The 280,048-nt window shown below is 42.6% G+C and overlaps 34 protein-coding genes, 1 long non-coding RNA gene and 1 pseudogene across 52 annotated transcripts in view; 19 read left to right on the forward strand and 17 right to left on the reverse strand.

The window, feature by feature from the left end:
• Window positions 1-4,023, forward strand: part of LOC8080707 (protein CHROMATIN REMODELING 4) — a 13,588-nt gene extending 9,565 nt beyond the window's left edge. For both annotated transcript variants that reach the window (XM_002460680.2, XM_021452537.1), the window contains exons 9-11: window positions 371-438; window positions 584-1,190; window positions 1,520-4,023. In XM_002460680.2, coding sequence (XP_002460725.2) covers window positions 371-438; window positions 584-1,190; window positions 1,520-3,571 — 2,727 coding nt within the window. In that variant the 3' untranslated portion in view covers window positions 3,572-4,023. The remainder of the gene's footprint in view (window positions 1-370; window positions 439-583; window positions 1,191-1,519) is intronic.
• LOC8077465 lies at window positions 5,789-9,994 on the reverse strand. 3 transcript variants are annotated; one of them, XM_002462844.2, is made up of 4 exons: window positions 9,639-9,994; window positions 8,263-9,541; window positions 6,704-7,096; window positions 5,789-5,997 (listed from the first exon to the last, which is right to left on the reverse strand). In XM_002462844.2, the coding sequence occupies exons 2-3, from the start codon at window positions 9,305-9,307 to the stop codon at window positions 6,738-6,740; spliced, it is 1,404 nt and encodes a 467-aa protein (XP_002462889.1). In that variant the 5' UTR covers window positions 9,308-9,541; window positions 9,639-9,994; the 3' UTR covers window positions 5,789-5,997; window positions 6,704-6,737. The 3 variants fall into 3 exon arrangements, with proteins under 3 accessions (XP_002462889.1, XP_021308214.1, XP_021308213.1); XM_021452539.1 differs by having other exon boundaries at window positions 6,763-7,096; window positions 9,639-9,993; XM_021452538.1 differs by having other exon boundaries at window positions 5,789-7,096.
• On the forward strand, window positions 11,714-13,772 carry LOC8080708 (ubiquitin). The gene is made up of 4 exons (XM_002460682.2): window positions 11,714-11,941; window positions 12,123-12,336; window positions 12,836-12,902; window positions 13,493-13,772. The coding sequence occupies exons 1-4, from the start codon at window positions 11,839-11,841 to the stop codon at window positions 13,517-13,519; spliced, it is 411 nt and encodes a 136-aa protein (XP_002460727.1). The 5' UTR covers window positions 11,714-11,838; the 3' UTR covers window positions 13,520-13,772.
• Window positions 17,486-19,960, forward strand: LOC8077466 (ubiquitin). Its single transcript, XM_002460683.2, has 4 exons — window positions 17,486-17,706; window positions 18,371-18,584; window positions 19,142-19,208; window positions 19,605-19,960. Exons 1-4 carry the CDS (start codon window positions 17,604-17,606, stop codon window positions 19,644-19,646), a joined length of 426 nt encoding a protein of 141 aa, XP_002460728.1. The 5' UTR covers window positions 17,486-17,603; the 3' UTR covers window positions 19,647-19,960.
• On the reverse strand, window positions 21,469-22,963 carry LOC8077467 (protein EXORDIUM-like 7). Its single transcript, XM_002462845.2, has one exon. It carries the CDS (start codon window positions 22,885-22,887, stop codon window positions 21,859-21,861), a length of 1,029 nt encoding a protein of 342 aa, XP_002462890.1. The 5' UTR covers window positions 22,888-22,963; the 3' UTR covers window positions 21,469-21,858.
• On the forward strand, window positions 32,639-38,310 carry LOC8080711 (protein FAR1-RELATED SEQUENCE 5). Its single transcript, XM_002460684.2, has 4 exons — window positions 32,639-35,361; window positions 35,445-35,507; window positions 36,007-36,694; window positions 38,008-38,310. The coding sequence occupies exons 1-2, from the start codon at window positions 32,655-32,657 to the stop codon at window positions 35,459-35,461; spliced, it is 2,724 nt and encodes a 907-aa protein (XP_002460729.2). The 5' UTR covers window positions 32,639-32,654; the 3' UTR covers window positions 35,462-35,507; window positions 36,007-36,694; window positions 38,008-38,310.
• LOC110432773 lies at window positions 36,454-38,120 on the reverse strand (annotated as a pseudogene).
• On the reverse strand, window positions 38,856-46,879 carry LOC8077468 (NAD-dependent malic enzyme 62 kDa isoform, mitochondrial). Its single transcript, XM_002462848.2, has 19 exons — window positions 46,565-46,879; window positions 46,342-46,438; window positions 45,706-45,824; window positions 45,332-45,499; window positions 44,994-45,122; window positions 44,497-44,557; window positions 44,131-44,234; window positions 43,949-44,032; window positions 43,611-43,717; window positions 43,300-43,411; window positions 42,863-42,976; window positions 42,243-42,308; window positions 40,255-40,327; window positions 40,088-40,174; window positions 39,939-39,993; window positions 39,775-39,846; window positions 39,603-39,665; window positions 39,413-39,527; window positions 38,856-39,328 (listed from the first exon to the last, which is right to left on the reverse strand). Exons 1-19 carry the CDS (start codon window positions 46,730-46,732, stop codon window positions 39,254-39,256), a joined length of 1,869 nt encoding a protein of 622 aa, XP_002462893.2. The 5' UTR covers window positions 46,733-46,879; the 3' UTR covers window positions 38,856-39,253.
• On the forward strand, window positions 49,719-53,320 carry LOC8080712 (ras-related protein RABH1b). Its single transcript, XM_002460685.2, has 6 exons — window positions 49,719-50,173; window positions 51,143-51,213; window positions 51,304-51,392; window positions 51,565-51,676; window positions 52,402-52,492; window positions 52,705-53,320. The coding sequence occupies exons 1-6, from the start codon at window positions 50,057-50,059 to the stop codon at window positions 52,849-52,851; spliced, it is 627 nt and encodes a 208-aa protein (XP_002460730.1). The 5' UTR covers window positions 49,719-50,056; the 3' UTR covers window positions 52,852-53,320.
• LOC8077469 (regulator of nonsense transcripts 1 homolog) lies at window positions 57,654-68,319 on the forward strand. 4 transcript variants are annotated; one of them, XM_021452908.1, is made up of 29 exons: window positions 57,655-58,392; window positions 59,835-60,086; window positions 60,184-60,354; window positions 60,489-60,539; window positions 60,625-60,717; window positions 60,852-60,947; window positions 61,025-61,075; window positions 61,154-61,272; window positions 61,582-61,690; window positions 61,947-62,069; window positions 62,155-62,226; window positions 62,573-62,644; window positions 62,719-62,785; window positions 62,902-63,044; window positions 63,133-63,204; window positions 63,267-63,395; window positions 64,142-64,297; window positions 64,392-64,505; window positions 64,612-64,710; window positions 64,792-64,869; window positions 65,612-65,746; window positions 65,848-65,922; window positions 66,008-66,110; window positions 66,187-66,563; window positions 66,636-66,698; window positions 66,779-66,850; window positions 66,976-67,104; window positions 67,208-67,327; window positions 67,405-68,319. In XM_021452908.1, exons 1-29 carry the CDS (start codon window positions 57,802-57,804, stop codon window positions 67,483-67,485), a joined length of 3,813 nt encoding a protein of 1,270 aa, XP_021308583.1. In that variant the 5' UTR covers window positions 57,655-57,801; the 3' UTR covers window positions 67,486-68,319. The 4 variants fall into 4 exon arrangements, with proteins under 4 accessions (XP_021308585.1, XP_021308583.1, XP_002460731.1 ...); XM_002460686.2 differs by having other exon boundaries at window positions 66,190-66,563; window positions 67,405-68,268; XM_021452910.1 differs by lacking the exon at window positions 66,636-66,698 and having other exon boundaries at window positions 57,654-58,392.
• LOC8077470 (ATP synthase subunit delta', mitochondrial) lies at window positions 71,294-74,020 on the forward strand. The gene is made up of 2 exons (XM_002460687.2): window positions 71,294-71,746; window positions 73,389-74,020. Exons 1-2 carry the CDS (start codon window positions 71,480-71,482, stop codon window positions 73,731-73,733), a joined length of 612 nt encoding a protein of 203 aa, XP_002460732.1. The 5' UTR covers window positions 71,294-71,479; the 3' UTR covers window positions 73,734-74,020.
• On the reverse strand, window positions 82,947-87,110 carry LOC110432853 (putative casein kinase II subunit beta-4). Of its 2 annotated transcripts, none has more exons than XM_021453828.1 (5): window positions 86,658-87,110; window positions 85,729-85,947; window positions 84,065-84,174; window positions 83,833-83,995; window positions 82,947-83,468 (listed from the first exon to the last, which is right to left on the reverse strand). In XM_021453828.1, exons 1-5 carry the CDS (start codon window positions 86,857-86,859, stop codon window positions 83,338-83,340), a joined length of 825 nt encoding a protein of 274 aa, XP_021309503.1. In that variant the 5' UTR covers window positions 86,860-87,110; the 3' UTR covers window positions 82,947-83,337. The 2 variants fall into 2 exon arrangements, with proteins under 2 accessions (XP_021309503.1, XP_021309502.1); XM_021453827.1 differs by having other exon boundaries at window positions 83,830-83,995; window positions 86,658-87,106.
• Window positions 89,846-95,569, reverse strand: LOC8077471 (probable (S)-ureidoglycine aminohydrolase). Its single transcript, XM_002462849.2, has 13 exons — window positions 95,398-95,569; window positions 95,158-95,286; window positions 94,290-94,377; window positions 94,128-94,204; window positions 93,701-93,740; window positions 93,407-93,473; window positions 92,413-92,498; window positions 91,820-91,901; window positions 91,411-91,467; window positions 91,061-91,099; window positions 90,867-90,937; window positions 90,377-90,430; window positions 89,846-90,285 (listed from the first exon to the last, which is right to left on the reverse strand). Exons 1-13 carry the CDS (start codon window positions 95,450-95,452, stop codon window positions 90,213-90,215), a joined length of 918 nt encoding a protein of 305 aa, XP_002462894.1. The 5' UTR covers window positions 95,453-95,569; the 3' UTR covers window positions 89,846-90,212.
• LOC8080713 (pentatricopeptide repeat-containing protein At2g15980) lies at window positions 96,911-101,668 on the reverse strand. Of its 3 annotated transcripts, none has more exons than XM_021453470.1 (3): window positions 99,904-101,668; window positions 98,175-98,317; window positions 96,911-97,990 (listed from the first exon to the last, which is right to left on the reverse strand). In XM_021453470.1, exon 1 carries the CDS (start codon window positions 101,368-101,370, stop codon window positions 99,979-99,981), a length of 1,392 nt encoding a protein of 463 aa, XP_021309145.1. In that variant the 5' UTR covers window positions 101,371-101,668; the 3' UTR covers window positions 96,911-97,990; window positions 98,175-98,317; window positions 99,904-99,978. The 3 variants fall into 3 exon arrangements, with proteins under 3 accessions (XP_021309145.1, XP_021309144.1, XP_002462895.1); XM_021453469.1 differs by having other exon boundaries at window positions 96,911-98,035; XM_002462850.2 differs by having other exon boundaries at window positions 96,911-98,039.
• LOC8080714 lies at window positions 102,698-107,127 on the forward strand. Its single transcript, XM_002460688.2, has 8 exons — window positions 102,698-103,262; window positions 103,838-103,977; window positions 104,182-104,281; window positions 104,385-104,483; window positions 104,588-104,935; window positions 105,292-105,384; window positions 105,462-105,668; window positions 106,647-107,127. The coding sequence occupies exons 1-8, from the start codon at window positions 102,849-102,851 to the stop codon at window positions 106,911-106,913; spliced, it is 1,668 nt and encodes a 555-aa protein (XP_002460733.1). The 5' UTR covers window positions 102,698-102,848; the 3' UTR covers window positions 106,914-107,127.
• Window positions 109,502-122,201, forward strand: LOC8077472 (ATP-dependent DNA helicase SRS2-like protein At4g25120). Of its 5 annotated transcripts, none has more exons than XR_002449667.1 (31): window positions 109,502-110,047; window positions 110,267-110,443; window positions 110,768-110,938; window positions 111,121-111,360; window positions 111,877-111,918; window positions 112,007-112,170; window positions 112,686-112,872; window positions 113,783-113,839; window positions 113,925-114,030; window positions 114,111-114,244; window positions 114,335-114,409; window positions 114,503-114,628; window positions 114,714-114,842; window positions 114,931-115,014; window positions 115,454-115,567; window positions 115,654-115,754; window positions 116,263-116,329; window positions 116,636-116,686; window positions 117,610-117,687; window positions 117,839-118,042; window positions 118,139-118,177; window positions 119,592-119,663; window positions 119,733-119,819; window positions 119,892-119,948; window positions 120,410-120,573; window positions 120,792-120,885; window positions 120,977-121,121; window positions 121,334-121,396; window positions 121,499-121,558; window positions 121,662-121,724; window positions 121,892-122,201. XR_002449667.1 is itself a non-coding variant. In XM_002460689.2 (31 exons), exons 1-31 carry the CDS (start codon window positions 109,637-109,639, stop codon window positions 121,979-121,981), a joined length of 3,558 nt encoding a protein of 1,185 aa, XP_002460734.1. In that variant the 5' UTR covers window positions 109,502-109,636; the 3' UTR covers window positions 121,982-122,201. The 5 variants fall into 5 exon arrangements, 2 of the variants coding, with proteins under 2 accessions (XP_002460734.1, XP_021307962.1); XM_002460689.2 differs by having other exon boundaries at window positions 121,071-121,121; XM_021452287.1 differs by having other exon boundaries at window positions 121,071-121,121; window positions 121,499-121,554.
• On the reverse strand, window positions 122,574-123,776 carry LOC8077473 (bisdemethoxycurcumin synthase). Its single transcript, XM_002462851.1, has one exon. The coding sequence runs from the start codon at window positions 123,774-123,776 to the stop codon at window positions 122,574-122,576; it is 1,203 nt and encodes a 400-aa protein (XP_002462896.1).
• On the reverse strand, window positions 127,595-128,797 carry LOC8080715 (bisdemethoxycurcumin synthase). Its single transcript, XM_002462852.1, has one exon. The coding sequence runs from the start codon at window positions 128,795-128,797 to the stop codon at window positions 127,595-127,597; it is 1,203 nt and encodes a 400-aa protein (XP_002462897.1).
• LOC8080716 (bisdemethoxycurcumin synthase) lies at window positions 134,432-136,101 on the reverse strand. Its single transcript, XM_002462853.2, has 2 exons — window positions 135,805-136,101; window positions 134,432-135,606 (listed from the first exon to the last, which is right to left on the reverse strand). Exons 1-2 carry the CDS (start codon window positions 135,998-136,000, stop codon window positions 134,588-134,590), a joined length of 1,215 nt encoding a protein of 404 aa, XP_002462898.1. The 5' UTR covers window positions 136,001-136,101; the 3' UTR covers window positions 134,432-134,587.
• LOC8080717 (putative disease resistance RPP13-like protein 3) lies at window positions 137,536-160,321 on the forward strand. Its single transcript, XM_021454328.1, has 3 exons — window positions 137,536-137,928; window positions 143,394-143,600; window positions 157,525-160,321. The coding sequence occupies exons 1-3, from the start codon at window positions 137,669-137,671 to the stop codon at window positions 160,007-160,009; spliced, it is 2,952 nt and encodes a 983-aa protein (XP_021310003.1). The 5' UTR covers window positions 137,536-137,668; the 3' UTR covers window positions 160,010-160,321.
• On the forward strand, window positions 153,852-155,377 carry LOC110432968. The gene is made up of 2 exons (XR_002450315.1): window positions 153,852-153,911; window positions 154,063-155,377. It is a non-coding gene; the product is annotated as an uncharacterized LOC110432968 (long non-coding RNA).
• LOC8077475 (GTPase activating protein 1) lies at window positions 161,864-163,706 on the forward strand. The gene is made up of 3 exons (XM_002460692.2): window positions 161,864-162,403; window positions 162,937-163,032; window positions 163,138-163,706. Exons 1-3 carry the CDS (start codon window positions 162,287-162,289, stop codon window positions 163,426-163,428), a joined length of 504 nt encoding a protein of 167 aa, XP_002460737.1. The 5' UTR covers window positions 161,864-162,286; the 3' UTR covers window positions 163,429-163,706.
• On the reverse strand, window positions 163,848-169,803 carry LOC8077476 (receptor-like protein kinase At3g21340). 2 transcript variants are annotated; one of them, XM_002462854.2, is made up of 9 exons: window positions 169,245-169,799; window positions 167,456-168,514; window positions 166,983-167,130; window positions 166,264-166,335; window positions 165,552-165,623; window positions 164,945-165,016; window positions 164,774-164,851; window positions 164,508-164,692; window positions 163,848-164,425 (listed from the first exon to the last, which is right to left on the reverse strand). In XM_002462854.2, exons 1-9 carry the CDS (start codon window positions 169,348-169,350, stop codon window positions 164,298-164,300), a joined length of 1,920 nt encoding a protein of 639 aa, XP_002462899.1. In that variant the 5' UTR covers window positions 169,351-169,799; the 3' UTR covers window positions 163,848-164,297. The 2 variants fall into 2 exon arrangements, 1 of the variants encoding a protein (XP_002462899.1); XR_002450296.1 differs by lacking the exon at window positions 163,848-164,425 and having other exon boundaries at window positions 164,637-164,692; window positions 164,918-165,016; window positions 169,245-169,803.
• Window positions 173,734-180,061, reverse strand: LOC110432900 (DSC E3 ubiquitin ligase complex subunit 1-like). Of its 2 annotated transcripts, none has more exons than XR_002450181.1 (15): window positions 179,510-180,060; window positions 178,839-178,908; window positions 177,857-177,984; window positions 177,378-177,493; window positions 177,177-177,237; window positions 176,891-176,954; window positions 176,735-176,812; window positions 176,410-176,567; window positions 176,262-176,321; window positions 176,064-176,157; window positions 175,522-175,689; window positions 174,684-175,012; window positions 174,337-174,453; window positions 174,105-174,260; window positions 173,734-174,023 (listed from the first exon to the last, which is right to left on the reverse strand). XR_002450181.1 is itself a non-coding variant. In XM_021454051.1 (15 exons), exons 1-14 carry the CDS (start codon window positions 179,672-179,674, stop codon window positions 174,159-174,161), a joined length of 1,710 nt encoding a protein of 569 aa, XP_021309726.1. In that variant the 5' UTR covers window positions 179,675-180,061; the 3' UTR covers window positions 173,734-174,023; window positions 174,128-174,158. The 2 variants fall into 2 exon arrangements, 1 of the variants encoding a protein (XP_021309726.1); XM_021454051.1 differs by having other exon boundaries at window positions 174,128-174,260; window positions 179,510-180,061.
• On the reverse strand, window positions 184,886-192,576 carry LOC8080718 (protein DETOXIFICATION 19). The gene is made up of 5 exons (XM_002462855.2): window positions 191,957-192,576; window positions 186,055-186,599; window positions 185,863-185,949; window positions 185,634-185,690; window positions 184,886-185,480 (listed from the first exon to the last, which is right to left on the reverse strand). The coding sequence occupies exons 1-5, from the start codon at window positions 192,557-192,559 to the stop codon at window positions 184,994-184,996; spliced, it is 1,779 nt and encodes a 592-aa protein (XP_002462900.1). The 5' UTR covers window positions 192,560-192,576; the 3' UTR covers window positions 184,886-184,993.
• On the reverse strand, window positions 198,409-200,573 carry LOC8080719 (UDP-glycosyltransferase 88B1). The gene has a single exon (XM_002462856.2). The coding sequence runs from the start codon at window positions 200,465-200,467 to the stop codon at window positions 198,695-198,697; it is 1,773 nt and encodes a 590-aa protein (XP_002462901.2). The 5' UTR covers window positions 200,468-200,573; the 3' UTR covers window positions 198,409-198,694.
• Window positions 209,054-211,206, forward strand: LOC8080720 (anthocyanidin 3-O-glucosyltransferase 2). Its single transcript, XM_002460693.2, has one exon. It carries the CDS (start codon window positions 209,496-209,498, stop codon window positions 210,957-210,959), a length of 1,464 nt encoding a protein of 487 aa, XP_002460738.1. The 5' UTR covers window positions 209,054-209,495; the 3' UTR covers window positions 210,960-211,206.
• Window positions 217,155-218,879, forward strand: LOC8077477 (anthocyanidin 3-O-glucosyltransferase 2). Its single transcript, XM_002460694.2, has one exon. It carries the CDS (start codon window positions 217,228-217,230, stop codon window positions 218,650-218,652), a length of 1,425 nt encoding a protein of 474 aa, XP_002460739.1. The 5' UTR covers window positions 217,155-217,227; the 3' UTR covers window positions 218,653-218,879.
• LOC8077478 (anthocyanidin 3-O-glucosyltransferase 2) lies at window positions 217,163-226,192 on the forward strand. Its single transcript, XM_002460695.2, has 2 exons — window positions 217,163-217,245; window positions 224,585-226,192. Exons 1-2 carry the CDS (start codon window positions 217,228-217,230, stop codon window positions 225,992-225,994), a joined length of 1,428 nt encoding a protein of 475 aa, XP_002460740.1. The 5' UTR covers window positions 217,163-217,227; the 3' UTR covers window positions 225,995-226,192.
• LOC8077479 (anthocyanidin 5,3-O-glucosyltransferase) lies at window positions 229,743-237,557 on the forward strand. Of its 2 annotated transcripts, XR_002449885.1 has the most exons (5): window positions 229,743-231,535; window positions 233,533-233,618; window positions 236,752-237,008; window positions 237,099-237,171; window positions 237,281-237,557. XR_002449885.1 is itself a non-coding variant. In XM_002460696.2 (2 exons), the coding sequence occupies exon 1, from the start codon at window positions 230,043-230,045 to the stop codon at window positions 231,489-231,491; it is 1,449 nt and encodes a 482-aa protein (XP_002460741.1). In that variant the 5' UTR covers window positions 229,743-230,042; the 3' UTR covers window positions 231,492-231,535; window positions 233,533-233,645. The 2 variants fall into 2 exon arrangements, 1 of the variants encoding a protein (XP_002460741.1); XM_002460696.2 differs by lacking the exons at window positions 236,752-237,008; window positions 237,099-237,171; window positions 237,281-237,557 and having other exon boundaries at window positions 233,533-233,645.
• LOC8077480 (anthocyanidin 3-O-glucosyltransferase 2) lies at window positions 242,637-244,595 on the forward strand. The gene has a single exon (XM_002460697.2). It carries the CDS (start codon window positions 242,762-242,764, stop codon window positions 244,208-244,210), a length of 1,449 nt encoding a protein of 482 aa, XP_002460742.1. The 5' UTR covers window positions 242,637-242,761; the 3' UTR covers window positions 244,211-244,595.
• On the forward strand, window positions 247,534-249,834 carry LOC8077481 (anthocyanidin 3-O-glucosyltransferase 2). Its single transcript, XM_002460698.2, has one exon. The coding sequence runs from the start codon at window positions 247,827-247,829 to the stop codon at window positions 249,243-249,245; it is 1,419 nt and encodes a 472-aa protein (XP_002460743.1). The 5' UTR covers window positions 247,534-247,826; the 3' UTR covers window positions 249,246-249,834.
• LOC8077482 (anthocyanidin 3-O-glucosyltransferase 2) lies at window positions 253,974-255,747 on the forward strand. Its single transcript, XM_002460699.2, has one exon. The coding sequence runs from the start codon at window positions 254,081-254,083 to the stop codon at window positions 255,524-255,526; it is 1,446 nt and encodes a 481-aa protein (XP_002460744.1). The 5' UTR covers window positions 253,974-254,080; the 3' UTR covers window positions 255,527-255,747.
• On the reverse strand, window positions 257,122-261,382 carry LOC8077483 (squamosa promoter-binding-like protein 13). Of its 2 annotated transcripts, XR_002449850.1 has the most exons (3): window positions 260,828-261,382; window positions 257,440-257,768; window positions 257,122-257,380 (listed from the first exon to the last, which is right to left on the reverse strand). XR_002449850.1 is itself a non-coding variant. In XM_002462857.2 (2 exons), the coding sequence occupies exons 1-2, from the start codon at window positions 261,376-261,378 to the stop codon at window positions 257,576-257,578; spliced, it is 744 nt and encodes a 247-aa protein (XP_002462902.1). In that variant the 5' UTR covers window positions 261,379-261,382; the 3' UTR covers window positions 257,122-257,575. The 2 variants fall into 2 exon arrangements, 1 of the variants encoding a protein (XP_002462902.1); XM_002462857.2 differs by having other exon boundaries at window positions 257,122-257,768.
• LOC8080721 (squamosa promoter-binding-like protein 13) lies at window positions 264,181-265,819 on the reverse strand. The gene is made up of 2 exons (XM_002462858.2): window positions 265,249-265,819; window positions 264,181-264,815 (listed from the first exon to the last, which is right to left on the reverse strand). Exons 1-2 carry the CDS (start codon window positions 265,734-265,736, stop codon window positions 264,647-264,649), a joined length of 657 nt encoding a protein of 218 aa, XP_002462903.2. The 5' UTR covers window positions 265,737-265,819; the 3' UTR covers window positions 264,181-264,646.
• Window positions 275,988-280,048, reverse strand: part of LOC8080722 (transmembrane protein 184C) — a 6,291-nt gene continuing 2,230 nt past the window's right edge. Inside the window, exons 2-5 of the mRNA XM_002462859.2 lie at window positions 279,027-279,322; window positions 278,796-278,918; window positions 277,249-277,539; window positions 275,988-276,537 (exon numbers count right to left, since the gene is read on the reverse strand). Of these exons, the coding sequence (XP_002462904.1) occupies window positions 276,334-276,537; window positions 277,249-277,539; window positions 278,796-278,918; window positions 279,027-279,317 (909 nt within the window). The 5' untranslated portion in view covers window positions 279,318-279,322 and the 3' untranslated portion in view covers window positions 275,988-276,333. The remainder of the gene's footprint in view (window positions 276,538-277,248; window positions 277,540-278,795; window positions 278,919-279,026; window positions 279,323-280,048) is intronic.

Genomic DNA, 280,048 nt, shown 5'->3' on the forward strand with positions numbered 1-280,048 from the left:
TACCATATTGAGTTGCATGCACCAACCAGTTCAACCCAAAAGCTTAAGCTGATGGAGAGAGGTGCACAATTCACTTATATTCCAACATCACCAAATTTGGTTTCTGTGTGTATGCCTTGGACTGGCCTACTAGGATTCACATGCATTAGGAGTCAATTTTAGAGTATAGAAGGATAGGGTTAATCGAAGGCTCATGTTTTCCTCCATAGCTCACATGAATAACGCATGTAAATTAATTTGTCCTTGTGTAATATTGCACATTCCAAAGGTATTTGTATGAATTGTTACTTTTCATTTGTTGTTGTCCTTTCATGCTTATCTTCCAACTGTTTATGATATCTTGCAATGATTTGCTGATATTGCTATGTAGGACTCTGATGAGGGAGATGAACCAAAGAGAGAATATACAGCAGCTGGACTGGCCTTGAAGGAAAAATAGTATGCCCTCTTCCCCACTCTCTCCCTCGCTTTCTGTCATGTTTTTTTTTTTTAAAAATGTCATGCGTGAGATTTTGGCCCATATGCTAGCTTGCAAAGGTGCAATTTTCATCTTCAGGCACTAATCTGCCTATGCTTTTGGCAGTGGAAAGCTTCGAGCTAGACAAAAGGAAAGGATTGCCCAGCGGCACATTATCAAAAACTATGCTGATGATAATCTTGAAGAGTTCATGACTGCATACGACTCTATTGCTAATGGACCTGCTGAAAATCCCTTGATAATCGTAGAAGATCCAAATTCTTCACAGCTATCTGGTGCGAAACGTTTTAGTGAATCAACTGGAGAAATGAGGCAATCCTCCAAGAAATCAAAGAGATATTCTGATATCCCTCAAGATATTTATGCCAGAATTCCTGGTAATGCTGCTTCATCCAAGCACCACTCAAAGGCCACCGATGTCTTCAATCCAGGGACCCCAGATCACCTGCTACCTGTACTTGGCCTTTGTGCTCCAAATGCTGATCAGGTGAACTCATACAAAAACTCACTTTGTGCACCAAGCATAAAGGAGCATAAAAGGGCTAGTGGTGACATAGTCAACAAACAACTGTCAACTTCTGCTGACCATTCTAATGAGCATAGAAATGAAGCTCAACCAGCTTCTGATAAGGCCATCTTTCCTGGTGCATCTGAGGAGGCTTTGCGAAGGATAAGTAACATGATTCCAGAAAGTTATTTTCCCTTCAGTCATGTACGTCATCTTCCCTAGCCTGGCACTCAGTGCAATTAATTGTTCATATAGTCAGTTTCTTTCTTTATCATTCTTCTTTGGGGCATTTGTTTCTTCACAAGTCAAAACTTTTAAGATAGTTTCTTTCTCACTTTCTTATTTCTTTCTCACTTTAAGATAAAGAAAGAAAATTATTCTCATCAGCATAAACCTAGTCAAAACTTTTAATGATTTTATGGGTAGTATTAATATAGCAAATAAATCATTCTCAAGAGGAGCGTACCTTTTCTTTTACCAAGTAAAGAGCGGTATTAGCAAGCAGGAAAAGTAACACTAGTTCTTATGTGCAGATTCCTCCTGTATCAGGGAAGGGGGTTGATCCTGTTGAAAATCCTGGACCCTCCATTGCGTCATTTCAAGGGAAATTGGGTCTTCCAAACTTCAGTCTGGAAGACAACACTCCACTTAAGCATATTAAACCTGTACCTGATATATTTCCTAACCTGTCACTGGGTGCTCATAAGGATTATATTCGTAGTTCTGTCCCAGAGTTGCCAGAGAGTTCATTGTTACCAAACTTCATGGCAGATATTGCTGGTACTTCGAAGCAAAAGTCATTTATGTCTGGTCTACTTCCTGGGCTGGGTCTTAGTCCAGGGCAACCAATCCATTCGGCTATGCCTGATAATCACAAGAAAGTCTTGGACAACATAATGATGCGTGCTCAGTATGCCTCAAACAAATTCTTGAAGAAGAGATCAAAACTAGATTATTGGTCAGAGGATGAACTTGATGCTCTGTGGATAGGAGTTCGTAGGCATGGAAGAGGAAATTGGGATGCTATGCTTAGAGATCCAAAGTTGAAGTTTTTGAACAACCGAACTAGTGAAGAGCTGGCCTCAAGATGGATTTTGGAGGAGCAAAAGATTATTGATGAACCTATGTCTACAGCCACCAGACGTTCTAACTCAACAGCTTTCCCGGGAATATCTGATGCAATGATGTCTCGGGCGCTGAATGAAAGTAATTTCTCTAAAATGAGGATGGAGCAGCCTAAATTGCAGTCCCACTTAACTGATATTCAGTTAGGTTCTAGTGATATCCTATCCAGATTTCCACATATTGAGGCTGCTAATTACATTAACTCAGGGGAGGGTGGCACACCTCAGATACCATGGCAGGATTTCAAGCATAGATCAAGTTATGGTGGAGATTTTCATGGCGGTGCATTTGACAAGTTGGAGAAACCTGATGTTGGACCGATCCCGCCATTTATGCCAAATCCTTTCATGACTGATAGCATTGGTTCACTTCCCATAAACAGAAAAAACAATAGTTCCATTCCACATAGTGAAATCAGATCAAGTTCTCGTGAGAACATTCATCTTTCTGGTGTTTCGGATGGACAGATCAACTTGCTTCATGAGATGCAGCGTCGTGTGAGGTCAGGCAAACAACCCATGGAGATGAATCTCAACCACATAGACCACTCAAATTCTCAGCTTGATAATACTAGTGACCTCGGAGGTTTAAAATCAAACAAGTTACCTCATTGGCTTCAGGAGGCTGTACGTGCTCCTTCATCTAAGCCACCTGAACGAGAGCTACCAGCAACTGTTTCAGCAATTGCTCAGTCCGTATGCCTTCTTCTTGGAGAACAAGAACCATCAATACCTCCATTCTTGATCCCGGAAGCCCCTCTTTCTCGCCCAAAAGATCCAAGGATTAATTCAAAGAAAAGGAAACTCCGCAAAGCTCAGCAATCTACCTCTCATGTAGAGCATTCCAAAATTGGTTCTGGTGAAGGTGATTGCATCACTACCCCTGCACCCCCATCCCTTGAAGCTATAGCCACGCCTTCTGTCCATTGCAATGATGGTGCACCTTCACTCAACTTGAACTCTGCATCGTTGTCATCTTTAGCTGGCAGCAAGGGGCAAGATGAGTTACCTCCCACATTTGAAGAATCAAACCAAACCGTGGATTGTTCAGAAGCTCTTGCAGCCAAGTTGGAGGCTCCTGAAATTGCTTGTCAGATAACTAGTTCCTCTCCAGTAGATGACAAAGCTAGCGAATCTTCTGGATCACCAGTGAAGGATACTCCTGACGCTGGAGTCAGATTGCAAGGATCAGATAACTCGGCTATGGCATTTTCTGCGCTCCCACTTGTTGATGAAGCACCTGGAACAAGCAGCAGAGCAGCTGGCATGCCTGTGGCATGTGATTGCAATGACTTGAAAGAGGATGTTCCACTAGACAACGCTGAAAGCACCGGGAACCTGGAGGAGCCGACGGATGAACTCACTCTTGTGGACACGGATGCTGTCGTCGCATCAACTTTTTTATCTGCTAAAACAGCCAACGAAGATAGAGTGGATGAAATGACCTCAGATGAGCATTAGACTCGAGCCAGTTTGCTCGACATTCCTTTCTCTTCCGTTCAGCAAAACACTGGGATTTTCCCTCTCCCAATGTTTCCAGTGTTAATGATATTATGTTGTGTAATGCTTTAGATCTTATGTTGTGTAATGCTTTAGTGCAGAGTGCAGATAGGATAAAATCCAAGGACTAGTGGTACTTCTTAGCAGCAGTAGTTGGACACTAGTCCGTCGGGAGCAACTCTTGGAAACCTGTATACAAGAAATGTATATTTTGCTAACATGGTGTTGGTTGGGTGTGTAGACTGTAGACCGTTATTCATTTATTTATGCGTATATGGTCGAGTAATTTGCCGTCTGTCTAGCGGTGGCTGTAAGAGTAGACATGATGTCATGATGATGATGATATTACCTCGCCATGAGTGGTAGCCTGATAGAACATGGAACTCACTGTCCCCAGCTGTTGTTAATTTTAACAGATGCATTTATGGCTGGCCTACGTGCCTCGGCAAAGAGAAGCTGAGATGCTGTGTTTATTTCATAAGACCAGTCTCGTAGGAGTTTGAGAGTTTCATTTGCATTTAATAAACTATCATATAAACACTTTTATTAATGTTGTATTGTTTTTAACAATAGAGATGAAGTGAGTTTTATGGAGAAACTTTCTTGACATGATTATGAAATCTTTAGAAGTTAAACATCTATAGACCATAGAATGAAACTCTCTATTAAGATTACATATTTTATTTATATTTTATTTTATTCTATACAATACTCTCTCTGGACCCATTCTCTTAGACGCAATAGAGAAAATTCTAGATACCAAGATGAATAGTGGGAGGTTGTGCACATGACTAATTGCATCAACAATTATGATTAATTGCATATCTCTTTCCTTGATGTGCTTCACCATTGGCTGTTTCTGGTAGTGCATGCCTAATGGTAGAAGAAAACTAGTAAATGGCAATAGCACGAAGCGCCGCGTGCAACATTCTGATGCATGTATTAAGTAAAACCTAATATTTGGTTGAGAGACTGAAAAGTTGCCTTGCCAGATAATCACTCCCAGGTGTTGGATTTCATCAGCCTAAGAGCATCTCCAACAGTTTCGTATTTTTTGTTTGTCATTTGTTGTAGTTTGTCAACTTCCAAAACGATATGACAAGTGGAAAAAAAGATCATCTCCAAGTATTTAACATAATTGACTTGGTAAAAACCAAAGTTATGGACCCAACTATATTTGCCGTGACTTTTCTTCCACGCCGTATCTGACCCCGCGCTTTTGGTCCCGCGCGTTTCTTCTTCGCGGCATTTTCTTGTCGCCGCGCTGCCAGTTCGCGAGCATCCAGGATCATATATGGAGTACCTTGCGATGTCTTGCAGCGCAGAAGGGCGGCGTGATCGACTTCGCCAAAGAACGACGGTGCGAACCCTTGCGACACAGAACGGTGGTGCGGAGAAGGAAGTTTGTCGCGACAAAGTACCAGACGACGGACTATATACGGCACAAAGAGTCCCCCATGCGCAGGAGTAGCGCGTGATTGGCGTTTGCCAAGCGGCCTGCGGCCTTGCATTTATGCCAATTTCTCTCTCTCAATTGCCAAGTTGCCCAAATTGCAAAACATAAATACAAAACTGTTGGATACCTCATTTCGATAATTTTGGTAAATTACAAGATTGCAAACTCCAAATGCAAAACTGTTGGAGATGCTCAAGGTGGAGATATCTACATGACTATTATTCTGTCTAATAGACGCTGAGAACCTCTATATCTTTTCTTATTTTCAATATCTTATTGATAGGAATAGAGATTTTAGTGAAAAAGCCCTCCAACTTCTTTAATTAGATCTTCCACTTTTTAGAGTGTGTAAGATATATATATAGAACTATTACTCTGTAGCTAACTACAAAATAACTTATTCTGTAGCCACTTTGAGTTACAGCCACTTTAAGTTACGATAATTAATATGATATATATATATATATAAGCTATGGCTTTTTAGAGTGTGTAAGATATAGAAAAGCTATTGCTATTGGAAGGTGAAAAAATATAAAGAATGATTTTTATTCAAATAGCTCTTCAAATGATAATTTAGAAAGCGAGTTTAAGAAAAAATCTTAAAAATACTCTGAATCGGACCACAGCGATAAAAGGTCAGAAGCGCGCGCTCTCTCTCTCTCTCTCTCTCTCACACACACACACACACACACACACACACACACATTATTGCAACCTTGAGCTTATAGAAATTAATAGGCACCGTTTTCAATCTAAACAGCAGGTAGTTGCATTTACACGTTCTTAGTACTACATGTATGTATCCACATTATTTTGGTGTCAGTATACATTGCTACTTCTGCAACATGTAAAGGAATGAATTGTTGACCAACCCTGAAATTCAAAACATATCCAAGGTTGGTAATACATCAAAATTTACTGAGGCTGGCTCCTGGAGAAGAAAGTTCAAGTAGGCTATGTTAGTAACTTGTAAAAGCCCAACGAATTCTGCATATATAAAAAGAGAAATATAGACTCAACAATATCACAGCAGTGCAACCGGACCTCTCGAGTCTCGATGGCTTGATTGCTTAAGAAATCGTGGCAAACCTTTATGTCATTCCACATGAAACACAGCCACGAGAGTGACTTTAAAACGGCTGCTGATAGAAAATCGAACTCAAGGGAAAGCTCAGGGCCAACGAAGAACAAAATCACTCTGAATTGGACAATCTTGGGTCACTACACTTTTATAAGAATGTCATTTGGAAGGCTAGGTAGGTGCCATCCAAGTGCAATTTTTTTTTGGAGTGACTGATACTCCAGGACAGAGCACAAGGCTGAATCAGTACAAATTTCAGACTTTGCCAGGGTGCAATGGAATGGTAGAACAATTTGGTCTGGAAACAGGTTGGAGTGATCAGGGTGAGATTCACAATGCAAGTGGACTGATGGAACAGAGAAAATAAATATCTCTAATTCCCAATGTCTTAAGTGGTTGTCCAACCTACGTTAAACAGAAATAACAAATCCTCTTTTAGGGAAAACCCAAGCAAGATTGGGTAGGTTAGAGATGAAACTTGAAAAGTAAATCTCCTGATTGTATGTTGTACCATAAAAAACAATTTTGAAACCTAAGTAGCACTATTGTATCGTACCTTTACCAATTATAATGTTAAAATGAGAATGCACTCATGATGATTCAGTAAAACTTAACTCCATTTCATGTTGGGAGGCTGTCCATCCAGGTTCGTAAGCTTCCAAAAAACCAAGTTTTGCCTTGTTTGGGAGGTCATGTGGATGGACAAATGGAACCCCTTGTGGCCATCCAATTTCAGTTCTAGTGTTCTCACATGGACTATCCAACGACTGGATGTGGCTTTCACATTCTTTGAGATTGCAAAATCTCAGCTTGATGCCTTTCTTATCTGCAATGTCCTGAACACGCTCCTTCAGGACCCTCTGTGCTTCTAGTCGAAGTCTTTTAGAAGGAGGGAGTGGCTTTGTTCTTGCATTTCCCTTCTTTTTATTCATCACAGAGTTGAATGATGCTACACCAAACAACTGAGTAAGCCATCAATACATGTTATTCAAAAAGAATACAGTTCTGTAAGGCCAGTGGCCAAAAGTTTAATAACAAATAAATCATCAATACGATAAATCACCTTCAGATTTACAAAACCATTAACAGTGAAGAGTACAGATAAAGAAAACCATATCTAGTACACACTGGTTAAGCTGCCTATCCATGGGGTTAACTCATTCATGCCAAACTTTTAAGACATTTGATATATTATTGTGTTACATACAATATGAGACCATGCTCGTATAAAAGAGTTGTCATGTTGATTTATATATAATATAATTCTACAAAGTCAGTTATGAAGCGCAGCTCTCCTGCGTTTTCGAGAAAAAAAAAATCTACAAAGTCAGTTAGATGTTTTACTTTATCACTATGCAAGAAGAAACTTTTCATAGACTAGACTAGATCACTCCAAATCTAGGCATGGCTGGTCCAGATCTCCATGTTAATATTAATGATATGCATACTATAAAGAACGGTGTCCTAAAAAGACCTCAGTTGTTCCTGTTGTAGACATGCTTTATTTTCTTTTCTTAAACTAGTGTGTTTTTACTGTCCAGGATAGGATCGAACACAGAATTGCACTTGTTTTGGACCGCATCTTGTTATAAATTTGTATAATATTGGGAACATATTCACGACAAAATGTACTGGAAACAGCAGGCGTTGGTTATACAAATGGTCACTCACAAGGCAGGCAGCACAATTGGTGTCACAAAGTAGTTTTTCTTTTCCGAAACCAAGTAACCAACAGATGGTCATGGACATAGTATCAGGCACTCTAATTTAACGAGGGAGAAGATATCATGACATGAGGCACAACAACAGCTTTTTCATGTACTCTTTCCAATCACAACTAAGCAATGTTTTGGACTTCAACATGGTCTTCAAAACAAAGCTTTGACTACTACTTTTTGTTACAACTTTTTTTGAAACATAGCGAGCATACTTTTTTTGTTATAAGAATACATGCATATCATTTTAAAATATCCAAACTCAACACATAATGAATAATACGCAACAAAAGTTTGGAATTGTTTACTTAGGACAACCCAAACATCACTTATTTGTGACTGGAGGGAGTACATGAAAAGTATATTTGCACATAGCAACGAGTCAGAGGCATTAACTTACCCGAATCTTGTTCTGTGTGTATTGATGGTTCAGTCTTAGGAAACAGTTGATCAGAAAAATGATCTGTCTGCATGAAATCATTGACTGGTATAGGGACCTGAAACTGAGCATCAACGCCATGGCCAGCAGCTCTCATCTCTGAACCACTCAGTCTTGCAACTGATCTAGGCATGAGCTTGAACATCAAAGAACATCGTCCAAACATACATCCATGAATGTTGTCAGCCTCTGTTTTATGTACAGCTGGATTTACATAGCCAGCGGTTTCCTGATAAAGCGCAAGGCCAGGATAGACAACAACATCGTGTGGACCAATATCCCCATCAACAAGAATCCAGCGTCCATGTAAGTCTTTAACATATAGGCCTGACCTATCTGGCTTAACTAGGGTAAGCAAAGTCTTATCAATCTGTTGCTCCTGCTCAGAAAACATGAGCAAGTGACCATTATCTTGAGAAGCAATGTTGTGCTGATGTGCTCCCTCAAATGATGGCCTTGAATGACAACATGCTGAAAGAACAGAAGATGATACTTCCTGGCTTCTCAAGGGTATGTTGTCAAGTATCTCAGAGAATGCACAGCTACGCAAATTCAATGAGAAACTGATTGCATCCAAGATGTCTCGAGAAACTTTACCCAGCACCGAAAATATGTCAGGCAAACCTGACGGAGGCAATTCCATTTCACCGTTGGGATCTGTTGCAGTAATACCAGGCCTGTAATCATACATTTCCAGACACATCTGATGATCAACATAGTAACCAGAGGTCTTACACCATTCACGGGAATCATCTGAGTGGACAGCCTCGTTCGAATTATACCCTCGCTGGTGGAAGAAAAAGCGAGCCGAGTCCAAACCTGACCTCAACAAGGCACCATCAGCTGGTGACAGCTGAATGATGACTGCCGAATACTGAGCCAGTGACTGCATCATTGTTGATACACACATCTTATAGCTGTCAGAAGGCAGGCCCTCAGAGGCCATGAGATCAACTAGATGCACGCGGCCAAGTGATGCAAGAATATTTCCTGCTGCATCATCCATTAGAATTGATGATGCTTGAGGATGTCTAGTTCAGTTCAGTGGAAGGGCGGTCTTGGGGCATGCGGATTCACTCCCAGTCTGACGTTGGAGTAAAAGACACCCCAATACGTCTTATAGAGTCAAGTCGATCTCGAACTTGCGTGCACTAAATAAGGAGTGCTGATCAAATAAGAACAATGTCTGAATGGACTCAAGCACAACGACGTCACACGGCTACCAAATCTGCGCGACTACCTGCGTGGAGGAAGAAGAAGATTGAGATTTGGACAGTCCGCAGAACAAAGATCTTCGACCGACTAAGGGTTCATCCAAGAAAGCAAGAGTTCCTTACCAAAAAAAGAAGAATCCACTCAGGTCAGGATGGATCCCCATTCCCCTCGGGCCAAGCAGGGTAGAAGGACTGCGGCAACTAGGCGAGAAGGATACGTGGAAGTGGCGACCTCGGTGAAGTGGAGGCTATCTACGATGGACAAGGTGCCGTGGGGAAGAGAAGGGAGGAGCGACCTAGTGCCTGGACCTGGAGGTTGGAGCAGCGGCGGACCCACTAAAAGGGGCGGTAGGGAGGTCCTACCAAACTCCGAACCCTCACCCCTCAATTTTCCGGCGAGATCCGGTCGCCGCCGTGTTGTTTTCTGTCGAGCGCCGCCTGCAGTCGTTGCAGCATCGAGCGGAGGAAGACGAACGAGGACGCGTAGTTGGGCCGGCCTAAATTGGCCCATCAACTGCAGGCCACCGCAGGCCGCTGCGGCCATCCACGCCGACGCCGGTGCGCTGCTCTGACCCGGTTGGCGCGCCAGTTGGGCCTTGTGGGTGGGTGGAAAAAAAAATCCACATTTTACCTTTCTCAATTTTTGTAAAAGTCTGTTTCTATCTATGAATTCTTCTTAAACTTTTAAAATAATTTTTTTACCTCGCTAACCATGGTTTTTAAAAGTAATTTTGTTTTTTTATTTATTTCATATGAATCTCCAAAAATCATAATAAATCATAGAAAAAATCATAAAATAGAAAATTCTTTTTTTTACTCTACATGGGTAGATCTACGCAGTAAACATATAATATAGTATGTTTTAGTATATTTTTGTTTTAGCTTTAGATCAAAGTTTTTCTATAATTAATTCATAACTGCAGTTCCTATGGTCCAATTATGGTGATATTTTTATGGTGAGCTAATTATTGTATACTTGAATTATAGTAAAAATTTCATACTCATTAAACCATGTACAACTTAGTTATATATTTTTTATTTAGGTAAATGCTTCCAATGAATATGAAAATTTTATGATAGTTTAAGCATACAATAATTAACAACATCATGATTCTGATTTGCAAGCGAGTTTAGGTACTTGAATGACATGATTGGTTTTGCGGATGTAAATAGATGATTTGTGAGTTTAGGAACTGGAATGACACAATTGGTTTGAAGATTTAAATGGGTAATTTATGAGTTTAGAGACCGGGATGACACGATAAACACATTTAATAACCTAAATGGATGATTTGCGAGTTTAGAAACTGGGATGACACAGTTGGTTTGAAGATCTAAATGCGTAATTTGTGAGTTTAGAGACTCAGATGACACGATAAACAAGTTTGATGACAGACGATTTACGAGTTATGGACCGGGATGACAGAGAAATACTAGTGGACTTTGCCCCTACAAATTTTGGAGAGACATATTACATCACCCTTACGTGTGAAGTGGCGGCCAGTATTCACTGGTGATTAGGAATGTGGAGCATGTTCGCTTGACAGAAATGACACAGCTGAAAGTATTATTCACTGATTTATTATGAGAGAAAAACACTGGTTCAATTTTTTTTAGAAAATGGTAGAAGAAAAACATAAGTACAAACACTTTACGAGAGTGACCATGCTGTAGCCGTTGAACAACTCCATGAGCCCATCTAAACTTCAACCCCTATATATCTCTATATATTTGGAGAACCATCTCATTAATATTATTTTCTTATATCTTTTCGATAAAACTACCGTATATATATTGAATTTAGATAGCGATGTAGCCTCTGCATCAGTGAAGAGCGACGATATTATGATTTTAGAGGGTGAAAAAGACAGTAAATGTTCTATAAAGTATATTGAAACCTGATAATTTTTTTCTAAATTCCGTGACAATAAAATCTATTGGGCTCTCTCCGTTAGGCGCACGTTGACGTTGCAATATTGGCCACGTATACGCCCCCTGCACGTACGGACGTACGCAAGAGCAGAGAAGGTGGAGACGGAGAGAGCGAGCGGCAGCCCAAACCGACGCGCGCATGCATCCCGCGGATTTGAAGCGTCGTGGCCCGTGGATTTCGCCGTCGTTTCGCCAAGGGTTCCCATAACGGGCGCCCACCTCCGATCCATCTATAAAGGAGACCACGCACGTCCGCGTCGCCAGCATCGGATCACACCTCACCAGTTCATCTCCCACCCCGTCGCAAAGTAAACCGCCGGCCGGGTAGGCCGGCCGGAGAGCAGAGCGATCAAGGGAAGGAATTGAAGCAAGCGCGCGGCCGCCGGCGAAGATGCAGATCTTCGTGAAGACGCTGACGGGGAAGACCATCACGCTGGAGGTCGAGAGCAGCGACACCGTCGAGAACGTCAAGGCCAAGATCCAGGACAAGGAAGGTGATACATCTTTATATGCATTGCATGCCTCCTCGATCCGTCTCTTGTTTCAACCTTTTTCTTCTTTATACATTTACATTAGGGTTATAATTTAGATAGATAGACTAACTACCCTACCAATTACCCTACCAATTTGTCCGGACATTGTTGACTGCCTTGCTGCTTGTTAATCTGCGTGCAGGCATCCCGCCGGACCAGCAGCGGCTCATCTTCGCCGGGAAGCAGCTGGACGACGGCCGCACCCTTGCCGACTACAACATCCAGAAGGAGTCCACGCTGCACCTGGTCCTCCGCCTCCGCGGCGGCGGCCGTGGCGGCTACCCCACCATGCGTGTGCCGTGGGACCTCATCAACCTTGCCCGCAAGCACAATGAGACCAAGATGATCTGCCGCAAGTACGTGTAACCCCTGCTGATATCCTTATTATATCGTCTGCTCATCTGTTTAAACGTCTGACCCTTATCGTCTAATGCTCATCTGTTTAACCTGCTAATTAGCTCTGACACGCATTCACGCAATGTGAAGATAATAATGCCGCTCAATGCATGAGACGAACTGATGGTTGGCTATGTGCTAGATTATTTTGTTTCATACATATATTCCAATCGGACACAGATTGAAAATGTGAAATATATTTTTAGCTTGATTACTTGATCGATATACATTTTCATAATTTTAGATTTTCATTCGATTGTGTACGTCTCTACAACTCATTATTCTAGGTTTATTGTTAAATGATTCGGCCTAGCTACAATGAAACATTTAGTTTGTGGAATTGTCGTCTTTAGCAGCAGCTAAATGCAAATTTTAGCTATTCATCTATCTGCAAAGTTTAGCTAAGAAGTAGAATCGATGCTTAAGTTTTCATTTTTCTGTGTCTTTGATGATTTTCAGGTGCTATGCACGCCTTCACCCCAAGGCCGCAAACTGCCGCAAGAAGAAGTGTGGCCACAGCAACGCGGTGAGACTTCTTTTTTAATTAATTTCTGCCACAGGCGTCATCATCAAATTATCATTGAAATAACAGGAACACTCATAGTATTTTGTTGATTCATTAGCGTCTTCTATAAGTTCTTACCCAAATTAAAAAGGGGTTTTCTCATCGGTCATTTCCACGGCACTCGAGTTTCCTGCTAGTTCGTATTGTGGTCCTTTCGGTTATACTATCTCTCCCCCAAAGTAAATCAACTTATAGAATCACCTTAAATCAAATTAATATCTTATGCTGACCAATATGGAAAAGCGTAACATCATTTATGCCACCAAATAAATGATATTATAAAAATATAATCTATGTATATCTAGAAGTTGATTTATTTTAGGATATATAGTAATACTTCAGCATCAATAAAATTTCCTAGTCGAAGTTTTCATTTCATACTATGCTAATACTGTAATACATACTATCTGTTGTGCTAAATCATAATTCGATTTTACAACAGTTGTGTATAGGCAACTGTTTTAAGTAACTAGCAGCCGACAACATTTAATTATGATGAATCAGTCCTTTGATCTGATCTGATAGTTTCCGAACATTGCTCTTCTTTTCAGCTGAGGGCAAAGAAGAAGCTCATGTGAGCCATTGGGAAAACTAGCAAGTTCAAAAGTGCCATCCGTGAGCTGAATAAATGTCGACACCTGCTATCAGGGTTTTTAGTTTGCCCTTGTTTATTTCCAACTCGATGCTGAACCTTGATTTGCCATTTGAAAATTTCATGCCATTCGGTTTGTTGTCTGAATTCTCGTATACTTGCGTTTGTTCATTATTTTAGCTACCTACTTGTAGGATCAAAACAAATGTGCCTCTGTTGCCTCAAAATTTTCTCCGATATATCTATTCTATTCTAGGCCGGGATGCCAATTTTTTATCCAACAATGCTTCTCTTATAGCGATGACAACTTCATGAAACTCGCGGTCGACTGAGCACATTCAGATAACAGCTAGCAAAGCTCTGTTCACATTCAGAACATCTAGCCAGTTCTAGGTGGGTGTGGGTCTTTATCCCTGCAGGAAACATAGATACATCACTGAAATGACTTTATGCAGCAGAACTAAAATGACAAACAAGAAAGCAAGAAGGGTGATTCTCCAGAATACAGGAATGGGTACTGCAAATGGGAAAAATTTAACAATCTCATTTATAAATCGTACACCCCATTTATAAATCATACAGATCTGCATCCTGATAGTTGCTATTCTGATAGCATCCTGATTGTTGCTAAACAGTGGTAAAAACACTATCAAAACTCAAAAGGCAAAATCAATCATTCAGGATAGCATCCTGATAGTTGCTACAATTTTGATGTTTGAAAAGGAACATGTTCCATAGAATCACTGAATGATTGATTTTATCCAAAGTTCAGACTGTTTTTTTTTTTGTAAAAGTGGCAATGAAGGAACGGGTTAACTGACCTGTTGTACGTGCCCTAAAAACTATGGCTGATGCTAGCAAACAATCATATGGCCGTCGGGGGGCTTATGCCCCACGGTTTTAGTTAAAAAAAACGATCATATACATGTTTAAAATATCGGTTAGGTTACTACTGCTAAATCCATTGGTTAGGTTACTACTGCTAAACCCAACAAATTGGCTGCTCTCATGTGGAGATTCAAGCAGACTGTTTGGAAGTGGTCAATACGATAAAGGAAGGAGGTTTCTTAGCTACGGCGGCAGCTCCAATCTATGACGAATGCTGCCAGTATTGGGAAGAGTTTGCTGCTATTTCCATTAGCCATTGTAATAGAGAATATAATTCAGTTTCTCATGAATTAGCAAGGTTAGCTTTGGTAGATAAGAGCTCTTTTGTTTGGATAGATGATCCTGGCCTAGTTCTATCATCCAACTACTTGTAAACGTTGCAGCTATCTTACTAAATCAATAAAGATTCGCCCAAAGGCCTTTCAAAAAAAAGGTGTTTGTTGCTAAATCCATCCATAATTGCAGCCAAATTATAAATCATAAGAACAACTCCAATAGTTTGGTTATTTATGTTGTGGAGGCTATTTTAGATTTTTTTTTTAGCAAAAACTAGGCTGCAACAAATATGTGTTATTTAACTTTGTAAAATAAGAAACTAGCTATCCCTCAATTTTTTATGGCCATATATCGCTAACTATGAACACTTGCTATGAGATTTTGCGCAAGGCTGCTGAAGACATTTCTTTTTTGAAGAGTTTTTTATTTTATAGAATGACGAAAAAAATAGAATTTAGCTAATAATTTTAGCCAAGCTCTTAGAGATGCTCTAAATAGTCAAATCATAAGAAAAGGTGCAAAGCATAACCTTATGACAGGATAATTAGGAGGGGGATTAATTATATGCATTCCCGTGCCTGCATTGGCTTCTATTATCTATTGACCTCTTTTTTTTCTTCTTTCATAATATTTGCTCCTCCTTTTTCTTCTTACAAAATTCATAATTTGCTCGTAACATGCGTGCAACTGCTTATCTCCGGTCTATACCTTTTTATGGCTTGTTTGTACCTTTTTATAGCTTGTTTGGCTCTACTTTTGTATGGCTTATTTGACTCCAGTCTTATTCACCTCAATTCACATTGGTTGAGAGGTTGCTCCTAACATGTACAACTGCATCTTCAGTCTCTACCTTTTAATGGCTTGTTTGGCTCCACTTCAATTCACCTTAATCCACACTAGTTGAGAGGGATTGAAGTAGAATATTAGTTAATTTTAGTTTCTACTCGAATCTATAAGGGCACTTACAATGCAAGACTCTATCACAGAGTCCAAGATAATTAATTACATATTATTTATGGTATTTTGATGATGTGGCAGCATATTTATTGAAGAAAGAGGTAGAAAAAATAAGACTCCAAGTCTTATTTAGACTCTAAGTCCACATTGTTCGAGGTAATAAATAAATTTAGACTCTATGATAGAGTCTGCATTGTGAGTGCCCTAACAAACTATGTAGATTAGAGTATATTTGAGTGCATCTAGACAAACCTTTAATATTTCTCCTCCCCATCAATGTGAGTAAATGTTTGCTGTGAAATCTAGAAAAACAGCCAGTACTTATGAGTGAGCGAGGAAGCTACACGACTACACGGAGCAACGCAAACAACTTGCACTGCGAGAATAGATGAGAGACAAAAAAGGATGAAGGATTTCAACTTCGGTTGATCTTTGATTGACACCAAATTTGGTATAGTTTTTCTACACTAGGGTACTTCGACTCTCGGTAAGCTTAATTATTTGAGAGTTCGTTGATTAGTTCGTCGAGAAATAGAGGGGTTCAAGATGTTTTTTTAACACATTTGTTGACATGTGTTTCATTAAGAAGAGAAAGTAACAAAACACAAATACAAAAGTAGGTGATAGCCTTGTTGATCCTTTTGTGAGTGATGACACGAACAAACGATCACCATGGCAATGTTAAGCAGGAGTGAAGCAAAAGTCTAGGTAACTAAATTGCGACCGGGGCACAAGCCCTTGCGCTAGCGATTAAGGTGAATAACTACATCGTTACAAAATAGGCAACGTGGTTAGATGATTCAATTGTGGAGCAATGCTAGAACCTTTGCTATGTCGATGTAGCAACCCCCCCCCCCCTTTCTCCTCTTGCGATCAAGTCGTTGCCCATCACCACGTTGTCCACGCGCACCGCAGACAACAGCCTCGAACGCTCGTCCAAGACTCCCATTCCTCTTCTTCTAGATGTACTTTTTCAAAAGCGAACAACTTAAAATTTCATTGATAGAGGAGCTAGCCTTAGGCCCTGTTTTATTTGCTAATAATTATCTCTTTTGGATCCTAGATCAAATCAGATAATGAGTTATTAGTCAACTAACTATTATAGATAGTGAATCCAAATAGAGCCTTGGTCCAACTATAAATCCTAAGCTATTGGAAAAATAAAGACAATAGTTCTTTTTAAAGGAAAAAAAATATTTACATGTGTAATCGAACAAGTTCGTGCTTCCTCTTCGATCATCTTGCTCAAGAGCACATCCGGCGCCAACTCCATTTGAATGATTCGAGATGTTTTGAAAACGAGCAACTACGTACGTAGGAGGGCTACTGTCTGTGCTGTGGTGGTGAAATGGTGGCGAATCTAACCCAGCCAGAGCTAGCAACTCAAACAATGCAAATGTGGTGAGCCCGGCATGAAACCGACGCCAATTCAAAGTGTACAGACTACTAATTTGTCAAAAAAAAAAAGGTGTACAGACTACTACAGTGCACTACTACTACTACATTGCTCTACTGGGCCACACGTTTTTCCTGGGCCGTGAGCCTGCTCCAGGCCGGCCCCAGAAAAGCCCGGACAGCCTTCGTCTATGCCGTTGCGTTGCCTACGTACGGCCGTCGACCATGCCGTTCCGGGGGTTTTCGTTGCGCGCGCGTTACTGCCGCGCTGCGCTGTCACCCACCCACTCGGATACTCGCCCACTCCTCGTCCCCTCCCCGGCCGTAACCGTGAGGGGAGAAGGAGCCTACTGCTCCGTTCCGTAGGGGCCGCGTTACCCTCTCCCCATTCCCCTCCCCTCCCTACAAAAGGGAGACGACGTGTCCGTCCCTGGCCATCACCAGTTCACCGCTCCACTCCACAACCGCCGCCACCCCCCACAACACAAAACCCCACCCCGGCCGCAGGGGAGGGAGAGCGGGAGGAAGCGAGACCGAGCAACCCACCGGCGGAGATGCAGATCTTCGTGAAGACGCTGACGGGGAAGACCGTCACGCTGGAGGTCGAGAGCAGCGACACTATCGCCAACGTCAAGGCCAAGATCCAGGACAAGGAAGGTAAACTTAGCAGCAGCCGCCGCCCTGCTCCTCTCCTATCCGCGGTTCCAAAGTCGAAAGCTTGCTCCTTTCGGCGTCCGCTGCTCCAAAGTTGAAAGCTTGCTCCTTTCTGTGGTTTCGATGTGTTCTTGTAGCCATTTACTTGATCATCGATGTGCATGTCAGCATGTGGTTGGGTTGATCGCGGCCTCCACTCTCCCTATTTCTCTGCAACCTCCCCCGTTTAATGCTTGAAAGTTTGGTCTTTTTTCATGTGTTTATTATTATTGTTACTTGCTGTCCTTGCACGCGTTGGAACTTTACATGTTCTGGGTTTATTGATTGTGGTTGATCGCGTCGTCCATATCGCCGTGTTCGATCCTGATGGTTTTGGGTTAGAACAGAGCACTTTGATGCTTCAATATGGTTATTAGATAGATTAAACCCAAAAAAACAAAACTTTCTTCTTGATCCGGTCAAGCACAGGGCTTGGTTGCGCTTTTGCGTTCTTACTTTACTGATCTTTGTGCTTCTTGGGGTTAATAGTCGGGGGTGGCTTGATCGGATTCTTGGCAACTCCACAGCTTATTTGAACTGATCAGATCCCTGTTTCCCAACTCGGATTTTAATCTTTGTAGCGAACTAACCGGCCATGGAAACTGTTGTTTAACCAATTTATTTGCAGGCATCCCGCCGGACCAGCAGCGGCTCATCTTCGCCGGGAAGCAGCTGGATGACGACCGCACCCTGGCCGACTACAACATCCAGAAGGAGTCCACGCTGCACCTGGTGCTCCGCCTCCGCGGCGGCGGCAGGGGCGGCTACCCCATCATGAGCGTCCCGTGGGACCTCATCAACCTTGCCCGCAAGCACAATGAGACCAAGATGATCTGCCGCCAGTACGTATCGAGGCCTTAATTCTGCTAACTCTACTGATCTCTTCTGTAAATGTTATAATTTGGTACAGTATGTGTGGTGGCTGCGTTGTCTTGTTAGATCGAGGTAACTGAACGTCTGAACCCAAGAGTTCGCTCTCTGTTTTCATGTACTCCGGCCTCTGTGTTCACTGCATGCAAATGGAGTACATGTAATGAGATTGATGCAATGATACGTATGATATGATAAGCGCAAAATGGAGCTGAGTACATGCCCTTTGATTCTGGCTTGTTTATTTCAGTTAGATAGTTGATCTCATTATGCAACCGTGCCTTGTTTGTATAGTTATTGTCAAATCTAGTGATGAATCTTAAGATATGCACAGCTGCCTCTAGTTAAACACAGCAAATTTATCTATTCACTGTCTTATTATAACTTATACATGCTTCTTCAGTTTAATAAGTTTTGTGCTGTTTACTCCTGTGTTATTATGGCTATGTTTTCATTAGCACTTGAGGATTTGTGCCTCTTCAGCTTCTTTCTTTATTAGCTTTAAACTGTGCCTGTAATGTCTTCGCAGGTGCTATGCGCGCCTTCCCCCCAGGTCCAAAAACTGCCGCAAGAAGAAGTGTGGCCGCAGCAACGAGGTAATTAAGCCTTGTTTTCCCCTGCCATCCAAGTGTTTTACAAGTAGGCCAACATTATTAATGTTCTTAGATTTACTCTTCTACCTTAATATAATGATGCACAAATCTCTTGCTTACTCGAGAAAAAAAATGTTCTTGGTTTTGTTGCATCGCCCATGTTATGATGCTGGATTGCTGGTGTAAGAGTGGATATAAAATGGCATCACCTTGTTCAAGTTATATCAGTAGCATTTTACCAGTTCAGATGTTAATGGATTTTACTATCCAAGCTCATCTATTTTCATGTAATGCTTATTCTAGTTTTTTAATTAGTGTACATAAATCTACTCTTTTGAACCATGACCTGTTTGATATTTTTTGTTCATTCTTTGATTCCCCCCTAATATTACTTTTCAGCTGAGGTCAAAGAAGAAGTTCATCTCCAAGTTTAACATCTGAGCTTTGGAAAGCGACATTCTGGAGTGCCATGCGAAAGTGTCATGTATCAGTTGAATCACCTTGTCTAAACATTTCTATCACGGGTGCTAGTTGTCCTAGTTTAAGTTTCTATCTGCGTGCTGAACCTTAAATACTCTTTCAAATATCCCATGCTGTTTCCACGCGTGCAGTGGTATGCCTAAGAAATGCTAGTGAAAGTTCTTTTGGCTTGGATGTTGAAATCTTTGTCACTCTTTCTGAATGCACTAAGTTGTTCAGTTTGGAAGAAGTGGAGGATGAGAACTAGTTGGATAATGGCATTTTATCATTATCAATATGCTTGTCTCTTGTGTGAACTGCAGATGCATGATCAGTCAGGAACAATCACTTGCTAGTGATGAACTCATTAACATTAGCAACATTTGCTAGTGATGTGTGACAAAACTGTAGTAGTGGCAGCATTAATAATAACTGGAGACAAACTTTCATGCAGAGTTTGAGTCTTGGGTCCTGACTGTTTGGGTAGGACGGTAGTGTGCGTTTGAAACATGTGATGTGGCCATCGACAGTCTATAACTCTATACTGGCCCTGTTTCGTCCATAACCCATAGGTTTCGTTTTACACTGAATCCTATTTGTACTGCAGTAGCAAATTGCCGTGTAACTGTAGCAGCTGAGAGAAGTTGTTTTGGCTAGATGCTGAAACTTTTGCTATTCTTTCTGAATACTAGAGTTACTCAGTTTGGAAGAGGGGAGGGGGGAGGGGGGCAATTAGTTGGAGAGTAGCATCGATATGGTTTCTGTCGTTTCTTGTGAACTTCAGATGTTTGTGATGAACTCACCACAGCAGCAGAAGCGTTGCTAGTGATTGGTGACAAACACAACTAGTATTAGCAACATCATTACTAATGAGTGATGAGTTTGCTCATAGCATTTGAGCCCTCGCTGCTGAGGTGTTGTATAGGAAGGTATTCGGTTGCAGCTAGTGATTCTGGAAAGACAGAAAACAGGATACATGAATGAGGAACTTGGACGTTACCGACTGGTTTCCTGTCCGTCTGCATATGTATGTAACTGTCTGAGTTGTGTTGTGGACTGTCTGAGTTGTGTTGTGAACTGTCTGTGTTTCTGGAGTACATATAGTTTTTTTTTTGTTTAACGCTAAATCCTTGACAGTAGAGTAGTAACTTGCTATGTTAGTAGTGGGGACTGATCGGGGTGATTGCAAATATTTTGCCGCCCCAGATGAGGTTCAGACGTAGCTTTGTAAGTTTTAATTGTAATGTTTATGCTTGGCATAGCTGCAAATTTGGGAGTTTGGGAGTGCGAGATAATGGCTCAATATGCTGAACAGTGAATAAATGGGCCTCTGAACGTTTAGCCACTGTCATAGCGTACACGATGCAGCTACATGACCACTGCGATTGCCTGCAAGTGTCCTGCTGAAGAAGCTTTACTGTGTCAATGAGGAGGCGGGAGGCCTACAGCAGGCCCCTGAGAAGATGAATCCTTCACTGTCAAAATGTCTGATACAATGTGCAGTATAATTACAACAGTAAAGACATCTCTCCACTCCCTAATTCAATGCCGCATGTAACTGCAACAGTATTCAGAAAGAATAGCAAAAGTGCAGCATGTAGCAGCTCTTTAAACACAATGCCGCATGTAGCAGCTCTTTAAACACCCTCTGAAGGCACATTTTAACCAAAACAGGAGTACTACACTTCCTAATTCGTTGTCCACTGTAATAAGACTGTAACTGCTAGTGTACAAGACTAAAATAGGGGAACAAGTTCTCAGAATAAAAAGATAGGAAAGAGAGGTCATCAGAGACGGAGGCAAGGAGACCAAGCTGCAGAGTTACCATGATCACCAGACTAAAGAATGCAGAGTCAAAAGGTGAAAGCAATCAATCAGTCGACCACTCCCAGAAAGCAAATTGACCATATATTTATGCTGCAAAATCAAAAAGAAATCGAACAACAAATTGGCATTTTCCTCATTGTTTCCTACCCATGTTTCTCATACAGTGCAGCTTCAAAATTACTGGGTTCGGTTCATCTGATCCTCGTCTCAGTCTCCTGTGGACCATTCCCCAACGAACAGGGAAGTGAATGAACGCTGTCTCCATCCATTGAAACCGCCATGGATTTCTGCAATGCCATCGAGCAGAATGGCATGAGGAAGAAGAACTGCTCCGCTCGCCCTCGCCCCCAGCGAGGATTCGGTCGGGTCAGTTGCTGGAGTTGGGGCCGTAGCAGGCGCCGCGGACGGGGTTCCAGAGCCACTGCACGAGGAACCGCCGGCCGTTGACGCCGTTGACGTTGTAGGCGCTGCCATCGGGCGCGCGGGACACGTTCCCGACCAGGCCGCCCGGGCCGCCGCCGTCGCCGTAGACGCCGAGGCACAGGTCCGCGATCTCGGTCGGCGCCGTGGGCGTGTCCCCGGCGTACCACGCGTTCACCAGTGGGTTCGTAGACATCTCCGCCAGCTCGTGCCCCAGCACGATCACCATCCCGTCCACCCCGGCGTCGCCGTTGGGGGGCCGCAGCACCGCCTGGGCTCCCCCGCCCCCGCCGTACTCGGCGGCGGCGGCGAACGGGTACGCGCACTTGCCCGGGCACTGCGTGCCGCTGTTCCCGACCCAGGCGTAGGGCACCGTGACCCCGACCACGGACGCGAAGGTGAAGTAGTGGAAGCCGCAGACGGCGCGGCAGAACTCGTCCACCTTCACGTCCGGGGACGTCAGCACCAGGTACGCGCCGCTGTAGGGGTCCAGCGGCAGCGGGTCCGGGTACGCGTACACCGCCGACCGGATCACGGACTGCACGTCGATGCGCCGGAGCGACGCGCCGTGGGAGTAGCCCGCGTCGGAGTGCTCCCCGGCGACGGCGAAGGTTCCCGTCACGTTGGCGCCCGTCTGGTCCGCGTACATCCGCGGCGTGCGCGCCCACCAGTCGGAGACGGCCGGGAACGGCGCCGGCGCAGAGAGCGAGGCGAGGAAGTCCCGGAGCACGGCCTGCGCCGTGGGCTCCCACCGCCCGTACCAGATGAGGTAGAGGTTGGTCGGCGACCCGGACACGACGGGGCCCATGTGGTACTGCATGTCCACCAGCTGGTTCCCGTCCACCAGGTAGTCCGCGCGGTACACTGGCGCGCCCCGGACGGCAGCGATGCTGCTGCTGGAGATGCAGATCGCCGCGGCAGCGGCGGCGGCGAGGAGGAGGAGGGGGGAAGGGTGGCGAGGGAGCAGCCTCCCCATTTCAGTGGGATGCGTGGACTGGTGTGAAGGCTGAAAGTGAGTCACCGAACTGCCCAGCTGGGTTTTTGGTGCCCTTTGAGTTCGAAGAACCTTCACGCCTTTTTTTAAGAAAAAGAAGAAGTTTCGGGCACAGTGATTATAAACAGACCATTGCATTAATACATTTAAACAGACAGTTGCATTTAATAGAGTTTGTGTTTTAAATTATGAGAAGTTCCAAATACATACTTCTCACTTCGTACCTATAAAAAAAATCGTTTTAGGCAAAGTTTAGGTCAAACATTAAAATTATAAATTATAAATAATTTTTAAGTTATTGAGTTTAAAAATATGAGAACTATGTGAATAGATTTATCTTAAAAATACTCTTATAAAAATATACATATACTATTTTTTTAATCAATATTTTTATAAAAATAAGAAGTCAAAGTTATACTTTGGAGACCGTATCGTTGTCCTAAACGACTTTCTTTATAGATGTAGAGGGAGTATCAAATTTAGCATAGAAAATGTAATTTTTTTAAGAAAAAATAGAGAGGCCCAACTTGAAAGTTTTTTACTGAGAAAAGATGGAACTTTGACATCCAAAATCGAGTGCTCCGAGCATCTCTGAGAGATTAGCTAAACAACTAGTTAAATTTATTGACTTAGGTACTCTCTAAAATATATTTGACAAAAAAATATTATAGTACTTCAACAAACTCTGTAAATGATGGCTAGTGAGACAGGCTATCCAAATGTAGAGAGTGAATAAGGTGGGATGGAGAGCTACTAAATTTAAAGAGTCGTTTACAGAGTTTATTGGAAACGTTTTTCCTTCAACAATAATTAAATTTACCTTTAGTAAATGATTTTGCTCTCACAAAGACTTGAATCGAGGTGGCTCTAATAAGTTTCATTAACTCTATCCAAAGCTTAAGAGTTTTGGCTGCAAAAATTCTAATATAAGACAGCATGCATCTACCAGTAAAAAATTGATATGAAATTGCCAAGAAACAGAATCACCGTCGTTTCCTATTGAGAAATCCAAATCGATATGAAACTTTTAGGATAAGATTCAGATCGACAAGACCCGGACTTAGGCTTTGTTTAATTCACCCCAAAACCAAAAACTTTTCAAAATTCTCTGTCAAATCGAATCTTTTTGCACATACATGAAACATTAAATATAGACGAAAACAAAAATTAATTGCACAGTTTATCTGTAAATTACGAGATGAATTTTTTGAGCCTAGTTAGTCTTGAATAATATTTGCCAAATAAAAATGAAAATACTACAGCAGCGAAAACCAAAATATTTTCAGAACTAAACAAGGCCTTATGTTTTATGTTTTGATCTATAGAAATTGCACGGTAAGCTATCAGCTCATGGTTTACAAGCTTTTTACTTGTAACTTGACCCTGTTTAGATGTAGCTAAACAGCCAAAGTTTTTGAGAAACGAGCACTTTTTAGAAAAATGGATTTAAACATGAGCTTATAAAACTTGAGCTGTAAAAATTTGGAATTTGGGATCTTGGAGCCCAAAACTATGTAAACTTGCTTAGGGACCCGTGTCTTGTGTGTTGCAGATAAAAAAAAGGAAAATATCTAAACACTTATTTGGAATGTAAAGTTTACGACCAAAAGTTTTTTGATGTAAAGATTTGGGATCTAAACAGGCTCTTATCTGTCAAATTTGTCCGCTATTTAATAATATTTTTCTTTCAATAAATTAACAAACAGTGTTTTTAGCTAGGACTTTTCAGCCTTGTTTAGTTGTAAAAAGTTTTTGAATTTTAATACTGTAGCACTTTTATTTGTAGTTGACAATTATTGTTCACCTATAGACTAACTAAATTTAAAAGATTTGTCTCGTAAATTACAGATAAACTATGTAATTAATTTTTATTTTTTTTATATTTAATGCTTTATATATATGCCATAAGATTTGATGTGACGGAGAATTTAAAAAAGTTTTAAAATTTTAGTTGAACTAAACAAGACCCAAGAGATAAACCAATCGGAAGTTTTGAACCAGTCCAACCAGCTGTAGTAGGAGGAGGAGGCGCCTTGATCTTTTCTAGTGCTGGCTGCATCTAGGCCAGGACCACGACCAGGACCGACCTTCTTGATGTTTGCCACGGACTACATGTCAACGGTTGCGCGCAGCTCAAGGTTGCACTGGCCTTGTTTAGTTCCAAAAAGTTTTAGAAAATCGACACTATAACACTTTCGTTTGTATTTGACAAATATTGTTTAATTATGGCTAGACTCAAAAGATTCATCTCGTCAATTCCGACCAAACTGTGCAATTAATTTTTATTTTCGTCTATATTTAATACTCAATGCATATGTCTAAAGATTCGATGTGACGGAGAATCTGAGAAAATTTTACAAATTTTTTTTAGAACTAAACAAGGCCACTCGTCGTAAAGCCAGTGCGGCTGACGTGTGGGCCATCGTGGCCGCGGCGGTGAGGAGATATTCGTTGCTGTCGTCGCTTCTGGACAAGCTCAAGAGTTCTTCAGGGAAAACTATGGATCACAGTCCCAGCAGGTGATAGCCAGCGAGGTGAGTAAAAACCTTGTAGACGATGACTTCAGAGTTTGTTGAAAAGATTTCCATTAATACATTCATCCACACAAATCGCTGGAGTACAAATCTTGGTGGCGTGGCGAGCCTAGGCCGGAGATTTTCTGTGTGTTAGCCCTTGTCTGGTTACTTCCTCTCTACCCGTAAAGAATTTGGACAAGGTTTACGTCAAACATTTTAAATATAAATCATAAATAATTTTTTAAATTATTGAATCTGAAAAAGTGAAAACCATATGAATAGATTTGTCTTGAAAAATACTTTATAAATATATATATACACACCACTTTTTAATAAATATTTTTATAAAAACAAAAAATTAAAGTTAGGTTTTGGAGAACATGTCATTGTCCTGAACAATTTTTTTATTGGTATGGAGGGAGTATACCCAAAAGCCAACAAAATTTTAAGATTTTCTATCATATCGAATCTTGCGACACATGTATAAATCATTAAATATAAATAAAAAATAACAAATTGCACAATTTGCTTGTAATTTGTGAGACAATTTTTTAAACCTAATTAGTTTATGGTTAGACAATAATTACTACTCCCCTCCGTTTCTGAAAGCTTCAACTCCTAGAATCCGTGCCAGTCAAATTTTTTTTAACTTTGACTAACTTTATAGAAAAAAGTATCAATATCTATAATACAAAATGAGTATCTTATGAAAATATATTCTATGATCAATCTAATGATATTAATTTCATACTATAAATCTTAGAGTTTTTTTCTATAAATTTTGTTAAAGTTTTAAAAGTTTGATTTAGGACAACTCTAGAAGTTGTAGCTTTTAGGGACAGAGAGAGTACATACAAACAAAAATACTATTGTTTCCAAAAACTTTTCACCCAAGAAAATAACCAAAGCCTTATCTCAAGGAGCAACACGTGAGGCCTGCAGGCTGAAGTAGAAAAACATTTTGCATCATTCCATACACCTCTATTGCATCATTCCATACACCTCTATGATATTAATTTCGTTTTTATTTGACAAACATTATTCAATCATAGAGTAACTAGATTTAAAAGATTTATCTCGTGATTTACAGATAAACTGTGTAATTAGTTTTTATTTTCATCTATATTTAATACTCCATGGTGCCGCAAAATTCGATGTGATGGAGAATCTTGAAAAAATTTTGATTTTTGAGTAAACTAAGGCCGGAGTCATCTTTCAGTTTCCCAACCACTCTCTCCCTTCCTCTCTCTCTCATCAGCCATCACTGCATCTGCACCCGTGCACACTACAGTCAATGAATTTGCTTCCGCAAGTGAAAGCGTGAGGCCAAAGCGATTGCGAGTTTAGTATTCTCGAGAAAGAAAGAAAACAATATTCAACTACTAGTGCTGCAAGCTGCTTTTTTTCCTTTCCCTTTCTCAAACACACCAGAGGAGACAGTACTGGCAACGCAATGGCATCATGGCATGGCGTGGACAGGGTGCGCCATCACACACGCTACTAACTACTACTCCATTCATTCTAAATTATAAATTACTTTTGTATTTATAGGTACATATAGCTTTTAAAATGTATCTAGATTTCACGAATATTCATAGCAAAAACATATAATTACAAAAACCAAAAGTGACTTGTAATTTGAAATGAGTGAAGTATATAACATGTGAATGGGGGTGCAAACAACTAGTAGTAACATTTAGAGTAAAGTAAACTACCGGTCCCTAAATTTATTTGAGTGTGTCAAATTTATTTGAGTGTGTCATCCCGGTCTTGAAACTCGCAAAACGATAGGTACCTAATATGTCATCCCGGTCCTTACACTTGTTTTTAAGTCTCATCTGGGCCAAAACAGAGTGAATCTAAAAATTCTATATCAAAAAATAACTCATAATTTTTTCAAATGAACTTAAATGAAGATAAACTTTATATCAAAATTATAGTCAACAACGTGATCTACAACTTTGTAGTTGAAATGTTTTTAAATTAAAATCATTTAGGGTCCCAAAATATTTTTTGTAAGTTTATAGATTTAAACAATTAAAATTAATTTTTATAACACTTAATGACTTAAAAAAAAACTTTCAACTATAAAGTTGTAGATCACGTTGAGACTACAACTTTAATGTAAAGTTTGTCTTTATTCAAGTTCATATAAAAAAGTTATGAATTATTTTTTGATATAGAGTTTTTAGATCGCTTTGTTTTGAACTAGATGAGACTCAAAACCAGGGACCGGGATGACATAAGTAAACAAATCTATGGACATAAACGGGTGATTTGTAAGTTTAGAAACTGAGATGATACAGTTAAATAAGTTTAGGGACCGAGATGACACAAACAAATAAGTTCGAGGATCTAAACAATTGATTTATAAGTTTAGAGACCAGAATGACACGACAATACAAGTTCAAGGACCAGTAGAGGACTTAAAATTTATGAGATGGCATATTATATTGTTATGGATGATTGTTTTACACCAAAATCTGCATACCAGAGCAGGCTCGACGGCGGTCCCAGGCGGATCAATGGCCGTGGCACGAGCTCGACGACCGGAGACCAAGGGGAGCCACAAGTGGCTGAGCTCAGCCTTGGGATGCAACGGAGCCAGCTGTTATGTTCCTGCATAAGGACAGAGCAAATCAATGAGTTGTACAGCAACTATGTCAATTCCCTAGATATATGTTCTTCGCCAGGCTCAGAGATTTCCTGGGATCAACTTGCTGGATCCCAGCTTACCAGGGTATGATATTACTGAACAACAGATAAGCAACAAACCTCATATTACAAATGACTTCATCAGAGTTCAGAGAAGGGCATACCATTTAACGAGGGATATAAAGGGAAACATCATCAGGTGATTATTAGAGAAACTGAGATCGATTCAGGGGCATCTGAACCTTATACATGGTTCAGATAAATCTACCGGGAGTAGCAAATATCCATGGGAGAAAAAAAATGATTATGTACAGCTAGACTAGACAGGCATATGCATAATGGACAGAACCCTTTCGTCCAAATTGCTTCAGAGATGGTAGGTTTCACATCGCGGCCACATTTTATCCCTTTTCTTTTCACCATTCAGGTGGTCACTGGCTCCCAGAGTCCTAGGCAGGAATAGAAAGGTCAAACCTGATCCAACAGCCCTAGTTTTTCCCAATTACGAGGCTGCCAGAACTGTTACCTACTCTCACGGTCTCGCCGGAGCTGAGACCTGCTGCTGCTTTCAGGCCGATGGAAGCTCGGGGCAGTGTTGTATTGTGACAAATCAAATGAAATAGTCTCCGCCTGCAAAAATGAATGATAGTTAGTACCCTCCCGTTCCAAATTATACGTCGCTTTGAAGTCCAAACGACTTATAATTTAGAAGAGAATGATATAAGTAAATTCCACCAACTTCTGAAAGAGCAAAGAGAAGACAAAAACGGAAAAGGTTATATCTGGGATTAGTCCATAAGGGGAAGTTTTCGGAGCACCAGTTGACGTTAACTGCCATCCCTCATTATATATTCTGCTGGACCTAATAAAATAAAAAGCGAAACACTTTATTTCCAAAACAACCAAAACAATAATTTCTAGCCAAATGTACAAATCTAATAACATCACATACACTGTGCCATCAGTTACACTGTCAATTGCAGTGACAGCTGTGTTTAGGGTGTTTGCAGTGGCATTCCTCCTATTGTTATGTGCCCTTTTAGTTTTCTTTTCAATGTATCAAGAACAGTTGGGGTCGCCAGCTTCTTCTTTCGGGAACGTTTGGATTAGCCTTGGGTAAGATCCCAGCCCTTTGTATTAAGAGAGATAGGCAAAGTATCATCAGTAAAATCCTCGTTCACAGGATTATATGCAAAGTTGGCCGTTGAAACATTGATCTCTTGGTGACTTCTAATATGAATTATGAAATCACTTTATCCCTGATTTCCCTCATCATTGACAAAGCATATTCTTTTGATTCTGAGTTCATGGAACCAAAATCCACAACCTCTGCAAAGTATTGGTGTCCAAGTTTGTAGAGATCATCCTAGCTTCCCAGTTCCTGATTACCTCTGCTGAGACAGGCTGGGATATGGAAGCACAGGTATTATGTCACCTTGAACATTATCATAAGCAACTTTGTAATCTACCTTGTTTGTTTTTGATCGTCATAATCTGAAACTATATATGTAACCACTGAATCATTCCGGTCAAGTATACTATAATTGCAATGAAATGAATGTCCTAGTTCATTGAAGAACTTCTGAAAGATTTCTGCAGTGTACACCTTTGCTGCTTGATCTTCCACGGGCAACCCCATCACCATTGGTAGCCTCATCTGAGCTGAGATCTTCATAAGACTCCTTTTCTAAGTTGCCTTTAACAGCTTCCTCATACTGCTCTACAAACATTTTCAAAGAGGTTCCGGACGTCAACAAGCCACCAAAATAGTCAGATACACTGGCCCAGTTTAACGAGTTAAAGTTTACCGTCCATCAGAGCACCTCCAATGGTTTGGCAATTTTAGTTTGGCATTTGTTATTGTTTGCCAACTCCCAATAGCAAATGCAAAGAAAAAAATATGGTCATCTTCAATGGTTTGGCATTTTGGACTTGGCAATTACCTCGTGATGCATACCGTTCCTGCTGGAAGTAGCCGCTACCTGGACCTCATCCCCAACTGCTGCCCATGTTCGCAGTCGCGTTCAGGGAGGGACGACGTAGCAGACTCGGTCTGCGTCTTTGAGTTGTGGCGACCAATGGCGGCGCGGACTCTATTTGGCGCAAGGACTCCCACCGACGAAGGAAACGGCGCCAAAGAGACCAGGCCACGCACGGAATTGACGCAGGAAAACCGGCCGCAAGCGTTTGCCAATCCAAAAGCCAACTCCCAAATATGCCAAGGGGAGCCTCTCAAATGCCAAGTTTACTAAAATGGCAAACCCGTTTGCAAAACCGTTGGAGGAGTGATTTTTAACTTTTTGCCAAATAACATAAATGCCAAACTAGAATGGCAAACCGTTGGAGATGCTCTCACATCGAATGTTTGAACACATGCATAGAGTACTAAATATAGATTATTTACGAAACTAAAAACATAGCTAAAGAGTAATTTGTGAGACGAATCTTTCGAGCCTAATTAGTCCATAATTTGATACTAATTTTGAAATAAAACGAAAATGCTACAATAGATATTAAGCTTTAATAACTCCAACCAAACACCCCCTATATGTCTGTGACAGACATTCCTACCCAAAACGAGTCCTTAACATAAAAGGTACTCTAACATAAACAGGAGCCCGGTGCATCCTGACCTCCTATAGTTTGGACAGCCATTCATTTCCCTCTAAATGAAAACGTTGGATGGTATTTTGCCGGTCTCTGTTAAAGTCAGGAATATTAACATAATAATCACGGGCCAGGAAGCTCATTTAATATGTGTGAAAATTTAAAGGAAAAACAGTGCCGTGCGTTAGGGAAAACATTTTTAGTAGCTATCACTATATCATGACAGTAGTTCGTAATTATTGAATGTGGTGCCTTGGCATTCATATATCTTAACAATGTACCAAAAAGCCACACATAAGCCCCAAGAGATCTACTAGCAAACAGGCAACAACCTAGTAGCAGTGGTTGTGCATGGTGGTTAGTGCCCATGAGTGACACAAACTGATGCATCATATTGATTACTAAAGTTCGTGGCATTAACAACAACAACATTACCAAAGTAATTGTATGAACTGCATGATTTGGCGTCAGCCCAAAAGACATTTCGTAGCTGTCCTTGCTCATTCATATCTAAACTATAAAAGAAACAAGGGTTTTGATCTTGTATTTTGTTGAGAAAATCCAACAGGGCCTTAAGTCTCCTTTTGCTAGCTTCAGCATGCACACAACAGGTAGTGCCATTAGGGTTCGAGGTTTCGAGGGTTTCTATGCTCCCCGTCTGTAGAAGGGGTCACCGAGGAGGTTATCGGACCGACGGTGGTCATGATCATGACGGCGGTGGAGGGCGAGTGGCAGATGGTGTCGCCCGCTGGACGGTGGAACAGGGCAGTTGGGCAGTGCCGACGGCGGGGGCATCCACCGGAGAAGAAAAGGAGAAGCTTAAGACTAGTGTGGCGGCGGTGGATGGCTGCTGAGGCGGCGGCACGCGCCGCCGAAGCATGGGAGATGGAGGAGGCCGGGGCGCTCATGCCGGATTTAGAGGAGAAGCTCATGTTAGGAGTGACCGTGATCGAGGGTGGCGGTGGAGGTGACATCCATGCTGCCGGAGTTAGACAGGGTGGGCCAACCGTGGCAGCATGAAAAAGAAGAATAGAAGATAATATGCAAGGAAGAAAATAGAAAAATGTGCAAACAGAATATGTACTTCATAACCTTAAATTACTCATTGTATATAAAATCTATATGGCCTGCTTAGTTTGTGACCAAAATTTGCCATGCCAAAAATTTGGTAGCCAAAAGTTGGATAAAAAAAGGCTGTCAAAAATTTGGCAAGGCAAATGTGAGAAGTTGGCAAGTTTTGGTAGCCAACCAAATACTAGCCAAAATAATGGCTTGCAAAATCGTTGACATAGTAAACTTTAGTCTCGAAGCAAGCAGATCTATAATTATATTTTTCACTAAGTTCTTGTTTAGTTCGTGAAAAGAAAAATTTTGGATGTCACATTGAATATGTCGGCACATATTTAAAGTATTAAACGTAGATCAATAAAAAAACAAATTACATACCTCTTCTGAAAAAGCAAGTAGCAATTATGGTTAATCAAATGGACTACGTAAATTTAAAAGATTTGTCTCATGATTTATAACTAAACTATGTAATTAGTTTTTTCTATTTATATTTAATGCGTCATGAATATGTAAAAAAATTCAATGGTATGGGTAAAAAAATTTGGCTAGGAAACTAAGGTTTTGTTTACTTGCAAAATATTTTGCAAAAATAGTACCAATTTCGTTTGTATTTGACAAATATTGTCCAATCATGGACTAACTAGGCTCAAAAGTTCCGTCTCATCAATTCTGACCAAATTGTGTAATTAGTTTTTATTTTTATCTATATTTAATACTTCATGCATACGTCTAATGATTCGATGTGATGTGGAATCTGAAAAATTTTGTAAAATTTTTTGAGAACTAAACAACGCCTAAACAAGGTCTAAAAGCTCGTTCTTTTATGTCTTTTCTTCACTTTTGTTCTATATAAAGAGGAGGGAGAACTCATCAGAAATGCTAGGACTGGGGAGCGACTCGGTCATGAGGCCCATGACCACGTCGCAGAACAACTCGCTCCCTGGCGTGGGAGGCTCAGCCACACACGTTGACCCACACCCGCCGCCTCCGCAGGCGATCCATCCAACCCCTAGGTCCCCTTCGCCCTCGTCCTTCCTCCAAACCCTGGCGCAAACCCTAATGTCCGCCGCCGTGGACCCTTCCCGCCTCTCCGGCGAGTCCTCGCCGTCGTCCCCCACCTCCTCCGGCTCCTCCTCCCACTCCTCCTCTGGTGCCGCCGATGCCGCCGCCACCAACCTGGCCCAGACAGCATCGACCTCCGCCCTCGGCGATGACACCGACGCCGATGCCCCCACCTCCCCGAGCGTGGGGATGTACTTCGAGACCGAGGACGATGCGTACGAGTTCTACAAGGCCTACGCGGCCCGTCTCGGCTTCGTCGTCCGCAAGTCCAACAAGTCCAAGAACTCACGGCACACCGTCACCCGCCGCCTCTTCGTCTGCTCCAAGCAGGGCTTCCGCCAGGAGCCCAAGAAGCCCCAGGACGAGACCGCAGGCTCCGGCGTCGCGTCCTCGTCATCGCTGGCGCCGGCGCCTCGGTGCCCGGACTCGCGCACAGGCTGCCTAGCGTCGCTCACTATCAAGCTCATTCCTTCCGCAAACGCCTTCCGCGTTACGGACTTCGTCGCCGATCACAACCACCCGCTCGCCTCTTCTGCGCCCGCTGTGTCACTGGCCTTGCTGCCGCCGAGCTCATCACACCACAGCATTGCGGTGGCAGCCAGCTTGCCGGACCCAAGGGATGGACCGCGGCCTGATATGCATTTTGAGACAGAAGAGGATGCATATGTCTTCTACAACAGGTATGCTGAGCACGTAGGCTTCAGTGTCCGCCGCTCCTACAAGAAACGGAAGCGAGGGATGATAGTGTCGCGGATTTTTGTTTGTTCCCGTGAGGGTGTCAGTGACCGCACCAAACAAGAGGGTGGAGCCACAGTCAGTGCAAATGGTGGTGCAGGGTCAGCAGGCACACCTAGGCCGGGTCCGCCACCAACACGGACCGGATGCCAGGCGAGAATGGTGATCAAGATCACCCCCTGCCGAACATACCGTGTAGCAAAGTTTTTTCCAGGGCATAATCATCCTCTCGCGAATCCAGATAGCGTGCATAAGCTGCGGTCTCATAAAATGAGAGCTCGTGCACATGAGCTTGGGGCAGGGGAAATGCATCGAAGGAAGCAAGGGAAGGGTGTGCAGCTTGGGGATGCTGGCGCAGCATTGCAATACTTGGAGGAGTTGCAGGTAGAGAATCCTTCAGTGTATTATGCAGTAGGAGTGGGGCCTGATGGGAAATCCGCTGTAAATTTCTTCTGGGCTGATGCAAAATCAATAATTGACTACAGGAGTTTTGGGGATGTTGTTTGCTTTGATACAACATATGAATTGAACATTTATGGACGGCCATTTGCACTGTTTGTTGGTCTTGACAACCATAAACAGTTACTTGTGTTTGGTGCAGCACTGCTCTATGATGAGAGCGTTCAGTCGCTGAAATGGGTATTTGAGGTGTTTGCTGATGCCATGCATGCTAGGCACCCACAAACTATTTTGATTGATGAGCGTCCTGAGTGTGCCATTGCAGCAGCAGAGGTGTGGCCTGGAAGCAACCACTGCACAGGGGTGTGGCATATCTACCATAATTCAAAGAGGCACTTGAAGCAGGTGTTTGAAAGCTCAAAGAGTTTCAGCAATGCTTTGAGCCATTGTCTCTTTGAGTGTGAGGATGAGATTGAGTTCTTGTCAGCATGGGAAAAGCTAATTGAGAAACATGACATTAGTGATAGTGAGTGGCTCAGCAGACTTTTCCTAGTGAAAGAAAAATGGGCTTTACCTTATCAGAGGACCATGTTTTCTGCTGATATACTTTCAACTCTTCGTAAGGATAACATGATTAATGAACTGAAACGAGAGCTCAGTGAGCAAGAAGATATCCTACAGTTCTTCAGGCGTTATGAGTCTATTCTGGAAGAGCATCGATCAAAGAAATTGCATGCTGATGTCGATGGCAGCCAGGTTACTCTGCCTATCCCATCGTTGCGAATGCTAAAACAATCATCAAATGCTTATACACCTGAAGCTTTCAAAATGTTCCAGGGAGAGTTTGAGGCTTACATGAATTGCATGTCCTTCCCCTGTGGTGTGGTTGGCACAATCTCGGAGTACAAGATTGTGCTTGATGAGAAGCCATCAGAGAGCTTCGTCAAATTTGATGCATTAGATGGCTCAGCCACTTGCAGCTGCAAGAAGTTTGAAGCTGTTGGGATTCAATGCTGTCATGTATTGAAGGTGCTGGATCTCAAGAATATCAAAGAACTTCCAGAACAATATATTTTGAAGAGATGGAGGAAAGATGCTCGTTCTGTTCAAATTGGGGAGGAACCTGCCTATGCATCTGGTGGTGTCATGCGATCATCCTCAGAAGCCCGATTCAGTAACATGTGCCGGTTGGCTAGCTTGATTGCTTCAAGAGCTGCCAAATCTGAGGATGTGATGTCATACATCGAAAGTCAGTCAAATGCTCTTCTGAAACATCTGGATGATATTCTACAGACAGGCTATCCTGATATGGGAAATCACGCTGTTGCTTCAAGTAGTCAACCAATTTCCTTTGTAGGCAGCCAACATCCTGACCATTCAACACCTGTAGGAGTGGGTGCACAGACAACAAATGGTATATACTCTATATTGTTTCAATATTTCCAACATCTCATCATTCTTTACTGTTTTATTGAACTTCACATGTGTAATGGGCAGGCCTGATGGGGCTTTGATGGTGCTCATTTGCAGTCTACAGTTTAGATCATACTGGCAACATTGGTAAGTAGTTAGTGATGTAGTATTAGTTTACTCAGGCAAGCCGATTTTATTGTCCATCATTAAACATGAAAAAACTCAGGGGGGGTGGGGGATAGTAGAGATAATACAAAAACATTATGGAGTTTTTGCTTACTGTTTTACTGTCTATCCATTTCACTGCTGTCAGCTACTCAGCTGCTTGGCATCAGAGCAATGTCCTTTAAAATGTTTATTGGACTAGCTACCAATACAAGGCCAAATTGATATCTTTCACTTCTAACCAGATTTCTAAACAGATGGTGGTTCCCTTCTTAATGTTTTGCTTGTCCTTTTATTTTCAGTTAACTTGAACTCAGGTTTCGTTTGTTCAGAAGATTGAAACTTTGGTTATTTAGGCTTTTCCGCTAATTTTTCTCGAATGTGAAATGAAATAGGAAGCCTTGTTTGCTAAGCTCATTAATTTTGACTACAATTATGTGAAAGTTTTAACAATTGATTTGTTTCTTTGATAAAACTTCAGGGCTGATTGTCAGGAATTCCTCCTCGTCCAGAACTTGTATTCGCCAGTGGACAATTGAATGGGTCAGTCAGTCTTTGTAAATTTAGTTGGGCATTAGTTGAAGTCTGTGTACAGTATTTATCTTGGCCATGTCAATGTAATTGTGGTGCTAATTATATTCAATTTTGGTGAACCTGTGCTTTCTCTGCTTCAAATGGCTTTTTTTGTACATTTTAGATTTTTGGTCCACTCTTGGCAAATAAGATTAACCCCCTTTTTTCAAAGGAGTTGAAGTGGTAAGAGAGCTTATCAATTGTACGGAGAGCTTTGTGTGTTCTTTCATGGGAAATTGTTATGTAGGCACCACAACCTTCAAATTATGAAAAAGAGAAGGAAAAGGTTGCAAGAGCATAGGAACAATCGATCATCATAACTAGCTTTAGCATGCTATTGTGTACTCAATTATAGTTACTGCAGCTGTACTTGGACCCCAGAATCATATGTGGCCCTGCCATCCAGTTCTATGGTATTGTGCTTGTTGGAACTAACCATTTCTGGTCGCTGCCATGTGGAGCTCTGCTGCTAAATAGCATCCTTATGGACAGAGGGCCACTTGGTGTTGGTGGGGAGACTGCAGCCCATACAGCACCGTGAGTTTGGCTTAGAAGCTGGCATGTGAGGTTCACAGTCTGCATTCAGCCATGAACAGGTATTTAGAACTAACAACTTCACTTTAAGTTCCCACATACTGCCTCTGTCATGAGTACAAGGTATTTTGAGTTGTCCTAAGTTTGACAAAATATATAAAGAAGAGTATTAACATCTCTATCATAACAAAGAGGTAAATTGCAAAAATATATTTCATAAATTATCTAATGATGCTATTTTGATGTCGAAAATATTATTGCTTGTTCCTATAAATTTGGTCAAACTGTCGACCTGTACAGGTTGTCCGATTAATCATGATTAATCCTCCTGGTCGGTCCCAGGTCGACCAGGTTCGACCAGACAACCTGAAAACATTGCTGCAATGTTTAGTGTTTACCTCGCAAAGCTGGATTGCAATGATGTCCTGGTTTCCTTGTTGGTACCAGGTCTGAAATTCAAGATAGTAGGGGAAATGGCTGCTCTAAGTAATCTTGAACACAATATTCTTTCCTGGGTAGACACAAGGAACCCTGTAGTGGAGTGAAACCATGAAATTTCAATATGTAGCTGTGTCAAAAGTTCATTATGCTAGATCATTATGTTGTAATTTTCAGTTTCTTTGCCTTGTGAAGAAAAAGGAAATAGCCATACTGGTCTCAAGAGTTTTAGACAAGCTTATTATGCACGGACCTCCTGTACTCAATTCCTACATAACCAAAGGTTCATCAGGGTTGAACCAGCATTCTGGTTCTGCCCCATCCCAGTGAAGGCATGACTGAGGATGAAGTCTGTCCCATCGCTTGCCTCAGATTCTGTGACGCTAACAAGTTTAGTGTGAACAGATTCAACAGAAAGTTAAGTTCCATAGGAATGACATTACCTGGTAGCAAGCACCACAGCCTACCCCATTCCTGTAGAGATTAGCTGATGCAGAAACATCGCCATTGTTAAGCGTTGCTTCAAATGTGCCATATTCACATGCTCCAGCTGAAAAAAAAAATCTTTTTTAGAAACATAATTTTCCTTTGATATTGTATGGTTCACTTATATATTTATGCAGAATCCTAGTAACATACTACCTCCAAATTAGGTCACTTAAGCTTTGTCCTAAGTTAACTAACTTGACCAAGTTTTAGAAAAATATATTTTCTACAAGTCCAAAAATGCACTGGCAAGACATGTTTCATTGAGAATATAGTAGAACTAATTTGATATCGTTGATGTTGGTGTATTTTTCCATAAACTTGGTGACAGTTAGGTGGAAAGGACAGAAGAGGGAGAGTAGCATACTTTGAAAATATTGCTGCTTACTTTCTTAACGATTTTTACTTTCTTAACAATTGTTTTACCTACGTTCGGTCCCTCTTGTATCAGAGTTGGTGTAATATACTGCTTTCGACACCGTGAAGTTTCCATCTGCAGTAGCCCAGGAGATGAAGCATGAGGAGATGAAGCAGAGCTGGCAGATGATGGAGTGGAAGAGCCATATGTGGTACAAGTACGGAGACGAATGAACAAGGCTTAGAAGATTGTATTGTTGTACATATAAGATGAGAGACCGAGCCATGTATTTATCGTGTCCATCCTGAGATGTCGCCCTTAGGTTGCTCACGAGTTGCAAGCTGAAAACTTTTGGTTTTTAACGGATGGGATTCCAATGCCGTTGTTGGATGCTTCTCCAGGTGTACACGTGCCTCAGTTTTTTCATTTTCTTAGGAAGCATGCACTGTCAGGTAGATCTGGTTTTAGGGTCTCGTTTAGGAAGCTGCCCATGCTCCATACCATGTTTGAGGAATGACATAGGAGGGTACATCATGAGTTTGTTCCTTAAAATTTTTTGTACCATTGTTTTATTCTCTATGTTAATACTAATCATACATGCTAAGAGATCGAATTCATTCCATTCTCCAAACAGAAGAAAAATGAGTGAAATGTGAGAATGGGAAGGGTGTGGGATCAATCCATTTCTTAAACCAAACACCCCATATCATGCAATTCAGATTTTTTTTTCTGCCTAATGTGTTAACAACTTTTTTTTGCCAGGCTGTAGGACTTGCGCCCAATTTGTGCATATAGATCATGCAAGTCATAGAGCTCATTAAGCACGGATGAGCCATAGCTGTTGTATTCTTCTCATCTCATCTTCTCAAATGTAACTTCGTCCTCTCTAACCTCAACAACAACAAATAAAAACTCAGAACTGATATTTCAGATGAAACAAATAAATTGTAAGGAAATATATAACCATCAAACGATTTTGGCAAGCAAGTAGCCAGAACAGATATCCTCTGGCAAATTTATGGGTTTGTATTGGTCTGTGTTCAAAGTTACACACAGGATTTTAACATCTGAGAAAGATCGGAGTGGAGTTCCAGCAGTGGTACGGCTGATATTGAGATGGGAAATGTTCAGCACGATGGAGTACGTCAGGAACTGTGGCCTATATTATTGGCCCAAAAGGGCCTCGTGTCCTAAATTCAATTAAAAGTGAGGTCAACGAACAATGAAAGCTGCTTGCTTATAACTAACGTACCTACACTTCTGGAGTACCTTCCAGAACGCAACCTAAAGTATATCATACATGATCACTGAAAATATGCAAAATAGCAAATAGAGCTATCTAGTCCTTCTTGTATATTATTGTTGGATAGACAGGACTCCACATGTTCGTCTTGACATATTCAATAGTCTCTTCCTGCATCACCATGACTTCAAGGTTAAAAAAAGGTCATAATAAGACTATAACATAATTTGCTTGGGAAATGAAGAGATTAACCACCTCACTGAGTCGTGCAAGCTCATGTGCATCCATGTCACGGTATCCCTCAGCTAGATCCTCTGCTACTGCCTCCCTCACAACTGCTGCTGCCACCTCCTTAGTGATGTCACGTATTCTGCATGTAGGACATATTAGAATAGAAGGCATAGCATACAACACAAACAGGAAGATCAGATTAGAATTATAAAACCTGGAGATTGGAGGATAAATTATCCCTTCGAGGACCTCCTCCTCTTTCATGTATGAAGCCAAACTACAGAAAAATTTATTTACACGGTAAATTTTACAGTTAAAGATGTAAGTAATAGCTCAATTGTGTATTTGTGTTACAAGGTTTAATGGTAAGAGGTCAAGGGAGTCACCGTTCTGCTGCAGCCTGCAGCATTCCATCAGAGATAACACGAGCACCAGACAGAAGGGTTCCAAGCCCTATTCTGCACAGCAAAGAAGCCAAAAATGAAACCATAACTGTCATAAGAACAAAACCCGATTGCATAGTGCATAATGATAATGATAATTATCTAACCCAGGAAAGAGGTACATATTGTTCCCTTGATTGGAGTGGCCAATCTTCCCATCACCTGTAAGATGCATTAATGGCTGAGAGTCAACATATGAAAAATTGATATCCTACCTATAAATATGAGTCAAAGGACTATGAATGGAAAGAGGTACCAAGATCCACATCATGGAATGGGCTCCCACTAGCAAAGATGACCTTTTCACCTAAAATTGAAAATGCTTCCCCAGGTGTACACTCAGCTACAAAATGGAATGAGTACATAATTAGATAAGAGATGCAGCAAATAATGAACATCAGATGAAAATTACACGGCACAAACCGTTCTTAGTTGGATTGGACATTGCAAAAATTGCTGGCCTCGAAGAGGATGAATCTTTTAGTGCCTCTAGAACCTGATGGCACAAGTACCCATTATGAGCATGCACTTCAATATCTTATAGCTTCTCAAAGTCAAAAACGGTGAGTACAATGGCTAAATTAGATGTAATCCACTTGTCATTTGCAGGAGGCCTTTGAAAATTAGTACAAATGCCACTAGTGCTATAACTCATATATATTATTTGACTAAGTAAGGTGCATTCTAGTACCCTAAACTCATACACAAATAAATTGCTAGATCTCTAAACTCGAGAACTGCATATTTCAGTTGTAAAACTTGCTTAACCATGTGAGAGCAGTCTCAGATCTGACTTAAGTGCAAATGTTTGGTGAAGCTAAACTTTGAATACATGTTTGATCAGTAATTGCAAAGGGAAGGTAGTAGGTTTTTTTGAAAATACATAAATATTTCTCAAGATACAAACTTACAAAGACATCAGTTTTCCATTGACCTTACTTTAGTATCATATTGTCAAGAATCAAGAGGAGAACATACTTGTAGCATGGTGGTAAGTCCTGCAGCTGTGAGCTACTAACAAGGGCCCAAGCCCTGGTTCTTTGCAAAAAAAAAAGAAAAAGAAAAAAGGCCCCTCTGTGTTCCCCAAAAGTATGGTTAAGACAAGGACTATAACATGCTGACAGCAGTGCCCATACAGGTAAGAACTGGCTTCTGGGTAACTTTTCTAGGCCTTTCAAGCAAAATGTCTTCGGGATGTCTCTCCCTTTGGGTTGAGTATATTTCTTACTTGAATATCATATAGTCAGACAAATAATTTAGAACAAGATAAAGACATTATACGATATCTAATATTCAATATTGGTATGAGTTGGACCTTTGTTGACCTGATCACTTTATACAAGTTGAGGGACCTAAAATGTGCAGCTCTCTAGCTTACTGACTTCTTTAGGAACCTACATTGTGCTTTACTCTATTTTTTTTAAAAAAAATGTAGCAACTGTACAGAAAATGATTCATTCAATTCCCTCCAAACATTATGTGGATTTGCTAACTTGTTCTCTATGCTGCAAATACAAGGCAGTGGCAGAGCATGTGGCCCAAAAGCCGAGCGCGGGGGCAGGGGCAAATTGCCTATTTGTGGTCACCGTGCATTAGACCTGCACTTCAGCCACATGGAGATCTATGGGCAATGAAGACTTATGCTTGCAAATAGTAGCTTAATCTGGACTTCATCTAATTGGCTGACGGCTGTATAATACACACAGCTGGGCACTAAGAATAGATGGAAAAGGCGACTTTCTGCAGATTTGATTATGTTTGTGATCTTTGTAATTTTGAGTTAACTTTTGAGCCAGCGGCTCTTAACTGGAGATCCCCCATCATTCCCTTATTCCGTCCAATAAGGCAATGAGGTAAAGAAAAATCAGCAAGGCCTGATTTCACTCCTTGGTCATGTTAGTGGTTTGGTACTTGTGGAAACATAGTCATGGTTTTGTCTTTGAAGGGAGGAATCGTAACATTCCTCAGCTTGTCCAGGGTATTCAGCAGGAATCCTCTCTCTGGCGCTCTGCTGGTGCCATAGAGTTGGAGTCCCTTTGGTCTTGAATCTTAGTTATTGGTCTAGGGTTGCTTGCATCGCTCCAGTTGGCGAGGTTGTTTTACCTTTTTTGAGTTGTGTGAGTGTGGGGTGTGACCGTGTGAGGTGTATGTTAGGCCCTGATGGGGTTTGTTTTCTTTTTTGTACCGTTTCCTTCTTCTTAGTATAATAACAGGCAGCTCTACTGCCGGTTTAAGGAAAAAAAAGTCAGTAGTGCTCTCCCCTACTTATCTTATGAAAATGAAGTTGCAATAAGGAAACCAGTAGAAGGGTGAAAAAAGTAACTGCCCAGTAAGCATGAATTAATATTAGTACTATAGCATTAGAGTAAATGTTTCAGAATAAGCAGAAAGTAACATGCAACTATTCTTACCTCCTCTGAGAACAAACCACCAACAGCAGATAATCCAAGTATGACATCAGGCTTCACCTTTTTAACCTGCACAACATACAAGGTAACATACCAGATGTTCAGATTCATAAGCTGAAGTCCAATTTGTTAAGTCATTTTTTATGTTAAATATACATACATACATAAGCTGATAATTGTAATTCATAAATGCTAATCTTGAAAAGAAAATCTAAAAACATGTCAGACCAGAAATAACAGAACAGAAAACCCCAAGTCGGTGGGGTTTAATGATCTGAGTCAGTCTAACACCACATGAAATGGCATTAGCTCTAGACCACAGATAAACTACGTTAAAAGTCGTGAGGCGTCATTTTGTATGCGGTGCTGCATCACAACAGTCAGCAATGAATGATCCTTAGTATTTGCTGTGGAGGGGGACTTTTTAAACCTAAATTCATACTTGGTCTCTTTGGAAAAGAGCATGACTCAATAAAGAATGCAGTAATGAACTGGGTCCATATTAGAAACTTATTTTGGGAATACATATTCCTTCACAAAGTGTGGTAGTTCATCCTTTAAAAAGTAGTGACCTCACAATGCATCATGCTTATAAAAGCACCATGTACAAGATTAGACAGTACCACTTCAACTAAGCTTGCCCCCTCACTTAGGCCCTGGTGACCAAGCTCACTTTTTCTCCTAGCAAAAGGCCGTGCATCTGGATCGATATCTTCTCGGTCTTCTGTTATTAGGCCCTACACAAGGGAAAATGCAAATCAGGTTATGAGTTCATAAAAGTACAGAAAATTAGTATGTCCAAAAAAACTTAGCAAAAACAAAGACAACTTTACATTTTGAATGATTGAGCACAGCTAATCAATTCTTATAGAGCAAGAGGCACTCTCAATGACATGACATGATAAATACAACAGTGGTGGTCCATTTAAATTTCTTAGAGCATGTGACTTCCCTAGCCTTTCTTTCTACTTAAGGTTACCATTCCAAATATGAATGGTGAAGGAATGGATAGTATAAAGTAATAGGCAATCGTTAAATGGTCCTTGGTTATCCAACTTACAAGGGCATCAACTATCCAGAATTGACTCCTCGCACTCTCAAAAGCAACCTCGTTGTTTCCCAACATTCTTGCCATGGTTCTGCTTGCAGCATTCACCACTCCAATACCAGCACTGTAAAGAATGAAATAATATAGAGGTAACATTTCTTTTGCACAGCAGTGTTAACATTACTCATATTTCCAAGATCCTTTCTGAAGTGTAACTGCTAAGTTATCAGAAAAATAAACACAGAGTTGCTGTGAACCACTTAGCATGTTATCTAATTAAACCAAGTGAAAAAAAAGGATTGAAGACAGAGAGCGTTCCAGACCTGCCTGCGCCAGCAACAACAATCCTTTGCTTTGGGAAATCTATCATTGGCCTCCCTTGTGCCCGTACAGCTCCTAAAAGGCCTGCTATTGCGACACCAGCAGTTCCCTTTGTACACACATAGTCATTTCAAGAGCAACACATTGACTCTTCTAGATAACAATGGAAGATACTAAACTACAGTACTTTAACCAGATGTCAAAGGTCAAAACCTCAAGCTCTATTTCACTTCTAAAAGCTTGATATAATATTGTGCAATGGTATCACCAAAAACTAAGGGCTATTGGCACAAACATGACGGCAAATCTTAGGAACAAATCTGCAGAAATTAGGACTGACCTGAACATCATCATTAAACATGCGATAAGTCTTTCTGTAACGCTGCAACAACCTAAAGGCCCATTTACTTTGGAAATCTTCAAACTAGAAAAATACAAGATAAGTATTGTGATATGGTTCGGGATAAAGCCTCACGTTATGAAAATGTTAATGAAATGAAGCATATAATGTCAAAATAGCACCTGTACAATAACATTAGGCCAGCGAGTAAAAACAGCTTCCATGAATTCATCAATAACTGAGACATATTCATCTCCCTCAAGACGGTGCTCTTGTAGCCCAAGATCTGTATGATAAGGAATTAAGAAAAAATAGAATAACATGACAATTTTTCTTGATATCTTGCTAAGTATCAAGTGTATCTAATTTGAACAGGTGCCACTATATGTGTTAGAAAACATGGATATTTATGGCACTTGCTACATGATCTTCTCCTTTACAGTTAGAAAGTGGCCATAATGTGAAATAAAAACTAGGTGTTTGATATGACAAATATGTGAAAACAAAACTAGGTGTTTGATAGATAAATAAATACTGCAAGATCTTACAAAGAGGATCCTTAAGGAGCTTCTCATTGTTCGTTCCGACATCAATCATAACAGGAAGAACCTAGAAAAAAAGTAAGAAAGCAATCAAACACACGAAAGACAACTATCTATTTATCCACATGAAAACCAATAGTAAGCAAGTAAAGAAATAACAGTAGATTACTTGAGAGTTCTGTTTTAGATAACACTAGTGTACTCTACAAGCTATTATCGTTTCATTAAGAACATGGTTCCCAATATAGAAAAATCCACTCATATGTCAAATAGGTCTTTGATGAATATCTTCCATGGGCATATTTCTTTGAGAATTATTTAAATTATGAAATTTACTCCAAACCAAAGCAATGAAAGAACAATTCCAATCTTTGAAGTGTTATATCACAAGAATATTTTGTTATTTGGCTGCAAAAAATGGCCAATTTAGTGTGGAACTGAAAAAAAGATGGGAAAGAGGAGAAGAATCTGAAATTAGAGTCCTAAAGAACCACTCAACATACCCTTTGAGGATTTATTCCAGCAGCAGCAACATATAAATCCAATTTTCCAATAGCAATGCCAATACCATGCACCCCGAGATCACCAAGGCCCAATATCCTGCTTCCATCAGTCACCACTATCATGTCAACCTGAAACAGATTGACCAAATAACCATTTTTAATTTATGGAATTGTAGAAAAGTTCTTCAGCAAATGTTTGTCCTTTTAGATACTCCAGAATGCAAAGGACCGAAAGGCATATCTTAACACAACTGTACTATACCTTAAAGGTAATGGAATAGCTCAACTACAAGACGATTAGTAAGTGGACAATGGGCAAGCACTGAACTGACCCATACCTGATCAGCTGGCCAATTGTACACCATGGACATCATCTCCCCACGATCTTCTGCACTAAAGTACATTCCCCTAGGCCGTCGAAACAAACCACTGTAGTTTTGGCAAACAAGCCCGACGGTTGGTGTGTAAACGATAGGCGCATACTCCTCAATGTTATCTATTAGTACCTATTTAAAAATGAGACAATGTAAGACAACCATTTTGGAAACAGAACTCAACCAGTTACGTTTGATATTGCAAAGGCAATAAAGTTAACACAGAAGGTGCATAACAACACATTGGGGGTGTAAACCAAAGATATTGTTCTTTAACAGCAACATCAACAAGAATAAGGATGTGCCTAGATGAATGTGCAGACTGTGAAGGTACACACCTTGTAGTACATTGTTTCATTTCTGTCATGCAATCTGTTAAGGATGCGCCATTTTGCCAATGGATAAGTATCAGATGGTCCATCTTTAGCGTATCTCTGAAGCCGCTTCAGATCAAGCACTGTAACCAAGTATAAATTAGATTTTTTTAAAAAAAAAGAGTAAATATGCAGAATGCAGTTACAGTCTATTTCAATAATAATGCTTTTCCCCAATGGCTTACATAGTTACTGTAAAGTGTAAACCTAGCTAGAATACCACCCATCACATCAGTGATGCCCTCTAGGCTCTAGCTCTAGCTGTGCATAAAAATGTGCAACTTCTGCACTTAAGCTTTCCATAAATATGTCATATTACTTGACTGTAAATTTTTAGGGAAGTTTTTTCTGTTTGTCTATACCTGCTAAAGATATCCCTAATGCTAACCATGCTAGTAACCAATTGGAGCATTAGCTGAGCTAAGCCCCAGGGGACGATCTGACACCAATACACCGCCAAACACCACATTTCGTCGAAATACCATTCCACACTACAGCGGCCGATCCAATTAGATCCGCGGCGATTCATGCAGCAAGTAGCAAACCCCAAAAGCCAGAGCAAGCAATGAAGCGGCTCGTCAGGACGTGGGGCACACGTACTGAATCTGTCGATCTGCTGCTGCGAGGAGACGACGTTGGGCGGGAGCAGGCCGCGGAGGCCGAGGCGGTCCCTCTCGGTCATCGAGAACGCCGTGCCCTGCAGCACAGCAGCAGCCAGCAAGCGTCAGAAGTTCAGAACCCCCAAGAGCGCGAGCTAGACAGGGAGCACCACCGCCCTCCCGCCCGCCCGCGAGCACCCGGACGGAACAGAACCGAGGCGTACCCGGTTGAACCAGGGGTCGTGGAGGATGTCGGGGCCGCGCTTGTGGAGGACGACGGGGCGGTGGCACTCCGCCGTCACGTACTCCCGCGGGTGCTGGGAGAGGAGGAGCAGGCGGCGCAGGCGGTCCGGGGCGAGGGATCGCCGGAGATTCCGCGAGATGGACGCCATCCCCGCGCCGTCTCCTGATCCTCGGGGAGGCTTCGGGTGGTGGCGTCAGTGGGTATCAGCGTATGGGAGGGAGAGGGGAGACGTTCCTCCCTTCCCTGTAGTGCCGACGATGCTTTTGCCTTTTGCCCGAATTATTCTCCAGCGCCGCAGCGCGTGGGAGAGCGACGCGGGGCCCCGGAGCCGGAGGCTTTTGCTGGTCGTGGCTGAGGCTGACTGCCTGCCTGCCCGGATTGGTGCGTTGACGCCGGGCTGCCGACGAGAAGGAGCGGCCGGTCACGCGCGCGCGCGCGCTGAAGCACAAAACGGTCAAACGCAGCAGACCTATGGATTTTTTTTAGTCGTAAAAAAAAGAAGAAAGTTCGCCTTGATGCAAGTGAAACGCGTGAATTTTCTACTACTTTGTAAAAAAAACACACATGTCCGTAACGATTTGTTACTCTTCGAGGTGAGATTTCCGTGCTTAGGCCTCGATTAGTTCGCAAAAATTTTTAAGATTTTCTGTCACATCGAATCTTTGGTCGCATGCATTGAGCATTAAATATAGACAAAAAAACTAACTGCACAGATTATCTGTAATTTGTGAGATGAATCTTTTGAGCCTAGTTACTCCTTAATTTGAGCTAAGGAGTATAGTTATATTTCAAAGTATTCTATTAACGCGGAACTTCTAAGCATCTAACATTGAATATGACTAATCTACTATATTTCAAGTTGTGAATTTTATATCTCAGTGTGACGAGTTGTGAATTTAATATTTTAGTGTGCGAGTTATGAATTTTATACCTCAGTGCTTTTCAGTTATTGCTAGTGGTTTATGAGGAAGACTTAAAAATATTGTTTAGAACATGTGGTGGCAATTGGATTCAACTGGAACTATGTAGGCATAGTTTAATTTTTCTTCTGCTCTCTCGTGTGAGAATATCATAATCACAGTTAGAACTCACAACACCTATGAGTTACTAATTTTTTTTAGAAGATGACCTATTAATATTAGCCTACTTCTACTGTAAGCAATGTTTGTTCTTCCAAGCTTGGACTTTAACTCCCAGTTTAAAGGGGAAATGAGAAATGACCCCAACACATCAAAAGCACACGAGCTTCTTAACTAAAACGGTCTTAAGATCAAGTTCTCGTCTTCTTTGTTTGATCTTTAACTAAAATAAGTTTTATTGTGAATCGTCTATTTTGAAAATTACACACCCTAATAATAAATACTAGGTGAATTCCCCACGCGTTGCTATGGGATTTTCTTAAAAATAAATCATTATATGCATAGCATTACTATATGATATTTAGTCTATTATGTGTGTACACATATGAATTTAACTTGCATATATTTTATTGTATTAGATCTAGTAAAAAATTGCTAAGCTAATAAAACAAAAACTAATATTTGGTTACATTATAGAGGAATTAATTGGTGATGAAACAAATAGTGTATGTACATGACTTGTATGTGAATATATTAAAGATTTAAAATATTTCATATGATATAGATGACATGGTTATTTTTTATAATTAATATGGAATGATATGGACTTAGTGGAGAATGATGTGGACATCTTGCATGAAGAGATAAAAGATTTAGTGGGTCACTTAGTGGAGAATGATGTGGACACCTTGCATGAAGAGAAAATTTATCTAGTGGGGTTTAGCTTTATAAGAGTTGTAGATAGCAAGGTTAAAAAATGTATGCTATACTTCGATTAAGTTCCTCCCTAACCAAATTGACCTACGTATATTTCTTGACAACATATAGTGCCCTCTGTCTATGTTCATATGTCCTTGATATGTTCCCTATCCTAACAACCTCTGCCTTGACCACACATACATGTGGGTATCGTTTTTTTCTTCACCTCTGTTAGACCTTATATATCTTCTATACGTTTACATCGTTAGACCTTATATATCTTCTATATGTTTGATGAGATGTACTAGTATTACGTACCTTATCATTATTACTTCCTCTGTTATAAATTATAGATGACGTTCAGTTATCATAAGTCAAACCATTTAAGGTTTGATCAAATTATTAGCAAATAGTATTACCATCTACTGTACCAACCCGGTAAACTATAGAAGTACATTCCATAATGTATCAAATGAAGCTCATTTGTTATGGTATAAACTTACAACAACAAAAATCTCTTAGGGCCCGTTTAGATCCTTGGAATATAATTCATTCCAACAACTATAATTTAAACATAAATTAATTAAGCTAATATTGTTGTATATAAAATATATTTGTATATTATTGTTAGCCATACAAGGAAGATAGTTTTATGTTGTTTTTTTATTGTAGAAAACGAGTTGAAGACCATGCTATAAGATAAAGAGTAGCATATGATAATCTATAGAATCAAATTTCATCTCCCACACTATGAATTTGAGATAGACTTATACGTGAACGTGAGAAAGTTGTAGAATGTCAAATTTCAAACCAAATAATATAATTTATTGAGTATATTCCAATTTCTCCAGAATAAAAGGATTTAAAGGACCCCTATATATTTCATAGACGATGCTTTGTGGTATACTTTTACTCACGTCTCTTATTTTCAAAAAGGTGTTCAGGTCTCAAATGACATCTGATATTTCAACCGTTTGATGCAGCTAAAATCTCATATTAGCTACACTTTCTTATATTCTTCCCTTGAAAATGAACTGTTTTTTAAGTATAAAATTTCTGTACAATTTCTAATAATTCCTGCGTTCTATATAGCCAAGTGAAAGTCGAATCAACTGGCCGGTGGACTGCTACAGTGCGTGAGCAGCCGGAGGCATTGGATGTTTGTGTTTGGTTGGAGGTGCTAGACTTTAATATTTTTTTGTAGCTCTTTCATTTTATTTAATAATTAATATCTAATTATAAACTAATTAGATTTAAAAGATTTGTCTAGTAAATTATTTTAGAGTTGTGTTTTTAATTTTATAAATAATCTATATCTAATATTTTATATACGTGTCTAAACATTCCATACAACAGATGAACAGCTGTACCACGTTTTCATATTAGCGCTGCAAAAACAAAAGGCTTTCGTGCCATTTGCCCTCCGGTCCGGCCGCCTTCTCCGCGAGCGCTAGGAGTAATAAACGGCAGGCACCAATCTCGGAGGCATCGCCCATACGCGCAAGCGGAAGGAAGGGGGAGCGCAACACTCGCGGTCGCGGGGAGAGAGAGAGAGACAAGGGGGCCGGTCACACACACGCCGACCGCGCGAGCTAGCGAGATCCCCCTCTCCCGCTGCCGGATCCGATCTCACCTGACCTCGTCGCCGCCTGCCGTGGGAGGGAGAAGAGGAAGAGGAAGAGGAGGCGGCGGAGATGGCACCGGTGTCGGCGCTCGCCAAGTACAAGCTCGTCTTCCTGGGGGACCAGTCCGTCGGCAAGACCAGCATCATCACCCGCTTCATGTACGACAAGTTCGACAACACCTACCAGGTACGGCGGCCCGCACGCCTTCTTCCCCTGCTCCGATCCCTATCGATCCCTCGAGTGCTGTTCGTGTCATCTCGCCGCGCCGGGGCTGGGTTAGTGGGTTGGATCCAATCGGGCGGGCCAGATCCAGCGCAGGAGGATCGGTAGGTCGATGTGGATCCGGGGCAGGGTGATCTATCCTGCGCCCGATTGGATCGGGGTGGTTCGGTAGTTACAAGTTAGGCATAGAAACCATAGCTCCACATCTATCCTTGTTTCTTTTCTGGGTCTGTGATGATGCTGTTTCACGAAACAATGGAATGCTCATGACTCATGATCAAGGAGGATGAATTGCCTTGTCTGTACCTCTACTATCGTTGCGATTATTATATGTGAGGCGTTTCATTGTTCGCACTGTTCTTAAAAGGTGGTTGTTGTATGGTCGATTGCCTGTTTGGATCACTTAAGTGTGAGGCTTATGTTATAATCTGGGCTTGCCTGATCCAGTGGTGATGGTATATTGGTATGATTGCCTGATTGGATCACAGGTCCTTCACATTGTTCTCTGGGACGCCTGAGCCCAAATCTTTGTGTATTGGAATAGAGATCGTGATGTGAATAGCCTGCCACTGAATTATTGTCCTTGTAATGTAAGGAAGACAAGTATTTTTTTTTTCTGTATTACTAGGATGCTACTTTGACAAGGGATTTCTGTCATATCCATGGGCTTGGCCCTTCACAGTAGGCACTAAGCATGGCAACATAACTTTTTTTAGTCACTATTTATGATTTGGAAATCTTAAGAAATGTAAGTCACAATGGATTCTGACTGCTGCTTTGCATGTGTTTTATGGTGTGCTGTATTGAATGTTGGAGTGATTATTTTGAGCTTTACAACTATGTTGATTTCATTCATGTAATTTTCGGCTTGTTATACAGTAATACTGGTTAGTCTATTCATGTTTGCTCAAAGTTGTTTTCTCTGGTATGCAGGCTACAATTGGTATTGATTTTCTGTCGAAGACAATGTACCTTGAAGATAGAACTGTGAGACTCCAACTCTGGTATGGTGACTACTACTGCATCCGTTAGCCTGTATGCCCCCTTGAGATCTACAGACTGTTGACCTCATGCATGTTTTGTTTTCTTTGCAGGGATACAGCTGGTCAGGAAAGGTTCAGGAGTTTAATTCCAAGCTATATCAGAGATTCTTCAGTTGCTGTCATAGTATTCGATGTTGCAAGTAATCTCTCTCTCTCTCTCTCTCTCTCACTCACACACACACACACACATTCTTTAGAAAAAAATGATATCAGATGCACATAGCAACAATGACTAGGAACTTTTATCTTTTAAGGATTAAGGACATAAACTTTTACTCCTTTGTTCTTACCTTTATTTGTTTTATGTTGTAGGCAGGCAGTCCTTCTTAAATACATCTAAGTGGATAGAGGAAGTTCGCACTGAGAGGGGCAGTGATGTTATCATTGTGCTTGTTGGGAACAAAACTGACCTTGTTGACAAGAGGTTGGTGATGTTTACACTTGCCTGATTTCTGTAGTTTTGGTTGTTGCTCTATGTATATTTTGTTTGGCTTTAAATTCTTTGGTCTATCTCATGTCATATATAATTATACAGATGTTTTTTGTGTCATCTATTATCCGATCTAAAATTGGCAGTTTAGTTCTCCCATTTGTTTGCCTTGTTGTTTGATACTGACAACAAAATTCATACCAAACGAAAAATAAATTTAAAATATTTGGATTGCATTTCCTAGGAATTTTCAGGTGGATACCACCCTAAACTTTGTGATTCAGAAGAAGAATCCCATGTGCTGGTTGCTGGGTATATCGAGTGGGACCTGGGTCCAGGGCTCAATCTCTGTGAGGCATTTGAGCGTTCTTCTGAAGCACAGATCTTGGGTTGGCGTTTAGCAAAAAGCTGGAAGCTTTGCTTTCGTTAATCCTAGATTTACTTAGCATATGCTACTCAATGTGTATGAATGTGTGTGCCTTTTTTTTTTGGTTGCTTGTTTTCGTCGTTAGAACTGGAATCTGACATCTATTGGTATACCATTGCTTTTATGACTTTCTAGGTCTTCTGTCTTTAAGTGATTATTTCCAGCTTAGCTAAATTAACTAGATTACCACTGGTCTTTTGTAGAGTCAGTCGTCATTGAGGTATTTATGTAATTTGAAGAAGTATGTCACTGTTATATCCTTGCTGAAATTCTGTTGCATTTCATGGAACAGGCAAGTCTCGATAGAGGAAGGGGAAGGTAAGGCGAAGGACCTTGGCGTCATGTTTATTGAAACCAGTGCTAAAGCTGGGTTTAACATTAAGGTATGCTTCAGAAATATAAACTGCTTAGATGTCTCATTTCATAAGTTGGGTTCATATTGATAACCTGCTTCTAGAGCATGTGATTTTCTCTCTAAAGTTCAGAGTTGTGTGTTTTTTTTGGGAAGACCTTCATTTTTCCTGCCTGTCTATATATATGGTTTTATATGTCAACATACTTGTTTGTTTTGCACTGACCACAAACTTGTGAGCAGGCGCTTTTCCGTAAAATTGCTGCTGCACTTCCTGGAATGGAGACACTCTCATCAGCGAAGCAGGAAGACATGGTTGATGTGAACTTGAGGTCCGGCAATGCAAACTCGTCCCAGTCTCAGGCTCAGGCTGGGGGATGCAGTTGTTAGTTGCAGTCTCTGACACTTGCTGCTCATGATCTCTGAGACCCTGAGCATCAGAAAGCGTTATCACTGATGCTTCCCTCGGGAAGGAGAGTTGATTGCCTCTCAGCCAGTGAACACACCATAGGCTTTACCCGGTGAATGGACCATTTGCATTGGAACGATACGTTTTATGAGTTCTCTAGTGTTATTTCCTCAGTGGCCTAAGCTAGCAACAGTGTATAGTTGGGTTGGCACTGCAAACTTCTACCATTCGAGTTGGGTATTAGAGCTAGTTATTGGTTCATGTTGAACTTATATATTTTCCATCTTGTTGCAGTTAGCTTGAGTCATGTTTGCTATGTGTACCAAACATGTATTGGAATTTGGAATTTTTGTAAGCTAAAATAAGGCCAGCACTGCAATAGCCCCACATGATATCCCTGAAACATGTATCGTTTAAACCATGAGATCCTAAATTTATATCGTTCAAACCTTTTGCTTTTAAATAACAGTTGAATAATTAATTTAGTTGGGGCAGTGCCGCAGTGTAGTAAAAAAGGTCCCATGCGTCGTAACATTTTGCTTTTTTTTAATACAGTAACGTTTTGCTTCTTTATAACACGTGAATTGTTACAATTGAGTTGGATGAAGCATTAAATATAGTTTGTCGTAACATTTTGAACGACCTTTTGCAAAAAAAAATACATTTCCTATCATATCGAATCTTGCGGCGTATACATGAAGTATTAAATATAAATAAAAATAATAACTAAATATATAGTTTGTCTGTAATTCGTAGGATGAATCTTTTAAATCTAGTTAGTGTATGATTAAATAATATTTGTCAAATACAAATAAAAATATTATAGTATCTATTTTTTTTAAAAAAAGAACTAAACAAGGCCTAGTCTTGGGTGTTCGGGTAGGCTCAAATTGGTTGTGTTGTACGTAGTATTTGCTTGTGCAGTGTCCGCACCTGCTCAGCAGCCTTGAGAAATCGGGTTCCTTTCTAGAATCCTAGCGAGGGTTGCACGAAAAAACTTTTGGATCACTAGGGCCTTGTTTAGTTCACCTAAAAATTAAAAAAAAAACAAGATTCTATGTCACATCGAATTTTATGGCGCATGCATAGAGCATTAAATATAAACTAAAACAAAAAGTAATTGCACAGTTTTATAATTAGTATTAATATTCTAAATTGTTCAAACATCCAACTTAACGGACTAATAGCCTCTTCGCGGGTCAGAAAAGTTAGTGAAAGTACTCTTTGCTGATTTATTATGAGAAAGAAACACTATTGACTGACATAAAAAACGGTTTATAAGACAAGCGAATGGAGCATAAGCTTTGGCGTAGGCCTTCTTTAGATCCAAAAAGTTTTTAGATTTCGATACTGTAGCATTTTCATTTTTATTTAACAAATATTGTCCAATCATAGAGTAACTAGGCTTAAAAGATTCATCTCACGATCTACAGGAAAACTGTGCAATTAGTTTTTGTTTTTATCTATATTTAATGCTCCAAGCATATGCCGCAAGATTTGATGTGACATGAAATCTTGAGAAGTTTTTTTATTTTTGGGGTGAACTAAACAAGACCCTAGTTTACTTTAAATTTTTAAAATTAAGATTTCCCGTCATATCGAATCATACGACACATGCATGAACATTAAATATAGATAAAAAATAATTAATTGTATACTTTATCTATAATTTGTGAGACAAATCTTTTAAATCTAATTAGTCTATAGTTAAATAATAATTACTAAATATAAATAAAAGTACTATAATCGTCAAAACCAAAAAAAAATCTCGACTAAACAAGTTCAAAGGGGGTGGAACCAAATACCCTTAGGCCTTGTTTAGTTATGAAAATATTTTAAATTTCGGTACCGTAGTATTTTCGTTTTTATTTGATAAATATTATTTAATTTTGGACTAACTAGGCTCAAAAGATTCATCTCATGATTTACAGGCAAACTGTGTAATAAGTTTTTGTTTTCGTCTATATTTAATATTCCACGTATGCGCCGCAAGATTCGATGTGACGAAGAATCTTGAAAAGTTTTTGGTTTTTGAGTGAACTAAGGCCTTGTTTAGTTCACCCCAAAAATTTAAAACTTTTCAAGATTCTCTATCACATCGAATTTTTGCGGCACATGTATGAAGCACTAGATATAGATAAAAATAAAAACTAATTGTACAGTTGAAAGCCCTAGTTTGGTTTTGGATAATTGATGAAACTCTAAGTACTAACCTCTATACTAAGTGTGTGTAGACTTAATGAGGTTGGTACATGCCAAGTGATGGAGCAAGTGATGATCATGGTGATGATGGTGATGACCACAAGGTGATCAAGTGCTCAACTTGAAAGAGAAGAACGAGAAAAACAAAACCTAATAGAGATCAAGACAAAGGTATTGCTTAGAGTTTTGGTTTTGGTGATCAAGACACTATAGAGGGTGTGATCACATTTAGGATAGATAGCCGTACTATAAAAAGGGGAATTCTTTGGCTAAGCGGTTATCTAGTGCCACTAGGTGTCATTATTCATGTGCATGTATTTAGAACTTAGTGAGCTAACTTAACTCCTTCGAAGAAAATGATTGTGAAAATGCTAACACACGTGGACATGTTGGTTTACACATTGTGGTGTTGACACTTTGAGAAGGAGGTGGAGTTTGAAGGGTAGAGAGAGGATGGGTTCCTCAGTGCATATTTTCTATTGCGCCGGTGGGAAATTTGGAGAAGTCGCGGGAGTGTTTCTCGCTGACACTCATCGGACGCTGGCCCAGAAGCACCGGACGCTGTGCCTGTGCGTCCGGTGTGCAGGCTGTCTGGCTCAGCTAGGGTTAGGCACCGGATGCCAGGAACTGGACGCAGGCTGGAGCGTACGGTGTTCTGAGTCTGGTGTCTACGCGTTTTGCAATGCTCCCTGAGTTTAAGTCCGGTGAGCACCGTACGGTCCGGTGCTCAGCGTCCGGTGACCATGCGCGTTGGCAAACCTCCTTGAGTTTAGGACCGTTGTGCACCGGACGCGTCCGATGCCAACTTGACAGCGTTCGGTGCTCTGCAGGTGACCGTTAGAGATCGACGCGCGATGTTCATTTGGCTGACACGTGGCTTGCTTTAGAGCACTGGACGTAGGTGTTGAGCGTCGGGTGCCTCCTGCTTAGCGTTCGGTGGCCCCGTATTTCGCCCAGTGAAAGAGCCAACGACTCTATTTGTTTGAGGGGCTTATAAATACGTGTTGGCCGGCTTAGGGCTTACTCTCTTGACATTCTAACATACTTGACATCCTTGTGAGCCTAAGCAAACACCTCCCACTCATCTCCTTTATAGATTATTCATCTTTGTGAGATTGAGAGTGATTCCAAGTGCATTTGCTTGAGTGATTGCATCTAGTGGCACTTGAGGATCGTTCTAGCTGCGGTTTTCTTGTTACTCTGGGTGGTCGACACCACCTAGACGGCTTGGAGCAGCGGAGGAGGATTGGCACGAGTCGGTGATTGTTCGTGGCCATCTCCCGGTGATTGTGAGGGGTCTTGTACCTTTCCCGGCGGAGAGCGAAAGGTAACTCTAGTAAAGTGCTCGTGTCATTGAGTTACCTCACTTTAGGGTAGGTTCTTGTGGTGTCCTAGTGAGGATGAGGTTCGTGCTACACCTCTTATCCACCGAACCACCAAGTGTTGGTCGACACAACGGGGACGTAGCGTGCCGGCAAGCACGTGAACCTCGAGAGAAAAATTAGTGTCTCAGTTGTGTTTGTTTGGCATTCTCCCGGTGCTTGATTGTTTATATTGGTGATTGGTTCATCCCCTACACTGCGGTATAAATATCTCATCCTATTTATTACTTACCGCAAACTAGTGTAATTAGTTTAGTTGCTTACTTTGCCTTGTGTAGCTTAGTTCACTAGTGTTGCTTGTAGAGACTTAGTTCTTGTGTGTATAGTGATCATAACAACTAGAATTGTTGGGTAGGTGGCTTGCTAACACCCCTTTAGAGCATCTCCAAGAGATTAGCAAAAAATACTAGCCAAATTTACTGATTTAGCTACTCTCTAAAATAGATTTGACAAAAAAATATTAGAGTACTCCAACAGACTCTGCAAAAGGATGGCTAATGAGGTAGGCTATCTAAAAGTAGAGAGCAAATATGGTGGGATGAAGAGCTACTAAATTTGAAGAGTCATTTACAAAGTCTGTTGGAGACGTTTTTTCTTCAATAATAGCCAAATATACCTTTAGAAAATGATTTGGATAGTCTCTTGGAGATGCTCTTAGAGTTAGAGAAAAAGCTTCGCTTTGTTATTTACTAACCACTTGTTTTAGTGAGTTTGTAGATTTTTTAAAATAGGCTATTCACTCCCCTCTAGCCATACTAGGACCTTTCAACAGTTTATATGTAAATCGCGAGATAAATCTTTTAAATCTAGTTAATCTATAATTAAACAATATTTGTCAAATAAAACGTGAACAAGGCTTTAGTACGGCCACCACTTTTGTCAGAATCCAGAGCGATGAGAAGGCATTTACCAGTTGGGCCCACCCACCACTACCTTTTCTTTTCCTTGGGGTGAACAGCGCATCTAGCTGGGCCACACGCGCACACCAGGCCGGTGGGCCGAGCGACCAGCCACAGTATAATGGCCTGAGAAACAAGTCCCTCACCGGGCGCAGTCACGCAGCGTACCAACGCGTGGTCGTCGGAGCGACGGAACGTAGACTCGTAGGTACCGGTCCCTCTCCACTTCTTTCGTGCACCCAGCAGCCTCCCCAGATCAAACACCACCCCGCACGGTTATAAGAAAAAAGAAAAAATTGACATAAATCAAACCCCCACCCTCTCCACCACCATCCTCCCCTAGTCGTCCTCTCCCCTTCCACTCTCGATTCGCCCCGTCTTCCCAAGCCCTGCCTCCTCTGTTCCTCCGCTAGCGACAAAACCCTAACCCTAACCGGCGGGGACGAGGATGGCGACGCAGCCGCCCTCCTCCGCCGCTGCCGCGGTTGACCTCTATGAGACGGCCTCGCAGCCGGACGCCCCCGCCGCCGGCGACGCGTACACTTTTCTCGAGTTCAACACGCAAGGGGACGACTTCGATTACCCCGACTTCCCAGAGCTCTCCCAGCCGCCGCCTCGATCCACGCCGCTAACGTCCTCCGTCCCCGGCGCCGGCGCGTCGTCCTCGTCGTGGCCTGCCCCACCGCCGCCGCCGTCCGACGCGGCCTCCCCGGAACCCGATCTCACGCCTCAGGACGTCCCCACCCCGCTGGCCTCCTCCTCCTCGCCGTCGCCGCGGTCCGCCTCCAAGGCGCGCTCGTCGGCTGCGGCGGATGGGCTCGCCTCCGGGGTTGCCGCACTCAGCTTCGAGGAGCCTGTAGGAGCCGGCGCCGGGGAGGACGGGTACGACTACGGCAAGGGAGACTTCGTGGAACACGCCTGCCGGTACTGCGGGATCCACAATCCTGCGTGCGTGGCGAGGTGCAACGTGCCCTCCTGCCGCAAGTGGTTCTGTAACTCGCGGGGGAACACCTCTGGCTCCCACATTGTCAATCACCTGGTTTGTCTGCTTACCTTTTCTCATGACATAGACATAGCTTTGTTAGAATTTAAGATTAAGACTAGTGAGCTTTTAATTTGTTGATAATTACTTAGAAACTGCACGAGTCAGAGCTCTGGCTTACAAATTTGTTGATAATTTATTAGAAACCGAACTGATTGAGAGCTCTTTCTCACAAATTTCGACCACTTTGCATCAATTTTAGGCTTTTTGGTTGTTAAAAGAAGACATCATGCTTTGTTAGTTTATTGGGCTGCACTTTATGACTCTATTAGTAAACTAATGTTCTGATGTTGTGGTAGTATGTTTTTTTGTATTATATATGTGGGAGTGGCTAAGGAGGTGGTCAGTTAGATTTTGTATTTTTTATGGTATGCGATTGCGGTGGTGTATCTACTTGCTGTAATTTGTTATATTCCTGGTGGACGTATGCTGCATTGATGTGGCTTTATACTTGGAATGTTTTCTGGTGGAAATAATTATGATAGATAAAATAACTTTGAGGCGAATGTCATGTTAATTATCTCTTGAATTAGGTTTAGAATAAGCAAGTGCGGAGTATACTTGCAGTTAAGACCATCTCGTTCCTATTTGGTAGCTAGCTAGGGTCTTAATTGTTAATTCTCATTTGCAAGGTGTCACGGATACAATCGTCTAAATAGTTTGCTAACAGTTTAATTATATTTTCAGTGAAGACCATCTCAAACTCTATAAGAGTAGGAGTGTAGGATATAATGGTTTGATGGCAACAGGGTATTTTTTTTTAAATTGTCCCTTAACCATTGAAAGTCTATTTTGTGACACCTGTTTGTTCAACTTATTATATTGCAACCCTGATTCCTTATTGAGAAGCTCTGTGGTGTTTCATAAGCTACTTTGCCATCCTAAAGGCCACCCACAGCATGCAAGTACACCATTGTTCTGGCATTGATGCCTGCCACTTTGTGCTATGGTGCTTGTCCAAGCAAACCAAGTATTAGTACAAGTACGTGCAGAAAATGCTTAATACAAAAGCTGAGGCATGGGTCCATTTACAAGTGAAAGGAAAGATGGAGAGAATGGGGTGGGAGAAAAGTGATGATATTCTATTCAGTTTATCTAGTTCTACAAAGATTACGTGATTCTACTCCCTGAAATGATCATGTATAGTATATGTAAAACAAGCTCCAGTGGTTTGGCAATGAGGCGGAATTTCTAGCTTGATCTATGATGTCAATGCTCTAACAGTCAACCGTTGGCCTACTCTATTATAAGCATATACTTGCTACCTATAGTCAACCATAAGCTTTGTATACAAATGAATTTTTTGAGTGTAGGCTAGATCACTCATTCTTAAGCATATGCTTACTGCACAATAATCCACCTACCTTTACTTACTATTTATTAAATAAATGAAATTAATGCTGTGTGCAGGGTCATAACCATACATGTATCATTTGCAGGTTAGGGCAAAGCATAAGGAAGTGTGCCTTCACAAGGATAGCCCTTTGGGAGAAACAATTCTCGAATGTTACAACTGTGGTTGTCGGAATGTATTTCTTCTTGGGTTTATCTCAGCAAAGTCGGAGAATGTTGTCGTTCTATTATGCAGAGAGCCATGTTTAAGTGTTAATGCACTGAAGGATATGAATTGGGATCTCAGCCAGTGGTGCCCACTTATCGATGACAGGTGTTTCTTGTCGTGGCTTGTAAAGGCAAGTGTTTCCTCATGATGATTTCTGAGGTCTGTCTGTCATGCATTTGTGCATGACTAGTAACTTTCTGATGGTTGAACAATTTACTTTCTTCCAGGTACCTTCAGAGCAGGAGCAGCTAAGAGCTCGCCAAATTAGTGCCCAGCAAATTAACAAAGTGGAAGAGCTCTGGAAGACAAATCCTGATGCATCTCTTGAAGATCTTGAAAAGCCTGGTGTAGATGATGAACCTCAGTCAGTTGTTTTGAAGTATGAAGATGCTTATCAGGTTAAAACTTTCTAAAGTTCTGTATTCTATTACTCGAGCTTACTTTTTGTTGGTGCTTTACTTCTCTCAATCTGTTGAAGAACATATTTTTACCTAGCATTTTAACTAGCATATGCTGCCCCTTTTTTTGCCAGTACCAAAATGTTTTTGCGCCACTGATAAAGCTTGAGGCTGATTATGACAAGGTACTGTGTTCTGATTACGAGATCATGTTTCTTATCTTTTCCATCACAAAACTGAATTGTGTTACTGTTTTATATGTTGTTGTAGATGATGAAAGAGTCACAGAGCAAGGATAATGTAACTGTCCGGTGGGATATTGGGTTGAACAAGAAGCGTGTAGCTTACTTTGTCTTTCCAAAGGTTTGTTCAATAATTTAAATATATGGGCTTAGTGAATTAGTACTGTCATTATATAGTGATCTGTTGTAGACTATGTTTGGTATTGCTTTGTGATACTCTTTTGCCTAACACATGGAAACAATTATGTATTTTAGGAAGACAATGAGTTGAGGCTTGTGCCTGGAGATGAGCTACGCTTGAGATATCCTGGTGATAGCTCACATCCCACATGGCAATCTGTGGGACATGTGGTAATTAGAAACATGTTGATAATCTTAATTGGGCCAGTTTTATCTTTGTGCCTGTGCTAAGGACATTATTCTTTCAGATTAAGCTCACTGCACAAGAGGAGGTGGCACTTGAGCTTCGTGCTAGTCAGGTACAAGGCGGTATGTTTTTTCTCATGTTTCTTTTTAGCATTCGCTCAGCCTATTGTGACGTTTTCCCTGGATTTCAGGGGGTGCCTACTGAGCTAAACGTTGGATTCAGTGTGGATTTTGTTTGGAAGAGTACCAGTTTTGATAGGATGCAAGGAGCGATGAAAACTTTTGCTGTGGACGAGACAAGTGTCAGTGGGTGAGTTCAATGATCTTGTGAATATGATTACGACATGTTATTGACATTATAATAAAGTTGATAAAGGAACAAGGCTCTTCGATAGAAAATAACTTCATCAAATCCAAAAGCACTTCAAATTTATTAGTTGGTGAACTATTTGGTTTTTTCTGATACGTACACTGTTTCATTGGTTAACTATGTGCATACTGCAGAATATTTTTAGTAGCTGTAATAAGATTTAATTTAGTTTATTCATTCTTGTATAATTCCGCTCTTCTGAAGTTGTGTCACTATTAACAAAGTTTTACTGTGTCTGTTCTCACACAGATACATATACCATCACCTTTTGGGACATGAAGTTGAGCACCAAATAATACGTAATACCCTGCCAAGACGCTTTGGTGCACCTGGACTTCCAGAACTAAATGCTTCCCAGGTACATTATACATATATCTATATCTATACCTTATTTGTACTATGTTTCCTATCTTTTTTTGTTTGTTTCTTCTTTTAACATGGTACTTCATGCCTTCGATTAACATGGTTGTCTTCTGTTCTGGGAGAACCTGGGAATATTTTGTATTTTTAATTTTGGGTGCAGCTTCGCAAGCTTGCTGCTGTTATGATATGTGTATATTATTATTGACTGTTTGATCTGATGTTGTCTTCTGTATTATTTGGTGTGTGTTCAGGTTTTAGCAGTTAAAAGTGTCCTGCAGAAGCCTGTTAGCTTGATTCAAGGTCCACCTGGCACTGGAAAAACTGTCACATCTGCTGCAATTGTGTATCACATGGCAAAACAAGGTCAAGGACAGGTAAAGGATTATTAAAAGTATGCTGTTTGATTTGGTGATATATATAGGGAGAATTGTCTGACCTCTAAATTTGTCAAATTTGTAGGTTCTTGTATGTGCCCCAAGTAATGTTGCTGTTGATCAGCTGGCAGAGAAGATAAGCTCAACTGGTCTCAAGGTATCATTGAAATCTTATTTAAATTTCTGCATATCTCCAACTTGTTTTATATTTATAGCTGCATGCCAAAGCTGTTTGTAGGATTAACCGAGCATTGTCTGTATGGTTGACTGCAGTACTCAACTGTGAACCTGTCACGACTCACGAGTACTCCAGGAGTCCAGTAGTATATGATAATGATATTCAACTAAGAATTTGTGAATAATCATAGCATGATAAATAACAGAATTCCCCATTCCACCCGCTGTGCCCACCTTTTCAGTATCCAACTTCTGTTGCTGCTGTTGTTCTGATATTGGTTCAGTATATAGTGATTTCTGTTACTAATTTTGGTTACGTGCTACAGGTTGTTAGGCTGTGTGCAAAATCTAGAGAAGCTGTTTCGTCTCCTGTTGAGCATCTGACACTTCATTATCAGGTACTTCCTTTTGTTGCTTTTATGGAAATTAATCTTTCTATGAATGTCACTGATGCTTATGTAAAATCTTGCAGGTTAGGCACCTTGATACCTCTGAAAAGAGTGAATTGCACAAGCTACAGCAACTGAAAGATGAACAAGGTAATCCATGTTTAAGTATTGTGATGCCATTGTGCCAGAGTCGAGCATTTTTTGAGGGATGTGATGTGCAGAGATTATTGAGTGAGTATTCTTACAAGCATATTATACTATTGCAGGTGAATTGTCCAGCAGTGATGAGAAGAAGTACAAGGCCCTAAAGCGTGCCACTGAAAGAGAGATACTGCAGAGTGCTGATGTCATTTGTTGCACCTGTGTTGGTGCTGGAGATCCTCGTCTTTCAAACTTCCGTTTCCGACAAGTAATTATTATCACCTCCTGCTGTCTCAGGTTAACAATGTTTCCTGTCGTGTAATATATCCTGAGGCAACAGTGAACTTTATTGTCAGGTTCTTATTGATGAGTCCACACAGGCAACAGAACCTGAATGTCTTATTCCTTTGGTGCTTGGTGTCAAGCAGGTAAAAGTATAATTTTTTTTGTTTTATTTTATTATCCTTTATTTATACTCTTGCAATTGTAGGTTGTCCTTGTCGGAGATCATTGTCAACTGGGTCCAGTCATCATGTGCAAAAAAGCAGCCCGTGCAGGGTTAGCACAATCTCTCTTTGAACGCCTCGTTATCCTTGGAGTGAAGCCATTCAGGTTACAGGTAATACCTGCATCTGATGTATTTTGCCCCAACAGTGCTACCTTGGTGTTATTATTCTTTCCCTGCTTCATCCTGCAACTTTGGCACCACATGTATAAAGGCTATGATTTTTCTTGCCTTATTGTTTAGTTCTAGGCTTCTAGCAGTTACTTACATGTTGCTGTAGAGATAATTATTACTCTCATTAGACATTTTGGAAACTACTGTTTTGGTACTCCCTCTGTCATAAGTTAATGGTCAAGTTTATAAAAAGAAAAATGATATTATGATATCACGTCGTTAGATCCATTATGCAAAATTTTCATAATTTACTTCTTTGATATGGTAGGTGTTAATACTCTTCTCTACAAATTTGGTCAAACTTAGTATAGTTTCACTTGGGACAAAACAAAAACGCTATATTTTGGGACGAAGAGATTTTTATTTGGATCATATCCATGCTATCATAGTGTTGTGTTTGGCACGCAAGCATTATATGGAATATATATTTGATGGTAAAGTAAAAATATACATTTTCTGAGAGAACCATCGAGTTACTTGGTTGTTGAGGTGTGTCAACAATCTATGGCCTTGAGCTTTTTGTACTTCACAAGAATGAATTCATGCTGATGTTAATATCTGATTTTTGATGCTGTTATCAATCTGCTAAGTTATGTCAAAACTTTAAACAATGGCATTGCCATGATTAGTAGTTACATTTAGAAGTGAGACCATCAGTGATAACTCAAATCATCTCTGACTTATAGGTCCAGTATAGAATGCATCCTTGCCTCTCAGAGTTTCCATCCAACTGCTTCTATGAAGGCACACTGCAAAATGGAGTGACTGTTAATGAGAGGCAATCGTCTGGAATTGATTTTCCTTGGCCTGTTCCAAATCGGCCTATGTTCTTCTATGTGCAGGTAGCTTCTTTGATAATTATCGAAATATTATTATGTTTCATGCTCAAACTCTTCCTTATTTGGATGTGGTGCATATTTATACAAATTTCTGCAGATGGGACAAGAAGAGATCAGTGCTAGTGGGACATCGTATCTCAATAGAACTGAAGCTGCAAATGTTGAAAAAATTGTAACAACATTTTTAAGAAGTGGTGTTGTACCCAGCCAGGTATTTTTACTCATTGTGTCTGATCATCTCATGACCAGATATTCTTTAGTTTATATGAAGTCAAAATTTTTGAAACGACCTGTACTCATGCATTTTTAACACACAGATTGGAGTTATCACACCTTATGAAGGACAAAGGGCATACATCGTAAATTACATGTCAAGGAATGGCTCTCTTCGCCAACAACTTTACAAGGAAATCGAGGTCAACCATAAAACTTGTAAAAACATAGCTTTAGTCCGTCTTATGGAAGGTTGCTTTGGTTAAGTTTTATACCTCTTGCAGGTTGCTAGTGTAGACTCATTTCAGGGTAGAGAGAAAGACTACATTATTCTATCTTGTGTTAGAAGCAATGAGCACCAGGTATGCTCCTTTGCGGTTTTATTCATTTGATGTTTATGATGTAGAAGTACTATGTCACTATGTGGTGGTTTGCCAGTTTAATCATGTTGAATGGCCGTGGTGAATCTGCAGCTGTCTGAGTTTTGTTTAGTATGGAGTTCCTTGTGTGTGTAGTATAAGAAGTTGATGCATGAAACCATCAAGGCTCTGTTGATGTGGAGTATTCCGGGATGGGGTATCCATTGTTCATTTATTTTTATCTCTGGTGTTCATCATTTTCATTTACAATAATTGTACTGTCACGCTTGTAGCTTAGGGTGTGATTGGTTGCTTGCATGAGCCTTAGCCTGCATTAGAACTGATGGAGCAGAACCCAAACCGACATAAATGTATGCAATGTCTTGGTTTTTGGTTCTCCTGCACAGGCAAGCCCTGTTTGGTAAAATCATGTTTGGTTGCTTACATCATGTTGCACTCCAAATCTGGCGTGCCTTGTGGTAGGTGAGAGTTTCATTTGCGTGGCTGTCAGTTTGTGCAAATCTGCATTGCCTAATATGACCAAATCTGGCGTATTAGGTAATGCTGCTTTGGGCCTGCTTTGAGCACTGTGCAATCCTGTATAAGACCCTTTGCGGGCAACCAAACACGGGCAAACTGCATTGCACAATCCTGGATACAGGTTAATGCAGGCAGCCAAACATGCCCTTGCCTCTTTGTGCGGTAGCAAACTGTTGTGTAAATTTGTGCCTTTATGCTTTTTCAGGGAATTGGGTTTCTCAATGATCCGCGCAGGTTAAATGTTGCGTTAACTCGTGCACGTTATGGGATAGTTATTCTTGGTAATCCAAAAGTACTAAGCAAGCAGCCACTTTGGAATAGCTTGTTGACACATTACAAGGTAATATATTTCATACATTTGAACGCTGATTTGGGATTATTGTTACTGTTATTTCTTTTGTTATTAACAGTATGACAAGTGAAGAACAATTACTTTTTTAGGAGCATGAGTGCTTGGTAGAAGGGCCTTTGAACAACTTAAAGCAGAGTATGGTGCAATTTCAGAAGCCAAAAAAGGTGAATGCTTTGCCCTCAGATGACTGCTGCAAGGTGTCATGTCATGTTTGTGTTTCTATCTCAATCGATGTTATTTGGTAAGCAGATATATAATGACCGGAGATTGTTCCTGGGCGGTGGTCAAGGTGTCATGCATGGGGCTGGGGCGTCAAGCCAAGCAGCAGATAAGAGAAGCGGCAGGGGGAAAGGTATGCACAGATTACATGTTCATGTTGTATTTGTTTTACATAGTTACGATTCACCCTCTGATTCCCTGCTCAAAAGCAGGACAATCATTTGTTCCTTATGGCCCTCCAAATGGGGTGCATAAGCCTGGCGTGCACCCAGCAGGCTATGCTGTACCTCGTATGCCTTTTCCTCCATTTCCTGGGGCTCCACATTCTCAACCATATACGATTCCGACCCGGGGTTTGCATGGGCCCATTGGAGCTGTTCCACCGGTGCATCAACCTGGAAGTAGAAACTTTGGGGCGCCTCGTTCAAATACTGGTGGGCCTATTGGTGGCCACCTTGCTCATCAACAGAACTCCCAGCAAGCTATGGGGGGCATCGGGTCAAACTTTAACTACACTGGCATGGAGAATCCGAGTAGTCAGCCTTCTGGTGGAGCCCAAATGTCCCAAACTGGATTAATGACACAGGTTTGCTTTTCTACCTTGTAATACATATTCAATAACAATAGTCACATAGTGACATTTTTCTTTTCAACTTAGATGCCTGTCCAAGGACTAAGTCAAACATTCCGTGATGGTTTTTCCATTGGTGGGATGTCTCAGGTATTGGCAATAAGTGATGCCTGCCATTATTATCTTCTTGTACTCTTTATTGATACAATACTCTTTTGCTTGTTTGCTAGGACTTCTTTGTAGATGATTTTAAGAGCCAAGGGTCACATGTGCCATACAACATTGCAGAATTTTCTACCCAGGTTTCTATACATTTCACAACATGTCATTCTTTACTCTTTCTGGATTCATATAAACTAGCAAATTATGTGGTTGTTGTGAAGTTTAGTTCTTTGTTTGGCTCATAGAAAAGAATTTCCATCGACAGGCTTCTCAAGGTGGTTATGGCGTTGAATTTACTCAAGCGCCCCCATCTGGATACTCTGGGAGTTATATGAACCAAAATGCACATCCTGGATACTCCCATATTGGTACAACAAATGACATTGTATCTCAGGTCTGTACATTGATATTAGTGCATGGCTGTTATATCAAGTAACCTAACCATTTTTGCATGTCCCTTGGATTTGTATGCTCTTAAACCTGTTGAGTTGATCCAGGATCACATGGCCCATGGATCTCATGGAATGTTTACACAAGCGGGATATAATGATCCCTCACAAGATGACTCGTCTCAGATTCATTATGGAATGGCTGCTGCTGGCCCCCTACAGTCGCAGGTGGTTGCCTTCCAAATTCTTAATCCTTTGTTTCCATCTCTTGTTGCATATATATAACTTGTAATACTCTTTTACAGAGTATGATGAACCCCTTGTACTCTCAATCCTATGCTCACTACAACACCCAACCACAGTCTCTTCAACCTCCTCCCCAGTGATAATGAAAGCTTGTGATAGGGTGAAGCCACATTTTGGAAGTTTGGTGGGTTGCATCTTTTGGCCCACATGTTGTGCCCTTCTCCGCTATTTCAGAATCGATGGTGCATAGACATCAGATGCAAGCAATGGGAACAAGCATATCATGGCACACTAAGTATTGGATATTTATCGGGGCAGGCTTGTACAAGATGGCTATGGCTATTGACCAACGGCCAGTGCTGAGGAGCACAAGGATTGCAACGTATCATGTTCTTGATCGTTGTAGTCGACTACCCGCTTTGACCACAAGAGGGGTCATATTGTGCATCGAGAGAGGTTGACGGCACTACCCTCATCTCTCACCTGTATAGAAAGGCAATCGGGGCCTATAATGGTACGATGTGAATATTCCAGGATTTGCTGTCACTCAGAAAGTCAAAGTCGCAGCATTGCATGCCTACATGGTACCATGAAGACGCCCGCAGAGTGGCTTTGTATAGAGGTGCTATAGGTGGGGTGGCCAACCCTTTCGGATATCTCACATGGCAAGATATTTACCTTTACATTTTGTATGCATCCGATATAGTTTTCATATTTATGCCACAAAAATGATTTAGGTGATGGTAAAAGTAGTTTGTGATGATTGAAAATTTGGGAGTGCTGTGAAAGTCAGTTTGATACTTTTGTGGGGAATGGCTGATCGTAGTGGGATTTATTTTATTATAATTTGGATGGTCTGTTCAGAGAAATATTCATGCTTTGGTGCAGCACGTATTTGTTCTATTTCTTTCAGCAAGTGGTTCCTTTGTAAGAGGTCAACTCTGGAATGAAATCTTGGTGTTAATTTTGTGTTTGAAGTTTCTGTTGCCATATGTCGCAAAAAAAAAAGTTTCTGTTGCCATGGCTCCATATTGGAGACATGAGTTTCAGGCGACAGCTTTATGTTTGGCTACCAGGGGCTTCGACTTCTGATTTGCTTGCTAACTCCATTTCAGTTGAGCTTATATCTCCCGTCTTGTTCTGCGATCATACGGGATAGTATTAGATATGTGAGATTCACTGGGAAGTCGAAGTAATTTTTCATTCTCTTAGAGCACTTAGATCAGTCTTCTCAACTGGGGCCTGTGGGCTTTGTTTAGTTCCTTGTCAAAAACTTTTTACCCATCACATCGAATTTTTGGACATATGCATGGAGCATTAAATATAAATATAAATAAAAATTAATTACATAGTTTGTCTATAAATCACGAGACAAATTATTTGCATGATTAGACACTAATTGTTAAATAAAACAAAATGCTACATTAGATAAATCTAAAACCTTTTTGAAACTAAATAAGGTCTTAAAACTATAAAGTTTGTTGCACCCAAACATTTCATGACAAGTCAAAGTATTTTATAAAATCATGGTATTTTTCTAAAACTTTAAAAATACTTTGTATCCAAATATGGTTTGAAAGGGTTTTGTTGTTGCTTCCTCCATTTCAAATTATAAGATGTATTGAGTTATGCATTTAGATATAAATAATTTCTAGATAATTTGGAATAGAGAGAGTTCAAGGTTCTGAGCTAGGGAAAAAAATCAAGGTTTTTTATGGCTATATATTTAAACCAGAAAAAAATGCTTGTTTTTTATGGCTATATTTGAGCCTTAGCTTTTGTTGATGATTCCGCTCCAGGTAACAAACTACTTACCTATGCAGTTTGTATTCATGCAACTTCTTTTGTTTTTTCTACGTCTCTCATCTAGATACGACTGTAGCGCCACACGACCAGACCTAAAACTACATAGTGATCCGAAGACCGTGTCCTTACAACTATGTTCTTAAAGAGATAATTGAAACCATCCACTACTTTCTAAGCCTTGTTTAGTTCCTAAAAATTTTCTTTTCGTCTCATCACATCGAATTGGGACGCATGCATTAAACATTAAATATAGATTCAAAAAATAACTAATTACATAGTTTGTCTTTAATTCGAGACAAATCTTTTGAGCCTAATTAGTCTATGATTGAACACTAATTGCTAAATAAAACAAAAATATTATAGTAGCTATTCAAAAAATTTCACGAACTAAACAAGACCCTAGGCAATGGGATAATTGTATCGCTTTTGTGGCTTATACGTGAGAGAGACTCCTGACCCCAACCCTTCAACTGGAGTGAGTATCCTCTGAGTGCACATTTGGCAGGACTCCTAGGGGCTCTAGCTCCATATGCACTTGTATTATTTTGCGTTACGGATCACTGTCGCAGAGAAAAGAAGTGTATACACCTTCAAAATTTTATCACACCTACCCTCGTCACACCCAGTGCAATTTTACACTCGTGCCCATGCCCATGAGCTTGAGGTACACATCTAGTAAGTTAATATCACAAGCAATATATCATCAAGATTATGTTAATAATCGTAAAAATTTAAGAAACTAGCAAATTTTTCTCATCTATATATCACACAAAAGTTATTTAAGCTCAAGTTATGTTTTGAAGAATTTTATTTTAGTAGAAAAATATGATATTAACTTATAATATATAACTTATAATGTATAACTTATGCCAAATCTTGGAAACACAAAACTTATGAAACATAACTTATCTACACAAGTTATTAAACACAAAAGGAATAAATTACTATATAAATTATGTCAAAACTTAGAAAACAAAAGTTATTAAACACAACTTGTATACAAAAGTTATTCTATGCAACTTGTCTACATAAGTTATGATAAGTCTTTATGTATATTTTTGTACATAAGTTATATGTTGTAAATTAATATAAATAATTTGCTACTAAAAAAATAAAACTCTTCAAAACCTATGCAAGTGCCAATGGGGTCTAGTTTTGTTCGCTCATCATGTAGAGTAGAACATACCAGTGCAACCGGAATTGACAAAGAATACACTGTTCAAAAGTTATCATAATTTAAAATAAGTGTTTTGATTTAGATTACACCGACGAAAAAACTTTCTAGAAAATAAAAAATTATAGAAAATTTCTTTTACCAAAAAAAGGAAAGCTACGGTCAACTGAATCATTTGCTCATGAGTTTACCTACCATTAGTGATGATAACAGGTGAATTCAGGTCAGGTGGAGTCTTGGCCATATTCGAACACAAAACCGCTCGAATACTTCAAATGAAAAACCACTTCGCCACCAAACCGGTGGATCCATGAAACCTGAAAGCCAATTCACCCACGGAGTACAATAAGAGGGATAAGGAATTTTTGGCATCACAATATGACATATATTACATAGATATAAACATCAACAAACGACACATACTTTTTTGGATTTTCTAGATAAATAATTTTTATTATGTACTTAGATATACATCATCTCTTAATAAAAAAACTTAAATATATACTATGTATTATTTAAAATGGAGAAATTACAAGACAAGAATTTTGATTTAAAAAACATGGTTGGAACCAAAACCAAACATGATAGATTTCGAGTTACCAAAGCCAAAAAAAAAACGCGGGTGAAAATTCACCCCCCACCACCCGTACCCGCTGGCCCCCCTATAGGAGAAGGGTTAAGGCGTTAAGCACAAACAAAAGCCGAGACTAAGACCTTGTTTAGCTGTGAAAAGTTTTTGGATTTTAGCACCGTAACATTTTCGTTTGTTTGTGACAAATATTGTCTAATCATGGACTAATGAGGATCAAAAGATTCGTCTTGCGATTTGTAGATAAACTGTTTAATTAGTTTTTGTTTTCGTCTATATTTAGTGCTTTATGACGGAGAATTTTGAAAATTTTTTAGTTTTTCGGATGAACTAACAAGGCCCAAATATAACTTCGCTCAGGTCCAGCCCAACACACCCCCAGCCCAACCGCAGGCGCAGGTCTCCACCCCCCTCCCCTCTCCAAATCGCCCGAACCCCAGCTGAGCTCCCCACTACGCACTCTGCGCCGCAGTCCGCACGGCCGCATCCGTCAAAATCTACGAAGGGCGACCAGGCGAGGCTAGGAGAGAGAGGAAAACGAGTGAGAAGGAGGTGGGAAAAAAAAATGCTGCGCCACGCCGCCCGCCGTCTCGTCTCCCGCACCGCTGCGGCGGCCCCTGCCCGCCGGGCGCTCGCCACGGCGGAGGTGCCTGCGGAGGCCGGCGAGGACTCCACGTTCGTGGAGGCGTGGAGAAAGGTCGCCCCCAACCTCGAGCCCCCAACGACGCCCCTCTCCCTCATGAAGCCGCGCCCGCCCACGCCGGCCACCATCCCCACCAAGCTCACCGTCAACTTCGTCCTCCCCTACAAGTCCGAGATCGCCAACAAGGAGGTATATATATACCCACCCGCTGCCCCCGTTGCCCCTTCGCCATTTCTGGTCCCAGATCTGTGCGTTCGGTCGTTTCTAGGGTTTGTGCTCTGCACGATCTGGGGATTGGGTTGGCCCTGTAGCCTGTAGGGGGATATTTTGTGGAGGCATGCCCCTGCCTTGATCTGGTTCTCACGGGTTGATGTGAACCTCCGGCCGGAGTCCGTATTTTGGATAGCGGTTGTGGATTCGATGTAAGGTGGTGCAATGAGTGCCTTTAGCCTGTGTTTTTGTTTTGTTGAGGTCAAATGTTTGTGATGCAATCAACTATTACGTGATCCAGCATAGTTTCTAATTGCTTAGAGGGTGTTGGATAATTAATCAGTGTTTTGTTGTTTCTTCGGTTGCCATGGCCCATGGGCACTTTGAACTGACTCTCTTGGATGGGCCAATGTGGACTCTGGCAGAACCCTTGAGATAAATGGCGTTGGTTGGCTTCAGTCATTTATCTGATATATATGTATAGAAGTGTCAGAATCTAAGTTCTCTGATTACAAGTGATTGCTGCTGATAATGCTTGCAGTTATTTGGAGTTTAGTAGGTGCACATGAGTTTCTGTGATCTCAGAGCATCCTGGTTGACCATCTTTAAGCCTTCAAAATAGGAGTACATGCCTGCCTACATAGCTTCCTTTCATGCACTTTGCTCTTTATGTTTTATATGGGATTGAAGATTGTGTATATCCACATTACGGGTTCCTTAAAGTATTTTCTAATGTTTGTGTAATCAAAATTTTATTTCTATCTAGCATGATACATCAAATGAAATCCTATTATGTGTTCTGGATTTTTTTTATATTGCCGTCTACACAGTTGTCTGCTGTTGTCATGTATGGATGTGTGGTTAGTTGCTCTGTTTTCTATCCATGATAGTTGATATGGTCAATCAAGGGCGAGTGAGCCAAACTTGGACAGATTCTTATCATGTACCTGTGTGCCTAGGTTATTACTTTGACATACAGTAGTTAATGTCATATCTTTTGTCTAGCTTATCCAGATCACCAAAACCACATTTTTAAGTTCCAAACTCCTACTTAATCGCTCCCTAAAAATTGAATTAACAGTTGACTTCTTTTTTGGTTCATCATTTTTTGCTTTTGCTCGTGAGGCTTGTTCTTGTTGTGAATTGAATGGCTTATTTTCTGCAACCTAGTTTCTTATGAGTGAATATTGCTTGTTCTTTCATCTATTCTCATGTAGGTATGCCATCATCTCTTAATAATACTTATAAGTATGGTGCATGACTGCATGGTTCAAAGTGCTTTCTGTGGTACTGTTGGACAGAAAGGTGATCTAAGTATGATCCATGCTTTTGTTTGAACTGAATCTTCTCGTCATGTTTTTGCATCAATCATGACCATTTTGCACTGCTTATTTGTTGTCATGCAAACCTCTGTATGGGAATGTAACTCTTTACATTGTGTTCATAGGTTTCAGGGCATGTTCTCTTTCCGTCATGTTTTACTATTATTATCTGTCCGACAAGGAATTAGTTTCTGGCGTTTATTGCTTTCTTGTTAGTTATGATACAGTTTATGTGGCAGTTTTCCCTGACAACGTTTTAAATCCTCAGTTGCTTTTCTTTTATGTGATTTTGTTTTCAGGTTGACATGGTAATTGTACCAGCTACAACTGGTCAGATGGGTGTTTTGCCAGGCCATGTTGCCACAATTGCGGAGCTCAAGCCTGGTGTTCTCTCAGTACACGAGGGAAATGATGTGACCAAGTACTTTGTGAGCAGTGGGTTTGCTTTCGTCCATGCAAACTCCATTGCTGATATTGTGGCTGTTGAGGCTGTCCCTGTGGATCAGATCGACCCAGCATTGGTTCAGAAGGGTCTCGCAGACTTCACTGCCAAGCTTGGTTCGGCCTCTACTGACCTGGAGAAGGCTGAGGCTCAGATCGGAGTCGATGTTCACAGTGCGCTCAATGCTGCATTGACTGGTTAATTGGTGGCATCTTAAATTGTCTGTTTTTTTCATTGAGTTTAAGTTTGCAAACTCATGGACATGGGATGGAGGGAATGATCCTAAATAAATTATACTCCATCTAAAACATGGACATCTGTTTCTTGTTACCTGAATCCTGCATGGATTTCTTTTTGTACTGGTGAATATTTTAACTCTGAGCTCAAGACCTGGAGCTGCTTTCTTTTTCTGTTGAGTTGGGGCCTTGGATCAGATGAAATTGATGTTCCTCCATAGCTCCAGTAAATTGTTAAATATTATTATGTCTATTTTTTAAAGAGAAATATAAACTACAGTTAGGTTACTGCATGAGATGTCTTGCTTGTGAGTCAGAATTTTCAGCAATCTTCAGAGTGCTTACTCCTGTCCTAGAGAGGGTGCACTTTTAGATCTAATAATCAAAGTGAAACTATTATAAGTTAAAATAAATCTATAGAGAATAATTCAATAATTTTGTTTCAAATAGATATATTATAAAAAAAACATGTATTTCATGTTATTTTTTTAAAAAACGTTCTAAATGAAAATAGTTTGACTAAGCTCTTTATAGAAGTGTTTGAGACACAGGGAGTAGTTGTATGGCGGAGCAAGATGGCACTGTTGAAATGCATCCTCTTTTTTTTCACTATGCACAACTTTGTTTTGTACCGGGCTGATTTGAGCGTATCGTTGAGCATTTTGCGGCTCAGCCTGAGGCTGGCTTGAGAAATGCCTTTAGGCCTGCTTTGGCTTGTCATTTCTTGTTTATTTAGAGAACTCCAAGAGTTCCTAATTGATAGGGGCAGAGTTTTTAGTGAAAAAGTCACCTTCCCACATCTTCTTTATACATCTATCCTTTATTTCAGATTTTTTTTTTGCAGCTAAAGATGATAGCGGTACTAGATCTCTAAAGGACGTGCAAGATATAGAAAATATGTTATATATTGAAAGGGTGAATTTAAGAAAGTCTCTTGAAGATGTTGTAACGACCTAGTGTGCATTCATTGATTTTTCTCATTTGTTGTTTAAGTGTAACGTCCTAGCATGCATTCTGTTATGAAATGGCGGTTCACCAATAAACATCTCTCCATGATCCATCTCTCCATGATCCATATGGTGATCTCATCTGGAGGCAGAGGCGGAGCCACCACTAGGGCGAGCTAGGGCGGCCGCCCTAGGTCCCCTTAGCTGGGCACCATATCCCCACCCCCTATATTCCACCGGAGTTGGAGGCGAAGGGCAGAAGCGGCGAAGTCGACGGAGGCACGGCGCTGCTTTACCGAGTGGGCGAGGCTGAGCACAGACTTCAGGTGTCATAGGCCGTTATCGCATACTTGTTTTGGCCCAGACTAGGCCCAGTTTGAAGGCGCTCCACTGCCCGAGTTAGGTCTCGTGGTCGCACAGACTCACGGCCGCACGAGCACGGACGCTGCGCCGCTCGCCCCTTTGGCCTTTGCCTCCGGTCTCTGCTCCGCCCTCCAAGCTCACCGTCGCCGCTCGCCTACTCGCCGCATCGCTGCCTCCTGCCGGGTGCCAACGGATCCAGCGACCCTGCGTCCCTGCCCCAGCCGGCCAGGCGGCCAGCCCCCACTCCGTCAGGTGCTCAGCCAGCCGCTCAGGATTCAGGCAGGTAGCGAGCCTCACCGCCCCAGCCGGCCAGCCCTGCTTTCTGCTTGACTGCTTGTGATTGACTGTTTTAGAGTTCACACATTGGGAATTTGGTCGTTCACTACTTCACTCATTTTGTGATTTCTAATTTCAGAATTTTAGGATTTTGTCAATGGATGGGGGCAGAGAAGTAGATGAAGCTGGAGATGTGGTTCGTGTTAGTTCAAACAATGCCAGCACAGAAATTAGAAAAACTTTGGTACAGAAATGTCTCAAGGTAACGTCTCGATTCTTGTTGGTTGTTCTATAATTTTTGCCTAAAACATAAGTTATCGTTGGTAGCAAAAATTTTAGAGTATAAGTCCGCCCTAGGTGAATTCTCTGGCTGGATTCGCCACTGTCTGGAGGAATAGATTAGCAGTTAATCATAGAATTAGTGGTTAGTAATTCCTGAAGGGGCATGTTCCTTCGGCATCAGTCAACTGTCCTGTGAACAGTTCTCTCTATAGACAAACACCGAACAGCTACGCCCGTACGACATCCATACGTTCGTACGACGCAACCCTTCATATGTATATATTCTATGAGATCAATGAAAGACAATAGTTATTTCCAAATCACTGTCCGTTACATTCACATTCAACATTGATATATACATAATCATTATGGGCATGAGCATGTGAAACTCCTATTCACAAAATATATGCTATGTATAGTTGAACATGACTTTTTTGAATTGTTGTATGGCTCATAGTTGTTTGAATGGTCTGTTAGTTGCCATGTTAGCATAGTCACTAAGTCAAAGTTGTGGTGGACAAATGGTCCAGCTGGGACCTAGGAAATCTCCTAGGCACAATGACTATTAATCAGTCAAAGTTGTTCATCACATTTGTACTTTATTTTTTACACAGTTCTCCCTCTCTAAACAAGAGCTCTAGGAGGTGCAATAAGAAGAAAGTCCATGCAATTTTATGAGTTGTCCACTTGTCAGCAAGAAGTGTTCTCGCACATCATATTAGTGTACTTCCACACACATCTCTCTCTCTCTCTCTCTCTAAGCGAGAGCTCAAGGAGGAGCAAGGAGAAAGAGAAAGGAAAATAGAGGAAAAGGAGGCCAAGGAACAAGGAGCACCAAGGGTTACAATTAGGAAATCACCAAGGTTCTTCCCATGTTAGAGTGGAGTAAGGAGTGATTCTACCCTCGAGCTTGGTGGGGATGAAAACAAGAAGGGAGAGGAGAAGCTCATCCAAGCCCTCTACTCTATATCTTCGTCACCATGCTCGGGTCTAGGGACCTCTTATAAGCTCTAGAACAAGCTAGTGAAGCCAAACCTAGGTCCGACATCCTATTCTCGTGAACAAGGGAGGATAGCAATTGATGGCTATAACTTCACATATGCACAAATCGACCAATGCACCTCCTTAGTGTGTTAGGTACCTAGCAACCTCTAGAACAATCCCCCTTGGAAGGCATGCCCCGATCCGCACTTGGCAAGCTAGATAAGTGAGCCTCGTGGATGGTCCACCTAGTCAAAAATCCATTTTGAGACATCCTAAATCCACGTTGGTCCCATGGTACTTCCCAAAAGGTTGATGTGCATAAAGCTAGGCCATGGGAGTTCTGTCTAACGGATGGTCCAAATGACTCAACTTAGATTTCACTAGCCCTATAAATTCTACGTATGCATGGTTTGAACATACTCTTGGGCGGTCCACCATCATAGCCCAGAGTAGCCTAGAGACACACAACCTTTGTATTGATCAAACAGATTCTGACTCACCACTCAAACCGTCTAAGAAATCATGCAGTGAGACACCACCTCTAGACACCGCTAAGGCGCTGACCTATACCTATGGATGACCCGACATATGTTAGCAGATGGTCCACACAAACCTTTCAAATCAGAGTGCTTCCATATATTGACCAAGTCTCAAAGCCTAAGTCTTGGATAGATGGTTTGATGCCACCTCAGACCAATGTTTTCCTAAACGCTAAACGGCAAACAGTCGGTCACCTGTCGTTTAGCCATTATTTGGGCCAAACAGTCCATTAAGCGGGCTAAACGATCAATTAAACGGGATAAATGGATGATTAAACGGAAACAATGTACCATTGTGTAGCGTTTACATGGCGTTTCAACGGTCTAAACGGCTGTTTAGGCGAACAGTGCCTCGGACAGGCCTAGCCCCTTGGCCACAGAAGGTCTAATGCCGCATTTAGGATGGCGAGGCAAATCAATACAACAACCAATTAGGCTAAGCCTTGAACCTTTAAGTGTCAACCTATTGTCCTTACTTACATTATGAACTATGTTTAATGTACTCTATCTTGTTCATGCGTGAGCATTGCAATTCATAGCGTCATGTTTAACTTATGCAACATTGCACCCTTGTAGGAACCAAAGCAACCAAAGGAGCTACCCATGAGTTGAAGGCCGAGTTCATGGCTGAACCAGAACTCACTAATTTAAGCTAAACCCAAGACAGTCACCTAAGGATCCTCTCTCTTTTATAACGCATAATAGTCATGTGTATGTATACCATGTTATGTATGTATGAGCATGGCAACGACCTTGATGCAAGTCACTTTAGCTTTCATTCCTTAGTTCTTCAAGGCATGCATTGAAGTGTTGCATGCTTACTTCTTAGACTATAACCACGCTTAGTATGCTTATTATGGTAAAATCGAGTGTGTGATAAGGATCTCATACTTGCAAATTATAGGAGTTGATTGCTTAATGATGAACAACTTCCAAAGGCAACACTTGGTTGTAAGCAGTCACAAAGTTGTAAATGTTGATTTGTTATGAGAGGAAAACACTATTTGTTTGGTGTCGACGAAAGCTGGTCGGCAGTCTACCTTGGGGAATACCCACGGTAGTAGTTTATCGGTAGACGGTGCGCAAACTACGAACTCGATGGTGACGCAAGACACGGACAAGCTTTTTATCCAGGTTCGGCCGCCGAGTTGGCGTAATACCTACATCCTGCGTCTGGTTGTATTGATTTGTGTTGAGAGAATATGATGATCTAGGGGGGGTCCCTTGCCTCTCCATATATAGTCCGGAGGGCAGGGTTACAGATTTGGAAGCTAATCCTAGTCGGTTACAATTGCCATAGATAGTTCGATATCAATTCCTATTCTAACCGACTAGAATCCTGCTTGATCTCCACGTCTTGTTTCCTTGCGCGAAACTCCGGGCTGTCGGATCAAGCCTTTGAATTTGTCTCGTAATGGGCCAAGCCTCCTGGCCCAAGTCTAGCCGTAAGGGTATAGGGGTTTATACCCCCACAGCTAGTCCCCGAGCACCGTGTATTATGAAGTAACACGCCGTCTTGAGCTTCTTCGATCAATGAGGCTTGACGTCTTCAATAAGTAGGAAAGTCGCCCAAACAGTTACAACGGTATTTTGACCAACTCAAAAGACAGTTGATCAACATTGACATCGAAGAAGCAGGTTGTTCGAAGAATGCATGGTGCTCTTAATTAAAAAAGATTTCTTTCCTGGTGAAGTGTGCCCACTTTACTTTTTTAAAAAGTATAGACCTCAAAAAAGCAAGCATATTCACCGCAAGGTGAAGTGTGCCCACTTAGTCCCCGAGCCTGGTAGTAGGTGACGTAGGCACGTGGTGCCAGGGTCTAAAAAGAAAATCATAGAAATTCTAAAACTGAGATGCATCGCCAAATGCATCGTACCGATGTAGTCCTCGAGCTTGCTGTAAGGCGAAGTATGAGCCTTGTAGCAAGGTCTAAAAAATTGAATTTACCAGTCCCCGAGCATATCATGCTCGTCTGCAATTGAATAGACTAATCGACCAGTCCCCGAGCATATAACGCTCGGTGGTCGGTACAGTCCCCGAATTCTCAAATTGGTGGGCTGGTCGACCAGTCCCCGAGCGTATAGTGCTCGGTGGTCGGTGCAGTCCCCAAACTCTCAAATTGGCGAGCAGGTCGACCAGTCCCCGAGCGTGTAGTGCTCGGTGGTCGGCACAGTCCCCGAGCACGGCGTAGGGACCGGTGGACAAGTCCCCGAGTGTGGTTGGGAACGTAAACGTGCTCGGTGGTCGGCACAGTCTTCGAGCACAGCATAGAGAGTAGTCGACAAGTCCACGAGCGTGGTTGGGAACGTAAACGTGCTCGGTGGTCGGAGTAGTCCCCGGGCACAGCGTAGGGAATAGTCGACGAGTCCCCGAGCGTAGCTTGTCGACTGGGCCAAACTCCTGAAAAATAAATATAAAGAATAGGTAGTACATGATGTATAAATAAACTTTAGATAAAAAATTAGTACTGAGATAACTTTTAGATTTTTTGTTATAAAATTAGCACGAGTAGTTAATTCATCCTAAAGCTTGTACCAGCTCTGGTCTAGCCAACAATCAGCATGAGGTGCGGAACCTAGACATGCGTGGAATTGCCAGCCTCGCCAGAGAGCTACTGCCGACCACCCGGAACGCAGAGGGCGGATCTCATGCACGTGTAGGGAGGAGTCGGAGACAGTACCGGCTCTGGAAAACTCGTGTAGGAGAAAAAACTAGTCGGCTAACCAAAAAGTTGTTTTGAAGGATAATAAAAAATATTATGCCAAAAATAAATAAAATATTGGAAGTGTACTTATCTTTGGACGAAAGTCTGGTCGGTGACGACAAAATTGTCCGGCCCTCGAGCTTTTTGACTTATCATGACGGTGGTCGCTGTTGTCATAGCGTCGTTCTTCGCGGCGATTATTATTGCGACTGGTGGTCAGAGCAAGTAGGCCAAACAATTTGGTTGATGGCCCGAGCAGGTCGGTGTTGTCGATCTGCCTCTCTTTGTAGCAGGGAAGCGGGTGACGCGTTGTCGGCGTGGTCGGAAACGTTGCTGGAGTAGTCGGAGTCGTAGCCAGCGTGGTTGGAGTCGCGACCGACGTTGATGAAGAAGTGATTGGCGCAGATCGGATCTACGCCTCCTCCGTGGTCGTGGCGGTGAAGCTGTGAAGCTGAAGGTGAACGTGAAGTCGCCCGCCATGGCCGCGAAGTCGGGGATGATGGCCATCTTGTTCGTCGGGAGAGCTATACGCACACCCCCTACTTGGCGCGCCACTGTCGACGAAAGCTGGTCGGCAGTCTACCTTGGGGTATACCCACGGTAGTAGTTTATCGGTAGACGGTGCGCAAACTACGAACTCGATGGTGATTCAAGACACGGATAAGCTTTTTATCCAGGTTCGACCGCCGAGTTGGCGTAATACCTACATCCTGCGTCTGGTTGTATTGATTTGTGTTGAGAGAATATGATGATCTAGGGGGGTCCCTTGCCTCTCCTTATATAGTCCGGAGGGCAGGGTTACAGATTTGGAAGCTAATCCTAGTCGGTTACAATTGCCATAGATAGTTCGATATCAATTCCTATTCTAACCGACTAGAATCCTGCTTGATCTCCACGTCTTGTTTCCTTGCGCGAAACTCGGGCTGTCGGATCAAGCCTTTGAATTTGTCTCGTAATGGGCCAAGCCTCCTGGCCCAAGTCTAGCCGTAAGGGTATAGGGGTTTATACCCCCACATTTGGCTAAAAGTATTGATCAAGTAAACACTAGCTATATTACTCTATCTGATGGTTGGTATTGCCTCCATTCCAAATTATAAGACGTTTAGCCTTTTTTTAGATACATAGCTCTATCCAATGGTTACTACTCCCTCTATTCCAAATTATATTTTTTTTAATACATAACTTTACTATACACTTAGCTATATATACATTATGTTAAGAACACATAGTTAAAATAATATATCTTGAAAAATCAAAATGTCTTATAATTTGAAACCGTTGGAGTACAATTTAATTCCTATTAGAAGGTTATATGAACTTATAGATAAACTAGTCTGTTGTCGAAATGTAGTCGTGGCAAAACTTTCTATGCTCATCTGTCCATCTTATATGGTTGGTTGTTTCCTTAACCATAAAGATGACAATGAGACCCACAACCTGATACTCAATGGGTATTTACTCAATTAGAATACGAATGAGGACTAAACACACTACCCATGGCTCAAATCATGGGTACATAAGTGGACAAAACACTTCACCCATTGGGTGCGCGGGTATTGGAACTTCAAGCAGCCTCCATACCCGTTAACTCATGGGTGAAAAATATATGAAAACACACATAGACATTACACATCCCTTAGTCCCAAATCATGCTTGACTAGCCCAACTAAGTAGAAACCCGTATTTAACCCTTTCACTCCTGATTGGCCAACCCCTCACTCCTTCCTCATGCCACCGGTCCACTACCCATTGCTCACTAAGGGCTGCTTTGGCAACGACCGGGTCATTAACCCTGGAAATTAAGCGAAGGGAAGGGATTTTCGTGGACACTGCAATCCCCCTCCATCTGCGTGGGGAATTTTCACGTGTGGAGAGATTACCTGCTGCTATTTGGAAGTGATGTGTCAGGGAAGCTAAGCACGGATTGCATCTCGTGCCTGATCGCCTGGAGCCCACAAGAAACAGAGTTGTGTCGCTGCTGTCCAGCGGAGTGTGGACTGAGGAGAGAGAGAGAGAGCAGAGTTGCGTCGCTGCTGTCCATCAATTCACACGCACACGCACATGCGCAAGAGAAGCAGATGCGTCATCGACTCGCGGTGAGCAAAGAAGGACGGGGAGCGCTTCCCGACCTGTTGGGTCGTGGATTTCTCGCCCATGGAAAGTGAAGGGAATCAGGCCACCAAACCTTGTCACTCGCGCTTCCAAATGGCGCGGCAAGCTAGCACAGGGAAGCATCGCGCGTGGGTTTCTGGCCCCGGGAAAACTGCGGGAACACTCTGGGATCCCCTGCTGCCAAAGTAGGCCTAAAGAATCTTCCGCACCCTTCCACTACCTCTGGAAAAAACCACCCATAGCTAGGTATAGGGATTTTGATGGTAATTAGATTTTTCTAGTAGGAGGAATATGGGGTGTCAATACCGATTTACCCATTGTCATCCCTACTTAACCATAACACTCATTTTTATATTATGACTTTTTTAAATGTTTTTTTGATAAATTTTATTAAAATAATGCACTAACATCTAAAATACAAAAATACTTTCATAAAATCCACCATAAAATAGAGTATTGTTAATATACTGATAGTGTATTTATTTGGTACAACAGATCTAAAAATACGGCTCAGCCTTAGCTAACATCTAATCCAGTGTGCAACGAATAAAAGCCTTAGCTTGCTTCTACTTCCTCAATTCCAAATTATAAAACGTTTTAACTTTTCTAGAAACATACCATTTCAAATTTTAAGACAACGAATAAAAGCCTTAGCTGACATCTACTCCCTCAATTCTAAATTATAAAATATTTTAACGAATAAAAGCCTTAGCTGACATCTACTCCCTCAATTCTAAATTATAAAATATTTTAACTTTTCTAAATTATAAAATATTTTAACTTTTCTAGATACATTCCATTTTAAATTCGACTTCTGTACATATGTAGTTTTGACTCTACATCTAGACATAGTGTATTTCTACGTGCATAGCAAAAACTAACATCTTATAATCTAGAGCAAAGGGAGTAAATGAGAGAGCAGGCAATGAAAGATAGCGTACCCTTCAGAAATCACATATCACAAGTCAAAATAGAATTGTAAACTATAAAATTCAAAGATCATCTTACGAGAACCAAGCTGGTAAAAGGGTTGCGAGGACAGCATAACAATTTTCTGCAAAGCCATAAATAATGCCCATATTCTACATTGTAGGGGGTCCTGCTTTACTAATCAAAGAACAATTGCAGTTAGGTTACAACAACATTGATATCCTTAGAGCTACATTCAAATGCTGGATACGCTTGCCAGCCAGCTAAGTTACATGCGCGCTGCAGCATGATAGAATTTCACCAATCTGCTGATCTGCCAATGGCACTCTTATATGTAGTCTTCAAGGACCTTGACCTTGCAAAACTCCAGTCTTTCCCCCCCAGTGTGCCACGTCTTGTGGTTGTGGTGCTTAAAAGCCAAATACATGAGGCTCATGGCTTGTGGAGCTTGAAGCCAAAGACACGAGGAACATAGCGCTGCGAGGGCTTCTGTGGCTTGAGGTGCTCGTATGTCATCAGGAACAGATGAGGGAACGTTGTCCCAAAGTATGCGCCGTCGATGTCTGAACAAGGTTAAGAAAATAGCTGGATATAACAAAATGGCAAACATTCTGCGACTACGGAACCACAATAACACAGAAGAGAGCTAGCACATCTCTGGTACTATATATTAATCTATGGGAGTTGAAAACACATGGTGATTGGTGGGCGCTGGGGACAGTTTTCATGTTTAATGGTTTTATGTTTCAACCGACAAAGAGCTGTAGGTGAATGGGTGGGTGCTAAAACATATGAGAACATTGGCAGCCTATTCTCAGTGTCAGACTTGGTACAAAGATACCCTTGGTTTGAGTTCTCATGAAGAGGTCAAAGTTTGAAACACATAAGCATTAAGACAGTCTGATAAGAGTATGATTAGGATACTGCCTTGGTACTTGGACCGTGGGTAGTAGATGTCTTCACACTTGGGGCAGTATATCTTCACGGTACTAGATCGATGGATATCTGATTGTCCAACTGGCAGGCATGGTTGACCGCAGCAGTAAACACGTGGGCACCGCCCAAAGTCATAGTTCTTATACTTCTCCAGCTGTACAAGAAAGCAACCTTAATAAATAAAGCTACAAAGTGAGTACACCAGTTAGAGCAGAACATGTACCATTGCAGCCAGTCCTTTACTGGTAAGAATGTATCGTGCATGGATCAGCCCATAAAGCATCTCTGCAGCTGATTCTACAAGCTCATTCTGTTCCTCGGTGAACATATCACCTACACAATTACATAACTGAAGAACATCACTAAAAGGGATATGTAAACAACAACAACAACAACAACAACAACAACAACAACAACAACAACGAAAGCTTTTCATCCCAATCAATTTGATGTAAGCTAGAGAAGGAACCCAACAAGAGTCATAAATAAACTATGTAAAAATTATATAAAAAAGGTAAAACAGAGTAATAATATAACAGAAATATCTTATGTCACAGTTCAATGACGTGGATTGCTATTTTCCCCACCAACATCCAAACACACTTTACATACAGAAAAAGAAATATTCAGAATGACTAAAATATTTAAACCAAATTACACCTAACGGTTTGGTCACGTGTATTGCTAATTGCTCTGCCTACTTATCCAAACATACCTTACACACAGAACAAAAGTATTCATCACAATGACTAACATAGTTAAACCACAGTTTCATTCTTATTGATGATATGACACCTAGCACCACAGTTTCAATGAAAAAAAATATCACCAACAGAAACATTGAACTACAAAAATTCATGCAGATGACATTAGAAATAATAGATAAGTACTACTACTACTACCTCCATCCACTAGAATCCATTATACTTATGGATGGAGGTACTAGTGTTTTGGCTATAGTTCTATACTTGGTGTGCATAATCAACATCATCAATACTCTAAAGTAGTAACGGACATTTCGCAATTCACAAAAGCAAAATGCAATTCAAGTGCAGAAAAATGCAGCCGTGCACAGCATGCTACAGATATGATTAACCATGGGGCAGGAGCAGTAGCTACCCTCCCTATTGCAGAATATAACACAATATCTGTTGTAACCAGATACACTTAAAATGGTTGAACCAGTTGCTATTAATGGTTTCATAAGATTTATATGGTACTCTAGCAAGACTGTAATCTAGAACTAATTGTGTGAGATCAACCACTAGTGCCAGCCTAACAATGAAGCAAACTGAGAGCTGGGTGTAAAACATTCCACACAGGATGGAAAGGCTAGTGCTTTCAAGACAAGTTGAGAAAATATATTAATTTGTTAGTTGTAAACATGGAATTCTAAAGTATCTATATATTTCTACTAGACCAAAACATCTAATGGCTAGAAAAGATGACTACAACTCTAAAACTGGACATGTGCGGTCAAACCACTACTGCCAGCCCAATGATGGACTGAATGGATCTGGGTGTAACACATTTCATGCAGGGCAAAAAAAAAATGCTCTCAAGATGTGTGTCCAAAAAAAAGATTAATAATTAGTTGGATACATGGTTTCTGCAACATCTTGTATGTCCAGATTAAGACATCTGATTGAAAAGAACAGTTGCGGAGATGGATCAAAATATACAGCTATTCTTTTACCTTTTCTGTTTGTAAGAACAAACATGCTATCTGTTAGGAACAGGAAATGCAGAACCCCAGTATGGGACTCTGAATCCTACCAGCAAAACTTTTATGATTTTCAATTATATAGCATCAGTGTATGCTTGGCTCACATCCATCCATACATCATGAGGTTTAATGTGCATGAGTAATTATGTAGAACACTTTACCATGAGATGACTCGATATCTAAAATGAGATCGAGAGCATAATCATAATAAGGAACTTGGCTGCTGAGGCCACAAAGGTTGAAGTCGTCTTGAATATAATCATCGTCGACTTCACAGAAGAACTCATTCCCCCTAAGGTTGCAGTACCATGAAATCCATGAGGTGTCTTCTCCGTCAGAGCCGCTAACATCTGATGCTTCACTATCAGAATCAGACTCCCCTGGAATATTAAGGATGAAGCTGTTAGTGCATGCATGCTTAAGGTTTGCGATGCAAATCGAACATAATATGTACCTACCATAAACTAAAGTTATTAACATGCAGAAAAAGCAACAGCAAGCAGAACTTTTGTAATTGACAATGTGTTGTAACAACAGGAATAAAGTAGAATGTTCTACATCACATGACACCATATGTCAACTTCAAAAGCATATTCTTGTATTACACACAGTTCCTTTTTTCCAGAGTTATGTCAATATCACTCTAAGCGAACACTGTGTTAAACAGAAAAACATCTGAGTGAATCAAACCAAGCCTTTGGGACTTCATGTGGCCACCAGTAAAGAGCCCACTCGAAAAGCACATGAACACACTCGAAACTCAATATTCCCCAGATCAATACAGTGTCAGCAAGGTCCAAGTGCGGAAGTGCCAATCCCACATGTTAAGGGCAAAATCTGAACAAAAATCTCAGCCACGGCCACTCAAAATTGAGTATGAACAACCATGTGCAGTGCAGGTGCATCATCAGTTTGCAACCCCAATCGCCAAACCAATCTCCTTGCGCACCTGCATCCTAGTGCACCGAAACGCAACACACACAGCTGTCACAGCCTCATGAGCGCACCAAAATAGGCACGGATTCGCCGCACGCCACGAGACCACGACGCGGCACCTGAAACTGAAACTGAGAAGACCGCGTGACGTCACCTTCGGAGCAGTGGCCCTTGAGGATGGTCGAGACGGAGGACGGCACAACGAGGCGGTGGTGGTCGCGCCCGCCGCCGCCGCCCGCCGACCCCCTCGACGTGGACGGCGACGCGACCGCCTTCTCGAGGTGCTTGTCTAGCGCGTCGCTGATCCGCTTCCGGTCCAGCCCAGCCCCTCCCCCCGCTCCCCCCTGCTTATACATCGCTTCGCTCTCCCTCCCTCTCTCTCCTCCCCCGGGTAGCGGGCTCTAGGTCTCCTCCCCCTCTCTCACACACTCACACGGGGCGCGCCATTCGCAGGCGCCGCGGGGCGAGCGACGGTAGGGTTAGGGTTTGCGCCCGGGGTGGAGGAACGCGAGGAAGAGAGGGGGAGGACGAGCGCAGGGACGGAGGGAGGGAGGGACACGCTGCGAATTTTGAGGGGATGGGTGGGTGAGAATGCAAAACGGAAAGGAAACAGGGGGTCGGAATCAAAGCAGCTAGCTAGCTGCTGGTGATCATGGAATGTCGTACAGCTCCAGATATTTTGGTGGACATGTGATGCGATTTGCCGTTGCAATCCAATCCGGCATTGATTTTGCTTTAACTTTGTTTATTAATTATATCCTCCTTAAGTGCAGCCGCAGGTCAGAGTGCGTTATTTTCAAAAAAAAAAAACATCCTCAGAGTTCCCCGCGATTAAAAAAAAGATGTTTATCAAGTTGAATTAATTAATTTCAAATGTCTTTGGCTGGTTGTACATGTTTAATTAGTCAGGTTCAGCTGAGTGGTGGGATGATGATTAGCCAAGCATCAATCTAAGGCCTTGTTTAGTTCACCCAAAAACCAAAAAGTTTTCAAGATTCTCTATCACATCAAATCTTTCGTCACATACATGAAGCAATAAATATAGACGAAAATAAAAACTAATTGCACAGTTTAACTGTAAATTGCGAGACGAATCTTTTGATCCTAGTTAGTCCATGATTAGACAATATTTACCACAAACAAACGAAAATGCTACAGTAGCGAAATTTAAAATCTTTTCGCATCTAGACAAGGCCTAAATCATTGCACGAAAATAGTTTTGAGTGTTTATAAGGACTTCGATCTGACTCTCTTTTTTCTTTGAACAACTTGTTAGTTTTTTTATTGTACAGGTAATGTTTTTATTATGCTATTTTTTGCGAGGATATAAATCTCAAAAATAGAAAAGAAAATATGTGTAGCACGAATCATCGACTGGATACGATTTGGATGGATAGAAGCTCCAACTCATTGTATGCCAGTCCCGCACAGAAGTCCAGCCTAAGAATCTTTGTGAACATCTGAGCACGTTAGTTTATCTAAAAAATTATAGTTTAAAGTATTATTCGCTAATATAAAATGTACGGCTTATAATATAAGTGAATAGGGCATGTCAAAACACAAAAAATAGTAATTCTAACTAATTATTTTTACCATATATCCATCTCGTCATGATATAAGTATCCACAAAAGCAAGCGTGCTTTTTTTAATTTGCTCTAGCTCCGTTCTAATCGTATGGCTCAAATTTTTTGAGACAGAAGAATGATACATGCGTAGTAAAAAATATATACAAACATCTTCTTTAGCATTTATCATGTACTGATATGCAAGAAAATAGCATTTCGGTTGCCTTTTAAAAAGACTTATTTAGTCCAACAGTTTGCCATCCTTATTATTATTTTTTAAAAGATAACAAAAAAACTCTCTCCAATAGTCCTTCCCCATCTTTTCCAACCTCGGAAAAATTTAATCCCGAGCACGCATACATGCGCATAGCCTAGGAGCACGCACCAGAGTTTGCCGGTCTATCTAGTAAGCAGGAAGAAAAACAGGGTTCCTGATCAAAAAAATGCAAGAGAGAAAGATCTGATGGAAGGACTTAAACACGTACAGAAACAAATTCAGGGTTCCTGATACAAAATATAAGACCGGATCGTAGTAAAAAGTGTCAAGAAAAAACTTTTTGAATAGAAATATAGAAACTCTTAGAGATGACTTCTTTTTTTCTCTTTGTACTAATTTAAGAGTTAGCAAACACCATATTTTGGAGAATAAAATATGAAGATCTCTTGGAGATGCTCTTAGTTTCTAAGATTTTTCAAGATCTCCTGTAATCTTGTGGCACATGTACGGAGCATTAAATATAGATAAAAAAACTAATTGCACAATTTTTCTGTAATTTGCGAGACGAATCTTTTGAGTCTAACTAGTCTATGGTTGAACAATAATTATCAAATACAAATAAAAGTACTACAATAGCCAAATCTAAAAATTTTCGTGAACTATACAAGGCCAAAGGGCAGGCAAAGTTTAAACATAATAGTCATGATTATGATGTTTACTCCGCAATTCACTAGCAGCGATAATCATAGATTTTATACTATAGCTTGGATCTAATCTTCTCCACTTCAAAATAGGGACTGTCCTAGTTGAGAGTATATATATACAGGTAAGTTCCGACATGGAACCATCACAGAACTATATTTATCTTTTATTTTCTCTTTCCACTGCAAATATAATAGGCATGTTTGAAACACTCTTCTTTTTAAAAAAAAATACCAAAGTTTCGATTTTTTTTTTTGCATATATTTGTTTACCATCACCATACCACTGCCCCTATATACTTTTTTTCTTTGAAACTTTGCCCCCACATACTTGATACACGCATCTTTTGGGTTAGGAAACATGCTTGATTTTTAGAACAACTCAACCACACAATAGGAAGTGTTTGGTTCAATAATTTTGATACGTTATCTGTTCACAGCATAATCTGAATCATTTAAATTTGTTTGGTTCACTTGTGCATAAATCTGAATCCGTTAAGGCCTTGTTCAGTTCCCCAAAAGTTTTGCAAAAATTTTCAGATTTTCTGTCACATCGAATCTTTAGACGTATGCATGAAGTATTAAATATAGATAAAAATAAAACTAATTGCACAGTTTGGTCGAAATTGACGAGACGAATCTTTTGAGCCTAGTTAGTCTATAATTAGATAATATTTGTCAAATACAAACGAAAGTGCTACTATTCCTATTTTGCAAAAAAATTTGGAAGTAAACAAGGCCTAAATTTGTTTGGTTTACGTGGCCATATTCAAGTCCCCTGGATCGGGTCTCAGGCCAGTGCAAATCCAGCGTTAATCGTCGGGCAGTACACGAAACTGACTGTGGAACCGAGCAAAATGGAATACAGATTATCTTGTAATCATTCCCCTTGGATCTCATACCGTTTATATTTGCAGTATCATTTCTAAACCAAACATCATCTAAATTCATGGGATTAGCCATTCACAAATGCCACAGCATATCCAACTCGGCAGCTGCTGTCCAGAATATGTTACATCACAATTCAAATTGCACCAGTCACCAAAGATTGGCAGTGATGAACATCACAAGCGCACATTCAACTTCTGACGTTATTTGGTTTCAAGATGTTTCAGCGTACAACAAGATCTCATTTTCTTATTCCTGTGATCACCTCCCATTGAAATTCTTCAAACCTGGCACAGCTCACCATTTGATTTATTCGCTCATTGTTCTGGTTTCTTGATCATATCAATGGATTCCTATTGACATCTTTGTACAGCAAGTATCTCGTCCTGGTCTTACCAAGAGCGGCGTACCTAGAACATTACAGTTTATGACAACAGGGGTGAGCTAGCTAGAAAAAAGCCAAGTCAGTAGATGACAAACACGAAGGTGGCATACACTTACCACTGAGGAACAAATGGTGCCATCCAAATGGTATCCCCTGCTTGCACAGGATACCTGCGTAATTAATAGAAGTGGTCTTCAGAATTTATTGGGATTGAGTATAATATGTAAACTTAAGAACTTCAAAAGGGAAAAAAAAGGAATAGGTGCGGTTTGTGTATATAATTCGAAAATCTTTGCAAAGCATACACTAAAAAGCGTAAATGGCAACAGAGGGATGGAGGTGGACAAAAAAAATTATATCCATATCCATACACATAAGTTTGCATATGAAAAACATATATCATATGTTTAATGAGGTAAATGGGTAGTTAATCTCTGTAGCTCATGTCTTCTAGAAGTTATATCACTTGGAAGCACATAATCTTATATGAAATATTTAAGTTTCTACACAAAAAATAGGCTGCTTCCAAGATTGCACAAGGTTAAAAAACTTAACATGAAGAAAACAAAACTAAAACAAAAGAGGATTCTTAAATTACTTCCTTACCAACTCTCCCCCAAGCGGTATATTCCTTGCCCCTCTAAAAGAAGAAGTCCATGTTGATTATAATGAACCTCCTGGTAGAAAACAAAGAAGAGGAAACTTCAGGACCAGATGTACGGATAGTGCCACAACATCACATAGTTCACGCAGCAAGATCAGTAGTCAATTATAGCCCAAACACCTCAAATTCTACAAACCTTTACATTGAGATATTCGCCTGGTTGAAAGTCCATTATCTGTATTAGACAATGCTCATCATATTAGACAAAAGAAAAAAGGCAAAAAAAATTCAGGCCCTTTCAAATAATGTCTCTAACTCAGTATCAACACTACCCAACTATCAGGTGCATTACAAAGGACATTTTTATTCAACACCACTCTCCGATATGGAAATCTATCTTGTACAGATGAAATTAAGTGAGTAATTTATATGCGGCTAAGAAAGAGATTAAATGATGCTTGGGTTGCTGCATGTCATGTGCCTGTCTTAAGTGTAATAATGTGGGATACATTGAGTAAAATATGAGCATAAAGTGACCAAACCTACATGGATATTAAAGTCATAGGACAGAGAAGTCGGTAGCAGCTTCCTCAGTTGAAATACCTATTTAAGGAACAAGATACAACAAATTACGTCAGCACTGAGGACCTGAGATTATGACAGCTCAAATAACTAACATGATCAATGAAGTTTCAAGCCTAAAAAAGAGGATCAGAACAAGACAAGATTGTAAGCTGTCAGTGAAAGCAGCCATTATCTTTTAAAAAAAGTGAAAGCAGCCATAAATATGTTTGAACATCCTGATTCTAAAAAGAAAAAGGAAACAGATTTTACTATACCACTTGATGTGCACGGTATGATAAACGGGCCTCCTAATTGGTAGGAAGTCCAATTATTTTTATGTGCACAGAGATTGTAGGTAGATGATGATCCACAGATATAAAGCCAATTGTACCTCTCCCGGGGTTTCAAGAAGGGGTTGCTTATCTGTTGAACCGACAATTAGATCAGGATGGGAATCCTCAACGGCACTGTACCTAAGGGAATCGAATAGAGAAAGGTCTTCAGTGAAGCGCTAACTGAAAAGTTTCTGCATCTGAGTTAAAAATATATATATAATATCCATAACCAAAGAGAAGAGCAACAGCCAACATATGTTTTAGTTTTTTATTAGTTTTCCTAAATTTCAACCATTTCTATAGCAAACTTAACAAATCTTGAAGATTTTAGTACACCTTTTTTTCTCAAATGAGGTAGAAGATCTGCATGTCATTTCATTAAGAAAAAAGAACAGAGGAGAGGCAAAGCCTGCTCCTACCAGCCCAACACAGTTACATTCGCATTCACACCACAACCTAGGTTACAACGACCATGACCTCACACCAGTCTAAGCGTCCAACACAAGTGACTGAGCCAGCAAATGATGAAGTAAATAGACAGATGAACAACAGGATTTCAGCAGTTATGTAAATAAAAGTGATAACAAGCAATCAAATTTCTACAGTTATACATCAGCAAAACTGTAGCATCTCCATGAAATTATTGTACCTCCTCTCAAATATTACAAGAGTGGTTGGTTCATCTGAGATCATAGAATGTTTTGTGTTTGCAGGAAGATATGCATAGGAATCCACCTGCACTTATTTAGTAAGCCACATCAGTGCAGAATCAGCAGTAACTTATGCAAAGTGGGTATACAAGGAATAAGTTCCAGAAACGATCAATATTGTGAAAATATTTAAAGCACGAGAATACAAATTTATGAAAGCTACTGAATTTGAATATTTACAACCTCACATAGATATCTCTTAAAAAACTGATAGACTGCATCAGCCTTGGATTTTTTTTCTCAAACATGCAGGAGAGCTGTGTGTATCATTATATTAAGAACAAGAATAAGGGTCTCGGCGACTCAAACAACCCCTTAGAAGGGCATGGATTTCTGCATCTGAAACATATGTAGGACTAATTACATGATGTTGTAAGTTACTGCATCCTATGAGAAAAAGAAAAGGTAAACCAGGAGCAGAAAATTTCAGTTACTTATAAAATTGTATATCAACTGAGGACATCGTTGGATACTCTTCCTTGGTACTCCCTTTGTTCCAAATTATAACATGTTTTGACTTTTCTAGATACATTGCTTCTACTATCTATATAGGCATAGTGTATATCTAAATGCATAGCAAAAAATATGTATCTAGAAAAGCCAAAACAGCTTGTAATTTGGAATGGAGGAAGTAACATATTGAATTGTCATAAACACTAAAGTAGCATTTTCCAGATACAGAAGCTGCAAGCAAAAAAAATGTGGACTAAAAGCTGAATGGGTTAATGGGTTCACCCTCAGAACATAGTGCTGCATTAAGTTATGCCCTTATAGCCTTATGAATCCATCATGTAATGGAACATGGAAGTAGTATTCTTTCGAACCCCAATGCTTAGATTTGTGTATGAGAAATGAGTGTATAAATATACATAATTACTTTGACTATAGATTTAGAAAGAAGAAAAAAAGACAAGCACTCTGATAAAGCCTTACCAGAAGAGAATGGGTAGTTCCAGTCCCCACAGTCAATGAAATGCTCCCTTGTAGTACAAAAACAAGCCTGGAAAGTCGTTCACAATAAGGGCAGTGGAAACCTCAATAAAAAAAAGGGGGGAATGGTCACAGTTCCAAGCCAAACTAAGAGCTGGATACTGCCAGAATGAAACATTAGACTTGTGTGCACATCACTTGTTGCTTAGAGTGATCCATTTCTTGCACTATCAAAAAAGGTAGTAGTTACACGTATGCAATATTGTTATTCTAACTAGTGTTAGTTATGGAACCAACCTTTCAACATCTTTCGGTGGTAGGGATGATTTTGAACCATCTGCACCCCACAAACACTACTTCAGAACATGTCATTATCCAACTACTCGTTTCAGTAACAATTTAAAATAACAACATGTACTAAGGTAAAGAAAATAGAACCACATGTTTTAATTTATTCCTAGCCACTTCAAGGATATGGTAGGAAACAAATATCTAACTTTATAGAAGTAGAAAATCGTATCTGAGCACAATGGAAACTTGATGACTAATAATGAGATCAAATCATATCGAACTATGTGCAACATGACCACAGACTAGAAAATATTGCTACCGGGTCTTGTCAATTGTCATATAAGTTCCCAAAAAGGAATGTATAAGAAAACATATGCAAATATAACTGTTCATATTTCTATCTATGGTTTTGCAAATGGGACAAACAGCATACCTTGCATGTTTGCCAGATACATAGTGAAGTGTGCACCAATAGCTGGACTGATCAAATATGCTCCTAAGGTATTGATCCTAAACAGAGGGTAGATTGTAAAATGCATGGCATTAGCATAGCTTTAGAAAGTGAATAGCAACTGTAAGTGGAAGGAAGTCATACCAATCAGGCAAGGGACTGAAAACATGACTCTCTGGTGTTATTAAAGCATGATCCCTTTTGAAAACACTACGTGTGAAGCCAGGTAAATCTAAAGTTCCAAAAAAGGATCACCATTAGATGGAATAAATAATAATTGGAATTAGGAGCATCAGTATTTGTCGAAACAACAAGACTTAGCTTATAATGAATAAACAATGAGCACAAAAGTAGATAAGCAAACAAGCTTTCATTCTAAGTATGCAGATCAAAGCATTATCAGGGGAAAAAAAAAAGGTATCGGCTTATTCTGAATGCTTAGCAGGAGGCAGGTAAGGTCAAATATTTTCATATCACCAATGGAAGATGAGAACTGGCATTTCTAGAACACTGGCACTGGCGGATCCAGCAACCTTGGCCACCTGCCTGGGCTCCTCGGCATTCAAGTCGAGGATCAAGTCGACCAGGCCCAATCATTGAGTCTAACCCTCTTCTTAGCCCATTAAATTGCCTGGGCTCCTAAGAATCCTTGGGCCCGCCACTTTCCATCAGCTCAGCTCTGAGGCTTTCCAGATTCGAGAAGTAAATTTATCGTGTAGACACTAGCATATCTCAGCCAATTCATTTCATCTCCACGAAAAAAAAAATCTAAAAGCATGGAGCATAAGACCACCAATTCGATGCCAGCTACACCCGTATTATATTACCATATAAACTAAGTGTGATATAAGTCTATTAACACAAGGTTTATTGCAAGGCTGCAGCTATGAATGGCCAATAAACCTTGGATTTCGATTTATGAAGCTCACTCCAAGCTCTACGCAGAGCAAAATATACACACCACCGGACACTCCAAAAACAAGCGACTCAAGGCTGGTCCTCGATTACGCACCTTGGAGGTGCGTGGGCGCGAGGGTAGGATGGGTGACCTTCCAGTAGAGCGGCTGGCCACCGGAGCACTCGCTCGACGGCTCCGCCGAGCAGAACCCCTCGGCGCCACCTCCGTATCCAGCCGCCGCACCTGCACGGATCAAGTGACAGGCCGCGAAGCGAGTGAGCCAAGGACTTGCGGATGCCACAGTGGCGGCGGAGAGCCCGGTGGGGATGCGGGTTAGGGTTTTGGCGCTATTACCGCATCGCAGCGACGCCAAGAGGACGAAGAGGAAGAGGTGGCGGATGCTCGTCATTTTGTGTGGTGCGAAGTACTCCGTACTTGACCGTGTTTTTGGGATGCAGCGGAGGCGCGGAGTCGGAGATGGCTGGAAGGAACGCACAAGGAAGGATGGTGAAGACTGAAAGAGTGCGGGATGACACACTGTGAGGTCGAAAGATGAGCGCACTCCGTGGACTGTGGTTTGGTGGTGGGCCACGGGTGACTTGGATGGCATCTATCGTACGTTTTTTTCTGAGTTTATTTTTGTTTAAAAATGGTTGTGATCTTTTTAAAAAAATAATATCCAAATATTTTAGACCTTCTTTGGCATAGCTTTATTTCACCAGTGAAGCCGTTTTTTTTTTGTTTTAGACCTTCTTTATTTCACCAGTTAAGCCTGTTTTATTAAATTGTTTGGTAAAACAACTTTATATGTAGGGCTCCTTAAAATAAGTTTTCATAGAACCTGGGCCTTGTTTAGTTCTGAAAAGTGAAAAGTTTTTGGTACCGTAGCACTTTCGTTTGTTTGTGACAAATATTATCTAATTATGGACTAACTAGGATCAAAAGATTCGTCTCGTGATTTATAGCTAAACTGTGTAATTAGTTTTTGTTTTCATCTATATTTAATGTTTTATTCATGTGCCAAAAGATTCGATGTGACGAGGAATCTTGAAAACTTTTTGATTTAAACAAGGCCCTGATATAAGCGAAACCACTATTCGCTCTGTCCTATCTTAAACCTATGTGAGAGCGCGATTTAAGCCATTTTCGAAGCCGCGGAGAAACTACGCCAAACAGGACTTTAATCTAGCTATTATTTTATATTTTATTTCAGTGATCCATGAAATACCGGTCCTCTTGATTACCGTCGTTTCATCTAAATATAATACTTTACCTTATCAGCCACACTCTCAACATTGGATTACATTATATTTAGTGACCGATGACTAACGATCCACCACCAGAATGTATGGCATTTTTGTAAGCAGCTAAAGTTTAGCCAATTAGTTTCGTCGGGTGGTATTTAAATCCCAAAAGTAGTTTTATGGGCACTTATTGTTCAAATTGGCTGATTCACCTGATAGGTTCATAGACACTTTTTTTTTTTTTTCAAATTGTCTGATTCAGCACCTATTGTCCACATCGGCTGATTCAAATTAGTCCACCTATTACTTTGCATATTTATGTGAAAAATACTAGAAACTGTTTGGAACAAAGGAATACAAAACAGGAGAATAAAAAACACATATAAATGGGTAGAGTGAATAGGGAAAAACCATAGGATTTCAAAATGGATATTTTGAGCTATTTGGAACGAAGGAAAAGAGTATGGGGACATGAGCAAGCATATCAAGAGAGGGAGAGCAAAAAAAATCTCCCTTAAGTTGGAGTGGATACTTTATTTTTCCTATGTTTTGCATTACTATGGTTTCGTTTCTCTGGAAAGAAACTCAGAATTCCTTCATTCCAAACACTGTAAAGTAATTTCTTTCCTTTGGAACTTATTCCTTCAAAATTCCTTTGAGAATCCTCTGACCCAAACAGGATAGTTGTTTCAGCACAATTAAGTGTAGACTAGCCTGTTGTCCAACGCCCTTGAAGTACAGTACACTGCAACTCAATGGGTTTTTCCCCCCTTTGGAGCGGAATTAGGAGAAATCAATTGCATTACAGGCACAGCTAAACTGCTTGCCACCAAAACGGTTACAAAAAAAACATCCAGAAGTTGTGCATAATCCCTACTTAATGATCAAAAGTGGGCCTTGTTAGTGCAGTCACCAAATTCAGAGCGTCAGACTCAAGGATAATCCTTGTCATACATCACTCGTTTGCCTGACGGAGAGCAGCCATAGCTGCCCTCCACTTTTTGCATGCATCCCTCACCCTTTCAAACTTTCCTGCAACCACAATCTCTCCCACATCATCACGGATTATGAATCCCCATCCACCCAGCCATACTAGCTTCAGAAAAGGAACCATCTATACTGATTTACATATATTGGCTTGGTGGAGGCTTCCAATTACAATCTGGTTCGATGTTGTATCTGTTTTAGCAGGCCATCCAACTACAGATCAGAAGTAGGTACAATCTTAGGCAACCACTGCTTTGGTGCAACTAGGATCAAGATAGGTAGTAGGACTGATTTTCCTAACAAACCAGGCTAAATACCCCGAGTGACCCTGACATACAATACAAGACCCTCTGTTGCACTGACAGGTAAAGCGGATAGAGCAACAAAGACATGTTTGAAGCGCGCACATTACACAATCATCAAAGATGCAAAGCCATTGACTGTGAATCCATTTGATGAAATTGCTCCCACAAGATAAGCACAGGGGGCTATCCCCCGGGAGGGGTGCAGAGAGAGACTGTGCAAGCCTGGGTGGCAGGTGGTCCAAGTGGCTATGAACAGGTGGATAGCTGCTAGTGGGTGAGGGATCACCATAAGGTGCAGAGGTGACAGCGTGATAAGCACTTTGGCCAGGAGCAGTAGCAGGACTTCAAATAACAACTCTAGGCCACAGTTGTGGACTGTGGTGCTGTTGCTGTGAGAAGCTTCGCCTCCCTCTGTCAAGCGCAGGACAAGGGACATATTCAGTAATTACATAATGACTGCCTACAAGGAGTCCAATTGGGATCTGGGGTCAGTATTTACTTAGATGTGTAACAACTAAGGACATGCGAAGAGAAGTTTGTAAGGTTCAATAAGGTAGAAGGATGGGGGGATTTCCCATGAAGACAATGAGTTTACCTGAAAGCTGAGCATGCCCAATGCCCTCATCTGCCCCTTATTCAGCAACACCACGACTGAGAGCCCTCTCACAAGGTTGTTGGCGAAGAGAAGGATTTAACTGGGGGTAGATGCTGCTTGTCCTGTGCTTTCCATCGTGCTGTCTGCAGGAAGAACATGTGATCCTTCCATATCAACAACATATCATGTAAACTACATGATGACAGAATTTCTAATATGTCTGTTCAAATAAGTCGCTCTAGAACAAAATTTGCCAGCACTACATGGTTTCAGGAACATGGCATGTGGACCACCACATAAAGCCACACTTTTGCACCTTATCACTAGAGACATTTATCTTTGACATAATATGATGCATACTTGATTGGACTTATTCTACCACTATGCTAGTGGAATATGCTCTGATAAGAGGTTAGCTCATAAGTTTGGCTGCAATGGTGCCTCCATTTTTTAAATTACACAATAGCTCAAGTTTAGCTCTCTCAGCTATTGCTACTTTGCTAGAGACTGGAAATCAATTCCTACTATAGAAGTTTTGCAGTTACGTACTGATCTACTTCTCAATTTGTTCTCACATCATTGTTCTCAGGATTTTGTTAAGAGGCAAACAAGACAACCACAATTTTACAGTGAGCTACTGAGCTTTAACAAGCATATATCAAACAGACAATTAACACAAAACACTCCAACATTTTCAATTGAAAAGTCTCTAGCTGGACACCTGGACCTATACCTTATAAACTCCAGGGATCATTCATATATCACCATTTTGGACTGAGTTTTTTTAAGAAGAATATCTCTGCTTTTATGGAAAGCAAATATTTACAGAGTTTTAACAGATTGGGGACACCAGTTCACCAAACAAGCACAAAAGAGATCTACTAAAAGAATCCTATTGCAGATCAAGCGGTCATATTTCTCCAACATCCATCTCCAGGATAGTGCTAGGAGCAAACTCCTTCATCCAATTCAGAATTCGTTGCACCATTCTGGAATTAGTTGGTAGCCATAACGTTTCTGCACATCAACAATAGCAGAAGAGAACCTGGCCACGACTGCAGTATCTATGCTGTTGTGATCCATGCCATTGGGAGGAAAAGTGAAATAGGTTATTGGCAGCAGTTATAGGCTTATAGCTTTACTGGAGTCCTTTGGCTAATAAATTTGCAATTGGGACAGTTGGAAAAGATAGAGAAGTGAACCAGAAAAAGGACATATGATATTGAGAATTATCTTTCAATTATTACAGAATTTACTAGATTTTAGAAGATACCCAACATTTAGGTATTGTCTGAAATAGCATTTGCCAGCAGACTTGTATTGCTTAAGTGATTGTTCATCATCTATGATCACAATTTACAGGTACAAATATTCATGCCAACCACACAACTACAACAGACGCTTACATTTAGATGAATGTGACTGGGTAGGATATGGAACTAATGCCTGCTCTAACGTGATGTTTCCACAATAGTTGTTAGCATCGGTTTGAATACTGAAGCAAACAAGCTTCCTAGAGAACAAGTTAGCACCAATTCGGATGATTTGAAGTTCCAAGTTCCAACACTACACGTCAAATTTTCTGAGATAAATGGTTATAATATGCCATGCAGAACAAAGAACAAAAACTACACGAATAAATACATTCAAGAGAACAAATGGCTGGTTTTTAAACTAAGCAACTTAATCAAAGGAAGAGGAGTGGTGTAAAGATAGTTAGGTGATCTACCAGAGTTCTCAACTGCAATAAGCTGAGGCTGAAATCCATGCATCACTGTGTAATATCCAAGCCAATTATCAGATCCTAAGTGTCCATCACCGCCATTTCCTTCCTCAACTTCTCCACCATCTCATAGTTTTCAGACTTCTCATAGGCACTAATAAATGCATGGTACACCTCGCTGCCAGCATTGAATCCTTTTCCAGCCATCTCTGCTTGGAGTCTGATTGCCACCTCCACCTCCCCTTCACCACAAAACCCCCTAATCAACACCTCGTAACTCCTCCGAGTTGGCACAAACTCTTCCCTCTTCATCTCCTCTCGCAAAACACCCAAGCCATCCTCAACTCTCCCATTTTGACATAATCCATCCAACAATTCCTCAATAGCCTCTGGCGCCAACCCAAACCCCCTCCTTTTCATGTCTGCACGCACAAGCATTGCTGCCTCAGCATCCCGTGACATACAATGCCCTCTAACTAACCATTCATACGTTGTGGCACTTGGATCGATCTCACCCATCAACATATTTTTAAACATTTCCTCTGCCATCCCTACCTCCCCAGAATGGCAATACCCACCAATCATTGTGTTGTACGCAGTTACATCAGGCTGGATCCCTTCCTGAATCATCTCATCCCACAGTGCCCGTGCCTTCTCCACATGTCCGCCATTGCAGTACTCAGCCATCATGATGCTGTAGGTGCACACGTTGTGCTTGCAGGAATATTTGCCCATTTCCTGGAGCACAATCTTGAATCCGTCACACTTGCCTTCGCGGTGGAAAGCAAGGAGGAGAGAATTGAAGGTGTGAACGGTCGGCAGGAGGAGGTGATTGCTCCGTGGACTTGGATGCGTATAGATTTGATGATACATGTCGAGGGCCGCGGTGGCGGAAGGGAGGGAGCGAAGAAGAGCCGCCGCGGTGGAGGGGAGCGGCCGGGCGCCGGCAGCGAGGATGCGGCGGGCGACGGAGGCCGCGGCGAGGGCGTCGCGGCGGGAGCGGAGGTAGGCGAGGAGGAGCAGGTCGAAGACGAATGGGGCCGAAGCAAAGCGGCGGTAGGTGGCGGCGAGGGCGTTGAAGATCTGGGCCGGTGAGTAGTGGCGGGAGGCGGAGGCAAGGACGGTGAGGGCGGCGCCGCGGAGGCGGGAGGCCGCCGCGACGTGGGCTGCGGAGGCGGAGAAGACGAGAGGTGGAGGGGAGCGGGAGGGAAGGAGGCGGCGGAGGGCGAAGGCGTGGAAGCGGAGCGCGGTGTGCGGTCGGTGGCGGAGGAGGAGGAGCACGGCAGCGGTGGCGGAGGCCGGGAGGGGGGAAGGGACGGGGACCGAAGAGAGGTGGGACCACTTGGACTTGGTGCGGTGGGAGGTGAGCGCGGTGGCTGCAGCGACTGCGTACGGATGGGCAGCGTCGACGAAGAACTGGGACGTGGGGTCCGCGGTGGGGTCTCGGCAGCGTGTGCCAGCGGCGGCGGCCATGGAGAAGCCTATGGTGCGTGGTGTGCGTTGGTTACTTGGTTCTACCCCGTCGAGCTCGTCGCGCTGGCGAGGGCGCGAAGCAGCTCAGGTACCTGTGGCCTGTGGGTCAGTGATACCGCCCACGGAGAGTACCCCCACGGAGAGTACCCGAGTTTTTTTAGTTATTTTTTTCGTGACTAATGAAACTAAACTATTTTAGTTTTTTTTTAAGTTAATATATTTAGAATTTCTATTAAAATTACTAAAATTTAGCAAGGAAAACCAAACAGAACGTTAGCTTGCATGTTTACTTATTTATTATAAAAAAATATTGTTAGACGACTGATAGATTCTGTTGATAAAATTAAACAAACAAGTTCTGCAATAACCTCTTTCTTCCCCACTATGGTCATGACATTTAACCGTCTTCTTTATCTCACCTCGTCTCTCATATTCCTATCATCTCATCTGTTTGTCTTCCCCAACCTTCTTTCTAATAAGTCTGCGGGGATAAGGAGAAGAGAGGGAGTGAGAGGATATGAGGTATGCCATCAAGTCACATTGAGTCTCACAACAAATCAATAAACAATATCTTTAGTTATTGTTTTTCAGCAAATCGAATAGAGCCAAAGGTAAATGAAACAGTGTAAGCTCATATTTATAGAGCGACCAAACAAAGCTTATCCTACGCTAGATAACTACTTTTAATTTTAACTATTGTCAAAATGAAAAATCTACAACGGCATTATGTACACATATTTTTTTCCTTTTGTTAGCATACACTCTTTTGTCATATTTCAGGCTTGTTTGACACAGCTCAACTTCAATAGTAAAGCTGTTTTTTTAGAAAATAGCTTCATTAGCAACTTTTTAGATGAAGCTGAGCTGTTTTAAAAAAGTGTTTGGTAAAATGGCTTCACCAACTACTTCATGCATAGATGAGAGAGAGCTGCAATAAGCTACTTTTTTCAGCTTCATCCCAACTTATATCTTTGTGAAAGAAGAAGAAAAACAGTCTATAAAGCTGTGTTTAAAAAAACAGCTTATGAAGCTGTTGTGGGCTGTACACAGTCCTTTCGTATGACTGCCCACATATTTTGACCATAAAATGGACTTTTGGTCTGACATGAACTAAGCAAACCTAGAGTACTCTGGTCCTTATGTGCTAGTTTACTGATGAAAGGGTAGAACATCACTTGTCCATCTTTCAATGGCTTTGCTCCGGTATGTGTCCACAGGACGACAGCGTAACCTACAATTCCGTTCCCGTCCCGTGCCGTGCAACGTACAGTCCGTATCCGTAACGACCCCGCCACTCTTTTATTTAGCATCATCAATTCATCATCAAAGAATTTGAGGATATCATCCGCTCCGCCCAATCTCGGAGCGGCGACGACCGGCAACAAAAGCGAGCGGCCTTCAGAACAGAACGAAGGGACCCGCCCTGAGTCCAAGCACGGTCCGGCCCAGGCCCAGGCCCGAGCGGCAGGTCGCCGGCGATGCCGTTCCTCTCGACGCCGTCGTTCGACCTCTCCGCCGGCGCGGAGCCAACCCTGGGCCCGCGCCCAGCGGCCCCGCCGCCTCCACCCACCGGGGCCGCGCATCAGCATCAGCAGCCGCCGGTGTCCGAGGCGGCGGCCCGGCGGCTGCGGGAGGCGGAGGAGCGGCTGCGGGAAGCCATCGAGGAGCTCCACCGGCACCAGGGCGGCGGCGGCGGTAAGGGAGAGGGTGACGAGCAGCTGGAGGGAGAGCGGGGGTGCGGCCACGACGGGGAGTCGTGCGCGGCGCACGCCGCGGGGAACCTGTGCCAGAGCTTCCTGCTCTCCTACGGCGTCCGCGTCGGCATCGGCATCCTCCTCCGCGCTTTCAAGCTCGTGCGCCGCAGGTCCTATGGCTCGCTCCTCGACCTTAAGGTACCCCTGCTGTTACTTATCATCGCGGCGTAATTAGATCGGGTGGGATGACAGACTAATCGGCTGCGGGAATTCAGTTGAGAGCTTGGGATAGGATTATGCAAAATTACTACCCTTGGTTTCATTGGTTGGTTGGAGTAGAATTGGCGATTTTGCATGCTAATGAAAATGTCATGAGAAGGAATTGAGCGAAAGCTGGATTCATGTTTACATGCTGCTATGTTACAGCTTTCGCTTTCTCAATGCTTATTAGATTGAACTATCACAAAATTTAAAATATTTGAGCCAGCTGTTGCAGCATTTGTAGTGCATATTCTAGTAGCCAGTACATGCCAGAGCTGAATTGGTTGCTTTGACTGATATATGTCTACAGCATTTTTCCTGGCATGCATTGGTTTGGTCTATTTCGTGCCTTGAGGCTGTCCACTCCCCATTCCAAACAAATTCTGTTTGGCCACTACTGTCTGACACTCTGACCTACTGGTTCATTATTTACAAATACTATCCCACAACTAAATGTCTCCGTTTCATTATTTTAATTAAGTATACTCATTTGAATACATTCTGATTTACAGCAACTGGTTTCGGAGAAAGATCTTATAGTGAGAGAGGAGGCTTGCCGGGTAGGGTTGCTTTTTGGTGGATTCACCGGATCATATCATGCACTTCGATGTTTCCTTAGGAGATTTAGGAAAAAGGAGACACCATACAATGCGTAAGTGCCTATATGCTATGACTCCTTGCCTATATTTCAACACAGAGCTCTGGTTGTGGTTTGTAGAAGCATTTTTTTGTTATAATTATGCATCTAACCAATGTTTAACCTTTGGTAGTCACTAATAGGTCCATACTAGGCTATTTTCTATATTTTTTCCCTCAAATCATATCCATGACTCAACTGAAGGGCGTGATGGAGCAGAATATTAGCAGGTTCGGTGGCAGGATTGGCCATACTAGCACTGGATGATTCAAGTAGGAGGCGTACTCTATCTCTGTATCTTCTAGCGAGGCTTGCTCAGGTCATTAACAGTTAAACAGTTTGTTCATGTGGAGAAAATGGATAGAACTATAGAAGACCAATTATACAAGCAGTATTGATTTATTACTGCTTAATAATTGCAGTGTGCATATAATTCTGCGAAATCTAAGAACAAATTTCATTTTTGGGGAAGCCATTGGAGACATGGAGATGCATTGCTTTTTTCATTGGCATGTGCCCAGGTAACAAAATGAAGCTACCTATAACACTATTTTTTGCTTTTTATATGAATATGATTCTGTTATGGTGGGAAATGCTTGTGTATTCACCAGGATTATGTTTCCAGGTTATGTATGCTTTTGTTATGAGGCCTGAAAGCTTACCTAAGTCGTACCAAGAATTTATCCTTAAGACAGGACCAGTAGCAGAACCTGTCTACAAGGCTGTCAGAGAATGCTGCAGAGGTGGTCCTGTGGATCTAACTGCCCTCTCAGCCTATTTATCAAATAAGCGGAATCTGGATTTGATAAATTTAACAACAAATCCATCCATTATCCCCTGTTCTGCGATCCATCCTGACAGAGCATCATGCTTGGCTCAAAATATTAATGTTGTTTCATCAACATTCAAGAAAACATTCCCTCTATATTTCTCATTGACATTTGTGCCCTTTGTTGTCCTACGTCTTCAAAAGGTAATTCACTAGCCATTTTATTTCTTTATTCTGTTTAAGATTCAGCTACTGATATGTCCTTGCTATTATTTGTGTGCAACTTATTTCTCTCCAACATAACTATGCCTCAAGCAGAAACCTACCTCGACATGATTACAGTTATATTGTGCCACTAGCTTTTTACTGTGTTTGCATAACATGCTTCAATTTTGCTACTCAATATGCTTGTACCATTTTTTTTTGTGTCAAAGGAAATATTTTCCAAGTGCTAACAACTAAACGAAACTAGTATAGTATAGCTGTTTGGCATATGTAATCTTGCTTACTGCTGATGTATACATCACTGACTCATGCAATCCTTTTAATAAAAACATTAGTTCTTGGAATCACCGACTGCAACTTGTTGGCGTGCTCTTGTGGGTGCAGTTCGCTCCACCACCTTTTTGTCTGCCTTTGTCACTATATTCCAGGTAATCATACGTAGCAGCATGCATTACTTCACATGTAATTATTTCATGAGTCTGATAGTGTTCTTGCATGGTGGTAGGCTGCTATATGTTTGCACCGAAAAGTTGCGAACAAAGACCACAAACTTGTATATTGGTTTGCTGGTTTGATGTCGGGTCTTTCAATTCTTTTGGAAAAGAAAGCTAGAAGGGCTGAGCTAGCCCTCTATGTGCTTCCCCGTGCTGGAGATTCTCTATGGTATATATTGATCAATCGCCACCTGCTCCCAAATATTAAAAATGCTGAGGTAATTTTTCCCATTTCCCCCCTCACTTCTTTCAGTTCTTTGCAATCTGTTTTCTAGTTATTTAGTTATTTTAAGTGTAATCCAAGAGGTAAAGTGAACACCATTTCTCTTCTCAAAAGGATTTGAATTTTTTGTGATAGAACACATTATGTTGCTTGCCATTATGACCGCAAAGGATCTAGTAGTACATAATCTTGTTGGAAGCAGTTATGGGCAGTGTGCTCCTCAGCTATGAGCCAAGTAGTGTCATTGGCTCCTTGCTACAGAGGGTCAATAACGCTTCAAGCACCCCAAGGCACAATTAGTTGTAACTTGTAGTCTTCCCTTGGTTTATGCTGATTTGTGCAATTCACAAATGGTGGACCGTGCACTTTTGTAGGCTAGTAGCTTTAGATGGTGATTTATTGTCCAGTAATAGTTCCTCAGTGGTGTTTGTATGGCAAGATCCAATTGAATGTTAGTTGGATGTAGCCCACAATGGCATGGTTAATTGGTTATTGCTTCACGGTTACTTGTTGACCACCTTATTGAATTTTTTTTTTTAATTTGGTGTGAGTGCAAGGAAGCGGAACATGTGACAAAATCTTATACAATGATGCAAAATTGTGCATCAAGTATGGTCCAAATTCTGCAGTTGCTGGTGGTTTGTTTTTTAGAAACCAGATGGATCTTTCATGTTTGAATTATTTTAGCATGATCTAGACTCTGAAGAGTATGGATAAAAACTCTGAGCTGATTGTTTTTTCCAAAAATGACAGCAGACCATGCTAATTATTTCTGGCCTTGCTGTTGACAATACAAAGTTAGGGGTCTGAACTTTTGATGTTTGTGCTTTGAAGTATATCTTGTATATGCTAGATTTCTTTTTAATTTTTAAACCTTCCATTTTCAGTATAAAGTCTATCTTAGCATCCTGGATCCACCGACCTAAGCATGCGCCAACATTTTTCAAAAACATTAACTTGGTAACGTTTGCAGGTGGCTCTCTTCTGCATGTGCATGGGAGGAATCATGTATTTTCTGGAGTACGAGCCAGACACAATGGCTCCATTCCTCAGAGGGCTCATCAGGCGCTTCCTGGCAAGCAAAATCAGCAATCCAAGCCCTCCGCCTCCCGATCGCAACGCTTCCTACTCATACCTTCAGACGCTGAATGCTCTGGAGCAATCAAGAACCCAGCCAGGGGTGGATAACGGACTGACGACATCGGAGAAATATAACCTTGAATCAATTCCTGGACTTTAGAGAGCTCATCTGTGGTAGTAGTAATTGGGTCTTGTAGCTTGGGAAAATCAGTAAAACTCAACACCCATTACGTGTGCCATCCTGTGTTATTGTGGTACGATTGGGTTTATACTCTGATACGTGTGTGTTTTGAGATCAGTTGCAAAATAAATGAATAAGCAGAGGTGGTTGTGCGGGAGTGTGGAGTGATATGAAGCAATAGCTTGTTCTTCAACATGCTCGAGTCCGCCGAAGGTCACCATGGGAACGGAGGTATTCTTTCATTACACACGTCGGAGTCTCGGTGACTCTCGGAGACATGATGAGCCTGACAAACCCAAAGCGAATGGTCGTCTCGAGCGGCCTCGCGAGAGTGAGGAATGCAAGCCGAAGGTCGTGCATGCAGGAAAAAAAACTTTGTGGCGAAACTCAGCCCCGCGTCTAACAACTGGGTCCCATCCTTACCAGGCCAAATTAGTGACCGGGTCCCATCCTTACCGGGCTAACGCTCTCTTCGTTTGGCCGGGAGAAATGACAAGGAAAAGTGGCCGTGTTTAGTTCAGGAGTTGAAAAGTTTTTTTATATACTGTACTACTTTTATTTTTATTTAGCAATTTATTGTTTAACTATAGATTGACTAGGTTTAAAAAATTGTCTCGCAAATTATAGATAAACTGTGTAATTAGTTTTTTTATATTTAAATTCAATGTTTTATGTATGTGCTGCAAGATTCGATATAACGAGGAATCTTTTTAGGTTTTGGGATGAACTAAACAAGACCTATGTTTGATTCTGGGATGAGGTGAGATGGGTTAGTTCTATTCTGGTTTTTTAATGCAATGATTCTCTCTCTGTGTTTAGTTGATGGGATGTGATCATGCGATGTCCCTTTTTCGTGTTTAGTTAAAGAGATAGATACAAACCATACTTAGGGCCTGTTTGGCAGGACTTGTCACAAGGGGCTCTTTCAGAAAAGCCGGAGCCGTTTTGGCGAAGCCAATTTATAGCTTCGCCAAAACAGCTCTGACTCCTCTGCTTTTTACTCAAAACGGTTTCTCCAGAAAAACGTTTGGCAGAGCTCCTCTAGAGAGACCAGAGCCAGAGCCGGAGAGGAGCCCTACCAAACAAGCCCTTATTACGTCACCATTTGTGATCTGCGTCTAACACATTTAGGTAGGACCCACATGTTATCTTCTCTCACCTTCTTCTTCCTTCCATCACCCATGTAGCCCCAGCCATTGTTGCCACGTCTATAGTAGCCCCAACCGCAGTCCAACTGCGCTGACCCTCCGCTAACATCGAGCTTGCCCATCCATCGAGGCTGTGACTGAGTACCATGACCACCACCGTTAGATGACAAATCTGAGATATCCTACATCCAAAATGATGATTTTATTGTTTGTGCGTTGTGCGCTTAGGGTTGGCTACGAGTGAAGGATCACAACGATGTGTCCACGGATGGAGCTATCTTAAGAATGAACACGCTATATACGGAATGCATTGCGATGATCTTTGGATAACTGATCAGAGGCTCCCTAGTCCCTACTTTTTATATATATAGTCTTCGGTTACAGACTATCTTGCATAATAGTTTTTTCTTAAAAATAATTTATTGTGATAAAATAATTTTCTCTAAAATTTGGTTTTATACTAAATGTTAAAAATAACATTTTAATACAGATAAGGAAGCCTCTATTTTTCTAAAAAGTTTAGTTCACATACTTTATAGGAGAAATATATATCCTGACTGACTAATGTTGTGCTGACTGGGCTTGTATTTCTCATCTTGTACCTAGCATATGCATTGCCATATTTTATGCATTTCTCTCTTATATACCTATCATATTTGATAAACATACTCCTCTATCTCTGAAAGCTTCAACTCCTAAAATCCGTGTCAGTTAAACTTTTTAAAGTTTAACCAGTTTATAGAAAATAGCATATATTATGAAAATATATTATATGATAAATGTAATGATATTAATTTGGTACTATAAATCTTAGCGTTTTTTAGAAATTCGGTTAAAGTTTTAAAAGTTTGACTTATGACAACTCTAGAAGTTGAAGCTTTCAAGGATACGAGCATCGGTGAACGTGATACTAAGGAAGATCAATAGTACAACAAAGAGAAGTAGTGACACAGCATCTAAAGGAAAACCACCATTGTTACTAGGGGTGCAAGTGAGTGATGATTAAGTGCACCTCTAAACCTCTTTAGTTTAAATATTATACTACTTCTCCAAAAAAATTAAGAAGTAGTACAAATATTTGAACTAAAGAGGTTGGGAGGTGCACCTAAAGGTTACCCCTTTGCACTCCAAATTATTACTAATCCCTGATCCTAACCAAGGCAACTATTATGTGATGTATGAATGTGCATTAGGTTGTGTAGGAATTGATAGAAACCTAACTGCATAAATTTCATAGTTGCCCAAGTTTAAGAACGGTAAAATCTCAATTCATTTTTTCCAAGGAGTGAGGCATCATCTGTACCCAAGTGGCACGAACAATGATAATTAATTACATAATATTTTAAATAATTTGGCCACCAATTGTTTTAGGACTCAATACAAAATTTGATAAATATACGCTGGAGCAAATTTTTTTATATGAACGCACAAAACTCTCCGGACTTTCCAACCCAGTCCATGTGAAGCCACTTTCAAAAGGGCGAAAACGCCGCGTGCCCGCGCATCCGCCACTGCAACCAAACCCTCGCCGACGGCGGGCGGCGGCGGGCGGCCATGTCGCGCTGGAAGGAGAATGGCTCACCTCTCCCGCTCTACCCGAGCGGCGCCTCCAACCCCTCCCATCTCCTCCCCTGCAAGCGCCCGCTGCAATCACCATCCCCATGCCCACCGCCGCGCCGGCCGCTCGTCGACATCACTAGCAACGCGCTGGAGCAGCGGGGTGGGTACGGGTATACAACTCCCCTCGCGAAGCCTTCCAGGCCCTGCGGCCTTCTTCACGACGACGAAGATGACATGAACGAGGCATTCTTGCGGGAGGTGGACGCCATCTGTGAGGAGCACGCGCGGTCCACGGCCAAGAAGGAGAAGGAGAAGAAGGCAGCAGAGGAGCATAAGGGGACGGGCGAAGCGCCGGTCGCGGCGGCAGCGGGTACGATTGACGCTGCGGGAACAGAGATAGCAACGGTACGGTTCTCGTTGCATTGAAGTGCCTGGAAATGGGGTTAGGAATCCTGCGGGCTTATTCATTTACAGATGCTGGATATTCAGATTCTTGTAGAGCCAAGGCATGGGGGACGTTATTCTTTGTTTAACTGGGGTTTGCTTTGAAGTGGGGACGCCTGTTAGTGTCAATTTCTGAAAAAGGAACTCACGTTGTTGCTCTCTCATTTGGACGGAAATTAGCTTGACGATGCTTTCTGGGAGGAGGTGAGCGCCATCTGTGAGGAGTGTGATGCCCAGTCTGCTGCCAAGAGCCAGGAGGGGACGAAGGAAGAAGAAGAGGAGGAGGAGAGCTTGGTGCTGTCCTGCGGTGATGCTTCGCTCCCCCCTGCTATTTCCATCACAGCGGAGGGTGTGGAGGTATGTGAATATTTTGTGTTCATGGTGCTTGTTTTTGATTCCATGAATCAGAGGAGGAAATTGGGGAGTTCTTGTATGGAGTATGGTGCATGAGATTGTTATAGACTGGGGGAGAATCCTAAAGTTAGGAGAGTGCTTCAGAGTAACTTCTCTATTTTTTTTCATGAACTGAAAAAGGTGTTAGGAAATGTCTGTTAAACATAGCAAATTCATTTTTATTGCGTGTGGCAAAGATATGAAATGGACATGGACAATTTGGGTTTCATTGTTTCCTGAAATTTATTGTGTTTAACCTCTGTTGAATTTCTTTTGAGATGAATTTAGTTTGAAGATGCATTCTGGAAGATCAATGCCGTTAGTGAGGACCACAGCACCAAAGCTCATGCCAAGTATCAGGAGGGGCTCAAGGGGATGGAGGAGAAAGATGGATTGATAGCATTGTGCGGTGATCCTTCAGTTTCCCCAGTAATTTCCATTGCAAAGGGGGATGGAGAGGTATAGATTTTTTTTCTTCAGACAATGGAATGCTGAGTTGTTGTAGGATGTCGGGCAGTTCTTGTTTCCTCTGTCTAGAAATAGGGATCAGTACAAAATGGAAATTTGCACTTCGTGTTTTGGTCTGGAATGAAGTTTCTAACTGAGTCCATTTGATTCCTTTTCTCTTGGGACATGTTTAGCTTGTCGATGCACTCTTTGGGGAGGTTGGTGCCTCCATCCATGAGGGGCATGCTGATATCTCTGCTGCTAAGGTCCAGGAGGAGCAGCAAGATATGGAACTAGAAAAGGAGGAAGATGAAGTGTGTGCTCCAAAGAAGTACTATGAATATTTGCACTCCTTGAATGATAGGCAGAAGGAGGCTGCATGTAATGATGTGGCTGTTCCACTAATGATTGTTGCTGGTCCAGGAAGTGGAAAGGTATAACCTTGGATTGAAATATTTGTGGAAATCATTTTAACGTATCAAGAATAATAGTATGTGAACATCTAAAAAATCCATAACTTTTGTTCTTGTGGCTGCTACAAATAAATACTGACTCCAAATGTTATGGTCTTATGGAACCCAAATGATGCGATTCGCCGTGACCAATCATACTAAAAAGTAAAGTACATTGCCAGGGCTTTATTGTTCCAAACAATAAGAAGGCTGCAGAAGAACTGAACACCATGTTTTGTTGTCTGTCTCTGTCTCTCTCTTTTTGTTTAAGAACTTTTAATATTAGTTTTATTGATGATATGAAAATGAAAATTTCCTTTGATGTGCCCCAAATGGTTGCATCTCTTGTATATCTGTGGGTGATTTCACAGGCATTATGTTTTAGGTTTTACAAAACGTGCCATTTAAGTTTAATCTGAGATTTATTGTTCTATTGTCTTTGTGACTACCATGCTTTTGAATATACTGACTCCCCCCTGTAATTGGCATGATCCCAAGACTTCCACAATGGTTGGTAGGGTGCTCACACTTCTCAAAGAGGTATGGTTTTATGTTTGGTATAATCACTATATAAGTGGTATCTAATAACATTTGAAGCTCACATAGTTACACATCTCTTAATGACTAGGGAATTCCACCATCAAACATTCTTGCTATGACATTCACCACGGCTGCTGCCTCAGAAATGAGAGAACGGATAGGGACAGTGGTGGGAAAGGCAGTTGCCAAGGAGATCGCAATAAGCACATTTCACTCATTCTGCTTGCAGCTTTGCAGAACACATGCTGAAAAGTATGTTTTTTTCCTGTTGGTCGATTATACTTAGGTGCAGTGGATTTCTCTATGCTTATGCTCCACAACTGAGTTGCCGCATATTAACAAAATCACTGATGTACAACACTTTTAAGCTATGAAGAAAATATGAAAGTTATAGGATGAAGAGCCTGTGCAAAAAGTCATGTTCAATGTAAATTCATGTTATCAATATTTACTTAGATTATTTTCAGCTGTGACAACAAGGAATTAATAGTTCTAGATGCATAAATGATCATGATCACTTTTAAGCTTTATCAAATTACTTATAATATATAACTGCAATTCAATATCTGGCAAAGCCGAAATATATACAATCATAAGTCAGTATATCACACTATCTAATGTTACCGTCTTGTTTCATCTTTATGCTTGTAATACCTTGCTGTTTCTAACAGTTTATCAAGCGTACTCACTGTTGCAGATACTTGAAGGCTTGGACATGTAGACATTTATTTAATAATTTTTTATTTCCTCTTTATAATCATTTGAAGGCTAGGCCGCACATCTGAATTCATAATCTATGGACATGGACAACAACGAAGGGCGGTTATTGAGGCAGAGCGTCTATTGGAAAATGACAAAAATAATGGTGTTGGAGATACAACTAAACAGTATGATGCGGACATAAAAAATTCTTTCAAAGACAAAGCTAAAAAGTGGCAGAAATTTATTACACAGGTGCCTTCTACTTTTGATGAAGAAATATTGTTTTGACCTCTTTGCGCTGATCGATGGGAGTTTTACAAGGATTCCAGGCAGTCACACTCACATTTCGCTACTGTTATTTTTCTGAATTTGCACAGCAAGGTTGTATCTGCCTGAAATGGTCTGTATTTTTTTTATAGACTGTATCTGCCAGTTCCCACTGGTCCGACCTTGCTGCCACAAATGCATACCACAAAATATTAAAGGAACAGCTTTACCGTGCATCCAAGATATTGTCATGGTATTCTGGAATCTGGAGGCATATAAAGCCAAATGTAGCATGGAGTATTCCAAGTTTCTCAGAAAAAAATAATTAATCCAAGATCCCAATATAAAGTACATAAGTGATTGAGTTCTAATTAAGAAATAAGGTGAAGTTGCAAAATTATTTGCAATAGAATTGCTAGACAAACTTAAACTGGAAGATATCTCTGAACTATGTCTAAAATTATGCACAAACATCATGGCAGCAGATCTGAAAGCTCTTCTTTTATGTCACAAGTTGCATTAATACTAGTTGACCCTAGCTCGAAAGTTGTAGCTAGGATGACATCCTATGTGGGTCATATTTAGCTATGTTCTAAACAAAAATGTTCACTTCCAGTGATAGAATTTTAGTCATGGCTAGGAGTTTCATAGTTTGTACTATTTCGTTGTCCATCATATTGGTTTATGCTGTTGAGCTTACTATTAGAATGCCTATCACACTAAACCTTGTGGATCAAACCTATTAATGTGGGCTGTGTCTGTGTGGAAGCAGTGTCTCTAGAGCTTTTCAGTAAAAGAAATGTTTTGTATCCACAACATGGGCTGATTTGTTTCCATGTTGGTTTTATGGTAGTTGCATTTTGTTTTGATCAAACCTTTCTGTCTTTCTTTAAAGGCAAAAGCTTCAGGAAGAACTCCAGAGGACTATGAAATGAAGGGTGATTTGACAGGAGTAAGCTGCCATACTTTGTGTCATTCATTTCTATGTGCTACATTTTAACAACCAAACTAACAGCCTACATTCTTTTTTTGTCTAGGCTTCTGTTCTTCGGCATTACAATGAAATATTAAGATCTTGTAATGCTCTTGATTATCATGATTTTATTAACTCATCCATAACCCTTCTCACGAACTTTCCTGAAGGTAGTTTCAGTTCTAATCTCAGTACATCGTTAGACTTTGATTACTTGCTGATTAAAAGGGTGTGTTCCTTGCCTGTACAGTATACAAAGAGTGTCAGGATATGTGGCGGGCAATTGTAGTTGATGAGTTTCAGGATACCAGTGCTATGCAGTATTGTCTTCTGAAGATTCTAGCTTCCCACAATCATATAACTATTGTCGGTGATGAAGATCAGGTACACAAATTTGATATACATATATCATCCTAAAACCTTTGGTTTCTTATTTGTTTTCCCTAAGCTTTGTCTTCTCTTATGCTACGTTAGTCCATCTTCAGTTTCAATGGTGCCGATGTATCTGGCTTCGATTCATTTCGTAGAGATTTTCCAGATTACAAAGAGGTAATTGCGTTGTGCTGTTGTCTGCATGAAACTTTCAAATTGTTTGTGTCCTGTGTTGTTCTGTTAAGTAGCTTGTTGCGCCAATGACTGCAGATCAGGTTGAGCAAGAATTACCGCTCCACACGTGCAATTGTTGAAGCAGCAACAGCTCTAATTCAGAACAACAGTAAGCGGCATCATCGTAAGCTTGTAGAGACCGACAACCCTTCTGGTTGTAAGGTATTCTTGTAGATTGCACTGATGGATCGTTGCCATTTGTTCTCATATCCTTTCAGTTACATATCTAATCCTTAACTTTGCATAGATCACTGTCAAGGAGTGCCACAGTGAAGATTCACAATGTGCCTTTGTTATTGACAAAATCATTGAAACTACGTCTACTACCGCTGAGGGGTGCAACTTTGGCAACATTGCTGTCCTATATCGAAGACAGGTTGAAAATTTTATGTAGTCTATTTATTTTAATTTTGAACGATATTTCTTTATGCTTTATGCTTGCGACCTAACTTTCTCCTGCACAGGTAACTGGCAAAGCTTTCCAAGTCTCCTTCCGCAACAGGAAAATTCCCTTTAATGTTCATGGTGTGGCATTCTACAGGAAAAAGGTAGTTGAATTTAGTTTTCTTCCAACATTCGTTGCAGAGTAAAAATTTCTCATGATTTTCTGTCCTTTCCTAGCTATCAATTTTATAGTCCTTTGTGCCAGACTGCCAGTAACATTTGAAGCTTGGAAATTTCTTATGCTTTCCAAATTAGGAACTGTTCTTTATCTTGGAAGGAGTGGAAAAGAACCCACTGGAATGTTTTACATGTTCATATGTTATTCTAGTTCGTGATGATAAATACCTATTTATTATATCTATACACTTGTATTGATGGGGTTGATTTATGGCCTTTTGTTCCAGAATTCAATCACCTGAGATTGACACTTTTTATCTTTAGCAAATCCTATGTTTGGGATAGGGAAGCAACAATAATTGTAAGAGCCCTCTGCATGCTATCATTTTGTCACAATGTAAGTGCTTTACCTTGTAATCATTCTAGGTGATCAAAGCTATCATGGCAATACTTCGGACCACATTACCTGGTTGTGATGATGGCCCGTGGTGTCAAGCCTTCAAGGCTCTTTTACCTTGTGACAAAGAAGAAAAGAAGAAGGTTCAACTTTACCTGATTAAGTTTTTATACCATATTTATGCTAAATTTATGTAATTTTGATTATCTCTGTGCTTTCTAACCATCAGATTATAGATCATGTTGAAAAGATTTCACTGGCTAGAGAGTGTAGTTTTATATCTGCTGCTACTGACATCTTCAGCGCTAAGGTCTCTGGTACCTTCAAAAGGTTGTTCTCTTTTCATTGTTCACTTACTGTTATCAAACATCATAAAATTCGTTGAGAAGCATGTTTTATATCTGATGATTGTTATCGACACTTTTTATTTTTCTCTCTGCTTCTTGAGTGACAAGTGACCGTTGGCTGCTTGACAGCAAGCCTGAGATGCATAGAAGGACCAAACTTTCACATCTTGCATACAGTTTGGGGAAGAAGCTATTACATTTGTTTTCCCCTTGAAGTTAAGCTTTCTTTGAAATTAAACCTGTTAATGAAAATCTGAATCATGTTTGCATATTCTCATTGTTATGTGGAGATCATTATCATGTATTATATGCATGTTCTGTGTGCCTTGAGCTATACAACCACCTCCAACTTAAGAACCATTAAACAAATCCCATTTTAATCTTAGTCTTGACACCTTTTTTCTTTGAGTTATTGTTTTTTATGTTATTTCCACGCTTAAGTGTCAAGCATAGTATGACTTTATTATTATTTTCTCATTTGTTGACACTAGGTCCCAGATTACTCAAGGACGTAAGGTTTTATCGACTTTGGATAGCCTATCAAAACTTGTTGAAAGGGTATGGAACATTTGTTTAACTGGCAATTTTGTACTGTGTATTTTGCAATATACAGCCATGTATTGTGTATCTTCAGCGTTACTACATCAGTGCATGTTAAGTAAAAAAAATGATTCATAAAGAAAACAAACATCTATGGAAAGTATACATAGGTAATTTACCTACAAATTTTGAGGAATTCAGCAGAGATTCTACTATTACTTTATTTCCTCAAAACATGGTTATAGTATTATTTTAAAAGTTTATACTATCTTGTGCTTAGTTCTTGAAGAGCTATTATTTTTTATTTGCTGCTGTCTATCCCAGGAACAATCAGTTTCAGTCATCATTTCCTCTGCGGGAGACATGCTACCTCAGGTACACTTAGTCTTAACTTGTTGCAACTGTTTTCAAAGAACTTCACCTTTAGTGAATTGCTCGGATAGAAACAAATGACTTAAACCAAAGTTGTTTCTTTGTTTTAACAGTAATTTGTATGTGCAGTTATGTCATTACTCCATGTTGTTAACTTGTTATGACTTATAGAGTAAATTTCGCTGGTGGTCCTCAAACTTGTCTCGAGTTCTCATCTAGGTCTCGGCACTTTCAAATTGCACATTTAGCTTTCTAAAAATGTCCCAAGTTCTCATCCCGGTCTTGATACTGTTGGCTTCAGTCACTGACATTATTGTTGACCCATGATAGTTTGAATCTAGTTTTATGATCAGATTATGCTAGGTGCCTAGTGTAAATCATTTATGCTGCAAAAATATATAGATATGCAAATATGCAATAGACCTATGTATACTTTGCTCAGCTGGCCCTTTGGACTGAAGGATGTTGTGCTGCACCTGGCCTGCCTCCTGTAGATTGATCAATTGCATTGATAGGTAAAGGATACCCAACAGTGGTCATACTTCTATTAACCACTCCTAGGTCATCCATGCCGATATATGCTCTTTGTACTCAACAGCCCATAATCAATCTACTAATCTTCCCTTCAATACTTGCTTACACTAGTCATGGACTCATGGTAATTAAGGCCATGGGTCAAGTACCCACTCCTTTACAACAAAGATGTTCAGTTCCTCCTATGCCGTGGCTCAGTGTTGGAGATTTTAAAATTTTCCCAGAAACATTGTTTTGCAGTATTGTGCAGCCAGAGTATCTGGAGATGCTAATTGTTGGTTGTCTTCTTGTCATACCAAACCTTGAGGAACTTTTAGCTAACCGCTTCTAATCTTTGTTAAATATTTGCACTTATTTTTTATTCAACCCTTGTTAAAGTGTTTCGTTTACAGAAATATCTCCTTGAGAAGCGTGCAGTTGTTGACATTGATAATGGCAAATTATTAAATGAAGATAGTGATATCAGATCGGTAAGTTCAAACCCCATTGATGCACTTATTTTATACATTTATCCTCCACAAAAACTTAGTTTGGATGTTGTGCTCAGAGGAAAATTGTTTCAAATAATTCTGGATGTAGCATATACAAGAGGTTATATCAATTTTCGTTGGATTAGTGCAGGTCCTTCAGTTTTTAATGGATGATGTGTCTGACTTCTTGTCAACACATTTTTCTAGTTCAGTGGAGAGAAGCAAGACTGACGAGAAAGGCTGTGCTTCTACACTTCAAGCTTTCATTGATTATATATCTTTGAGGGAAACCGAAAATTTTCGATCCCGAAAGGAGGAAAATAAGAATTCTATCACATTAACAACTATTCATCAGGTCTGTTCTCTTGAATTCAATTAATATTGTTGTCTATGCCATTTAGTAATCCTTTGACATTAGGAAACATGCTGATAATTCCTTTTCAATTTGTAGTCAAAAGGTTTGGAGTGGGATGTCGTGTTTATTGTGCAGGTATTTCTTCACTCTTCAGGACGAGCTTGCATATACAAATACTCTCCTATTTATGTAGTGTTAGGCAGGCAGTGTGGTGGCGTCTGGCACCTAATTGCTGATTAAGCAGGTGAAGCGACCACTTACGTGGTCTAGTAGTGATTAGGTTCTACTCCTTCTGTCCAGAAAAGAATGCAATTCTAGCACAGTAGCAAGTTAAAGTATCTCAAGTTTGACTAACTATATATAAAAAAAGTATAAATAGTTATGATATCAAATAAGTATCATTAAATTTGTCATGAGATGTATTTTCATAATATACTTATTTGGCGTCATAATATTTTAACTATATATTTGGTCAAACTTTGGGCACTTTAACCAAGAATGCACCTAGAATTGCATTCTTTCTTGACAGAGGTAGTAAGAGTCAAGGTGGGCTTGGTAGAGTATTTCTTTTTCCAAATTGTGCATAAAAGTAACCACATGTACAGGGTGAATATTACTACCAACAAACTGATAGAAAGTTAATATATTGTTTTCCAATTTTGACAAATAAAAATATTGAAGGTGAATGGCGTGTCCAAATAATGCAGGGGTTGGTTCAATCAGTGCGCTACCAGTACCAGTAGCTCTGCAAGGGTAGCAATCCATTCTTTCTGGACAACCCAGTTGAGTTCCTTTCTAGTAACAAGAGATTCCATATCAGATTAAGTAAAGGGATTACCTTTGCTAGCGCATATCGAAGAGTTGGGAACTCCCTGCCACTTAGAAAAAAGCCGTTGATGAGTGTGTAAGGTGGGTCTTAGCTCGAACCTCGGATCAAGACACTTGGATTTGCCAATGAAGAGTACTGCCTTGGAGGAGTAGGGGTTGTAGGGGAAGAACCAACTTTTCAGGTTATGGAAAGTCCTATCGAGAGACTGGATTAAAGAAAGAAGAAAAAAAAAAGTAAAAACAACAACCTATAGACCCAGCACAGTGCCTATGAAGAATAATGAACGTGGACTGTATAGGAATAGGACAAATTAGGTAGAGTGGCTTTCTTGGAGGCTTGTCTTCTTTGAAACTTGAAATTTGTATTAATAAATACTCCCTCCATTTCAAATTATGGTTCATTCCAAGAATATTAGAGAGTCAAAGAATCTCAACTTTGACCAAAATTCTAGAGAAAATTATAAAGATTTTTGACATCAAATAGGTATACTATGAAAATATAATTGATGAAGAATCTAATAATGCTTAGTTGTCATCATAAATATTATTATTTTATCATATAAATTTGGTCAAACTTAATGCTTTCAGTCTCCAAGATTTTTGGAATGACTTATAATTTGGGATGGAGGGAGTATGTGTTTCACGCATATTGATATATTGTATATATTAATTTATGAAAACATACTTTTTTCTTTATGTCAATCATTGCTTCTTCACACAGGCAAATGATTCAGAAATTCCTTTGTTGCATGAGTACAATTGTACTGTGAAAGAAGCTGGAAGTACACTGGAGGTTTGTCTCAAAGTTATATTTTTACTTATCTATGTTCTCAATATATATTCTAGGACTTGCTCATTACAGGAGGAGAGGAGGTTACTCTATGTTGCAATGACACGAGCTCGGAAAAAGCTGTACATCTTGCATGTTACAGTTGACTCTAACCGTCAGGCAGGCTATTTACTGTATCATGCTTATCTTTAAGCAATATCATTTTTTTAACTGACCTATTTGCTTATACAGCTTCTGCAACCTTCACGTTTCCTCAGAGAAATTCCAGTTCACCTTCTTGAGGTGCAGGTGAGCAATACCATTAGATTTAGTTTTACTAAATCTAATCCTTACCTAAAAACTCAGCCTGTGGGAGAAAGAACGTCCCCACAGTATTGTTTGGAAGAAGAAACCTCAGTCTTGAACTACTTTATGAACTGAAAACTATTTTTCTGATGGTAAGGTAAGAATACAAGTGGGTTAACCTAAAACCCACTCCCCTCAACTTCCACCTAATTGATAGCTCATTTGGACATATGATATATTAGATATAATACATAGCCAAAACAACTAGGATGAGTCAATGGTGTGGCTTGGCCTTTGCGTCCCTAGACTTTTCTGAGTTCAAATTGCCTCTATTCCCTACCATTAAGATATCCCAATATGAACCAATTTGGCTTATTTCTTTCATCAGCAGGCATACTCTTATGTAATATCTTGTATGTACATAATTCTTCTTCACAATTGTTTTGTTTTTTGTTAACTTGTAGGGCGAAGAGACTCTGAGAAAAATGCCTGAACAGCCTTCAGGTGATATTCCTTTTGATGACTCTGAAGGGAATATATCAATCGGAAAGCCAATTATGGGACAGAACGAAGTTTCACCTTATCCAGAACTGGCTCAAGGATGCCTTGCTAATGATTTCTTGAGAAAGTAAATCATCTTTGTATGATCTGATGTTTCATTTTTAACTTTGCTTCTTGTGGATATTTGGAGTTTTCTAGTGGTGAAAAAACATTATTTCTCCTTTGCATAACCATTTCAGTTTCTGAAGAACAGATTCATCATGTTCATGCAAAGCTTTGCTTTGCTATGTTATTTGCTTTACATTTTCCCCCGTCGCTTAACTTGATTCCTTATTCATTTTATAGGTTTGACATTGATGATAGATCGGTAGTCTCACATATATTTCATAATTGGGGAAAGAAGCAGGCATTTCAAAATCCAAAGAGATTACTTGAAAAGGTACTGAATTCTTCACAGTACATGAACACTGAACACTCTGGAATCTGGATACCACCAGGCTAAGATACTTTGATGCCTTCCACTATCGCAGTGACCACGCATTTGTGACATTTACCACTAAAGCTTTGGGATTGCCAGTGCCCTTCTATGCCTATTTCATGTTAGATGTATGCTTGAATTTTCAGATCAGTTTTGTGATTGATGAACGCCTACGTGGTAAAGGATACAAGCGCAAGGTAACCCCTTTTCCTCTTTCCCATATCAAAGCATCACCAGACTTATTGATTCTCCTATCAGCTTATATCTGTTCTTCACGGTTGTTGTTATCTTGCTGGCAATGTTATTTGTCATCATCTGTACTTTGAAAGGGCAAAGGAACAATGACAAAAGTTCTCTTGTATTCGAGAGCTTAACCTGGAAAAAAACTGATGGCAAGTTTCTTATCCAGGATGTCTTGCGAAAACTGAAGTTGTTCCTAAGCGGTGATGAAGCATTGGGCTACGCACAATATGTGAGTTTAATTATTGTTGTTATATTTCTCGGTATCAGAACTGACAATGTTGTTAGTTTTTCCTTACTAAATAAAATAATAATTCAATAATGTGAACTTCAGGTTATCAAGTGGGAACAGATTCCAATAGAGAAGCGGAGCCAGTTGATGAGAGAAAGGCAGGTGAGATCTTGGGCCATTACAAATATCTTGCACTATAGAAAATGGAGCTATTTATCTGTCCTTCGGTAGACCCTTTTGTGACCTTTTTATGGTTTTATTTCAGGAACATTTCCAAAAGCAGAGGATTGAGAACTCTATGGGTTCGTCAGAACCCACAGCCAAGCAGGTCAGCTATCTCAGAACTCCTTGTTCATCTTGTTGCATCAGCGTGTTAGTTTGTCGGAATTGCATGCTGTGCATCTGTGCTCTTTATGATTCTGCCTGTTGTTTTTGAAGCCCATGTTGCTCTCTTATCAGAATACTAAACAGAATTCGTCCCTGTTTGTCCTCCAGATATCGTACCTTCGAAACCTGGGGTGCACCATCACTCCGACTTCTCGCTTGCACGCATCAAATCTCATCGAAAAGTACAAATCACTCTGACTTGGTCGACGGAATTTGTGCTAGAACCATAAGGCCATACACCTTATATGTTTATGTACATGCTGTCTATACTATGAATGTAGCAGTGTCCACTCCATTGTAGTGTTGTGTACTGGAAACATCAGGGTTGTATGACAGCTCCGATCATATCTATTTTCTGTTCTTAGCCATATTCCTGTCATACATGCTATATTGCTGTGACGCCAAGAGTTTTTGCTTCTCTTGGGCCTTGGCCCTTGGCAGTGGTATTGGCGGCAGTGGCTAGACTTGTACTCCATTCATTCCAAATTATATGGACTCCACTATGTTTATTATTCATGATGAAATAAAGAACATTACACTATAAACTGTTATTTAATCAAATGAAAAAAATCAACACACATATAAAGGTCTAGACCCAACATGACCTATTTTATTGTTAAACAATCAATCAAAAAACAATACATATTAAGCTGATAGTTAAGGGACTACTAATTTAGCACTCCGCCGCCTTCTTACGGTCCATTATTTTAGGTCCGTCTTACTTATTGCTGGATCCAATGACTTGTAATATCGTTGCTCACCGGGTTGTAGGGCATTTAAATTTGAATTTCTAATTTCCCTCCAGATTGGCGGCAGGGGCACGCAGCACCATGGTCTCTATTGTGATTCCCGGTCCGAACGCCATCATGACTCCCCACTCCGGTGCTTTGCCTTCCTCCTGCTTGACTGCCAGACCCCGACGGCGGCGCAGCTCGTCGAGCACGAAGATCACCGTTGTGCCGCTCATGTTACCGAACTCACTGAGCACGTGGCGACTGGCGGCCAATTTGCCATCGTCTAGGCCGAGCACTCCCTCGATGTGGTCCAGAATAGCACGACCACCAGGATGGATCGCCCAGAAGAGGTCGTTCCAATCGTTATTGTTGATGCCAAGCGCGCCAAACGCGTCGACGAGGCAGCGTTCCACGTTGCATCCCAGCAACCGGGGAACCTGGTTGGAGATGTGATACTCCATGCCACCCTTGTTGATCTGCATGGAGATGGCATCCTCGGTTTCCGGTATGGTGGTCTGCGAGGCGAAGGCCATCTCGAACAGCGGGCGCTCCACGGGGCTGACAGGGTCGGCGCCGACGATGACGGCACCGGCGCCGTCGCCGAACAGAGCCTGTCCCAGGATGTTGTCGGGGCAGCCGCCTTCCGGCCCGTAGAAGGCGATGAGCGTGATCTCGGAGCACGCCACGAGGACGCGCGCGCCGCGGTTGTTCTCCGCGAGCTCCTTGGCGAGCTGGAGCGACCTGCCCCCGCCGTAGCAGCCGTGGAGGTTGAGTATGGTGCGGGACACCGTGGGGCTGAGGCCCAGCAGGGACGCGAGGCGGCGGTCGGCGCTCGGCGCGCGCGCGCCGGAGTAGGTGCTGAAGATGAGGTGGGTGATGTCGGTGGCTGGGCGGCCCCAGTCAGCGATGGCCTTGGCCGCGGCGGACGCGGCCAGCTCCGGGACGGCGGCGGAGGCGATCTCCACGCGGGCGTCCAGGGAGGGCAGCGTGCGGTCGGTGAAGTCCGGGTTCGCGGCGAGGAGCTGCTCGTCCAGGTGGATGAAGCGCTGCTTGATGCCGGACTTGTTACAGATCCTGGTGAGCTTGCCCTTGAGGTCGGTGAGGTGCTCGCTCTTTGTGACGCGGAAGTAGTAGTCGGGGTACTCGTCCTGGGCCAAGCACGTCGGCGGGTTCGCCGTGCCGATGCCTAGCACGGCAGCCGGGCCATCCGCGCGCTGGGCACGCCTCATATCGCCGATGGTGGCGGGAGCGCTGCCCATGGAATGGAAGTAGTCGAAGGGAAGACACCGAGGAGTTACGTTAACCAGCTGGCTCGCCGGTGTGCTCTAGCTACTAGCAGCTAGCTTCAGTAGCTAGTGCGCTGCTCCTGCTCCTGCTAGCTAGGGATCGAAAATTTGCGTCTGTGGCTTGGTGCTTCAGAGAGGCTGGAGGTGCTCTCTATTTATACTACTACTAGTCAGTACTAGTTGTGGGCCTGTTGATTTCCTCGTAGCTAGCGTTCCATTGAGTGCGATGTGCGTTCGGCCGGGCTACTGATGGCGACGATCTTATACCACGGATGGCACTGGCCGCCACTGCTGTGGGGAAATGACTTAGCCCGGTCAACTGCGCATCAGGAGTTTGACATGTGACAAAATAATGTAATTATCGTTTTTTTAGAATCAAACAACTTGAACTCTGACTAAATTTATATAAAAAATTTTAAAGTTCATGATATAAAATAAGTATTATTAGATTAGTAATAGACTCATAGAATATATTTTTATAATAAAATTATTCGAAGCTATAAATATTAATATTATTTACTATAAATTTAGTACAAATATAAGTTTGTATTCTTTTTTGGACGGAGGACGAAGGGAGTACACAGGAGGGGCACGCCTACTCTTCGATGATAGTACTACCAGGGGCGGAAATAGGCGGCAGGGGGAGGCATGCCCCTCTGTAAACGTGAATTTTCCACTAAGATCTTTAAAATTCAAAAAAGAAATAAAAATTCAACACTATTGCCCCCCTCAAATATTAAAAAAAAATAACTTTCTATCCCTGAGTACTGCAAAGTTAGACGTCTACTCTGATCCCTTCATTCTCTATTACTAATTGATGTTTTAGACTCTCTCACAAAGACCAATTAATTTAGAAGACAAAAGAGCAAAATATTCCTATTTTTTTTCTTTTGATGGTCCAAAAAAAGTAGAGATAGTGATGTATTGGGAAAAAAATAGGAGAAGAGAAAGATACATTAAAAAGTGAGGATGATAACTATTTCAGAATACAATTTAAATACTATATATTTTGGTATAGAGAGAGTAAGTGTTTAGATATACTATAGTATATATCAGTACTTACTAAGACAATATTCAGGCAATGTCAAGGAAGTACACGGGTCAAATTAGCACCATTCGTGCAATCCAATGAGAAGACATGGATCTGAGGGAGGACATTGTAATGGAACACGCCAAAGAAACCATCTGAATCATTTTTATTTGGACCATAGCTTGGAACTGGCTTGAACTAATAAACCATGCATATGCATGCAAAGGACTAAGGGTACATTTGGCTAGCTCTAGCTCCTCTCTTAGAGTAATCTTTTAAATAGAAGAACGATTAGTAAAATAGCTTATAATGGCATAACTTTCGTCCCTTAATAGTATAAGATACACTCAGTGGATACTTTCTCTTGTCACACCAGTAGAAGATTCACCAGGAAGTTAAGAGTCTGGTATCCCGCCAGGCTCAACAAATGTTATATGTTAATGGAACAGACAGTTGGCCAAAGGAAGAACATACTACCAGAGAATTAAAGACAGATGCGGCCAAGGAGAGTTCTCCACATGGCAGTATGGGGCCAAAACACTTACCAAACGTTCTAGTGTGAAGGTAGAAGACCATTGGATCATCTGACGATGTCTCTAGGGACTTGGCCGCTATGCAAGGCGTGCACTGGACCAACTGTTGATAGGAAGTGCACAATGACGTATTGTTCGGTACACATCAAAGATGTGGCTAGAGAAGATTATATGCACTAGACGGCCTGATGGAAGAATAAAAGACAACACTAGACAATGCAGCAGTAGGAAAATTGCAATGGCTAGTAGCACCGTATGATTTGGCGATGAATGCATTCAAGGCAGTGGATTGTCCACTACTCACAATTTCTTTACAAGATTAGTTGAGGGGATGAGGCTATATATATGCGGTTACCTCACCTGCTTGAGTGTGTTACTGTGCTCGAAGGCTGATACAATTGTTAGAGCAAGTATTTCTAGACTTCATCCACCCTCTCAAGCCATTCAAGATCACATCCAAAGCTAGGAGAAACACTATATATAGTGCATGCTTGTGAGTTTAAGCCTTGAGAGCTTTGAGTGATTGGGTTGTGTTGCCCTTCTATCTTGGTGATGTGGAGCGCTTGGGATCTTTGTGACATTTTGGTGGAGTGGTGGCCTTCGAGGCGATGTCAGTGCGTAGGGGATGAGGAGACCCCATAACTCGTGTGGAGAAATAAACCTCATAGCGCACACAACATCATAAGTGATGGGAAGAGACGGATAGTAATGATGGGACCATGCGAGTCACACGCTAGGCTTTGGTTGGTAGAGGTCTTGTGTGGAAAATCCAATACGACTAGGAGAAACTTGGTCACCGGGAGCGTACCTCGATCAAGCTCCAACGTGATTAAGAGTTGTGATTTTTTAAATTTGTTTTAGACTTCTGGAAGGAGATGATCGCCTGGTGCTTCCAGAACGCGGCGTCACCTTTCGTGGACGCGCTGCAACTGATCAAGCTGGAGACAGATCGGTGGATTGAGGCCGTAGCACATGGGTTGTGTAGCTTAACTCATGAGACTTAGCGGCCTGCTCGTTCTTCCAGTTATAATGATCACTGTTCGTCATGTAACATTCAATGTTTTTGGTTTTGCCGGCATCGGCTTCATGTAGTTAAAACTCTTTTCTTCTTCTAATACAAAGATACGCACACTCATGCGTATTCGTGAAAAAATTGTTTTAGACATCAATTTAGCCCGTCCCTTAATTGCTCATGAGACCTTTCACTAGAGTCACAATATCAACGTGTCGTATGCAATGACGACTTAGAAGAGACTTTTCATCATCTGTTCTTCCAATACAGGACAAGTATATCTCTCCATTTGTTATACTGTAACAAGCGAAAACTAGAAACCTTTCTTCATGGAGCTTTTTTTATTGTTGCTTTGTGCATTTGGAAATAGCAACATGGGTTCATCTTTGACAACAAGATTCAAAATGTGGCAAAAAGAAGTTCCATTTATGCAAAAAGTCAGACTCATTTGTATAGTTCCATTATGGTTTTGCTCAATTCTTTATAATGCTCTTCCTCTCAATTACCTTATCCTCTTCCTCGCCCTGTCTTGGGCTCGCTACGTTATCCTCTTACCATCTCTCTCTCTGGGCTGTCTCCCTCCCTCCCATTTTTCTCCGGCGCATAGTGCCCCCTCAGCGGCGCCACCTCTCTTGGCACGGTGCTCTACCTCCTAGCATAGTGCAAGCGGGCCTGTGACCATACAATTTAGAGCCATACTGTGAGTAAGTATTGTCCACTCTATTGTAGTGTTGTGCACCGGATACATCAGAGTCGTATTACAACTCTGTTCATATTTATTTTATGTTCTTAGCCATATTCATGTAGTACTATATTGCTGACACAAAGAGTTTTTGCTTGTCTTGGGCCTGGGCGCCTGGCAGTGGCATTGGCGAGGCACTGGCTAACCTTGTATTCCATCCATTCCAAATTATATAGACTCCATTATATTTATTATTCATGATGAAATAAAAAAATACACTATCAACTGTTATTTAATTAAACAGATGAAAAATAAACTGTAACACACACATATAAAGGTCTAGACCCAACGCATGAACATTTTTGTTAAACAAATTCAATAGAAAAACGGTACATATCAAGCTGATATAGTAAGACTACTAATTTAGCACTCAACCGCCTTCTTACGGTCCATTATTTTAGGTCCGTCTTACTTATTGTTGGATCCTTGTAATATCCTTGCTCACCGAGTTGTAGGGCATTTAAATTTGAATTTCTAATTTCCCTCCAGAGTGGCGGTAGGGGCACGCAGCACCATGGTCTCTATTGTGATTCCCGGTCCGAATGCCATCATGACTCCCCACTCCGGTGCTTTGCCTTCCTCCTGCTTGGCTGCCAGAACCCGACGGCGGCGCAGCTCGTCGAGCACGAAGATCACCGTTGTGCCGCTCATGTTACCGAACTCGCTGAGCACGTGGCGGCTGGCTGCCAATTTGCCATCGTCTAGGCCGAGCACTCCCTCGATATGGTCCAGAATGGCACGGCCGCCAGGATGGATCGCCCAGAAGAGGTCGTTCCAATCGGCATTGTTGATGCCAAGCGCGCCAAACGCGTCGACGAGGCAGCGTTCCACGTTGCATCCCAGCAACCGGGGAACCTGGTTGGAGATGTGATACTCCATGCCACCCTTGTTGATCTGCATGGAGATGGCATCCTCGGTTTCCGGTATGGTGGTCTGCGAGGCGAAGGCCATCTCGAACAGCGGGCGCTCCACGGGGCTGACAGGGTCGGCGCCGACGATGACGGCACCGGCGCCGTCGCCGAACAGAGCCTGTCCCAGGATGTTGTCGGGGCAGCCGCCTTCCGGCCCGTAGAAGGCGATGAGCGTGATCTCGGAGCACGCCACGAGGACGCGCGCGCCGCGGTTGTTCTCCGCGAGCTCCTTGGCGAGCTGGAGCGACCTGCCCCCGCCGTAGCAGCCGTGGAGGTTGAGTATGGTGCGGGACACCGTGGGGCTGAGGCCCAGCAGGGACGCGAGGCGGCGGTCGGCGCTCGGCGCGCGCGCGCCGGAGTACGTGCTGAAGATGAGGTGGGTGATGTCGGTGGCTGGGCGGCCCCACTCGGCGATGGCCTTGGCCGCGGCGGACGCGGCCAGCTCCGGGACGGCGGCGGAGGCGATCTCCACGCGGGCGTCCAGGGACGGCAGCGTGCGGTCGGTGAAGTCCGGGTTCGCGGCGAGGAGCTGCTTGTCAAGGTGGATGAAGCGCTTCTTGATGCCCGACTTGTTACAGATCCTGGTGAGCTTGCCCTTGAGGTCGGTGAGGTGCTCGCTCTTTGTGACGCGGAAGTAGTAGTCGGGGTACTCGTCCTGGGCCAAGCACGTCGGCGGGTTCGCCGTGCCGATGCCTAGCACGGCAGCCGGGCCATCCGCGCGCTGGGCACGCCTCATATCGCCGACGGTGGCGGGAGCGCTGCCCATGGATGTCGACGACACCAGCTAGCTAGCTCTCTTGCACCTGGGCTCTAGCTACCTGAGAGCAGTGTAAGAGATGGATTTGCTCTAGGGATGTTCGTGTCTTCGTGTGTGCTCTGGACAAGCAGGAAGTGTGTTCTATTTATACAAGTAACCCTGTACGTGATGGTCTCCTCGAGCAAACGAGCAGGCCGGGGCATTATACGAATTCCTATACCAGTGCTATCCTGGTACGTAACTATGGCCGCGGATGCTGCTGGGGACTGACTTTGAACTGGTCAACCATGCAAATGCATGTAAAGGATCAAAGTAATTTAGGTTGATCATATGAAAGCATAGTGTCTTTTTTTTCGCGGAAAGAAAGCATATAGTGTCTTTGTATATGTCGTGAATAGTATTTTATACACAAACTTCTATTACCATGCATGTTAATAAATAGAAAAGGTTAAGGCCAAAGTTATTGAAAAGCAAGTATATATAATAATTGCTTTATAGCCAAGTTAATATTGATGTAGTCGTGAGAGAAAATAAGAGGTAGAAGAGCTTGGACATACATGTATAGATACTAGTACACTACTGGAAACCAGTACTTTGCCGAGCGTTTAAGACTTTGCCAGTGTTTTTCATCGGAGGCACCGACAAAGCTATATTTTGCCGAGCGCTGCGCTCGGCAAAATAATGCACTCGGCAAAGGTTGTTTTGCTGAGCGCCAGAGACACCCGACAAAGTTTGGCACTCGGCAAAAGGTGTCTGAACCGTGACGGACAAAGCATTTTTTTAAGAAAAGGAAAAAACTTTGTCGAGTGTCGTGTCGGGCACTGGGTAAAGTAACCGTTACCGGCAGACGCTGTAACGGTCGAAAATTTTGCCTAGTGTCGCTGAAAACACTCGCAAAATGTTTTTAATATTTTGCTAAGTGCCTCGATAAAAAGCATTCAGCAAAGTCCATTTGTCGGAAAATATTTTGCCGAGCGGACTTTGCCGAGTGCTCCGCTCGATAAAGCCTTTACCGAGTGCAAATGGCTCTTTGCCGGGCGTAAAAACACTCAGCAAAGTCCTGATTTCCGGTAGTGGTAGGCTCATATAGAAGTGTACGTGAGGAGAAATAAATGTAACACATGGTACCACATGATAATAAAAACTTTTTTATAGACAAACATAAACAATTTGACTTATAGCTAAACAATTGTTGACCTTGCTCTAATTGTCATACATAAATGTGTTCAAGACTTTGTAGATTTACAATGGAAGTGTTGCATTTATGACAACACCAGCTATATATTTATCTACCGTACAAAAAATTATTGAGAGGACACTCAGGGATTTCTCCGCAAAGAAGATAATGGATCGAACCTTGTGTTCTAGCTCGTTCCTATTGGAAACAGTTATGCGACTTTCCCGGTTTCTATATGCATGGTGAGCCACAGACAAGGACTTCCGCCAACTTCTATGCGAGGATAGTGGTCCAATATTTGCTGCAGCTAAGCTGGTTTCACCTGTTATACATTTCATGAAAATGTGTATAAACATGCAGCCGGCATCGGGTTTTGATTGGAGTTGGTGGTGGATCGGAGTACCCACTACCCACTAGATCGAGGGCCACACCTAGTGAATAAACCAATTGGTAAATAGGCGGTGTTCGCTGCAGTGCAGCTTAGATGTAGCATACCTGGTAAGCATTCACTAGTGATATGCCCTATCAAGATATACACATGGTTTAGGAAAATATATAATTAAGGTTGTTGACCATCATTTAGGGAGAAGTCCATTTTTAGCGCCCAACTATTGTCCGAGTTTGTTTTGATTGTCCTACAAGTCTAAATCTAGAAGTTTTTTTTGTCACCGAACTATTAATATCAGATAAATTTGGCGGTTTAGTTAATTAGTTTCGTAAGTGGTTTTATATTAATCAAAATAATAAAATCTAGTTTATTTTCTAAAATGTAAGGAACTCATTTTAGAACTACTACAATCTTTGTTTCTGAAATTAACATATGTACCGTCATGCTAGATTTGTTCTTGTATCTAGTGTTTTATTGCTCGTGCCCATTATTTATTCAAATCATTATTTTTGTGTGCTATAAATCGACCGTCATGTTGAAAAGCTAACACCACCATCCCTTGTACCACCCCTGGCTCCATAAGGGGAGTGTGAGGTCGAGGTAGAGCTACCCTGCATCAAGGTGAAGCCATATGACAACAACGTCTACTCGGTTGTACGCCATCCATCCCCACAAACTCCACTTGGAAGAGCCACCTCCAAAGCGAATTCCTAGGAAACACTCGCATAACACCATGAAGATGGTGAGGCGGGCGATGCCACTATTTTACGAACGTTCAGTAGAAACGAAAGCAGCGTCAATTTTCGACAGCTATTTTTTTTCTTTTTTTGAAACTGCATATGTTACTTTCTATTTTTGGACAGAACAGGAATCATTTCTCTTTCTCTTTTGAGGCATTCGATTCACTTTTCACTTTCTTTTGCTAGATCACCCGCCATTTAATATTTTTTTTTAATTTTTTTAAGAAGCAAGCCCTCATAACTTATAAAACAGAATTAAAAAGCATAACTTTCACGATAAACTTAACAGTACTAACTTAGAAGTGCTTCTAGACAACATAAGTTCGAGGAATAACTCAACATTGCTAACTTAGTCGTTCTCAAAAAGTTATAGTATATAACTTATGTACATAAGTTTACTCCTACTATTTCAAATTATAAGGCATATTGACTTTTTCTAAATTGAATTCACTATGTATCTAGACACAACTATATATGTATACACATAGCAAAATCAATATATGTAGAAATATCAAAACATATTATAATTTGGAATAGAGAGAGACATAAGTTACACAATACAACTTATGTACATAAGTTACACAAGTAATACACTAGTGTATATAGAAAGTTATGCAGTTATTATACACAAACAGAAGTTATACAATACAACTTAGCAGAATAGGTTAGCAACATAACTTAGCAGAATAAGTTAGCAATATAACTTATATATTATAACTTAATATACATAAATTGCTACTAGAAAAATAAAAATCTTCGAAACATATAGAAGTGGGGTCTAGTTTTGTTCACCTCGTCGCGTTGAACACACCGGTGTAGACGGAATTAAAAATAGATACATCATTCAAAAGTTATAGTAATTCGATTCGAAATAAATACTTTGCTTTTTCCATGATGACGTCAAAAGCAGAGAGAAAGGGAAGTGAGGGGAGAAGGGTGTGTGACCGGTGTGCATTAGCTGTCGGATCATTTGCTGTACTGAAAACTACCGAACGACCATGAGAATGGAATTGGGCGAGGCGGACGATCTTGTATGGGACCAGGTCGTGGAGGCGGACCCCATAGAAGTATATTATGAGCTCTTGAAAGAAGGTTGTGTGCAGGGACGCCAAAGCCACCATGACGGAAGGAGGTGAAGGTGACAACCTCCAATGCCCTTGGCCTTAGTTCCTCCTTTGTTGGGCCCAAAAGTCTCCACCACCGGGAGCATGTTCCAGGATAGGAGAAGGTTTATGCTCTCATTGTTCTCCTGGGAAGCCATATCCACTCCGTCATCTCTCCAGAGGTTTGAAGCAAGAACATGGGGAGGCAACACAGGAGGAATGAGGATACATGGAAGTGACTGTGTTGATCGAGTCAAGTCGGCGGACGTGCGAGTCAAGTAGGGTTCAGGAGGACTTGGCGGGCTGGCGGGTTAAGGACGGCGGTAACACGCGTCAAGTGACGGAGATGCGTATGGAGTACAATAATCGTGGCCAGTTTGGTGGTTTGGGCCTCAAAACCATCGGTGACAGGTTTCGCGGATTTGGGCCTCAAAACCCGTGGAGGTTCCGAGGAGGAACGGACAACACGTGGTGGCATCGAGAAGTTCGCCTCGGGGTGAAGCTAGCTCATGAAGGTGCAGTGGCCGTCGAATGAAGATTACTTAGGGTTGGACCATTACGCCCTCGGATTAAGTGGTTTGACTAAAAATATATAGGAGCAAAAATGAAAATGTGCCTTCACCTCTCCTATTCTCATTTCTGGCCATCTCTTTAGATTTTCCCTCTGAGTTCTTGAGTGCGAGAGGTCCATAGATTTCAAATTTGTGTAATCGAACCTGTGATTTTGGTTAAGAATGAAGGCTCAAATCCTCCACTTGTTCTCGAGGATTGTAATCTTATGCTTGTGATTTTCGTTCACTCTTCGTTTTTGCTCATTTTCGTGTTTGCCTATGATCTGTTTTCCTGGAGTTGAGTCAACTCTGAGTGATGATTTCTTGGGGATGAGTTCGTGATACGTCAAATTTCATCCGCGCCAAGTTTGGGAGCCAATCGATTTCGTTTGAGACAGATTTCGTTGTTTTTGTTGGCTGCTTCCTTCTCTGTTCTTCAGTTCGGGGGCAGTCAGCCTGGTGGTGTCGGGCTCCTGGGGCTTCTGCAGCAGCGCTACCACTACCAGCGCCGGCGCTCAGGTGCCATGCGTGCTCCATAGAGCAGCGCTTGTGAGCTTGTCCCCATGCTGCCCGTCGGTCCCCTTCTCTGTGCGCTACCTTGGGACGCTCAGGCAGCCGCGCTCCTAAGCCGGCAAAAGAGCAGAGCCGCTCGCAACTTCCAGTCGCTCGTCTCTCTGTTCAGTTTGGAGTCGAGCGCTCTTGGTCTCTCTCTGTGTTTGCTGTACAGATCGGCAGTGTCCAGTCCTCGCCGGGGCTTGCTCGTTGCTGGTTGGTGGTGCACAGCACCTGTGCTTTCCAAGCACCAATCGGTGGTCGATCCCAAGATCCCCTAGCGCACCTCCGCTCTGCTCAGCAGTGCCTGCGTTTCTGGGTTTGCTGTTCGTGCTTTTAGCGCGGTGGATAGGCAAGTTCTGCAGTTCGCTCTTGAATTCCAGTTTGATTGGTTCATCTCCTTGGCATTTTTTGGTTCGGTCCAAGCTGCTCCTTTTCTGGTTTCTTGCCAGCAGCAGCTATATATATATATATAGCTATGCAGCCCGCGGCCCGGTGGCCTAGCCCATGGCCCGGCGATTTGATCTAGCCTGAGCACGACCCGGCCCAAGGGACCAGGCTGTTCCTAAGCCGCCACCTAAGCACATGGCATGGCATGGACACGACCTATTCCAACGGTCGGCTTGGTAGTAGTCTAGTGAAAATAAACTTTTGATATAGTTGTGACATATATATATGTGTTATTAATTGTTATACTACTAGTAAAAATGGTAAACAATTGGTGAAAACGATGAAATATTTTAGCAGTTGATGAAAATATTGATAAAAATAAGTTGTTGTACCCGGCAGATCCACGTCACAATGAAGTTTAGCAGTTGTTTATGTACTCCCTCCGTCCTTGAAAGCTGCAATTTCTAGAGTTGTCCTAAGTCAATTTTTTGATACTTTGACCAAATTTATAGAAAAAAATACTAAAATTTATAATATCAAATTAATACCATTAGATTTATCATTGAATATATTTTCATAAGATACTCGTTTTATGTTAAACATATTGATGCTCTTTTCTATAAAGTTGGTCAAAGTTAAACAAGTTTGATTGGCACGGATTCTAAGAATTGAAGCTTTCAGGGACAGAGGGAGTACTTGAATTTATTTATTTTAGCCTAAAGTCAACAATAAACGTGTGCAATGATCAAATGAAGTTTATCAGTTATCCGACTTTGCATTTATCAAGAATTCAAACGAAACAAGCAAAGTTTTGCACATTAATTAATACAGGCATAAAGGGAATGTTGACCAAGCAACATGCATGCAATCCTGATCCAAGTTCCAACACAAATTGGTCTCATGCCTCCGCCAGTTTCTTCTCAGCTGGGGTGCCTGATCGGTGGAGCACCATCGTCTCAACGGTGAGCCCGGGTCCGAACGCCACCATGACCCCCCACTCTGGCGCCCCCTCCTCTTCCCCCTTCTCCATCCGGCGGCGCAGCTCGTCGAGCACGAAGATCACCGTGACGCCGAACATGTTCCCGTACTCGCTCAGGACACGCCTGCTCGCCGCCAGCTTCTCAGGCTTGAGCTTGAGCACGGCGTCGACCTGGTCCAGGATCGCCGACGAGCCCGGGTGCACGTCCCAGAACAGGTCGTTCCATTCGGCGCCAATAACGCCGCCGAGCGGCGCGAAAGCGTCGGTGAGACAGCGCTCGATGTTGTCGCCGATGAGGACGGGGACCTGCCTGGTGGAGATGTTGCCGCCGTAGCCGCCCCTGGTGAGGTGCATGGTGATGACGTCCTCGGACTCCGGTATGATGGCCTGCGCGGCGGACACGATCTCGAACAGCGGGCGCTCGGCCGCCAGTGGGTCGGCACCGACGATGACGGCCCCAGCGCCGTCGCCGAACAGGCCCTGGTTGACGAGCGTCTGGAAGCACCCCTCCTCGGGCCCGTTGAAGAGCAGGACGGTGATCTCGGCGCAGACGACGAGCACGCGCGCGCCGCTGTTGTTCTCGGCCAGGTCCCTGGCGAGGCGCAGCGCGGCGGCGCCCGCGAAGCAGCCGTTGAGGTAGAGCATGGTGCGGCGCACGGTCGGGCGGAGGCCCAGGAGCGGGACCAGACGGAAGTCGACGCCCGGGATGTGCGCGCCGGAGTTGGTGGTGACGACGAGGTGCGTGATGTCGGCGGCCGGGCGGCCCCACTCGGCGATGGCCTTCCTGCTGGCCTGCGCGGCGAGCTCCGGCACGGCGGTCTTGACGATGTCCAGCCGCGCGTCGAGGGACGGCGAGGAGTGGTCGAGGAACTCCGGGTGCGCGCTCAGCAGCTCCTCGGTGTGGTGCAGGTAGCGCTTCTGCACGCCCAGCTTCTGGCCTGGGCCGGGGACCGGGGTACACGCAGACACAGAAATCACAATCATCACATCGTGCTCGTTGGCAACATCATGCATACATGCATCGACAGTGAAACGTATGTAGTACGTGCATATATGTTAATCTAGATATGTTCCAGCTCTGCTCGGTAAATAATAAAATCTAATAAGCTGGTTGGTGAGGTTCCATGCATGCTTACAAACTCTCTTGAACTTTTCCTTGAGGCCAGTGAGATGGTCGCTCTTGGTGGCGCGGAAGTAGAAGTCCGGGAACTCGTCCTGGGGCACGCAGTTCGCCGGGTTGGCCGTGCCGATGGCGAGCACGGCTGCAGGGCCGTCGGCACGCTGTGCGCGGCAGATCTCGCGGACGTTGGCCGGAGCAGCACTACTTCCCATGGTTGCTGGTACTTGTTGGTACTTGCTGTTGCTACCAGCACCACAGCAGCCGTCACCGATCGAGTTGTTGCTGAAAGGCACGGACGTCGTGCGTCTATATGTATGTACCTTGCATTTGACGTTTCAGACACAAAATTAAAGACGCAGGGCACAGCCAGGACCGGGTCCATTATATTTGCCGGTGCGACGGCTAAGAGATGTGACTATGTGACGTGGTCGATCAATATATATTTGCGGTGCTGGTCAACTTTTACGTCTAGGCTATTTTAGTATAGATATATACAGATGCATGCAGTGCACTTTGTTAATGAGGGGGCAGCAGTCAACGTTTCACAGCATAGCTGCGTAGCCGCATAGGAGCGAATACCCGGTCAGACTAATCGGCGAACCATTCATTCGATTCAAAACTAGCAATAATCAACACTCCGACAGCCAAAATTTTTCCTTTTTTTTTTAAAAAAAAAGCAGATGGCCGCAGACACGGCCTTGTTCAGTTCGCGAAAATTTTTAACTTGCTATAACTTCTCTGAATGGTGCATATAATTTCAGGCCTTGTTCAGTTCGCGAAAATTTTTAACTTTGGTTACTGTAGCATTTTCGTTTGTATGTGACAATTATTGTCCAATTACAAAGTAACTAGGCTCAAACGATTCGTCTCACAAATTACAGGTAACTGTGTAATTAGTTTTTGCTTTCGTTTATATTTAATATTTTATGTATGCGTACAAAGATTCGATGTGACAGAGAATCTTGAAAATTTTTGGAAACTAAACAAGGCCTAATCAATTCGGTCTACACCAACATGCTCTACGCGATGAGATAAACAAAACTAGACCCCACTTACATATGTTTTGAAGATTTTTTTTAGTAACAATTTATGTGTACTTATAACACATAACTTATGTAAAAAACTTGGAAACATAAGAGTGATGAAACACAACTTATTTATAAAAAGATTTTTTTTTGACAACGGCCGTCTCTACACGTGTTGACAGATGACCACCTTTTTTTTTATTCAAGGTGCTCTTTATTACTCATTTGCATCCGCCAAATCGCTGATCACAAGAGCCTCAAGCTCGTGAGAAACTCCAGCCCACCTCCTAAACAAGTCTTTATTCTAAATTTAGAGGTTTGATCTAAAAAAATTAACTCTAACCCACCTCCTACTTAGGCTCCCATTTTTCATGCTCTCACAAATTATAGTTTCAGCTCCTCACATCTAGAAACCCCTATCCAGTGGGTCCCACCCACCTTCCTCTCCCCACCCATAAATCAAGACAAGAATTATAAATGGTGAAGTTGATGGATGATTTGTCAATGACAGGTGGGTCCTATGTGAGATAAGGACTTGGTCTGTTTTTTTCATTGGAGTTGGGTCTTAATTTGAGCCCCTACTTTTTTTTATCATAGCATGTAAATAAAAGTTTAAGGGCTTAATTTAGGGACTAGAGCTAGAGTTGCTCAAAATGACTAAATTTTAGTTGACTAAAATTTAGCAAGAGAAACTAAATAGACCCAAGTCTATACTTTCCGGTCAACGGCTCCTGGCATCTATAAGGCACCCCTCCTTGGCCAATGCTGAGCATCTTTCTTGCTACATATCTAGCTACTTGAATCACATAACTAGCAGCAGCTCGATCTCTGGACTGCTGGTAGGGCAGCTCCAGGATGGCGGATGCCATCCCGCTGTTGGGGAATCTCCAAGAGGTGGTGGTGAGCGAGGCGAAGGCTTTAGTGGCGGTGAAGGACGACATCCGTGGCCTCCAGTACCGGCTCATGTGGTTGCAGGCCTTCTTGCGGCATGCCAATCGGCGGCGACGCGACACCTCCGACGAGCTCCTCAGGGAATTGCTCAAGCAGACCCGTGATGTGGCCTTCGACGCCGAGGACGCCATTGACGATTACTACCTCAAGGTCGACCTTTCTAGGTATATATACCGGCCCGGCCCTGCGCTTCGCTTTTAATTATTTCTTTTCGACAAAGTAAGCTTGAAGGTTTTCTTGTATCCGTGAGAAGAAAACAACTCCTTATGATGCAAAACTTCTAAGCCTATAATTTTGTATTTTTTTTCTTTGTAAGAAAAGAACTCCAGGAAATAAAATGAAAAATAGAGGTTTTCGTTAGTGGTGCTTGACTTTATTTTCATTTGCTCGAGTTGGCGCACTTAGCCAATAGAACTGGTTGGAGCTGTGCTTTCCTTTCTTTTGTGTTGGTTCCATTTCCATAGAACAATCAGTCTCTGATCTCAAAGAATTTGCTTGATTCAATAAAACTCTCTTCCCCACAAAAAAAAAAGACAGAGTGATAACTAAGATCAAGTGCCAAAAAATGTTTATAAATATGACATAACGTACCAATAGGCTTTCAAATTTTTTGGAAATTTGCACAGCTCTGGGTCATGTTGTGTGTTTATTGCATGCAAAATTTGACACTAAAAAGCATTTTTTTTACGAGTTAGTATAATCTACGCCACGGTGATTTGCTAAACAGAATTTTAGTATCGTATCACTAAATTTGTTCATTTTGTTATAGTCCTGTAACGACACTTGAACAAAGAAATTTTAGAACATTTTTCACCTCAAGCTGTGCAAAATTTTAACTATTTTTGAAAGCTATAAGCTAATAGGTAGTATCTTTTTGCAAAACTTTTACCATTATTAATTATTCATTCATTAGAGCAAGATCAGTAATAAAGCCATGTACTTGGTTATAAGACAAGTTATAAGAGCTCAAGTCATATAATAGTTGTCTCCTATTTATTTATAAAGTAGTTTATTATTATTATTATTATTATTATTATTATTATTATTATTATTATTATTATTATTATTATTATTATTATTATTATTATTATTATTATTATTATTATTATATGATATCATGTCTTTCTTTTCTCTTTCATACTCCTCTTCACATACATTATTGTTTGGGCCCATATATGTCTATGCTTCTGTATAAGCCATGTACTTGGTTATAAGACAAGTTTTTTGTAGCTTGGTGCTAGAATAAAAACTAAGCTCTCTTCTCTCTTCCACATGAGCAAAAATATTGACTAGCTTAACTATAAGTCATTGTTGTACTTGCTCTTATGCTGCATTAAACATGACCCTGCCTTGTGCTTGCCCATGTTGCATTATCGTCTGCCTTGTTTAGTTCCTCTTCTAAAATTTTACAGCACATCTCATCAAATGTTTAGACACATGCATAATGTATTAAATATAAAGTAAAAAATAATTAATTACACAGATTGTGTGATTACTTTGCGAGATGAATTTTTAAGCCTAATTAGTTGGTGATTTGACAATAAAGTGCTACATTAACATGCTATGCTGATAACAGATTAATTAGACTTAGAAATTCATCTCGCGATTTACTAACAAATTCTGTAATTTTTTTTATTTTTCTATTAGTATGAAATACCTCATACGATACCTCTATGTAACATCCGATATAATACCCTAAAACTTTACTCTTTACACGCTGAAATTAAACAAACATCAATCATTGTACCTAAGTTAATTCAGAAAAGAAATCTGAAAAGGACAATTTGATCGCAACACTACACCGACCGTGGTGCCGCTCCTGGCTGTGCGACTCGTGAGGCCACCGCCGTGGGGGATTGTGACGTGTGACCGTGAATGATAATGACAGGTCTATAGTCTATTTGGATCTCATTCAGAGGAGTATAATACTAATTAGATAAAATAATCTCTAGATGATTGTGAGTTAGGGTATAATATTACAATCAACCATGCTCAAAAAATATTTCAATTAACATGCTATTAAATTCTTATAATCTATCTCAAACTTACTAATAAAAAATTTAATTATAGATGAATGGCTAATTGTACAATAGCTATAATCTGGAGCCCTGATAATCTAGACTATTATAATCCATAATTTGGATTATTATAATCAAGTTCACAAATTCTCAAGGAGACGTAGTAAGCCACCAGAGTCATTGGTGGAAATGTCACCCTCGGTGAGTTCACATCTTCTTGATTCAATCTTGCCTGTCAAGTTCCATTTTTGAAAATTAAAAAACGAAGTGACGAGATTGCGCACCACAAACGTGGTCATTTGTGATAAAGACTAGACAGGCAAGATTGAATCAAGAAGATGTTTCCTTTTGGACGCATTATATATCGCTGCTACGAAGAATACTTGATCTCTCTCTCTCCATTCAAAACTAAAGGAGAACAAAAAAAATCTATTTTTGTAAAACAAATCTTATTGTAAAATTTATGTACAGTACCTTGTTGAATTAACTGATCCTCACGTTATTTTTATTTTCTTTTCTCAGCCCCTAACAAATATTTCTTAGTTAACATTTTGAAATTCTAACACCTAAATTAGAAGAAAAACATGATAATATGAGTATAAAGTATTTGAAGTATGGAATACTATATAAATAATTAATTTAGATTAAAGAAATAAGTAAGAAAAAAATACCTAAGGCCTCGACCTAAACTCTGAAGCAACTGACTGGTGATCATAATTTACAAGAAGGCAAGAACCGTCGTCATGGAGCTCTACCTAGTTGCCGCCGCAGTGTGTCGTTCTCCGGCAGTCCAACTCTCTGTGAGTCCGCAGCAACGCAGCTCGTCGCCTCTGACTCCGCGTGTGTGCATCGCAAACTCGAGTTGCAGTCAGAGTGAGGCGCGGCTCCTCGCCTTTTCTCTGGCCGAGGGCCAGGGTGAAAACTAAGAAAGAAAGCCAGAAAGGCTAACGATCTTGGGACAGCTAGCCAGCTCTCTACCTCTCTTCATGTTAGTTTACTCATACCCAATTGACTATAGGGTCTGAAGGTTTGTATACCTAGGCTTGAGCCCATTGCGGCTTGGGCCCTCGGCCGTCGCACCCCTTGCCACCCCCATAGCGCTGGCATTGTGTCTTAGATAGATATATGAATGGAGTATTAAATATAGACTAAAATAATAAATTATACATATTATGACATCTTGCGAAATAAATCTTTTTAAGCATAATTAGTTTATGATTTGATAATGTGGTGTTACAGTAAACATGTGCTATAAATTTATCTTGTGGAGTACCGAGGACTTCTATAATTTGTTTTATTATTATTATCCAAACACTCCATGTTACACTCTTATAACTCTTATATAACAGCCATGTGACACCTCAAAATTTTACACTCTGAATTTTAACAAGACCGCATGTTTCACTAGCTCAAAAGATTCATCTCCCCATTTACAGGAAACCTGTGCAATTAGTTTTTGTTTTCATCTATATTTAATGCTCCATACATGTGCCGCAAGATTTGATGTGACGGAGAATCTTAAAAGTTTTTTGTTTTGGTTTGAACTAAACAAGGTCACATTCTAGTAGATGATGATGATGACGATGATGATGATGATGATGATGATGATGATGATGATGATGATGATGATGATGATGATAATAATAATAATAATAATAATAATAATAATAATAATAATAATAATAATAATAATAATAATAATAATAATTGTATCTTTAAATAAATTTATTATAAAAATATATTCAACTAGCTGAAACCCTGCACAGTTGCGCGGGCTAGGGTAGGTTGATTAAAACAGTAAAACAATTATATATATATTAGAATTTTGAATTAACTGAACTGACTGGTAAAAAGTAGGCTGACAAAACAAATGATCTTGGACATGAGGACAAATATTTCATAATTCTAAACTAAATACATTCCATAGAGTACCTACAGGTATATTAGAGGGGAGTTCTTATTTGATTGGATCCCTATTCAACAAAAGTATATTATAATAATAACATTGTACCAAGCATGCAGGATGTATCGCACAATAGGAGTTAGGCCATGTTTAGTTCACGAAAATTTTTGAATTTGGTCGCTGTAATATTTTTATTTCATTTATCAATTAGTGTCAAATCATGGATTAATTAGGCTCGAAAGATTAATTTTGAAATTTTTGTGCGAACTGTGCAATTAGTTACCTTCTTATCTATATTTAATACTCCATTGATGCATTCAAAGATTCAATGTAATGGAACGAAAAGATAATTTTTGGAACTAAACAGGACCTGGCTAGATAATGATGGGTACTGTTCATACGTATGAAGTAGTGTTGATGTGAATGGCGTGGCACTGTTCGGGTAGTACTGTTCATGTGCATGGCACAGCACCGGGTATGTGTATGCCGTTCATTGTTTATGTGCATGGCGTGGCACTATTTATGGGCATAGGGTCTATGTACTGTTCAACGTGAACAGTAAATAGGTCACTGACAGGAAGCATAGAAATAAGGGTAAAGGGTAGATAATTCATCTAATGTAATGATACTAATTATACAACATAAGTATTAATATTTTTTAATATATATTTGATCAAAATTAAAAAAATGTTTGACTTTGTCGTGGGGTTGTAACTACGACAGTCATCATATTATTCAACGTGGGTCAATATGTGTGTCTCTATCAGCTTTGAGAACTCAAAACATTAAAAAAAAACACAAGGAGTTTATTCCGGTTCAGACCTCTAAGCAGCCCTACGTCCAGTAGCGGGTATTCTTCATGCTGGGAATGCTTGGAAAAGAAGGTTCACAATTGAGAAATCGAGAGACGTACAGGTGCAGAAGGAAGCGCTATGCTAGTCTGTGATTAGTCTCTCCGATCAACTGTCAAGTTCTGGTTGGTAGATCCCTTCTATAGGAGTACATGCCTTTCCTTATATACTGGGAAGGCGATAGGAGTACAAACCAGGTGGTTTCGTATATATATGGCTTCTCGCCATGGGCTTCGGTCTTCTTTTCTTAGCGTCGTCGCGTCCTTGTTTGTCTTGTGAAGCTAGGGGCCGACAAAAACACAACCACTCCGTGACTCCTCTGTTGCAGCATGGTGCTGACTAACAAGTGTCATCTGCTGCAGCAATGCATTTCCTAGGGGAGTCCTCTCCCGGCGCATGCAATGTTCCTCCTTCTGCCCTGGGGGCTGCCAAGCGGGCCCGGACCCTAACTTAGTCGTCCCAAAACATCAATTTCTTGCCAAATCTAGTTTTAGTCTGGCATTGACCACATTCGCCTTAAAAAAGACCCGCTCTCATGAACAAACACATAACCACGTACGAGCACAAGTCCACGTATACATGAGCGTATCATCATGCAACAATGCCAAACCACCGTATAATATCAAAAGCATATATAAGCGATGCAAACACACTACTTGTACCCAAATTGCAATCATTTTGCAATGCTAATTTCATGACATGATCTCACACCAACCTCTTTTGAAAACAAATAGTTGGGCACTAATCAAGATCTGGCACAACACCCCTGTTTGGCTAGCAACCTTTGCCTATTGGTAGTTTTAAAATTTCTGCATGATTTGAGATTTTATTGAATATATGTTTTTTCTCTTTTAAAGGTCTGCAAGTTGGAGCCAGTCCATTGTTCGGTTTTTCTCTGGATTCACTGAGCAAGTAAGCATGCGACACAATCTGTCAACAAAGATCGCAGAGATCAACTTAAGGCTTGAAGATATCTTTAACAATAAGGAGAGATACAAGATTGAAGCTGCACCAAATGACTTTCCATGGAAACCTTCTACGAACATCTCCGAGGCAAAAAAAATGTAAGTTCCCACGGCACTACTTTTAAAATTTTAGTTCAAAAAGTTGAGTGTCAGTAAAACTTTGTTATGAACGTTCAAGCACGTAATTCAATCCCTCAAACTGTGTCAACATATGCGTACCTTTATCACATCCTGATCTGCACAAGATATAATCATATAACTTAAGGATACACATTAGTTTTGCCAACTACTATAGCCTTGATTCCATCATCATGATCTTGGTTCTCTTACTGCTTTTAGATGGGCATGTTTCTAGCCAACAAGATGGTATATCTAATCACTAACAGAGGTTAGATCACTCCAAAAGATTAGAAATGTGTTTCGCAAGGTTATTTGCACATCACGCACAGTTGTTGGTGGCCCTTTTAAAGTGTTCTCATTATTTAAGAGTAGCTCTTATGTAATTTGGAGGCTTCCTAGCAATAAAACAAATAAGAAATGATTCTCAACAAGACAGTAGCATATAAAAAATTATGGCATGCTCCCTCAGTCTCAAAAGAAGTGCACGTCTCGCTTCATCAGAAGTCAAACTTTTTAAATTTTTTTAACTAAATATATACAAAAATTACATATATTTATGATACATAATAAGTATCATTAAATTGATTATAGAATATACTTTCGTCATAAGCCTATTTATATATAAAAATATTAATACTATCATATACTCCTATAAAGCTAAACTCCACTACATATTTCTCTCAACATGCAAGCTATCCAACTAAATAACCCACTATCACACACAATTAAAAATCCACTAGCTCATGCAATTGTAGTGTCCACGTCAGCAAGTCACTATATTTCTCTTAACATACAAATTGTTCAACTAAGCAATACACTATCACTCACAACTAAAATCCACTAGCATACAAATTGTAAAATATCCATGCTGTCGGCAAGACACATAAGTATTTTGTTTGTCCACTTTATCATGTCACATAATCCATCGTATTTCTGCAGCAATGCGCGGGGTGTTCTCCTAATTTTCTATATACTTAGGACCTGTTTGGTTTTCCCTGCTTTAGTTACTTTATTAGGTACTAAAATGTCAAAAAATTGATTAAAAAGGAACTAAAGTACTCCCTCCATATACAAAAAGAAGGTCGTTTAGGACAGGATTTAGCATACCAAGGAATGATTAATTAGAGTGAAGTTTTTCCTGTTTGCCCCTAATAAATAGAGCGTCACGTGCATTCCTTTCGAAAAAGATCACAAACCAGCTGGCATCTTGAGGTGGGAGGCTGGTGCGCAGGGTTCGACTCCCCTTGACCCCAAATGTTTTTTGGCTGAATTCTGACTGTTTCATCGTATATTTTCGTCACTGGTGCTTTTTTTTTCTTTTTTTCGGCTAGCGGAGTCCGGCACCTCTTGCGATGCGATGGAGTCTGTCACAAACTCGAGCAGTGAGTCTGAGGCGATCTGCATGGCCGGCGAGTGTTGCGGCGAGCATGAGCGCGAGCGTCGCAGCGAGCGGCGCGACGAGCAGTGCGAGTACGATGAAGCCATGCACGCGACGGAACGGCGAGGCGCAAGCGGCGGCGCGGCAAGTAAGACGGAGAGCACGCGATGGAGTGGCGTGCTGTAACACCCTAAATTTTGTTCTTTTAGAAATAGATTTAATTTTGAATTTTTGTGCTCATAAAACATAGGGGAATAATATTTTTCAGTAAATTAAAACTTATCATAGGGTTTAGTAACATGTATGTGCACTTATGCTGGAGCATTTATATTTTTGTACTGTGTAACTTTGAGTAAAGTTCAAAAGTATTTCAAAACTGATTTTTAAAAGGGACTTGAAATGGCGTTGGAATAAAAGAAAGGAAAATAGAAAAAAAAAAAAAACAACAAAACCTTTCTCCTCTTCCCCCACTCATTCTGGCCCGAAGGCCCAGCACTCCCCTTTCCCGCGCGGCCCAGTTTCCCCACCCCGGCCCACTCCTTTCCAGGCCCGCAGCGCGCCCCTCCTCTCTTCCTTCCCCCTTTCTTCCCTTGGCTCGGCCCAGTGACGCGGCCCAGGAGCGCGTGTGTTCCCCCCCTCTCCCCCTGTTCGGCTGACGAGCGGGTCCCTCTTCTTCTCTCACTGACTGGTGGGACCCGCATGTCAGCGTCTTTTCCCCTCCTTTCCTTCTTCTCTAGCGTGTTCGCCCCGGACTCCATAACCGAGCGGAGCTTGGGTCCGCTTCTTCCGGGATTTGATGCTGGGACTCCCCAAATCAAGCCCTATAAAGCTTTGTGGTCTCGCGGCGCACTCCCCTTTTCCATCCATAACGTTAGCGAAGCCCTAGATAACTTCTATCGCCGCTCTCTGGATCTCGCCGAGCTTGGGCAAGACACCGTCGGTGAGTTCGCGTCCCGTGACCGTTTCAACGAGTTCGGGTCCTTGCCAAGCTTCGCATCGAGGTAACGAAGCCTTCAAGATCCTCCGCTAACACTCTACCCCGTTCTATTGTACTCACGTCGACGCCGAACCGGTGCAGGGAGCCATCGTCCGCCATTCCGCGTGGTCGGCCCTCTCCAAGCCCTTCTCGCTCGCGATTCTGCCCTAGGTGAGCTCGCGTTAACCTCCTCTAGCCCCCCATACTCTCGGTTTTGTGATTGGTGCACCAAAACGCGGATTAGGCGAACTCCGGCGAGGCTCCGGCCTATTCCGGCCATGGCGCCACCGCCAGGTCTCTGTGCACTGCCGGCGACCTCTCTCTCTCCTCCTTAGATCTAATTTGAGCCATTCAGTCGTGATCGAACGGTTAGAAATCAAGGATACCCTTTCGGCTGGTAATTTTGCTAAAGAGACCCTGTAAAAATTGAGTGCTAGCCCGCAGTCCTTTACGTGTTTATAAAATGTGTTTTGCCGATTTGAAAACGTAATCTATCTCAGGTTAAATGAAAAATACGTTTTCTCTATTTACAAGTTTGCCACTGAAACTGTTTTACTCATAAAATGCTCGTTTCAACTCCGTTTTGACCCATTCAAATTGCGTTGGATTCGTATTAATGATCTCTACATGTTAGTAAAATTATTTACTCAGTTTGAAACTTTCTAATTTCATGATCCTATTTAATTAATTATTTATCTATAGGAAATCTTAGAAAATTCATATCTTCTCCGCTTCAACTCCGATTTTCGTGATCTTTACGTCTGTGAGATCGTAGCGATGCGTAGAATCGTTTTACAAACTTTTCATACTGTTTTTATATGAATGGTGTACTGTTCTAATTGTAGCTTTGTTTGCTCGTGTATGCTTTCTCCGATTGTTTGTGTGATCGATGATCGAGTTTAGACGGAGAGCAGTTTCGGTGATCAAGATCAAAGCTTTGGCAACAAGTGAGACTAGCAGAAACAAAAGGATAAGCAAGAGCATTTGGATTAAGGCAAGTATAGCATTTGGATTTTATTTCTGTGTCCATGATCGTGTGACTAGATTAATGTTAAGTAATAAATGATAAACATGACTTTTTAGCCACTTGATGATTTATCTGTAAGTGATAACCGGGACAACAGTGCAACCATGAGGGCTATAATGGCTCTGGCTTTAGTTAAGTATGAGTAACTTTTCTAGCTCGTTAGCGGTTACCCGTTGTGGCGCAATTGGGGAATAGCAGACCGTGGATTCCTGCGGGTGAATCACATGGACTGACTAATGAAACCAAGCGGCCCTAACTTGTTAGACGAACCTTTGAAAGACTTCATAGTGATCCCTGCCGACCTCCCTAGGAAGGGGGTTAAGAGACTAGCTACCTCGGGCGAAAGGGTAAATCATGACTCATGGGTAAAGATGTGCAACCTCTGCAGAGGGTTAAAAACTAGTATACTAGCCGAGCTCACGGTCAGGAGCGGCCTTGGGGATTCTTGCTGCGACGATAATGATTCCTATGTGTTAAATATGCTCATTATTTATTATTTAATGCTTTACATTATTTATGTCACATTGATCATGAGATTGTGAGAGCTATACAATCTAGCTGCTATACTTGTGGAGTTCGACATGGACTCACTCTTGCTATTTCCCCCATACTTCAGGAGATGTGTTAGGCTTGTGATCAACCAGTCAGTTGGATCCTGTAGAGTGAAGTTAATACCCGAAGTTTGGAGTTATCTTCCGTTGTTTGCTCCTTAAGGTTATCTCTTTTATACTAAGTACGTTATATAATTTATGCATTGTCTTTTGATATTACCCCTTATTTGTAGCTATATATGAGAATTGACTTCTAAAACTCATATATAGTGTATATCTGGTTTTGTCCTTAAAATCGGGTATTACAAAGTGGTATCAAAGCAATGCTGACTGTAGGACGCAAGCCTAGTTAGAACTGGACGTTTTGGCATGCTTCCATCTTTGCTTACTTCTTGCTTTTCGCCTTGACCTTGATAGTTGCTAAAAGTTATGCTTACCTCTTGCCTAGTCCTTTTATAAAATCTTGTCTCTATTCTAAATCCTCTCTCTTTGTCTCTTTAGATGGATCATAACGAGGAGACCTTTGACAAGAAGGAACGAAAGCACCCAGATTTTCCAACCGTAAAAGCATTCGACATGGAGAAGCTTCTAGCCATGCAAACACAAGTAGTGGAAGGAATAACTCAGAATAAGAACTCTCAACAACGTATCTCAGGACCCGTGAGGAGACAAGTAGCAGAAGCTTGGAAAAATATGAGAAATCATGGAAGCGTTGGGAGTAATACATCAGGATATCAGGATCAATGCCACTGTTGTGAGCATTATGGTCTTCCTTGTCTTCGGAATATGTCGTCTAAGAAGGAAGTTAAGACAAAACCAACCTGTGTGACTAATGAGGATAAGAAGAGGAAGGCAAAAGCACTAGAGCCGAGATTGGGAAGTGATCAACACCCAAATCCCAAGATGTCACATGTAGCTTCAAATTCTCGTCAGGAAAACTCAAACCTTGGAGATGAACAAATTCCCCAAGCTAATCCCACTGCTCATGAGGTATGCATAGATGGGTGGACAATTACTTATAGAGAGTTTCAACCTCGGAGGATCAAGCAATGTAGAAAGAAATCTAACCAGGCAAAGATAAACCATCAGAGTATGCAAGTTGATAACACACCGAACAACACTTCAGTGGAAAATAACATCACAAAGGAACCAGCTAAGAGAAGGTGTTACCACTGCCAACAAGAAGGACATTATATAAGCTCTTGTCCACAAAAGAAGCAACAGATGCATCGTGAAGATAACCACACTAAGTCTAAGATATAGGTGCCCGTGTCCCCTGGTGTAATAAAAACGCTAGTAGCGAAAGTTGAGTTTGTGTGCCTTGTGAACCTTTAATGCTTAATTGCTTGTTATTATGTTTATGTTTGATTTGGATCTTTGTAATGAGTGTAATGATTTTGTGAAGTCCTTCACAATTTCATTTAGTTTATAGAACTAAGGCATACGGAGTAATGACATAAATAGTTGGGTTTGGTTATATCCTGTTTCTGTCTTTTGCTGATTTCTGGAGCAGTCTGCAATAATCACAGTGTATATCAAGATCTGGTCGTGCAAAGTTTACTAAATTTTTTTTTTGGAAACAACTAGACTCCAAGATCTTTCCCTGACCACAAGAGTCACCCTCATAGCTATTATGGTTTAGAAGTTACAAAAATCACAAGATGATACAACTGTGCTGCCAAGAATCTGGATCAGTTTTGGTTGCTTACTGTTTGAGACAAATATAGCTATAGAATTTGAAAAAGTTTTCTATAGAAAAGTTGAATACAATTTACTATTCTTTCCAACAGTATAAGCTAGAACTAATTTGGATTAGTAGAACCTGAGATATGACATTTACACTTGGATGTTTCTGTTCTATATCAAAGTCTGGACAGTTTTGGTATTCCCTATTTTCAGCCAAGTTAAATTCAGAATCTGGGCAAAAGTTGTATACCAAAGTTGTAGAGGGTTTCATAAGCTTTCCAACAATATAAGGATCATCTCCAGATGTGTTAAGTAGCTCAAGATATAATTTTCGGAATTTACTGCACCTTTGCTGAGACATTATCAGGAAGGATATTATGGTTGGTTGTTTTACCTAAGATTAAAGACAGAATCTAAGGAGGTCTTCTACATGAAAGTGGTAGAGAATTTCATACGTTTTCTAACGGTATAAGCTATAACTCTGTTGGATTAACAGAATAAGAGTTATATGTATTTTACTACGCCGGTGTTTTTATATCATGAGAGAAATTCAGGATACCTGCTTGTTCTACCCTTACACATAAGTTCTTTGGGATGTTAGAGGTTCTCACTGTTAGTTAACCTGCTGGGAAAACATGCAAGCTACCTTCCTTTTGTCCCCTAGTTGACTTTTCTTAAGGGGGGTAGCCTAGTTAAAGAAGTTACAACGAGAAGGATTGACTAGTGTTGGATCATACGTGAGTATCACAAACGCTAGGTAAATTTGTTTTGGATCAAGAATATCATCTCATTTAGAGAATATCAATGGAGGTATATGTCATTGCTGATACTCATGGAATAAGAGTTGTGTATGAGGATCAGATGACACCAAAGGCTACAAAGTTACATATACAATATGAGAGTGAAACAACTTAATTGCGATAAAGGTACCAATAGATGGAACTTAGTGTTGAAACCAACCCTGGATTAAGAGACTTGGTACAAGGAATTTAAAATACTATGATGTGTAGCGTCTAAAAAGGACAGGAGAACTAGTCCCTAGTGTCCCCAATCAATCTAATTTTAAGGGGGGTAGTACCTTGATATCACGAGTGATGCATTTTAAGACTAGCTTGGAGTGATAATTGTCTTCTAAGATATTCTATGGTTATGATCATCTATCCTTGCCGTGTTACTGACGTTGGTCACTTGATGACAGGGAGTGTAGTGTCCCATGAATCCGGAGCACAATATGACACCTCTCATGGATAGGTGGGAAGATTATGATCATCTTGCCTTTGAAGAAAGATGCTATGAGTATGACAAAGCTGAGTGTTATCAAAATAATATTGAGGAGCAAGTTGACAATGAATCAAATCAAAATCCACAACGACGGAAGCGTAAAAGGAAAGCTCGTAAGAAGCCTGCTCTCGGAAATAAAGTACAGCGAAATTATATCAATGGAAGACTGAACAATGTGGATATGCATAACATTCAAGGAGCCACCAAAGTGGTGGGAGGCTATATTCAAGTGGACTCAGTACTAGTTTTTGCTCTGTTTGACCGAAGTGCTTCGCATTCTTTCATATCCACTGACTTGGTAAAGACAATCGAACGGGTGAAGTGTCCGACGAGAAAGCCTTTGTTAGTTCAAACCCCAATGGGAGAAATACAGGCAGATCAGGTTTGCTCAAATATCAATCTTGTCATAAAGAAGGAAAACTTCACTGTAAACCTCATTGTGCTAGAGTCACTCAATATTCCTTTGGTTCTTGGCAATGGATGGCTATGTGCACACAAAGCAGTGATCTATGCTACCCAGTGGAAAATTTTCTTAACCGCACCATCAGGGAAAAGAATTGAGTATCAAGGTGGCCCACTCCTACCTGAGGAGGCATACCCATGCTAAGTTATCATGTCGTTGAGTTGTATAAGTCAAAAAGTTGGTAGACAAGATGGATTTTAATCAGCTATGAATAATAGACATTTTATGGAAGTTTTGTTTACAAGTTGTGATCCCCGAGACATAAGTGATTACATTGGAATACAAGTTGTGAAGTTGAATTAGATATCAAGATCTTGTTCTTGTTTCTCTTTTGGAATCCGTGTCTCTTCCGAATCTCGAGGACGAGATTCATTTTAAGGGGGGTAGATTTGTAACACCCTAAATTTTGTTCTTTTAGAAATAGATTTAATTTTGAATTTTTGTGCTCATAAAACATAGGGGAATAATATTTTTCAGTAAATTAAAACTTATCATAGGGTTTAGTAACATGTATGTGCACTTATGCTGGAGCATTTATATTTTTGTACTGTGTAACTTTGAGTAAAGTTCAAAAGTATTTCAAAACTGATTTTTAAAAGGGACTTGAAATGGCGTTGGAATAAAAGAAAGGAAAATAGAAAAAAAAAAAAAAAACAACAAAACCTTTCTCCTCTTCCCCCACTCATTCTGGCCCGAAGGCCCAGCACTCCCCTTTCCCGCGCGGCCCAGTTTCCCCACCCCGGCCCACTCCTTTCCAGGCCCGCAGCGCGCCCCTCCTCTCTTCCTTCCCCCTTTCTTCCCTTGGCTCGGCCCAGTGACGCGGCCCAGGAGCGCGTGTGTTCCCCCCCTCTCCCCCTGTTCGGCTGACGAGCGGGTCCCTCTTCTTCTCTCACTGACTGGTGGGACCCGCATGTCAGCGTCTTTTCCCCTCCTTTCCTTCTTCTCTAGCGTGTTCGCCCCGGACTCCATAACCGAGCGGAGCTTGGGTCCGCTTCTTCCGGGATTTGATGCTGGGACTCCCCAAATCAAGCCCTATAAAGCTTTGTGGTCTCGCGGCGCACTCCCCTTTTCCATCCATAACGTTAGCGAAGCCCTAGATAACTTCTATCGCCGCTCTCTGGATCTCGCCGAGCTTGGGCAAGACACCGTCGGTGAGTTCGCGTCCCGTGACCGTTTCAACGAGTTCGGGTCCTTGCCAAGCTTCGCATCGAGGTAACGAAGCCTTCAAGATCCTCCGCTAACACTCTACCCCGTTCTATTGTACTCACGTCGACGCCGAACCGGTGCAGGGAGCCATCGTCCGCCATTCCGCGTGGTCGGCCCTCTCCAAGCCCTTCTCGCTCGCGATTCTGCCCTAGGTGAGCTCGCGTTAACCTCCTCTAGCCCCCCATACTCTCGGTTTTGTGATTGGTGCACCAAAACGCGGATTAGGCGAACTCCGGCGAGGCTCCGGCCTATTCCGGCCATGGCGCCACCGCCAGGTCTCTGTGCACTGCCGGCGACCTCTCTCTCTCCTCCTTAGATCTAATTTGAGCCATTCAGTCGTGATCGAACGGTTAGAAATCAAGGATACCCTTTCGGCTGGTAATTTTGCTAAAGAGACCCTGTAAAAATTGAGTGCTAGCCCGCAGTCCTTTACGTGTTTATAAAATGTGTTTTGCCGATTTGAAAACGTAATCTATCTCAGGTTAAATGAAAAATACGTTTTCTCTATTTACAAGTTTGCCACTGAAACTGTTTTACTCATAAAATGCTCGTTTCAACTCCGTTTTGACCCATTCAAATTGCGTTGGATTCGTATTAATGATCTCTACATGTTAGTAAAATTATTTACTCAGTTTGAAACTTTCTAATTTCATGATCCTATTTAATTAATTATTTATCTATAGGAAATCTTAGAAAATTCATATCTTCTCCGTTTCAACTCCGATTTTCGTGATCTTTACGTCTGTGAGATCGTAGCGATGCGTAGAATCGTTTTACAAACTTTTCATACTGTTTTTATATGAATGGTGTACTGTTCTAATTGTAGCTTTGTTTGCTCGTGTATGCTTTCTCCGATTGTTTGTGTGATCGATGATCGAGTTTAGACGGAGAGCAGTTTCGGTGATCAAGATCAAAGCTTTGGCAACAAGTGAGACTAGCAGAAACAAAAGGATAAGCAAGAGCATTTGGATTAAGGCAAGTATAGCATTTGGATTTTATTTCTGTGTCCATGATCGTGTGACTAGATTAATGTTAAGTAATAAATGATAAACATGACTTTTTAGCCACTTGATGATTTATCTGTAAGTGATAACCGGGACAACAGTGCAACCATGAGGGCTATAATGGCTCTGGCTTTAGTTAAGTATGAGTAACTTTTCTAGCTCGTTAGCGGTTACCCGTTGTGGCGCAATTGGGGAATAGCAGACCGTGGATTCCTGCGGGTGAATCACATGGACTGACTAATGAAACCAAGCGGCCCTAACTTGTTAGACGAACCTTTGAAAGACTTCATAGTGATCCCTGCCGACCTCCCTAGGAAGGGGGTTAAGAGACTAGCTACCTCGGGCGAAAGGGTAAATCATGACTCATGGGTAAAGATGTGCAACCTCTGCAGAGGGTTAAAAACTAGTATACTAGCCGAGCTCACGGTCAGGAGCGGCCTTGGGGATTCTTGCTGCGACGATAATGATTCCTATGTGTTAAATATGCTCATTATTTATTATTTAATGCTTTACATTATTTATGTCACATTGATCATGAGATTGTGAGAGCTATACAATCTAGCTGCTATACTTGTGGAGTTCGACATGGACTCACTCTTGCTATTTCCCCCATACTTCAGGAGATGTGTTAGGCTTGTGATCAACCAGTCAGTTGGATCCTGTAGAGTGAAGTTAATACCCGAAGTTTGGAGTTATCTTCCGTTGTTTGCTCCTTAAGGTTATCTCTTTTATACTAAGTACGTTATATAATTTATGCATTGTCTTTTGATATTACCCCTTATTTGTAGCTATATATGAGAATTGACTTCTAAAACTCATATATAGTGTATATCTGGTTTTGTCCTTAAAATCGGGTATTACACGTGCAGCGATGGAGCGGCGTGGAGCGCGGCTTTAAGACATGGAGGACCGACACACGTGCGGCCGAGAATCGAGGCATCTGTCGATGCGCGCTGCTCTGAGTTGTAAATGCACGTAGGGATCGAAGCGACAGGGGCAAACCAGTCCAAGGAACGGCCTCCGTTGATAGAACGACATCCTTTACGCAAACCACGTAGTGAGCCAGAACGAGTTTTTTTTAAGATACGGAGGGAGTAGTTTAGTCAAATTAGTACATCAGGAGTCTGCATTCATTAAGGGTAGTTTGGTCTTCGTTGAACTGTTTTTAATAGCCTTTAGTCACTTTTAGTCACTAGAACAAACTGAGGTGACTAAAGTTTAGTTATTCATTTTAGTAGCTAAATTTTAGTCATGTAAAATCAAACAGACCCTAGTTATTAAATTTTAAAAAGCTTAGCACCTTCATAAGTGAGATATGCACTTATTTAGTTATTTCTGCTTATTTAGGACAATTCCAAATCTGGAGCACATCCACCTTAGAGCATCTATTGGAGAGCTCCACGGTGAATCTGTGCAGGCGGCGTCATTCTGCGGAGCCCATTTGTGAGAGCTCCTTCTCCTTCTTTGGCCCACTGACAGCTGGGCCCGTATGTCAGAGTCCTCTTCCTCACCTAAGCAGAGCAGCACGACGGAGGTAGGGCCAAGAGCAGCCGGTGGCGGGGCTGGCGCGACCGGCGCAAGGCAGCCGTGGCCGGAGACAAGGCCGGAGCTACCAAGCGCGACCGGCGACGAGCTCGATGCGGCCAAGCGCATCTAGGGGCGTTGTTGGGGCGGGCGCGGCCTTGGCCGGCGCGAGTGCGGCCATGGTCGGCAGGAGCGGGAGCGGCGGAGCGACTAGGGGCGCGGTCACGACCGGCTCTAGCATGGGAGCAGCCAGGGGGCGCGGGAGCGACCGAGCGCGATCAAGGACAGGGCCGACACGGCCGAGTCTGCACGACCGATGGCGTGGACGGGGTCCAGTGCTACCGGCGCGGCTAGGGGCCAGCGGGAGCGGCCGTCGGTGGCCATGGCCAGTCCCGGCGAGCGGCAGGGATGGACCTGCGTGGCCATGGATGCGCTTCGGTGGCTTGCGAAAGAAAGAGAAGAGAGAAACGTACCGCTGTTTTCCACTATCAGGCCTTGTTTAATCACACATTTGGGTACCATAAACCGGGATACCCAAATTAAGAGAATTAAAAATGGCAAAAAGTAGTAAAAGCGACGCCCGATTTCTTGGGCTCGGGCGCAATTTCCGCCTCGCCATATGCTCCACTGCTTGTGCAGGCCCCCGTCAATTCCTTTGAGTTCTCTGCCTCGCCCGACCCCTTGGGCTCGGACGCAATCCCCGTCTCGTCCGACCCCTTGGGCTCGTGCGCAATCCCCGTGTCGCCCGACCCCTCGGCCTCAGGCGCAATCTATGCCCCGACCAGGCTCTGGTCTCGAGCGCAATCAACGCCTCGCCCGAGCCTCGGCCTCGGAGCCAGGCTTTCAATACACGGTGGCCGTACCTCTGACGCGACGTGCACCATGCCTTCTACGCTGCAGCAGGGCGCGACGGCCACTATTCTAACAACTCCCATCACTGTGGCGCCTTACCTCTGTCACTGTAATGTAAGGCATTGCCCGACAGTAAAAAGAGGAATGAGAGGAGATTAACCCCGCCACTGTAAACATACCTTGGCAGTCACTATTTCACTATTGTAGGATAAGCTGCAGTGCCCCAGACCCGACCTTCACGACCCGAACAGGGCTCGGCAACGCTCCACAGAAGACAACCACGCCATCAGCCATGCCCCAAGGACGAGGTGGCCGATCTCCACAGGGTCGGCACTGTTACTCCATCTTCTACCAGAGATAATTTACAGGCTAACACATGTAAAAACCCTGCCACATCTTGCGGCTATAAAAGGGGAGGCAGGGCACCCTTTAGGCATCATCGAACACAAGGCACAAGTATAGCTCACAAGCAGCACACACCACTCTACACACATAGAGACACGGACTAAGGACACTGAGCCTCCCTCCACTCACTTCCCAAAGCCAAGACCTGGGACTTAGCTCTATCTTGCAACCAGCTTGTACACCCCTACTACAAGCACTCTCGGGTGCAAGGCAATACAGACCCTGACTCTCTCACTAGACATAGGGCATTCGAGGACCGAACCAGTATAAATCATCTGTGTTCTCTTGCATCACCATTCGGATTTAGGGGGGCACGCAGACTCATCACTCGTTAGTGCTTGGACCCCGAGTCCAGACACCGACAACACAGACACCGACAACACAGTTTGACTGTAAATCACGAGACGAATCTTTTGATCCTAGTTAGTCTATGATTGGACAATATTTACCATAAACAAACGAAAATGTATAGTAGCAAAATCCAAAAAATTTTCACATCTAAACAATGTCTGAATCCATGAGTTTTTTGGAAAACCTTGAGTTCGTTACGGATCTGAATCGCCAAAGAGTGTGTGTAAAAAAAATCAAGAAACAAAGCTTCTACAGGACACATTGGTTACTTCAATTCCTTTAATAAAAAAAATTCTAGCAGTACATTAATATGGTCTCCAATATGACAATTTGAATGGTAATATAACTCAAACAGTCCATTTACGTCCTGCTGTTAATTGGCTAGAAAACCTTACTTGATGTACTTTCCTATTTATTTTTGTGCCTAGCCTTGTACCTTGTACATATTTTTCTATTATTAATACAAAATTTAGGAAGGGGCTCCCCGTCGACTTGTTCAAAAATTATATTTCCAAATATATACTATCTTAAATAAGAGCACTTACAAATTTCATTCTAAACAATGGTAGATATCCAAATTTCTCTAACTGTTTTGGTAGAGCTGTAGGTTTTTAGCTTTATCTCCCTTGGGGCAACGCCAAGAACTTGGCTAAAATTATCAGTCAAATTTTATTGTTTAACCATTTTGTAAATTAGAAAAAATCTTAAAAAAAGAAAAGATCCACACCATTCATGCTATTTTATAAAATCAAATAACTAGTGTTAGTGGTTGGTTACATATGGCTAGCAAAAATTAAGGAATAACTAACTTTCTATTTTACAAAATTAGATAGCACATATGTAGGAGCTTACTTTTTGCTATGCAAATTTTAAAATAGCTTTTATAACCAAAATAGCTAAGCTGGTGGAGTTGCTCTTGCCTGGAGCAATTTTTGTGAGAGTGCACGTGCACGATAGGGAGTAGGTGATAAGTAGATTATAAAGTAGTTCTGGTGGAAATCGAATAGGGATCGGTGATGGAAGAGGGTTTTTTAACCTCCTAGCTCCTAAGTAAATGGAGAAGCGATGTGCCCCCTAAATATACACTTTACATGTTCGTTAGAACTAATACTATATAGGTACTATGAATGAGTGAATTTCAAAAACTAAAGCCTTTGTTTTTAGGAAAAGACTAAAAAGATCATGTTTAATGTGTACAGGGATGATGTCCAACTATCTCCGATCAAACAGGAGCAGCTGGAGAAGAAGCTTGAAGACGCAGTTTTCTGTAACAGTAAGAAACGACTTGTTATATGTGTGACTGGGGAAGGTGGTGTGGGCAAGGCAACACTAGTCAGAGAACTATATGAAAAGCCAACAACCAAGTCAAAGCAGTTTGAACAAGCTTGGGTAAGCTTCCCACCCTATTTAAGTTCTTCAAGCATCCTACGGTTAATCCTTATGGAATTGGAGGAAACAGATGTTTGGTGTCCACGAGCATACGCAGAAGACAAATTGAGGAAAATATTGGGTTTGAACCGGTTCTTGTTGGTCATAGATGGAGAGGTTAGCAATAGTGATTGGAATGACATCCTTGATGTGTTACCAGAAGCTTACAACGGTAGTAGGATTATTCGTATCATGCAAGGTATCCATAAGAGGCCACCTGGTATCGATGAATGGATTGAGCTGGAATGTTTTAATAAAGAAAGAACCAGTAGCCTATTCAAACAAACGGTATGCATGGAAGAAGAAATTGAGGATGAGCTAAAGGACTTTGATGTTGTCCTGCATGGTATAACCAAAGGCCTTCCTCTTGCCATTGTTCTTCTGTCTGGCTTTATACAAACAAAGGAGTATCCAAATGAGTGGAAAGCAGTGCTTGAACACCTCGAGTCCAAGAAATCAAAAAGGCTTGACAGGATGCTTGCCATGTGTTTTGACGATCTCCCACATGACCTAAAATCATGCTTCCTCTACTTTGCTGCATTGCCTATGAACACACCCATTGAGGCTCGTAAATTGGTATGTATGTGGATGGCAGAGGGGTTTCTCAAACCAAAAGATGGGAGAACAATGGAGAAAGTTGGAAGAATCTATTTGAAGGAGTTGATTATGAGGCATCTAGTTAAGTTAGTGAAGACGGACAATGCCGGTGGTGGTGTTGAATTTGTGGCTGTCCACCATAAGGTCCATGCATTTTTACAGCACGAAGCACAAGAGGCTAACTTTGTGGATATTCATAATGGTGACGATATCCCTTCTTTAGCAACTACTCGTCGCCTCTCTCTACAAAATTGTACAGATAAATATGCTGCTGAGTTCAGCTCTTTGCCAAAACTACGATCCATCTTGTCCAATTTCCAGCTGGGAGATGTCGAAGATGAAGATGAAGATGACGAGGAAAGTGATGAAGATGACGAGGAAGATTCAGAAGAGGAAGGAGACATGGAGGCAGGGCAAAAGGTGGAAGGTGATGGGGATGGAGAGGTAGAGGAAGAGGGAGAAGAAGATGAAAATAATGAGATTGTGTTATGTGCAGACAATGAAAACAACAGGGAAGAAGTTGAGGTATTGCCATTATCAAACTTGCTTCAGTGTTGGGTGACAACAATATCAGGCTTGCTTCGTTTTTTTGAGGAATCATCAGGCTTGCTTCGTTGTTGTGGGATACAGGACAACCCTCAAGAGAGAACCAATTTATACATAAAAGAAATATTGCAAGTATCCAAGTTTCTTCGTGTCATTAATCTAAAAGGCAGCGAGATCGGTGAGAGCCTGCCGGCAACGATTGGGAATGTGGCACACCTGCAGTACCTCGGTGTCACTGCTTGTTCCTTGAGATATATCCCGTCGACAATTGGAAACCTTAAACATCTTCAGACATTGGATGTTCGAAACACATATGTTTACAAACTTCCAGACGCATTTTGGAGTATAACGACACTACGGCATGTATTTGGTGACGGCCTTTTCTTGCCTAAGCAGGTGGGTGACTTGAAACACCTGCAGACACTTGAAAGCATAGATCCTGACTTGGATAATGGTTGGGACAGCAATACTTTTCAGAAAATGGTTCACCTTCAGTCCCTTCATGTTTGGGATTCTGATTACAATGGTGTTAATGCACAGGCTCTATCTGCTCTTATTGATAAAGCTATTCTCTTGGAACACCTAGACACCCTAACTCTTGAAGTTAGTAACATCCCACTGGGTGTGTTCACCAGGTCTTCCCTGAGGCGTCTTCGTACATTAGTATTAGAAGGCAAGTTGAACATGGAGAGACTGAAGGTGTCACAGCAAAGATTTTATTTCCCCAACCTTAGCTTCCTATCATTGGCAAAGACAGAGGTGTCACAGGACTTCATCAACAAGCTTGGGAAGCTGCCTTCACTCACGACTCTAATATTGGATGAAGACTCCTACAGTGATGATCAAAATCAGCTTATATTCCTTTATGGTGGATTTAGAAGTCTTACAAAGCTGGTACTTTCTGACGTGTCAATTTTGAAACTCGAGATAAAGAAATATGCACTTCCAGAACTCACAGATTTGGTGATTGTGTGGTACCCTGAAGACATCGAAATTAAGGTACATGGTGAGCGTGAGTTTGTGAAAAAAATTGAAGAAAAGGATGAATACCTTTATGGTTGTATCACCCAAGTTCCAATTGCTCCAAAGAAAATCGGTCAGCGTCCAGCATGAAGCAACGCGTGGCTAGCTAAAGATCACAGGTAAACTAAGACACCAATATATAGTGCTACTTGCTGTTGTTTAGATTTGCCTGTTTTGTGAAAATCATGAGCTCTGTCATGAGTTTATTAGTGTGGATGTGGTGGCAGATTCACAAGCCTACATAATAATTGCATGTATGTTATGTATATATATTATGGAACCTGCAAAAAACATCTGCACGTACGTGTATTATGGTGTGTACTCCTAATAAATTGTAAAATAAGTGAAAGAAAAAACTTGTGGACCATGGAGGAACAATTATTGAATGCTGAAGGATGTTTTTGGTTTATGAAATGTTGTTCTTTATACTCTGTTTTTCATTAGAGAAATATAATCACTTGTATAGCTACCCTGTGCATCCATGACATGAAAGCATGGGTTTGTCTTTTTCCTTCTGTACATTCTTATCTATATACTCTATAAAGATAAATCTTACTAAGCTAATTATCTTACACCTCCTTACGCCACGTCATCATCCACTTCTCCGACTGCCGCATGCAATTAAGTGTCCACTCACAAATAGTTTTAGTAGTGGATGCAGTTACCTACATATGACTATGCATGCATACTGCTAGTATTATTCTCTCACGTGACTTCCTGTCTTTCTCTTCTAAAACTGACTACTAATAATCAAGCTATATATATATATATATATATATAGATGATTCAATAGACTATAATGAGACCATATTTCTATTCTTCCTTCATACCCGCATCAACGCTCGGGGAATCCTCCTATTTCTATCTATTATTGTGCTAAACCTCAAATTTACTCCACATAGATCGACTTGGAGGTATGGTTAATTAGTATTGAGTAAATTTCACTGTTGGGCCTTGAATTTGTCTCTAGTCCCCAGTGGTCTTAGACTTGCATATTGCAGATTCAGCTCTCTAAACATGTCCTGAGTTTTCAACTAGTCGCGCAACTTACAAATTGCACACATGACATTCTGAACTTTACATTCACCTCCCTATAGACTTGTTTCAAGTTCTCATTCTGATCGTAATACTTATGAAATATAGACTTAGCTCTCTAAATTTGTATTATTGTACCTTCCTCACTCTCCTCATGCATATTGCGCTGCACGCGCCAATCACACCAACCACGCCGCACTGCACCGCATTCATCCACCCACGCAGTGGTGTAGTGCGCAGGGTGTCGGGACGTGCGGCGGAGGCTCAGGCGAGATGTGCAGTCCTAGCTTATATATATTTCTAGAACCTGCCATGCTACTTGGCCACGACGGCGAAGGCTCAGCCATGATGTGTGGTAGGGACCTGCTGTACACCTCGACAGGACGCCGGCTCTCGCCTTGCGACAGTCGCACTCGACACCGCCACCGCGCTCCTTTCGTAGCACCGCCAGACCTAGCGTGGCATGTAGGCCGGGGAGACAAACTTGGGGTCGTCACATCATGCATGACCTAGTATCCGCCAGCGTCAGGACTCACACGACATGTGTTATATATGATTATATGAAACAGAAAACTTGAAACCATGTCAACCACTCCTTGACACCCTATATCCCATAAATATCTTTTTATCTATATTTAATGCTTTATGTATGTACCATATAATTTGATGTGACGAATAATCTTATAAATTTGGGTTTTTTTAGAAGATGCCGTGCGTCTTTGCGCAAGCCCAATAACGTTGTTTTCGTCCGTGTCAGTTTCCAGAGGGTAATTTTCAGCAGCAACTGCAACTCCATTGTTTTTTTTTTTTTTTGCAATCAGTGCATATGGGGCCGGCCATGCAGCCGGTCAGCTAAATTAGAGACGGCCGGAGAAAACTGCACCTCGCGTGCTCCAGCTCCAGATGCTACTACTACGTACCAGAACCGGAGGAAATGGATGGACCAGGTAGAAGAACAGGAACGAAAAGCGACAGCGATGAGACAGTTTGGGAGCGGCGCGCGCATGTATTTGCGGCTGCGCATGCGTAGTAGCCGGCCGGCCGCTCCCCGCGCTAGCTTGTCGTCCAGCCTCTGCATAGTACTCTTTGCCCTCCGATCCCCAAGGAGATCGATCTCCCAAGCTAGCTAGCTCCGTCCAGTTGTTGGCCAAGGCGGATCGAGCAAAAAAAAGCTTGTGTCTTGCAAGCTGTCTCCGGGTTTTCATTCATCTCCCGTTGTTGACGCCGGGGTTGTCGTACGTCCTCGGTCAGGCCCTCCCTCCCTTTTGCTGCGTGGTCGGAGGGAGAGAGGGGGTCGATCGAGAAGGACGAGGGAGGAGATCAGGGAGAGATATGGAGTGCCTGCTAGGGCTGCTCAAGGTGCGGGTGGTGCGAGGAGTGCACCTGGCCATCTGCGACCCGCTCACCCACAGCAGCGACCCCTACGTCGTCCTCCGCCACGGACAGCAGGTAATTAAACTGCAGGCCGCTCCGGCCACCAGCTTCGATCGTGAGCCCAAGTCTAATGGATTTTTTTTTTCGAGGAAACAGGAGGGGCATTGGCCCCTACTGAAATTTATTAAGCAAAAGCAGAAAGCAATTACAATTACAGATAAAAAGATAAGGTTCTAATGGATATTTAACTTTTTGGTTGTTGGCACCTCTTCAAATGTCACTCTTAGAATTGCCCCTACATATTTGTCACCTGAGAGAGAAGATTTCATAATTTTGGACCATTTTTGCATACGTGGTACGACGCATAGGAATGCAAATGTGTCTGTATGATGTGAAATGACCTCGTTGCCCCTCATCTATTTCTTCTTCCTCCCTCCCTTCCTCTCGCTTGCGCTCTGGCCATGGCCGGCAATTAATGGGGAAGAAGCATCCCCGTTGCATGCATTTCTTTATATATTATTATAAAAATCCTAGAGTCCAATTCCTGTTTTTTGCATCTTAGTCAATTTCTCATAATGTGGCCATTTGTTTTCATATATATTGCGCAGAAAGTGAAGTCAAGTATAAAATACCGCACGTGCAACCCAGAATGGAACGAGGAACTCACCCTGTCCATCACAAACATGATGAACCCGGTCAAGATTGTGAGTTCATCGCCATGATCTCCATGGCCACAATGCAGCAAATTCTTTTCAGTACCCTCTGAATGTGTAAACTCTTCTTCGTCTTTTTGGCGCTTCGACTGACAGGAACTCTTCGACCATGACACGTTCACCAAGGACGACAGCATGGGCAACGCCGAGTTCTGCATCCTCAACTTCGTGGAGATCGCCAAGCAGGACCTCAGCGACGTCCCCGACGGCACGGTGATGAAGTCGATCCTCCCGGAGAAGGGCGGCAACTGCCTCGCCACCGAGAGCCACATCACGTGGAAGGACGGCAAGGTCTCCCAGGACATCGTGCTCAAGCTCAGGAACACCGAGACCGGCGAGCTCGTCCTGCACCTGTCCTGGGTCAACATCCCCGGCGTCGCGCGGTGAATCCGATCCCCTCGACCGGCGGGGACGGACCCAGGAGGGGCATATGAGGAGGCGACGCCTGCCCAGCTGATTTTACTACAATATATTATGATATGTGTATAATGCGTGTTTGCAGAAGGTATATGCAGAAGGCTCATGCTACTGGCACTGGCAGCAATGCCTGTATTCACTTTTGCTTCTGCGTGATTTCTGCGGGGGGGTTTTTTAATCCACAAAAGACATTTGTTCTCAACATCTGTGAAGCTATTCCATACTGCAGTTATGTGCCGTCTTGATCACATTTCCATAAAGCCATTTATCAGTAGATCACCATGTAGAGCTAAAAAAACTACTATTTGCTTCAACATTGCAGATAGGATGAACTGGATATTAGATTCAGCATATTGAGTTGCATGCACCGGCCAAAAAGTTTAAACGGATAGAAAAAGGTGGACAATTCACTTTATATTTCAACACTCCTGATAAGAGTCAGGATTCAAACCTCAAGATCTCTGAACAATATTGAGTTGCATGCACCAATTAGTTTAATCCAAAAACTTAATCTATTAGGAAAAGGGGCTCCACCTTCTGGTAAAAAGCAGTTTTGCAGAACTTCAGACCACCGAGTACAAAACTGACAATAAGCATACTTGAACAGTGAAGGAGAATTCAACAGCAGTAGTCAGAACAGTAAGTAGGATGGAATGGGTAATTTCTCCTATCTGATAGACTGATGCCTCTCCTGAGTTCTAGGTCACCAAAAATACAAGTATATACAACATTAATGACCTAGCTAGTATGTACAGCTTCGTGTTTCAAGCCTACGGAGGAGCATACAAAGAACTGAATTATGGATGGAAGCCAAGTCACCGTTGCAGTCTTTTGCCGAGCTAGGAAAGCAGATGCGGTGAGCTTTCATTGTTGCTGCTCCGAACACTTTCATGTGTGCGTTGATGCTTGGTCATTTGCACGTCCCGGGTGAACTGGGTCCTTGATTTTGCATAAGGAGCTTCCCTTGCTGCAATGGTCAAATGTAAATCCGTTACAACACAAACCTTTGTAATGTTTTTTTTCATTGGACGACTGTTCACATTTTTTACCTGCAGCTAATCTTTTAGCACGGAGAATGTTTTGCCGTCTCTTCCACCAGCACGCAGCGAATACAACTAGGAACAGAATGGCTAAAAGCACACCAAAAGCCATGCCAATCTTCGCAGCCACGGATAGATGAGGGCCACACTCACGTAACCCAGGAATTCCACATAATCCAGCATTGTCCGTGAAGCTGCAGTTTTGTCACAGCAATCATTATGTTCCTTACCGTGAAAAAGGGAAGAGAAATTTTACAAATCAAGTCATTTCTCACTTAAATCTAGCTCTGTGCAGAGGCCTTCCTCCCAAACTGGCTGGAACACGACCAGAAAGACGATTGCCATTCAGATTCCTGCATAGCAGAACTTCTATTAGTCTTAGGTTTTGGGGAAGGAAAAACAAATGTGAAAAGGCCAACCTAAAACAGAGTAACTAGTGCACTAACAGTATCTGTAACAATGCCAGCTCGCCTAGGCTCTCTGGAATAGATCCATTAAGCTCATTGTATGACAGATCCCTGTGAAGAAAATTTAAAACTATTTGTCAAATATAAGTGACCAAACATATTTCCTAGAAGACAATTTAAAAGAAGGAAAACCAAAATAGTATTGACATGCTAATTACATGAGCTGAATCCTCCAACTAAAACAGCAATTGATTTCCTACTTGTAATGTGTCACAAGATGCATTTAAAAAGATTAGCTCCATGTGCACTGAGAAAAGTGATAAGCAGACTGAAAAGTCACTACAAATATGAAGTATCAAGGACACTAGCAATTTTGATATGATGATGCAAGATACAATAACTGCAACCACCGCTTCTGATGTTCTATATCCAGCTATTAAGGGCAAATATTCAGACAAATAAATAAATTTTCCCAACAATCGCCTATCCAAGTTCAATTGGTATTGCAAATTAACCAGCTGGGAACTTAATAAATATGGAGTACCATTTACGAAATTTTTGCTTAATTTCATCAGAAAATCATATACGTATTAGGACGTCCTTGAAAGAACAGAAATATATAACAGATACACTGAAGTGCACTTACAGTACTTGCAGTGCAGAGATGGTACCCAGGGAGATTGGAATGTTACCCTTTATGCTATTGCCACTCAAGTTTCTGTTTCACAAGATAGGCAGTTACTTCTGTCAGAATAACCAGAAGTGCTAGCACTTCCTTGTGAGTTATGACAGTAAGAACTCTAAATGACTACTTCAATCTGCAGTCGGATTTAACTTCTTAAACAATAATGGATTACTCTATATTCTACTTAGCCATGTCACCATGAACCATAACCCAACCAGTTCTGGCCAGCAACTGATATTCTTAAGAGCTTAAACTCTGTGCTGCAAGGGGTTTGCAGTTTTTTATTATTACTATATCAGCATATGCCATAAAATCAGTCCCATAATTAAAACTATCGAAAGCATGTTAAATATGTGATGGCCATATTAGCTGTTTTCATGTATTGTGCATAAAAACATAGTTGAACACTAAAAAATTCTGCATCATCTACTTCCAGATGACATGGAGCAATTACAGAGCAGCATTACGCTGATTCTTGATGCTTCAGCCCGTTTCCAGTGGTCTTTTATGTTGCACAGGTTTAATAAGATACACATATTTAAAAATAATAATTCCAGTTATTGTTGTGAAAATGTTACAGGCTTTTCACTGTAACAGATAATGAAAACTATTGATAAACAGAATAATATCAAGTGGTCAGTCATTCATGCCAGTGTTCTATAAAGAAACTCACATGTTTTGCAGATGTTGCAGCTTAGATATGTCACTAGGTATGACCCCTTTTAAACCTTGGTTGTCAAGACCTCTGCACATTCAAGGAGTAGTATTAAAAACATGCAGCAAAAAAGTATGAACTACCATTGACTAATAATTTTGAAATCCTAATGCATATAACAGTAAGCAAAAACATTATGGTTAGGCCCATAAATATGACATACAACAAGAGCTAAGAAAAAAACTCTGTGACCTTTTAAGCAAGCCTGACAGTTTTAAATGCATTATGCAACAAGACGAGGAGCAAGATCTTGTAAGCCTCGGGATCAAAAAAAGATGTTGTAAGCCTCAAGCCACTAAAATACTTGATTCAACTTCCATTTGGGAATACTTCAGAACAGAAAATATAGGATGTCAGCTGGTGTCAGCTCATGGAAAATTTGGAAGTTCAGTTAGAGACTGTTTTATTCGTTCAATTTTCCATTTGTACTAGTTTGACGTTACTGGAATGCATCTGCTACATTTAATTTTTATGCTTCAAATAAATAAGTAGATAGTATAATAGTAATATTGCTATGTTTTTATCTAAACATATACTAGCAAATTTGGGCAGAGGTTTATCTTAGTTTCAAATGATCAATAAACAAAATCTGTTACATCACTTCTGGCATGGTAATCATAAAAATATCAATCCCTCGTGATGTGAATCATAGAATGAGCATGATCTAGAGAACGTACAATCCATCAATGATCCAATTCCCTTTGGTGTTATCAAACTGGCAATCAACTCCACTCCATGGATGCTGCTGAGGAACACAGGGATCACCATTCCAGCCAAGTCGAAGAGGAAGACCAAGTGAACCCTTCAACGTTCGCAATGCACTCACTGTAGGTCATTGAAAACAAGACAATTAAAGCATAAAACCAATAGCCAGTTCCTTGTAGCACTCGTGTGAATTATTGTTCTATGAAAAATAAGAATCCATAGTTGTGCTACTCATTCAGACTCAACTAAAGCATTTTTCTTCAGTTGTACATTTTATCAACTATCCCCATGCATCATTAAATCTTCTTTTAATTGCCTCCAACATTAATGCACTGCTAGATGATCCTTTGCGAGATTCTAAACAAAAGAGGCTTGAAACTTTACTCAATTTTGGTACACCTAAAAGAAAATTAAAGTAGCGAGTATGGAGAATTTGAATAACAACCTTCCTGAGGCAAAGTCTTCTTTTCAGCTGGGATTATCTCAAACACCTCAATGGCATTAATAATAGCACGGGTTCCTTTCACAGGTTGCAAGATGACTTTTAGCGTTGTTCCACTGACAGCAACAGTTTTATTCAGGACAAGTGCAGTAAAACGCTCTCCTGTCATGCGAATTATATCTACATCCTTAAAAGCAGTGTCTCCATTGATGAGTACATCAAATACTCTTTGTTCTTCTGCAGTTACCCCATTATCAATCTCTGCAAAATGAAGCCATACTGAATAGTTCTTATTCGGAGTAACATCCATTTCAAAAGACAAACTCGGTTGCCTATCAGTGCCCACGATAGCTGATTGATATATGCTTTGAGGGTAAAAATTTGGTGCGAGCAATGTCTCTGCTATAACATTCTCAGTTGATATCGATTGATCATCAGAACTGGATGATAAAGTTTGCAATCCTAACCAAAATCTGTCCCCACCCCAGCGAATCCCATTAAGATCTTCATCAAAGGCAGGCTTTCCAGAGCCACATTTCAACCTTTTGGCTGTTCTAAGCACTGCCCCCTTTCCCCATGGTGGGCCAAAGTTATAGGCATTGTCATCTATTTGTAGAACTTCAATAGAAAGAATTGACGGATCACCATGACCTGTGCTATGGAAGCAAACTGATAAGCTTGAGTCCTGGACAAAAACCAAAGCTTCTGCAAATGTCTTCTCATCGTCGCTGCTCCAGCCCAAAAGCAAAGAACTGAACAGAGTACCCTCAACAGAAACATCGAAAATCGGCTCGCTGTCAAGATTAGGGTTGTCCAGTAACGCAAAGAAAAGCCTAACTTGATAGTGGCCGTTGGGAACATTGTTGATGTTGTAGCAATTTTCAGGGCCATCAGATAGCGGGAAATATCGAAGCGTTTTCAGGGGAGGAATGATAAAGCTTGGACGAGTGGCATTTGCAAACCTGCCTCCAGTATAACCAAAGTCTCTGTACCACAATGTGTTTGTAGGCGCCGTCCGGATATCATCGAAACTTCCACAGCTTATACGGATGGTAAAAGGTTCTGAAAATAAACATGCATTAGGAACTACAGGACATGGAAATTAAACCAAACAGCTGCTGTAAACAGATGTAACGTGTAAGTTATATACACAGCAAGTGTTCCTTTGAATCAGGAATGTCTAGGATACTGAATGGAAGGCTTCTGTGTTTCCTTTTGTTCACTATATTTAGGTTCACATGCCTCCTTCCTATTTCGTCCTAGCCTGAGCAAACTTTTATCTTAAAGATGGCAAAATTGTCAAATGTATGCACATGTCACCCAGAAAGGGCAGAAACTGTACTGTACTACTTGCAAGTAGCCAAGAAGCTACCAGTATTAGCTGAATGGACACGAAAGTTTCTCAAAATGGATAAGGCTCAGTTCTTCATCTGGTACACGCCACAGAAATAGACCTATAGCTAAACAAACATGGTTCCAGGCTGGGTCCAAACAACAACGAATTTGACCAAGAATGCAAACACCAATGAACGAAAACTCAAGAACTAAGGGGGGCTTCTCTTTCTTCCTTTTCTTGAGCGAGGAACTGGAGGAACCTAGCGCTGCTGGATTACGATGTATAAGAAGAAAAAAAGCAAGCAAGCAAAATAAACACAAAAATTGGCTAGAAAGTACCAGATTTCGCTACCGCCAGCGCAAATGCAAGGACCTGGCTGCCACCGTGCCACATTTAGCAAGATTTTCAGCATGGGGGCCAAATCTCAAGCTACTAGACGCAAGCAAGAGAGCTCACCTTTGCTAAGATCAGACGCAAGAACACCAAGGGCAGCCGACGACGCGGAGGCGGCGAGCAGCCACAGCCGCAGCAGGTGCAGCACGGCAGGGGATCTCCACCGCATTTGCGCCTCCGTCGCACTTGCGCTCTTTCCTCTTCCTTTCACTGGCTCTCCAAGTACGAGTCTTTTCCTCTGGCTTTGGACAAGACAAGGCTTTTGCCTGGAGAGTTTATTTTACAGCACGCTGAAAATTCGCACGGATTACGGAAGAAGCTCCATCTCGGTACAAATCTGAGGAAGGAAGGCCCCCCGTGTTTTCTCAACGGCGCCTTGCTCCTTCCTGTTCCGTTAGAAAAAAAAAGGCTTTAAAAACCGAAAATGAGCTGTCTGGATTTGAGAGCAGAATTGAGTAGAGCAATGGCGATTAGGCGGTGCTAAGGTGGTTGCTTTTATGACAGTAGTAATGGAGGCAGGAGACGATGATGTGGTCGCAGGATTTTTTTCTTTTCTTTTATTTTGGTCGCAGCCGCGCAGGGGCTCTAGAGTTGTAGAATAGTGGAGCAGCTCACGTTGTTCCTGGATCTTGATGAGTGATGACGACTCACGAGCCACCCTCGAGGATTTGAAAAGAACTGCACTGATTTTCCTAGTTGTGAGAATGAATGTCCCACTCCTACCCTGATTTTAACACAAAAATAATGACGAAAGTGCCAGGATGTGGGGTCAGGATTTAAGCTAAACTCAGAACAAGTTTAGGCGGCATTCGATTGGATTAGTAAGCCGATTTTGGAAAAAGCTTTGCGTTCCAAATAATAATAAAAAACTCTTTTTTGCATTATTTACTAAAAGAAATGCCCGAATCTAGCCGGACGCCGTAGCTGCCAAAGCTGGTTTCGGTGGGTCACGTGCGAACGGGCGAGAGAGGGGGACAGCCGGGCAAGGAGCTGACGGATCGGCAACGTGACTCAAGGTCACGTGCGACGCGACGCGACGCGAGCCCAGGCCTTGTTTAGGCCTGGTTTAGTTCGTGAAATTTTTGGATTTCGCTACAGTAACACTTTCGTTTGTTTGTGGCAAATATTGTCTAATCGTAGACTAACTAGGGTCAAAAGATTCGTCTCGCGATTTTCAGCAAAACTGTGTAATTAGTTTTTGTTTTTATCTATATTTAATGTTTCATACATGTGCCGCAAGATTCGATGTGACGGGAAATCTTGAAAAATTTTGGAAACTAAACAAGGCCTTAGTTCACCTCAAAATCCAAAATGTTTTCAAGATTCTTCGTCACATCAAATCTTGCGGCACATGCACGAAGCATTAAATATAAACAAAAACAAAAACTAATTACACAGTTTGTCTGTAAATTGCGAGACGAATCTTTTAATCCTAGTTAGTTCATGATTGGACAATATTTATCAAATAAAAACGAAAATGCTACAGTAGCGAAATCCGAATTTTTTTCAGAACTAAACAAGGCCTGAGGCCGCAACACAAGACCGAATGAAAGGGAACGACAGCTGCGGGGCGGACCTGAGCTGAGTAGCTGACGAACAGGCGAGCAGTTTCGGTGCCTCGCGGTCGCGGGCGCGGGTGGCTGCTGGCTGGGCCCTCTGCCCTGTGCCGGACCGCGTCATCGGCGGCCCTAACAGCCGGCTGTTATGGCGAGTAATGCGCGGATTGCGCGCCCAATCAGTCGTCGGTCGTGCAGTGTCGTGCGCCTCATGACTTTGCGGAGGACAGACCGGTGCCTAACCCAGAATCTGTAGCGCAGCAACGGCAACGCAAGGGCGCGACAGCAAAAAAATGAGATGCGGGAAGGCCGACAGGGTAGTAACGAGATGCGCCCGTGCCTGGGCCGAAGCTAAACACGACAAAGGCTTCGTTTAGTTTTCAAAAATTTTCAAGATTCTCGTCACATTAAGTCTTTAGATGAATACATGAAGCATCCTACTACTAAAAAGGGTGAAAGTAAATCGTTCACCGGCAGTCGCTCGCTCGCTCTCATTCGGCGTGGTGCCAGCCCAATAGCATGCCTGTTGCCAGCTACCGCCTAGCGCCTAGGTCTCTTTCTGCTACTGCTGTTGAGGCCTGCTGCTGCGTTGGGCAGGGTGGTGCTAGCAAGGCTGACTGGAAAAATGTCTGGACAACAACTGTTGCATACTCCCGTCCTATAAATAATTGTATTTTTTACTTCAATAATTTATATTAGCCTTTCATCTTATTCAAAAAAATTTAATAAATATCATTTATTTTTTTCATAACTTATTTTATTGTTAGATATATTTTATAATAATTTATTTATTTATTATTTATAAAAATTTAAATAAAATAAATGATCAAATATGAATTGTAGAAATGTATTTATTTATGGGACGGAGGGATGTATTGTGCAAGTGTTGCGCTCAACTCGTGGGCACGCACCCGTCTGGATCTATTTTTTTTATTTTGACATTTTAGCACTTTTGTTTGTATTTGATAATTATTGTTCAACCATGGACTAACTAGACTCAAAAGATTTTGTCTCACAAATTACAGTAAATGTGCAGTTAATTATTTTTATCTATATTTAACGCTCCAAGCATGTGCCGCAAGATTCGATGTGACGAAAAATTTTAAACAATTTTTGAATTTTAGGGTAAACTATACCTTAGGCCTGATTTAAGATTCAAAAGGTTTTTGAATTTTAACATTGTACCACTTTCATGCAAAAAGTTTTAGACTAATTAGGCTCAAAAGATTCGTTTCGTAAATTATAGACAAACTATACAATTAGTTATTCTTTATCTATATTCAATACTTCATCCATGTGCCGTAAGATTTGATGGTATAGAGAATCTTCTTTTTTTTATTTTTAGGTAAACTAAACAACGCCTTAGCACTACCTATCTGCAAGTAATGTGATGGACAATCCCCTACACGGGCGGTCATCTAGATCGGCCAAGCACTCTCAGGCCTTGTTTAGTTTTAAATTTTTTTTGCAAAATGGACACTATAGCACATTCGTTTGTATTTGACAAATATTATTCAATCATTAGACTCAAAAGATTCGTCTCTAAAATGACAGACAAAACTGTATAATTAGTTATTATTTTTATCTACATTTAATGCTTTATATATGCGCCGCAAAATTTGATGAAAATTCTTGAAAAGTTTTTGATTTTTAGGTGAACTAAACAACGCCTTAGCACTTTGCAGCCAACGTGACTATTTTGCACAACTTTTATATATTTGTATTTGCGTCCTTTGATACTGACATTTGTTCTATACATGTGAATTTCAGGTAATAATAGAGGAACTCACAAAGAAATGAGAGACAAGTAGTTATGACTTGCTGACATGTTAGATATACAAATTATATATAACTGTAACCTGTTCTTAAAGACTTATGTATTATTATATTAATGTTTAATTATTACGGTTACAATATAGGCTCTTACACGCATTCAAAGTTAAAGTGAACTATCCTTCTTTCTTGAACTCCCTCGTATATATGTTATCGTGGTATTTTATGTTCCCGTTGCAACGCACGGGTATTTACCTAGTTAAATATAGATAAAAGAAATAACTAATTGCACAGTTTATCTATAATTGGCGAGACAAATCTTTTAAGCCTAGTTAATCTATGATTGGACAATAATTACCAAATACAAACAAAAATGCTACAATAACCAAAGCTAAAAATTTTCCTCAACTAAACAAGGCCTAAGCAAAAACCATGTTGCCTCATTTCGTACACAAACCACTCATTTCATCCCAACTTGTCATAAAGCTTCAATTTCTAGAATCCGTGTCAGTTAAACCTTTTTAGATTTAACCAATTTTATAGAAAAAAAACATCAATATCTATGACATAAAAATAAGTATCTTATGAAAATATATTCTATAATAAATCTAATAGTACTAATTTAGTACTATAAATCTAACATTTTTTTCTAGAAATTCAATCAAAGTTTAAAAAGTTTAACTGATAACTCTAAAAATTAAAGCTTCCAGAAACAAAGAAAGTATCCAACTCCAACCATGTTTGCCAGATTTGGTACACACACCACTCGGTTCGTCCCAACTTCTCGTCCTGTAACCCAAAATGTCCAACTCCAACTGCCGAATGAAGCTGGTAAAAGTAGAAATGACCAACTGCTGAACTGCCCGCCGCTCTGCACGTCGTCTCGTACCTGAAAAACGTCAGGAGGAACACAGAGATCTAATAACTGGGTCAACAGCGTGACTCCAGGACAGAAAAAAGGCGCTGCTCATGATGTAGAAATCAGGACGCGTCCACCAAATCAAGGCCTTGTTTAGTTCAAAAAAATTTGCAAAATTTTTCAGATTCCCCGTCACATCGAATCTTTAGACTCATGCATGAAGTATTAAATATAGATAAAAATAAAAACTAATTGCACAGTTTGGTCGAAATTGACGAGACGAATCTTTTGAGCCTAGTTAGTCCATGATTGGACAATTTTTGTCAAATACAAACGAAAGTGCTACAGTGTCAATTTTGCAAAATTTTTTGAAACTAAACAAGGCCCAAGAATCCACATCTGGAACTCTCAGTGTTAACAACCTTTGTACAACGCTCAGGCCAAAACGCAGGGTTGAAATACTGGTAGCAGGCAAAGGCATGCAACAGTGAAAACCGCATAGGCAGGGAAGGACGATTTCTCCGTGGTATGCTTGATACAATAGTTTGTACAACACAAGACCTCATGAAATCAATAGCATAAAACTTTTCTACAGTTATGTTGATAGCTTTCACACGGTTGTAGCCTCGCCTTATTGTACCTCAGTTCCCCCACCTGTAAACATCAACGTTCACAATAAATTGAGGGCACAGAAACTAGATTTTCTGGGGGAAAAGGTACAGGATGTCATGATACCTTGTATAAGCTGAGCTACCTACTTTTTGTTAACTATATGGTACAAAGCCTCATCTAAGCTGGCGGTAGGGAGCGCCTGCAAGTTGGGCACTCCATCTTGATGTCCATCCAACGCTGTAAACAGCCTGAGTGAAATATATGCTCGCAAGGTGCCACCTGCAGGAGGGAGGACGGTGAGTAACCAGTAAAAGCTGCCTGCAAAGTGAAATACCAAAAATATTTCACAATTTACCATGTATTCACTTGTTCTTTGGGTAAGGTCAATTGTAGTCATGCAAATAACACAATCAATGGGCTGATTTGTGTTATCCTCTACCTTCCTGTGGTAGCAGTATTTCTCAGGCAGTATCTGAAAAAAAGTAGAAAGTGGACACAATAGGTTACTTCTAAAAACTGATACTAATAAAATACACTATGAACATCGATATAAGGTACAGTTCGATAGTGAAACACATCTACAGTTGCAACCTAAACAGCCTTCGAAGCAAAGGATTAGCTGCATCCTGCATGACTGGCAACTAAAATGCATCTATGATGCAGCAAAACAGAATGCATGTGCGATGACATTATAGTTATTACCTGGCGAGGAATAAAGCAGCGAGAACCAAGATAGTGCTGAAGCAGAAGCACTGCTGCTTGGATACCCATGAATACTGTAACAGCTATGCACCATTTCTTGTCGGGTTCGATGCGCATGAAGTTGTTAGGGCAACCAAATATGTACAGTGGAATAGCAAGGCGGGTAACTGTCATGCCTAAAATATATTGCGGGTGCAGAGGTTTTCTTGTGTCCCTGATGACATTTGTGATAATTTGAGGTACCCAAAAGGAGTACATCAGGAGAAGAAGTGGGCGTAAAAAATTGTGCAGCTCATACATTAGAAGGATTCCTCCCAAAAGAATGCCATCTGCAGATCACAAAGCAAATTAAAAAATATCTTAAAGTTAGTTAAGAAAAAAGGTAAAGATTTGTACCGGTATGTGGAAGATACAAACAAGCTCACATCTACTGAAATAATGACATACCACTATAACTTCTTTCAAGTGTTTTTATTTTCTTGGGGGGAGGGGGTAAGATATATTGTATCCAGTTAACAAAGGAAATGAACACTCTAAAAGCTCTAACAGAATATCCAGGTTTCCATTTATAGCAAGCACCAGTACTTCACCTACCAACTAAAACATGGGTAAATGTGATTTACATGCAGCAGGTAAAGGGGGTAACAAAGGTATGCTGTAGACAAGAACCAGCTAACAGGGTAAAGGTCAGATTGATAGCACATGTAAGTTCTAACAGAAACAAATATATGGCAAGAAGCGTGCCACCACTCTGTATGCAAACTATGTTAATTAGGACTCATTCCTATTGGCGTGATCCTTAATGAAAAGAAACCAAATGAGCATAGTTACTACTTACAAAAGCGGCTGTAAAGAACCGACAGCTCTCGCCTCATTATCTCCCAACCTTCTCCACTGTTTAAAGGCCTACTTGCTTTCCATATGGCAAGAAGGTACCTCATTTCAAAAATAGAAAATACAACAAATTTGAAGAATGCAGCCGTTGCGAAGGCATTAAAGAGTGACTCTGTAGAAAATTAAACACATAAGAAGAAAGTGTTATTCAAGTCAATTACAATCACAATGCAGAAGTGGTATTAAAAGTTAAGCAGGCCAATACTCCCTCCACCTTCCAATATAGTTCATTTTAGTTTTGTCCTATGCCAAATTTCTCTAAATTTGACCAGGTTTTTAGAAAAATGTTGAGAAGGGGAGTGAATATTGAAGAAAATATAACCAAATGTAGACCACAAAGGCACAAATCATTGAACAAAAATAAATGAAATCCTACTTGGTCATGTTTTAGTTTACAATCAAAGGAAAGAAAAATTATTAGCAGATGTTACAATGGAACAGTCAGATAACAGAGCACAAACAAACTATGCAAGTCACAGTACTCACCAACCAATATCCCAGCAGTCAGGTGAAGTAGACAGAGATATGCATCCATGATAGCTTGTTGGCCAATCATTAAAATAGAAACCTTAGCAGCTCCCTGTAAGCAATACATAATCAACTCAAGCAAATGAGCTTGGAAGCCAGGTAATGAAAGTGGTTTTGTTTTACTAAATGTTTCTCAAAGGGAAAAGAAATGCTTACGGATTGAGTGTTGCTATGCTCCATTTGTCTAATCAGCAGCAAAACTTGAAGGAAAGAGATCTACCATACCCTAGTTAAGGAATTCACAGACTAGACAGACCAATAAAGATAAAATAAAAATAAAAATAAAAACAGCCACAGAGGATACAAAAGTGACCATCAGTGTGTAGTTGACTGCTTTGTTGTAATAAACTTCAACATTCAAAGAAGTTGCATTCAATAAGATAGGAGAGAAGCATTCCCCGTCATCATCAACAGCTGGACTCTCCACCAAACCCTCCAAACGGTACTTCTCGTGTTCTCCATCTAGTTAAACAAAAAGTTTTTGCAAAAGCAGATACTATTTTAGCTGTAACTGAATATGAGGAAATTACCAACTAAAAGAAGTATTGCCACATGTAAATAATGATGAAGCACAGCAAATGGATTGTAGAATGGAATGAATTTAAGAATAAAGTAAAGGAATTACATACCATTTGGGTTAGATGACACACGAACAACCTTAGCAGCTATTTCTGTGTTGCAATGTTTCTCCATGTCATATGTGAGAGCTGATAAGGTGGAAATAACACACATCAAAAATTGTAGGAGGCGATATATAGTATTTGAGTGTACAATTTGAATCTTACAATTCTTCCTTTGGTTCTTCTCTTCAGAAGATTCTTGGAACACTTGAGAGGAGAAAATCCGCAGCTGTTACAAATCAACCAGGTAAAAGTATATTTCACAAACATGCTCATTAATTATAAGAGATCTTCTGGGTACTAGATAAATGCACGTTTGAAGACAAAGGTATGATGGACACCAAGAAGCTTGTGAAAGCTCAGGAAGCAAAACAGAATTTTGAATGATACATTATGAAATAATATTCATGTACTAGTCAAAAAACAAAACAAGCTAAATTTGTGAGCTTACCAAATGGTATGGATTTGACAAAAAGTAATCCTCTTCCTGAAGAGGTTCACCATCTGCACCACTAAAAAGGACAAAATAAAGTTTCACTAGGTCATACAACAAAAGGAGGGCATCTAAAATATTTATATTAACAAGAAACTTTCCACAGAAGAATGAAATCCAAACAGACCTTCAGTTACAAAGAGAAAATAAGGCAGTTACCTGTTCGCTACCATGCGGAGTTGTCTAAAAGGCCATATGTACACTCCTTCTAACCTTATTTGAGCCACTCCACCATCATGGGCATTGTCAATGACATCATGGAATGTAATTGAACCCTGTCCATGTAAGGAAAGTAATCAGTGAGTACAGCATGCTGAAGAAAAGGATCAAGCTTGCAACAACATCCACAATCATAGTTAGCTCAAGGTTGGTCATTAAAAAGTCTCATTTCATTTACTATAACCCTAAACAAGAGCAACCTCTGCATACAAACTAGGCTTGCAATAGCATTCTTGATTACAGTTACGGAGTTACCTCAGGTTGAAAATGAAACAAATACCTGATTCTTTTCATGTGGCTTAACTAGAATAACAAAAGAAAAGCAAGTATGACCAAGGCACAACACTTGGTTCATGTGATAGTTGTTTTATTTATTTATTTCAAAAGTAACATAGTAAGAAGGAAGGAGCTCGATCTACCTGAACATAATGCACCCCGCTTATCTTTGTTGGAGTGCTCAACAATTCAAGAACTGAATCACCTTTAGATTCCACAAACTCAAGAAACCTAGACGAACCATTTGTGGCACCAGCAAAGGTCCAGCTCCCTAGACCATAAAATGGTTGTGTTAGTACCAATTTTTTTGAACCAGTGTTATACACAAATTGAAGTAATACTGACAAAAACAGTAGTGATCAATATATAGCAAAGCAATAATAGGGTACACTCGGAGGGGGGGTGGGGGCACAGTCGTGTATGTTTTTTTAGGTTATTTCGAGACTGGTAATCAAGCCAGTGCACTTCACATTGGATCACATGATATATGTATCTGATTCATAAATATTCACGTGACTACTTTTACTGGGAATGACCATGGCTTCAATCTTTTTCTGAAGTCATTACAGCACAATATTGAAGAAAATGTTAAAAGATTCCAACATGTGTACTGTAGGACATAGCAGCAATAAATGGACCCTAAGAACAAGAAATCTAGAGTCTCAGTGATATTATGTGAAAACATGAGTAACACGTGACAGAAAAAATAAAGAAACCACACAATTTTGGAAATATGGTAGTGGTAGTAAGAATAAGATTTGATGCCACTCAGTTGTCTGGAATAGCCCATAAAATAAGTATCATTTCGTTTCTTAATAAGAAAATCAGTAATGCCAAAATCTGACTGTTTGTCTGCCAGCCAACCCTTTTGATGGCCCTTTGCTGGGTTTTCATCTATTGTCTACCTCAACTAACTTGGATTTGTCTACCAGCCAACATGGCATATCTAAACCTGAGTAATCATCCTAATTTATGCCGTTCAAAAACTATGGTCATTCATATTGAGTCTTAGAACAGAAACATAAGCTAACAATACGCAATTTAAGAGAAAGGGAAACCAAAGCTAATACTCAAAAAAAAAGCATTGTATAACCATCACAGGACCTTGGAAATGACAGAGGTTACCTTTATACGTTCCCGTAATATTCCAAGAATACGGGCCTATATCGTTCTCATCCCTTTTGAAGAAGGCATGCTGCACAAACACACAGATTGTAAGCAACTAGCTAAGTCACAAACAAACAATAGAGTTAATAGTTCCAGAGCAATAGATGCGTGCTAGTTATCTCAGGACTCCAATCAGCTAGCATCCCTGCCATTAAAAATCAAAGACTACCAAACTAGAGCTGGCATTCAACTATCTCCTATATACTCATCATTCAGAAGTAGAAATGGCATGAGCGATTGGGTACTCCCAACTCCCTAGACTCTTTACAAGCACTTGGGTCTTAAAGTCAAGTGAACCCACAGCATAGGCAGTTCAAATGACTATTTGGACTATATGCACTAAGTTGATTACCTAACCTAACCTTTGACTCGAAACAGCCAATTCCTATTAGTAGCCATCTCCATGCAGTCCATGGGAACAATCTCTAGTGCAAGTCCGCAAAATGAAACCCACCATCACAGAATTAAGTCAAAATCAACCATACTCCACATCTCGTCCAATCCGATCGCTGAACCTTACGCTCTCAATTCGCTAATTTCACATAAACTCCCTTGCACGTTATACAAAAAAAAATATGGGGGAACGAACTTCCAACCCATCAATCGAAGTCCCGCAGCACCGTGCTCACCTCATCGCCCCACGAACCGGCGGAGGCGGCGGCTCCGACGGACGCGACGCGCTCCCGGAGCGGCCGCAGCGCCGCGGCCAGCGGCGGGGCCAGGGCGATGCCGACCAGCACGAGCCCCACCGCAGCGGCCCTGATCACGACGCCGCTTCCGGCGGCGGGCCCCATCAATCTCCTCCCTGATATACACCACGAGCGCGCGCAGCCCTCACGCCGACGCGGGGGCCACCATATGGACCCGCAGCAAGCGGCGAGGCAACTGCTCTTCGGGCGGCGCGGGGCGGGGGTGGTGATTGGGTCCTGTGGTCTGTGGAGCACTAAACCTAGGACTGGGACGGGAGGAGCAGGCGGAGGAGGGGAACGGGCCGGCCGCGGACAAGGTCAAACGGACCGGTGGAGGGGTTGGGGGGGTAGGCGACGGCGGAGGTGAGGTGAGGTGAGGCGACGAAGGGAGGACGGCGACTTTTGTTTCGGGCGGCAGACGGACGCCAAGCAACGAGGCAAACGCTTGCGCGTGGGGGATTTCCGGCTTCCGTGTGGTGGGGTGAGTCCAGCCCCGCCGCCCCCGGCACCAACCACCCCCCAGTAGTCCTGAGAGTGGAGACGGGCTGGAGTGGGAGCATTCTCGGGGCCCGCCTGTCTGAGAAAGTGGTACCGCTAGGCGCCGTGAGGTTGGGCCTGCCTGTCAGTGAGGAACGCCGGGCTCGTGTGGGTTTATTTATGTGTCAATTATTATTATGGACATTCAAAAGTTCCGCAGCGCCGGAAACAGACCGAGGAACATCCGAACAAAATGTGTGACTAGCGCACAGCTAGGAGGGTCTAGATTTTCCCTTTATTTCTACATTTTTCTGTGAATATTTTCCGTGTATTTAGCGCTAAAGAATTCTAAATTAGTGTATTATGTTACGGTCTTTAAACTTGTCATGTTTTTTTTAAAAAGGTTAAACTTGTCATATTTTTTTAGATTGGTTTAGACCCCCTTTGGCACGGCTCCACTTCATCAGTGATGTCGTTTTTTTTTGCTTCAGCTCTGTGAACAACTTTATCGGAGGAGCTATAGCTGTTTTAGTAAAATTATTTGGCAAAACAGCTTTATATATGGCTTTTCTTAAAATATGCTCTCACAGAATGCCATGTAGGACAAGGTGAAGTTGGGATAAGCCACTATTTTTAGCTTGTTCCCATCCTAAAGCTATGTAAGAGCACGATTTTAGAGGCTTCATCGATGGAGTCGTTTCATTTTACCCATTTGGCAGAAAATAGCTCTAAACGGCTCCTGAAGTCGTTGGAGAAGCCCTGCCAAACAGAACCTTAAACTCATCCAGATTAGGAGTAGTCTTCGACTGTGGTGTGCCAGCGTGGTGTTGCGTAGTTTGGCAGCCATGCAAGTTATATTGGGATTTACTTACCCAATCTATCTCAAATTACAAGATGTTTAATTTTTTTACACCAAGTTTGATCACTCGTGTACAAAATATTAATTTTTTTATCATGGCTTGATTTATTAATAAATTTTTTTTAAGAATGACTTAAATTTGATTATATTTGCATAATTTTTTTGAATAAAACGAATGGTCAAATTTGAGATAAAAAGTCAAATATCTTATAATTTGAGACGGAGAGAGTAACATTTAACAAATATCTTTAGCAGATAGTCACATTTAAGACAAAATATTGGGAGTACACTCATACGCGACCTGCCGCATAGGCGACCGAGCTTGATCTAAACCTGTTTTAACTTGCCTGAAAACTTAAACAAGATTAAGGTTATGAATATGTATTTTCGGAGTTTCGAACCTAGAGAGAACGTGAGACAAGTCTAGGGACTGTGACGAAATCCACTAATTTGAATTAGATGTGAAGTTTTTAGGAAACTTTTGTAATGTAGAGAAACCAAGGATTCTAAACTCCAAGTTTCCAGCTTTATCGAACCAAAAGAGCTACTTCTATATTCAAAGGGGTTGCTATTCTACCAACTGTCTATACAGATATTGACTCACCTCTAAAAACAAGTAAAAGGAATATAACTTTTCGAAATGAAGTTGAACAAAGACAAATTTTATATCAAAGTTGTAAAATTCAAATAGAGGTACAACTTTGTGGTTGATGAATTTTTACATTTGAACTCGCCTACAATCCTGAAATTATGTTTTAGGTTTTCATTTTTTTTTTTTGAAATTATTTTCTTTATTTTTTCAATGGTCTCATTAGAGATATGCTCGGCCTATACCAAAATTATATGCTCAATGAGATATGAAAATTTATAGCTTTACCGTTTAAGAGCTTAAATATTAAATACAAGATTCATATAAATAATACAAAGTAATAGCACCATACACAGTTATAAGTGACTCTGTGGTATATAGCGATAGCTCATGTGAGGCAAGAGATCTTGAGTTTGAAGCTTTAGGAACCGCGAGCACTGTTATATAGCAATAGCTCATATTGTGAGCATTGTGCTTCACTACTTGATTTCTCCTTGGATTAAAAAGGTTATATTATTTAATATATACATGCTTTAGATTTTTAAAAATTATCTTTAGACGTAGTTGGTGCTTTTCACCATCCTGAATTTTTGATTTATAGAAATGGTTGTGTTTCCGTCCCTAGAAAATTTCTAGAAACCCTTGGGTAGAACCGGTTACTACAGCTCCTGATGACCGATGAAGAGAAGTAGCCTTTGACGAGGTTCTGGTCTTTAGCAAAAATGTCATATTCGTGAATCCTCCTTTGTGAGTTTCTGCGTCTTCAACTAAACAAATGCCCTCTTTGGAAGACTGAATTTCACAAGTTTTTATTTGGAGTTACATTGTTTTTTGTGAAATTTCTTATCGAGATAAAGGTTAAAAACTACTACTCCCTCCGTACTCGAAAAGTAAATCGTTTTGGACAAGGTTTGGATCAAACATTGACAATATAAATCATGAATAACGTTTAAGTTGTTGAGTTTGAAAATATAAAAATTATACAAATAGATTTCTCTAGAAAACTACTTTCATAATGATATACATAAATATCACTTTTTGATAAATATTTTTATGAGAACATAGAGTTAAAATTATACTTTGAAGACCGTGTCGTTGTTCAAAACAACTTCCTTTTTGAGTACGGAGGGAGTACATAATAACTATATGGCGTTAGAACCACCATGCCCAGCTATAGTTTGTCTTTTGTCAAACTTTTTTAGTTTAATTAAATTTATAAAAAATAGCATCAACATTTACTCTGCATAGATATAAATGTTTTTATATTTTTAATGTAAGACTGTGCAGTTACATCTACTTGTTTTATCTAGGTTGGGGAGAAAAAAAAAGCCTTGCAAACTATTGGTTACTCCCCTGTCCCATAATAAGAGTCATTCTAGCCTTTTATAGTTGTTTCAAATTATTTTTCATTTTCACTTACCAATACATTTATCTTTTTTCCTAGTACATTTCTATCTCGTTTTTTGTGTACCATATCTTTTTTTACTCCTCTTAATTTTCATGTCTAGAACTAAAATGACAAATAATATGAGATTAGGACAGAGATAGTATGCAAACGAGCAGTAACAAAAGAAGGGAGGAATCTCTCTCACCCATGCTTGCAAAGTTGGGAATCAATAAAACCTAAAATTGAAAAAATCGCTAATTTTTTATGTAACTTATGCAGCTAAGCCCTTGAGAAAAATTATCATTAACGCCAATCCTTGACAGACTGAGGAAGACATCATCACAGTGTATCGTACTCCTTACGTCCTATTAAGCGTCGTTTTAAATCTAGGCACAAAAATTAAGCAGAGGTGGAAAAAAAATATGGTACACAGGAAACAACAAGAAGAGGGGTAGAGATTGAGATGTATTGAGATAATAATAAGGTGTATTAATTAAGAAGTGATAATGTCGATTTTTATGGGACAGAATTCGAATGCTTGAATGAGACGGAGGGAGTATATATAATACTAGCTTTCTTGTATTTTGAGTCCATTGCTGAAATCTTATGAGACTGCATTTGTCAATTGCCATTAAGCATAACTGTTCGCTTGATAGAAAAATTATGACTGAAAATACTACTGGTTGATTTACTAGCCGGCAGATTCCACGGATATAGCAGTCCTCCGTCTCCGTGGATTATTGCACTTGCGACCAAAGCGACATGGTGACGCCATGATTGGTGTGGAAGAAGCTTCGTCTAGATTGTTTGTTGGAGAGCCCCAAAACCAAATCCCAGTCCTGACCGAAGTTTGTGGTCTTGCTAATCGTACACGCGCGTGTCAAATCTTCTGGTACGCTAGAATTCTAGTCCCACAAACTTGTGGCTCAGTGACAGATACTACGTGGCTGCCGGGCCAACGATCGGACAATCATTCAGATTCGCCTATTCACCACCTAAACTAGAAGTACTTCAGATCTGTGAGCGACCATTGTCCATTGTCATGAGTAAACACAACGTGACATGGAATTTGTTTTAAATCTATGAACGTCTCTCTTATAAAAGCTGCTGTTAGTGACTGATGAAAAACTGGAAATGAAACAGATATTTCACCATCTATTCGTGCGAAGGTTTTTGTATATTAGCACTGCTATAGATTTTGGGAGACGCCTCTCTTTTTCAACAACGATTTGATCTAAACCAGTCAATGTGTTGACACTCAAAAATATCCTAGGATCGTTCTGGACACCATGAATAGTTGTAAACATCTTGGACATGTTGGGAGGTAAAAAAACACAGCAAAATATTAAAGAAACCGCACGGAGAAGATAGTGAGTCATGGATTTCGGATTTCTAGGTGACCTTGCTGGTTTTAGGAGATCCTCCATGTGCTCCTCTCCGCGGGTCTTCCGGAGAGAAGTTCAGGAGCTTTTTCGACCAAGAACGAGCTCAACATTAGTTTAGTCGGTCTCTAGATCATCTTCATCAATTACACTTGTTGAAAGTTGATTGCAACCTTCTTGGGCATGTAAGCTTGTTGATGTGTGGTTTGAACGTCCTCTAACATCAACACAATGAAAATGTACTCAGAGGCCTTAAAAAAGACGATACCAACCGCATCTATAAATAGCCCTTACATATATAAAAAAGCCCTCATTCTTTCTCTACGAGACATGAATGTAGCCCGAGAAGACCAAGAGTAGCTCCTAGGAGCAACACTAAAATCGGAATGGAGGTCTTTCTTTTCATTTCCTTGTATGAGGTGAGTAGGTGACTCTAGAAGGAAAGAATATATGCCAACCCGATGATTTAATTGTAGTGTGTAATTTGCAAAAAGAAAGTACGATGTATTTTATGGTTATTGAGATATTTTTCATAAAGAGCTTATATTAGTATTTACACTCTCGCCGACTGACAGGACTGCTGTGATGCCGTCCCTCTACCTACAGAATATTGCTATCGCGATAAAAAAAAAACCTCGTTCTTTTGATGCGCAATTTCTCATTAGTCATTCGTTCGTATAACTGGTAGTACAGTGCTCTTAAAAAAAAACTGGTAGTTACAGTGCCTTTGCTACGCGACGTAGCTGGCCTTCTTCTCCTGCATGGCCTCGGCGAGCTTGGACCACTTGGTGCGGACGGTGATGACGAGCAGCGTGGAGGCCTGGCACGTGAGCCCGCAGATGAGCCCCGCCCACAGGCCCCTGGCGCGCAGGTCGAGCTTGAAGGCGAAGAGGACGGCGAGCGGCATGCCGACGAAGTAGAACGCCACCAGGTTGGTGACCGCGGCCAGGTGCTGCCAGCCGCAGCCCCTCGCGACGCCCGACAGCACGCCCTGCGCCGAGTCCAGCACGATGGAGACCACCATGAGCGGTGCGATGGCCCCGAACGCCGACACGATCGTCGCGCTCCCGCTGAAGAGGCGCGCCCACGGGCCGTGGCCGAACGCCAGCAGCAGCACGAAGGTGACGGCCAGGAACACCGACAGCTTCATCGTCACCGACACCGCGTTCTTGGCCCTCTCCACGTTCCCCGCGCCGATCTCGTTCGACACCCGCGTGCTGCAGCTCGCGATGATTAATTATCCAGGCATCAACCGTAAGACCGGATTCATAAACTTAAAAAGGAGAGATTGACAGCAAAGAACTGAAGCTGAAACCACTCAATCAGAAAGAATGGCGCGCGAAGAAACAGCGCAGCAGGAGGTAACGCACCTCACGGCGGCGCTGAACCCGAACGTGATCATGTACGCGATCGCCTCCGTGCTGGAGCTGCACACGTTAATTCCGCCCAACAAGAAGTCAGTTTATTTGTTTCAAGATGAACCATTTCATTTTATTTGCGTATATATATCTGAACATCAAGTAGAACACACTAATCAGCACTGGTTGTACGTAGTTGCAGCCAGTGCTGAAGCTTCAGTATCGAAAGAGACAGACATACCACATGGCGATCAGCGACGTGCTCACTGTGGAATTGGGAAGCAAGCCGGCGATCAGGACCAGGAGCTCGAATGCCCAGTACTCCAAGCTGCAGTCAGTCAAAAATGAAGCGTGAGTTCTAGACACAGCCAGCCGCACACACCACACCAGTGCTGGCTGCTGAGTGCCTGAGTCATCTGCTGATACTACTCACCAGACCATGACGGCGGACGGCGTGGCGAGCTTCACGGTGGGCGCCACGTACTTGAAGGCTTCGGCAGAGAAGCCCTCCCACGTCTCGCTGAAGGCCCCGGAGCGCAGCACGTAGGCGCGCAGCAGGAGGCAGGAGACCCAGAACGTGGCGGAGACGGCGGCGCCCGCCCCCGCGAGCCCCAGGCCGAGCACGTTCACCAGGAGGTGCGTCAGCGCGACGTGGAGCGCGAACGGGGCCACGGAGCAGACGACGAGCGGGAGCACGACGGACTGCGTCTGCAGGTACCGGAGCAGGCACTGCACGAAGGCGAAGGCGAAGAGGCCCGGCACCTGCGCCTGGACGAACGCGGCCGCGGCGCGGGACACCTCGGGCTCCTGCCGCAGGAACAGCAGCACCGGCTCCGTGAACCACCACAGCGCGGAGACGGCCGCGGACACGGCGGCCGACATGATCAGCGACGACTGCAGGTAGAGGCCCAGCATCCGGTACAGCCCCGCGCCGTACGCCTGACCGCACAGCGTCTCCAGGGCGCCGCTCAGCCCGGTCTGGAAACACAGCCATGGATGATATGATCATTTTCCATGGAAAACAAATGATTCAGAAGCAACACCACTTAGCTGATCAACAGCTAGCTTCCTCACGCGCGATTGATCACAACTCCAAATACGAAATGGCACTTGTCAGAACATAGTTAATTAGTTGGACTTACTGAAACTCTCTGTATTTCTATAAGCTTAGTCAGTTAGAGAATTTCGAATTAGAAAAAACCTATAATTTAAAACTGAGGTTTAAGGGAGTATGTATGCACTAAAGAGTGGGCCTTCTGATTTATTAGTCAGAAAATACCCAAGTGATTTGAGCCATTTGATATAGTTGTAAGTCAATTGAACCCTGTATATGAGTTGTATATGTGTGGGACAGATCTAACAGATTTGATTTATTTATTTTGCGCCGACAAAAGAAAATCAAAGTTGAAGCAAAGAGAATATATCAGCAGCAAGCCTGCAAATACTACTTCTAAGATACAGCTGCAAAACTTAAGAGATTTATTTATGTCATACCAAGTCAAAGATTCTGTGAAAATCTAGGTACCAAGAATAATGCAGCCTTGTTTACCTACTAGTATCAACAAGATAATCCGGCCTAATGCATATTCTGGCGACTCTCGCCTAAGCCGCTTTCAAGGTGCTTGTATATAAACTATTCTACCTTAATACAATAACGCGTAAGTTTTTTTGTGTGTTCGAGAAAAAAAAAAGCAAAAGTAATTAAGCGACTGATGTGCTACACTGCTACTGTATATAAAGCCAAACTGTTTGTATAGTTGCTGTACTAGTATGGATTGATTGACATTATTTTGACTTGAGCCAAGCATACCGAACGCAAGCAACATATATATAGAACAGGTCAACCCTCGCTCCATTAATTTATTTTTCTTTGGAAACATCACATTCTTTAGGCCTTGTTTAGTTTTCAAAAGTTTTCAAGATTTCCCGTCACATCGAATCTTGCGGCACATGCATGAAGCATTAAATATAGACGAAAATAAAAACTAATTACGCAGTTTACCTGTAAATCGCGAGACGAATCTTTTGATCCTAGTTAGTCTATGATTGAATAATATTTGCCACAAACAAACGAAAGTGCTACAGTAGCGAAATCCAAATTTTTTTCCAAACTAAACAAGGCCTTAGCGTATCAGCATATATAGCGTATCAGCATATAATAAGCCGCCTTGATTCCTGAGCGTTCACATATAACCACACAAACGGAATTCCGTGCGAAGCCATCACCAAATCCCCTGACCACGATCAGTCTAGCAGTCTGAAAATCAAGCGTAGAGAGCATGCGTTTGACTGCATTTTGGTTTCAGGATTCGTGTAAAGGGACAGCTCTCTTTTTTTTTATGCCGCATGCAAAGATTGGATCGGAGGCTTAACAGTCACGATACGATACGTGCTTTTGGCAGCTAGTAAACGATAAAATAGGTAGGGTTGAAAGTGGTATCGATAATTCTCCGCTTCGATCCGCTCCGAATCTGAATTTTAAGAATAGATAAATGTTTTAATATCTATGCGGATATGGATAATCTGAATCTGATTATAAGTGAATACGGTGTAGAATATGGGATGGATTATCCGATAATTAAACACGGATTATCCGACACTTATAATAGAATAATCTGAAGGAGTCCAAGTAAAAAGAATATAAGTCAGCCCATGACACAAACATGATTATATTGTAGCCCACAACAAAACTCGTCTGATGAAAGAATTCTACCAAAGTGAAGGACTAGTACAAGGCAAAGAGTGAAGGCAAAATTTTACCTAATTAAGAATATTTACTTATTTTACACACTTTTTTATACTCTTAAATTCAAACCGCTAATATGTACTAAATTTTCTAGATCTTAAATTGAAGTGGTGGATTGATGGTGATTATTTTTTGTTGCACAAACGCTTTATGACTTTGGTTAATGAATTTTTCTCATCATAAAAGTTAACACATAAGCACATATTATCCGACTTTAAAAAGTCCGCTTCCGCTCCACCGGTCCGAATCCGTACTATTTCCGACATCTAAAAAATTTGTATCCGTATCCGAATCCGTATGATATCCGATCCGCTCCACATCCGATCAAGAAAAAAATTAGGATATGGAAAAGCTATTATCCGCTCCGATTCGATCCGTTTTCATCCCTAAAAATAGGTCACAACTCACAAGCTTGTTCGCTTGGCTTATGAGCCAAGCAAACACTACCGTGATGAATGGCCTAATCAGATGCAGTTTTTTTTATATAAACTAATCAAATGCAGTTGATGACTACGTAGCTAGGCTGTCGATGCAATAATTCTCTGAATCAAGCTAGCCACCGGTTTCGGGCAAGCTCCCTATTTTCTCTTCTCCGATCCTCAAAAGATTTATTTTCTTTTTGTTAATTCATTAATAACGACTATATAGCCTTATATTACACGGATACTCCAAGGGGGTGACGTATCCGTATCGGATACTCGTCGGATACGCGGATACGGATACTCGGATACACCATTTTAGTGAGGTTTTGTTTTTAGAAAGTATGTACCCACGTATTCGATACTCGTAACCGTACTCGTGTAACGTAGATATAGCCTATCGACCCGTGGGTTTGCACTTGAAGTTTGATCGAAGTTGTATAAAAAAAAGACCTTGTTTAGTTCATCCAAAAATAAAAAAGTTTTCAAAATCCACTGTCATATCAAATCTTTCAGCACATGCATGAAGCATTAAATATAGATGAAAATAAAAACTAATTGTACAGTTTAACTGTAAATCGCGAGACGAATCTTTTGATCTTAGTTAATCTATGATTGAACAATATTTGTCACAAACAAACGGAAATGCAACAGTAGCGAAAACCAAAATCTTTTCCTATCTAAACAAGACCAAAATACAAATAGTAGTAGGAGTAGACTGGAAGAACAAGTGCCAGTTTCTGTGGTGTTATGTCTGAATCTGACGTGACCGCCGATGCGTGCCCGATCGATGACTTGCAGACCGTGCCGGCGTGCCGTGCGAGACCGATCGTCCTCGTCTATCTGATCCGGTCCGCAACGACGCGGGGCGCTGGCCGCGCACGATAGCCAGCACTAGGCAGTAGGCGCAGTACTAGCAGTCAACCGCCAACGCCCTCTGCGGCGCCGGGCGCGCCGTGCATGCATGCATGTAGTACGTATATGGTTTGCATACGGTAGCGGCGCAGCATACGGTTTTAATTAATTTGCATGCAATTTTCTTTCCGTGTAGTAGTATGTACGTAGTGCGCCACCACGCCCAAATCCCAATGGTCAACGGTGTACACGCGGGAGCTGCTGGTGCCCGTGCGCGCGATCACAACAATCCGCCGGCCGCTACCAAATGCATGCACAGCACAGGGCCACATCAGGCGCATATGACGGACAATGGCACATGGAAGAAGAAGAAGATGATGATGATTCATGAAATAAAGGAGGGAAGCGGCGGACGGGCACCTCTGGCGACCACGCAAAACCGGCGGCGGCGCACGCTACACACACCTCGAATTGCTTATCGTTTCGTGGCCTCACGCTCACAGTTGACAGCAAAAGCGAGCGAGCGAGCAGGGCGGCCGGGAGACTATTGGTATTGGTTGTTTCTAGCGCGACCGTACGTGCGCGTATCCGCCGCGGCTGTGAGCATGCGACAAAGGCAGGCAGCGGCAGCGCCGCAGCGGACAAGCTTGCTTGGACAGGTATCCACGGTCACAAGTATTTTCGATTTTCGTGGATGGGAATAGTCCGTATGCATGGGATATACTATAGTACTACTCCATGCATGGCAGATCAATCTCAATCAAATGGTGCACGCTCCGCCACCCTGTCTTGAATGTCTCAACCGATCGCCGTTTGTCCTCCATATTGCCGGCCACAGGCTGCAAGTGCACAGCACAACCCTCCCACGAGATTGCTATTCTTGTTCCCTTGAGAATTGACAGCTATTCAGCAGCTCGTAATCGTAACAAATCAGCCAGTTCTGTTACCTGCGTCAGTCCGTTTTAGCTTAGTCTAAAACTATCTTCAGCGGTTTATATGTTTATCAGGCAAACCAACAACGCGCGGCGCCTGAGAATCTTCGAGAGCTCCGGCCTTGTTTAGTTCCAAAATTTTGTAATGAATATATTGCACTACTTTCATTCGTATTTGACAAATTTTGTTTAATCATAGGTTCAAAAGATTTATCTCGTAAATCACAAACAAACTATATAATTAATTATTTTTTTTAATAATATTTAATGCTTCATGCATATGCTGTAAGATTCGATTTAACGAGAAATTTGAAAAAAATTATAAAATTTTTGGTAAAACTAAGGCCCAGTTTGGCCCTGTTTAGATGCAGCCAAACAACCAAAACTTTTGGAGAAATTAGCACTTTTTGGAAGAATAGATCTAAACAGAAGCTTGTAAAACTTGGCTGTAAAGATTTCGAATTTGGGATCTTAGAGGCCCAAAACTATATAAACTTGCTTAAGGATCCGTGTCTTGTGTGTTGCAGACCAAAAAATTTGGTAAGCATTTAAACACCTATTTAAATGTAAAGTTTACACCCAAAAGTTTTGGGATCTAAAGATTTAGGATTTAAACAGGCCCTTAGATGCAGCCAAACAAACAAAACTTTTAAAGAAATGAACACTTTTTGAAGAATGGATCTAAATAAGAACTTGTAAAACTTGACTGTAAAGATTTAGAATTTGGGATCTTGGAGCCCAAAAACTGTGTAAACTTGTTTAGGGACTCGTGTTTTATGTTGCAGACCAAAAAATTTGAGAAGCATCTAAATACAAACAAAAGTTTTGGACGTAAAGTTTTAGGATTAAAAAAACATACTGTAGATGTAAAAACAGATGCATGCATGCGCTCCAGATGTCAACAGGCCGTGGAGCACGGGCGTTGAACATAGGAGCGATCGAGTGTAGGTGTAGCCCCTTGGTTATTTCACCAGTAGGGGCTGTAGGGCTTTGGCCACCTCCAGACTCCAGTTCCCGAAAAAGCCCCCCAATGCTCGCAAGACTCAGCCAGGTCGTGCAGCTATGCTCATGCTGCTGCTACGTGCTACCATCACCGTGTCCGAATGATAATCCCAGAAACATCAAACAAAGCAACATGATTAGAGGAACTCGGAACGTGCTAGGGTATGCAAGGAGCCAAGAGGCGAAGAACAGGTCGGCATGTGGCGGCGGGTGCGTGCGATGATCCCGACCCGCTGCCTGCCGAAGCGGCGGCGGGGGCGATCGAGAATGGATTGGAGACTTCACACACAGTGACATGGATGCATGCACGGCAAAAAGAGCGGGGCGAGGGAGATGCGATGGGCCGCGCGCGCGCGCGCGCGCGTACAGTACGACACGTACCACGAAGGCGTAGCCGGTGACGGTGGCCCAGGAGTTGCCGAGCGTGGCGCCGGCGAGGTGGACGTCGTCGCCGAGATGGCCCGAGAACATCACCGACACCAGCGGGATGCCGTAGTACGCCATGCTCGTCACCACCATCGGCACCGCGAACCTCAGCTGCGCGCGCGCCTCCGCCGTGTCCACCACGCGCTCCACCCACGACCACGACGACGGCCGCGGCGCCGGCGCGGGCTCGCCACCACCGGCCTCCTCGGCGCCGAGCAGCGGGGCCGACGAAGACATGCTGCCGCCGCCGTCCGATGACGGACCAGAGGCGCCGCCGGCCCGCTGCGGGGTGCCGCCGGAGCTCGCGGCGAACGGCCGGCGGCGGTGACCACCAGTTAGTAGCCTCCGGCTCCCCGCTGCTGCTGCTGATCGGCGACTACCCACCAAGAATCGTGGAGCAGCGGCGGCGGTGCTTATATCGTGCGCGCGGCCTCGGCCTCTTTGCCTGAGGCGCCCGCGGGGAATAATGGCATGCAAGTGCGACTCAGCTCTGAGCATAGCGTGGAGCCGTGAATGGATGGGAAAAAAAATAAAAATTGCGGCACGACACTGTCGCATGTGCGAGTGCTGCTGCCGTGCTGCGTGGAACGACGAAAGGAGAAAGGTTTATTCGAGTGGGCCCAGCTATTATCATCCGGGTGTACTGAACTTCGTGAGGCTGTCTCCGATAAGAAACTTCCAAGATAATATCTACAGTCTCTAACAGAATACTCATACAAAAGATCCATTTTAGGTATCACGAAAGACATAAACTAAATTTAGGTATGCTCTTTTCTCAAGACCCATTTGCATAGAGTATTGTCTTTTAGGTCTTATTGTCGGAGAAAACTAAAAATAAGTATGAAACCTTTTACCTATAGCGCTAAGTCTTAGTCTTGTATTTTGGGTGCCGTCGAGATACTCTGAGTACACATGTGTGGAATCGCGAGTGTCGCATTCCTGTGGCAGTGAGAGGCGGAGCTTCCAAGGTAATTTTCCAGCAACTTCCCCGGTAAATCACCCTCTATCATGAACGCTTTGAAGGCGTCGCGAGCTGCTGCTACTCTCAAGTGCTCTGAAGAAGAAAGAACATGACGTCTGAATGAAACACTGAATGTATATTTGTTGGTAGCTGAACTGGTACATCTGTACAAGTGCCCTTCGCGCTGCACTGCAAGGCTGCGACGCGTCGCCCTGCGCTTGGCCGTCATGGCATCGTGCCTTCCTGACTTTGGCCTTGTTTAGTTCCGAAAAGATTTCGGATTTCGATACTGTAGCACTTTCGTTTGTTTGTAACAAATATTATCCAATTATAGACTAACTAGGATCAAAAGATTTGTCTCGCGATTTCCAGCTAAACTGTGTAATTAGTTTTTGCTTTCGTCTATATTTAATGCTTCATACATGTGTCGCAAAATTCGATGTGATGGAGAATCTTGAAAACTTTTTGCTTTTTGAGGTGAACTAAACAAGGCCTTTCAATCGATCTTTCCCTAATCTCTCCGTGGATCCGTGACCGGTGGCCCATTGGTCCTGTGCCCGTGTAAGCAGCATACACGACTATAGGCCAATTCGATCAGACGACAGACGATCAGGATAAGGATCATCTAATTTGATAAGTAAATTGTTTATTTTATTTGCTGTGTACTTAATGACTCTAATGAGTTGCGAATTGATCATAGATCAGTTGATTGAGTTTCTTATGGTAGAATATGCTTATCTGGGTTTAAGTCCCAACTTGACACAGGTGTTCTAAGGATTTAATTGCATAATGCTTTCAGTGGTAGGCGACATACCCGTCGACAATAAGACGTCTGTGGTGACTTCGTCAATCTCGAGACTTGCCGGTCCAACTCGGTTCTTCAGAGATACTCATAGGGGTAAGATGTGCGTGCATGTGTTTATAGGGGTAAGTGTGTGTACGTCAGTGTCTGTAACTGGGTCTCACAAAAAAAATACTCTAATAAGTTTGAAGAGGAGATCGAAATATGATGGTAGTCGGACAGGCAGAAATGGAGATTGAAAATGGTGTGAAATCGATATCGAAGAGATGGAACCTGATGCAAAGTTAGATGTATTAGGCTGTCTCTAATAGAAGACCTATTTAGGAACCTAAATCTAAAATGGGTCTCCAACATAATACCTATAGCTTCTAACAAAGTACTCATATATAGTATCCATTTTAGATATTAGAAGAGGCATAATCTAAATTTGGATATCTTCTCTTCTCAAGACCCATTTACATAGAGTGTTGTTTTAGGTGACGATTGTTGGAAATAATTTTGTAGCTTAGTTTTAGATCTTACACTACCTAAGTAGCTATATTATCTTCAACACCTCCCCATATCTTAATTTAATTCCTTTCCTCCCCCACTGGTGGCACCGCCGCATATTGTTCCTTGAAATAAATTATATGTGGCACTGTTGCATGTTAGGGGGTGTTCGGTTTGTGTTGTTAAAGTTCAACAGGTTCTGTAGTATTTTTTATCTTATTTGACAATTAGTATCTAATCATATACTAATTTGGCTTAAAAGATTCGTCTCGCAAGTTACTCTCTAACTGTGTTTTTAGTTTCGTAAATAGTATATATTTAGTATTCTATATATCTGTTCAAATATTTAATGTAATAGATGGTAAATTTAATAATTGAAACCAAACGGGGGCCTTAATGTGTTGTGCAAGACCGCTCCAGGGAACAGAGAAAGGAGCAAGGATTCATCCGACTAGGGGCTAAGCTGTTATTTTTATATTAGATGGTGTCTACATACTAAACTTATTCATTTAAACTTTACATCCATGGAGAAACTTTAGCCGTGCAGACATATTACACACCCCTATGATGTTTTTGGCTAGTTTTGGGCTTCTTGGGTTCCATATGCCAAAAGTTTAGTACCTAAGTTTTGCTCTTTTTTGCCCATGTTGTTTAGATCGATTTTTGCCAAAAGATGGAGTAAAACAGCAAAATTTTTGACAAAAAAGATGAACTAAACAGACCCTTAACAGTGTTTGCTCTAATTACTCTAATCTCAGACAATTTATCTCCTCCGCTGTCTCACCCATCCCGTCACTAATGTGTGATCGAAGCCTACGTCCCCTCGTGTCCTTATAGGGATAGGGCCGCATCAAATTTTTACGAAGCGCCATTACGATTGCTCGCTGTTCTTCCCTCTATATTGGTGTTCGTGGATCTCCATCAATAATATGTTTCGTCTATTTTTACGCTATCTCTAGCGTTGAGAACCCTACTAATAATATTTTTACGCTAACTAGATAAGACATATAAATAAAAATAAATAAACACTATAGTGGAGAATTATGTAAGAGAAGTATTTCTAGAAGATCGTGCTAGATTAGCTATTTACAAGTCACTGACTATTTAGGAGTCGTTAGCTACTCCCTCCATTCCATTTTATGTGAAGCCAGCATGAGTATTCCAGATACCAAAAACTATTTAATCCAGCTCCCCATTACTAGCTAGTGGTGCCATGACCCTTCGTTTGTTGAAGTCAACATTAATTTTTTGCAAGCATACAACGAAGGGGAGGAGGATCGATCAAATAACTCAAAGGAGCATGCAAAATGTTAATGACATCTTCAACAAACGAAGGATCATGGCACCACCAGTTAGTAAAGGGGAGCTGGATTAAGGGGGTGTTTAGGACTGCTATGCTCCACGTTTTTCCAGCTCCGCTCCACGTCTTTTAGCCAAACAGTTTCAGCTCCACGCACTCAGTTCGAAAAAATGGTAGAGTCGTGAGAGCACCTAAAGAGGTACTCTATGAACTACAGTTTTTTGTGGAACTTCTCCATGGTGGAGTTTGTGGAGCAGAGTTCGTGAAGCAGTGCCAAATACCCCTAAATAGTTCTTGGTATCTGGAATATTCATGTTGGCGCCACATAAAATGGAATGGAGGGAGTATTCATCTGCCGAATCTATTATTAAATAATATTATTTTTCTTTCGTAGGAGGTGTTTGATTGGAGATTTTAAAATTTAACAAATGTTGTAGCATTTTTTTTGACAATTAGCATATAATAATAGACTAATTAGGATCAAAAGATTCGTTTAGCAAATTATTCTCTAGTTGTATTTTTAGTTCCATAAATAATCTATATTTAGTACTTTATATATGTGTCCAAATATTTGATATAATGGGTAATAAAAAACAGCACCAACCAAATAGAATCTAACAAATTAGCAAATAATACTTTTAGGGCTTGTTTAGTTCCTCAAAAAATTTTGTAAAATTTTTCAGATTCCACGTCACATCGAATCTTTAGACGTATGCATGAAGTATTAAATATAAACGAAAATAAAAACTAATTGCATGATTTGGTCGGAATTGACAAGACGAATCTTTTGAGGCTAGTTAGTCAATGATGGGATAATATTTGTCAAATACAAACGAAAGTGTTGTAGTGTTGATTTTCTAATTCTTTTTGAAACTAAACAAGGGCTTAATCATGAATTTTCAGACTTTATTACAACTTTATCATTTAATATGATTCTTAGAAGTTATTAGATTTAATTAAATTAAAAGGAGAGCAAGTCGCGGACCACACCGAGGAGACGACAACTGGTCACCACTGATGTCTGAGCCAGAGCATATGCTGTTGCTTCGTGCCTGCCCGTCCCCGTCTGCAGGGATAAGACGATCGTCTTGTTACTCGTAGATAGAAAGTAACGTTGGCTGGTTTATTATGAAGCTGATACGGTTGATAACCTCAAACAAAGTTTAGGCTTTATTTAGATGCGAATTTTTTTTGGATTTCACGACTGTAGCATTTTCGTTTGTTTATGACAGATATTATCTAATCATGGACTAAGTAGAATCAAAAGATTTGTATCACGATTTACAGCTAAACTGTGTAATTAGTTTTTATTTTCGTCTATATTTAATGCTTTATGCATGTGCCGCAAAATTCGATGTGACCGGGAATCTTGAAAACTTTTTAGTTTTTGGGGTCAACTAAACAAGGCCTTAAGACACTCACAATGAAAGACTCTATTACAGAGTCCAAGATAATTAATTACATATTGTTTATGGTATTTTGCTGATGTGGCAGCATATTTATTGAAGAAAGAGGTAGAAAAAATAAGACTCTAAGTCTTATTTAGGCCAGTCTCAGTAGCTCGTTTCAATGCACTGTTTCCAAAATAAATCCGCTGACAAGGCATCAATGAAACGAATAATGAAACAACCTCCACAATGCATGAGTTGCATCTTAACGTTTCCTAGGCTGGGCAAAACATTTAATTACTGCAAAATAATTGGATCATATGCAAGATGGTAAAACGATTTAGCCCTCAGTGGGGATTTCATTCCATTTCACCGCGTGGGAAACAATGCCCGCAGCTTCCTTCACTCTCCTCTTTGTTTTATGCAAAAAGTGCAATTCTGTTGACATGACGCTCTAATAAATATGCATGACATCCTGGTGAAACCCTCACTGAGACTGGCCTTAGACTCTAAATCCACATTGTTTGAATTAATAAATAACTTTAGACTGCATTCTGACTGCACTTAATGGAATCGGCGTCAACTGTCCTGTCCATGTACCGCGTGCGACTGCCCCCGGTGTCGGTGATGAAATATCGACAAAGGTGTGCTCTAATTATTTGAGCAATAATCGATGACGATGAAGTGACATGGAGTAGATGGAAGCGGGTCCTCACTCCGTTCCAAATTAATTATTGTTATTAATTTCTGTACCACAAATTTAACTTAATTCATATAAAATACATACTTCCTTCCTCTTAAATTTTAAGTTACTTTTAAAATTTTAAAGAGTCAAAGTATCTTAAATTTGACCAAAATTATAGTAAAAATTACGAAGTTTTATAACATCAAATAAATATACTATAAAATATAATTATAAAGAACCTAATGATACTTAGTTAATATCATAAATGTTATTATCCTACCATATAAATTTGATAAAACTTAAGATATTTTGACTCTCAAAATTCTTAAAATGACTTATAATTTACGATAGGAGTAATAATATTTATATCATCCTTCCTCTTAAATTTTAAGTTACTTTAAAAATTTTAAAGAGTCAAAGTATCTTAAATTTGACTAAAATTATAGGAAAAATTACGAAGTTTTATAACATCAAATAAATATACTATAAAATATAATTAATGAAGAACCTAATGATACTTAGTTCATATCATAAATGTTATTATCCTACCATATAAATTTGATAAAACTTAAGATATTTTGACTCTCAAAATTCTTAAAATGACTTATAATTTTCGATAGGAGTAATAATATTTATATCACTAAATAGATTTGTTTCAAAAATCTTTCTAACTATTATAATTATAGCTCCAAATTAATATTTAATATATATTTAGTTAAAGTTATTTTTCAAAAAATATAGAAGCACTGGACAAGGGATGTAATGTAACCACCGAGCGAGAGTAGACATGAAGATACACAAGACAATTACCGACACCGATAAAGCCTTGTTTGAATGTAGTCGGATTCACTTCAATCCATGTATATTGGTGTGGGTTCGAGTAGAATTTAGTTCAAGTTCCACTCAAATCTATCTCGACACATGTGAATTGATTTGAATTCAACTACATCCAAACGGCCTAAGCTGTAGCTGCAAATTGGTGTAATGTGTGTGTGCGGACGCCGGCAAGCTCAACCACGGACGCCCCCGTCGATATGGATGTGCGAACATCTGGACTCGTGGGCTCACTCAAATGAGCGGCGCCTTCACCAAATGAGCAGTTGTCGCATTTGCAGCCTTGCGAATCGCATCACGCAGCCTCTCCAGCGCCACGTACGACGACCCGCCCTCCTCCACGGCCCTGCGGCACGCGGCCTTCATCTCCGCGGCCTTCTCCCGCGCCTTCCGCCCCTCCTCGCCGCCGCCCATGAGGGCCCTCACCGCGCGCTCCAGCTCCTCGGCCTCGACGAAGTTGTCACGGCTCCTGTCCACCTCCACCTCCATCGCCACGGCCACGCCCATGACGGACACGAGCTCGAACGCGTTCAGGCGCTGCTCCGCGTACAGCGGCCACGGCGCCAGCGGCACGCCGTGCCACAGGCTCTCCATCGTCGAGTTCCACCCGCAGTGGGTCACGAAGCCGCCCACGGCCCCGTGCGAGAGCACCGCCTTCTGCGGCGCCCACCGAGGCCACACGAGGCCCCTGTCCTTGGTCCGCTCCAGGAACCCCGCGGGGAGGAGCTCGTCTAGGTCGGCGTCCGACGGGTGCCGCGACCCGGCCGCCGCGGGAGGCCCGCGCAGCGCCCACAGGAACCGGTGCCCGCTCCGCTCCAGCCCCGTGGCGACCTCCCGCGCCTTGGCGGCGTCGAACCAGCCAAGGCTCCCGAAGCAGAGGAACACCACCGACGCCCGCGGCTGCGCGTCGAGCCACCGGACGCACGCCTCGTCGTCGGACGCGGCATTTTCCACGCCGAGGTTCAGCACCGGGCCGATCGGGTACAGCGGCGGCGCCGGTCGTCCCGGGACGCACCGTCCTTCCGCGATGGCGGCGAGAAGCCCCGGCTCGAGCTGGGTCACCGTGTTGACGATGATGCCGTCGGCGTCCATGAAACGTCTGCCGTGGTACACGAACCACGTGAAGTTGGGGCAGTCCTTGCGTCCCAGGAACCCGGGGATGTTCCCCGCGGGCACGGGAGGCAAGCCCGGGACGTCCACCGTGCCCTTAAACGTCTCGAAGTCGACGGCGACCGTCTTGTCGAGGGCCGGCAGCCTCAGCATGAGCGCGAGCAGCGCGGCGGTGGAGGTGAAGTAGACGTACGTCGGCACGGCGAGCTCGCGCGCCACGTCGAGCACGGTGGTGGCGAAGAAGTCGACCACGAGCGCCGCGGCGCCGAGCTCCCGCGCCGCGGCCTCCACGTGTGGCTTGTAGAGCTCCATGTAGCGCGACTTGAACTCCTGCAGGTCGCCCGCGCAGTCCGCGGGGGGTTCCACGGCCGGGAGGTGATGGAACCGGACGCCAATGCCGGACGCCGCGACGCGCCGCACGTGCGCGCCCACCTCGGACGCCGACTCTGGCGTCGGCGGCTGCACGACGAGGACGGTCACCGTGAACTCGTCGTCTCCGGCGCCGGCGCAGTGGCCGAGCAGGCGCTTCCCAGCTTCGATGAGCGACATGAGGTGGCCGGAGCCGGGCTCAGGGAGGAGCAGCACGTTGAGGCTCGCCATTCCGCGCCTCCTGTCCTGACCAAATGCTTGTGTTGCGACGCTAGCTAACTGTACGAGCTGGTTCAGTCTGAACTGAACATGCTCAAACTGCGGCGTGCTGGTCGAGCAGAAGGGGACTTCAAATAGTCTAGTCTGGATCGAGGCCGGGGAAAAGGATTGGGGGCTGTCTCTGCAGAGTCTAGTGCGTTGACAGTCCGGTCCCCTTCGATTGTTCCAGGTCGGTGCCACGTAAGCGCACGTGTCAAACTCGTTTTGCGCCTTCTTCTGAACACTACAACGCGCAACCCTTGTGTGCATTGAGGGAAAAAAGCAGTCTTCTATCGCTGTCTAGAAGGAATCAAAGTGGGAGGCAGCATCAAATCGAGTACTACTTTCTCATTCTGGAAAGGGTGCAAATCTAGAATAGTGCTAGGTTAAACAGTATGAAATTTGATTAACTTTATCTAAAAAGTAACAATATTTATCATACTAATATATCTGTCATTAAATATATTTTCATAGTGTATCTGTTTGATAAAAGCTATCCCTCACTCGTGTGGTTGGAGTCTTTCCCTCATTTTATTTTTGTTCACCCAATCCAAGGACACCATGTGGTCAACTTCTCTAAATTTGGCGGCCTTAGAAGGGAGGCTCCGAGGAGGTAGGAGGTCGGGCAGTAGTGGCCCTAGTGGCGGTGGAGATGACCAGGTTTGGTCGAGGCAAGGATTTGATGGCCAGAGTTCGCCGTGGAAGTCAGAGATCGTGGAGGGGAAGAAGGAGGTCGTGACGAGGCGGCGGACAGTAGCAAAGGTGAGAAGGAAGATGAGCAATGATCCATCAGGAGGAGGAAAATAAATAGTAATTTATGTGATGAATCACTCAAATGAGATATAGCATATCGGTCTTTTAGGGTCATACAAGTTGATACTATTTTCAATAAATATGATCGAATTTAAGATAGTTAGATTTCAAATCTAGAATCTTACCTTTGGAGGCAGAGAAAGTTCTTTTATGCCATCCTTTATGTCTAGACTAGAATGGGTGTGAACGGCGATGACTGGCTCCAAGACCGTAGGGGGTTGTTTAGTTCCAAAAAATTTACAAATTTTTTTAAAAGCTGACACATCAAATCTTACAGCATATTAATAAAATATTAAATATAAATAAAAATATATAATTTATTTATAATTTATGAGATAATTTTTTTATCTTATTTAGTATATAATTAAATAATAATTATCAAATATAAACCAATAACTCTCATAACCATTTTACAAAAATTTCTGCCACTAAACGGGCCTAGATAACCCAACGAAGGAATGGCACCAACCACGGTAGTTGCGGCGGCTGCGCGACAGGGCCGCTTTATAAGATTCTACTCTGTCGCTTGCTTTGTTTAGGCCTTGTTTAGTTCCAAAAAATTTTGCAAAATTTTTTAGATTCCCCGTCACATCGAATCTTTAGACACATGCATGAAGTATTAAATATAGATAAAATTAAAAACTAATTGCACAGTTTGGTCGAAATTGACGAAACGAATCTTTTGAGCCTAGTTAGTCTATAATTGGATAATATTTGTCAAATACAAACGAAAAAGCTACAGTGTCGATTTTGCAAAATATTTTGGAACTAAACAAGGCCTTAGTTGACTTAAAAATCAAAAACTTTTCAAGATTCTCATCACATCAAATTTTACAGCACATACATGGAACACTAAATATAGATAAAAATAAAAACTAATTGCTCAGCTTATCTATAAATTACGAGATGAATATTTTAAATACGGCACTCCATAATTAAATAATATTTGTTAAATAAAAATAAAAATACTATAGTCTCCAAAACTAAAAAAATTTCGAAACTAAACAAAGCTATAAGATTCTACTAGTACTGTACTCACCTACTGTAGATTCTACTAGTACTAGTACTGTACTCTCTTTCCAACTAATCTCATGCACATGAAAGCCGCCGCCGACTGCTCACCTAGAGGCTGGGGGACAGTGGACTTCGGGAGAAGGACGTTATTCCCCATTGGCCATGGCAATCTGACACTGGCCGGCGAGAACATAGATTATATTTATTGTAACACCATATTATCAATTATACATTAATTAGGTTTAATAAATTCACCTTGTAAATTAGCTATAAACTATACAATTAATTTTATAACTTGTTTATATTTAATACTCTAAATTAGTGTCAACGTTTGATATGACAGGACTAATAAGGTCTTGTTTGACATGGCTCTACTTTACCAGTGAAGCTATTTTTAGGAGCTTCAGCTCCATGAAAAGTTTTATCGGTGCAGCTGGAGCCATTTTGGTAAATGGTTTGGCAAAACAACTCATTTATTAATATGTGCTCTCATAAAATGCCACGTAGAATGAGGTGAAACCTAAAAAGCTACTATTTTTTGCTTTTTCACATCCTAAAGCTCTATAATAATATGTTTTTAGTGACTTCATTAGGCCACTCACAATGCAAGACTCTATCACAGAGTCCAAGACAATTAATTACATATTATTTATGGTATTTTGCTGATGTGGCAGCATATTTATTGAAGAAAGAGGTAGAAAAAATAAGACTCCAAGTCTTATTTAGACTCTAAGTCCACATCGTTCGAGGTAATAAATAACTTTAGACTCTATGATAGGCCCTTAGGGCAGTCACAATGCAAGACTCTATCATAGAGTCCAAAACAATTAATTACATACTATTTATGTTATTTTGCTGATGTGGCAGCATATTTATTGAAGAAAGAGGTAGAAAAAATAAGACTCTAAGTCCACATTATTCGAGGTAATAAATAACTTTAGACTCTATGATAGAGTCTGCATTGTGAGTGCATTAGTGAAGTCATTCTATTTCACTTGCAAAATAGCTTTAAACGGCTCAACCGACGCCTTACCAAACGGGTATAAAACTTCAGCCCACGGAACCAAACACGCCCGACGCGATTAGACAAGCTACCGATCGATCACAAGTGCATGACAAGGTACAACATGTGATGTGAGTGGAATAGTGCATAGAATGTAGTACTACGGGTGAAGTGAAGTCTGGTTTTGTGCCCGTATGCAGTGGCGGAGCTAGAGCAAATACGATGCTGGTGCACTTGCCTTGTGGGTGCGTATAATTTTACTATGTGGGTGCAAATATGGTGAAAATTTAACTATAATCACTGTTTTTTTTATATATTTGTAGGTTCGGACACACCCACTGCAGTGTGTATATAGATCCGCCCATGCCCGTACGTAGTAGGGGTCCATTCCCGTACGTGGATAGATCGAGGTAGAGGTACGCCAGGAATCTTCGTTGTGCGCAATATAAATATGGATGGAGGCTGGAGGGGAATGTATATGTATCTATGCATGAGTGGTCTAGCTAACCCTTCACCCTCGGCATCATGTCACTGCAAACCACATGCCGTGGCTGATTTGGCACCACACATTCTTGTTGCGCTCTCTATCTAAAAAACTAGCCGAAACCCCGCGCAACTGCACGGGCTAAGCTGAGTTGATTAAAACAGTAAAATAATTATATATATTAGAATTTTGAATTAACTGAACTGACTGGTAAAAAGTAGGCTGACAAAACAAATGATCTTGGAGACGAAGATAAATATTTGACAATTCTAAACTAAATACATTTTCTAGAATACCTATAGGTATATAAAGGGGAGTTCTTATTTGATTGGATCCCTATTCAACAAAGGTATATAATAATAATAACATTGTACCAAGCATGCAGGATGTATCATACAATAGGAGTTAGGCCATGTTTAATTCGCAAAATTTTTTAAATTTGGTCACTGTAGTATTTTTATTTTATTTATCAATTAGTGTTTAATCATGAACTAATTAAGCTCAAAAAATTCATTTCAAAAATTTTGTGCGAACTATGCAATTAGTTACCATTTTATCTATATTTAATACTCCATTGATGCATTCAAAGATTCAATATAATGGAACGAATTGGGAATTTTTGGAACTAAACAGGACCTGGCTACATAACGATGGGTACTATTCATACACATGAAGTAATGTTTATGTGCATGATGTGGCACTGTTCAGGTAGTTACTGTTCATGTGCGTGGCGCAACACCGGGTCTGTGTATGCCGTTCATTGTTCATGTGCATGGTGTGGCACTAGTCATGGGCATAGGGTTTATGCACTATTTAACATGAACAATGAAATAGGTCACTGACAGAAAGAATAGGAAAGGGTAAAGGATAATACACGGAGGAAGGCCGAAGGGATAAGATTTAGCTGCTGCTGCTGCTGCTATTTGTCGATTGTCATTCGAAGGGACAGAAATAGCTTCAGAAGGGAGCAGCAAATAGTGTTGGGTTATAACTTATAAGGGTAAAGGTTAGACATACAACTATATGGTTTGCGTACCAAAAAAATAGTTACTAAATGAATAGTGTTCATTTATTTATATGGTTCTAAATCCATTTATTATAAAAATACATTCAATAATCAATTTAATGATATTTATTTAATATCATAAATATTGATACTTTTTATCTATAATTAATCAAATTTAAGATATTAAAATGTGATATTGTATTAGAATTGTTTGTTTTTTTATGGAGGGAGTACTACACAGTCAACACAAGTATTATACTTAGCCGCACTTTTTCTACCGGTCAACAATGTTTTTCTCTCATAATTAATAAATAAGCTAATAGTAATTTTAACCATAACTTTTCAGACCAACGAATAGGCTCGTTAAACTTTGCAGTAAGAGGCCATCTAAGAATTTTAGGAGTTGAACGTTGTCTCGTTAGATATGCATTGGATATTATTTAGAAATCAGTTACTTAATTATTTTGAGTCAACTGCTACTGTAGCCATAGGACGTAGCGGCAGTCTCACCAGAGGAAGGGGTTGTATTGTCAGAACCTAAAGGAGCTAGTACATGTTGGGGGTGCCTATAGTCATGGGTATACTTATCAAGGAATATATATAGGTTTTTATTGGATATTTGCCCTTGTTTAGTTTAGACCCAAATTTTTTCTAGATTTTGACACTGTAACGTTTTTGTTTTTATTTAATAAATATTGTCCATTTATAGACTATATGTAATTAATAATTTTTTATCTATATTTAATACTCTATACATGTGCCGCAAGATTTGATGTGATGAGAAATCTTGTAAACTTTTGGGTTTTTGAGTGCACCTTAGTTCGTGGATGAAAAGTTTGCAGTTGCCATATCGGATATTTCATAGGATGTTAGAAGGGGTTTTAGGATACTAATTAAAAAAACTAGTTACATAACTCATTTGGAAATCGTGAGATAAATTTATGAAGCCTAATTAATCCGTCATTCGCGCATATGTTTATTGTAACAATATGACTAATCATAGACTAATTAGGTTTAAAAGATTCGTCTCGAGGATTTCATGCATACTATGCAATTAGTTATTTTTTATCTATATTTAATGCTCTATGCATGCGTCTAAATATTTGATGGAACATGATGAAATGTTTTTGGGTGTCAATTAGGCCTTGTTTAGTTTCCAATTTTTTTGGTTTTAAATACTGTAGCATTTTTATTTTTATTTGGCAAATTATTGTTCAATCATAGACTAATTAGGCTAAAAAAATTCCTCTTGCGATTTACAAGCAAACTTTACAATTAGTTTATGTTTTTATCTATATTTAATGATCTATGTATGTTCCACAAGGTGACGGGGAATCTTAATTTTTTTTTAGTTTTTGGGGTGAACTAAACAAGGCCTAAACGAGGCAGTGATAGTCTACCTATCACTGTCTGTTTGAGGCTTGAACTAATAGTGAATAGTGATAGCTATTTTTCGTAAAAAAATCGCTGTTAAGATAATTCTTTTATCAATACTGTACAGTTTAAAGAGATCTGCTCCCTCATTTAAGTGCACATCTCGCACTTCAAGTAGTCAACAAATTCTAAGTTTGTTCAAATATTTTTTTTGCTATATAAAGTATTAATATTTATAATATGAAACAAACCTCATTAGATGAATCACATCATATATTTTAATTTGATAACTTTTTAATTTAATATGGTTTACAAGCCCAAAATTCAAATACGAATTCTCTTGGATCAGATTTGATAGGTTGGGGCAACCGGCTATGATAACAAAACCATATCACTGTCTTTTTTTTTCCACTGCCGGTTCGTTTTCCAGCAGCGATGAAGGAATTGAGATTAGGCGGTGATGGTCTTTTATGTTGTTGTGGGGGAATCACGGTTGTCTTCGGCTCTTCTCAACCTTGCTGTTGCTCGCGCACCATGGTCCGAAATGCTGTGTGCCTACTGTGTGAGGCCGAGAGCGTGACCACGCCCGGCTGATGTAGCGGCTGAAAGCTAAGGGGTGTTCGTAGAATCCAAAATGCAAAATATCAACTACTTTGAAGTGATAAAATATAAAATGCCAACATTTTTAGAGTCATGTTTAGTTTCATCCAAAATACAAAATTTATTGTCCTCATGAAGCTTTTTGAGGCTCATTTTGGGTTTTTTTGCCTCCTAAGACCAAAATCCAAAATGGAGAATAACTACATTTTTACCAAAATTTTTGCATTGTGTTTAGTTTCATTTTGCAAAATAATGGACGAAAACCTATTTTTTTTTTCTAAAAAAAAGAACTAAACACCCCCTGAATTACATGCCCTCGAGCGAAATTAATTTCTTTGGATCCACCACAATTATGAGCTCCATTTCACTGACTCCGACTTGTTTTTGCCTTACAACCTAGGCTTTGTTTAGTTCCAAAAAATTGACAAAATAGATACGGTAGCATTTTCGTTTGTATTCGACAAATATTGTTTAATTATGAATTAGCTAGACTTAAAAAATTTGTCTTGTAAATTGCAGTTAAACTATGTAATTAATTATTTTTTTATTTATATTTAATACACTATGTATGTGCCGCATTGATATGACAAGAAATCTAAAAAGTTTTGTAAATTTTTTTAAACTAATTCTCAACCTTTTTTGTGGTGGACTCACGCTTTGGCCCCTTGGCCCTGATGTAGTTGTCCCTGCGTTGCTGCTTCCACTGTTCAGGCCAGCAGGCCAGCATTGCAACTGCACGTGGGTCGGCCCGCCAAGCTTTAAAGTTCTGACCTTGTAGCTGGCCCAACTATTTTTTTCGTGCATGGCATTTCCTCGGCCTTGTTTGCTCCCTATCCAATAATTTGCACCCATCACATCAAATATTTGAACACACGCATCAAGTATTAAATATAAAAAAAAATAAACTAATTACACACTTTAATTGGCCTTAGGTGCTACAGTAATCAACATATGCTCACGATAGGTTAATTAGACTTAGTAAATTCGTCTCGCAGTTTCTAGACGAGTTATGTAATTAGTTTTTTTATTGGTATCCAAATACTACTTCCAATATCTTATAAAACATCCGATGTGATACCTAAAACCTTTTCACTCTCCAACTAAACAAGACCCTTATACTCCCTCCATCCCTGAAAATTTCAATTCTTAGAATCCATGTTAATCAAATTTTTTTAAAATTTGACCAACTTTAGAAAAAAAGCATCAATATCTATGACATAAAATTCATATCTTATAAAATTATATTCTATGATAAATATAATAATACTAATTTGATATTACAAATGTTAGCGTTTTTTTTTCTGAAGTTCAGTTAAAGTTTGAAATTTTTGACTTAAAACATCTCTAAGAATTTAAGGAATAGAGGGAGTATAAAGTATGTACAGCGCCGTGCGTCTGTCAGCGTCCTGGTCGCTACATGACAGGCTGCAGCCTGCAGCTGCTCGATTGAGTGAAGGTGTGGATAGCTTGCAATCAGGGCCTTTTTAGAATGAAGATGAAAAATTTTTGGATGTCACATCGGATATGTCGGAAAAATGTCGAGAGAGGTTTTTAGAAACTAATAAAAAAACAAATTACATAACTCGTCAGGAAATTGCAAGACGAATCTATTAAGTATAATTAATCTGTCATTAGCACATGTGGGTTACTGTAGCACTTAAGGCTAATCATAGACTAACTAGGCTTAAAAGATTCGTCTCACGATTTTCAACCAAACTGTGTAATTAGTTTATTTTTTTATCTACATTTAATGTTTTATGTATGTGTCCAAAGATTCGATGAGATGGATGCAATTTTTTTTTGTGGAGACAGGGCCTTAAAGGGTTAAAAGTTAGTGCGATGATACGACAGATGATACCATTAGTTAGGCCTTTTTAGTTTCAAAAAATTTACCAAAAATTTTAGATTTCTCATCACATCGAATTTTGTGGCACATGTTTAGAGTATTGAATATATAAAAAAAAACAAAAACTAATTACATAATTTATCTATAATTTATGAGACGAATCTTTTGAGCCTAATTAATCCATGATCAAATAATATTTGTTAAATACAAACGAATATGCTATAGTACCTGAAATCTTATAATTTTGCCAACTAAATAAGGCCTTAGTAAGAGGTGATATGAATGGTTTGCTTTATTGCATGTTAAGATATGCTTCTACCGGTGTATGAAAGAAATATAGATTTGTTGGGATGGTGGGTCGTGTCATTGCCGAGTTTGTGTCGGCGCCCACCTCCGCAATTCCACGCCCAGCCGGAGAGCCAAGCGGACATGATTTCCACGGGGGAAGTGGAAACATATTTTTGACACGGACCTTCAGAGAAATGACACGAGGACCAGATCACTCCCACCTAAAAGCCTGGACAGCCACGGTCCAAGCTGGAGCGTTGCAGCGGCTTGAACCGTTCGACGGCGCTGCGACACCTATGAATTGCGATGCCTCGCGATATATGGCATCACATGCGCGCCTAGGCTTTTAATTTTTTCGTCACATCAAATCTTGTGATATACTCAAAAAAACCAAAAGTTTACAAGATTCTACATCATATTGAATCTTGCGGCACATACATTGAGCTTTAAATATAGATAAAAATAACTAATTACATAGTTTTTCTGTAACTTACAAGACCGATCTTTTGAGTTTAATTAGTTCATTTGACAAAAAATTGGAACTAAACAATGTCTTAACCAGACCAAGTCTACGCAGAAAAGTGATGCGCTATCCTAATCAGACCAAGAAGCACCTGCCGAATCTGCTGAAGAGAGTACGGTTTCAACTTCCAAGTCCCGTGCTCGCCCATCCTGCCATCCGGGGGGTGGGGTGGGTGATCACCCTCCACCACCGATCAGTGCCAGTCACTGTCGATTGGCTGTTCAGCAATCTGCAATCACATTCGTTTCATCCTAGCTATATTATTAGTACTGCAATTCGCGAGCAGTGAAAAGGAAAAGCAGTGAAGTTAGAGTTACGGCTACAGCCTTACACCGACGGTTGTTCCCATGGCGGCGCCCGCGCTGGTGCTCCTGCCGGAGTGGGGCACCGGCCACCTCATGTCCATGCTCGAGTCCTGCAAGCGCGTCCTCCTCAGCGGCGGCGGCGGCAAGGCCTTCACCATCACCCTGCTCGTCATGCGCCCGCCCACCGCCGAGGCCACCTCCGAGGTGGAGGCTCACGTGCGCCGCGAGGCCGCGTCCGGGCTGGACATCCGCTTCCACCGCCTCCCCGCCGTGGAGGCGCCCTCGGACGCCGCGGGGGTCGAGGAGTTCATCGCGCGGTACATCGCCCTCCACGCGCCGCACGTCAGGGACGCCGTGGCCGCCATGTCGTGCCCCGTCGCCGCGCTCGTGCTCGACATCTTCGCCGCGCCCCTGGTCGACGTGGCGCGGGGCCTCGGGGTGCCGTCCTACGTCTTCATGTCGTCCACGGCCGCCCTGCTCGCGCTCATGCTGCACCTGCCCGTGCTCCACGAGTCCGTCCCCGTGGAGTTCGACGAGGTGGAAGGGGAGGTGCAGGTGCCCGGCCTGCCGCCGGTGCCGCCGGAGTCCATGCCGTGCCCCGTGGTGGACAAGAAGAGCCCCAACTACGCCTGGTTCGTGCGCCTCGGCGATCGCTTCATGGACGCCACGGGGATCATCGCCAACACCGCGGACGAGCTCGAGCCGGGGCCGCTAGCGGCCGTCGCCGGGGGGCGGTGCGTGCCCGGTCGCCCCGCGCCGCCGGTGTACCCGATCGGCCCCGTGCTGTCGCTCGGCGACCGCTCGCCGTCTCACGAATGCGTCGCGTGGCTGGATGCGCAGCCGCCGGGGTCAGTGGTGTTCCTCTGCTTCGGGAGCCTGGGCTGGTTCGATCCGTCGCAGGTGGTGGAGATCACGGCCGCGCTCGAGCGGTGCGGACACCGGTTCCTGTGGGTCTTGCGGGGCCCACCTTCGGACGCGTCCGGCTCCGGCGCCGGCGCCCCAGACGGGGCGGAGCACCCGACGGACGCGAACCTCGACGAGCTCCTGCCGGAGGGGTTCTTGGAGAGGACCAAGGGCAAGGGCCTGGTGTGGCCGACGTGGGCGCCGCAGAAGGACATCCTGGCGCACCCCGCCGTGGGCGGCTTCGTGACGCACGGCGGATGGAACTCGGTGCTGGAGAGCCTGTGGCACGGCGTGCCGGTGGTGCCGTGGCCGCTGTACGCGGAGCAGCACCTGAACGCGCTGGAGCTGGTGGCCGATATGGGCGTGGCCGTGCCGCTCAAGGTGGACAGGAAGCGGGACAACTTCGTGGAGGCCGCGGAGCTCGAGCGCGCGGTGCGGTCCCTGATGGACGCCGACGGCGAGCAGGGGAGGAGGGCGAGGGAGAAGACCGCGGATATGAAGGCCGTGTGCCGGAAGGCCGTGGAGGAGGGCGGGTCGTCGCACGCAGCGCTGCAGAGGCTCGCCGAGGCGCTCCACCACGGCGCGGTGATCGCCAAGAAGTGAACCACGGCCGCCGTGTTCTTTTGTTCGGTGATAGTTTACTCTACTCATGTCGTATGTATGGATCATAAAACTTTCGTGTCAGTGTTGACAATAAGTTGGTCCGCGAAAATTTGTTTGCTGTTGTGCTATTAGTTCTTTACTCTCTCTCTCTCTCTCTCTCTCTCTCTCTCTCTCTCTCTCTTTTGAATTTAGAGCAAATCTATTACTCATCGGACACAGTCAAATCGCTGCTCACCGACCCCTCAAACTCCTGAGGTACATGATCCCAAGCGGTTTTTTGTGCCACTAGGAAGGCTACACCCAACTCTGGCAAGAGCATGTGCCACTTTATTACAATCACGCTTACAAACGCTAATTCTGTAAGAAATAAATTCATGATCGCTGCTTGGAATTGTATACGTTCTGCACTTCCATACTGATTGCCTCCTTTCATCCCTGCATAACAGGCAAGGACTAGTATATGTAACGCATCCATCAGGAAGCCTTCACCGCCCGCTCCGGCTCTGAACACCGCACCCTGAGCATCCCTGATGACGAAGCCCCATCCCCGATCCTTCCGACTTGGGTTAAAAGCTCCATCAGAGTTTTATCGTCAGTTCGCCCTGTCTCGGTTTTGCCCACTGACTTCTCTGTCTACTTTCCGACAATAGCTTCTCCTTGGGCATATTCAGATATGTATCCGCCTGAAACGCCGTGATGTATGAGGTTTCAGCAGGCGCCCGGCTCCTTCCTTGTTCCCTCCTCCTATCCCTTTCTCCCCACAAGAGCCACAGCACTACAATGACTGTGACCTGTTTCTTCGCATCCAGGGCCTTGGGCCTTGTTTAGTTCACCCTGAAAACCAAAAAGTTTTCAAAATTCTCCGTCACATCGAATTTTGTGTCACATGCATGAAACATTAAATATAGACGAAAACAAAAACTAATTACACAGTTTAGCTGTAAATCACGAGACGAATCTTTTGATTCTAGTTAGTCCATGATTGGATAATATTTATCACAAACAAACGAAAGTGCTACAGTACCGAAAACTTTTCACTTTTCGGAACTAAACAAGGCCCAGTTTGAAAATTCTCTCCATCAAATCTCGGCTTGAAGTTGCCTCTGACAGGTTGCATCTTATATCCTCCATCTGTAGTTCCCGCCAGGTTAGAAATGCTACAGGACAACCGTGTGCTTTTGTCTCTCTTCGGCACGCGGTTTTCTGTTCATCCGGCCGATCGCCGGGTCTGTCCATCGTTGACCGTTTGATCCCCACCTATATGTTGTTTTTTCCCATGTCGTTGACAAATGACAAGCAGTTCCGCGTGTCTGCTCTTATTTCATTTCCTCCTGTGCCCCCTGGACAGCAGCGACTATAGAAAAAAATGCCTCATTTTATAATATATTATTTTTTTGTCCTTGTCTAACTATAGAAAAAAATATGACTTGTTAATTATCTTTGTGTCGACATTTATATTATTTTTTTGTCTTGGTCTAACTATAGACAAATTGATTTGTATCATTGACTTTGTGTCAATATATATATTAACTTTCCGTCCTTGTCTAACTATAGGAAAAAAAAATATAACTTGTTAATTGTCTTTGTGTCACCCTTTATATTATTTTTTGTCCTTGTGTAACAATAGAAAAAATATGGTTCGTTAATTGTCATCATTTATATATAGGAAAATTCCTTTCTACATGTACATGTAGTTACTCTCATCTTCAATAAACCATATTATGTATGTGTTCATATTTATTTATCAGTTTGCGTATGTTTATATACTCATATTAAGATACTCTAAATCTTCTAAATCTTACCACGCGTAAAATTTTCAAAGAAATTCATATTTTTAATATATTACTAAAATGTCACTACTATGTTATATATACAATAAGTATAACCATATACTCTATGTATGCATACATACTTAACATATATATTACCCTAAATGGTTTAGTATGATCATATACTTCGTCTATATACATTTCGTCCGACCATATACACCTTAAATCAAGAGATATAGACATGAGAGTAACTACACGCGCGCGTAGAAAAAATGTGTCATTCTACACCAAACTATTGTACTGAACAAAATTCAGTATCGTTCGGTACTTGCGTTTTAGTATTTTCATGTATTTCACGGTCCTAGGTGTAGTCATGAATGATACTGAACATTGTTCAGTACTGCTCAGTATTTTTTCTGCTCAGTTTTGGCTGACGCGTTTTTTTCTACACGCGCGTGTAGTTACTCTCATGTCTATATCTCTAGATTTAGGGTGTATATGACCGGATGAAATGTATATAGACGAAGTAAATGATCATACTAGACCGTGTAGGGTGATATGTATGTTAAGTATGCATGCATACATAGAGTATGTGGTTATACTTATTGTATATAATATAATAGTGGCATTTTAGTAATTTATTAAAAATATGAATTTCTTTAAAAAAATTTCACGTGGTAAGATCTACTCCCTCCGTCCCAAAATAAGTGTTGTTTTCGCTTCTCGAGAAATAACTTTAACTAAATATATAGTAAAAAATATTAATATTTATAATACATAATTAATATCATTGGAAAGATCTTTAAGTCTAGTTTTTTAACAAATTTATTTAGAGATATAAATATTGCACGTATTTTCTACAAATCGAGTCAAACTTGTGGTACAAAAACCAAAAACGACACTCTTTTTGGGACGGAGGGAGTAGAGTATCTTAATCTGTACTCAAATCGATAAACAAGTATGAACATATACATAATGTGGTTTATTGAAGATAAGAGTAACTATACGTATGTGTAGAAAGAAATTTCCCTATATATATATTTGGTCCTTGTCTAACTACGGGAAAAATGCTACTCCCTCCATAAATTATAAGTCATTTCAAGAATCTTTGAGAGTTAAAGTATCACAAGTTTAACCAAATTTATACGATAGAATAATAACATTATGATATCAACTAAGTATCAATTCTTGGAATGACTTACAATTTGGATGGAGGGGAGGTCCTTGTTAATTTTCTTTGCGTCAACATATATTAAATTTTGTGAGGTTTGTAGTTTTGGGTATCAGTTTTTTTATAACTAGATTCGAAAATTGCAGATTATCCTCTTGTTCTTTACCACTACATTAGCAGTATTTTTCAGTGAACATATTATTTTCTCTCTCATAACAAATTAACATAAACCAAATTTTAGCGAAACAAATAAGAAATTGCAATGAACTATAGCTATAATTTTAACATAAAATATATGCAATAATCATGGTGACGATTGGATTTCGATCTAATGGTGATAGAATTCGTGTGCTGCTGTCAGAGATTTGGGGGATCGTCATTCGGTCAGCAGGAAACTGGTCGACGGTCGCTAGAATAGATTTGAGGGTTCCAACTCTACATGTGATTAAGGCCTTGTTTAGATGTGAAATTTTTTTGGATTTCGCTACTGTAGCACTTTCGTTTGTTTGTGGCAAATATTGTCTAATCATAGACTAACTAGGGTTAAAAGATTCGTCTCGCGATTTACAGACAAACTGTGTAATTAGTTTTTATTTTCATCTATATTTAATGCTTCATGCATGTGACGAAAAACTTTAAAAAACTTTTTATATTTCAACGGAAACTAAACAAGACCTAAGAAGACATTGTCGGATCGTCATTCGGTCAACAGAAACTGGTGGACGGTCGCCAGCCCTTGTTTAGTTAAAAAAATTACAAATTTTTTTAATCCACTGTCAAATTAAATCTTGTAGCACATACATTAAGCATTAAATATAGATAAAAAAATAAATAATTATATAATTTATCTTTAATTTACGAGACAATTTTTTTGAGCCTAGTTAGTCTATAATTGAATAATATTTGTCAAATAGAAACGAAAGTGCTACGGTGTTTATTTTGCAAATTTTTTTTGGAACTAGGCCAGAATAGATTTGGGGCTCCAACTCTACGGCCTTGTTTAATTTTAAAAAAAATTGTAAAATTGTTCAGATTCTACATCATATCAAATCTTACGACATATGCATGAAGTATTAAATATAAATAAAAAATAACTATTTACGTAGTTTATCTGTAATTTGCAAGACGAATCATTTGAGTCTAGTTAATTTATAATTACAATATTTATTAAATATAAATAAAAGTGCTGTAGTGTTCATTTTGTAAAAGTTTTAGGAACTACTCCCTCCATTCCAAATTGTAAGTCATTCCAAGAATCTTGGAGAGTCAAAGCATTTTTATGTTCGACCACAATTATAAAGAAAAATACTAAGATTTGTAACGTAAAGTGAGTATACTATAAAAATATAGTTAAAAAAGAATCTAATGATATTTAGTTGGTATCATAATAATAATTATTTTATCATATAAATTTGGCTAAACTTAGAAAAGTTTGACTTTCCAAGATTTTTGGAATGACTTAGGCCTTGTTTAGTTTGCCCCGAAAACCAAAAAGTTTTCAAGATTTCTCGGCACATCGAATCTTTCGGCACATATATGAAGCATTAAATATAGACGAAAAAAACTAATTGCACAGTTTACCTGTAAATCGCGAGACGAATCTTTTGATCCTAATTATTCTATAATTAGATAATATTTATCGTAAACAAACGAAAATACTACAGTAGCGAAATCTAAATTTTTTTCACATCTAAACAAGGCCTTACATTTTGGAACGGAGGGAGTAGTAAACAAGACCTACATGTGATGCGTGCTAGGCTTTGTTTAGTTCATTCCGAAATCTCTTAGTCACATTGAATCTTGCGGCACATGTATGAAGTATTAAATATAAACGAAAACAAAAACTAATCACACAGTTTGACTGTAAGTCGCGAGACAATCTTTTGACCATAGTTAGTCTATAATTAGACAATATTTGTCATAAACAAACAAAAGTGCTACAGTAGCGAAATCCAATTTTTTTTTTTCACAACTAAACAAGGCCCTAGTACTCCACGTGACGCCCACCGAAGAGGGAGCGCACACATGCGTCGCTGCCCCTCGCCGTGTCGCTGAGTCCTGCGAGAGTCGACTCACAGACTCCCACGCAAAAGCAGGGCCCATGTGCATGTGCGTGTTTTTCAGATCCAGCTCCCTGTCACCTCGCTCGTGCCTGCTTTGAGGCTTTTTGCCACCCGGGGAGATTGGAGCTTGGTGCATGGCTGCCGGCGTCGTGCTAGGCGAGCTGCCACTGCGAGCGAGGCTTGCCACCACGGCTGCCGCTGGCAGGGCTGTCGCAGGGGGCCGTGTGCCACTGGCGGGGGGCAAGGCGAGGCTGCCCGTGGGTGCTGCAAGCGTGCGGCGTCCGCGGCACGGGCGTTTCAGGCGAGCAGCGAGCTGCTTGGACTCCGCCACCGCCGTGGGCGTTGCACCGACGCGAGCTCGACCTCCGGCTTGAACTTGTCTGTGGCAGTTGGCAGGGGCTAGCGACGGGGAGGAGCCAAGCAACCGACCGCCTGGGAGATGAGCGCATTCGGCGGCGTGCATGAGGCCGACGTACGTGCTTTCCAGGAGAAGGGGGAAAGAGGATGAATAGAGATGCAATGTGAGGGTAATAAAATAAAATATGTTTTGTGTGGGATTCATTTTGATTTTGGGCAGAGTGTTAAATCTTGACCTTTGGGTTGGTAATCTCTTGTGCTGTTGCATGTTAGAGAGAACCCGCTGTTGAGCTCCAGGACGGTAGGAGAATCTCTACCAAACGGACCTTTGTAACAGATGCCTCACAATTTGATATTCCCATGTTTCAATCATATTGTCGGACACCGACATTTTCCTACTTTGTAGCAGCGACACTGCAACCAACACCCATTTTTTAGAGGCCCACATTTTTACCGTGATTTATAGGCTTCTGATCTCCTAATCCGGCTTGGCCATTTATTAACTTTGCCTGATGCGCACGTTGAGCCATTCAGGCCTGGTTGAGTTTGCGATTTTTTTTAATTTGACTATTGTAATATTTTTTGTTTGTATTTGATAACTATTGTCTAACTATAGATTAACTGATTTAAAAGATTCATCTTGCAAATTGTGTCCTCTAAGTCTGATGTGACTTGTGATCCGACAAAGCTTTGCCTCTTGCAAGTTTGCCACCGCATTGCCACCGAGCTACATGTAAATTATTCTAGTACTACAATATTTTAGATAGATTGGTTGGAGCTCGTGTCGCAGACGCAACTATTTCAAAGAATGGAAATCTCGTTTGCTATCGCGCTAGAAAGAGCGACAGCCGCTAGTGGAGCTCAGAGCAGTTCAATTTCTTGCAGTTTCCACATCTCCCGATCCACCCATGGCAGCCCCTACCGTCGTCTTACTGCCGGTGTGGGGTGCCGGCCACCTCATGCCCATGCTCGAGGCCGGCAAGCGCCTGCTCACCCGCGGCGGCCGCGCGCTCTCGCTCACCGTGCTCCTCATGCCAGCGCCCACGGAGGAGGTCGCGGCCGAGCTCGACGGCCACGTACGCAGGGAGGAGGCCTCCGGCCTCGACATCCGTTTCGTCCGCCTCCCCGCAGTGGAGCCGCCGATGGACTCCCGCGGCATCGAGGAGTTCGTCTCCAGGCTGGTCCAGCTGCACGCGCCTCACGTCAGGGCGGCGATGTCCAGCCTGGCGTCCCCGGTGGCCGCGTTCGTCATCGACTTCTTCTGCACCACGCTGCTCGACGTGTCCCGCGAGCTCGCCGTGCCCGCGTACGTCTACTTCACCGCCAGCGCCGGGATGCTCGCGCTCAAGCTGCGCCTCCCGTCGCTCCACGAGGAGGTGACGGTCCAGTTCGAGGAGATGGAGGGCGCGGTGGACGTGCCTGGGCTTCCGCCGGTGCCGCCGTCGTCGCTCCCCAACCCAGTGATGGACAAGAATCACCCCAACTACACGTGGTTCGCGTACCACGGCAGACGGTTCGCCGAGGCCGACGGCATCATCGTCAACACGGCTGCCGAGCTCGAGCAGAGCGTGCTTTCTGCCATCGCCGACGGGCGGTGCACGCCCGGTGTCCGTGCCCCGACGGTCTATCCAATTGGCCCGGTGATCTCGTTCACCCCGCCCGCTGAGGAGCCACACGAGTGCGTGCGGTGGCTCGACACGCAGCCGGTGGCCTCCGTGGTGCTCCTCTGCTTCGGGAGCGTGGGATTCTTCACCGCGCCACAGGCGCACGAGCTCGCGCACGGCCTGGAGCGCAGCGGCCATCGCTTCCTCTGGGTGCTGCGCGGCCCACCGGCACCCGGGGAGCGGCACCCGTCGGACGCGAACCTCGACGAGCTGCTCCCCGACGGCTTCCTCGAGAGGACCAAGGGCAGAGGCCTGGTGTGGCCGACGAAGGCGCCGCAGAAAGAGGTACTTGCGCACGCCGCCATGGGTGGTTTCGTGACACACGGCGGCTGGAACTCGGTCCTCGAGAGCCTGTGGTTCGGCGTGCCAATGGCACCGTGGCCGCTGTACGCCGAGCAGCACCTGAACGCGTTCACGCTGGTGGCCTACATGGGCGTCGCCGTGGCGATGAAGGTGGACAGGAAGAGGAACAATTTCGTTGAGGCCGCGGAGCTGGAGCGAGCGGTGAAGGAGCTGATGGGCGGTGGCGAGGAGGGGAGGAAGGCGAGGGAGAAGGCCATGGAGATGAAGGCCGCCTTCAGGAACGCCGTGGAGGAGGGTGGCTCATCCTACGCTGCGCTGCGGAGGCTATCAGAGGAGATCATGTGCAAAGTCGACACGAACCAATGATGAAGTGAGGCAACTCTACATATGTCAAGTGTTCTTTGATGCTTGGACAATTGCGCCTTGGTCATGTGTTGTGTCAGGACTCAGGAGGCATCACGTATTTCTGTCGTTACCATTTTTTTTTTCAAATTCAAATATAAAAGGTTTCCATCTGGCGTATGGGATTATTCTTTTTTTTTCCACAAAACGTTTCCACCTCACGGAGAAACACGGACGTTTTTTTCCCTTCAGAAGGATGGTATTTTGTTCCGGAAAACATTTCCATCTCCCTGCGAAATATGGACGCAGGTTTTCTTTTTTCCCCGTAGATGATACCGAAACCGAGCCACTTTAGGTTAAGCTGGACGGAAAATTATTAGTGTACTTTAATATTAGATTAGAGAAAAGAAGAGAAAGATATAGATATAGATTTAGTATTAGATATAGATATAGATAGGTATAGATATAGATAATAAATTAAATAAATACGGCTTCATGTCTTCTAGAGAGTTGACAACTTATTACAAAAATATATAACAATCAACAAAGTCTAACTCAAAATACAGATGGAATATTATTCGACTATTCATCCATCCATCCAAAGAAACCAAAAAATTACACGGAAGCCATCTCTAGCACTTGACATCCAGATCCAGGACAAGTTTAGAGATCTTGATGATACTATCATAAAAGTTCAGTAATCTAAGCACCAAAATTCAAGTGTTGAAAATCTTTATGGTACCTTCATATGACTTTATAGACTCAAATATCAACATTTGAGAGTTGGGAACCAGATGGCACCGTTTTACAAGTATTAGGGATCTCCTGTCGATTTTACTTCAAAAAAATTAGAGAGGGAAGCGAGGCCCCATCAGCATTTCAGATTTCACAACCAATCAATTACCCATGCCTCTTCTTTGCACTGCCTACAACCACGTCCCCGCTACGCCCTGAAAGTTGAGGGCAGTGAATCTAGTCTTCAAGGAGGGATCCACTGTATAAATCTCAAAGAACATCTCGCAGTTGTCCCGCCACAGCCTTGGGTTTGTTCCATTCCATCAAACTTCAAAAGCACGATAAAATCATCAATTTTCCCGCAGAGGTCAGAAAGGGAGCAAGCAATTGATATGTTTGATAACCCTGTTCCTAACTTCAAAAGGATGAAATCAACGAGAGTGACATACCTGACTGTTTAATAGCCCAAAAGAAAATGGCATTTGAACTGATGGGGTCCTCACTGATTAGTAACAAGGAAATTCAGAGCTATATATAATTTAACATAGCACACTGCAATATAGTTAGAAGAAGCATGCGGAAAATATAGCACTGCAATATAATTTCTATCATACCTGTTTTGTGGACCAATCTTGCACTGCTCGAGGAAGATTAACGTAGCTACTTAAAAATCTGAAATCCACTTAAAAATTATATTGCAAGCTTGCAGTCAACTCAGCCTAGTCATTTATACAAAAATTGTTTAGAACATCTATGCATCACACAAAGGATTTACAAATTCACTTCTTGATAAAGATAAACTCACCTCAAACTTACCTGCTAAATAACATAAAAGTAAGACAATTGACATGAACAAAGTAACCAGGAAGAAGATTAGCTGCAAAACAACACTGACATAGACATGTTAACCAGGAAAAATGAGCACAGCATGACAGCACATGCAAAAGAAAAATCAGAACCTCTGCCGTTAAAGCAACTACTATAGCATTCTTTGAAACAGATATATCGGTGGTGCCATGTAGCCCTGCTTCCAAATCAGCAACATCTCTGGATGCACTCCATTGCTCAATACAAAGCTCGTCCAACGCATATCTCATTACCTCAACAGGTGCTGCCAATACAAAATGCATATGTAATAGATAAGTAACAATCAAGAGATGATGCAATCTTAGAAGGCAAAGTTCATAATGAAGGGACTTTAATAATTCAAAACAGAGTATGGAATTTTTATTCCACAGAACAATACCACTCCTGCTCCCTGCAGAGAAGCATTGCTCTTAGCTGTACCGATACCCTTCGTTGCCACCTGCCTGCTCTTCCTGTCCACGCCATGCACGCGTACGTGACATGAGACTGTTCCTAGCTTCCCTGTGCCACTAGCTCATCGTGCTCTCCCTGCTCGGGTGCCTGGCAGGCCTTCGCCTGCTCGGCGGCGTCGCGGCCGCGTTCGCGGCCACAGAGACCATGCCGCTCATGTTGTCCTTGAAGAATCGAGCTTGTTTTGAAAATAGTTTCACCATGAGCAACTTTATAAACGAAGCAGAACTGTTTTGGAAAAAAGTGTTTGGTAAAATAGCTTCATCAACTACTTTACGCATATATGATAGAGAGAAATGAGGAAAAAAGCTACAATAAGCTACTTTTTTCAGCTTCATTTTAACTCATGTTTTTGTGAAAGGAGAAGAAAAACATCTTCACCCATAAAACTGTTTTAGAAATAAGTGTTTGAAAAAAAAACAGCTCATAAAGCTCAAACAGGCCCGAAGTGGGCCATGACCTCTTTGGAGAATGCAGAGAAGGCGGCCGGCGCCATCGGCGGCGAGTAGTCGGTGCTCGACCACCAGAGCTACCACCTTCCTATTTTGCGCACTCTCAACGCCACCCTCGCGCCGCAGCGGTCTGCAAACCTAGCCAGCGATGTGGATTGTTTAGGAGCGTGGTTCATGTCCATCTTTTTCCATGTTTGCAGGTTTTGATCTTTGGTCGCGACGTGTTTGAAGCCTGCATATGTAGATTTTTTTTTATTTCTAACCTTTTTTACAAATTATTTTCGATATTAACACTTAATTTTTTTCTAAACCTAACCTGTTTGGCCGCGTCACCATACACGGCGCGGCATTATAATAAGCCATGCATGGTGGCGCGACAGGACAGCCACATGGCACTGGGTGGCCGCCCTGACAAGATGACGTGGCAGCTCTTTCGCTCCACCATCCATGGCGCGCTCCAACAACCAGCCGTCTGGTCCTGTGCTGCGCTGCACACCAGCAAGCAGCGCTGCAGCACGTGATAGTGGTGGGCGTGGAATGGAGAGAGAGAAGGAGGTCGGATATGTGATGGGACAAAGTCTACATTGTAGTATCTGTTATGTACCTTTAACATATGCATGGAATATTAAATAAAAATAAAAATAAAAATTAATTATATAATTTACTCTGTAAATTATCAAATAAATATTTTAAGACTAACTAGTTAATAATTAGATATTAATTGTCAAATAAAATAAAAAAATACTATAGTAGTTAAATCTAAAATCTTTTTGAAAGTAACAATGTCCCAGCCAAAATAAAAATGAGCCATGGGTCATGGTCTCGTGACTTGAGAGAAGAGAGGCCGATAGTGGAGCTTTATTTAGTTTTCAAAAATTTTCAAAATTCTATATTATATTGAATCTTTAAATATATACATAAAGCATTAAATATATAATAATTAATTATACAATTTATCTATAATTTGTGAGATAAATTTTTGAATCTAATTAGTTCATGGTTAGATAATAATTATCAAATATAAAGTGGTATATTAGCCAAATTCAAAAATTTTAGCCACGCCTGGTCTAGGGTCCTCCAAAAAGTTTGGCAAATTTTTTTAGATTTCTTGTCACATCGAAATTTGCGGCATATGAATAGAGGATTAAATATAAATAAAAGAAATAACTAATTACATAGTTTAATTATAATTTGCGAGACTAATCTTTTGAACTTAGTTAATCTATGTTTGGATAATATTTGTTAAATACAAACGAAAGTACTACGATCTTTAGTTTGCAAAATTTTTAAAGCCTCTTTTGTCGTTGCTTTCGGCGGTCACCCAGTGTCACGTGGTTGCACTACCACGCCTTTATACATGGCGCGATAGTGTTATAATGTCGCGTCGTGTACGGTGACGCTGCCAAACTGGTTAAATTTGAAAAAAAAATTAAGTGTCAAAATTGAAAATAGTCTAAAAATGGTTAGAAATAAAAAAATTTCCGTATGCGGGGTGGAGGGCGTGGGTGGCGAGAAGTCTCATATCAAACATCAAGATCAGTTGTTGGATAAGTTTTAATGTTTTATTAGCCATTAATTTTAATAGAGAAGAGGCCGGTGCCGCCTAAAGTTCTGTTTTTCTTTTGGTTGGTCCTCCACGGCAGGTGTTGGACGACCGATCAGAGGTTCCGTCATGGACGACCGATTGGAGGTCCCGTCATGGATTGCAGGCCTCCAGCACATGCATTCTGTGCGACCAAGGTTGCGAGACCATAGATCATATCTTGGTTGGGTGTGTCCACAGTCACGAAGTCTGGCACAGGTGCTTTTTTGGGTGCACATTCAGGGTCTCAGCTTGAGATCGGAATCGATGATGATCCAATGCTGGTTGGAGGCGAGAAAGAGGATCCCTAAGCAGCGGCGCAAAGGGTTCGACACCTTCTTCTTTTTAGTAGGGTGGTGCCTCTGGAAGGAGCGTAACAGGAGAATTTTTGACATGTTAATGACTCCAGCAACGCGGCTGTCAGTGATGATCCAAGAGGAAGCGGGGCTCCGGTGCTTGGCTGGAAATAGGCATTAGGGTGCGCTTCTTGTTGGATGATCTTGTTGGTCTCTTTTATAGCACTAATGGATCTTTGTAGTTTGCTTTGTGCTTCAAAGTGGAGGGGTGAGGTCCTGCGGTAACTAAGTTACTGTGGCTTTTAATTTTTATATTAGGCTGGACTCTACTTCTACTTAATAAAATATACGTCCAATTTTTTTTTGACTTAAATAGACGTCCAATCTGGGACGGCCGTGTTCGCGCAAAATAATTATTGATGGTGGCCTTAGGCTAGTCTCAATGGAAGTTTCATTAGAGTTTTATTTGCATTAAATAGGTTGCCACATAGGCCTTTTTGATGACATAGCAGTGTATTTAAGAAGAGAGAGAAGAAATGAGTTTCATCTAGATGAAACTCTCCAACTCTCTATGAGTCTTGGAATTAAATACCTATAAAACTATAAAATGAAACTCTTCATTAAAAATGGATATTTTATTCAAGTTTCATTTTATTTTACATGACATGGCAGTCTTGAAAACAACACCATGAAACCTCAACCACAGTGGCGCACGGAGCTAATTATTGATGGCGGCCTTTAGGCCAACCACCGTGGCGCACGGCCTTAACAGCTCCACGTACGCGCAAGCCACGCTCAGTGCCTGTCATCTCCTTTAGAGCAAGTTTAATAATACAGCCTACTTGCTGGCTGTAAGGTTCTTTACAGCCTTCTTCTAGCTCACCTATACAATAGTTAGCTATTCACTATTAATACATGACCCACTTATCTCTCTCACAAAGTTTCTTGGTTATTGTGTCTAAGCTGGCTGTAAGCTTACAGCCTGCTTCTCCTCTCTCTCCTCTCTTCTCTTCTCCGCATCAGCATTTAGCCAGCTTACAGCCCACCATAATACTTGCTCTTAGAGCAAGTTTAATAATACAGCTCACTTGCTGGCTGTAAGGTTTTTTCAGCCTTCTCCCGGCCCACCCATACAATAGTTAGCTATTCACTATTAATACATGGCCCACTTATCTCTCTCACAAGGTTTTTTGGTTTCTGTGCCTAAGCTGGCTGTAAGTTTACAGCCTGCTTCTCCTCTCTCTCCTCCCTTTCCTCCTCCACCTCAGCATTTAGCCAGCTTACAGCCCACTATAATACTTGCTCTTATATGGACGCACTACAGGAACCTCATTTGGTTTCCCCACTCTCCACTCGCTTCACCGAGCTACACAATTCAATTATTCTACTCGTGGAGCCCGGCCGTGTCTCGGACGCAACTATTTAAAGGATGGAAATCTCGTTTGCCATGGTGCTGGAAAGAACGACAGCCACCCACCGTGGAGCTCAGAGCTCTTCCATCACTTGCGGTTTCCACATCCAAGCACCTCACCTTCTCGCCCCGTCCCGATCCATCCATGGCAGCCCCTACCGTGGTCTTACTGCCGGTGTGGGGTGCCGGCCACCTCATGCCCATGCTCGAGGCCGGCAAGCGCCTGCTCACCCACAGCGGCCGCGCGCTCTCACTCACCGTTCTCCTCATGCCAGCGCCCACGGAGGAGGTCGCGGCCGAGCTCGACGGCCACGTACGCAGGGAGGAGGCCTCCGGCCTCGACATCCGTTTCGTCCGCCTCCCCGCAGTGGAGCCGCCGATGGACTCCCGCGGCATCGAGGAGTTCGTCTCCAGGCTGGTCCAGCTGCACGCGCCTCACGTCAGGGCGGCGATGTCCAGCCTGTCGTCCCCGGTGGCCGCGTTCGTCATCGACTTCTTCTGCACGACGCTGCTCGACGTGTCCCGCGAGCTGGCCGTGCCCGCGTACGTCTACTTCACCGCCAGCGCCGGGATGCTCGCGCTCTTCCTGCGCCTCCCGTCGCTCCACGAGGAGGTGACGGTCCAGTTCGAGGAGATGGAGGGCGCGGTGGACGTGCCTGGGCTTCCGCCGGTGCCGCCGTCGTCCCTCCCCGACCCATTGATGGACAAGAATCACCCCAACTGCACGTGGTTCGCGTACCACGGCAGGCGCTTCGTCGAGGCCGACGGCATCATCGTCAACACGGCTGCCGAGATCGAGCAGAGCGTGCTTGCTGCCATCGCCGACGGGCGGTGCACGCGCGGTGCCCGTGCCCCGACGCTTTATCCAATTGGCCCGGTGATCTCGTTCATCCCGCCCACTGAGCGTCGGCCGGACGAGTGCGTGCAGTGGCTCGACACGCAGCCCCCGGCCTCCGTGGTGCTCCTCTGCTTCGGGAGCGGAGGGTTCTTCACTGCGCCACAGGCGCACGAGATCGCGCACGGCCTGGAGCGCAGCGGCCACCGCTTCCTCTGGGTGCTGCGCGGCCCACCTGCACCCGGCGAGCGGCTACCGTCGGACGCGAACGTCGCCGAGCTGCTCCCCGACGGCTTCCTCGAGAGGACCAATGGCAGAGGCTTGGTGTGGCCGACGAAGGCGCCACAAAAAGAGATACTAGCCCACGCCGCCATGGGTGGTTTCGTGACACACGGCGGCTGGAACTCGGTCCTCGAGAGCCTGTGGTTTGGCGTGCCGATGGCACCGTGGCCGCTGTACGCCGAGCAGCACCTGAACGCGTTCACGCTGGTGGCCTACATGGGCGTCGCCGTGGCGATGAAGGTGGACAGGAAGAGGAACAATTTCGTGGATGCCGCGGAGCTGGAGCGAGCGGTGAAGGAGCTGATGGGCGGTGGCGAGGAGGGGAGGAAGGCGAGGGAGAAGGCCATGGAGATGAAGGCCGCCTTCAGGAACGCCGTGGAGGAGGGTGGCTCATCCTACGCTGCGCTGTGGAGGCTATCAGAGGAGATCATGTGCAAAGTCGACACGAACCACTAATGAAGTGAGGCAACTCTACATTGTATGTCAAGTGTTCTTTTTTGTTTTTTGAAGCAGTTGCTTGGACAATAGCGCCTTGGTCCTATGTTGTGTCAGGCATCACCGTATTTCTTTCGTTACCATTTTTTTTTTCAAATATAAAAGGTGTAATTAGGCCAGTCTCAGTGGCCCGTTTCAATGCACTGTTTTCAAAGCAAATCCGCTGACAGAGTATCAATGAAACGAATAATGAAACAACCTCCACAATGCATGAGTTTCACCTTGACGTTTCCTAGGCTGGACAAAGCATTTAATTACTGCAAAATGATTGGATCAAATGCAAGATGGTGAAACGATTTAGCCCTTAGTAGGGATTTCATCCCGTTTCACCACGTGGGAAACAACGCCTGCGGGGTTTCACCATGGTGAAACTACTTCTTTCTCTCGCCTCTTCATTTCATGCAAAAAGTGCAGTTTTGCTGACATGACGCTCTTATAAATGTGCATGACATCCTGGTGAAATCCCCACTGAGACTGGCCTAATCACACATCCATCACCGTATGCAGTAAACACAAATCTTCATATATTATGAGTTGACCCTCACTTATTAGGCTAGTCTTTGGGTTGAGTTGGGCTTAAGATCTTGATCTGTTGTGGGCTCCAGTGGATCTAGGCCCGAGGGGCACCGGCTCTTGGGTATAGCGAGTTAGAAAAACCACTACGCACTCTAACAAGTGGCATCAAAGCCCATGGTTAGAAAAACCTGAAAATCTCAGGTTTATCTCACATAAACATAATTAATTAGTATACCTAAGGTTGTCACTCAATTGCCAAATAAAATCAAACAAGGACCTTTCAGTGGGGAGCTCCGGCGAGTAGTGGTTGGATCTGACGAGCGGGTGTCCTCCAGCAAGAAGATCCGGCGAGCGATGACCCGTGGATGGGTTTGGTGGGCTTATCCAAAGTTTTTTTTTTCCTTTTTTTATATTTGATTAGCCGAGACATGCATTGGAACCTCCTCGAAAAAGGTCTAATTAACCATGACCTTTCATCCGAGACATTTTTTTGCCCAGTTAGACAATTTAAGACACTTCTATACACTAATCACATTTATAATATGGGCATCCTCTATTATTACTTCAATTTATACAGCAAAGTGCAACATGAATCACCAGTGTCGTATAATTTAAGATAGTACTAGCAAAAATACCCGTGCGTTGCAATAGGAGAAAAAAACTATCAAATCTATATCTAAATATTTAATAAAGAGCCAAAATTTTAGGTTTTTTTCGTCTATCCATTTTTTTGTCTTTCTCTAACTACCAAACGATGGAGAGTTTTTTTTATCTGAACTTTATATATATATGGATAGACGAAAAACACATATATATATATATATATCTTAAGAATTCTAAATAAAAAAAGGATAAGAATCACGTTCTTTATTTTACTCCGCTTTTAAATGTCAATCAGAGGCAAAAGAAAAATGAGTCCTAATCCTAAGTATTCACCATGTGCCCATCCATCTCCAAGTAGTAGTATCTTCAACTGTTTCGTTTAGAGCAACTCCACGTACTGCCTCCCAAAGCCTGACAAATTGTGTTACTTCCTCATGCGTTGTATTGTAGGTGGATAAATATGATGGATCCATTTTTCATTTTGTTAGTGCTTTGGTGGACGGTTATCCTTTTTCTTCTTGTCTTTGCGTACAGTAATTAATGGCTCTAATGACTTCACCATGGCCCCGTTGATCAAACTGGACGTCTAGAAGGGGGCCGTCTTTCTATTCCCAGCAGACACTATAGTTGATGCATAGAAGAGGTCTCGGTCCGCTTTGTCGCAGTGAATTTCCAAGTCAATCCACGCTCTATTTTTCTCCTTCCATTGGAATCACAGCCATCGAAGCCTAAGAGCTCTAGTAAATCTGTCCAGGTCCAAGATCCGCAAGCCGCCCTTGATCTTGGGTACGGTAAACAAGTCGTGGGTCAGTTGATTAACGAGTGCCCCCTGCTAACTCTGTCTGGAGTTTCTCTTTGCCCATGAAAACTTCTTCTAATGCGATTGATTTTCTTTAGAAGCCACTTCTGCACTTGGAAAACAGTTAAGTGATAGATGGGCAGACTGCCTGATCATTTTTAAAGAACCGCTCCAGCAGTCCTCTTTTCTAAAATTGCAGGCATCTGTCAAAATTCAGAAAAGAGTTTAATAAATAGGCCACATTTGTCAAAAGCATTTAGCTGAAAGACATTCATATCACATTTGTCAAATTTCAGAACTGATGATGACAAGCGCAGACATCTATTGGACACAAGGAACAAATGTTTCCTCTAGACTTCAACAAACCTGATGTGGCAAACACAATAGCAAGTATGGCAACACAACTCCTCTATTATTCTACGTATATCCTGTAGCGTAAATCATACTTTTAATGCAAACATAATAGCAAATATGGCAAGTCTGGCAACGCAGCAAGACAATAGTAACACAGAAGGTCACCGATTGTGCAGGCTGTACCCATTTTCAAAGGTTCAGACGTTCAGTAATAATGAGTGCGTAGACAGAGTTTCAGATTGTGCACAAGACTCGATAACGAACACACCTGATGTACGACGGACAGACCAATGCCAATGTACAGTACAGATGAAAGGGAGGAGGCTTACACGAGGCGGAGCCAGAGCTGGGTGCAGTTCTTCTCGGTGATGAGGCAACGGAGCATGCGCTTGGCCTTGTCGACCTCCTTGAGGCACTCCTTGTTGCTCACCATGGGAGTCATCCTTCAGCTTGCTGGGCTCATGCCATGATCCGCTGCTACTGACCTCCGGTAGTCTAGTCCGATTCCGATCGGAGAGCCGTCCATGCCGGCCCAGACCCCGGAGCACGCGACGGGCATGGCGGGGTTGCCCACGATGGTCACAACTCACAACGAAGCCGGTCTGGGCGACGGGCCACTTTTGCGGGATGCTACAGGTCGAGCTCCGCCGCCCGCTGTTGTTGGCTCCTGACTTCACTCTTCAGGACAGCCGACAGCTCCAGGAAGTACTAGAACTATCACATTTAATTTAAGTGCTGCTGCCTTCGATTAGCCAGTAAGGAGAATGTTTGGGTTTGGGTGGTGCTGCCTTCTAAGGCCTTGTTTAGTTTCCAAAAAATTTCAAGATTCCCCGTCACATCGAATCTTGTAACACAGACATAAAATATTAAATATAGATAAAAACAAATACTAATTACACAGTTTACCTATAATTCGCGAGATGAATCTTTTGAGTCTAGTTAGTCCATAATTGGACAATATTTGTCACAAACAAACGAAAGTGCTACAGTAGCCAAAACTAAAATTTTTTCCAAACTGAACAAGGCCTAAATTCAACTAAAATTTGGGTGGTACGTGGTGCTTTCGATCTTACACACAAGTACAGAGAGCGGGGAGGCAAATGTTGCCGGCCAGATGGTGAAGGTGAAGTGCAACACATTTGAAATTAAGCATGCTGGCTATATGGCAGTCAAAGAAAACATCGAAAGCATCACATTATGGACATGGCTGTTGTTTAGGATAAAGACGAACTAGCCTAGCCTTATTACCTCAGCCATACGGTTGTGAGAGAAAAACACTGCTGAATGATTTGGCAGATTTGGCTGATAAGTTTCAAAGCCGAGCGCTTGCCTGCGTCGCCGTAGATCCATACGGACATGTGGCGGTCTTTGGACCATGCATATACGCACGAAAATGACATGTGCGTACGGTCTCCTGCACGCTTAATTCCACCAATCTAGCAAGCTGTTCATCGCCGAGTCTCCGAGATGCAATTTACTCTTGGATGGGTACAGTCCCTCCGATCCAACGTAGACGTTAGAGCTGCTGCGGCCCTTCTGAATTCTGACCGTCCATTTCTACAGGTGATAGAGATTATCATCGTTGATCTCACCTACCATAATACATGGGACCACCCTCAATTTCTTTATTTGGCTCTCTGTTTTTCATTCTTTTTCCACTGATGAATTCGCTCGTATTATTAGCCACTCCCGCCACCCACCTTTTTTCCTTGTCCCATTACAAACGTCGATCCAGCAATGGCTACTCCGACCGTCGTCCTGGTGCCCGTCTGGGGCATTGGCCACTTCGTGCCAATGCTCGAGGTCGGCAAGCGGCTGCTCGCACGCAGCGCACGGGCCCTCACGATCACCGTGCTCGTTATGCCGGAGCCCGATGCGACGCGGGCGTCCGAGATCACCGAGCACATACGCCAGGAGCAAGCCACTGGCCTCGCCATCCGCTTCCACCATCTGCCATTAGTGGCACCCCCAACCGACACCTCGGGCATCGAGGAGTACGTCTCCCGCTACGTGCAGCTGTACTCGCCCCACGTCAAGGCGGCCGTCGCCGGCCTGACGTGCCCGGTGGCCGGCGTCGTCGTCGACATCTTCTGCACGACGCTGTTCGACGCGGCGCACGAGCTGGGCGTGCCGGCCTACGTGTACCTCATCGCCAGCGCCGCGATGTGCGCGCTCCTGCTGCGCTCCCCGGCGCTCCACGAGGAGGTCGCCGGCGACGTCGAGTTCGAAGACGTGGAAGGCGGCGGCGTCGACGTGCCCGGGCTGCCGCCGGTGCCGGCGTCCTGCCTGCCGACGGGGCTGGAGAACAGGAAGATCACGACCTACAGATGGTTCCTGTACAACGGCAGGCGCTACATGGAAGCCGGAGGTATCGTCCTCAACACCGTTGCCGAGGCGGAGCCGCGCGTCCTCGCGGCCATCGCCGACGGGCGGTGCACGCGCGGTGTCCCGGCACCTCCGGTGTACTCCATCGGGCCGGTGATCCCCTTCACCCCGCCCGCCGCCGCCGGCGAGCAGGCGCGCCACGAGTGCGTGCGTTGGCTCGACTCGCAGCCGCCGGGCAGTGTGGTGTTCCTCTGCTTCGGAGGCAAAGGCTGCTTCACGGCGCCGCAAGCGCACGAGATAGCGCACGGCCTGGACCGCAGCGGGCGTCGATTCCTGTGGGTGCTGCGCGGGCTGCCGGAGCCCGGCACGAAGATGCCCGCGGACGGGAACCTCGCGGAGCTGCTTCCGGCGGGGTTCTTGGAGAGGACAAAGGACAGAGGGCTCGTGTGGCCCACCAAGGCGCCGCAGAAGGAGATACTCGCCCACGCCGCCGTGGGAGGTTTCGTCACGCACGGTGGCTGGAACTCAATCCTCGAGAGCCTCTGGCATGGCGTGCCGATGGTTCCGTGGCCGCTCGGCGCCGAGCAGCACTACAACGCGTTCACGCTGGTGGCCGACATGGGCGTCGCCGTGGCGATGGGCGTGGAAAGGAAGAGGAGCAACTTCGTGGCGGCGGCCGAGCTGGAGCGAGCGGTCAAAGCTCTCATGGGCGACGGCGAGACGGTGAGGAAGGTTAGGGACAAGGTCACGGAGATGAAAGCCGCGTGCCGGAAGGCAGTGGAGGAGGGAGGATCATCCAACGTGTCGCTGCAGAGGCTCTGTGATGCGCTCGTCAAGGGCGCGGTGCACCCGAGAAAGTGATGCCGACAGAGTTCAATGACAAGGCTCAGTGCATTTCTTTCACGGTATGAAGCCATCACCCATCAGCCATCCATGGTGTACTCCTCCTTGTATTCTGTTTATGAGTTCTCTGTTCTTGTTACTCTGAGCCATTGATGTAAGTGGGCAGTAACAAAGTTCAACAAAAAAGTGGGCAGTAACACTAGTTCCAGCAATATATAACTGGGTTTCAATGGGAAAATGAGATTGTAGTAGCTGGAAACTTTGCCAGATAAACTCACATGTTCGTTTCATGGGGCTACCTAGCTAATAAGTGCTTGAAACCATCGTGTTTTCTACCTAATGGATTGAAAATCTAAGACCAAGGTACCAAGTATATTGTTATAGTATAATAATAGACGTGTGAAGACCTTATATATTTCGGATCGTGGTAGGCACCAGCACACCTTGCGAAGCAAAGAAACAATTATTATATTAAAATATAGCATAGTACAACCCCAGATTCTCCTACAACTAAAAAGACTAAAACTGGGACATTTCATTGGTGCGGTTTTGGTTTCGTCAGCCTGCCGGTCATCGTGCGTCCACTGCGGGGTTAACTTGGAACCCCCCCACCCCCTCCGTGATCACCTCCCCCTTTCCCACCGTGAGCACCAGCGACCCCGATCCCACCCCGCATCACCGCCTCGCGCACCAGAGCCACACCCCCGATCCCCTTCCGTGATCTGCAAGTCCCTCGTCGTCGGTTGCGTCGCGGGAGGAGTGTGAGTCCCCTTCCCTTCACTCGCCTTCTCCCCTCCTTCTGATCCCCTTCCCTTCGTCGTTGGAGATCTCGAGTCTTCGCGTGGGCGCCGTGGGGCTGGGCGCCAGCGGCCGCGCGCGCGTCCCGATCTCTTCGTGTGGGTGTCGTGGGGCTGGGCGCCCGCGCCGCGTCCCGATCTCTGGTCTTCGCGTGGGCGCCGTGGGGCTAGGCTCCAGCGGCCGCGTCTCCGCCGACGCCGCGGGGGAGTCCGCGCTGCGCGCCGTAGCCGTCTCCCCTCCTTCTGATCCCCTTCTCCGCCGCCGCCACGGGGGAGTCCGCGCTGCGCGCCGTCGCCGTATGCCCTGCGGCCACTGCCGCCAGTTCCTCCAGGAGATCCGCACCGCGGCGGGCATCCAGCCATACCAGTGGCGGAGGAAGGATTTAAATTGAGGTGTGGCGAGTATTAAAATAGCTAGTAAGGTGATTTCTATACAGATGCAAGATAATTCTATTCATCAAGTACAAAACATATAAGCAAAACATATAAGAGCTACATATTTAAATATTATATATGGAAGAAATCGAATATTGAGATAAAATACTGAAAAAGATGCGAATGATCGAATTCAATGGACAAACCTAGTGACACTGAAGCTTCAGTTACATTAGGAGACCTATGTAATTGCATTTCCTATGTTTCTACTTTTGAAATGCATTTTTAATTTTCTTAAGATCAATTCGAATCTCTCTCTCAATGTACTAGTGTTAATCGTGTGTTTTAATAAATGGATTGCCGGCCTGTGCACATACACTCAAGCCCACAAGCTAGAAGAGATCAAGACCCCAAGTACGTTCAGATAGAAGCATTCAGCCTTCAATGAGGCTTCTTTAGAGTATTCAAAGCAGCAGTTTAGAGTAAAAAAATCAATCTACTAGAAGCGCTAATGGCAGGAAGTAATTTAGGAGAGAGTGACTCAGAAATTGAGATATGGCAAGAGTCATACCTTGCCATATGGGTGGCTCCGCCCCTGAGCCATACCGAGCAGGGCCTCGCGTCCGAGTGGCGCACGGTGGCGTCCCTCATCCTCCGTCCCTTCGAAGCGCACGACGACGCCCTGGGCCGTCCCTTCGAAGCGCACGACGACGCCCTGGGCGTTCCATTGCTTGTTCTTTGACAAATTTTGAAAACTAAATGGGGTTCCATTGCTTGTTTTTTGTTGTTTGGCATAGCCTGTGCGTGTCGTAAGTCCCTTCTGGTTTTTTCTATCTCCAGTGAGAAGTAGAGGAATCTAAGATCATTTTCTGTGTACATTACTCCAGGATTGGGGACTTCATCTGCCATTTCTGCAGACGTATTGTGACGCCTACAAGGAGTTTCTGGACGTGAACCTGCACAAACAACACAGGTACGGTTTAAGTAATATGCAAGTCAACACTCCTTTTCAGTATGTATACTAGAAAAGATCGCGGCGTTGCCGCCAATGGCCAGTGGACGTGCCCGTTGTATTTTGTGTACAAATAAAATCATGTGAAAACAGCAATCTTCTTACTTGATTAATGATCTAATATAAATTTGGTACTATCATATATTGGCTTAGTAAATGTAGGGGCCTGATAAAACTATCTTGATTAATAACTTATAAGTAAAGGAAGGTGGGATAGGGTGTTTTTAGGATATAGGGGGAGAATATATGCCAGTTTAAATGGAACTTATGAGTAAATTATAATTATTTGGTTCAATATTTTTCAGTCTAGAGCATATAACATAGAGAACATGAGGTTCTGATACTGGTTCCAGTGTAATTAACATAATTAGAAGGTTAGGATACGTGGCGACTAATCAATTTCTCTATTATGCCATTAAGATGTATAATTAGTACTGAAAAGTTCAAGATACTAAGGACACATTTAGGAGAATTGAGTGTTACCACAACAGAATACATTATATATTAAACACACACAAATAATTGGTGTGCATAGCATAATAGAGAAAAAATAGATGTTACAAGTCAATCTTAAACTTCTGAGTCTAAACAGGAAAAAAGACTTGAGCAACCTAATCAAGTATGAGGTGGATCGGTTTCTTTGTAAAATTGTGCATCTACACCCAGTAGAACATATTCTGTTCTAGCTCCAGCACCATCCCAGCATTCCATGGCTGTGGTGGGCACCGTGGGCGGATCACTGTTCTTGCTATCTAACAACTCCAGGCTACACTGCTTACGCAGTTAGCATAGACTCCGGTGCACCCTGACACCGATTGCACCACGGACTGGGCACGCTTGCCATTGAAAATGGTGTTGAGCAACCTAGCATAGCAATGGCTCCTGATGCCTTGATGTTGCCATGGCCGGAGGGGTCGGCGACGTGGTGCACGCTCGCCACGTCAGTGTTCAGGCAGGAGCACCGACTGCACCACGGACTGGGCACACTTGCCATTGAAAATGGTGTTGAGGAACCCAACCATAGCAATGGCTCCCGACGCCTTGATGCCGCCATGGTCGGTGCGATCGGTGACATGGTGTCCACGCTCGTTGCGTCAGTGTTTAGGCAGGAGTTGTTCCTGCTTCAGTTGCACTTCGTAGAATAGTAAATGATTCTAAGTTCATAATGTTGCAGTCCAGAAATTACAATCCCGAAAGTAGAGAGATAGACAGTGTTCACCTTACCTGCTTATCTGTCCTAAAATCCTAATACATGTATATGAATTGACTATCAATTAAAACACCAAAATTATATAGATTGCATGACTTTACAGTTCCGAACTAATTGGTCATCCAATAGATTACAAATCAGAACTTAGTAAATTTAAATCATTGGTCATCACACTTACATTAAGTCATCACAGCAAGATCACCTGGATGCTCATACACCTATCTCGCAATGTAGCACTGGGAGGTATGCATTGTCTAACTTGCACAATAAAAAAATTAAATATTAAGTTCTCAGCAATCTACAATGTAGAATCATGCTTGACAGAATCTGAGATATGACATACAGCACCAGCAGGCCAAATTGCAGGAAGCAGTCATCAAGCAGTACTGCAATGGACACTTGTTTATCATTGCATCCTATTGTATATTGCAAGTTACGTGCAGATCAAATTGTAGAAAGGAGTAGCAGGTGCCTCGAGACCACAATATACCAAAATCGCACCTATTTAACTAAGTACACCTTAAAAATAAATAGTAGAGAACCATATGAGTTGGGATAGGAACACAGATCATGAATACCCTATATGCTATTAGACAGATATTTTTTCCACAACTAATTTAACTGATTAGCATACTAGATATATTCAGCCATGAGTTGGGATAGTAGTTATTGAACCTTAATGCCTACTTCTAATGCAGTTCAGAGGCAAGGATAATTCTTGTTTAGCTCAGTTCAAGCATATGTAATGGCTGGTCAAATTTGAGGTCCAGAATCAATTGGGATATGGTTACTAGCATGGAAATTACAGACGTGCAACGATAATAAAAAGATCACTTCTGAATTTTTAGTTCTAGCTTCTAGATTCTAACTAAAACTGTCCATGAAACAAACATCCGAATGTGCAAATGCAGCAAGATAGGTCACATCCTCACTCACTAATCTATAGCATCCAGGCACAAATACCCAGGCTACCTCACACATTGCCTCCTCTCAATATTATCTCTGTCACCACTTTGATTGAAGTAGCATCTGAAGCAACATACAACAAAATAAAATGTCAACAAATAGATATTTCAAACAGATTTCCAGATTTAAATAATATGCAATATTGAATAATGATTAGTGTGTCCAGGCAAAGTTTAGATAATATGCTGTAGATTATATTGATTCGCAGGAGTTCCATTGCTTGTTTTTTGTTGTTTGGCATTCCAGTTAAGATGTATTTGTCATTCTAGCAGACAACAACTTTTTTATGAACAGAATTAAACAGACAAAACTGATGAGGGTTATATGTTCAAGATTCATGTTTTGTTCCTTAAGCATTGATTGAAATAGATAGCCGTGTGTCACTTCTCAATTCACTTAGTTAACTGTTTACATTTATGCAACACTGTACTCTTTTCAAAATAACTTATGAGAATGCTTACTTTTATTTGTAAAATCCAATTGAGGTGGACTTTATACTGTCAACTGTGTTTGATGTTGTAATATCATATTTTTTTCATGGTTATTCATGACCCAGTTGCCATATTGGTCCTCTTTTGGAACTTAAATCCCAGTTGTTTGTTGCTAGGGATGCGTCCAGTGCTCTACAGAGTATGCTCATCCGGGGATGGATTTGTTTTTTTAAAAGGAAATAGTAAAACTGTGTTCTAGATAGACATAGCGAGCTGTCTTCCTGGTTTGGTCTGTGTTCACCGTTCAGTAATATAAAAAGGAACGATTCGTCGCTGAGTTCATGTATCAGTATTTTGCTGCCCATATTGTCGCGTGTGTGTTGGGGAGGGGGGAGGGGGCTCTAAAAGATGCGGAGTTCATCTCTCACTTAATTTACATTTTATTGATTTTTCCCTATAAACTATTCTAATCGTACCGTGTTTGCAGTTTCTTTTACCGTGGCTATCCTTTCGAAAATATATGCTTTATGTTTTCGACATGCGGGAAAAAATGCTCATCATGATTGACTCTAGACCTCATGAAGAGTGGTGTAAAGACACACCAGCGCTTATGTATGCCAAATACACTCTTGGATTTAGCTACAACTACACGGCCGCAGTTAATAAACATATTCCTGGATGGGATGAGGATGTTTTCAAATGGAAATTTAAACGGACAGAAAACATTGCAGAGGACATAGATGGGTAAACAACTCAAAATCACCATCGGTTACGATAACAAATACATATGGTTTAACTATTTCTATATATTGCTGATCGTGAATCTTGATACAGGTACTTAAGTGGATTTCTCGTCCTACAATATATGTCTGCATGGAATAGACCACAAGCCACACACATTTATACCGTGAGTATAACAGTTTGTCTCAGTTTTTATACAAGTTCTTTTTATAAAAACGTAGTATTATCCATGCAACACACACTAATATATATACATATACTCAAATGTGTGACAGAATGGTATGGAGATGCGGCGAAACTTATTTGTGGATTTACTAGCGCATGAAAGAAATGGATATCGAAGATTTCTTCATGCCGATATTAAACATTATCTTGGTCGTATCACCGAAAGGTTTATAAAGTAGAATTTGTGAACTTATAACAAATTGCTCTCCGTGACTATGTTTGATTTCAGAAACTTTGCTTCTTTAAAATAAATATCACTTTATAGCTGGTATTTAAGTTTTATTATAATATTATTATCTTATTGTGCGATACGTGTATTTTTAATAAAAAATGTTAGCTATCCCGCAGCAACGTACGGGCACGCTACCTAGTCTAAAATAAAGCTAAAAAACAATATTCTATACAAGTCCTCCCATAGTCATAGTCCGTTCGCTTAGCAGTATTTTTCTCTCACAACAAATCAGTAAACGATACTTTTGGTTATAGTTTATCAGTCAAACAAACAAACAAAGTCTTCTTTCTTTTAGTGAGCCTTAATCGATGTATCCGATGCTCCTGGTGAATAAGCCCTGTTGAACACGGAGTACAGTCCTCAATGTTAAATTTGTCGACCAACCTCAAAACTTTGGACCTATCACAAGGTACTACATTCTAAACTTAGACCAAAACACTTCCAAATCGAGGAAAGAGCATCGGTGTTTAAATCATTAAGTACAATATGGACCGTAGATTCAACACCTCCAACCGATAATTCAGTTTCTAAATGAACTTGCTATTTGTTGTTTATTTGGCAAAATTAGAAAATAGTCACTCCAACATTTTGGTAAAATGGTTGCCATCTTTTGGCAACTTATCATCCAGCACACCGCGTGTCCATATTTATCAACTTACTATCCAGCATATTAGTTGATTTAGTTGTTGGTTGTGGGACTTTTTTTTAAATTTATCAAGCCAAATTGGCAAACTGTTGGAGATAGAAGAAAATCTCATTTGTCATATGTTTTAGCAACTTGCCAGATCACAATAATTAACAAGTGAGTTTTACCAAGCTGTTGAAGATGCCCTGCCTAATTTCCTTCACATGGAGTACCCCTGAGTATCTTTACCGTTGCAGATAGTAACCACAATTTGACCTACTGCCAATGAATCGTGCCAACGAGCCATAGTGACAATGCCACCAGTAGATTTATTTGGAATACATCTAAAATCTGCTTAACCATCAATAATGGGTGAGGCCCTCTCCTTGTTACCGCGGCCTTTTCCGAAAGAATCCTCCTCCTCCTCCTCTCTCTCTCTCTCTCTCTCTCGTGTGGCCCATATAGACCAAAAGGTAGCCTGCTAGCTGCTGTTGGACCATGAGGTGAGGACACGTGAACATTCATCCACGATGTGTGCATGAAAGAATGGTGCATATCGGATGCATTCAACTTTTTCGAAAAGGAGGGCCCAAGGCGGCACTAGCTTGGAGAACCATAGAGTCAACGGCTATTTATCTCCTATTAGAGGAGAAAATGTAACTATTCATTCTTCATTTTTACTCACACTACTACTCCCTCCATCCCAAATTGTAACTTATTTGACTTTTTTTATCCAAGTTTGACCACTCGTCTTATTCAAAAAATTTGTGCAAATATAGTCAAATTTAAGTCATTCTTGAAAAACTTTTATTAATAAACCAATACACAACAAAAAAAAAAATAATATTTTCTACAAAACTTTGAATAAGACGAGTGGTCAAACTTGATATTAAAAAAGTCAAACGACTTACAATTTGAGATGGATTGAGTACAAAAGAAAAATTTACGAGACATTTTGAAATTAGCCTTAGAGGCGAGACCCACGGTTAATGTCTGGGATTAACCGAAGCAGTTATTTTTATTAACTGAGGTGGTCAGAGTCAACCATCTTGCAAAATCAATTTACTGAGGTGATTAGAAAATAGCCACCTTTTAAAACCAGTTAACCGAGGCACCGCCTCGGAGGCATTTTTGGAAGACCCATCTCGATTAATAGTGGTTGAACCCACTCAAAGCCCATTCAACCAAAAGGTCAGGTGCCAGTATATAATGTGAAACCCTAAGTTCCAAATACACGTTCTCTCCATTCCTCCCTCAATAGCGGCATAAAATCATCGCTCTCACTCCCATGCGGCTTCTTCACCGCCACTCCCTCCACCTCTCGGGCCTCCATCCCTCTGCCTCTCCCTCAACCTCACTCAAGTGGATCTAGAGCCTCCCTCCCTCTCCCTCTCCCATGTGGCTTCTTCACCAGCGACCAGGCGGCACGACCTCGTGGCCTCACGGGCACCGGTGGCCCGATGGCTTTGCCCCACGACAACTGCCTGGCGGCACAACGCGCGGGCACGGTTTCCCCGCGGTGCAACGCGACGGCCCGGCCTCGCCCCTCCTCTCGTCTCCCGGTGTTGGCGTGGTGGCTGGGGGCCGCAGCTGCATCCTTGCTGCAGATCCAGCGGCGGGTGGCAAACGACACGATCTCACAACGTTGCTATTGCCATCGGGCGACCAGATCCCGAGGCAGGCGGACAGATCCTAGCGATCCAGCGAGGATGCATCAGTGGTGAGTTGTGGTGGCGGCGACGTGTGCATGGGCTCAACGGGCCCATAAATGGGCTTGTCCATTTTTTTTGTTTTTAAAATTTGATTAATTGAGGCGGACATCCATCGCCTTATAAAATATTATACTATTTATCATGACCTTTTGTTCAAGATGGTTGGTTTGTCTGTTTCGATTAATCGATTTTGCTCGTCTCAATTAAAGTTTTGTGCAGTAGTGTCACCCGTATCTATCTCAAGGCTACAAAGGCTACAATTTAACACCTGTACTCATTAGTGGATACAGCACGTGATCACCATTCACGCCGATCTATTTTCTTAGGAATGTCGATTATCAGGGGGCGGGGGTTTATTTGGCCCCACGCGGCACGAGATATTGTTTACAAGATGTTTACATTTCCTGAGATATGGAGTTTACGGGCAACTCCCTAGGCTATTTGGCTAAGTAGCCTATGCTTTTTTTCCCTTTTATGTTAAGGATGTCGTCGTGATGTGTAGTGTACTCATGTGTAGTGTCATTTTCCTTATCTAATGGTAGCAGATATGCACGTTTAAAAAAAATTATTACCCTTAGCTCCCTGTCATTCTAGAGCTGATGTGTTCCTATTTGTTTAGCTGAAAGTATTGATTGTTTCGTTAATTTATTATGAAAAAAATACTGCTGAATGGCTCGTTGATTTGATTGAGAAATCGAGATCCTTAGAATAGATCGAGATTTAGTGACTTTGTTCAGTAAATTTAGGATGTAACTTTCTCTCAATATCAGCCCTCCAAATCAGATCTAAAGGGTGTCGTTCCTCTCGTCATGGAGCCATCTGTCACTAGCTTGTTGGCTTGATTTTTCTTCCCTTGGGTTTCCATTCGCTCCATTAGAGCACTTCCAATGCTAGAAACTATATATAGTTTCTATATCTATTAATTTCTATAGACACTATGTATAGAAACTATTGGATAGTTTCTATACAATAATTTGTTATCTAATTATATTCATTCTCTCTCTATTCTCAACCAATTATATTACTTCATGTTTTGGATTTCGCGTAGACATGGTTTCTAAGTTAGATCCAGTTTCTATAATTTTTGCTCTCTCTTTTCAATAACTACCTTACCACATCAGCAAAATATTTAGACGACACCATAATTAATGTCTATAATAGTTTCTGTTATTGGAACTGTCCTTGCGCTTGCACGAGCGGACGTGCTTCTCGGTTTGTCGCACCGTCCTGCGCGCCGTCTCGGACGAGGCTTCCAGCGACGAACTGTCAAAGCTGATGATGCATCGCTGCCGTGACATGCGGCGCTCCGTGGGCAAGGAACGATGGCACGGTGGTGAGCATGCACGCTTCCGGCGTATAGGACGGCACGGGCCTCGGGTCGCGGTGTGCACACATGGCCACCGCAGAGGGTGACGAGGAGAGCGTGCACGACCAGCACATTGCTGGCTGCCAACGCTGCGAGCGTGCATGCGTGGCCAAAGGGGAGAGGCGGCACGACAACCTAGCGGCCGGCACGTAGAGCGACGCGGCAAGCTGGCTCGCAGACCTTTGCGTGAAAGGAGCAACCTTTGCACAAGGTTTACGTCCAAAATCTAAAAACATTTTAATTTTTTTCTCACTGAATTTTAAAGCGCATAGAGCATTAAATATACTAGATAAAAAATAATTAATTATATAATGTGTCTAGAAATAAAAAAATTCATTTAAACTTAGTTAATCTATAATTCAATAATAACTATTAAATACAAATAAAAATACTAAGTACCTAAAAACGTTTCACTGGAGAATCTATTGCAGTATGCAAGTAGGCCTTGTTTAGTTCCAAAAAGTTTTACCAAAAATTTTAGATTTTTCGTCACATCGAATTTTGCGGTACATACATAGAATATTAAATATAGACAAAAACAAAAAACTAATTACACAGTTTAACTGTAATTTGTGAGACAAATCTTTTGAGTCTAGTTAGTTCATAATTAGACAATATTTATCAAATACAAACGAATCTGCTACAGTATTCGAAATTCCAAAATTTTGGCAACTGAACAAGGTTGCAAACGGAATTGACTATTCGTTCCTTCTTATCCGGGGTTAGGATCTTTTTATGGAGGAGAGCCGGAGATTCTAGGTAAAGAATCGACAGTTAGACTCTGTTTTTGCTCGCCCGGTTGGGTTGATATTGTTCTTGTTTGTATCCTGGCGAATTGGATTAGATAAGACCAGTCTCAATGCATGTTTTATGAAAATGTCATGCACATTAAATAGGGTGCCACATAAGCAAAATTGCTGACTTGGTAGGATCATTAAATGAAGGAGTTTCATCAGATGAGAGAGGAGTTTCATCCCCATAAAACTCATATAGCACGGTTACCTAGTTTATAGTTTTGGTAACTGTGTCATGAAACTATGTATTGAGACTGGCCTAAGCACTCTTGGTTTCTTTTCTTGGTTGTGTCATTGTGTGTATGCCCCGTCGGAGATCCATCGCCAAATGATTTTATCTTCCTGTCAAAACACACCATTAAATTATCGTACGTTGTCGTTTCGATTGATGCCGCCAGTCTGGTATCATCGACGAGAACAACAGCCACTTTAATATTTTCTAGGAGAAGTAGGAACTACGTCTGGTTCTCCATGAGGCCTTGTTTAGTTTAAAATTTTTTTGCTAATTTCCCGTTACATCAAATTTTGTAGCACATATATAGAACATTAAATATAAATAAACATAATTTAATTACACATTTTACCTATAATTTGCAAGACGAATCTTTTGAGTCTAATTAATTTATAATTGATCAATATTTATTAAATATAAACAAAAATAGTATAGTGATCATTTTGCAAAAAAATTGGAACTAAACAACGCCTTCGTATAAAACAAAGCCAATATTCTGATTCCTCTTGTGCTGCAATCCCTCCAACAAGTCCAGCAAAAAGAGCACACTGTTGGCCTCGTCCATCGTCAATGGCTGCCGCAACCATGGTCTTCCTTCCGTGCTGGGGATCCGGTCACTTCATGTCCATGATCACGGCCGGCAAGCGGATGCTCGACGCCAGCGGCGGTGCCCTCTCTTTGACCGTGCTGGTCATGCAGGCCCCGACGCCAGCCAAGGCGTCCGAGGTCGAGGACCACGTGCGCCGTGAGTCATCGTCCGGCCATGACATCCGCGTCATCAATCTCCCCGCCGTCGAGCCGCCGACGACCGACTGCGTGGCCCCCGAGGAGTTCACCTTCAGGTACATCCAGCTCCAGGCTTCCCATGTCGAGGAGGCCATAGCCGGGCTATCGTCCCCGGTGACCGCCATCGTCTTCGATCTCTTCTGTACGCCCCTGCTCGACGTGGCCGGCGACCTCGCCGTGCCGCGGTATGCGTACTTCGCCTCCACGGGCGCGTTCCTCGCGCTCACGCTGCGCCTTACGCTGGCGGGAATCCGCGAGGACCTCATCGTCAGGCTCAAGCAGACGGAAGGCACGGTGGACGTGCCGGGGCTGCCGCCGGTGCCTGTGTCCTACATGCCGGCGTGCCTGTCGGGCAGTAAGATCGGCAACTGCGAGTGGTTCGAGTACTGCGGGCGCCGCCTCATGGACACCAGCGGCATCATCATCAACTCCTCGGTCGAGCTGGAGCCGGGGGTTCTCACCGCTATCGCGGACGGCCGCTGCGTGCCGGGCCGCCCGGCTCCGACCGTCTACGCCATCGGCCCGGTGATCTGGTTCGCCGCCGCGCCTGAGCATCAGCAGCCGCACGCGTGCGTCCAGTGGCTCGACACGCAGCCGTCGGGCTCAGTCGTGTTCCTCTGCTTCGGAAGCAACGGGGTCCTGGACGCAGCGCAGGTCAGGGAAGTCGCCGCTGGCCTGGAGCGCGGCGGTCACCGCTTCCTTTGGGTGCTGCGGGGCGCGCCGGCCGGCGGCTCGCGCCACCCGACGGACGCCGACCTGGACACGGCGCTCCCCACGGGGTTCCTGACGAGGACCCGGGGGCGCGGGCTCGTGTGGCCTGCCTGGGCGCCGCAGAAGGAGATCCTGGCCCACCCGGCCGTCGGCGGCTTCGTGACCCACTGCGGTTGGAACTCCATCCTGGAGAGCCTGTGGTTCGGTGTGCCGATGCTGCCGTGGCCGCTCTACGGAGAGCAGCACCTGAACGCGTTCGAGCTCGTGAGGGAGATGGGCGTCGCCGTCCACCTCAAGAATATGGACGTCACCGAGGCGGACATGGTCGTGGAGGCAGCCGAGGTGGAGGCGGCGGTGCGGGGCCTGATGGGCGGGACAGAAGGAGGCAGGAAGGCCAAGGAGAAGGCCGCGGACATGAAGGACGCGTGCCGGAACGCCGTGGTGGAGGGCGGGTCCTCGTACGTTGCGCTTCGGGAGCTCATGCGCGGTCTCTGCCCCGGCGGGGTGGCACCATCGCCGTGACGGCTGGGGAGGTTCGCTGTTTTACGGTCGAAAATGGGCCGTCGGCATGCGTCGTGATCAGTTTGGTGCGATGTTTGTAACAGGACACACACCACATATTAGTCAGTCAGGCGCGTTAAAAATCTAGATAACCTTCGGGCGGCAGTGCGAACACGTGTGGAACAATGAGCACTACCATAGATTGCTCATCACCACCGGATCTAAATCCCTCTCCACATCACCGTCGGTTATCGCCGTCGTTTATGAAAGTTGTCGGTGATAACCTCGATTATCATTGCCAGTTTTGCGTGATAAATTTCATGATTGCCAGATCAACGTTTGGTCTAGCAATGATGTCGTTACCATCCTTCGTGGTGTCGACTTAGGTCTGGTTTAGTCCCAAAAATTTTTGGTTTGAGATACTGTAGCATTTTTGTTTTTGTTTAACAAATATTGTCCAATATGCACTAACTAAATTCAAAAAATTCAAATCTCGTGATTTACAGGCAAACTGTGCAATTAGTTTTTATTTTGGTCTATATTTAATGTTTCATGCATGTGCCGCAAGATTCGATGTCATGAAAGTTTTCAAGATTTCCCGTCACATCGAATCTTGCGGCACATGCATGAAGCACTAAATGTAGACGAAAACAAAAGCTAATTACATAGTTTGTCTATAAATCACGAGACGAATCTTTTGACCCTAGTTAGTCTATAATTAAACAATATTTGTCATAACCAAACGAAAGTGCTGCACATCTAACAAGGCCTGATCTAGCAACAATACGCTAAATACTAAGGCCGTTCGGGCGTATGAAGTGATAATAATGATGAAACCATCAACGTCAGTTGGGGATATGATCTGTTGTTAACAATAGAGACGTCAATGATGGTCTGGCTAACGATCCGACAATGATAATGGAGACAGTTGAGTGTACGATACAGTAGTGATGATGGAGACATCAACGTAGGTCTAGCATGTGATCCGGCGGTGATGTTGGAGATATCAACGTCGATTGGACGAACGATCCGGCAGCTAGACATCAATGTTGGATTGATATACAATCCAACAGTGATGATAGAGACATCACCGTCGATTTGGCATATGATCCGTCGAAGATTGAGTATACATCATCGTCACCCTTGAGTTTGATCTAGCAGGATGGTTTGTCCATCACTGCTAGTGCAACTTTTTTCTGATAGTATTACCACTATTATCATCGTGATTACTATATCACCAATGATTTGGTTAGGCCGGTGGTAATACTATATTATTTCTAATACAATTTTAATATATCATAATAATAATACCATTAGTATTTTAAATACATCAAATCTAGAACGTACACAATGCATCAAAATATACATCATTGTCGAACCGCGAGTCCATGCAACAAATTCAACCACACAGTGCCTAGATCGTTACGCCTTTCGTGTGGGTTGGAACTTACCCCACAAGGAATTTCGCTACCTAGTTACGACCGTCGTTCATCATGGCTTTGGTCGCCGGCTTTCATGTCATCAATTCACCAACTTCCTTGACCTTCCAGCACTAGGCAGGCATCGGCCCTATACATGGTCTTACGACTTTGCGGAGACCTGTGTTTTTGGTAAACAATAGCCCAGGCCTGGTCACTGCGACCCCCTTTTGCAAGGGGGCACCCCTTCTCCCGAAGTTACGGGGCTATTTTGCCTCCATAATGAAACCAACATTACTAAGTGAAGATAAATATGAGTGTATTAGTACCTTGATTAGATAAGGCAATGGTCTATATCCAAATTAACTGACTTGGTCCATAAATGAAACCAACAAGCTCTTTTTGCAACCCAAATATCTCTAAATCTACCAAGTCTGCAGTATTTGACTAATTTCTAAGAAATACATTGCAATAATTTAGGTAGCTAGGTTCTCAATTGACTAAGGGTGGATCTTTGCGCTAGAGAGAACCAATCTTGGATTAGGGTACACATGAAATGCATGACATAGAACTTACATTGATCATTGCCAAAGGGTTGAGTTGCTATTGAATCGACCTATGATACAATGAGTTCGAAATTCCAAATAGCTCACTATTGTAGATGTGTTAAACCCTCTCCACCAGCTCTCAAGTACCAGACCTCTAATCGCTCCCCTTTCCTCAACACATTTGAGAATTTTGAATAAGCCATCAACAACCAGGTTAAAGGGGAGGGGAGACAACGGATCACTTTGTCTATGACCATGGAAACTTTTGAGTAGTGGCGAAGCTACATAATAATTAGGGGGTGCAAATGCACCCCCCAAAATTTATAAAAACAGTAATTATGTTCAAAATTTCACCATATATGCACCCCCTACGTCAGATGTCTATGCACCCACAAGCTACGTGCACCCCCCTCCAATTTGCTCTAGCTTCGCCACTGCTTTTGAGGTATTCCTCATTCCCCGTCACTTTGCCTCCTTTCACCGACTTTAGTACCCATTGTATCCATTTATTATTCAAACATTCCCATACCAGGACTTCTTGCAAAAAGAAATAGTTCATGCAAGACTTTGTGTTCTAGGATGTATATACCGGGAACAAACGGTTTCATGTTCATTGATTACCTTATTTGCCACTTTCTTCGGTCTCATGGTTAAGGTCTTCATAATAATCTTGTAGATGACATTAATGGGTCAGATTGGTCTAAATTGTTCGATTAAATTGGGTCCTTCGACTTTTAGAATCAGCACTAACAATACTCCATAGTTTAATTTGTCTAAGTCTACATCACATATTCGTGTAATTTGTTAATCATCTCAAACGCATCTCTAATTTGAGGCTTGAACTCTATGTGAATTCAACATCCCCATGCCATTTGTAGTTTTCTCGTGGCCTCTTCAACATCACCCGTCCATTTGAATTCCTCAATCCTGCAAATTTCTATCTTTATTCATCTTTGAGAAGCATACATCATAATCCTATTTCATTTTCACTCAAAAAATAATCATCTTTCATTTCATTTTTTCCTGCTATTTCTTATACCTCAAACACCAACCCAACAAGAATAACTCTCAAGTGGTGGAAACGAAACATGAGTTGGATATGCGGTTTGAAAAATACAAGCATTCGTCGGATCAAACTATTTATGCATTGACAAATAGTCCCTCAGTCCAAAAAAAAGTGGAATTCTCATTCTTCAATGAATCAAACATTTTTAGCTTTGACCAAATTTCTAAAAAACTAATATTTTTATGATGTTAGATAAGTATCATTAGATAAATTGTGAAATAAATTTTCATAGTAAATTTATTTGGAGACATAAATGTTATAGTATTTTTTATAAACATAGTCAAACTTAGAAAACAAAATGTTTTGGTCAAATTTAGAAAACAAAATGTTATAGTAGTGTCTGCATCAATGCATGCAGAAGACCATACGGTGGCATTCAAAGAGTGCTTTTTTTTCTTCTATTTTTAGATGTGGATACTGTACGCTTTGACAGCTACGTGCGGCAAGCCGAGCACATTTGACGTGAACTCCTTTTAGCAATACCAAAAATGGCGCTTCAGATTAGGCGAGATTATGGAACTACGATTAGTTCATGACGACGAATTTGACCCCCCAACTTTTGTACTGGAGTTGTTGATGACCAAGGGAAACCATCAACTCCACCAATGGCGGCACCAACGGTGGTGCTCATCCCGTTCTGCGTCACCGGCCACCTGACGTCCATGCTCCAAGCCGGCAAGCGGATGCTGAGCAGCGGCGGCGACGACCGCGCCATGTCGCTCACCGTGCTCCTCGCGCCGCTGCCGATGGCCAGGTTCGCGCACATCGTAGAGCGGGAGGCCACCTCGGGCTCTGGGTTCGACATCCGCTTCCACCGCCTCCCTTACGTGGAGCTCCCCGCCTTCACCAGCCCGGAGGACATGATCTCCAGCTTCATTCAGCTGCACGCATCCAACGCTAAGGCGGCCATCGCCGGCCTGGGATGCCCCGTCGCCGCCGTCGTCATGGACTACTTCTGCACCACGCTGTTCGACGTCACCCACGAGCTAGCACTGCCGGTGTACGTGTACTTCACGTCCCCGGCCTCCATGCTCGCGCTCATGCTGCGGCTGCCGGCGCTGGACCAGGAAGTGGCGGGGGATTTTGGGGAGGCGGGAGCGGCGTTCGACGTGCCTGGTATGCCGCCGGTGCCAGCGGCTTTCCTGCCGAATGCCGTGATGAAGAGGGATTCGGCCTACAGGTGGAGCATGTACCACGCCAACCGGTTCATGGAGGCCGCCGGCATCATCGTCAACACGGTGGCGGAGGTCGAGCCGGAATCCCTCGCGGCCATCGCTGGCGGCCGGTGCATGCCCGGCGGGCGCCGCGTCCCGACCATCTACCCGATCGGTCCCGTGATCGCCTTCGATCCGCCTGCCGAGCAGCCGCACGACGAGTGCCTGCGCTGGCTGGACGCGCAGCCGCGTTCGTCCGTGGTCCTGCTCTGCTTCGGGAGCATGGGCAACCTGACCCTGCCGCAGGTGCAGGAGATAGCGGAGGGCCTGCAACGCAGCGAGCACCGGTTCCTGTGGGTGCTCCGTGGCCCGCCGCCAGCCGGGTCGCCGTACCCGACGGACGCCAACGTGGAGGAGCTCGTCCCGGGAGGCTTCTTGGAGAGGACCAAGGAGAGGGGCCTCGTGTGGCCGAGATGGGCGCCGCAGAAGGAGATCCTGTCGCACCCGTCCATCGGGGGCTTCGTGTCGCACGGCGGGTGGAACTCGACGCTGGAGAGCCTGTGGCACGGCGTGCCGCTGGTGACTTGGCCGCTGTACGCGGAGCAGCACATGAACGCGTTCGTGCTTGTGGCGGCCCTGGGCGTCGCCGTGGCGATGGAGGTGGACAGGAAGCGGGGCAACTTCGTGGAGGCCGCGGAGCTGGAGCGCGCGGTGCGGACGCTGATGGGAGGGTCGGAGGAGGGGAGGGAGGCGAGAGCCAAGGCCGCGGAGGCCAAGGCCGCGTGCCGGAACGCGGTAGAGGAGGGCGGGTCGTCGTGTGCCGCGTTGCAGAGGCTGATGCGTGAGATTTCGGGACACGGAGGGGCGTGAACCGTGAAGGCTTCCTACGAGCATGTTCCGTGTGATCTCTGCTTGTGCCGTTGTGGATATGTACCAATACTAGAGAATTTTGTATGGGACGATGCTAGCGCCCGGACGTCCGGATGTACACGCGCGTCCGAACGCCTGTGCACTCTGTGTGCTGCTGCGTCGCCACGTGCAACTACGCTCCGCGCGTGATGCTGCTGCACGAGTGCACCTGCTGTCTCGATCTGCTGCTGCACTTGCTGTGCTGCGCCTGCCCTTGTGTGCATGTGGAGGGAGCGCTGCTACGTGCTTGGTACTTCACATCTGGACATGCATAAGCATATGCATGGGGCCCTTCGAGCTGCATTCGAGAGAGAGAGAGAGAGAGAGAGAGAGAGTATGGGAGGCTGGAACCACAGTGTACTGGCGTTGACCCTGGCTGCATGCTCCATCACCATAGGGCACCCGTGCATGCACTTTTGACCAGGGAAACACACATGCAACAGATAAGGAGCGGCTATTTTGTGAGCTCTCATATCTCAATTTGTTACAATAATTTTTTTTGATGTTGTAGCAAATAATTTCGGATATTGCAATGTGATTTTTTGAGTCATGCAACAAATATTTTTTTTTGCTATGTTGCAGTGTTACTACTTAAGATATTATAGTATATATTTTTTTCGATGTTGTAATATATGTCCTTTCGATGTTGCAGTATATGATTTTCAATGTTGCAGTATATATTTTTTCATTGTTTGCAGTAGATATTTTTTTTTTGCTACTGCAACAAATTTTTTTGATGTTGTAGTAGATGTTTTTTAATGTTGCAATATATATTGTTTCGATATTACAATACATACTTTTTGTTTGTTACAATTTTTTTTATTTGTTGTTGCAGTAGATATTTTTATACGTTGCAATGCATGTTTCAAGTAGGTGCACCGTGCACGCACTAGCAGCAGCAGATCAGCAGGCGCGAACGCGCAGCAAAGCACACGAGCTGACGAGCAACAACACGTATGGATAGGTTTTATCTGAGCACGGCTGAATAGTGGCACGTGTGGACTCAAGGTCGTGTGGACTTGTGGGCGAGCTCGTTCATGCAAGCACGGAGGAGTGCAGCATGAGGCACGGACGGCGTGTGGCGCGAGACATGGACGGGTGCACGGCATGAGGTGGGTTCGCGCGGCGCGGCGCGAAGCTGAGTCTGGCGCGAGGCCGTTCTGCGCTGGTGAGTTTTTAATTTTAATAATGGGCCAATCAGACCGGGTCGCAGCCCAGCGGAGGCACACGTCCGATGGTCCGGACGCTCGATGGACAGCATTACCGTTTTGTATAGTTCCATGGATGAACCGGCTGTGAAGAAAGAATGTGCTAAAAAGAAAAGCTTCCATGTCTAAGTGTTGAGCTGAGTGTTATTAGTGGCTGGGGGCGGCTGAAAAAAAAAGGCTGCTGTTGATATTGATGTTGATTTATTACGAGAGAAACATAATTTAATGGCTGATAAGTGCTGAAAAGGTCGATAATTTTACTTACACTGTTCGCTTGAACTTATCAGGACTACTTTCCAACCATAAAATAATATTTTTCTCTCATAACAAATCAATATTAATATCAACAACAATCCTAGCCCCACCTTCACGCTCAGCTTCCGCGGAGCCCTGCCAAATGCTTAAAATACAATTGAATTATGGCGTGGAGCTAAAAAAACCCGCTCACAAGACACGCTAGAAAAAATGATAAATTCTAAAAACTCTTACAAAATTCAAAAACATCTAGCTTTTAATTTGGTAGAATATAATCACCATCTTACTAATTAGAGATTAGAGGCTACAGTGTACTCTCCAAGCATGTTAATTCTCACTAAACGCACGAGCAAAAAGATAAATCCTAAAAATGCTCACAAGTATCAGAAACATGTAGCCTTTAATTTGATAGACTTATCATTATCATCAATAATAACTATTGAACCTATTTTGTTTATTAGAAAAATTATCCACCTCTACCATTATACAAAACTTATATAAAGTAACCCCTAATTTTGTATCTAAATTACCCACATTTGTCTTTATGAAAAATAATTCAAAATATATAACCCCCTAAAGTTGTATATAGATTACCCACATATGTCATTATAAAAAATAATTTAAAAACCCCTAAATTTGCATCAAAATTATACACTTCTACCAATATGAAAGATAATCCATAATAACCTATAGCTATAACTTTGTATCTAATGACCCCACACCTCCATCATATGAAAATTAATCTAAACTAATATTCTAATACTTTTTTATAAATTACCCATGTTTATTATCATTATAAAATATAATGCAAAATAACCCCTAAATTTACATCCAAATTGCTCGTATATACCATAATGAAATAAAATATAAAGTAATAGTTCTGATTTGTATCTAAATTGTTAACCATAGTAGTCATAAAAAATAGACAAAAATATATCTTAAATCTACATATAAATATGTATATAAACTATCTTAAAAAATAATTTAATATCTATAAAGTATGCTATATATGTTTCAAAGTGACACACTTTTACCACTGTTAAGTTTAAAGTATATAATGGTGTGTTCCACTATGAATATCAAGTAATCATGTATATATTAGAATAAATATTTGTTCTAGTGGCTTATCAAAATGAAAAGTGTTGTCCTAACAACCATGTAGCAATAACAGTGATAATTCACATTAATTTATAATTCTAAGTTACACACTTCTGCTACTGTTAAATTAAAAGTAAGCATAATGTTGTGTTCAACCATGAAAACTAAGTAAAGATGTATATATTAGAATAACTTTTTTTAATGGTTTATGAACATAAAAATGTGTTCTCTTAATAAACCATATTACAAAATGAGATTGACATCTCGCTTTAATTTATATTAATACTCAATGATATTAAATTTCACAAGTTAGTATTTTAAATAACTCCATACATTTGGGCTGAATTATTTTTCTATATAAATATTGGTAATTTAGTTTTAAGCACATTTTTATATAAAAAAAGCTACTACATTTAAAATTATGTAATGTGTCGAGGTGTAAGAACCAAGAGTGCAACCTAAGACCCATAATATTTTTTATTAAAATAAAAAATAAATATTTGAGTAATAGATATATTAGTCACTAGAGTTTCTACTTAACATGTGGATAAAAACATTGTAACAACTATATCAAAAGGTAAAAGAAACCTATAGATTTATGATGACACATAAAGGGATGAAACAAGAGCTTATATAACTTGGGGCGCGTTTGGTTAGGTTCCATCTGTGCCGCTCCGTTGCCAGAGCTAGAGAGGCAGAGTTGTAAATAATGGCTCCGCCTCCATATGTGCAAAAGGCTCTGGTTCCTCCTTGCGACATGTAGAGGCACTCGTCCTGCCAAACGCGTTTGGTGTGGCTCCACTGTTGGTGTTGGAGACAGAGTGCGACCAAACACACCTTAGCTATATCACACTGAAAATAAATCCTAGAATTCTAGCTAGTGGTCCCTATTGAAGCTTACACAAAATAGAAACTATTTAGCCATCAATTCTATAGGGTTTAATCATCATTGAGTGTGATAGTCATCTTCTAAATAATTATCCACCTCTGTGATTATGCAAATCAGCATAAGTTGACCGATAAATATACATTTAGGTTACCCACCTATACAATTAAGAAATATCATCTAAAGCCTATAGAATTGATGGCTTTTTGTGAGAAGAGAAAAACAACAGTTTTACCATAGAAGCCGTTTTCAAAAAGAGTGTTCAGATAAAAAAATAGCTCAAAACATCTCTTTGCTTTTTGTTAGCAAATGACCAATCAACGTTCAAATTAAGGGAATCGGACAAAAAAAAACCCAAAGAGCTTGTGTAACACGGCAGTTAAAGAAAAGATGTTGTATAGTTTCAGGTTCAGATAAGAACAAACAGGTTTTGTCAGACATTTCTCTCCTCTTAAGTTATCTCTACTGAGCAACTTGTTCTTAGATAGCAACCATTATATCCTAAGAGGTATTGTCAGTCTCCAAACAGCATACACATATACTGGTTTAACCCTATGGTGATTAATCACCGGATATATATAAGTTATCAGCGCTATTTCCAAATTTGGGACCAAAATGTCATCTTTCCACAGTGTGTCATTTATGCACTTAATTAGGGTAGAAGCGTCCACAACAGCGATCGGTGCTACAGCCAACCGTGAAGCAGTAGTAATTGACTAATTGTGTGAGCATCTATATTTGCATTTTGACATGTGTTTGAATACGATGTGTAAGCTGGACCACAGCGGTGTGTGCACGGTCAGGGGCAGTTTGGCAGCCACTCTGCCATACTTCATCTTAGACAAGTTTAACCAAGTTAACAAATATTTGATTAACAACTAAACTTAGACATAATTCTTTTAGGCTCCACATGTTATAGTGTAAAAAAAAATATAGCAAGATTTTTTTTAGATACAACAAAATATGATATCCAATTTGCTAGCTATATTTTTTATGACTTATCCCACTTTTCTAAGGCTAGTCATTGAACCAAACATACTCTAAATGCTTTGGACCAGATTTCGTGCTGGGGTCTGCCTCTGGAGGTCTCTACTGGACCTACTACCTTGTCTGTCCATAAGAGGAAACGACAACGACTGGACCAACGTGTATTACTTCACAGTTGGGATGGAAATGTATACGTATACTTCGATCTCTCGAGAGACACTTGAACCCATCGCCTTCATCTAGCCACATAGGGGCCGGCATTAACCACCGCGGCTGCATAGCCAACTGGCGAACGTTAATCGGGTGCCGACCGGTACGTAATACAAACACTCAAACATCAGCATCGAGGGATAGACGACGGCATGCCGAGCCCAACCATCGTGCTCCTCCCGATGTGGGCTCCCGGCCATTTCTCGTCGATGCTCGAAGCCGGCAAGAGGCTGCTGTTCTGCAGCACCGGCGGCACTGCAGCATCCAGCCTCACTGTTCTCGTCACGCCCCCGCCGATGGCCGCGTCGTCCGACGCCGCCGGCCTGCACGTACACGGTGAGATGGCCTCCGGCGACGGCATCGTTTTCCACCACCTCCCCGCCATCGAGCACGGCACCGATCTCGTCCACCCGTCCGAGTACATCCGACTCTACGCGCCGCATGTCAAGGAGACCATCGTGGGCTTGGCGACCCCGGTGGCAGCGGTCGTCGTCGACTTCTTCGGGACCCCGCTCCTCGACGTCGCCCACGACCTCGCCGTGCCAGCCTACGTCTACTTCGCGTCCACCGGCGCCACGCTTGCGCTCATGCTGCGTTTACCGGCCATGCAGGAGGAGCTGGCTTCCAGGTTGCGGGAGGAGGGAGGGGCCGTCGACGTGCCAGGGATGCCTCCGGTGCCGGTGGCCTCTATGCCGTCGCCGGAAATTAACGACTACGCGTGGTTCGCGTACTACGGCCGCCGCTTCCTGGAAGCCAGAGGCATCGTCGTTAACACGGCAGCCGAGCTGGAGCCTGGCGTTCTTGCGTCCATCGCCGACGGCCGGTGCACGCCCGGTGGCCGTGCTCCCATGGTCTACCCAATCGGCCCGGTGCTCTCGCCGAAGCCGCGCGCCGATGCTCGGTCGCCGCCGTCTGCGCAGGAGTGCATCCGGTGGCTCGACGCGCAGCCGCCGGCGTCCGTCGTGTTCCTCTGCTTCGGGAGCATGGGGTGGATGCACGCGGAGCAGGCGCGCGAGGTGGCCGCCGGCCTCGAGCGCAGCGAGCACAGGTTCCTGTGGGTGCTGCGCGGCCCACCGCCGGCCGGCGGCAGCTCGCAGAACCCGACGGACGTCGCGAACCTCGGTGACCTGCTTCCCCACGGGTTCCTGGAGAGGACGAAGGCGAAGGGGGTTGTGTGGCGGAGCTGGGCACCGCAGCTGGAGATCCTCGCCCACGCCGCCGTGGGTGGCTTCGTTACCCACTGTGGCTGGAACTCGGTGCTGGAGAGCCTGTGGCACGGCGTGCCCATGGCGCCGTGGCCGATGTACGCCGAGCAGCCGCTTAACGCGTTCGAGCTCGTCGCGTGCATGGGTGTCGCCGTTGAGCTTAGGGTCTGCACGGGAAGGGACGACAACTTCGTGGAGGCAGCGGAACTGGAGCGAGCGATACGGAGCTTGATGGGCGGATCATCAGAGGAGGGGAGGAAGGCGAGGGAGAAGGCCAGGAAGATGAAGGCGGCATGCCGGAAGGCTGTGGAGAAAGGCGGATCGGCGTACGCTGCCATGCAGGCACTGGTGCAGGATATGCTAGAAAGCCACGTACCCGGCACCCGTGTATAACATCCCTGCAGAAGTGACATGCAGATCAGATATGAACTTGTCAACATATATTATATTATCTTATTATTCTAAATCCTAATAATATTGAACACATAAAGAGTTTCTTGATTTCCGTCTTTTTTGTTTTTTTTTTTCTATATGTTTTGTTAGCCTACGATTTTATTTTTCTCTTTTTTATTGTATCCGCTTGTAGTTAACTGTGAACACACATGGTGGATATTATGCCCATTTGTCCTATTATCTATTTGTTTTAAGGTTAAGAAGGATGAAAAATTAGCCACACGTGAGAGTGCCAAGTCATGACGCTCACAGACCCAAGATGAAACCTTCATTGGCCCAAGAATCAGATATGAAGGTTTTACATATCCAAAGTAATAAAAAAATTCCAATCGTTTGCGTGGGATGGAATTGGGCCGTATGAATTGGACTGCACAAGAAAATACATGGGCCGTAGATAAACCCAATTTTGAGGTGTGTGTCATATGTGCACAACGAGGCCGCTTCTCCAGTGATATCGCAGTCTGGCGGATGTTTATAGGAGCTTGCTGATCCACCATAATAATTCGCATGGCTATCTTTTGTACTCCCTCCATCTCAAATTGTAAGTCATTCCAAAAATTTTGGAGAGTCAAATTTTTCTAAATTTGACCAAATTTATATTATAAAATAATTATTATTATGGTACTAACTAAGTATCATTAGATTTTTTTAATTATATTTTCATAGTATACTCACTTTACGTTACAAATCTTAGTATTTTTCTCTATAATTTTGGTCAAACGTGAAAATACTTTGACTCTCCAAGATTCTTAGAATGACTTACAATTTGAGACGGAGGGAGTAGTACTGAAGTAATTTGTAAGTTATTTTCTCTAGAAATACTTGGCCTAGTTTTTTTTAAGTCCAACAAGTACTACAGACATTGCCTACCTAAAGAAAACATTCTACCAGGACGCAAGTCCAACTTATTGATGATCGTTGTAAACCTACTTCCTGCTATTGTGGTCATTGACGACTGTGATAATGTGTCGTTTGTGGTCGGAACGGAAACAGATTAAAGATGTCAAGAAGGTTAATCAGCTCAAGGATTTGATATGTTATTATATTATTACATTAATATATATTAATATGCTGCTTATGATAGATGGAATAATTAATATATGGTAAAAGTTTAACCCTTTTGAGCTACTTCTCGTCATTAAATATCTTTCTAAGTTGTGAAGTTCCTTGTCAAAAAAAAACGTGAAGTTTCTTTGGGATGATTAGAACTTGGACATTTTGGTTTTCTGCGCTGCCATTTCATTCTTCACCACATCGATACTGAAATGTTAGAATTCCATTTGGTGAAAGTACAGGATACTTGACTACAAAAGGACTTCCACTTGGGAGTGGCTCTGTAGGCTATTGGGCTTACAATGACTTATATTTGTATTGTGCTTTCTTCAATAATGATGGAAAACATGCTACAACACAGTCGATAAAGAATAATAAAAAAATGTTGTGTCTGAAATGTCGACAGGCAATTAGGCAATCGAGATATAGAGGCGACAATGTAAAAAACCATGCGCAAATCACTGACACTGTTAGACACAATGTACAACAAATATATATCATTACTACTTGAATAAATAGCACATATATTACCACAATTATCAGAGCAGCATCAACATCAATACACACAGCCAGCACAAATTACTGTTTGGACAGGCCACAGGATTACACACGTAGTGCAGACATACTCACACCAACAATTACGCTAGCTAGCAGTCCCTGCTTAATTGGCTGCAAATTAATTAGGTTACAATCAGCAGATATAATTAGCTGGTTTTTTCTGGCAGAGATTAGCACGTAGACCTCCGGTCGGTGCACATACAAGCACACTACCACTGCAGGAGGTCATGTGCACTGCCGACATGATTCAGTTAGCACGTAGTACTAGTAACGCAACACAGGGTAGACGACCGATGCAACACATATTTATCGGTAATAATAATGCTAGCATATCCTGCTGCATGACAGAAGAGAGAGAGCATGCTTAGATAGATAGGTTTATCTGATCTGGAAGTGGTTCCCGGCCGGGCCGTTCTGATCGGCGTGTTGGCGGAATCCATTGCCGGCGCCGGCGCCGGCGCCGCCACCACCGTGCGCGTCGGCCGAGCTCTTCCGGCGCCGCTCGTTGTGCCCGGCCAGACGCAGGCGGCAGCTGCGCTTGATGTCGTCGAACTCCGACAGCTCGTGGAACCTGGAAACACCACAACAACACCAGCAGCATGAGCAACAAACGACGTGAAATCCGCACACCATCTGGAGCTAGCAGTGGTTTTTACTACTAATAAGCTAGCTAGTACAGCACAGTACGTCGTTACGTTCCAAATGCACGCACGTACTGCCGTCAAATCGAAGGGGGCACGGCGACACGATCACGGGGTGAGAATGAGAACGCGCGAGAGGGCATGGCATCGACTGGAAGTGGGGGGCTTCAATTCTCAGAATTCACTGCCGGAATCTGGTGCTATGCGTGTGTGCACATGCGCGTGCGCGTAAAAGCGGCGACAACAAAAGAGGCCGTATTTTGAGCACTATCGATCCATCCCGGCCAAGGTCCACGGCCCTGTCCATGCATATCACATCACACACAGCATAAAAAATAAGAAGAAGATCCAAACAAAAGCAGCGTTGAAATTTGCAAGCAGTTCAAACAGTAAATGTCTTTGCATTCAGAACGTACTAGGTTAATTTGCATAAAGAGCACCTGAAGATTAGAACGTGACAACACGTACTAGAGGTTAATTTGCATAAAGAGCACCTGAAGATTAGAACGTGACAACACAGCTTGTATTGTCTTGTCTGCTTCTTCAGTACGTAGTTCAGTTATCTACTGTCTTTGCCAAAATGAGAATTTACAAGACTGCACTCAGTGATATTGATATATATGCTTGGAAATGTAAGTTAGGTGTTTGGGTTGCCAATAACATTTTACGTCTTACGATTAGGAACGTTTGTTCCAACTTTAACTGTTATTTGGATGCCGCTACAAGGTGTGACAAGATTCCCCTTCAGTAAATTAGGTTCTACGTACGTGCCACTCACTAAAACTAGGGGAAAAAAAAAGTATGGTAAGATTCTCTTAGACCTTCTAGTGAGAGATTTGGAACACCCTGCCTTAGCCGAGTTCAGCAAATTTGCAGTACCCCAACTAGAAATTCTTTGTTTCCTTTTTGTTTCTACACAGAACCAATTAATGTATGTTTTCTTTATTTGATGCATGAGATCTTACTCGTGATGGAACTATGTACAAAGCATAAACTTATTCATAGCAAGCAGTCGCCACTACTGTCTATCACCAGAGTCTGATTAATTAGATTTAATAATTCGGAGAATGATCATGAAGAACTGTGAAGATGATGAAACGTACACACTAGCTCTAGTCAATCTAAGGACCACAAATAATTAGTTTGTTCCACTTAATTACAAAACCTACTATGATACTATCACTTGTGAGCTAGCTAGGCACAGTATGAAACGGCCAGTAGTCTAGTACTAATACTAGTGTAAACGCCATATATGCATATGTCCTTGTCAGTGGCTCAACAGCACTAGGACAGCATGAACAGTACTAGTACTGCGAGCAGGGACCAACAAGAACTTGTCATCACGCACATTAACATCAGGCTAGCTAGCTACCAAGCCACAGCCAGCCGGACGCGCTAGCTGCTCATACATCATGCGGTGCACATGGAGATAGATTGGAGACTTGAGAAAAGTCAAGCCACAATACAGGATCGATCGATCGATCGAGGAGATCTGATTTGGGGGAAGTTCCAGCATGGCATTTTGTTGTCCAAATGCTGCAACTAGTGCTTGCCACTTGAAGTTCGTTTATTCTGTGTCCCAAACGTGGAGCAAAATAAATGGCCCATGAAGCAAAAGCATAAAGCATCAGGGGACAGAGACCAAAACCTTAACTCATCTATCTAAGATAAGTAAGACAACTAATACATGCCTAATCATTGCTACTACTGATCATCAGTTATGCCAAAGATGCGCCGCACGACGCTGTTTTCTTATGTGAAAAGCTATAGAAAGTATTATTCGCTGATTTACTGTGAGAGCACTATTAGCTAGCAGAAAAGGTACTATTTATAAAACGAATAAGCTAAGGCCGAGGCCCATGCCGGGCTCAACGGAGAGCACAACACAACCCACTGCCCTTTCAAAGCCGAAGCAGGCGGGCAGGGGAAAGGACAATGATGTCCACTACCACCATCACCATGTAGTAGGAGTACAAGTCAAGGGCCGAAATACGACTGCTGGTGCTTTGGCGGTGATGCACCGGCAAAGCAAGAATAATAATCCGCTGAGGCAACCGAAAGCATGAAAACCTAGTCCGTCCTCTAATCCTGCTTTTTTTTAGCTATACTCCTCTCAATCTCTTTTTAAGTGTCGTCTAGATTTTCATCCATATTAATTTTATTAAAAAAATTAACTAGATGTATAGAAAATATTAATAACATTTGAACTCCAAATAAGTGTTATTGTATAAATATATTCAATAGTTAATCTGATGATACTTATTACACTTACGCATCATAATATATTATTAATTTCTTATATATATATATTTAGTCAAAGTTGAAAATATGTTTGGCTCTAATACCACTCGAAAAATACACTGAGAGAGTACAGAATACACATGGTTTGATTAGTGGTTACTGGCACTAGTACTACTAATGAACATCGTCCTAGAACAGTAACAGTAACTTCCACTGATCCATTTTCGAGTGCGGCAGAGTGTGTGACGTACGGATCCTCTTATCTCATCGGTTAGGCTCACATGATTAGACCACTAGCTTGCGCTACAGTGGCTGCTGCAGTCACCAACAGAGGAACTGATATATACATATATCCAGATTATTCCGGCCGGATGCAATGTGACGCTGGAGTATGTGATGAATGGAGAGCAAGCTAGACATAACATACATACTATATGCCCTAATGGCTAATACCGTTGTTTATTTAACTTGTTTTATTTATATTTCCCACGGCTCAACTTCGATCCAAGAGCTTGCATGAGAGATGCCGCTGCAAAATCTTACAAAGCTGAAACCGAGCTACTGCATAAAAATCTTACAGGCTCATCATGCTATCCATGATCCAAGAAAAGGCTGTAATAAGCTTTTGAAGATCCATGGACTTCAGGCACTATTTTTTTCCCTCTCTAACTAATATAAAAAAGGAACTAAAGTTGAGCCGTACGAACTGAACATAGCTCGGCAAGGTTCGGGCGGGAGTGGGGCTTACCGGCTGCATTGCTGGCAGAAGCGCTGGCGGAGGCCGGCGACGAGCACGACGGGAGCCTTGGAGTGCGCCTCGCACACCTTGTGCCTCCGGTTGTACGGCTTCTCGTCGGTCATCAGATTGGCGTTGCACCGCTCCGCCTGGCACCTCGGCCCGCCGCCGCCTCCTCCTCCTGCCGCGACAGACGCCGCCGCCGCCGCCGCCGCGCCCCTCCTCGCCGCCGCCGGCACCGGGGAGGAGCTGGAGGCGGCACCGCCCGCGGCCGCCACGCTCCTCCTCGCCGCCACCGGGGAGGAGCTGGAGACGTCTCCCACGGCTGCCATCTTCGCAGGCACGTTGTCCTCCGCCCCGGGGTCCGCGCTGCTGTCGCCGGCCGCCGCGGCGGCAGCGAGCGCGGCCATGGACGCCGCTGCCGAGCTCGCCGCGGAGCCCTTGGTGGACTTGCTCTTGCGGTCCATGGTGGCGCCGGCGAGGGAGGATACCGGCCTGGGCGATCGAGGGGCGGGCCGAGAGCTGGCGAGGTGAAGCTGCAGCTCCGGTGCCGTGCCTCTCATGAGGGGAAGACGAAGAAGTAGGGGAGGCTGGAAAAGGGTCGAAAGGGATATAAAGCCGGGTGCCGTGTGTGTGGAGGCAAGGCGCACATGTGGGCCCCCGTACCACAGCGGGTACGTGTACGTACATGTATACATACGCTTGTGCATGTACATGCCTTGCCAGCGTGCGTATGCCGTATGCGTAGGTCTATACATGGACATTCATACAGCAGTCTCCCTGTCAAAGAAGTGAAAGTCAGTCAGGACGTGGACCCTAGGATAATACTAGTACGGTAGATCTAGGAAGATCATGGGAATGTAGAGATAGAAGCCTTAGATATGGACCTTATAGATAACTTTGTATTGTATACTAACTTAGGGATCCTAATGGTTTTATTTGTCCATACATGTTTGTACTAAGGGCTCGTGTTAAAAATTTAATACTAAGGAATCCTAATGGACAAAAAATTATTTTTGTGGACTTGTATGTGTGCAACAAATAAGCGAATAAGGTCATGTTAAAAAGACTTCATTGGATGATCCGGTATAAACACAAGAGTTTTAGCGCTCATCCGAGCATTTTTCTAACGATGGTTAGTTGATGACATTGCAATAGATAAGGAACGGTTCCTAACGATGGTTAGTTGATGACATTGCAGGTGAAGAATACATGGTTTGTTGTTGTAATTGAAGTGGGGTAGAAATGGATTTTAAGTTGGTCCAATGGCTAGTTACTAAGAAACGTACTCATCGAATGTTACATTGCGTTCAAGTGTTGTGTTGCACATCAATCATCTTGTTAGTTAAAAAAACCAAACATTAGGGAACAACTAGTTTTGGTTAATGAAGCTATTTCTACCCCTTCCACGGGTTCATTTGATACAATGCCTAAGATTGTCGGAGGCTAGGAGAAAGGTACCACACTTTGGAAGATAAAATCCAATAAAATTGTACAGTTTGAACCGAACTTGAAGCAGAGTAGTTGGTGCTTGATAAGGACTAGAGATTTGTGATTGTGACTTGTGGACACCTTGTTTGTTCAAGGAGGAGCACACTCGTACTTCTTGTTCATCGGCACCATGGAGACTTGTTGGCCCTCCTACTTGATGTAGAGGGACAATAAGGCATTGTGTGGAGCCAAGGAAACCCTTGCATTTGTGGCTCAAGCTCTCTAGTGAAGATGGTGTAAAGCGTCCAAAAGAGAAAGTAAGCGGTGAGGCTTGCCTCCATGGCGAGAGGCTTGCCTCTAGTCCGTGGCCTTGAGTTAGAGATGATTGCTTGACAGTAACATATCATAAGGTAGATATCCAATATGAACTGAGGTGGCAATTTTCCCATTTTACACAATGGCATAAATCTTTGTGCCAAAGTTTGGGCCCTCTTTTGTGTATGGTGGATAAAAGAACAATTTGAAATGGCCCACTTCACCCATCTCCCTTTAGGTCACTTGGTCAGAGTTGCTATATGACGACACTTCTTTCCAACAACAATTCATGCATGAATACATGGTTAATATGCTATCCTTTTGTTCTTGTTGGCACTTGGGAGAGATGTTTCTAACACTGTAAGGGACAACGTTCCCAGTTGCACATTAGGCCAAAACTAGATCTTGATTTAGCATATCATTTTATCAAGTTATTTATCAATATGTTCACAAGAATATATTAGTGAATTGGCACCTTTCTTCCCTTTGTGCCTAATTATTCATCCAACTAAATTATCTCAACACAATACATGTGTGCATGTATGCTGTGAAATAGATATTTGTTGCCATGGGTTTTTTCCTCCTATTGTGCAACTAATGGCTATGTAAAATTTAACGTCTTATGTGCATCGAGCACTGAAAGAATTTTTTGGTAGTTAGTTTCTAAACCCTTCTCCTAGGAACATTTTCATTAAGATTTGCCACTATCACCATCTAATAGAAGTCCTCGAGGAGCATATAGTATATGCATGTTTATGTGATCTAGTCCAAATATTCATATTTTCCTTGTGAAGAAATATCTATAGTTTTTTTTAAAAAAAATAGTTTACCACCTCTATCCTACAAGGATTGACATTCTAGCGTTTAAATTTGTTCCGCTGCTAGTGACCACTTACCTTTGGACCAACTTGATAGACATGCAAAACTAATCAGGATGCATGCACAATTAATTTGAGTAAATATCGGGCATACAAATGGAGTAATCATCTATTATATCAGCATCACTTTGCCTAGATAAAGAAAACATAAATGTGTAATAACAGTGACAACAACATGAGAGATCGACATCGGTTTGAACTGTGTATAAAAATCTCAATGACTCTTTCAACAAAGGACAACATTCCATGAGGCTGTAGTACTAAGTTCTACGTATGTATCGACATCATCGTAGACCTACTTCTTGCTCAGTGAACGATCATAATGTCGTTTTGCGATATGAAGGAAGACATAGATGTTATGAATGTTCATCAACTCAAGGAGTTGATGTTTACAGTAACATACATGCTTATGAGTTATGACAAAAGGAGCAGCAATATAATAGTAGAAGTGCATGCAATCTTTTGAGTTACTTTATAAAATACCTTTTGAACTAGCTCATGGAGTTTGGACTCCAATTTGGACACTCAGGTGTGTGCATTTTCATGAATTTATTCTAAAGAAACAACACTGTTTATTTAGTCATAGATGGCGGTGTGTCCATTTTGAAAAAAAAAATGTAAATATTACATCCGAAATAGACAATTCAAAATAGGATCAGCTTCGAAAAATAAAACATGCACATATGAATCACGTGTGTTAGACACAATACACCCAATGTACATTACATTACTACACGAACAAATATTAAATAGCATATATATATTACCACACAATTAATTATATCATCAGAGTACAACATCGATACACAGCCTGCACAGATTACTGTTCAGCACAGGCCACAGGATTACACATCCGATAATCGATCCATACTCATACGCACAATTAATCACTGCACGATTACAAACTGCACCTGCTTAATTTGCCTGCAGGTTACGTTACAATCAGCACGATTGATTAACTAGGTCTCTTGGCAGATCAGTATACAGCAGCACATATATACGCCTCCGGTCGGTGCACATACAAAGCACATTACTTACAGGAGGTCATGTGCTGTGCACTGCCTATTGATTAAGTTAGCACGTAGTAGCAGCAGCACGTACCATACGCAACACACAGACACAGGACAGGGTAGGCACTGAGACACAAATCGGATTATCGATCGGTGATGCTAGGTGCATCCTGCATGACAGAAGAGAGAGAGCATGCTTAGATAGGTTTATCTGATCTGATGTGGAGGTGGTGGTTCCCCGGGTCGCCCCGGCCGCCGTTCTGGTCGTGCGCCTCCGCCGGGTTCCTCCGGCGCCGCTCGTTGTGCCCCGCCAGGCGCAGGCGGCAGCTCCGCTTGGTGTCGTCGAAGTGCGACAGCTCGTGGAACCTGCAACCACGCAGACGACGGGGCCAAGAGTGAGAGGCAGAGAGAGAGAGAGCGCTTCGTGGAGTGAGGCATGCAGTCACCAACATTATATAGCAGGAAGAGGAATCCAAACAGAGGAGCTAGCTCTCGGTTTAACTTCCAAAGAGGCTGCTGCAAGATCTTGAGCTGAAAGTTTGAAACCAACCTAGGATCCATCCAACAGCTCATCATGCTATCCATGATCCATGAAAAAGCTGCAAAAGCTTTTCTCAAGAGATCCGAAGCGCGCGCTAAGTTCTTTTTAAGGTTGAATTAAGCTCATTTAATTTAGTACTCGTACGTACTACGAACTGAAAGTGGACGGTGCTTTTGAGCATGTCACGCACGCCGGAGCCGGACGGCATCACTGCACCCATGGCCTGCCCATGTGCCGCGAGGCAGAGGCGGGGCTTACCGGCTGCATTGCTGGCAGAAGCGCTGGCGGAGGCCGGCGAGGAGGACGACGGACGCCTTGCGGTGCGCGTCGCACACCTTGTGCCTCCGGTTGTACCGCTTCTCCACGCCCATGTCGGCGTTGCACCGCTCCACCTGGCAGCTCGGCCCGACGCCACCGCCGCCGCCCGCCGCCGCGGCCACGGCGCCGGCGCCCCTGCTCCTCGCCGCCGCCACCGGGGAGGAGCCGGAGGCGCCAGCAGCCGCCGCGACCCTGCTCCTCGCCGCCGCCCGGGAGGAGCTGCTGGAGGCGCCACCCACGGCCGCCGCCAGCTCCGCGGGATTGTTGCCCGCCTCCACCCCGTGCGTCGGAGGCGCGCCACCGTTTTTGGCCGCCCCGGAGTCGTCCGAGCCGTCGCCAGACGCCGCGGCGGCCGCGAGCGCGGCCATGGACGCCGCTGCCGAGCTCGAGGGGGCCATGCCTGTGCTGGCGAAGGAGGAGTCGGGCATACGCGGTCGAGAGGTGGCGTGGGTGGATCGGGAGCTGTGCTACCTCCCTTCCTAGGCTCTCAACATGAGTCCTATGAGTGGAGGAATGGAGAAGTAGTGGGCTAGAAAAATGTTGAAAGGGATATAAAGAAGGGTGCCATATTATCAACACAAAAAAAAAGACGGGTGCCATGTGTGTGGAGGCAGAACGACGCAAATGTGGGCCCCGTACTATGGCTGGTACGTCTACGTACATGAATCACGTATGCATACACTTGCGCATGTATATCGGTATATGGCTGAGTGCTAATTGTATAAGGGAGATGAGGGATGTAGATCTCCTGAACTAGAAGCGTAGACAGCCGAGCCCTCCGTCAGCAACTAGCGGCCACTATGTTTGGTTTTGTTTGGTTAGCAGTCTAGTCTGCCCATGGTTTTTTTTGCTAGTTTTTGAGTGCTTGGTTATATGAATTAGGCCTGGGGCCTGGCTAGGACGGACCAACCGTACTGCTGGAGTCAGGCCAGTTTCGAACGGATAAATCAGCCCTTCAACTTGGGCCAGGTCGAAGCTAGCCCCTATTCACCTCCGCCTCCGGCTGTAGGCTCGCCAAATCTGCATCCGCGCTGCTCCATCGCCGCCATAGCGCTCTCTAAACCTCTCCTCTCTCGCCTCCTCCCCCTTCCCCCCGCCTTCGGTCGCAGGCCCGCTTCCTCTGCCTCGCCGCCGCCGCAAGCGCCGCCTCCGCGTGGAGCCCCCTCTCCTAAGGCCCCGCTTGAACTCCCACCCAGCCCAGCGCGCCGCCGGCCACGAGCTTCCTCACCGGCCGCCTCGTAGCCAAGGAGGGCGTGTACTTCCTCCAGGAGTCAAAGACCGCCGTCTGCCTCGTGTAGAAGCTCCCGCCCTCCGCTTCGGCACCCGTCGGGGTCACGCGTGCGGCGGCGCAGCCCTCCACCAACGCGCTGCCGGAGATCCTCCGCAACTCCGTGCCCATCAAGGGGACGCCGCCCCCGGCCGAAGCCTCCCTCTCCGTGTCCTCCCTCTGGGCCCTCCCGCCGGGCGTCGTCGAGGTTGCGGGCTTGCACCCCGACGCGCTCAACTCGGCCACGAGCAAAGAGGCCAACTAAACACACGCAGTTGCTAGTCAGGCTTAGATGGTACATGCAACCAAACAAGTTCACCTTGGTTTGCTAAGACCAAACTTAGACTAGCTTGACTTAATTTGGCTAGCGAAGCTTGGATTGGAAACGAACTAAACACACCATATATTAACATTCAATGACCACAATCTATTTATGTTGATGTTGCATGGATTGAAGAATAACGCACCTAGGAAACAACGTGGGAAAACAAATCTAAACCAGAATTATTGCACCCCTACTACTACAATTAAAAGGAGAAAGTTTGCTTTCTGTGTTATTGCTCGCAACCTCCACATAATTAGGCCCTGTTTAGTTCTCCACCCAAAATTTTTTCGTCCATCCCATCGAATCTTTGAACACATGCATGGAACATTAAACGTACATAAAAAAATAAACTAATTACACAGTTTGATTGAAAAACGTGAGACGAATCTTTTAAGCCTAGTTACTCCATGATTAGCCTTAAGTGCTACAGTAACTCACATGTGTTAATGATAGATTAATTATGCTTAATAGATTTGTCTTGTAGTTTTCTGATGAGCTATGTAATTTATTTTTTTATTAGTTTCTAAAAACCCCTCCCGACATCCTTCCGACACATCCGATGTGACACCCAAAAAATTTTCATCTCTAATCTAAACAGGGCCTTAATGTTAGGTGATCTTAATCTCTTTCGTGCTTATATAAGTTAGAATAACGTATTTAAACATTGGTGTTGTATTTGTTAGAGTAGTGCGTCCAAATATAAAGCAATCTAATTTTTTAAAAAAAGTGTTTCCATTGACTGTTACTCTCTCCTGTGCTCCTAAAAGCTAGGATAGTGTATTTTGAGTCTGAACCTTAGCAACCAAGTTCCCAAAACATAAGGTACGTGGTACAAGAACGTAGTACGTGGTATGATATTCTCTTGAACTGTGGAACGTAGGGGTATATAGCTTCGTCTCGTTCCTTTAAGTTGCGGAACGCGTTCCACTTTCCAAAGAAACGTTGTAGTGGTTGGCTTAGGTAGTTTTACATGTTATTTTAAACCAGATGAGTTCGATTTCTAGCGTGGTATAGTTAACTGTTGTATTTTTTTTTTTATTTTGGGCTGTCTAACTCCAACCTTAAGACCCATTGCAGGTCTAGGCCAATGAATCAATTGCCAACTAGATTTTTTGACGGTCGCCACCGCTGGCCGCTCACGGACGGGCACGGTGCAGTACGCACGCACATTAGACGAAGTTCCATAGTTGCTTGGGACTGACGTTTCTGTGATTGCTCGTGCATACGGTTCCGATTCGTGTTCCACTACATTTGGGAATGACGTCCCATGATGTTCTCGTTCCATATTCTCGTACCCTGGCTGCTAAGGTCGGAACATATGAGTTAGATTAGCACACATCGATATGGAGTTTAACAAAAATATTAAAAATTCATTCTCCCATATCCCCCGTCCCTACTCATGTTATGTCTCTCGACCCGTCATCACCCCCCACTCGCACTTCCCTGTTGTATAATAGCTGGATTGAATTTAGTAGCAAGAGCAACAGCTTCCAGTAACTACTACCTAGACATGGACAGGTATCGCGACTGGTTCCAACGACATGCATGGTTTAATTTTGTCACGAGTCAGCGAGTCATCGAAGCGAAGCACGCAGCAGGCAAGCAATGAGAGCTAGGCTGTGGATCGTGGTGCAGCGCTTCTAGCTGCTGCGTTGGCGTCGCTTCGTCGTGTTTCCTCCACCGTACTGTCATATGGTTTGTAGCCTGCGGGTCCGGAAGGGCGCAACGCAACATTTGCAGCGGGCCAGCGCGCTCCCCAGCCCCAATCGTACGCGGGCGAGCGCCGAGCGGCCGGCGTGGAGACCGGGCGGAACACGGAGCGCCGAGCGCCGAGCGCGTCGATCGGCCGGGGGGCGCTGATGGTGCATGCAATGCGTGAAGCTGTGATGGAAAAAAAGAGTACGTACCGCGCGATCATTATTCATGCATGCGTGAGAGTGAGTCTCAGAGAGGTGGGGGTACGGTGGGGCTGGCCCGGCCGCATTCGTCGCCGAGTGTGGTACGGGCCGGGAACGACCTACGTGTGTCGTACGCCGGTGACCGGCTCGATCATCGGCGTACCGCGAGGGGCCGCCAGCAGGCCACCGAAGCTGAGACGCGCGCGCGGGGTTGCCCGGGCCGCCGGGCTGGGCCCCTCCATGTTGCTGCCCGGCGACTAGAGGCGTCGTCCGCCGTACCGTACGTACGCGTGGGGGGCGTGGCCCCTGCTGGCTGCTGCTGATCGATGCGTGCAGCGAGGAGGCGACGACGAGAGGCGCTGCTGGGAGTGGACGGAGAGGGACCCGGACGGACGGACGACTGGACCGGACCGTGCGATGGGTACGGTTATTCGGAGCCGCGACCGGCCATTATATATTTTGACTGCGGTAATTCCGGGGGAAATTAACAGTGTGCTGCGCTTGGCAATCAGTAGTACTACTTACATAGAGTATACGTGAAAGTTCCACACTGTTTCTCTGCAACCCCTCTTCTCTCTGCGCCCTAAATTGCGGTAATTCGTCGTCGTCTTTGCAGCACATATAGTAGTACTACTACATAGAGTATACGTGAAAATTCCACATTGTTTCTCTGCATTTTAAATTTCTGCCATTTTCAAATGCAGAGCCGGTGGTTTATTACAAAGAAAACACATACCACTTCAAGTTAAACTCAACTACTCAAGATAATCATGAACTTGGTTCAAAACCGAGTCTACTGCCTCCCCTCTTGATCACCGTGCGTGAACAAGATTTGACACCTTTCTCTTCCTCTCTTTACATTACATTGCATCCGTGCCCGTGGTAAAGGGAGGGGGATTGACCATATGTTTTTTTCTCTATACTTTCTCATAAGTTGTGAGTTGTGTTGGTAGTTGGTCTAGATGGGCTAGCTTCTTGTTTGGGCGTGGATGATGAGGTTCATTGCCTATGCCTTGTTGTGGTCATGGTCGTTGACGCCTCTAGCTACACAGTAAGGTGAGTCCGAACAAATCTTCGGTTTTCTTCTCCGGTCACATGCATCTTTCCATATCTTGGCCTTCTATGCATTTTTTTTTCTAGTTGGCCCTTTGGACATCTCGACTAATTTCTAGGTGGACGAGCTAGATCTTGATATGGGCATGGTAACTTAGGTTGTAGAGAGAAGAGGGATTGTTCTCTTGCATGTTGTCTCTATCTATTCCTTCGTTGTCATCTGTTGGATGCTGGTTCTTTATCCTCATCCAAATGCTCCATTAATATCGTTGGCTTAGCAGGGATTTTCTTTAATGATAGCTTTGAGGGCCTCCTTCAACCTCCACTCGGTGAGGCTATCCCCTCTTAGCCGCATGAGCCCGTGGCGTCTGTTGCCCTGCACATCAGTGACTTGCTCAGCGATGACAACAAAGTTGGGAGCTTTACATGGCTCAATTCCTCGACATATGTTCCTACGCCTCGCCATTGGTGCATCGTGTGAGTTCCTTGGTGTCTTAACTCCCTTTAGGGATGCAAATGTAATTTGGTCCTCTTTTGTGTACTTTTTTTTTGTAAATTGCATGTTGGTTTAGTATAATGCAAGTGTCTTCATATAGTAAAAAAACTTTAAACTTGCCCTCCCTTTAGTGCAGTAATATATACACATATACGTTTTAGGATGAGATAATTAATTTATTTTAAATTAATTAGCATTGTCCTAATAATTATACTATATTCAAAATAGAGGGAATATTGTCAAATAGCACATGAACATGTTGCAAGATGACATAGCGCATTGTCCTACTTATGTTTTTTTCCATAACGACAAACCCAAATTTCCACGACGCACGTATGTTACGTGTATATATACAGAAAACGAATCCAAATCTGCCGAACCGCTTATGTTATGATCTTCCACATCCTAGGTCGCCGCGTTCCATCATCTGGCTTATGTTCTTCATATACCACTCAGATCAAATGACTCTATGAAATTACGTCGATACTTCCACATATTATGGGTAACGTAGGAGACATCAGATTGCATTATTCTTCCAATTGTATTATTGTGCTTGACGGTCAAAATATATCACCGCTCCAGTAGATTGTAGACCCAATCTAAAAATTGACAATTGTGGAAAGGCTGCGTGCTCATTTTTTTAGAAATTCATATGTGGGGGGTGGGGGGGGGGGTTAATTAACTTAGGACTAGGAGAGGACCCAACAGGCTTTGTGTCATTTACATCTCTTTTTTTTTTCTGATTATATAGTAAGTCAAACTCAGGACCTAAAGTGCTATTGAAGCTCTTGTAACCATTAGGCTATAAGCCATTTCATGTGCGTGTTATTTATATCTAGTTCATGCATGCCTTCATCTTTATTAGTGACAAATTTGCCCGCTCGATCGTGTGCTAGTGTGTGTTACATGGCTTCCCTTTTTTGGTAACTAAATGTTGGATTATGTCTCCTTGGAAAGAGCAATTTGTTTAATACTATGTTTAGTAGTGATAAAGTCCCTGTTTTTACCTTTTTTATTTATTTAGGAGAGGATTCCTGCCTGCTTGTGTGTAAGCTGTTGCTTTCACGGTTGCACCGCGTCGCCATCAAGAATTTTACCGGCAGGGAGGCACAGCATCTTTCTACTCTCCACCGCGTGTTTGGTAGGAGACAAACTACATGGGTATTCCGTATCAATCACGCGTCTCCTGCGTTTGGATCAAATATGGTACAAAGGCGATGTGGAATAATGGTAAATGTGGCCAAGAAAACAACACGCGTTCCTCCAGTAAAAATAAATAAATAAATCCACGAGCTCTTGATCTTAATTGGAATTTCTAAATTCTAACAAAATACAAACCTAGCTTTGGTTTGTTGTGGTGAAACTTGTCCACCCATACCCAAATCCTCAACATAATGCAATTGCTTGTATGTTTTCTTCTTTGGATGTACTCCGAGATTTAGCGGTGCTACTGATCTAGTGCTTGTGGTGAATAGATAAAGTCGATCACATCGTTTTGTGAAGAATATGGCCGCTTAATAATTAGTCACATCGTTTCGTGAGCAATATTTTAGGAGCTGTCTGTTGCTAGCTAGCTGTATTTGCTATACTTCATCTAGACAAGGTTGATCAAATTATATTACAGTTAAATGAAACATGCATACTACAGTAGTATATATTAAAAAGATTCGCAGGGCTATAATCCTGGGCCTAAGTGCCTGACCCCCTAGTAGAAAGGGGGTAAATCCATACCTCTGCTAGCTTAGCCATGGAAGCTGTTGCCTGGTCCTCCAAATAAATAAATAATTGATTAGTTAATGATAATTTCTTCATTTACTAGATGTTGATTTGCTTTAATGAAAAGATCTGTCACGGTAGAGTAGTTCATTGCAGGCCACCATCGATGATCCACGCACAAATAGCTCTAGCATTTGGACATCTCGATCTCTTTCAGCCCGTAACGACTTGGTTCACTTTTTCTTTCGTAGAGACTAGAGAGCAACTTGGTACTGTCACTACTGGCTATCGTTCTCGATATGGCCCACATGTGTACTGTGGAATAGAATAAATAAATAAAATTGGGGTTATCGCATGGCCATAATAAATAAAGTGCAGCATAAGAGCTGGAACAAATTCCAGGCTCGATATCTCGATTGGGACTTGGACTACTCTTTTTATCAAGTACTATCATCGACTGCAATGAATCGTACCCAATATATTTGTCCTTTAATTAACGACCGTATAATCGTACTACATATAGCAGTTAACTTTGCCAATCAGCACTTGTGTCGAAGCAAAGCAGTTGCATATGACTAAACACCAAAAAAGAGCAGAACCATAGTTAGAATGGGCCATTTGCGGTAATTCTGCCACTAATTGTTGTGACTATTCTCTAACTACACTTTTGTCCTACATGTGCATCATCATCAATTCATCATTGTCCCTAGGTTTGACAAGTCAGAAGCGCCGTGGCCAGAACTTCTGGCTGTGTTTAGTTCCCACTCGAAAACTTATTTTGTCCCATTATATCGATTATTTAGACATAAAAATGGGATATTAAATATATATTAAAAATAATTAATTATATAGTTTACATATATTTTACAGATCAATCTTTTAAGTATAATTAGTCAATGATTGAACACTAAGAGCATGTTCGTTTGAAGTCATGGCTGAAAGCATTGTTCGCTGATTTATTGGAAGAAAAAATCATTGTTAAATAACTTATAAATTTGAAAAATAAACTCAAACAAACAAACTCTAATTGTTATATTTACTATCTTAAAAACATTTCTTTTTGCAAGCTAAGCAAGACCTAAATGATGATATTACTGGCAAATCCAAAATACAGCAGATGTACGTGGTCGATTGATCGTCGCGAGTTGACGCGAGCCGTCACAGCCTGCTGGTGCTCAGCGGGTGCTTTGTGCTGCCTGCCTGGTGGCCCATGGTGCCGATCCCGATCTATCGTCGGAGCCGATCGAACCGAGGTCGGCACGCACTGATTGGGCTGCGGGTTGGTCGATGGTGGCTGATGGACAGCAACCGCCGCATCTGAGGCCCTGTTACTCGTCTAAAAAAAATTTTTATCCATCTCATCGAATCTTTAAACATATACATGGAACATCAAATATAGATAAAAAAAATAAACTAATTACACAGTTTGGTTGAAAATCGTGAGACAAATCTTTTAAGCCTAGTTACTACATGATTAGCCGTAAGTGCTACAGTAACCCACATGTGCTAATGATAGATTAATTACGCTTAATAGATTTGTCTTGCAGTTTCCTGAGGAGCTATGTAATTTATTTTTTATTAATTTTTAAAAAAAAATTTCAGACATTCTTCTGACACATCCGATGTGACACAAAAATTTTCATCCTCGGTACCGTCAGCTACAGCTACCCGCGCGGACGCGGTGGCGGAGGCGGAAGCGACTAGGCGAAGCAGGAATCATCACTCGATCGCTAGGTACAGTATAGTATAGTATATCAGCTTCTTCTGATCTCTCAGCTGCAGCTAGCACTAGCAGTGGACGCTTCCAAAGCATGCAGCCGCGCCAAAAGCAAAGCTACGACTGGCCCCGTCTCGTCTGGCCGGCGGCCGCAAAAGCCACCGACGGCGACGGCTACCGGGGCCAAAAGGCACAGGCTACGCCTACGCGTAATCGCGTATACAGATGGATACACACCTCTTCGTCTTGGTGCCGTATGTGTACGAGCGCGCGCACGTACTACTGACGTGCTACGGGAAGGGAAGAGAGCGGCCTGGCTGGCTCAGCCGGCGGGCCGGGGACCACGCCACGGCTCTCGGCCTCGGGTCCTCGGGCGCGGCGCGGACACCACCACCAGCGGCTCGGGCGGCGCCGGGGACGCGTCGGCCTCGCGCACCCGGCACCCAGGTGGTCTCGCCCGCCGTTTTGCTCTTGGCGGGGGGCAGCGCGGCCCGCGTGCGCGCACGTACGGCGGACCCGAAGCGTGGGGATTGGCTCTCGCTGACTGGCTGCTGCTGCTGCTGCGCGCAGTGCCCCCTGCGCGTGCACGTGATCCGAGGCGGCTTTATCATATCGGCCACCACCACTGACTCGTGAGCTAGGACGACGGACCGCGCCATGAAAGCAAGCCAGAAGAAAAGTCTCACCTCCACACACTGTCAGTCAATCTGTCACACTCACACACACTCGAATCGATCCGTTCAAAATCCCGTTCACTCATCTGCTGTGCTGTCTCTCCACGTACTACTCCAATCTCTCTAGCTTTTTTTTTTCCCCTGATCAGTGATCGATCCCCTCTCGTGGGCTTTTGAGTTCTCATTCATGGACCGGTGGGGTTCCTCCTTGGCCCGTGCCGGCCGGGGCCGGCCGGGGCGGGGCGGGGCGGGCAGCAGCGAGCGAGCGAAGCAATGATGATGGCGAGCGAGAGCGGTGACTGCGCTGGTCGCAGCGCAGCGCAGGCGGACGTCAAGACAAGGCTTCCAGTCAGCTGCCGTCCGCAACGGGCCGATACGATTTTGCCGCCTGCTGTGCCGTGCTCAGCGTGGGGGGCTCTGGCTGTGCCTAGTGTGGTGCCACACACACAGTGCGCGCGGCAACGACGAGACCGGTGGTGATCTGCCACCAAATGCTGTTGCTGCCATGTCTCATCGACATATTTCCCACAAGATCTGCTGTTCCTCTCCCTCCTTCCTCTCACACGAAAGACGAACAAACAAACGCATGGCGTTGATCATTGATGCTATACACTTATACTGCTATACAGTAGAGTATGCTCCTTTTCCCGGTCCCGGCAAGCAGTCTCGGTCGAGTTTGTTTCTACTCTACCGTACCGTGATCAGCGTCACAATTCACACCTGACAAATTAAAGCATGGGGAAGAGGAGGATAAAAGACGTTTCTGCCCCCCCTGATTAAAGCCAAGTACTGGCTTCAAAGTTTTAGGATCAGGCGAGCCAACTGTAAGGGGATTCGCTTTCAGCTTTGTGCTGCACTGCTGCTTGTGCTTCTGCTGGCAAAGTCACGAGAAGGGAGGTCGTGTGCCGTACTAGGAATCTACAGGAGTTGCACATGGCCCCACGGACGCGCCATCACCAGCACTCCAGCAGCCCCAGTAGCAGTGCAGCGGGGTGCAGTGTTGGTCCGTGCCCACCCCGCCACTGACTGTCTGCGGTCCACGGCTGGCTCCCCTCTTTTCTTTTCTCACTTTCAGGTACTGTACCGCGCCCTCCTCTACACGCTGGGCGGGCCGGCCCTATAACCTTGTAGGCTGTACCAGCTCCTGCGTCCCTGCCCCTGCTTTTGCGTCTCTGACACGACGGGGCGAATCGCATCACAGCCAAAATCGCATTCGCCAGTCGTAGCAGGCACCGGTGATGATGAGGTTGCCCATGGAACCATGAGTGTACAACAATTTCTCATCATACGGGTACGAGCAAGTAAAGAAAAATCCTTTTACCCATGTATACTGTCACTTGGAGAGTTGAGAACTCTGAAAATCGATCGGATGACACGCATGTTTAACCCTCCAAATGGTAGCCAGACAGTACCTCAAAACCACATCCTAGTAGTAGTGTATCTGATAATGTTTCCTGGAAAATATTCCAATAAACAGGGCGAGCGTGCTGTGGGGGGATGCAGATTGCAAAATCATCCCACAGCACAGCAGTGTTGCAGTCAGCCTCATTGGAATCAGTCCAGTGCGGCCTCTGTAGAACAGGACTGTAGCTTTATTCATAAAAGGATTCCCCCCAGTCCCCAGAGAGCGAGATGAACAGCCATGGCTACATAGCCCCAGCGACAACGTTCAAAACGTCAAAACTAGCAAAATTATTCAGTGTGCAAGCACATTGTACTTTTACAGCACGATACCTAGCTACCAAATATACTACAGTACTCGCGAGACTCGATGAACTCGTGTCTGACCATCCGTAAGGGAAATACCGGTGCTCCATTTCCATCAGACCACAAAGCGGAGAGCAAGGTTTTTTTTTTTCACTCCTTTTGGAAACTTGGTTCATTCGTTCTTCTTCTCGAACTTTGCCCTGTCAGCGCCGCTGTAGGGGGCAACATGGTATGCATATTGCTGGATGACGGCGAACACGACCATCTCAAGGATAATCAGGACGTTCTGGATCGCCTCCTGGATGTGCTCCACGTCCAGCCAGAAATGGTGGGATTTGATCACACCTGCTTCAGTTAGAATATCGAGCGCAAAACCCTGAAACAAAAAAAAAATGCAATGGGTGTATTCCATCAGGGTGAAAAAGTGGAGAACCAAATGGTACTTCAACGGTTCAACCAATCAAAATAGGCAAATACAGTAGCTCTTTCCGTTCCACAATGTAAGAGGTTCCTTCCAAATTCAAATGTTTTGCGCTCGATATTAGAATAATTTTACCCTGATGAAGTACCACTTGGCTTCCAAATTCAAATTCAAAGTGGAGAGCCAACAGCCAAGTGGTACTACAAATTAAGCTTGCCTCCAAAATGGGTGAGATACCTCAAATTGATTAGCTTGTTTCAGTTTTTCTTTTAACTGTAGCTTTCATTTGCACTATACCTCTTTCTACAACTCTTGCACTATCACCCATAAAGTAACATGTACTTGTGAAACTTTTATAAGGAAATTATTATCTGAAATTTTACATGTGACTGCATGAACTAAAACTGTAAATGGAGTTTCTAAAACGGAAATTATGGCACGAAAGTGAACATGAGGTGGTCATACATAAACCTTAACTAAATCAATGAATTAACGAGAAATGAAGCTTTTCATCTTAAGTCATGCCACGCAGGTATCTAATACACATCAATCATCCAGTGACTTGTCCATAAGCAATGAAGAGAATCACCCGTGCAAAGTTATAAAAAGCTTTCAAAAACACTCAATATTTAACCAAACAGCCATTCAGGTAAAGATGAGATATACCTGCCAGAAAGAGAAGAAGACAATCCCTTTGATGCACAAGAACTTTGCAAGAGGCTTGTGAGGTGCCAGCTCTTTAGCAAACAAGTGGTAGAAAAGAACCAAGGCATATAAGGCCATGGAGACTGAAAAGTTCAGTATAATACTAAACGTCCAGCTGACCCAACTGGGGTACAGCCCAAGAAGCTGTAGTGCAATAATCAGAATGGAACATACTGGCCTAACAATAACAAATTGCCAGGTCCAATACTTCAGAAGCTTTAATGTCTTGTGCTCCAATCTGACCTTGCTTGGCTGCCATAGTAGAGTGCATCAGATTATTAGTTCCTTTAAACAAAGAATCAAAGATAGAAACTAAAACTAAGAAACATGTAAACTTAAATACAAATTGAGCTGCCAACAGTTATTGAAATTCAATGTACGATGTTATAGGTACAAGATATAATCGTTTAAGAATGAGGCAAAGCAAAGTTATAGACACCATGGTTCTATAAGGTGGTAACTGGTAAGGCGAGGTGTGGCGAGCCACCACTTCGAAATGCCTACACAATTAGAAGACGACGCAAGGCAATGTCCTACCAATCTAATCTAAGAAAGTGCAAAACTACAGCATGAAGGAACAAAGGAAAAGGAAAAAAAAGAAAAGAAAGAAAAGGAAAGGGAGGAGCGATAAAGGATCTGGCCCAGCCCACCAGTCAGCCCATATACCCCTCCCGATCAACCATCTAGGCATTCAGCTCTCTCTCTCTCTCTCTCTCTCTCTCTGGTGCCACTCGCTTATAGTTATAGCTCGCTCTTCCCGCAACTTCTCCTGCCTGCCACTTCCCTTGCCTTTCCTCACTGCTCTGCGCCCTCAGATAGATCACTATTACCACCCCCTTCCAGATCGACCATGCTGCAGCTGACCAGAGCAAGTTCAGAGTTGCGCACCGGCTCCAGTACCAGTAGTGATCGCAGCAGCTGCAGGTCGCTGGCCAGCTCCCCTCCTGTTCTTCCTCTCCTCTCCCTCCCTAACTCCCTTTTGCTGATATTTTGGTCATGGAAACTGGGACACCCAAAATCCCAGCATGCCTCATCACCTAGGCGACGCCTTGTAAACCATGATAGAAACAGCATTATTTAAGTATATAGGTGGTTTTGAAAACTATAATTAAAGAAACTGAAGTTCAAACACACACACAAGAGAACATTTTAGTACACCTGAAGATTTGGAAAGATATAACTAAAGAAACTAGAACTGAAATAAAAGATAAAACTGGTACTCACCATTAAGTATATTCAATCATTCTACAAAAAAGCTACATGAATGGTTACTTTACTAATGGAGAAGTGTAAATGTTCTTGTAAAAGATTGGAAATGATTATAGTTTCACTGGAAAAAGATGCCAGTCTCTTTAAAATAAGTAAGGTTTCTAATTGATATCCCCAGGACCCCCAGGTATGGACCTAACATAATTCACCATAGCACAGGTCACCTTGCAAAACTTAAGCACCAATTATAGAAATTCAGAAATAAAAAAGTTTTCTGTATCAAGGAACAAGAAAGGTACCAGGAAAAGAGAAACAGGGAAGGAATGATGAAGCTCCCTCCCTTTGATTTCATCAGGGACTATGTTCTTGCTGATGGATATATTCAAGTAGCTGTACATCAATGCCATAAACTTAGCAATCACCTGCATAATTGAAAGGAAAATACAAGCGTTAGTGAAATAGCAAGCCTCTCTCGAAAACACAGGAGAGCTTAGACCTATAAGAATCTGGTTGACCCGAAGAAGACTCACCAGTGCCTCATAGCATTCTTTAACAGCATCCAAGAATGTGAAAAATGTCTTGCTACCCTGGATATCAAGAAGACCCACAAAGGAAGAGATAGCATATAGTGGAGCCATTAGCACAATAATAAGTATAGCTTTCTGCTCCTTGGGATTTTTCCAATAGAAGAGATGTTGTGACACCAATTGCACAGTGAAATGCAAAGTCAGCATTACACAACCAGCTGCCCCAAGGAGGGTCAGAGTCGGGGGATCCATTTTACTTATATCCACCGCCGGGAATGGAGAAATGAGTGACATGGTGCCTGAAAAATATAGAGAGAGTTTTTTATCAAAGGATATATTTATGCTAATGACAGTCAAACATAGCCCTTTTTAACAGAGGAACCAAGGACATTAATACAACACAATACTGCACATATATTTGATTGAGCCCAGGGATATCTACATCCCATTTGGAAAATGCACTTTGTGAACATCCAAAATTTCTTAAAAAATAAATACATGCAGAACATGGACGAGTATGTTAACATAAATCATTTTTGTGTAAAAAGTAGACCATAACGATCTACACAAAACACAAGAGAAACAATTTGATTCCCCCCCACCCCCACCACAAATATGAGACAAGTTATTTGTCATTTTTGGAACAAGCATTGTAGCACACATATGGCCAAAATTTTTGTACAAATTTTTGTATATATTTTCTTTTTCTCACAGATGTCAGAAGTGGACTTCTTTAAGAGGGAATATGTATATAGGTGACCTTGAGGTCAGCTTGGCTGCACTCCATTGAACAGGTGACCAATCAAATATTTTGCAAGCATAACTTGAGTTTAGTTAGAGCCAGGTTTTGGCTTCAAAGTTTGAATTAATCCAGCGACCAGTCTTTCTGTAACTAGATTTGTCTAATGACGACTAAACACAGAACTAAAAGCCTGTAAATTGATTTTTGAACTAATAGAAAAGATGTAGAGATGCATTAAGAAAGTCCTTTCATGGTAGCTACAAGGATACAAACAGCCAAGGTA

The sequence above is a fragment of the Sorghum bicolor genome, chromosome 2 (assembly GCF_000003195.3).
Source record: "Sorghum bicolor cultivar BTx623 chromosome 2, Sorghum_bicolor_NCBIv3, whole genome shotgun sequence".
Lineage (NCBI taxonomy): Eukaryota > Viridiplantae > Streptophyta > Magnoliopsida > Poales > Poaceae > Sorghum > Sorghum bicolor.

Bases quoted from the DNA above. Each gene is read 5' to 3' on its own strand.
- LOC8077465 (XM_002462844.2), bottom strand. From the start codon at position 9,307: ATGGATGATGCAGCAGGAAATATTCTTGCATCACTTGGCCGCGTGCAT. The intron at 7,097-8,262 runs GTAAGTTAATGC...TGTTTGGTGTAG, and splicing joins ACACACAGAACAAGATTCGG to CATCATTCAACTCTGTGATG.
- LOC8080708 (XM_002460682.2), top strand. From the start codon at position 11,839: ATGCAGATCTTCGTGAAGACGCTGACGGGGAAGACCATCACGCTGGAG. The intron at 11,942-12,122 runs GTGATACATCTT...ATCTGCGTGCAG, and splicing joins CAAGATCCAGGACAAGGAAG to GCATCCCGCCGGACCAGCAG. The intron at 12,337-12,835 runs GTACGTGTAACC...GATGATTTTCAG, and splicing joins ACCAAGATGATCTGCCGCAA to GTGCTATGCACGCCTTCACC.
- LOC8077466 (XM_002460683.2), top strand. From the start codon at position 17,604: ATGCAGATCTTCGTGAAGACGCTGACGGGGAAGACCGTCACGCTGGAG. The intron at 18,585-19,141 runs GTACGTATCGAG...ATGTCTTCGCAG, and splicing joins ACCAAGATGATCTGCCGCCA to GTGCTATGCGCGCCTTCCCC. The intron at 19,209-19,604 runs GTAATTAAGCCT...ATTACTTTTCAG, and splicing joins AGTGTGGCCGCAGCAACGAG to CTGAGGTCAAAGAAGAAGTT.
- LOC8077467 (XM_002462845.2), bottom strand. From the start codon at position 22,887: ATGGGGAGGCTGCTCCCTCGCCACCCTTCCCCCCTCCTCCTCCTCGCC.
- LOC8080711 (XM_002460684.2), top strand. From the start codon at position 32,655: ATGAGGCCCATGACCACGTCGCAGAACAACTCGCTCCCTGGCGTGGGA.
- LOC8077468 (XM_002462848.2), bottom strand. From the start codon at position 46,732: ATGGCGTCCATCTCGCGGAATCTCCGGCGATCCCTCGCCCCGGACCGC. The intron at 44,033-44,130 runs GTGCTATTTTGA...GTATTTTTCTAG, and splicing joins GGCCTAATGTTATTGTACAG to TTTGAAGATTTCCAAAGTAA. The intron at 39,528-39,602 runs GTTTTATAATTC...TCCTACATGCAG, and splicing joins ATTTATCCTCCAATCTCCAG to AATACGTGACATCACTAAGG.
- LOC8080712 (XM_002460685.2), top strand. From the start codon at position 50,057: ATGGCACCGGTGTCGGCGCTCGCCAAGTACAAGCTCGTCTTCCTGGGG. The intron at 51,393-51,564 runs GTAATCTCTCTC...TTTATGTTGTAG, and splicing joins CATAGTATTCGATGTTGCAA to GCAGGCAGTCCTTCTTAAAT. The intron at 51,677-52,401 runs GTTGGTGATGTT...TTCATGGAACAG, and splicing joins ACTGACCTTGTTGACAAGAG to GCAAGTCTCGATAGAGGAAG.
- LOC8077469 (XM_021452908.1), top strand. From the start codon at position 57,802: ATGGCGACGCAGCCGCCCTCCTCCGCCGCTGCCGCGGTTGACCTCTAT. The intron at 62,645-62,718 runs GTACTTCCTTTT...AAAATCTTGCAG, and splicing joins ATCTGACACTTCATTATCAG to GTTAGGCACCTTGATACCTC. The intron at 63,205-63,266 runs GTAAAAGTATAA...TTGCAATTGTAG, and splicing joins TGGTGCTTGGTGTCAAGCAG to GTTGTCCTTGTCGGAGATCA.
- LOC8077470 (XM_002460687.2), top strand. From the start codon at position 71,480: ATGCTGCGCCACGCCGCCCGCCGTCTCGTCTCCCGCACCGCTGCGGCG. The intron at 71,747-73,388 runs GTATATATATAC...TTTTGTTTTCAG, and splicing joins CCGAGATCGCCAACAAGGAG to GTTGACATGGTAATTGTACC.
- LOC110432853 (XM_021453827.1), bottom strand. From the start codon at position 86,859: ATGTATAAGCAGGGGGGAGCGGGGGGAGGGGCTGGGCTGGACCGGAAG. The intron at 84,175-85,728 runs GTAAAGTGTTCT...GTAATTGTGTAG, and splicing joins AGATATCGAGTCATCTCATG to GTGATATGTTCACCGAGGAA. The intron at 83,469-83,829 runs GTATCCTAATCA...AACCTTGTTCAG, and splicing joins ACGGTCCAAGTACCAAGGCA to ACATCGACGGCGCATACTTT.
- LOC8077471 (XM_002462849.2), bottom strand. From the start codon at position 95,452: ATGACGAGCATCCGCCACCTCTTCCTCTTCGTCCTCTTGGCGTCGCTG. The intron at 95,287-95,397 runs GTAATAGCGCCA...TGATCCGTGCAG, and splicing joins CTTGGCGTCGCTGCGATGCG to GTGCGGCGGCTGGATACGGA. The intron at 92,499-93,406 runs GTAAGGCTTTAT...AAATAAGTGCAG, and splicing joins GAACTACCCATTCTCTTCTG to GTGGATTCCTATGCATATCT.
- LOC8080713 (XM_021453470.1), bottom strand. From the start codon at position 101,370: ATGGCCGCCGCCGCTGGCACACGCTGCCGAGACCCCACCGCGGACCCC.
- LOC8080714 (XM_002460688.2), top strand. From the start codon at position 102,849: ATGCCGTTCCTCTCGACGCCGTCGTTCGACCTCTCCGCCGGCGCGGAG. The intron at 103,978-104,181 runs GTAAGTGCCTAT...GTGATGGAGCAG, and splicing joins AAGGAGACACCATACAATGC to AATATTAGCAGGTTCGGTGG. The intron at 104,484-104,587 runs GTAACAAAATGA...TTATGTTTCCAG, and splicing joins TTTCATTGGCATGTGCCCAG to GTTATGTATGCTTTTGTTAT.
- LOC8077472 (XM_021452287.1), top strand. From the start codon at position 109,637: ATGTCGCGCTGGAAGGAGAATGGCTCACCTCTCCCGCTCTACCCGAGC. The intron at 110,939-111,120 runs GTATAGATTTTT...GGACATGTTTAG, and splicing joins TTGCAAAGGGGGATGGAGAG to CTTGTCGATGCACTCTTTGG. The intron at 121,397-121,498 runs GTGAGTTTAATT...TGTGAACTTCAG, and splicing joins CATTGGGCTACGCACAATAT to GTTATCAAGTGGGAACAGAT.
- LOC8077473 (XM_002462851.1), bottom strand. From the start codon at position 123,776: ATGGGCAGCGCTCCCGCCACCATCGGCGATATGAGGCGTGCCCAGCGC.
- LOC8080715 (XM_002462852.1), bottom strand. From the start codon at position 128,797: ATGGGCAGCGCTCCCGCCACCGTCGGCGATATGAGGCGTGCCCAGCGC.
- LOC8080716 (XM_002462853.2), bottom strand. From the start codon at position 136,000: ATGGGAAGTAGTGCTGCTCCGGCCAACGTCCGCGAGATCTGCCGCGCA. The intron at 135,607-135,804 runs GTAAGCATGCAT...TCCCCGGCCCAG, and splicing joins GGAAAAGTTCAAGAGAGTTT to GCCAGAAGCTGGGCGTGCAG.
- LOC8080717 (XM_021454328.1), top strand. From the start codon at position 137,669: ATGGCGGATGCCATCCCGCTGTTGGGGAATCTCCAAGAGGTGGTGGTG. The intron at 137,929-143,393 runs GTATATATACCG...TCTCTTTTAAAG, and splicing joins CTCAAGGTCGACCTTTCTAG to GTCTGCAAGTTGGAGCCAGT. The intron at 143,601-157,524 runs GTAAGTTCCCAC...TAATGTGTACAG, and splicing joins ATCTCCGAGGCAAAAAAAAT to GGATGATGTCCAACTATCTC.
- LOC8077475 (XM_002460692.2), top strand. From the start codon at position 162,287: ATGGAGTGCCTGCTAGGGCTGCTCAAGGTGCGGGTGGTGCGAGGAGTG. The intron at 162,404-162,936 runs GTAATTAAACTG...TATATTGCGCAG, and splicing joins TCCTCCGCCACGGACAGCAG to AAAGTGAAGTCAAGTATAAA. The intron at 163,033-163,137 runs GTGAGTTCATCG...TTCGACTGACAG, and splicing joins TGATGAACCCGGTCAAGATT to GAACTCTTCGACCATGACAC.
- LOC8077476 (XM_002462854.2), bottom strand. From the start codon at position 169,350: ATGCGGTGGAGATCCCCTGCCGTGCTGCACCTGCTGCGGCTGTGGCTG. The intron at 165,624-166,263 runs GTGAGTTTCTTT...CTTGTGAAACAG, and splicing joins CTGCAACATCTGCAAAACAT to AAACTTGAGTGGCAATAGCA. The intron at 164,693-164,773 runs GTGAGAAATGAC...ACAAAACTGCAG, and splicing joins CTGCACAGAGCTAGATTTAA to CTTCACGGACAATGCTGGAT.
- LOC110432900 (XM_021454051.1), bottom strand. From the start codon at position 179,674: ATGGGGCCCGCCGCCGGAAGCGGCGTCGTGATCAGGGCCGCTGCGGTG. The intron at 177,494-177,856 runs GTAGATCGAGCT...TTACATGGACAG, and splicing joins GCGGGGTGCATTATGTTCAG to GGTTCAATTACATTCCATGA. The intron at 175,690-176,063 runs GTGAGTACTGTG...AATTTTCTACAG, and splicing joins GACTGCTGGGATATTGGTTG to AGTCACTCTTTAATGCCTTC.
- LOC8080718 (XM_002462855.2), bottom strand. From the start codon at position 192,559: ATGCGACAGTGTCGTGCCGCAATTTTTATTTTTTTTCCCATCCATTCA. The intron at 185,691-185,862 runs GTATGTCTGTCT...TAACGTGTGCAG, and splicing joins ACGTCGCTGATCGCCATGTG to CTCCAGCACGGAGGCGATCG. The intron at 185,481-185,633 runs GTGCGTTACCTC...CGCGAGCTGCAG, and splicing joins GGGTTCAGCGCCGCCGTGAG to CACGCGGGTGTCGAACGAGA.
- LOC8080719 (XM_002462856.2), bottom strand. From the start codon at position 200,467: ATGCACACAAGGGTTGCGCGTTGTAGTGTTCAGAAGAAGGCGCAAAAC.
- LOC8080720 (XM_002460693.2), top strand. From the start codon at position 209,496: ATGGCGGCGCCCGCGCTGGTGCTCCTGCCGGAGTGGGGCACCGGCCAC.
- LOC8077477 (XM_002460694.2), top strand. From the start codon at position 217,228: ATGGCAGCCCCTACCGTCGTCTTACTGCCGGTGTGGGGTGCCGGCCAC.
- LOC8077479 (XM_002460696.2), top strand. From the start codon at position 230,043: ATGGCTACTCCGACCGTCGTCCTGGTGCCCGTCTGGGGCATTGGCCAC.
- LOC8077480 (XM_002460697.2), top strand. From the start codon at position 242,762: ATGGCTGCCGCAACCATGGTCTTCCTTCCGTGCTGGGGATCCGGTCAC.
- LOC8077481 (XM_002460698.2), top strand. From the start codon at position 247,827: ATGGCGGCACCAACGGTGGTGCTCATCCCGTTCTGCGTCACCGGCCAC.
- LOC8077482 (XM_002460699.2), top strand. From the start codon at position 254,081: ATGCCGAGCCCAACCATCGTGCTCCTCCCGATGTGGGCTCCCGGCCAT.
- LOC8077483 (XM_002462857.2), bottom strand. From the start codon at position 261,378: ATGAGAGGCACGGCACCGGAGCTGCAGCTTCACCTCGCCAGCTCTCGG. The intron at 257,769-260,827 runs GTAAGCCCCACT...TGGTGTTTCCAG, and splicing joins TTCTGCCAGCAATGCAGCCG to GTTCCACGAGCTGTCGGAGT.
- LOC8080721 (XM_002462858.2), bottom strand. From the start codon at position 265,736: ATGCCCGACTCCTCCTTCGCCAGCACAGGCATGGCCCCCTCGAGCTCG. The intron at 264,816-265,248 runs GTAAGCCCCGCC...GCGTGGTTGCAG, and splicing joins TTCTGCCAGCAATGCAGCCG to GTTCCACGAGCTGTCGCACT.